Source organism: Falco rusticolus, chromosome 1 (genome assembly GCF_015220075.1).
Source record: "Falco rusticolus isolate bFalRus1 chromosome 1, bFalRus1.pri, whole genome shotgun sequence".
NCBI lineage: Eukaryota > Metazoa > Chordata > Aves > Falconiformes > Falconidae > Falco > Falco rusticolus.
In genome coordinates this window covers 31,530,436-31,774,174 of record NC_051187.1, presented here as the reverse complement: position 1 = coordinate 31,774,174, position 243,739 = coordinate 31,530,436, and the positions used below count along the sequence as shown (strand labels likewise).

Sequence of the window (243,739 nt, the reverse complement as noted above, 5' to 3'; positions counted from 1 at the left end):
CCAGCCACCCTGCCTGTCACCATGTCATGCCTTTTTCGTCGGTGACTTGGTTTTTTTTTCTCTCCTCAAATGCCGTTTTTGTGACACACATGCCTGCTCTGGGCTGCGTTGTCTGCTTGGCTGCATTCCCCAGGGGTGGATCACGTACCCCGGGCCCGCAGCTGCTCAGGGTGCGTGGCAGGGTGGAGACAACCTGCTCAGCACCCTACGGCTTGTGAGCGAAAGTGCGGAAGGGTGTCTGACACCCACTTGGGGCTGGGGGTTTTCATCCGTAGACAGAGAGGAGCAGGAGATGCCCATTCCTATTGCTTTTCTGTGATGTTACTTGGAGGAACACCTGGTTTACACGTGGAATGGAGGCCCTTCTCCCGCAGCCCTGCTGGCCCCGAGCTTGGCAGCGCTGGAAGGGCGGGCTGCAGCAGGCAGGGCTGAAGGGCTCCGCAGAAGGCAGCAGGGAAGTTGTGACCAACCCAAGATCTCTTTGTTCTTCCTCTTGCGCCCTTTGCCGTTGCCCAAGTCTAACAGAACCGTGTTGCTCTGTAAAGGAGCGGTAAGATGCGCTATCTATGGGTCTGGGCATTACCCTATACATAGTGGGGTGTTTCTCTTTAGTTTCTTCGAAATGGACAGAGTCCTCCCTCCCACCTAGCTGTGGAAAGGCTATTTTTTAGCACAGGTCATCTTTGATTGTCCCTGGCTTGCTTTAGGATGTGTCAGTGCTATTGTGGCTTTCGGGCCCGTGTTGTGAAGTGAAGCTGTGGAGCTTGACAACTGACAACAACGTTAATTTTGGGTGCAGTGTTCAGCCTCGCTCCCCAGCGGTGCTCAGGGCTCAGTGGGAGGGTGCAGAAGTTCTGGGCACACATACCCCTGATGCATACGATGTACTTTAGACCCAAATTTAACCTCTGAATGATATTAATTGTGGAATGAGGACTGGATCTAGGGAAGAACGTTTAAGGGTGCAGCAGCATCAGGCCCCCGTGCACTGCAAAGCACCGGGACGCCCCCAGCCGAAGTGCTGGGGCATTGTGGGGGGGTGAGGGGCTGGTGGGGGGTGCTAGGGGTGGGCTGAGCTACCCATGCGCTGTGCCACCATGCCACTCAACGTTGTGGCTTGCAAAGGACAAAGCGTGCTCTCCTCAGGGATTTGAGGGAGCTGCTGAGTTCCTGAGGTCGAGCTCTTCCCAAGCCGTCGGGTTATCCAGCCTTCCCGCTTCTGTTGAAAAGAGGGGCTTATGCCTCGGCGGGGGGCGGTGTTAGAAAACACCTTTCTAGTTTCTTGTTTTCACGGGCATCTGTGTTCAAGTTTAAAAAGCTTTTTTTCTGTGTAAGATGCAGTCCAAGCCCTTCCTCACTCTGGCCATCTTCTGCCCCTGTTTCCCTCTGCCTGCAGGTGACACCCGGCAGCTTCAGTCCCTCATACACTGGAATTTAACCGCTGTGAGCCCACGACGTCCCATCCTGGGGGCACAGCAGCCGCTGGGGGTGTCCCGGTCCTGGTGCTGAGGGTGGGCTCCAGGCTCTGCCCTGGTGCTTTGGGAAGCCCATGGGCTTCACCCTCTGCAGCTCAGGCACACGGTCCTGACTCCCGTTATCCCAGAGCAGAGCGGCTCAGGCTGAGATTAATGGATTGGGCTTGTGAAACAGCGTGCTGTTTCGGTGGGAAGTGTAGAAACCAGGATTTAACCCGCCAGTGGGCTGGGAAGAGGTTTACAGTGATTTTACCCTTAAATCACACCCTGGCACCAACCTGGTCCTCACCAAGAGCTCTGTGGCTCTGCTGGTGGCATCTTGTCCCGCTAGACCACCAGGGCACCTGGCGGACACGGGGAATGTGTGGCCCCTCGGAGCTCTGTGGGCACATGCAGATTATTGGGATTTTATTTAAGTTCTGACAATGAGGCTTCGCATTTGGTGCTGGTTCTGGTGCGGGGAGGGCTCAGCTCACGGGGAAACAGAAGCTGGTCTGTGTTTTCTCCTTAAAACCTGCGCTCCTGACCAAAAAGGGTCCGCTGAGCTCTCAGCAGATCTCCCACCTGCAGCTCCAGGCCCGAGCTGGTCCCTTCCACCATCAGCTGATTGCGTTGGTCTTAACTGGAGTCAGCTGAGACCAAAATGCCTGAATTAGCTGGAAACCCATGGGATAAAACTCCTGCTGCGGGTTCAGGGTTGTGGCTTTGCCGTCCTACTCCTGGGTGCTCAGCTGATCACTGCAAGTAGGGGGTTCAGGGTGATGGTTGAGGGATGGGGGTGGGTGATTTGTGCTGGGTCCCCATCGCCCCAAGGAGGGTCTGTGCACTTTGGGATGAGGTGCTGGAAAATTTTAGGTTCCCAGGAAAAGTTTTGGGCACTCTCCGGGAGGAAGCCTTTCCCAAGAAACGCAACTTGTTTCTAAGGAAACAAAGTCTCGAGGCTTTAGGAGCGCAGCAGTGGGGAGGTGTTTCTTTGTTAGGGGAGAATTAGAAGCAGCTGAGGTTTGCCCCAGCAGCGGGGTGGTACTGGTGGGTCCCTGAACCACCTGACAGCCCAGTTTGCTTGGGATGCTTCCCAAACTGGCTTGTGTTTGGAAAGCAGCAGGGAATTCGAAGGGAGAAGAGGCTTTCTGATAAAACAGGAGCCTGTGACTGGAGGCAGGTTAATCCAGGCCTGATCTCTAGCTCTTGCACTTTAGACCCCTGGACCCCCACCCCCTTATGCGGGACCCCTCCATGCCCCACAGCTCGGACCTCGGCAGAGGCACAAGACCGAATTCACGCCTCCCCTGGGTGCCCGCTCGCTTTGTCGGGTGGGGCTGATTAAAAAAAGTTTAAAAACAACACCAAAAAAAATTGAAACTCCGTCCGGCTCCGGCAGCTCCCGCCCAGGGACGTCTCGCAGCCAGCCTGAGCGGGGGAAGCTGGGAAACCGGGAAATGTCGGAGCGGGACCCCCCGGGGGCTGGGGCTGCGAGACCCCCCCGGAGCTATCCGGGCGCGGCGGGGCCGGGGGAGGCGGGGCCGGGCCGGGCCGGGGGCGGCCCTGCAGCACCGGGGCAGGCGCAGGGCGGCGGGCGCAGCCGGGACGCGCACGGTACCGGGTACCGGGGCCCGGGGCGGGGGGGAAGGTGGCTTGGCCCGGTGAGCGCCGGCCCGGGGGAGGGGGGGCGCGCCACGTCCTTCCCCTCGGGGGTCCCGCCCGGGTGCGGGGAGGCCGGGCAGCCCCATCCCCCGGCGGCGGCTGCGGGCGCCAGCGAGCCCCGGGCCCGTCCCGCTGCGGCCGGGGGGCTGCACACGGAGGGGGCGGCGCTCCGGGGGCTCCGCTCGGCGCCCGGGAGCGGCGGGGGGAAGGTGCTGGCGCTGTGCCCCAGCGGGGGGCTATCTCCATCCCCGACGAGGTCCATGTCCCCTCCAGTAGCCACCGGAGCGGGTCCCAGCGTGGCCCCCCAGCACCCCGCGGCCAAGGAGCCCTCCGGCCAGGCCCACGGCAGCTCCAGCGGGCCAAGAGCTGTGCTGAGCTCCCCGGGTGGCTTTGGCCAAGGACGGATGCACAGACAGCCGGGATGGGATGGGGACGTGGCCGCCGGTGGCCAGAGTGGTTCTCGGCAGGGTTGGCGGCCAGGGAGTCTGGCCAGGTTGCCCAGAGAGGAAGAGCAAGCTGGTGGGGCTGCAAGGGTGCAGATGGAGCCCCTCCTGCCACTGTTCTCCGTGCCGAGCTTCAACTGGGATCATCTGCAGGTTTGGGATGGCTCCTGGCCCTCGCTGGGTGCCTGCGGGGATGGGACAGGATGGCCAAGGGTGAGGTCAGCTCTAGGGGACACAGGGAGGGATTGGGGGAGGACAGCATCGCCCGCCGGCCAGGCTGGGTGCAGGCATCACCTGCTTGGTTAGCCTGCAGAGGCTGAAATAAGGGGGGCCGCTGATGTTAACGAAGGGAAATGGTGGCTGCTCTTCAGCTTGGTGGCCTGGCTGGAGGGCGAGGGTGCCCGTTAGCCTGGGGGCAGCTGGGCTGCAGCTGCAGCCACCTGCAGGGACAGGGCAGCGCTGGGAGCGCAGCGGAGGGTTCATCTCAAACCCACCAAAAGCAGCCTGCCCCAGCGTGGAGGGGATGAGGGACAAAGGGGAGGGCATCACCTGCTTCCAGCTTTTGCCCAATACAACCTCCATCGATCAGTGTCTAACAGCTTTTTCCATGTGTCCGGAAACACAATGGCTCTTTCCAACAGAAATCAGCAGCTGCCTCCTCTCACATCACGAGATGCGAGATAAGGGCTGGTGTGTTTTTTTTCTCCTGTAATCGATGCTTTGTTTTGAGATGTTTGGAAATACCTCGCGAGGAAGTTCCTCCTTTTAGAGCAGCACCACAGGGTGCAGACAGCACCGAGGAGGCTGGTGGGGGCTCCTTGTCACACCACACCGTGGGAGGTGATGTAAAACAAGCAGCACCACCATTAAGCAATTTCCCGTCAGCAGGGCCCATCCACACTGGCCGTCTCATCTGAACGAAGCGTCACTGTCACGCTTGCTGCGGGGGACCGAGGGAGATTTGGCATTTTTGGTCAGCCTGCAGAGGAGTGGTGACACTTTGCTCTTGTCCTGCAGACATTGGCAAGGTGATGCCAGCTTGATCCAGAGTCATGTCCAGGTACCTGAAGCACTTCACAGTGGTGGGCGATGACCCCGTGCAGTGGAGCAATGACTATCAGAAATGGGAGGAGGAGGAGGAGGTGGCTGGGGAGAATGGGGAGAAGCAGCCAGATTCGGAGATCAAGCTGGAGCCCACCAGGAGCCGCATCTCCTTCCAGGACATGATGAAAAAGCTCTTCAGTTCCCACAGGTTTCAGGTGAGGCAGAATGAACCCAGGCTAAAGGGAGATGGGAGTGAGATTTGGCCAAAAGCGCCTGTGACAGCCAAGCTGATGTGGGATGGAGCTGAAGGCGGGCTGGGAGCAGCACCAAGCTCACGAGCTGAGCTGTCCTGTCAGAAACAAGCCGATCGGCAGCAGGTGCAGGTGTTTCCTGAGCGGCGACAAGGCTCGGTGCACGCTTCTTGCGGCACCAGCAGAGGCATGTGCACTCCAGAAGACCCCCCCCATGCCAAGCGGTGGGAAGTGGCTGGGTTTGGTGGGGAGCCAGGCGGTTTCGTGTGGGTGAGACTTTGCAGAAATAACCCACTAACCAGGGGCTGCGGGGGTGGGAGTCCTGGATGGGAGCAACAGAAAGCTCCATGAAATAAAACCAGCTGAACTGGGGGTGCAGGGCATTGGGGCACATTTAGCTGAAGGTCACATCGGCTCCTCTTGCTGATCTGTCTGTGCTGGGAGGGTGTTCATGTTGGTTCTTCTCTCTGACAGATCCTGGTTGTTTGCTTGGTCATCCTGGATGCCTTGTTGGTTCTGGGGGAATTGCTTATGGACCTGAAAATCATCCATCCGGACAAATATAATATAACCCCAAAGGTAAAATGCAGAGAAATGTCAACACAAAGTGTGATTTCCCTCTCTGGTGGTTCAAAGCCTGCTGGGTAGGATGACTGGGCAAGGCAGGACCTGGACCTTCAGCCTTGCCGCGCTGGCACTTGCAGGCATACGAAGGTCTTGCAGGGACTTGTGTGACAGCCCCGCAGCATGGGGGGCCAGCCTGGCCTGGCTCGTGCCAGGCTGTGCAGCAGCTTGGTGTTTCCTTGGGCTGTGGCAGAGCTGAATCATGTTCTCCACGCTTCTCCTGGTTGTCTTCACCCCTCGTGATCTGGCTTACCTGAAGCCGCTGGCTGCCACACGCTTGCTTTGCTTGTCCTTCAGAGCAGGATAATCCCTGTAGAGCCAAATCCGACGTGCCCTTGAGCGGTGGAGGTTCTCCAGCCCTGCCCTGCTCATGTGCACACAGGAGGGTTCCCTGGCCCTAAACTTGCACTGTCTTTTTCCAGGTTTTCCATTACCTCTCCCTTTCCATTTTAACCATCTTCCTGGTTGAGGTGGGGTTTAAAGTCTTTGTCTACCGCTGGGAGTTCTTCCACCACAAGTTTGAAGTGCTGGACGGGATCGTCGTCGTCGTGTCATTCATCCTCGACGTTGTCCTCATTTTCCGGGAGCATGAGTTTGAAGCTGTCGGGCTCCTGATACTCCTGCGGCTGTGGCGGGTGGCCAGGATTATCAATGGTAGGTGTGCATGGCCAGTCAGGAGCTCTCCCTGGTGCATGGGCTGGATTCACTGACCTTGCCTGAATTATCTGGGATCGTGTCTTTGTCCCCTTCTCAAAGCCAACTGTGAGACCCCAGGGTCTTGCTCTTCCAGTGAACATGGAGTTTCACCCATGCGGTTTTCATTGCTGGAGTGTGGCCTTAATTAGGCTGTAATTTCTTTGGAGCAGCAATAATCTGCTGCTTGTGTTGGTATAATGCGTGGGTGATGGGGGCATGGTAGCTGGCCCGGGCTAGTGGAGATGCCCAGCTTTAGCACAGCAGTATCAGGCATGTTCCCCTAAAAACAACCCATAATCTGTTCTTGCATCCCTCTCTCCTGGAGGGAGATGGCTCCCATCTGAAGTTTGCATTGGAGGATCCTTTAGACAATGTTTTAACAGGGGAACAGAGTAAAAATCTGCCTTCCTGAATCTACTTCTATAGCAGAGTAGGTTTTACTGCTCTGATATTCTGCTGTGACTCCATCATCTCCTCCAGGGATGCTGCAGAGGATGTCATGATCTCACTCTGGATCTTTCTTGCTTGAATTCAAAGGGTTTGCTATAAAAAGAGGAATACAGAATGTCCCCAAGTCAGTCTTCACTGACTGCTGTGGTAATTGTAGCTGTTGCAAATGGTTGTAAATTCAGACACTTCTGAAGAAAGCGTAGCTGGAAACATTTTCTTCCTTCTTGGGGAAAGAATTTTGGAATTGAAAAAAATGTGGCAATGAGATTATCCCCAATTTTGGTGGATATCCTGCAGTTTTGGTGGGTGCTCTGTGCTTGATGCAGCTCCATGTCTTGTTAGTTGGGATAAAAGGAAAGGATAGCTGGGACCATGTCCATCACCTGCAGCCCCTGGCTGCCATTTTGATGGCAGCAGTGGCCAGGAAGAGGGAAGATACGAGAGCAGCTTGTGGCTCTCTAGTTCGGAGTGAAAGTCAGAGAGAAACTGGATTCATGTGCAGCTGCGTGAGCCACGGGAACTTCAGTGCTGTACAGCAGAAAACCAGTTTTGCTTTTACAAGTAAATCTCCTTATTCCTGGGTGCTCCTGGTTTTCCCCCTAAGCTTTTCACCAAACAACGACAAAGGGGACAAAGAAAAGCTGCCCCAAGCCGCGGGTATTGTGTCTCACTGAGGCATGGTTCACTGCCTTCCGTCACTGTTGATTGATAGGGACCGGGTTTCAGGCAGGTGGGGACCGCCTGATGTTATCAATGCAAATAAGCAGCATCGCTGCTTTGTCTCCAGAGAAATGAACCCCCAAACCCCAAGGCTGCTGCCTGCAGTGCTAGAAGCACAGGCACGCATCAGTGCCTGCCTTTGTGCACATCATTCTGTCGGCAGCTGGAGCAGAGCTCTGTTGGGTAGGAAGAACGTGATGTTCTCGATGCTCTTGTCAAGCTACACACACAAAAAAACCCCCAAAAAAAACAGTGCGGGGGAAAAAAAAAGCCTTTACTGTGAGTGCTGGGTTCACATATAATAACCTAACAATATTTCAGTGGAGAAGTGACACCTCTGCTGTAAGGAGACACTGCGTGCCCTTGCTGCAGCTGCACGAGGTAAAGCCTAAGCCTTACGGACCAGATGATGTGCCCTGTCCTGTTCCACCGGGCCGGAGCGATCGGCCATGGGGGTGGACGAGCCCTGTGCCTGCTGTTAAGAGCAAGGCTCCCGACTACATGAAACTGGTTAAAACACAGCCCCTTGTGACAACAAAGTGGCTGGTTACACCCTTACACCACCCCCAGGCTCTGCCAAGGGAGTGAATTCAAATTCAGGATTTGAATGACGGTCTGACTGATTAATTCAGCTCCGAAGCCAGACTGCCTCTTCTCAGCAGAGTATTGGTATCCAGATCCCTGGGGTGGCTAATTTAAAACCCTCCTCATTAAGAAAAGCACTTGGGAAGGGTGGTGGAAGAGGACAGAACCAGAGCTCAAGAGGAACACGTTTAACTGCTCAAATACAGAGCCTGTGTACTGTTAACCTCCTGCTCGTGGCTGTCTTGCATTGTAAAACGAATCCACTGTGAATTGTTTCACAGGAATCATTTTATCGGTAAAGACCCGCTCTGAACAACAAGTGTCCAAGCTAAAGCAAGCAAACCTGAAACTTGCGACAAAGGTTGAACAACTGGAACACAGCTGTGTAGAAAAGGTAAGAAAACACTTGTAATTTAAACAAGGTTTACCTGCTGGCTGCCCCCCAGGACAAGCTGGCCTGGGATCCCTTTTGCAAGGTTGCCACTGCCGGCTTGGTTTCCTCATCAGAAAGTTGTGGGGTAAGCTGGGCTGAGGAACCACAAGCCCTGCTGCTCCTGCCTGCGCTTCCCTTAGCTGCCTCTCTTGCCAAGGAACGACAGCTACCTCTGTCCTACTTTAGCCAGGTTGTCCTGTTTTACTGCAGCATGAGATAGATTACAGCAGCGGGAAGATCTGTGAGAACCTGGGAAAGTATTTTAAGGTAAGAGCTATATTAATGATTTGACTTTTGTCTCCTACAGGAACAAGAAATTGAGAGGCTTAACAATATATTAAAGCAGCATGGACTCATCAGTGAGCCAAAATAGGAGGCCGGTTTTCCAAGGTGGGAAGTTTGCCCTGGAGAGTGCAGTGTTGAAATCTATCAGTTTGACCTGAAAGGTTTTCCTGTCTCTTTGCTTTCTCTTGTATAGTGTTGTCTATAAACATTTTCTATTTGACCACACTTTGATTAGATCTTGGGATTGCAAAAATAGTTTTATTGGAAAATTAATCATGCATACTCCCTGTAAACATTGATCTCACAAGACCTTTCTTGTACAGCTGTACAGTCACGCAAAATAATTTAATAAAGACACACTTTTGCAAGCTATACATCCACAAAAGTACCACTTATTTTAAATAATTTCATTTTTCTATGATAATGTTCTTTGTTTGCAACACCCTGTAGAAACTTGCAGTTCAAATGAGAAGAACTCAGGCCAAAAAGGTCATTTCTTCTCCACAAGTTGACTGTTCATCATTAGTAAATCTCTTCTTTGCCAACCATTCTTTTCATATTGTTGGTAGTTTCCTCATTTCTGTTGCTGCTTGTGCCACTTTTATTTATATAACATTCACTTCAAAAATACCAACATACCACTCCTTTAGTTGACAATTGAGTCGGCACCAAAATAGAGGCAAACATGTGCCATCTTACATCAAACAATGCCTTGTTCTCAGCAGCAGATTCGAGTTCTGATACTGCTTTCTCTCATCTCTTCCATTTTAAGTGTTCATTTGCAGCCCACTGGGCTATGAAATTTTTGTTTCCACAGCTCATAAATCAATACAATGAAAGAAATAGAATATGTAAGAACAGATGCAGGTGAGTGGACTGCTGGGGACAGTTAAGACTCCAGAAAAGCCATTAGAAATTCTGTACTAAAAGAACCAGGGTGGTGTCTGACACAATGGGAACTTTTCCAGGTATTGGAAGGTCCCTGTGGATAGACTATTTTACAGCTGAAGAGTGAGATTCAGTAAGTGGGAATTTTGAAAGGTGTTGACTGTAGTAGGTGTCTCCAATTGATTTCAGCCACAGTCAGCTGGAAGGGTCATTGAACTTTTCTGAAAGTTTAACTTAACTGGATTTTTAAAGAAAAGTAATTAACGAATGGCTTGAAAAAAAAGCTAGTTTATTCATCTACAAAAATAGAGAAAGCAGAGGCCTTATTTAATAGCACGATTACTTTAATTAACAGTTTAGCTCCGCTGTTCACAGATAACGAAGCCTACTTTCCTTTGGAGCTGTACTGTGTCCCTGTGCTCTTCCCTTCCCCCCCTGCCTCCACACTGCTAGGCAGGTAGCTCAGAGTAGCGCTGCTTCCGAGCATCCATGGGAGGCTGGTGGCTGTACCTGTGCTGACTGGCCAGCCAGAGCTACCATCTAGTTCATACTGTAACCTTTTTTCCTCTTGGGAGAGGTATAATTGGGAACTTTCCACTTTATGTGTGTTTAGGAGTGTGTGTGTCTGCCCTAAAGCTTCTGAGAACCCTCACAAGGGCTCACCCCTTCTCTCTTGGCCAATTTTAACCCAGTGCATCTACAACTTAAACTGATGGCCGATCACAGTGACTAGATAAATCTCACTGCTTTAGGAAATGGACTAAAAGGCAGAAATATAGCTTCTTTTTTAATGCATACTTACCTTAGACAAATGGAAAGAAAAAATCAAAGGGTAACTTGACATTAATGGTGGGCCAAGCTTTATAGCCTGGCTCTGCAGGTGAAGAAATATCAGTGAAAACAACAGAACTTGTTATAGGAATAGTCTTTTCCCTTCCTGAGGGAAGCTGCAATGAAAATACAAATGGTCATTAGCTTCAGTCTTCTCTTTATAGGACACATGTATATTCCTTTGTTTGGCCTGGGTAATATTTTCAGTTATTTGTAAAAAGTGGTGTTTTCTTTATATGCAGTTCCATGTTTCTTTTCATGGGTGATGTACAGATTTTTATTGAAGTGTGTTTTGGCAAGCTGCCCACTGTTGTGTTTGAGTTGGAACAGAAACTGTTTGGTGTAATACACTCTAATATGAAGTGCTACCTTTATCTAAAGAGATTAACTGCATCTCTGTCAAGCCATTCTTTTTATCTTAAATCCTGTAATATGATTACATACCTGCTTCAATGTGGTGGTAGTGATTGTAGCTGTAACGTTCACTATTCTGGCTTGTGGATTGACTAGGGATCCATATTTAGTCCACTTCACTTCTATTTCAAGCGATACTGGTATTTGGCATGAGCTCTGAAAAGTGTTACAAATTCTCTCACTGTCTGACTTATAAAGAAGCAACCACATTAATTATTCATCATATTAAACTAGCAGAATGCCCCCAGAAAGCTTGCTCCAGGAGGTTACCAGAGCAACTACACCATACTTGTGCCCTGGACTGTGCTGCAGCACAGGTGCTCGCAGCCTTGGCTCAGGGGTGTCCCTACAGTTCCTTCACAGGTGACAAACTGACTCTGTAACTGCACTTCAGGCAGGACTTTGGCTCTTGGTGATAGTGCTGAGGTGGCTCTTTTTAGGAGGAAGACTTATTTAATAATATCACTGGGATAGTAGAAAATCCTTAACTCTGCCACGGCAGAATTTTGAAGCCTACAATCTTAAATATTTTTAGGTATTTCTTCTTGAACTGTGAAGTTTCTAAATCATTCACTGTTCAGTTGCAAAAGCATGCAAGAAACCTATATACAAGCTGTCATTGAGGGGGTGCTGTCATTCAGCTACTGCCAAGCAGCACTGCCTACTGCCAGCAGCAGGGACTGTGCTGCATCAGCAGGAAAAGGGACTCGTACAGAAAATGCTAAGGCTAAATGTAGTGTTTGGGTCACCTGAGTATACTGTGTCTGTGCTTTAAAGGATTCTTGCTTTCTTACTCTAATCTGGCATAAGAGCACCAAGAAGAAACTCTAATTCTGTTGCTTCACTCTTGATCTTTTCTTTCTTACCTATTTTTTTATTTTTTTATCTTTACTATATTTAACTTTATCTGTTACCTATTTAATCTGTTTATCTATTACTTTATTGCGCTTCATCCCATCTGAAGAACAAGACTCTAAACTGTGGCTAGAACTCATTTTGTACCTAACACGCTGTCCTGATCCATAACTGAGGTGCCTGGGCACCAGCTTCATTAAAAGTAAACCCCGTCTTCTACAGCAGGAATGAAACTCCTCATTTCTGAACATTCCAGGAGGACTTCCCTCCAATTTGTTTCTGCATTTATTTTCCCTGTATGTCTGAGAAGCCTAAGCTGATGCTGCAGTACAGGTACAGATCTTGGGAGGGAGGACAGCAAGAGTGAAGGGGTGGTGGTAGTGGTGTAACTTTCACCTGTTCTGAGGTGTGGAGATGAGTTATCGGCACCCAGTCGAGCACATCCTGGGCTTGAGAATTTCCAAATGAGGCCACATATTCAGGGAAGCTCTGTCCCTTCAGTAAATCTAGGAGGGTTTGAGCCAAAGGCTGGCATTTCATAGTTGCTGTAATTCTTCCAGGAAGAAAAAAAAAATAAAAAAGGTAAGTTAAAGCAAAATCCATCAATTTGGCACAGTAGTAATTTCTCCTTGCTCTCATACACTGTACAAGCCTTCTGGCTACAGTTGCTAATTTACACAATCTTTTCAAGAGAAAGACCATCGTTAATTAAATGACATTTTTTATAATTAAATGCTCCACTCGCAATACTCCTACAGATGTATACCTGAACAGATCCTAATGGAAAGGGTTGTCAGAGGATTAAAAACACTAAATAAATAAATAACAAAAAAAGAAATACCTTCTTACCGTAACTTACAGCCTGATATCATGTTATAACCAAATAATATTGGGATTCTGGCTCCCTGTGCTGCCAGACAGTCCTGGTGGGATGTACTTTGCAGAATGGTAAGTTGACCATATTTGTTCATGTTCTGAATGATGCCAGATGTAACACACAGTTAAAGGCAAATTCAATACTTGATATACATCATGAAGAAAGAATCCTTAATCATATCTTTAAAATATATCTGAAAATGCTGTAATAGCTCAAGACTCTTCTTAGATTGTGAAGAGCACTACAGTGTACAATGAAGATCTAAATCTATCTCACTAAAAAATCCCAGGAGACTGCAGTCAGAACTGAGTCATTCGCTCCTTCTAAAACATAGCCAAGAAACCACACTTTTACTTTTGGTAAAGAACCGATAATATTTTATAGATTTGTTTGTGAAGATGGACCAGAACAAGTGCTGCAAACAACATTTCAACAGGGAAAGGATATCCTTGTGGCCGGAAGCCCGCTCTTATAGGCAGTCCAACAACATAACCAGGATTACCACTGAGGGGAACTGGCTTTGTATTGACCTGCAGTGCAAACATACAGTATTAGTTCTTATCCAGTGCTGAAACGTCTGGGAAACACAGAAATATTTCTGTTACTTTAGGATTATTAACCGCCTTGAACAATGACAGTAGTAAGGCTGCTTTGTAAGATTGGAACAGTTTTCTAACATTGGGGCAAGCTTTGCTTTCACTGGATGCAGTTGTACAGAGTCACAAGATGAGTCTTCTAAACATGACAAACAGACTTTGGAGGCCTTTACTGCCCGGTTCTGAAATGCTGCCTCATTTGTGTATCCAGGGCAAGTTATATTTTACCTTACTGCTAACAATTGTTCCAATTCAAGTTTAATAAGTTTTGTAATTAAATGTCTTTCAACAAGTCATCTGTAACATCTCTAGCAGTTACCTGAGTAAAGCTGATTTCAAAGCTCTGCTGTATTGAAAGTACTTCTTTGTTAATTACCCCCAAAACAAAAGAAGCAGCTGCTTCTATTATTTCTCCTGTGTCTGTGTATGTAATGTGATAGCTCACCTGAAAATTAAACATTTTAGATATTAATTAGAGCAAATACATAAGAGTATGAAACTAGAAAATAGGAATTTAAAATTATGCAAATGTTGTTTTCTTTCTTCCTTGCTTAAGAAACATTTAACTACATAGTAGAGATATACTATATCCTCTGGAGGCTGGAGCCTCTTCAAAACTGACTTCTTGATACATCTCTTCTGCTCATCTACTTAAGATTAAAAGGTGAGGTGATGTGCACCATGTACGCCTTTGTCTCTGCCATCACTGTGCCTGAAGTCATCTTCTCCCAAGCATAATGCAGATTCTAAACTCATGCTATTATTTTCTGTTATGTCACAGAAACACAGTAATCATAGCAAAGGGTTTCATCCTGTCTCCATGTTACCTTGCATATAGCTATTATTTTGTTGCAAAACACTCTGTTTTATCCCAAAGTCAGTGTTTTTCCTGTCACGTTTGCTTTGGAGTTGTCACAGTATATGGAAACTGTGCAAGGCCTTTCTCACATCTTTGCAATTTGTGAATCAGAAGTGATTTGATGCATACATGCTTTCCATCACACATGAGGAGGAAAAGAACTCTCATACGTACCCCGTGAACTATATTTATGCATAGTTCATCCGAAATCATAGGGAGCCTGAGGGCATCGCTACTATTAAGTAAAGTCCGCATTCCATTCAGAGACTGGACAACTATGGACTGGACAGTAATATTAACCTGAAAAAAACAATGTCATTTCTGAATATTGTGTATAATTATTTCTGGCTTTTTCTGCATTATTATATTTGTGACCCTTCCGGGTTCTGCCCCACAGAAACAGCAGTCAATAATCCTCTGAACAACTACTATGTCACATGTATTGTTACATGTATTGCTGAAGTTCAACAAAAGGTTAAATTTTAAAGTAACTAGACAGTTATTTCCAGAGAGAGAGTTTTATATGAGGGGAATGTATGCAGTATAAACATGTGCAGGTAGCATATTATCTTGGAGTTGTTACGTAGCATTACTGATAGCAAACAGCAAACAATAGCATTTTTTTACTGGAAAGATTATGGATAAAGTCCCTGTTCTGATGAACTCAGTGAAAAACTCCCAGTGACTATAACTAAGAATTTTGCTCCCAGCTCTTCCAACTAAGTTAGACAGATACTTACCATGTGACTTGATTTGGGCACCTAGAGAAGAAGAAAAGCACAAATTCAAACAATAGTAAAGGTTATGACCTATTACAAGTAGAAGTCAAGTAAAGCAGTTAAGGCTCAACTTGCTTTGCCTATTTATCATTCCAATAACATTACATTGTGGAAGTGATTGGATATACAGCACAGTATCCACGTAGTGTGAAAACACCTGCTGCTCTTTGTGGCTAGTAGGCAAAATCTTAAAGTCCAGTTATCTTCCTCTAACAGTAACTGCAGATTCTTACTGATTTCCATCAGTTTTCCATCAGGCGTAGCTTCAATTACATTCCAAATAAATACACAACGCATTTAGTAAGTAGTAGATGAATCTAGTGTTTCCCTTGGACACTCTATTTGCAACTCAGAACTAAGAAGAAACACTGGAAAAGTTTACTTGCATCAGAAAGGTGGCCTGAAAAAGGCATCTCAGCATGGCATCAGTGTTACAGTGCATCGTAGCGTTTAACCTACTGAGGGCGTCAGAGAACATGGTTCCTATTGCAGATCTGTGCAAAACCACCTCTAACTATTCAAAGTCTGACAGACTGCTAGTACCCAAAGAAATGAAGAGCTTTTGTTGTCCTGTTCTGACAGTACTGAGTTCACAGTTTCAAGGTCTCAAAACAAATAAGAAGCAAGTACCCTTGTTATACAGCATGTGGCCATGCACACGTGCACAGCTGCCCCACTGAAAAAGTTCCATCCAATTTTCATGAGAAGGCAGAAATGTCAGACCAAGGTCATCAATCAGGCCTGCAACATACTCACACAGAGCACCATCTTGTCAAAAGTTTTATTTTTGTGACTTCCCAATGAGTGTTCAATCCACAATCTTCGGGAAGGGACCAAAAACTGGATTCTGACCCTGAAGCAAGTTCTGCAGAATTATGACGGGATACAGAGACCAGTCTGCTCATCTAATGTCACAGCAGAGAACACACTCCTATGAGCTGGAGACCTGAAGGTGATGCAGGTAAAGTCTGTCACACACTGACACACGTTTATATCAACATCCTGAGGTACAGCTCAGCCATCAGAATTAGCTGTATGAAGAGAAGTGCTTGTAAAGATTAGACTCGCCCTTCAGAGAAGCATACTGTTTCTGACTAAGGCAGAGGGAATGATCACTGCTCCCCAAATTCTATTTATCTGTGATTGGGGTGACTGATCGCGTCAGTCACTGGCAGACAGCACTCCAGCCTCACCGCTGCCTCCCACTGACTCATCTTCCCACCAGTCAGGGAGGGAAGCAGGGACAAGCAGCAGCATGTTGCTTTGGCAGCTACACAGTACATGCTACCCATGGCATAAAGCATCACACAATGAGTATCTTTGTAGAGGCTTCCAAGCGTCCCCAATGCCCCTTGGATCTGCTGGACAGGCCAGGGGAGAGAGCAGAGATTAACTGCAACAATTATCCAGACCTTCGTATCACTCAAGTTGCCCAGCCTGGCAGTATGGGCTTATAATGATGGGATTCTCTGGAAGAACTGGTGTACCAGTCCTCTCTCAGGGGGCTCCCAGCAAGCCTCCCTGGGTTAACATTTCACCATATCTTTTGCTGCCAACTCCACCCACTGCACTGGAAGGGATCCCTGCTCTGCCCTAGGACCACCCTGACCCCAGTATCAAGGCACTTTTCTATTGTCACATTCCATCCTGAGCTCCCTTTGGGAAAGGGAGCTTCCTACAGACAACCTCTGGCATCTATCTATTCAGCCTTCTCCAGCTCTTGCACCTGATCTTTCCTGAATGTCCTATGTACTTTGAACAGAAAGCTGACCTCTCCTAAGCTAGGCCATTGTAACTGGCAAGCAGCACGTGGGTAACGTGTTATGTACTGTTCTAGTGAAAAAGGGGAATTAATCTTTTAATTCAAAAACATTCAGCGGCTTGGAGCCTGTCCTGAGGCACACCTTTTCTGGTTCTGCAGTTACCAAGATGTCTAGTTTTGGGTGCACATGGAAACACTCAAAACCCTTCTGAGGCAGTTTTCTCTACCTCTTCCACAGCAGGACAATCAAAAGCTAATATTCCTGAGCAGCCCTTTGCGGGTTTCAATGACAAGGAAAATGATCCCACCTGTGAGAATGAACTACTTAGTGGGCTTTCCTTTCATGTTGATAGCTTTGGAATCTGTGAGACTGGAAGAGGTCTTTAATCAGTCACTCACGGGCGAGTACTAATGAAACTAATTTAAATAATCACATTAATTAAAAACATTTTAATGGTGGAGAGAATCCTGCTTCTTGATGACCTTCAGCTTCTGAAAGAAGCCATCAGGTTAAGGTACTATGTATTTCAGTTTCAATTTTGCATGCATGATTTCTTTGTCTTCCTGAATATCTGTAAAGAGGATTTATTTATATTTAAGACATCCTCCAGTTAAAAAAGGAATGAAAAAGTATGTTTAGTTGTGAAAAAAACCACAGTGGATTTGGTAGTAGGCTGGATAAAACCAAATTTGCTCTTAGTGGGGTAAAAGGTCATGCTCTTTGAGGAGTGTACGGAAATCTTAGCATTTGCGTGTAACACCTCACTATTAAAACCTGATGCTTCTAAGAAAGGTATAGATAGGCAGAGGATTAAACCTTACAGGTTTTTCTTTAAGTACAAAGGTTTACCAACTCTTTAAAACCCAGACTTCTTATGCACTCTGTTAACAAGCTTCTTGGAAAAGCTTGAACATGCACAAAAGCATAGAAGTGCTGCCACTGTGGTAAGTGCTAGCTCAGTGACACACACTTCTCTCTTACAGAGTATTATTTTTGTTGGCTAAGCAGAAAACAGTAAATGCTTCTGTTACCAAAGCTTGAAGCAAAAACATTTCCAAAGGCTTTCTATACAAAAGTCTGTTGCACAGGGAGATGTTTTTCCCCAACCCACAATTTAAAAATCCAAATAAAACACCATATCCTTTAATAAATACAAGTTACTTAATTTTGTAGATGCAAAAAGATATGTAATATCAATGGTCAGCTATATGACTGTTTCAAACCATACTTACTGCTAAAATGCTGGAGCTGATGTAGAACAGCATGCTAACTGCTTGAATGTTGTCACATTTTTCCACACTTACTGATCTAGTGCATTTTGTAGCCTGGTTTACTAAAAATCCTGTAAAAAAAGTCACAAAGTATTACTGAAGGAAAGTAAAGTCTAACTGTGAAAAGTAGAAATAAGAAACAATATAAGAACCTCAAGTATAAGCAAAAGTAAAATTAAACATAATAACTATTGCAGATAAGGTGTTACATAAGCTATAGAATGACACTTAAGTTCTCCAGAAATGCTATGAGACAAAATATTACTTCTTAACAATAGAAGCTTAATAAAAGCTAGAAGATTTATTACTTCATTTTTGAGATCTCATAAGATTTTTTTCTTTCACCAGAGACTTCAGTTTTCCTATGGTCATCATCACGATTTTTATGATACCATATTTAATAATAACAGTGAGGTTTGGAAAATGCAGGTGTGTGGGTTTGGCTGCTTCCCCCCCCCACCTCCCCACCAATGTTCAGGAAACCTTGTGAAAGGTTATAACATAGAGCTCAAGCCTGCAGCCAAAGGGACATCTTACAAAGGCTGTCTGCTTAGGTCTTGCTTTGTGTCATACCCTCTTCGCTCATGGTGACACCTTTGTACTATTTTATTAAACCAATTATGCCAAATCGGATGTTTTATTGTTGGATAAACAACCCATTAACAAGATTCTCAAGGATTACACATCTAACTTTGAATGTTTAATATAGATGCAACACAACTTCCAATCTATGTCTAAAAACACCCCAGAGAAACAGAAGCTATTTGAAAGACACGAACTTTTATGTGAATTTACATTTGTGTGTGTGCCAATTTACTGCCTGATTATGCTCAAGTCAGAGCAGTATACTCTAAAACAAATAAACTGGAATTCAAATGCATTTTCCAACCTGCAGGATTTGCATCAGAGCACCAAGAAGAGACAACCGGACTAGGCAGTCTTAGAAATGCATCCACTGTCTGTATAGGAACACCATACTGCCAAATAAAACAACATATTCAAGTATATAAGGGTGTTTCAGTTTTAGAGCATTTGTATTAACAATAAATCTGAATAAAATTGGTATTTATTTCCACAATATCTGTCAATACCGTCTTTGTGCATCAATTTTTAAGCCACTGCTAACAGCTTGATGTTTATGATAGCAAAAAGCTACTTACTTTTCAAAGATCCTAAAAAACTAGTTCACTTTTTAAGTAAGCTAATATAAAATGCTACAGTTCTTACTTATACATTTCTATATTTAAAGACCAAAATAAAGTTTGTGTTTTCCAGAAAAAAACGCATCATTTCAAAAGCAGATGCAAACAATGCTCACTTGTCCTTCTATGGAATAATCTAATAGAACAATCTAATACTAATTGAATCAGATAACTATTTACCTCATATCTGTAAGTTTCATTTACATCAGAAGGATTTTGAGCGTCTGTGTTCATATTCCAGTTGTCAAGCTCAGCACTGAAAGCAGCACTTCCAAACCGTTTAAGCAATTGATCAAAATTTTCAGAAGTAGGCATTTCAGGGGAACTGAAGGAAAGTGCTTGTTCATCTGTCAAAACATTTTGAAGAATGAGGTGACTTTTAGGATAAAAGATGCAGAAACAGTATTTAGTAACAATTTTTCCTTCTGGAGTTGTCAAAAACTCAGTGATAAAAAAATACTAACACAGCTTTTCTTTAAGAGAAAGCTTTCTCTTTTCTTTAAGAGAAAGCTTAGGCAGTATCTTAATTCATCACTTCAGCCAGATGCATGAAAGCACAAACTTAAAACTTAAGAAAAGGGTAAGCCCCTTGCTTTCAAAATCATGGTTTCAACAGCATATGTTTCAAAACAAAGACATGTCAATTCATATCTACAGTGTCCATGCTAAGTATTCAGATGACAACTGCAGTGTCATAATTTAAGAGGACATGGTACTGATCGCTTCTTATTTCCCTGCAGGTCACTTCAAAGCTGGGCATAAAGAATTTTTACCACTGGTGACTACAACACAGTTACAGCAACAGATTGGGAAGGAGTCAATTTCCCATGAGACAAGTTTAGATCTAATTTATTTGGGATGCTAAATTCTTTAAAAAATCTAAAAAATAGTATTTTTTTTCAACAGAGACTGAGTTAGAATATGAGATGTTTTAACTCCATAGCTTCACAAGTGAAAGGATCACAACACAAGGACTGTAACCATACAGAATAACCAGTTTTCTGACAGGTTTAGTTACTTCTAATTCTAGTTTCTGGTACCTTACAATAGCAACACCACAACACTTAATGTTGACAACAACTCCACTTACAGTTTGTAGCATGAATGCAGAAGACACTGGGATTGACTTGGTCAATTAATTTAAATATCCTTTCTGGTGGATTTGCTTCAACATCAAGTGAATATACAGCAGCTTTCTGACTACACAGACGGCTGTCACCTCTGCAAACAACAATAATAATAACAACAAAATCAATGATCCCTTAGAAGTTAGTGTTGACCATATTTAAAGTTCCTTTCATGTATTGAGGCAGCATCAAAAAAAGCATGAAAGGGATTACACTTTTTTGTACAATTTGTATAACAATCGTGCCTCCTTATATTGTTTTACACTGTGTGCTTAGTAATAAATAATAGAGAATTCTCCCATTTTTTTATCTAGGAGAGGAAACAGTGTGAGCAGGAACATGAAGAAAGGTAAGAGACAAACCAAGGGGAAGGGAAGAACCTGACAGTAGTAATATTAGAACTAAAATGACAAGCTGGATGGGATCCAGATGGTGCGAGACACCACAAATGCAGGGTGCGCCACAGCCCATACACAGCTCAGAAGCACTTTTATTTATACAACACAAGTGGGAAGTATGACCTTTAGAGTAACGTGATGGCATGCAGACCAGAAAAAAAGGTCAGTTTTGTGAATATTGGAGTAATATTTGCCTGGGGGGAGGGCAGGAAAAAGTCCTACTTGAGGTACCTGTAAAAGAAATGGCAGACTGAGAAAGAGGGAGGTGAAATAAGCCATTGAATCTAGGAAAAGTATTTGTAGATGTGCCACGGGTTCACCAACAACAGCCCAGACCTGCAGCAGGCTGCACAATGAATGTTCCAGTTCGTACCCTGAAGAGCACTGCTGTGTCCTACATGCCAGAAATACAAGATGATGATCACTGTGAAACTGGTGCTTAGGCAGGGTTAAAGCAGTCAAGGGCAGATACTGAAGAAGCGAAATTACTTTTTTAGAAATGACTTCTTGAGCATGGAGTTAAACTTTTCCATGAGGTGAACCATTTTTTAGTAGGATCAAATCATAAATCAAGCACCCTTTTTCTGCTGTTTCAGAGACTGCATAGCCTCTTACTTGTGATTGGTCAAACCCTTTCAGTAACTAACACAATTATGCAAATGTATATAAATCTAGATGTAAATAATGAGATCCACAATACTTGCAGTCATTGAAAATCCCATCGATTTTCAAGCAAAATGAACACTTTACACAAAAGAACTTAGGGAAAGAAATGCAACTTCATTTTATGCATTTCTAGCTGACAGAGACAGAAAAGTCACCTGAGACAATTAAACTGTCACTCAGGAAGGCGTTGATTAGACCTTTCTGATATATATAAATATCTATACATGGGTAGCAGTAGTCATTGTATGCAAGAACAATAAGAAACCACAGTCTGGGATGACTGCTAATTCAAATTTCAAAGCACCAAGAATAAATGCCAGCGTTCAGATTGGCATGATTTATGCAGAAGGTGGGTTGAAGAGCTGTACTTACTGTTCTGAGAAGTTTTTTACATTACAATTTTGAAGTGAGCTTTCTTAACTCCTTTTTGAAAAGATAAAATTGGGTGAAGATGTTTTCAGATAAACTGTAAACCACTACTGGCATTGCTTTATTGATATAACGTTACATTTCACTGTTTGTAAAATGACTGACTGGCAGTGAGGCAGCAGGTTTGGACACTGACTTGTAAAACTAAGATCAGAACAATGCTCACACCTCATTATGCCCTGAATTGATCAAGTTTCTAGCTGACACAATAAATTATAATGAAAGAGGTTACTGATAAATTGCTGATGACCTACAGAGGTGGCCAGATGGTCCCATGGTATCAGTTTTCTTCACATGTAGACACTGCATTATATTGATGAAAGTCTAAAGATGCATTATTCTTCCCCCACCTAAGTGCCCATAGCAGCGCAATGAAACAGGAGAAAAGCAAGAAGCAGGAGTTTAGGAAAGAAAGAATAAGTGCAAGAAAAATGGATGGGAGGCCAACTTGTTGTTCTGCCTGGTTAGGGGCAAAGGTTTACAGGCCTAATGCAGGAAGGACTGGTGAAAGAGCAAGCGGGAGTTAGGATGCCAGGGGAGTTAGGAATTGGTAAAAGGAGAGGACAGAGCCCTTACAAATGCATGCAGCAAATCAGATTTTTGTATTTCATATCGCCATTTATCCACTTACGTGACAATAGGAACTGAACATGTAGTAAAGAGACTGAAATCATCTGCACTGCAATCAGGGTCACAGCAGCAATTTACATCACACTGTGCCACCAACAGATCACAAACACACAGCTTGGCAACTGGAGGAGAGATTTAAATTAGAATTAGAATTGGAACTTTACACATTACAGCATGTTCCCTAACACTTTCATTTTTCACCTTGCCTTATTTTTGACAATGGTTAAAAGTCTATATCCAAAGTCACGTGCTTTTTTCCAAGTAATTTTTAAAAGCCATCTTTTCTGCTACTTAGTAGATCTATTTGGAACACAGTAACAAAACCAAGGGTATACTAAAATCTGATGGTGTGTTCCCTGTGAAATCAAAAAAGCAACTTAAGAATTTTGAAGGTGTGAAAAACATACTAAGACCTGCAGAGGGGGGAAAGGAGAGATAGAAACAAGGTATGCTTATCTGCTTGTTTCAACTTTGGGGGCGGGGGGGTGGGGTGGAATAAACATTTTGCTAGAGCAGAGATGTTTACAAGTATTGAGCATGTCCCAGGGTCCAGTAATATATTTTCCTGATGTGCTAACATAACCATAGTTGACTCCTTTGAAATTGCTTTTTGTCTTTAGATCCTGTGGAATATTGTAATGATCCAGAAAGTAATTGCTAGCAATACTGTAAACTGCCTCAACAAAATACATTTGTCAAGTTCTTAAAACATTTGGAGGTTTTCAAGGCTATAAATTCAAAGAACAGGCATTACTCTACCAAACTGTTTTTGAAAGTTGCAGCTCTGTAACAAATCCAGACTTAAGAACAGCACAGAAGGAAGAAAATTAAAACCAGTGCTCCATAGGCAAGACATTCAAAGAACATTCATTTTTTTAAAATAGCACAGCACTTCTTTTGTTTCAGCTTGATTGTTGCCCATTTCTCTACGGCCTCCTGCATGTTCTCTGACCATCTGAACAGTATCCAGGTATTTCCTGGAATCTCTGAAGTTCTGACTGTTCTGTTACGAGGTTTAGCATGGGAATCCTTAGCTCACCTTGTAAACAAGACAAGTTTAAACATGGATGATTAGATTGCAAGGTTATGTCTCTGAAATCAGGGATTTAAGTCGCTTTTCCCTAAGGAGGTACACATTGGAACATGTTTAATTTGGCAAGTAATGCAGAGAAGCTGAACTGATGGCATCAAGGCTGGGAAATCAAAAGGTAAATAAAAGAACACCTGCCAGTCAGAAGACAGTGGGCAACACCTTCTGACAGCACAACAACAATCTGTGATTATATTGCCATAGCACTGCTACATATCCAGGTAGCTGGGGCTGAACTAGGAGTCTTGGGGCAATCTGCTCAGTAAGTGGAGTTCTCCAAGCACACGCAGGGAGAGTCTGGATCCCCTCAGCCAGGCCAGGCTCTGCCCTGTGGGCTCAGAGCAGGGTGCTGGGTGGGCATGCCGACCCACGGGACTCTGTGTGTGTAGGGGCTGCTGAGCCTGCCTTTCCAGGGAGGCTCCAAGCCTTGGCTGGAGGGGGGTGCTGCCGCACAGCCCCGGTAAATCCCCGAGGAGAAGCCGGGCAGCTGCCGTACAGGCTTGTCCCAGCCCCGGGAGCCATACGGGGGCCAAGGGCCCCACGAAGGCCAGAGGAAGGCGGCGAGTAGGACCTCCCTTGCTCCGGGAAAAGCCGCCGGTGCCCAGCAGACCCCGCCCCGCAGGGCACCCACCGTCCGTGACCGGGGCCGGCGCGCTGCGGGGCCGCGCCCGGGCGGCAGGGCCCGTCTCCGGTGGCGCCGCGGGGCCCGCCACGCTGCCTGCGGCCTCCGCGCTCGGCTCTGCTACCCGCAGCGGCGGCAGGAGGAGGAGGAGAATGATGATGAGGAAGACCCCAACCTTCCGCGCCGCCGCCATAGTGGCCGCCCTACCAACTGCGCGGCTACCAGGCAGCGCGAAGCATCACGGGAAGGGCACGGCCCGCCCCTCCCCAGGGCATCACGGGAAACAAGGGGTCTGCGGCGCGGGGCACGATGGGAAGGGCTGTGACGCCGCGTGGCTATGGCGGGTGGCGGGGTAGAGGTCGGGGCGAGGCTGCTCCCAGCCTCCCTCAGCGCAGGGACACTTTGGTTGAGGCCGGGCCCTGGCTGCTCCCAGCCTCCCTCAGCACAGGGACACTGGGGGCAAGGCTGGGCCCTGGCTGTTCCCAACCTCCCTCAGCACAGGGACACTTGAGGCGAGGCAAGGCCAGGCCCTGGATGTTGTCACCTTCCCTCAGTGCAGGGACGCTTGGGGTGAGGCCGCACACCAGCCTATTTTTTATAACTATAAATTTTATAATTTATAATTATAAATTATCTATATTTTATAAATATTATATATATTTATATAGACTATAAATTAATTTATATTCTATATAAATATATGAATAATACACATTTATAAAATAGGCACACCAGCCTATTATAACCAGACAACCTTTGGCTGCCTATGGCCTCCTGTGAGGCCACCACGCTCGCCTCACTGCTGCCATTGTGGTGGTCATGGGCCACCCAGCCCCTTCAGAAACTGGCAGTCTGGGTGGCCATGGCCCCTTGGTACCAAGCCAAGGGCAACAGGGAAAGGTTTAAGGTATAGTAGCTTAAGTGTAAGCAAGCCACATACGTGGTTTGGGCAAAAATGCTGTTGGAAGGTGATAGAAAAAATGTGGGAAATGACCCCTCCTGAGCTATAAATTTCCATGTGTAGCATATTTTTGCAACTTTGTTTCTAGTAATATACTTTTCTTAAACTAATTGTTAAAGTCTTACCAATTTTGAAAACACCATGGGTCTTTAATGTTCAGTGTGCATATTCATTAGTTAATCTTTTTTGTAAACTTGCAATAAAACAGCTGGTTTTATACTTACTTGGCAAAACTGAGCTAGAGTGACTAAATGATCACGGTTCCTTATAGTCATCTTACAAATGTTAACATCCAGGCTGCAGTTCCAACCAAGAGATTACTTTTTAAACTTGCTGAAGTCGGTGTCCTGCATTATCTGATCAGAAGCAACTTTACAATGTTTGTCCCTGCATCAAACTGACAAGTGCATTGTTAACACAGTGTTTCTTATTCTCACTAGGTTAATTCCTATCGTCTTGAAGGGAAGCCAACAAAAGCCTTGAGACCACAAGAGGGCACATTGTCTTTTACATTAAATACACTTGACTGCTCCCTGTGCCGGTTACAAAGTCTGAACAACCCGACTTCATGCTGGCATGCAAATTTAGTACCTCAGAGACGTTCCAGCTTCTTCTGTTCAAAACTGAAATAATTCCACAGTGCATGCAACATCTTTGTTACTTTTTCACACTTTGCTGCATGAGAGCCAATTGTTCACAAAGGTGTTGATGAGTTATGCAAGACACACTGTTGTCTGCCTCACATAGTACAAGGCTACCGAGGTCATTTGATATTATCAAAGAGCTGGTGACTTGGGATGGATTTGTAATAGCTCCATGTTGCATGGCAAAATTCTGGAGTCATCCTTCCCCTTGGATGGATCCTCCCCCTCATTCTTCTAAGGACATGATGACACGAAGGTGAGAATCCAGTGTATTCCACTGTCCTTCAGATCTCTGCATGCCTTACATGCAATAGTAGTCTCACCTGGGTCTCCGTTCTGCATTCCTTACGTTAAAAGAAATGTAGCCCAAAGTTACTATATTTGCCTTCTTCCTTGGGGAAGAACTGATGTATTTAGCCTCTGTTTCTTAGCAGTTTCTGAGATTAGTTTGATTAAATTGGAAAAATTCATGCATTTCCTTTCAGTAACGTCTCCTAAATGATGTTGGTGTTGGGGTTTTTTTCAGGCTTGAAGACACTTCCATTTTGAAAAGTGATTGTAAAAATGGCATCATAGGATGACTCCTTTTAGCTTCTCACTAAGGCTGTGCCAGGACTGGCTGCAGCCGTAGATAAGAATATATGCCTCTATTTGGAGGAAATTGTGGGAATCTTTAAAAAACAGTATCTTTCATTGTCCCACAGCAGGGAAATGTGGTGACTTTGCCAGTTTACTCGTGCAGATTTGCATATTCTCAGTTGTGTTCAGTACAGATATTGGTGCATTACTGTGAAAACTCTAGTGTCTTTGGCCCTGCTTAACAAAGCAGATGGGCATAGGCTGCAAAAGTCAGCCGAGGACCTGTTTGCAGCCAGCCGTTAGAAGTCTTGCAGCTTCAAGGAGGCCTTAGGCAGGCAACAGTCCCCTGCGTAAAGGCAGCTTGTTTTCCTGCCTGTTAAAAGGCAAGCGAAGCTCTTTACTTTTGTCACTATTAAGTGAGTGAAATTTCCACATCCTCTTTCTTGAGGGAAAGTAAAACAGATTTTTGAGTTTTACTTCTAATTGCTGTGGTGCTTGTCACAGCTGGGAGAGGCAAGCCTGCAGGATGGAACAGCCTGAGCATGTGGCTGCTCTTTCGTTTGCTGCCATGTGTTGGAGGTCAGACTTCTCCCTGGGCGAAGCTGACCTAGGGGCTTACAGTCCCTTCAACTTCCTTGACTGAGTTCTCATACGCTACATTTGGCCTGTTAACAAGGATGAAGATGTTTCTCTTACCTAGAAGTCCTGCAAATTTTGAAACTTGGAACTTAGTTTGCAGGCTCAGAGGTAGAGCGCTGCTTAGTTCATTGTTTATCATCATGGGTCATGTTCAGTCTTCTCTATGACTTGTTCAACTGCAGTGTCATGAGATAATTAATATTAAAGCAACCGTACTTGTTAGATGCATTTCTGTGTTTAAAATCCTTAAAAAGGGCCGTTGACAATGCACAAGGGAAAAATATAATTTAATACATTATTTCTGCATCCAGAATTACTTTGCAAAGCTGATGGTACACAGGGGACCAGATTCCTAGATGAAAACAAGCCGTGCTGAAATCTGCGAGCTATTCTCAAGCACAGATTGCATCCTGAATGCATGTGGGCAGGAACTGGATGAAGAAGGAGGTATTATTTCTTACTGCATCTACCATTGAAATAGAACTGGTCAACTGTTCAATAACAAAGTATAATGTAATTCATCTGTTTTTCTCATGACTTTTTTTTTCAGAAGTAAGTTAAGGCTTTACTCAAACCAGTAGTTCACCTAAACGCATCTCTAATACTTGCTGTAAAAGAAGAATAGGACGAACACAGCTGTTGTGTCACTTAAGTTTCCTCTTTATTAATGATTAAGTGACTAACTCTGAATTCCTTAACTGTAGGATGTGATAGTTCCATAAAGTCATGAAACCTCTCCAGAAATATGTATGCACAAACAGGATGCAGTAAGTGAAGTCCCTGCAGAAAGAAACATAAAGAATATAGAAAAACCCCACCTTTGTCATACTGAGAAGAAAGGCAAAACAAAAGCCAAATGTAAGAAAAAACATTTGAAAAATCCCACCACCACAAAAAACACACTTGTGTTACACTTCGGAAGCAGATTCCAAAGAGCCGACTCCGCAGTGTGTAGGACAAGATGAGGACATTAGTAAATAATGCATGTTCTCCATCACAGAGATTTTAATTTATCCTATCAACATGAGTGAGTTAATAATTAAAAAGGGCACTGTGATCCTCATGTGAGAGGTCCTATAAAATAAAAACTCAAGCAGTTTAAGATGCAATAGATAGCTGTCTCTTAAAAAACATGTTAAGGGATTTACTGTATTAGTATTTTTAATTATATTTTGAACAGTGAGATTTTGATGTGCGTTTAAGCATCACAGTGTGGCATTTGCAATCCAAACATGGCAGGATTAAGTCCCATCAAGCAGAGTAAAACTAGGGGAAGTAACTGATTATAAACACAAATAAAACTAACACAGATGTCTTTTATGAAATGCTAAGACTAAGCAGAAAGCACTACTTACATTTCAGTTTCTCATCCAAGCTTATTTTAATAGATCTGTTACATTTTATTTTTTAACTATATAACTTTCACTACAGCCCTTCCCTTTTAAAATTACTTGAGATTTAAATGCTTCATTTTCTTCCACACATCTAAAATTATTGCTGTTTCTCAGAACAAAAGACACTGGAGATTTCAGGGCAGTGCACCAGTATCTGTCCTGCACGTAGCTACAAACATGCAAATCTGAGTGAGTAAACTGGCAAAGTCAACATGTTTCTCTTCAGTGGGCCAATGACAGAAATTCTGCCCATGGACACGTGTCCTTTTGATTAAACAGTTTCTTTTTGAAAATTTAAACTAATTCATAGTAGAATTAGCTTAATAACCACGCCTTAATAAATTATGGTGGAGGTGTTCAAGCTATTTGGCTGAATGTGTGCTGCTTTTTCTGCACACACCGTATACAAGGCTTTTGACTGACTCAGGTTTTAGTGTTAGGAAGTTTTTAGTAATGAAAAATGTTCAACAGAGTTACTATCATGAAAGAGCTTCTCTAGAATGTGGTATAATTCCTGTTACTTTAAAATTCTAAAATGAGGAGGCGATCCTAAAAGGAAGCAGTTTTGTATGTGCATTACTTGAGCTAAATATGTATTTTCAGCTTGATGCCATTCAAAACAATTTTACCACTAACTGAAAGTCAGAGTTGCCATCAGGCTACAATATTTTGTATTTTATAGAGAAGCTGGATGACTTGGGTGAGGTTCTAAAGGAATTGTGGGAGAAACTGATGCACAAAATACATCAGCTCTCCAGGATTTCAGACAGCTAGGATTTGGAAGGTCCCTAGTTCCCCTAGACCCATCGTTTGAGATGGCTGTCTTCAGACGCAGCATCTTGACTGGTATCATACTTCTCACATTAGTTTTCTGTTTGATGCTAACTGTGCTATCTTGAACTTCATCTTTTCAAGGTGACAGATCTCTTTCAAAAGAGATCTTTTTATGACAGATGACTTTAAAAACTCAAGTGGACAGGCATTTTTAATTAGAAAAAACAAAGTCAAATCAGGCTGAAATAAACTGCATTCTGGTCTAGCACAACATTAGCCCTTAAATAAATAGTGAGAAGCCTGGGCTGTCTCTGTACAGCAGATGGCATTACAGGTAATATTTATCATACTCCAATCTCAAGGCTAAGATACTAGGGAGGGAGGATTGACGTCAGTTACAAGTGAATCAGTCTTAATATGAGCTGAAAACCTGCTTGTGCCTTCAACAGTTGATTGCATTGTACAGCACTTCTGCTTAGCCCTCCCCATTGCATTTACTAGTCTGTCTGAGTAAGCCGAGCAGGAAGAGTTCATTTTGTTTTGCAGCTTAAATGATGTAAATGGATCTTGGACTTTGAGGTGGGAAGATTCCACCCAGCTGCAGTCACCAGGGGATGCCTTTTGCTCCAGTTTTTGTGCCAAGTTTGTGCATTTGAGAGAATTTTAAATAAATATCACTTGGCAGGATTATCGACCCTCAGGGTACAAGAATACTACTGAGTGAGGCAGCAGGGCATGTACCAGGAGGGATTTACAGGAAGATCTGGGCTGATAGTGAACAGTGGGGAAAACCAATTCTGTCCTATTTCATTAAAAATGATTGTTCTTTGTCTCACAGGAGCTGAGTGATCCTTTGAATGAAAACCAATAGCAGTTTTTCATCTGGGTACCGCATCATCATGCAGGAGTGAAAGAGTTCAGCAAAGGTTACTAATTACCACTTAAATGAGGTAGTCTTCCTTGGCTGTTTGGGCAGACCTGGGTGGGTGAGCAGGGATGGAAGAGTCTGAGCAGCTCATCGTGTGCCTTGGCTTTGGAGCCCTTATCGAAACACGGAGTCGTGCTCCACCAAGTCTGTTTGACAGCTGTGCACTCATACCAAGTTTCTTAATCTGAGAGCCATGGCTGATTGGCAAAGCGGTCTGGAGAGCATCCCCTCCCGCTCTGGGAAACGTGTTGAGAACTTGGGTTTAGTTGGAAACGTGTGTGGGATCCCAGGTTGAGAAGCAGGGCACACCCAGCCACTGTCGGACAGATCCCCTGGCGCTAACCAGAGCTGCCTCAGGGCACCCTGGCCCTGTCGGCAGGATTGCAGTCCGCTGCCCTAAAAAAAAGGGGGTTAGACCAGGCTGGAATTACCCTTGCAGGGACCTGCACAAGGAGGAAGAAGAGTGAGAATGAGGGGAGGGAAAGAATGACTCTGTGGGGGAAACTGAAAATATGTGCTTTCCTTTCCTCCTAGAGATACAGGGCAGGGTGAGGCTGCTATGTTTGCTGCTGAGGAGAGCTATCTTGCAAGTACTGTTTGTCATCCCACACACCCGGACAGGCCTTGGCAGCAGCACACCCTTATCTCCAGCATGTTGGCAAATTCGGCTCTGCAGCACTTTCCTATTTCACCAGAGCTGGGCCTGGGCTGCTCTCTGTGTTTGCTGCACTTTCCTTCTCCCTGTTCTAATGGTCAGATTAATTTTGTAATAAGTTTGAATACAATTTCAGCTTTAGTTGGAAAATGTTCATGCATTGCTTAAGCCTTTAGCAGTAGAAAGGGGAGGAATCTGTCTCTAGTCTCTGTCAAGATCCACAGCAAGTGAAATGCCTGCTGTCCCTTAACGCTATTGTAATGATGGTGCTTCGTTAATGTTCCCCATGGGTTGGAACTGTGGAGCACATGCTGCACAGCTTTTGCTTTCACCGGAGTCAGCTTGGGGTTCAGGTTTCACCCCCACATCTGCTTTATTTACACCTGTCTATTGTTTTGTTATTTACACATCTCAGGTTGTAGAACACAGCAGCAGCCTCTTCACACATGTGTATGGGGAGGCGTTAAATTCATTTGTGCACGTTATGCAGGGCTACCTGCTAGGAGCTTCTGAAGGGACAAGCCATTCCACACGCCCAGGAGCAGCACGGAAAGCTGAGCAGCAGAAGACAAGGAATTGAGTCTTTTTGAACTGGTGGTGGGTCTTCTAAAGCATTGATGCCTTGAATTTGTCAGTGGCTTTGAAGTCGTCCAGGGGGAACACCTAAAAGCCGGCTGGCCGCCTTTGTATCACGCCCACCTGCAATTAAAATAATTATAGGTGGTTTTTACACGATGACTGCACGCTGTGGCCTTCTCGGGAGGGTTTGGTTTGGCATTTCACGGCCCTTACCCAAAACGGATGGATGAACGCTCTGCACTTTCATGGATCCCCACAGAAACCACACAAACATCACGTGCCACAGCAAGCCACCTCTATCCCTAGCTGCACCCCGCCGGGGAAAAACAGGAAGAGTTAATTTTTTTTTTTTTTTTTTTTTTTTTTGCGTGGTGTGACTCACATAACCGTCCTTAATAGCCAGAAAGTACAAACGGCCACCGAGTCCCTTTGAGTTATTTGGAGCACGCCAGACATGCGGCCCGATGCGGGCGTGGAGGGCAAGGATCTGGGTTAGGCGCAGCCTCACTGTGGAAAGCGTAATTGGGATAATTGGAGGTGAGGGGGCGGTGGCGCCGGTGCCCCCCGCGCGGGCACACGAGGGCCCAACCCCGACCCCGCCGTGCCGCGCCGCCGCGGGGGCTGCCGGGAGCCGCCCGCTGTTATTGTCCCGCAAGATGCAAATGAGAGGCGGCGGCCAGCCAATGAGGGCGGGCGGCGGCGTGCGCGCAGGCGCGCTGGGGCGGGGGCGGGGCTGACCTCGCCGCCCGCCCGCTCCGCTCGCTTTGCCGAGCGCCGGGGCCTCAGCACGCGCGGCCAAGATGGCGGCTGCGGCCGGAGGGGTGCGGGGGCGGCGCAGCGGGCACCGCCGGCTCTGACCGGGCCACCTCGCGGCGCGACGGGCAGGGCGTCCGGAAGCTGCGCGGGGCAGCGCCGGCCGGCCGGGGAGGCGGCGGAGCCCCCCTCGGGGGGGGGCGGGTGGCGCGGAAGGACGAGCCCGGCTGCGAGGGGCCGGCGCGCGGGGCGTGAGGGGCAGCGCGGGCGGCGGGGGCGAGGGCGGGAGCCGGCCCGGAGGGGCGAGGCGGCCCCGCGGGGGGCGGGAGGGCGAGGGGCCGGGCCGAGGAGGGGCAGCGCGGCCCGGCGGGGCTGGGGCTGAGGCGAGCCGGCCGGCGGGCAGGGGAAGGCTGGCGCCCTGCGGCGGGCGCTCGCAGGTCAGGAGGCGGCTGCGCCGGTGGCTCCCCGCGTTCCTGGCGCTGGGCTGCTGGGCGCCCCACGCCATGTTCTCGGTGCTCTCCTATGGCAGGCTGGTGGCCCGGGCAGTCCTGGGCGGCCTCTCGCAGACGGACTCCCGCGACTACAGCTTGGTGACAGCCAGCTGTGGCTTCGGCAAAGATTTCCGCAAGGGCATCCTCAAGAAAGGCATGTGCTATGGGGACGACGCCTGCTTCGTGGCCCGGCACCGGTCGGCAGATGTGCTGGGTGAGTGAGCGCTGCCGGGGCCCTGCTCGCGGCCGCAGACAAAGGAGCCGGTTCCGCCGGTGAATGCCAGCTCCGAGGGCTCTCCCCCTTTATTTTCTTTTATTCCCTTTCCAAAGGAATCCCCTTGCTGCCCTACGACACCCCCCCCGCTACGCCGGGCTGGGGCGGTGTGTGGGGGCCGGGGCCCAGCCCTGCCTCACCTGTGGGTGCCCCCGAGGCCTGGCTCCTGTAGGTCGCTTTCTGCATCGTTTTAAAACCTAACCGAGCCCCCTGTCTGTGTGCTGCATTTCCACAGAAAAAGGTGATGGAAAGGGACACTTCCCGGTCTCGGCGCGTGCTGTGTCCTTGTCAAGTGAAAGGCAAAGTGACATTGAGGCCGGTTTCAAATGTCAAACTTCCAATTTCAGGGTTGGTTCTACCCTGGTGACGCTCTCTGCTGCGGATTCATGTGCGAAATGAACCTCAAGTGTTCAGATTTTTAGAAGTAGTGAATAATTATAGATAATCAATGGCATCTCCAGTTTGTGAGCAGCATTGCTTTTGACAGTGCCTGACCTTTTTCCTCTGTAGTCGAGGTTGAATTTGGCTGACGGACACTCTGCAAAACTTAGTTTTCAAGCAGCTGACAGAAGGAAATTTTCACCACAACTTTGACATTTAAGGAAAAAAAAAAAAGAAAAGCTTCCTCCCCCTGCCCTTTTTTTTTTTTTTTACTTTAAAGCTGGTGGGATTGCACTGCAGTATCTCACGGTGTGACGGTGCTTGGTGATTCTTCACAACTCGGTGCTGTCATTGTAACTTGGTTGTCGTTTAATATAGCTGAGATAGTTTTTTGGGAAGCTGTAGCTTGGTGCTAGGTAACAGTTATTGCTGATTATTCTCAAGGGAACTGTTACTCTAAGGGTGATGCTCCTGCTTTCAAGGTGTGGAAAATCGGTCGATGTGTTTTAGATACTCTGCACCCTTTTTGTTGTGCCTGTTCCAGAGAAACTTTTTTCTGTTAGAATTAGCTGTTGGACGACCTTACTTTAACATGTGACTAAGGCTGGCTGCCTCTTAAAGTTCGTACCAGGCCAGCACTGATAAAAAAATGAGCAATCAGTGTTTGCCCATAAGAGAAATGCAGAATCTCCTTTACTTATAGGTGGAGTCTTTGCATGGGGAGGCAGGTAGATTTAGACGCATTTGATCATGTTTAGGGTTTTTTGGCCGTATTTGGTAATTGCCATCTGTGGACTTACAGCTTGGCTTGTCTTCCTGCTGGAATCAACAGAGAATTGCATTTCCAAGTTGATCTTTGCATTAATTTTCATGGCAACTTGAAAACAAACAGAATTATAACTCTGCTTAAGGATCAGACAGCAAAGAAGGCTTCAGATCAGGATGTCTTAAGTACGAAGAAGAAAATAATTTAAATAGAAAAGCAGTTGGTGTTGATGCTTTTTTTTTTCCCCCTGTAAAGCTATTTTCGTGTTAGCTCTTCATTGCTTTTCTAATATACATACCAAAAAGCAAGATCACTGTATGTTCTGCAAACAGTGACGTTCTTGGTGGGTTTTGTTGTGGTCTAACTCCATGCTTTTTCTTCATCTGTGTTCTTAGGTTTACAGACACAGTTTTTTCCTTGTTTCTGCTACTACAATCATCTCTTTGCCCTCTGTTTCTCAACCAGCTCTTCTACACTGCTGCAGAAAGTTTCAGCACTGGTGTTTTCCAGCCCTCAGTTGCTCCTGCTCTTACCACAAATCAGAGGTTCCTGAATGATTTTTTTTTTTTAAAGAGCCTCTTAAGTTTTGTACTAGCTCAATACCTGCCCAGCTCTGCACCTCAGCAAAACTGGCTGAGCTGAGCTGTTCCTGTTCAAGCTTAATTTTTAAGTTAGTAGTGAAGAGGCTCATGTGGTTTCAGCTAAAGTGAACACAACATGCAGTAAGGGCGCTTTTAGACAACAGTAGATTTAAAGCATATCACTTAGTTACTCTGCCCTAGTAGTCATCAGTGACAAAGCCATGCCAGATCATTAATTGAAAATTCTTCCATGCCAGTCTTTTCTAGAACCAGTATATGGAAAGCATGCCTGTGTGGGATGGAAATGGGTGTGGTGTAACAGTGAAAGAGCTACTCCCAGCCATTTGGCATGAGTGCTTGGGGATTCATTTCTTAGGTCAAACAAAAGTTGACTAGGCAGCATGTTTATAGCAAATACGAAAATGCTAAACACTGCTTTTGTTACATGTATACTGTATAGTCTAACGGCTAAAATTTAACAGTGTCTTCTAGTCTGTGCTTTATCCTTTCATAGTGTAAGATCAACAGAATGCTTATGAGGATTCATGTTATTTCCAGTCCTCCCTTCATTATTAAAGGCTTGACAAGGCCTGTTACTGCTGTGCTTACATCCCAGACAAAAGTAAAAATAAGACAAAACCCCAGGGATTCATCTTTTAAATTTGCATGTTTTCTTCCCATCCTAAACACAGAGAGAAACCAGAGTGTTTCCTTTGGGATCACTCTGAGGAAAAGGAAATGGCTTTACTACTAATACTAATCTCTGGAGCTTTATAATTCTGGCCTGTGTTTCCTTTTTGCGGCTGCTTGTACCATATTGTACCTTTCTGTATGTTCACTGTCAGTGCCTTGGTTGTCCAGATCCTCAGAATAATCTAATATCTTCTTGACACTTGGTAGATGTTGTGTACTACTTTGTATCTGAAGGCATGCCTGTGTAGCTTTTGAGGACAGAAATACTGTTTTTTCAAAGCTAAAACCCAAAACTCTTCAGAAACTTGACACTTGTTTTTTCCTGCTTAGCATGCAAGAATTTTTAGTGCATGGGGAGCAAAACGCAAATCTTAAAAATCAACTTAAACACTTTTACATTTACATAAGCACTGATCTAACAAAAGTAAACATTGAAGCTTGTTTATAAATTGAGATGTCTCATGCTAGTGATTTTTTTTTTCTTTTGGTAGGATCTGCCTTTTCTTGCTTTTTTTCTGCCTTATCAGGCTTCTGATGTCTTTGCTAGTTTTTTATGGATTTTCCAAGCTGTTGTGTGACTCATAATTGAAACATTGCAGCAACCAATGCGCATCCCGTGACAGCATCACTTATACAATGTCTGTGCTGGGTAGAACTTTGGGTGTAACCAGTGTGACTTGACTAGTCTTCCAAACTATTTCTGTCCCCCAGCAGTAGTAGGAAAAAACTGTCTGGCAGCAGGGTACTGTTTGTCCACTGCAAAGTTTAAAATTTGGCAACTGTTCTATCTGCTGCAAATCTTGATTATTTTTTTTTAATCCCCCTCCCAACTCCCTGGGGGTAGGGGGGAGCAGGGACTGAAAGGAATTGCACTTTATTTGAAAATTGTTTCTCAGCAGCCTACATAGGAGGTACGTAGAAGTCCAGAGTGACAAAGCCCCTGAAATATTGTTAGTCTCGCTGTCATCAAGGGAAGTAAGCTACCAAACCTAAAAGGATTTGCAGATGAAATGTCAAGGTTGTTCTGGCAACTGTAGAGGAGGAAGGGATTCTTACTTTGATGCCTGAAGGTCAATTAAGACTATGTGAAGTGGTTTATTTGGTATCATACCTGTTAAAGAGATTGCTGCCTTATCACAATTGATCACGCTGAAGGAAGCAAGTTGTTTGCTTGCTTCAGAGTAGCCTTTCACCTACTCCACTGGGGCAACTCTGGACCTGTTAGAGGGAGTAAGCAGTTAAGAAAAAAAATCATGTATGTATCTTAGCTTGTAATAGACCAAATGAAATTTTCTTTTTAACATGGGAGCATCAGTACTGTTGTTTGTGGAGAAACTACAGACTGAGAAACATTAACAATCCTGTTCACTGACAGTCTTGTCAATACAACTAATCCCAATGTCAGCAGAGCTGTTCTGAAGTAGCATTGAGTGTAACCTCTTAGAAATGTGGTAGCTCCCTTTCTGAGAATGAAACTTAAATCTTATTATTCTTTACCACAGTTCCTGCAAGGGCATTGCACGCTACATATTCTGATCAGAATTTGCAGTTCAACACTTACTTTAATTTTGAGTGCTGTTGATACTTGGTGGTAGTGGACAGTTTTCCACTCATGCAGATCTTGGCTTGAGCGAAAAGCAGGTTCTGTCAAATCACAGAAGGAAATAAACAAAGCTGAACACAATACAGTAGGTGAGGCTGTAATCATACCTATGTCGCATGAAATGTTGCAGAAATCTCCCGCTGTTTACTTTGGTTCATCCACACTATTAATGTTGTGAGCCTGAGATGTTTCAGGCTGTAAGTAATTTCAGTGCAGCTGGGCTGATGTCTGCCCACGGTACCTACCCCTTTTCATCATTGAAGTGCCAACCACCAGTAGCAGTCCAGCTACGAAAACAAGTTCCTCGGTTGCTCAACACCTTGAGAGATCAAATAGTGACAACTATGTGGGGAGGTTTTTACAAAACTTGCAGAAATAAATGATAGTTTAGCATTCTCCTGTAGCTCCCCAAATCCACTGAGCTATTTCTGAGGCTTAAATACTTAAATAAAATGGGTAAGAGATCTACCTGGTGGTAAAAACCTGTTTCAGGAACAACAGTGTATTGGGGGGGGGGGGGGGGAAGATGGAAGTGCTGCTTTTTCTGGGAAATAGATGCACAATTTAATGTTTTGACTTCCTTGTTCCTCCTTCAGTTTGTTCTTAAGACATCATCGCTCACTTTGCCTCTTGCTTTTTGTTCCTTACAATCACTTAGCCAGTTACTCTTCAGTACCTTTCTGTTTCATGCAAGGGTAGTTTAAGGTTTTCTTCTGAACTTCTAAAATGCACAGTGTGAGTAAGTAACCTTTCCTTTTGTAACTAGTCATCAGTCACACACAATCTGCCTTTAGAGATTTGTATTTAACAAGGCTATTTCTTTGCCAGAACCTGGGGCGCGGGGGCATAGACACCATTTGGTTATACCGTTGTCATCCCGTACCCGCTGCCGGTGAAGCTGCTGGAAGAGTTAGTGCTGGCTTTGAGCATGTGACTTGCTTTGGATGGAGAACATACCTAGGTGTGTGATTTATCTCATTGCTGATAAAACAAGAAATCTTATCAGTTTATTTCAGTTCTGGTATGTTGATGGATACTAGGTGCTGTATTTCAAACGCGTGTAATGCCACTGATAGCTCTTTGTTACCATTGTAGCCTTCTGTATTTGATGCAAAAAAAAAATTCAGTTGCAAATACATCCTTTTGATGTTCTTTTATCAGTGATTCATTGCTACTTCAGGTAAAGAAATTGAAAGTTCAGTAGGATGTGTGGAATGTCTCAGCAGGTTAATTGTGGTCGTATGCAAAAGCAATTCCTGCTGGCACGCTCGTGCCTGCCCAGTGCTTCTGTGTGTGATTATTGTTCTCAGCTGACACAACGTTTGAAAGTATCCATCTTTCAAGAGATTTTTGGGACAGGGTCATACGTTTGGGCTCTGACCGTGGGCAGGTTATTTTGTCAGAACTTCCACTCATAATACTATTTATTTTAAACAGCGTTTGATTAATACTGTTGTTTTGTTCTGAACTTTAAGCCTGTTTAGTTCCTGTTTGCTCTGAAGTAGGTAAAACATCTGGATCTGCCCTACAAAAGTGTGTGGTGATAATCACATATTTACCAGTCTTGGCACTGGTGGGCTGTTAACTGGGCTTCTGCAGTTAACCTTATGTGTTCACAGTCAGAACAACTTTGCATTTGCATTTCAACTGTCATTTTATCCCAGGTGCTTTCAGAATTTTGCAATAAACTTCTAACAAGTTTCAGTGCCACTATCTTCACTTGCTCGGTTTCAGTGCTGCACCATCAGTCACTCGTGCTTTGTCTTAAAACTTCCTTACAGCTCACTCAGAGACATCTTGATACACTGAATCTTCTAAGAAGTTAGAAGGAGCCAGTTTTTGGACTGACACATGCAGCAAGTATTTAATCTGGCAGTAGTATTTGTGTATTTTCCAGCAGAAGGCGATGTAGTGGACTGTTAACTCTCAAAGATTCTGAAAGATCTCCGTAATATGGTTAAATACTTGAGAAGCTATTATTCTTTTGAAGTAATTTATTGTGAAATTTTCAATTACTTTATTTACAGTGGTGGTTCGTCCAGCTGCAGGCATTTCACAGTGTCACGCGGACATTTGTGTAATTTCTGCATAGGCTTGAACAAGGAATATTCAAAGAAATGTTCTTGCTATTAAATTTTCTCATTTACTGAATAGCTTAGGAAAAAAATCAACGATTGAGTACGGTTCAATTTCAGCAACTCTTCTGAGCCATGCAGTTTGTCTTAAATACCCTGTGATTCCTGTTTTGTAAGATGGTTATTTTAAGTTAAATGGTGGATACTGGAAGACAATATTTAGTGTGTTACGGTGAAAAGTAAGAAAATGAAAACCTGAGTAATCTTTTTGCTTGTTAAAACAGTAGTTGTTTTGAATATTCACGGGTTTTTTTGCCTTAGATGACAACAAAGATAATATAAATCAATAGAGCTTGGCATTATTCCTTGGCAGTGATGTTGCCAGTAGCAGTACCTTTGAGTTTTCCTTTAGTGACAAAGGGGAAATGTGCTATTACATAAAACCTAGTCCATTTTTATGAGTTGAGTTTTCAGGTTTTGCTACTTCTGGGGTTTGAAATGTCTCACAAATCATTTTGCTCCTTGTTTGCTGTATGCCAAACATCACAAAGTTTTCTTAAACTTTGTTCCCATTTACATGTCATCGGGTTCAGTAGTGGTTTATTCAGTCTGTTTAAAAGTCACATATTCCTTTCCCATAAAACTGTTTGGTTTTTGTTGAGAATGTAGAATGTAAAGATACTGTTTTTATTTTAAAACCATGCCGAAGGTAGAACAGGATGGCTAAAGATCCTAGGGAATGTAAAAATCCTCTTTTAAGACAAAAACAATAAATGTGGATATTTCCTAGGTGGTGGCACTGTGTAGTACAGAGCTTCTTGAATGTGCTTTGCCTGGGTGCTGCCATTGATCTGGGTGGCTGCAGTAATTCCTGGCATGCTGGAGCAGGAGGAAGCATTTGATTGCTCTGGCAGTGTCCGTGAGCCATGCTTTGGGAGCTAACAAGGTCATTTAGCTTAAATGAACTTACCTATCATCTTTAAGAGATACAGCTTAAAAAAAAAAAAGAAAGAAAAAGAGAGGGGAGGGGAAAAAAACCCCAACTCAACAAACCTTTGCAAAAAAACCCACTTTGTCCATTTTGGGCAAGGACAAGAAATAGATATGAGCAGTGGCACACGGGTTGATGAGCTGGTGAGGTGTCATGGAGGTGTTGCAGTGAAAGTGAATGCCGGGGCCTGCTCACGAACGGGATGGTCCTGTTTGCTTCTGTGCCAGTGATGGAGAAGGAATGTACAGCTGTCTTGATTCTTAAGCAGACGAGCTCTTCTCTTAAGTCTGGTACAAAGCTAAGGTGGAGGACCTGTGTATGTGTGGACAGTCTAGAGTGTGATTGTTTTGGAAGGCACTGGCAGAATGTACTTGAAGCTGTTTATAGCTTGCAAAAAGCAGACAGGAAGGCAGACAAAGCCATTTCATGGCTCAAGATGGAGTATGAAGTGTGCTGCCATGATCACGGATTCAGATTTCCTGCCTGGAGTAAGAAATGAGCGAAGAAAAATCAGGTGGCATACTCTTTTATTTTTGCTTTAAATATTGAAGTAGGTTTTGATAATTAACCTTATCAGGTGCTTGCTGTGGTGGCTTTCTTGTACCCAGTGATAATGCTGTAGTGTTTCTGTTTAATATTTCCCAAGAAAACTAGTGCAAAAACAGCTTACTGGTCGCTTGAGGGAACTCTGTAACTTCTGCTGAGCTTGTTTTGTAACCACCTTGGGAGCCAAAATCTTTGGACAGTACTTGTCAAACATTGTGTTTCCATTGCATTAACCCTGTTGTCAGTGAAGCAATGCTGTATTCAGCTAGCAAAGGTACATCTGGATTGTGCTCATCTTCAAGGGAAAAAACAGTCTTGCCTGGTAACATCATGTAAAGCAAGAACCATCATCTGAACTGAAGCTTAGTTTGTGTTTCAAGTTCAAGATCTAGAACTTTTCCATGATCTCTTATTCTAGACTTGCCTGCCTGGCAGCGGAAAGCAAAGGGTTAATCCAATATTAACCTGGAGTTGCGTGACCTGTAAAGAGAGGATTAGTTTGCTCTTGAAGAAACCAGAAAAGGGGTTTCTGAGAATGCCAGGGTTGCTTTTGCAGTAGCTTCTTCCCAAGGTCTGGTGTGAAGAGGGGGATACGAGGATCTGCATTTCTCTAACTTTCTTCTAAGAAAGCAAAGGGACAAAGCAGGTGTCTAAAAGGTTGTGCACTATTTTTGGGAGAAATCTGATTAATGTTGATAGGCTGCTCAGAATCTGGCTATAACCTCCTGTCAGATTATAGTTCGTGCCAAGGTCGGCTCTAAACCTTCCGTCTCAGTTTCAGATGGTGTCTGATGTGAAGGGCATTTGTAGATGAGGCAAACTTACCTTCTCGGTCAAATTTTTGTGCGTTTGCTAAGTGGCAATTTTTCCAAGGAGACTGCTGTTCTTCAGCACAGTCTGGGCTCGTGAAATTGGCTCGTTGTGCTTTTATCACGAATGTTGTTTTAGCTTTATTATGTTACAGAAGCTTGTGCTTGAAATGGTTAGTCCCTCACATGCTGAGGATCAAAAAGATTTTTGGAACAATTTCCAAGTAGAAATAGTTTTATCTGGTAAACAATACCTTCAGACAGTATTTTACTTCTATCGTTGAGGCCAGGTGAGGAAGTTCAAAACACTTCAGCCAGATGGCTGGCAGAGTATTGCTTTGGCTGCCCGTCTCCCTCTAACCACCTCCCTTTTCTATGTGCATCTTTGCTGTTTGCCTCTATGGTTGCTCAGAAGCTTCCCAAGCTTTGGTGGACCTGGTCTGGTTTTCTTGTATCTAGGTTGTTTTGAATGACTGAAAATTGACTGGATTGTCATCAGGTTTCATTCTCTTGCTTGGCTGCAGCTGTAAGCCACAGCCCTTGGAAGGGGTAGGCCCCAGCATTGTGTTGGTTACATGTTTTTTTTTGAACACACTTTCTGTAGAAACTAAATTTTCATTTTAAAACTTATATTATCAGATAGAAAGTGTTAGCCTTAATATGAGCAGGGAGCTTGAGAAAGAAGACTTTGGCCACTGAATAGTGGGAAGAGTTTCTTTGTAATTTCTATACTAGTTAAAATCTTAACAGCCATCGTATTTAAAAATAATAAAAATTCTTCCTTTTTAATGGGCCAATCAAAGGTTAATGTGGTTGAACCCCTTTCTCCCTCAAATCCCCCCTTTCTTGTTCTCTAGTGAAGTTGTCCTCCTCACAGAGTCCTCGGTAGTAGACTTTTACCCTCTTTTCAGAAATTCAGATTATACTTAGAGATTCATTCAGGAGCTGATGTCAGAAGTTACCTTACAAATGCTTAGATTTTTTTTTTCCTTAATCAAAAATGCTTTTCAAGCAGATGCTATATCCTACTTTTTAGTTGCTGAATATCTTTTAAGTGATGTCAAAAATAAACCCCCTTGTTTTGGAAACCATTTCTGTTCGTATAACTCTTGTTTTCTGTTTTCTTCTAGGGGTAGCAGATGGTGTAGGTGGCTGGAGAGACTATGGGGTTGACCCTTCTCAGTTCTCAGGGACTCTAATGCGAACATGTGAACGTTTAGTAAAAGAAGGACGGTTTGTACCAAGTAATCCTGTTGGGATTCTCACCGCAGGTTATTGTGAGCTGCTGCAGAACAAAGTACCTTTGCTTGGTAAGAGAGCAAAAATGTATAGACTGGGTCTGTGTTGTCTGTTACCTAGACATATACTTAGCCAAGGTTGCTTAAATCTATTGCCAGCTTCTACAACAAATTTGCAGGCGGTTATCTTCTCTTAATTAACCAAAACCCCATAGAAATGTAGTTGTCTTGGTAGCATCCTTATTGTGTGTGTTTGAGTGAGTGTGTGTGTGTACACATATATGTATATAACAAAATAAAAGGCAAACAGCCTTTATGTGTGAAGGGTGGTAATTTACCAGTGCTTGCAAAGAATTTGCAAAATGAGTTCTGCAGTAGAACACGCTATGGCATGTGCGCTCATGCTCTGTGACACATGTATAAATAACTGTTCTCTGATGGAAACTCCTAATGGCTGATTGTGGCTTTTTGCTTAAGCTATGTGAGCAAAAACATTTTCTGACGATAGCTGGATGCAGTTCTGCTCGTTCCATCCCTTACTGCTCCTCTTGCCTTTTATGTCCAATGAACTTTAACCTAATTGGTTGATTGAAGTAGTTTGTATCATACTATCACTGGTACCTTATATTATTTTTATAATTATTGGGCAGGGTGTGTGTGTGTGTCATTGCAGATTTTTTTTTTTTTTAAAGGAAACTAAAGTAGATGCTTAGCATATCTTGTGTCAAACTTGATTTTAGACAGGGCATCCAGCTGCCCTGGGAGTGGTGAGCAGATTGCTTGGCCTCAGCTGACAACCTTGAAAGCAGAGTACTTTTTTAAAGGGCATGTGACCTCTTATGCACCAAGAAAGTGTTACCCTGCATGCTATGCATGCTTCTCACCTGACCTTAAACTTCTATGCCAGAAGAGTGCTGTGTAAGCTATATTTAACTTGTCTGCTGAGCTTTGGAACAGATGTTCTTGCATTATATGCTGAAAGAATAGGTTTGAACCTCAGACGTGACCTTAAGTATCACTAAAATAGCAGTGGCCGTTAATTACATTAGGATTTTGCATGTTTAATAGTGCTTATTTGTGCAAAGCAGATGTAGCTGTAAGTGATCTACAAAGTGGGCCACTGGTGAGAGCTCTCACAACAGCTTTGTAGACACAGGCAGCCCTGCGTGGCTTGACCTTTTGAATTCTGAAAAGCAGCATATGCTGAGTCACAAGATCTGCATTCCACACATGGCCTCCTAGTTACACTCTGCTAATAGAGTTAGAATTTGAAACTAATGATCCTTAGTGTTTCTCCTTCAACAGAGAACAGTGTTTTTAGAAGTAGAAATAAACCCCTGGAATTACCACAGCAGTGAGCATTTGGAGTTTATTTAAAATAAAGTGAAGGGAGAGGACTTCATTAAGGAGGATTCATTAGGCAATAAGTTTTCCCAGCTGTTGTGCTTCAGGTCTTGATACTTGGTTCATCACAATTGCATCTAGCAAGTGTTTTGGAGCAAAACTGAAATGGGAGGAAACTGTCCCATTTATTTAAACACTATTCTTGTATTGCAGAACTATCTTGGATGCTGTCACATATAAAATCTGATTTTTTTCCTAAGATACTGCTTTGACTTACCGTACAGTAAGAGTGGAGAAGGTCCTGTAGATCCACTAGAGGACAAATTCAGTACAAGCGTATTGCAGGGAACTCCCTATATTGGGAAGGGGAAGCATCTGGAATAGGTGATGCCTAGAGCCAGCTGGACTTCTGCACCAGCAGGCCTGACTGTAAGCTTAGCTTTTGCAAGCTTGTGGTCTGTCCAACATGTAGCTGTGCTTGGAAGCTCCTACTGGAAGAACCTTAGGATAGGAGATAAAGGTTGTTCACCAGCCAGTGATATAGGGACTTAACGTTAGAGGCAGGAAGAAATGCTTTAGCTGTATTTCACCCTCTTCAGCAATGAAAGTTCCTGATGTGCTGTCCTATTCGCAGGAACGAAGTGATTGCCGTTTGCTGTGAGGGGCTTAGTCTGTGGGTGGGTATCTTTGCAGGACAGTTATTTTTGTGGCTTGCAACCAAGCACAGTTGGTGGCTACTGCTTAGCGAGTGAATCAAGAATGCCTAAGTGCCCTCAAGCACAGCTGGGATAGTTCTGAGCATGGTTCACAAGTAGATATGTTTCTGTTCTGTCTGTCTTTAACTTGGAATAGTATTTGTCTCTGAAACATGTTTTCTTTAAACTTGTGAAGTTAGTATCCTGAAGATGGGACAGGATTATTACTTTTTAAAATAGAAAGATAGCTCTACAGAGCCATATGATAAAGAAAAGCATTCTAATGCTCTGACGAGAGTAATGCAATATTACCTAATACTTAATTGCAAGCAGTTCTTTACTTAACATGGTTTATTTACAGCTGATGAGTGAAACTGTGTGGAGAGCACCTAGCATTGTATGGATGCTACTAGAATTCTATTATCTCAATGATTTTGGAATTTCAGTATTTTATGTGACTTCTGTAAATCCAGTCCTATAGCAGAATGTGCTGACATACGGTGGGATGGAAAACTGTAAATAAAGTGGAACAAAACAGGTATTTGTCAGCATAATGTGTTTACCAAAATCAAAGCAGGAAAAGTGAGTTCTGTACAAAAATCATAGTTTGTGTTGCAAAGTTTCTAGCATTTTGCTACCTTCAGTGTATATTAATTTTGGTGTTACTATTTCCACTTCCTCTGATTTGTAAGCTTTGAAAAATTGACTATGAATCAAATGGATGGAAGAGCAAGCAATTTCTCTAAGGCTAACTCCAGTTACCGTATTCCTTTTCCAGGAAGCAGTACTGCTTGTATAGTAGTTCTGGACAGAACAAGTCATCGTTTACATACAGCCAACTTGGGAGATTCTGGATTTTTGGTAGTCAGAGGAGGAGAAGTAGTACATCGATCTGATGAGCAGCAGCATTACTTCAACACTCCGTTCCAGCTGTCAATAGCTCCACCAGAAGCAGAAGGGGTTGTCTTAAGTGACAGGTAAGGTGGGAAAGGAACTTAAATTTTTAATCTGTATATGTGATCAGCTCCCAAAAGGTTGCAGTTTTGCTGCTGCAGTGCTCATTGTATAGCACAGCGTAGCACGTGGGATTTAGGCATTTATCCAACCAAAGGGTCTTATACCTGTCCCCCCTCCTGTCTTTAGGTAACGTGAACATTTCTCACCTTGTACTTGACAAACTTTGTCCACCGTTGCCCAGTCTGAATTTATTGGGCTAATGATTATTCATTCATGACGGCATATCCCCTTAGTCTGTGGCATGCACTCGGCGTGTTCTGATCTGTGGAAAGATGTAACTCAGTAAAGCTGCTGTAATAAGCCTGGAGCTGGTATATGCGCTGGTCGTCTTGCGTGAGTGGCTTGTCTTACCAGCAGCTTTCATTCCCAGTCCCTGTCTGTACTCTCTTGGGACTGGTTTGGAGTACGCTAATTTAGATATCTTGGCAGCAAGGTAGCGAGTACTTGAAGAATAGAGCAGAGGGACATGTGACACTTAACTCGTGTTTCCAAATAGCTGTGTTTCCCGTGGCATATTGTATTTGACCAAGACGAGCAAAAAAACTGGTTGGCAGAACACCAAGCTGGGAAACGAGAGTTTTAGGGAAAGGACAATCTGTTCGCAGAAATGAGTTGTTTCAAAGGCAGACTTGTACTTGTGTCTTCCCCTAAGAATGTCAGGCTGATGCATCCTCTGACTTTGTGAAGCCTTGCCAGTCATATGAAATTAAAAACAACCCCCAAAACCAGCTTTCAAATAAGTATTAAAATACAGCCCTCAAATAATGGTTATACACTTATTAAAGTGATATCCCTCATCTGAATACAGGAAGATAAGTGGCTCTTCGAAGAGTGACCATAGTCTGCAGGGAGTGCAGTAGGCACGTGAAGTTTTTGATAGGCTTGGACTCCATGATCCTAAGGGTCTTGTCCAATCTGAATGATTCTGTGATTCTATGAAATATTACAGCCGACGCAGTAATGGTTATGACTTTAATGCCAAAATAGCTCTTCTTGAAAATGTTGGTTAAGTTGTTGAAACTCTTGACCATTCTTGCATGTGTTTTTATTACTTCATCATAAGACTACAGAGAGGAAGCTAGGGTAGAACTCTGAAATTAGAACCCTTAACTAATTTAACCTTTTAATTAGACTAAAATTAAATGATTGATTGGAATTCCAGAGCAGTAAAAATCTTAATTTTTCTGAGATTCTGTGTCATCCATGGGAAAACAAAAACCAAAAAGCAGAAGGATAATTGATAATGTCCAGTGGAAGTCAGGAAAGCAAAGCAATCTGAGTCATCACATAATAAAGAAAGCACAAGATAAATGAGCTCCCACACTTCAATTCTGAATCATGATTATAGCTTTCTGGCTAGTTTCTGCACTGTTCTTGACGTTAATTAGTACTCATGCGTGTTGTCTAAATGCTTCTCCAGTACTTTTTTTTAATTTCATTTGTTGTCCCAGTTAAATGTTAGATTTGGCTATATATGAGAATAGGCAGGCAATCTTAACTCCATTAACCTTCCTGAAGCTACAAATCAGTTGAGCAAAGTAGCTCTTCTGGTCATTGGCATGGTCAGATGGCACGGCATGCAGTAGTTTCTCCCTTTTAAAGACCCCTGAAGAACCTTTACAAGTGAAGCATTTGTCATTAAGCTGCTTCTGAGACTCGGAGTTTGCAGCAATATTTGTGGCCAAAACAGATATTTTTCTCCTCCTGGTATTGTGTAATGTATTAGACAGAAGTAGACCAACCAGCTGTGGTCTCCTGGTGGCGATTTCCAGACATGTTTCATATTCCATTGCATTAGAAAGTGATTCAGAATCCTGAAGTGTTTTGGCCAGTCCTGTTATGAATTGTCCTTTCAAGTATAGCTTTTTTACATATTTAGGATGAGTGAGAAGGAAGCCCTGAGCCACCATTCTACTTAATGGTTTCCATGGAGATACACTTGTGAAGCGGATTAGTTTGCAGGGTTGTTCATCTGGGAATTGTAAATGCAAATCCTTTGTGTAATAGCTGGAACATTACCTGTTTGCAATCACAGTTCTTCTGTTGTAGCTTTCTTGACAAGCCATCCTGGTGAAAAAAGCTCCACGGTTAGCGATTATTTCTTTTCTTTTGCAGAAAAACACCTAACGGTGGTGAATTACAAAAGCTGTTGATGTGCTGGTTTGACATTGCTTGGTGTCTTGGTGAAAGCTGGTCCTTTTCTTTAAGATATCTGTAACTTGTACAGCCCCGATGCTGCTGGGGTCATTTTCTTTTAACATATCTGTAATCTTCACAGCCCCGATGCTGCTGATAGTACCTCTTTTGATGTCCAGCTGGGAGACATTATTTTGACTGCCACAGACGGACTGTTTGACAACATGCCTGACTACATGATTCTGCAGGAGTTAAAAAAGCTGAAGGTGAGCGTGTGTATTCTGTGTCACATCTTTTGTGCTGGTTCTCCCTTATAGTTACTGCCATTACTCTTTAGGCATGTAACTTTTGTATTTTATAGAAAAGATCCAACACAAAGCGCTGCCGTTTGAGCGACTTTCCAGTTTCAGACATTTCAGGTGTAAGCAGCAGGAAGGAGTGCCGACCCCACAGCGCTCTCTTGGCTCTGCACAGGGCTGAATCCAGAAGCAGCAGCTCAGGGATAAGTGTCCCGAGTGGCAGCTGGTCCCGTGTCACTAACGAGGGAGGGGAAAGAGGGAGATCATCAGTAGCAGGCACTGCCCTTGGCCAGCTGCTCGCACACACTGTATTTGATCTGTCTTTGCAGGTTGTAGATAATATATGTGAAAAATACAGCATTCTCTCATGGGTTAGTTGAAGGATTGAGCTGTGTACTTAAAAATAATTTGAAGCTTTTCTGAAGGGTTATAAACTAGTAATTCTAAAGTAGTATGGGCTGTCAGAATTGCAGGTTGTGTGCACGCCTGAAAATCTTTAATGTTCTGCAAAAAAAATTTCCTGGCCCTTTTTCCAAGTTAGTGACCACAAATGCTCTTTTTTAAGTAATGTATTAAAATATTTTAATTTGGATGAGAACACTTAGCTTAAGGCTATTTACCTACAAAAAGGAAAGTGTGCTTAGGAGATATCAATATGTATAACCTCCTGAGGAAACTGTTTTGTTATGAAATGCAAATATGGTTAACATGTAGAATTATAGTGCAGTGTTTAAAAAAATTTGCGTGCTCTTACCCTGTAGCTACAGAACAGAAAGGTGGTGTCAGACAGAGACTGGGTCCTTAGAGACAACATGTCTGAGAGGCCTGGGCGCATCAGGCAGGCTCTTATTTCCCCCTCTCTGCATTCCCCATGATCGCTCTCCCCTCTTCCCTGTGCATAATTTGGTCTGAAATGGAAGATGTGAGCACAGGCTGTCACAGAGGCTTTAATCTGGTTAGCAAAGGTGCTGACAGCACTGAAGGTGTAACAGCTAGGGCTGGGGGGCTGGTCGCTGCCCGCAGGGCTGTTGCTGATGCTGTAGCCAGCTCACACCTCTTGTCGGCTGTACTCCCCCCTTCCTTGTCCTGGTTAGGGGGTAAGGTTAGGGAGGGGGTAAGGTTGGCCTGGGAGCACACTGGGGTTGGAATTCCCGTGTGGAAGAAAGTTGAGCTCCACCTTTCGGTGTGTTTGGGAAAGGCACTAAAGTTCCCCGTGAGGTTCAGCCAGAAGTTAATGATGTAAATGCCTGCTAATTCCCCAGACTGCAGGGAAGACTCTTCAAATGACAAGGCATTTTAAAATAGTTACAAACCGAAAGAGCAGCGGTTGTCCTGTTATGTTGGGTTGAGTAAGAAAAGTCTTGGAATAAAGCAGCAGAGTTACTGAAATGGGGAAAAAAAAATGGCTCTCAAATGCTGCGGTCTATAGAAAGTTTGCCTGCTCAATACGGGTTTTTTCCCATGTGATTTTTAAAGTGCCCGGTCTCCCCAAGTGTGCTGTTGGCAGTTTGGGTATGAGGGTCAGAGAAGAGAGACTTCTCATTCAGGGTAAAATGCAATTGCTTCAGCAGAGCCTGCTTTGTGCGGGAAGGATGGGTCTTTCAGTGTGAACTGCTAGCACAGCTATCAAATAACCCGTTTCCTTCAGGTCTCTTTATGTGGAATATTCGTCTTCTAAGTTTTTAAATTCTGTAAGTCCTCCAAAAGCAAGTCTTGGAGCTGCTGGTAGGGAACAGAAGCCTGGACCTCAGTTGTGCAGATTTGCAGTTCTAACCCAAATTTACAAAGCCTGAAAGGTGGTGAGGGTTCAGTTTGGAAGAGAGAATGGTAGCTACTGCCCTAATCTGTGAGAGAGATGTCTGGCAGTCAGGGATCTCCAAACTGACATGCATCAGCAAAACAATGACCAGTGGACTTTCTTTCAAGAATAAACATTTTTCCTCGTTCATTTAGAACTCCAACTATGAGAGTATACAGCAGACTGCAAGAAGCATCGCTGAGCAAGCTCATGAGCTGGCATATGATCCCACTTACATGTCGCCGTTTGCACAGTTTGCATGTGACAATGGATTGAATGTGAGAGGTAAGAAGATAATTTTTTTTTCCCCCCCCACCCTCCTCCTCCCACTCCTGCTATCTCTGAGAAATCTTAAGCAAAGTGAAGTTCTGTTGTTGCAAAATCTGATAGGAAAACTGTGTTAAGAAATGCGGTTGGCAGTAGAGCGCCAAGCCAGCGCACCAGGTTTGGCAAGGACCCCAGCTCCTGACACAGGTCATCCCAGGCCCCGGCTGGTCGGAAGCCTCCTGTGGGGAAGCAGCTGGAACACAGAGAACACAGCACTCTGATTTTTAAATTTTTTTTTTCCTCTAATATGTATGCTCCTGCCCCAGGAATCCTGCCTGATACAAGTTATCCAGGTTCTTGGAGAGAGAGCTGTACTTGACTTGTTCCTTGGATTCGATGGCGTGGGTGGCTTTTTCTGTTTGTTTTTTTTTTTGTGGTTGGTTGGGTGGTGGTGGGGGGGTGTTGGGGTGTTTTTTTGGTTTGGTTTGTTTTTTTAAGGTCTTCTATTATTGATGCGTTTTAGCCAGGATTTTGCCCACCCTTCAGTGGGTTTGAGGTAATTTTGGTCAAAATTTCTGACCCTTGTACCATTAGCATCCCTGTCCTCTCTGTTGGTTCTACTTCCCGTGCTTTAGAAGGATGCTAACACCTGGCAGAGTCCAGAGTCCTATCAAACACGTTTTCTTCTTTTAATAAATAAGTATCATTCTGCTAGTAAAGATGTTCTCATTATCCCTCTGTCAGGAGGGCAGAAGTCCCTGCAGGACCCTTAAGTGTCTTTCCTCAGGGTAGAGACAATAGGTGTAAAGCTTGGGCTCCATGTTGCTGCAAAGCTCCGTCTTTCAGTGATGAAACTGCCGATCTCCCGAGCCCAGAGGGCTGCTGTGCCTTCTTGCGTAACGAAATAGCTCTTCTCCAAGCCGTTTCTCTAGGGTTTGAGTATCTTGCTCTAGCTGTTGAGGTTTGAAAAGTGACAACTAAGTGCGTTAAGTAGCTTTTGGGAATACAGTGCTGGAGAAGATGCTAAAGACGTGTATGATTTACGGTAGAAATTCCTGAGAAGATACCGGCTTTATTGCAGCTTGTGCGTAACGAAGCGTTGTCAGGGGTTTTGTACATTTGTTAAATAAACGGTCTGCTAGAAATCAGGCTTTCTGCTCTGCCGGCTAACAACAACATTCAGGATTCTGTGCTACTCCCAGTAGTTTGTGGTCTGACTACAGCTTAAAAGGGAGAGTGCTCGGTTGCTGTGCTAGGTGTCACTGCTACTTCAGCTGCCTGTTGGAAAGGAGGTGGAGGAAGCAGAGTTCTTTTGTCTACACAAAACAGGTTTTGAATATTTAAACTTATTTTCTAAAGCGCTTTGCATGGGGGGAACATCATAGATGATAAGATGACCCGCTGTGGTAGGATGAAATAATTTTACTTTTCTTGTATTACAGGGGGAAAACCAGATGACATCACCGTCCTTCTTTCTATTGTAGCCGAGTACACAGACTGATCTGCCTGGAGTGTCAGCTTCTGACTATTTCGTTCCCCCTGAGCTCCTAGCTTCACATGTACGGTTTCCTGCTGGCAGGATTGCTTTCTTCCTTTGCGGCTGCTCACAGCAGCCGGTTCTCGAGCTCGTTGCCTGTCTTGAGATGCAGCTGAAGTCCTTGTTAAGAACCACTCTTGTAGTACACTGGTCTTTGTCTGCCAGCAAGAAATGAAGAAGCTCAAGGCTTGAAGCATGTCTTTCAGAGCTTAGTCGTTGTCCTTAAAAGGGGGAGGATCAATCCCACGTTGTTACTGCATTTGAAATGTGACTTTCAAAAGAGTAGAATTGGTTTCTCATCTTTCAAACTAGATCCAATAGGTAGAACCTCTCCGCGAGGGCATATTAATCTATTTACTAGAAGCGTTCACTATTCATCAAAAGGGTATGTTACAGAACACAGTTTCATAAGCATAGTCTTGTTACAGTGATAGCTGAGGTTTCGTGTTTCTAAGCTCCAGTTTTCAGGAGGTTTATAACTGCTGTAAACATTCTGCTCTTGCCATACATGGTGTCAGCCTAGGAGCCTTTTCTAGTACGAGATTTCAAAAAACATACTTAGTTCAAGTTATATGGATGCAAATGTGTTTTGTGATTTCAGGTGCTTAACTGTGATCTTAAAAAGTTCTGCAGATCATTCGTCCATAATGGGCCTGGTATCTGGATGTTTTGGCTGTGGATAATTAATTTTATTTTTTATTTTTAAAACAAAAATTCAGTCTCAAAAAGCCGAGCTGGCCAAAGTTGAGGTCCTTTCAGCATTTTAACCCACCTCACCAGCATGGGATGATGTGGCGCAGATGCCACGGCAGGAGGTTGCACAAGGAACGCGTCATCCTCAACTCTGAACGTCTTCACTTTTGGTAGATAATTCTGTCATTAACAAAACGTAATTTGTGTTAATGATTGCCATTCTTGCTTGTGTAGAACAGAATATGCTGCACCAGTTGAAGTCCAGTCGATCCTTATCTTATGCTGTGGCAGCAGCAGTAAGTACGGAAATGGAAACTATTAATGAATAATCAGCAAAACTTACATTTCAGTAACTAAAGTTTAGGGTTTTCGGAATGAACCTTAATGATGTTTACAGTTATCTAACAGCCACTTTGCAATATGACATTTCCTTTTGAATTAGAGTAGCTCACATTTGTTCCCCTTCTTCCAGCAAGCTTTCCTTTTTCTTTCCTGAGGTTCATACAAAAAGCTGATACATGTAAAGATATATATATTTTTGGTCAGTTTTTCATTAACTTTTTTGCTGGTAGAAAAGTATGTAGAAATAAATTAAAGCCATGTTTTTATATATAAAAAGTCGGGTAATGTTGCTGTTTAGGTGAGTGCAGTTAAACTTGGTCAGTAAGTAATCTTACCTGCTCTCAAAAGGAGATTTTTACTACCTGGTTTATTGTATTAAAACTGTTTAAGTTTGAGGTTACCTCAACTTGTTTAAAGAATTTTTGTGGACTTGTACTGTATATTTGCGTAACTATGTCAAGCTTTTATTTAAGGTCATTTAACATGTACCATGTACATGTCATTTTACTATATTTCAATGCATCATGCTTGTAACAGGCATTTCATTTATAATAAGTGATTAATTTGGAAGCTCTTCAGTAATTTATCTGCTATTCCTAAATTGGCATAATGTTAGCTATCTATTTTAAATCACCTTGTAATTACTTGTCAAAATGCCTTAACTACCCTAACTTGGCCAAAATATTATTTTGGTGAGGGTATGGGGAGGATGATATTAATGAAGAAAAAATTTAATGAGTTTTGCGATACATGGAACAGTGAGTGGTGGATAACTTTGCACAAACTGTCAGTCCTCGTTGTTTTTTACAGTTGAACAAGCTGTACCTAGCTGTCTCGTTAGGAGGAATGTATTCACGCTGCAGTACAGGGCTTTGTTTCTAGCATTTGGGAGGGGCCTTTCCCTCTCAGATCTGGGTGTCTTTACATTTTATTCTCCAGTATTTAACTCTCACGCTTCTTGATTAGAGCAGATTTGATCAATTATTATTTCCCTTGAGCTTACCTTAAAATGATGCCCCTGTAGACCTGGGCTGTGTTGCACTCTGACCCCTTGTTCTCAGCACACTCACCCCCCCTCCCCCCAGCACCATCCATGGGGAGCCGCATGCGGCTCAGCCAGGCGAGTACAGCGAAGGTGCTTACCCCCTGCGGGGCATCGTGCATGCTGTGCCACTGCTGGGCTGGGGTCTGGAACCCCCTGAGCGCAGAGGCTTGGGTGCAGGGCCAAGCCTCGCGCTCTCTGCTAAACCCGTTCTATCTGCAAAGCCATTTGCCTCATATCATGATTTTTTTTTAAATAAAGAACAAATTTGGATTTTGATTTACCAGTCATGAGTTTAGCCCTCACCGGACACACCAAAGACCAGTAAAGCTTATAGCTTTTCCATCTGTTTATGAAGCAATACTGTATTATAAAGAATTGATATTTTTGTCACATGCTTGATTGTTTGGGGGTTTGGTGTTTTTGTTTTTTTGTTTTTTGGTTTGTTTTTTTTTTTAAGATGTGCACTCTAAACATATCAAACCTGATTTCTTCCTATGAACTTAAGCTGTCTGCGCACAACAGATTTTTGGAAGAGGAAATGACAGGGCCCAGCCTATCAAAATAATTTTAAATGATGCATGAAGCAGTAACACTTCCTAGGAATTAGATTATTGTGACTCTTCACAAGAGGAACATGCAAGAAGGGTGTTCCATGAAATGGAAGCATGCGTGAGCAGAGCACGGGCTGACTTGCAGCTGCTGCAGAGGGTTGTTGTTGGTTATCAGGAGCTGGTGGTTTGGGAGCAGTGATTTGAAGGAAGAGGAGAAGGTTTTTTACACCAGTAACCACGTAACTTCATGGGACTGGCAGGAGCTGGGATTTCTGCAGCAGTGTTACCAGTTATTTGGGTAAAACAGGGCTGAGATGTGGTGAATTGGAAAAACTCTGTGGTTCCTTGCTACTTTTATGGCTATCTTTGGGAGACCTGCACCATACAGTTTCCCTCTAAATGTACGTACTTTGTGTTTATGGAGAAGGGTTTTTTTCAGCCATACCAAAAAACAGATCTTGGGACCAGACAGTTCTGAGTGAGTGAAGGAGAAGGGAGAGGCAAAGGTCTGGCAAATAATGTGAAGGATTTTGTGGTGGAATCTCCATCTCTTGGTAATGGACAACTTTTCTCTGGGGGGTGGGAGGTTAGGGGGAAACAACAAAACAGATTGTGTGTGTAGAAGCTGACTGTATGAAGTAGTTTCTTACAAAGATAGCTGAAATAATGAAGCAAATCTGAGTCTGTATCTAATGAGGATGCTTTTTTGTTGTTGTTAAAATGAGACTATCATCTATGCTTACCTAAGAGGCAATTATGTGAATTTCATGTCTGAGGTATAACTTATGCAGGAATAGTTCTGTAAATACATTTAAATGAATTGTAAAGATATTTAATAAATATAGTATTTATACTAAAATGTGCTTTTTAAAGTAAAGTTGACTGCAAAACCTGTCTGTTAATGCAGTGATGTCACTGGTGGCTCAGAGGTGCACAGCCACTGTAACTTGGGATGTTGGGCTTTTGTTTAGACTTTCCTACACCATTCTCAAATCTGTGTTTGAATGACACTGTAAAACTCATCTGTACCGGTCTAGAGGCTCAGTGAAATGCTAGTGCTGCAGCATTTCTGTAAAAATACCAGCTATTCCATACCAGTAATGTGTTTGGCTGTGCCAGCAGTGATGGGTTAATTTTTCTAGCATTCATTAACATTGCAACAGCAGCTTAATTTGCCTGGAGTGGTAATGCAATTTGTGTTCTCCAGTGAGAAGGTAGTGGAGAGCTGAACAGCCAGAGCAGTGTAGCTACAGAAAGCATAACACACAATTCTCAAGCTAGTCAATCATGACCTAAATTTAATTACATTGTGACAGCAGCTAACAGTTCTAGAGTGACCGGTGCTGGTGGTTAACATAAACAGTGAATAAACACTTAACCCGCACTGACAGAGCAGGAACTGCTACAACACTCAGTACAGAATTGAGTTTTGTCCTTTTCCTGTATCTGTCTTGCAACCCCCCCCCCCGCCGCCCCCCAAAAACAAAACCAAAAACCAGGCAAAAAAAAAAAAAGAATCCTACCATTTGCGTAGGATTTCCACTTTCTGGACTACCTGAATCGGTATTTGTGAAATGCAGTTCACCACACAACCTCAGAGTACAAATAGTTTCCATCCAGTTCTAACTTGCTGAAGAATTGCAACTACACTTCTTCCTAAAAGTAGAAACAGCTCCACGATTACCATGTCAAATACATTTTTATCTTTCAAGGCAATCCTCAAGAGCATTTTTTTGGATTCAGACACTTCATGTCACTAGAGAACTGGGGAGCATTCCATGTTGCCAAAATCCTCTTCGGTGTCACTAGCTGTTGCTAAACTGTGGAAGGTGTGACTGATGGCATCCTTCCTACAGGAAACTGCTCCAAAAAATAAGGTGTGAAACTGGAAAATGCAACATTTGTAGAAGTAAGAAACTGCATGTGATACAGAATTTCAGGGTTAATTATTTCTAAAGCTTTTGCCACTTCAAAATCTGTATCAGTCAGTAAAAAAATACACTTGCCACCTGTGAGTATTTCCAGCGCTACAGTGAGACACAGTAGTGGCATTTTTTGTCAGCTCTGCTACTGTGAAAGCCAGTTCCATTGAAACACCACGTGCAGAGCTGAGTATCAACATGTAGTAACCCCCCCCCACACACACACACCCCCCGGGCTACACTTAATGCTCAGCTGAGGTAATTCTGCTGTAAATGGGACCGGGAGCCTCCCTACCTTCTGATAATGAGACACTGTTGCCTCTCCTTCCAGCGCTGCATGGTCCTCTGCCTTGGTCATGGCTGTTCTTGTGGCTCTGGCAGTATTTTTTATCTCTCGTTTTGCCAAAGGACTTGGAGGTTTTGCTGACCCAGTGTTGGGTGTGTTTCCATTCCACTGTGGCTTTTTGGAAGCAGCTGCTGCTGCGTTGCTGCCTTTACCCATGGAGGTTTCTTCACATTTACCTGTGTGTGTCTTTGAGCTGGATTGGAGAGAGAAGGTTAGCTTAGTAACTGGCTTTTATGTGTTTTTGTTAAATGGCTTTATTTTCTGTTGATGAAAAGCATTGTGGCTTTAGAGCAGATTCTCAACAAGTATCTTCCCTTCCTACTGCAACAGAACCCCAGAGATGAAGGGAAGCAGAAGCTAGTACAGAGGGCACTCTGTAGCACCATTTTATTGCTGCCTGTGATGTTAAGACATTCCTGAACCTGCCTAGTTCACAGTTTTCCTATGAACAGGCACCAGGATGCGTACAATGCCTATGAATACCCTGCAAGAATGCGCAGATCATGTCCTTTCCATCTTAAATCTTGGCTGGAAAACATTAAGCTTCAATTTTTCATCCTCTTAAGGCCATCTGTCTCCCTTTACCCACCCCTGAAGCCCACCCTTACCTTTCCCACTGCTGTGAAAAGCTGGGAGGCTGCTGGAAAGCCGTCTCCTTTTCAGCCTCAGACAAGGTAGCCAAGATAAAGCTGGCTTCCAGCACCGTATCTTCAACGCTGAAAGCAACTGGTCTAAACACAAATATTCAAACACTAAACAGCATGTGTCATTACAGGTACTGCAGGAGAAAACACAGCTCATGCAATTCTATACATGATTAAAAAGTGCCTTTTCTGAAAAGCTGAAAATCTCATGTATTTGCTGCTGAAAAATGAGATGGCTGCCTGTTACAGATTTAAATGCACCAATGAGCATTTATACATTGGTATCCAACATTATACTTAGTCAAATTATTGTTTTGAATATGTAACTGTTAAAATTCTATTTTAAACAGCAAATGTATTGTTTTCTTTAGACTCCTAAATAAAATCATTGCATGCATTGGACTGAGAGCCTGAAGTGTCCAGGGAACTTTATCTATAGGTGCTCATTAGTCAGCATGGCTAGCTTAGTCATGCTGATGCCTGTTAAATGCTTCATGCGTCATAACAAACTATTTAACACTGTATCGCAGATTAGAAATACAGCTTTTGGCACAAAATGAAAATCTGTTTTATTGCTCCAGTTAAATACTCATCAAGTAAGCTACAGACAAAAACCCACTGTAGGGCTGTAACTGCAGTAGTTCTAGTCAGGTGTGTTCCGATACATACTTTCCAGATACATCAAAATGGATTGACACAGGAACACTGGTAGTTTCTGAAAATGCTAGTAGTCCCTGAAAAGAAGGGATGGGCGGTTAAGCACTGTTTTAAAAACAGAAGATTAATATTAGAATCCAGGTTTATCCCAGCTGTTGTTTACTGGCAAAAAAAGGGTAAAATTCTACTGCTTCTGGAACACATTTCTTGCCTTCCCCACCTGGAGTTTTGCTAAAAAAGCTTCTGGAGGGAGAATTTCTCCGGCCACCATGCTTTCCCCAGAACAGTGTGTCTGCCCAGCAGTGAAACTACATTTTTGTTGTTTTCAAAATGTTTCGCTTGCCTTTCAAAGGCTACGGTGAGGGGCCTCCACAGTGTCCTAAAGATCCTGGGTTTTAAAGCTAGTCTTCAACCAGCTAGTGAAATACCGCTGCGGGTCAGGAGGCCTGGCAGAACAATTCCCATGGCTGTTCTGCAGGGACCTTTCTGCATTGTCCTGGTCAAGTCAGGCAAATTAATGTGAAATGTTTTATTTTCAAGACAAATTCTTACTTTACCCTCAGTTCTTTAAGGCAAAACGTCACTTCAGAATCTACTCCAACTTGAAAGTAGTCAAATTCATCTGGGTTTAGTTGTATTTCAGTTAGCATTGTCTTTGAAAAATCTATGTAAAATAACAAAAAAGTCAAGGACTCAAAAGGATTAAGTTTGAACTCAACAAAACTATGATTATAACCATGAAGTTTTTACATCAGCACCATTTGAACAAATAATTGTATTTTTATAGTAACAGTAATAAATGTTTTGCTTATCTAAATTTATTTCATAATTAAGTTAAAGAAAATCCACAATTTATTTACAATATATTATGGAGATTTAACTGGCTTTTAACAATCTTATTTTATGTTCCACTGCATGATCTAACCTGATACCTGCTGATGTTCTGGCAAATCTGCTTTGGCTACAGGCATTCATTGCAAATAGTATTACCAGCTGCTTATTGTTGCATAGATGGGAAGACAAAAATGCCACATGACTTTAACAGATTAATCATAATTGCTGACAATCAGAGGACAATGAAGGTGGACTTAGGTTCTTTGTTTTAAATTATAATCTCTTCCTGATATGTAAGTGGCAACAGGAAATGGGCTCTTCAGTTTCAGGTATTCAATTGTCGCTTGGCTTGTTACCATTAGACTAGCCCCTAGTTGTTACTAGGTGTGTGAAAAGAAAGTAAGAGGCTACTTCCCTGATGTGTTACAGTCTCAGAGGTATTCAGGGTAATTCTACAGCGGCCTAAAAAGCACACACCTATCCAGTTCCCTTCCAAAGCCAGGCTGCTAACAAAGTATTACAGACTATTCCCAGTCTTCTGTTCTCTGCTCAAGAGGTTTTTTTTATCTCAGCCCCCACTTGTGAAGTTCCTTAAAACTGTAGAAATAAACACTTGCAACACATGTGCCAGCTTCTGCAAGGCAAGGCCTACCGCACGCAAATGAAACAAGTCTAGGCAGAGGGTGCAATTTCTCTTTGAAAATTAACCCTGAAAGAGGAAAAACCCAAGCCATCACCAGATGATAGTTCAAAGGACACGTTTTGTTTCAGTGCATACAGAACATTTGCTGCAGGCGGTATACTGCATCACATGCTATACAACAACAATGCCTGTAATTCCTCCTTTCTCTCCTTGACTGTTTTTTTTGGTGTCTCATTCAATTTTTACCTACTATTTTTTTCACTTTCTTTCTTACAATAATCCTTGTAAGTGTATGTTTTTAAAATAACAAAATTTGTCATTCAAAATGTAAACTTTTTAGTGTCTTTCTATTTTCAGTCATTTCTTACCTGTTCCACTCCAGTTTCCACCACTTAATCCTTCTTGCTCTCCCCTGCTTCAGCCTGCTCTCAGCACAATCCCCACCCCTACGCTCTAGGCAGTCACCTTTTTCTAGGTCATTATCCTCAGCTTTGGTCATAAGTAAGTATGAAAAGCATCCCTTTATTATATGATATACAAGAACCTATACTTCAAAACCACAATTATATCTTTATAATTAGTTTGAGTCACACAACAAGAATCTAGATTGTTCTCCATCTCAGATGGAGATCTGAAAATGGCAGTGCACAGCGTTAGGCCAGCTAACATATTGTATTGCCCTTATACTAAAATACACTCTGTAATGATATCAATTCTATAATTATGATATTCAGATTTAAATAGTTCTTTTTTAAAACATAAAATTATCTCCTTTTTCCTGTCTGTTGCCATGCTTCTGCTCTTGCAGCACAGTAATTACCTCTGTTCAAGCCTACAGCAAGTGGCATAATTTATTTCAATTGGCTGCTCAGTCTGATATCTGCCACTGACACCAGAAAAATGTTATTAAAAACATACTTTCTTAAAATATATTAACACTAGAGGGTGGCAGTGTGACTTAAAATATCTCTCTGTATATTTTCTCTCTTAAAAATCTCATTCAGCCATAAAATGCATTCTCCGTTTTATGTTGCGATAGTTGCTATTCCTTTAGTTCACCTGTTTTCAAGTCCCAATATGGTCTCATAGTTTGAATTTCATTACCAGTGTCTTCCTCAGTGTAACTCTTGAAACAAACTTTCATCGGAGTAACTGATAAGGTTACTTCTTCTTGACTGGTCGGAAAGTGAATCATTATATCAGCCAGCAGCCTATAAAATTTCATTCAGCATTAAAATAATTCTACCTGCCACAAATTACTAGCTAGCATTTGTTACTTACATTAGAAATTAAAATTGTTACTTGGCAATACTGCTTGAAAAACTGCCTTTGAAATGTGCATCCCCTGAAGTGTGCTCTATCTTTTTGATTGATTTATATAGCAATAGGTACATAAGAAATTTAAAAATACAACTAGTAATTATGAAAGCAAATTTGTTTATATTTAATGCCTGTGTATGCTGCCAAATCAGACTTTTATATATAAATATATGCTACTTCTCTATAGGTATATATCAAAGTTTTGAGCAAACCTTGGCATCCTGTACTCTTTATTCTAAAGCTTGCAGTTTTGAAAGCCGCATCATCTTTTTATAAACACAGTGCATAGTATCTACACAGAGATATCTTTATACACCTTTGATGCTTTAATGGTTGGTTATTGTGACAACAGCTCCTGTGCACAAGAAACATTTTTAATAGAAATGCTGTCAGGAAAAGTCCAGCCTAACTGTTATTTGCCTTTGCTTGCAATGACAAGCCGTACCTTGGATTCCTCCAAAGGGCTGCTTTTCAAAGCAGACCTTTGCCTTACTGCATTTTATTAAAATGTACTTTTACCACTGGATTCTTTGCCTATGAAAGCAGAGCACCACTTTATTTGTCATAGGTGGAAGTTGCTCAAAGGCCTGAATTCAAATTATACGTTACATGCCCCTCAAGGTTAGACTGAGTAGGATTAATGGCAGAATTAACCAAATTTCTTAAGTTGCGATGTGAAAATATCAAGCACTAGGACACAGGATTTAGGAATTTGCCATTTTTGACTGTGCCCTAATCAGATTTTGATAGTGTTAATGACTATGAGAGCAGTATTGCTTCTTGTATGATTTTTTTTCTTCAGAAAAACTATTTTTGCATTCATTACCTGGAGTGGACTTTAAGTATGTTCGGACACATGTGCTTTGCAAAAACAGCCTGCAACGGATCACATTCTTGAAACATCAGATTATATGTTTTTACAACACCTAAGTATAAAGGATTTGAACAAAAATCAGTGATGGGCTGTGATTTTAAATGGGTTTTTTTTCAGTTCAGAAGGTAACCAAGTGACTATCTACGTGGAAATAACTCACCCACAAATAGAAAGCTGAATTAACCTGTCATCTAAGACATCTTTCATCCCATTAGTTATGCTCCTCCAGCAGCTGAGTTTTTTAAGAATCCGCATGAAGTAAGTAAACGCCAACAAGTGCAACAAATGCAGGGGAAAAAAAGGCTTCAATATTTAACTGGTATAATACTACAAGTGGTGGTGGAATACAAAAGACAAACCCTACAGATCTCTATGTATTTCTAGATAAGCTTGAGCTAAGACAGCCTAATTGCCGTGAAACTAATTTGATACATTATCTCATTATTAGTAATAAAAGCTATAGATTTTTAATAATATAAGCAACTACCTATTACACAGCACAGCTCAGCAAGGTATGCTGATAAATGCTGATTCTGTATGAATTTTGCAGAGACTAATGCCAATGAATATACCTGGTGTTCTGCTGGACTGAGGCTGTCAGACTTGTTACTGGGTTGAAGAACTGCAAGTACTAGAAGTGGAAAGACCCAGTAAATCCTCTAGTTCAAACACCTGCCAAAATGTGATTCCCCTCCCTTTCCATAACGTATGTTTTTTCAGTATTTACTCCAGCCTAATCTAAATGTTGTAAGCAGCAGGCTGACAATTAATATATAGCATGCATTAACTCCTGAACTGAAGCATGTTTGTCTGATAAAGCCTGCTATAACTTCATTTTATCAAGGTGATGCACATGATGAATATAAGTTATGATGTGAAGAGGCCACAAGTGTTTGGCATAATGTTCCATCAATAACATTCAGTTAATAATTACACTAAATATTGTGTTGCCCTGTTGATCTAAACTGCTGTTGTTTCTGTAAAGTCACTTTACGTGTAACCTACCATGTTTGCAGAGAAGCTGAAAAGTTATGTGATGATCGTAAATATTTGTATAAATGCTGCATTTTTCTACATTCCTTTCCAGCACATTTACACACCTAAATATAGGAAGAACTGACTGGAAAAAAAAAAAAAAAAGGTAAAAATTAGTGCAGATGTTACCAAGCAATTTTGCAAATTTCCCTACAGTTTATCTCAAGCTCCTGCTTTTCTGGCTTCTCCAAATTGCTTTGTAAGCAGAATCTGAGGTGGCCAGTACTCCAGTACTTATCCTTGCTGTCCTCACCCACTATTCCAATACCTGGCCAATAGATCTGTTTGCTAAACAACTGGTCAAAGCCCTCCGGGCTCGCACAGTTTTTGAAGGTTACAGGAGAAACACTCTAGAGGCAGAAATGTGGTATTCCTTCACCCCAAGATTAAGTTGGTTCAGACTTTGGGAACCACTGGGCACAGCTCAGGAGGTACAACTTCTAAAAATAATTAAATACTAATGCTCTCTTTTGCAGAATTGCTCAGAAGTGCTTGAGTTTAGAGCCATGCATATACCTCTATGAGGCTCCTCCTATAATTTCATTTGGAATCCGGGCTAATTAGCTGCTTACAAAGCTGTGCATAACTTTCCATTAAAACGTACCTTAATTATCAATTTATATGGGTGGAATAACTGTTTCTTCTTCTGACATGGTTGAGACACAGCTGTCCAGCAGTAATGTTGAAAAAACATAGATGAGAAGAAGACATATGCATATGCTGACCTTGAAGAATTCACTGATCTTAAGGCAAGCTGGAAATACAGGTAATTCATTAACTCAAAACTACTTCATACCAAACCTTGAATAAAAGAGCCATCTCTCTGCTTCAGTACCATACCTAAACCACAAAACCTTTAAATGCATACATCTCAAAATAAATATAGATGCATTATGTGTACAAACATGTTCATGCTTAACACCTTCCCTATTACTTGTCAGAAGTCACTGGTACAACACAGGCATAGGAATCCACTCCACAGACATTTAAATGGCCCTGAAGTGTGAGTTATCTAAACACAGCTCAACTTGCATTTGAGGCATTTGAAGGACAAGAGTTTATTCTGTAGCAATTTTTCTGTACACTCATCCACATGATACGCGCAAAATGAGCAAAGACACTAATAGCACCTAAAAAATTCTTCAGGTATAAAAAGACATTATCTCCCCTTCTGATTTTCCAGCCTCCCAGCAAGTTAAGGAGAGCTGATCACTTTAAGAAACTTCTAGAGAAAACCCTGATTCTGCTGGAAATGCTGTTTGATTAGTCAGAGGTGTATTAATGGACGTATTCTTCCTGTTGAGTCATACCAGTACAAAAACATGTTGTTAAGCTTCTGATGTGGTACAAAACATAAACCTTTTGACCCATGACAACAGAAATAAAACCCTTGTTATTAATCTGGATGTCTTGGACAAGCTTCAGCATAGTTAACAAAAAATTGAAGAATACTAGGGGCAGAGTAGAAATCAATCTTCCATGACGTAATCTGCATAATTACAATTACAGAAAATATGGCATTTGTCCATATTGGAAGTGGAGAAAGCTGAGCGAGAATGTAATTCAGACTGAAGGGTACCTGCAGGAAAACATCACAATATCCAGTAACATAAATACTACACTTCCAAGAAAGATTTAAAAATTACAATAAATCAAATTCACTTACACCTTTTTCTACGGGGTCAAACCAAAATTCATCGCTAATACGTGCTATGGCATGTATTGCTCTTCCGAACACTAGCAGGCAAAGAAAACAGTGTAATATGCATTCCAAGTTAAAAAAAGTTATACTGCATTTTTTTCAGAATAATTTAAGAGGAAACATGACAAATTTCCTACATGTTCTGAAGAAAACTGATGACATGGTGGAAAACATTACTCTTTCTAGTAGCACCTTCATGTTTTTGGAAGCTGCCTCTGAGAAGGCACACCTCAGGTATCATCTGTCCCTTTGCAGCAACTGGCATGAGCTGATGACACCACAAATGAACTCAATCAAATCAGACAAAACACCACCAAAGTTAAAAATTTCATTTTGCAGATGGCAACAAGTTTGAGCTAGCGGTAAGCAGCTGGCAATCGGTAAAGATGGAGCCTTAAGAAACACAAAAGAAACCAGCAGCAGGTCTCAAACTTCGCCTCTGCCCACCCTGGCACTGGCAGCGGAGCATTCTGCACGAAATGCCGTGCAAAAGGGGGTTTCGCTGGGCCTCTGGAAGGCTAATGGCGTGCACATGGGAGCGCGCAGCTAAGACAGGGCTTCTCCACAAAGCACCACAAACCCAGCCCCCTGCTCTCTGACCTGAACAACTTCCCGAGGCTGCATGTCGCCCCGCAAAAATGCCTTTGTGCTGCGGATGAGGCAGGTCCTCAGCTGTGCTGTGGCCCCCAGTGCTTGTGCCCCACTTTGCACCGTCTCAAAGCCCCCCCGGGGAAGCCCAAGGAGGGCAGTACCAGGGTCCACAGGCTGCCAGCAGGCCAGTCACGCACCCCCATGCCGGCCCTGCCGCCCCGAGACAGCCCCGCTGTGGGGTGCCTGTTTCTCTCACATACACCCCTCTGTCCCCGGCTCGCTGTCTCCCCTGGGGCCACGGGTACCTCTGAGATGAGCCCCCCCAATAACACACTTCATGGCCGCGCCCTTCCCCTCACACGACAGCGGCAGAAAGGGCGGGACGCGCTCCCTGCGGGCGAGGGGAGGTGCCCACTCTCCCTCCTCAGAGCCCCGGATGTAGCTACGGGTGGCGGCCGCCGAGAAACGCGTTTCGGGCTGGCTTGGCCCTTCGGAGCCGCCGTAGCGGGTGGCTGGCGCCGGCCTGGCTTCCGGGTGGGGCCGCAGCGGCTGGTGTGAGGGAGCGCGGCGCCGAGCAGGATGGTGAGCGGCGGGGGCGCCCAGCCCCCACCCCCAGGGCCCTCTCCCCGCCGGGCTCGCAGCGCGGCGCCGGCCGGCCCCAGCCTCGCGTCCTCCGGGCCAGCGGAGTGCCCCGCGGTGCGGTGTGGCGGCCGGGCGGGTCCCGGCCCTGCGCGGTGGTGCCGGGCGTGCGCTCGGGGAATGGTGTCTGGCCAGAAACGCGTCTGGTACCGGGCTGAGGTAGCCGGAGGGGCGGGAGGGGGGCGCCGAGGGGGCGAGGCCCCCCTGAGGCGGTGAAGCCCCCCTGAGGCGGTGAAGCCCCCCTGAGGGCCCGCCGCGGCGAGGAGGCCGTGCTGGGGGGCTGCCGCCGGCGACTGCGCGCAGGAGCCCGTTTTTAATTTAATTCTGTTTTATTTTTTAACGCTTCTTTCATAACATCAACAATAATTATGATTTGCCTATTCATTTGGCTATATTTTCTTTTCTGTTGCTTTCTTTTGTTTAACATTGATCATGTTTCACCCTGTTTTTCATTCCCTCCTGTCTGCAATCAACTTCTTCATTCCAATAAGGCTGGGCACAGAGTAAGTTTACTCCTCTTGGCTGTTGCTAACACTGGTGGTAAGGGCTTGTTAATGTCACTATATGATACAAATGTCACATGGTATATAAGTAGGGGCTGCTGTTCAAGCCGTGCTCAAAATGGCCCCTAAATTCCTAGTAAAAACCAGATGTTGTAATATACTTTGCCACTGTTTCATGTTGCAGAGACCTGTGACTATTAAACACACTTCAGTGCTTTTAGTTTTTGTTATTGCAGCTTGCAGAGTTTAATTAATGGAAGCTCAAATGTGATTTGGGGGAAAATATGAGGCCTGCCAGTTTGTCAGCAAAGGACGAGGTCTTGTCGAATGCACATGCTCTGCTGACTTCAGTGGGGTTATCTTTGCAGTGGCAGTAATGTTTAATAAAATTTTAAGTACATAACTGGCATTGCATGTCGAAGTCCCTTAAGTGTCAGTAAGAGAACCTATCCATTGCCACTAATAATCAAAATTACTTAAATAATCAAAATCACCTGTCACCCATCTTTTACTTGCATTCAAGTATGTCATCTCTAGACTGATGCTAGTAAGGGTATTTGTCACTGGGAACTCTTGAAAGACCATCAAAAATGTGTCTTTTGGATTTTTTTTCCCCTCTCTTCTGGGTTAGTTTTAAATTGGTAGCTCATTGATTTAAAAATTCTTGTATTGCTTTACCAATACTTTCAACCATCTGTTCTCCAAAGATGCATGGCTTTGATGATGGCACTGAGATGTTCTTAATCTAAAAAAACCCCACCCAACCCCATCCCAAAAACAAAAAAGCCACTCAAGTTCCCTCTGCCTTTTTTGATGACTGTTAGCATGAAGATAGCTGCATAGCTTAAAACCATAAAAACCAAATATTAAAAAAGATAATTTCTTAACATAGTTACTACTGCTTATATATCTGGGCTGTGCCTTTTACAAATGCATCTCATGGCTGTCATTTTAGGATCTGTCTTACTAACAAAGCATTATGGTTGGAAGGTAAACTCTCTTTAATATGGAGTTATTAATCAAGTTAACAGGGAGGACTGTCTCTAGATCCAGTGTTTTTACAGTATAGTGGCATAACATTCCATGCTTTGTAGAGCTTTTCATGCCCTTTTTGCATAATTAATTTATTCCTATGTTGCTTGCACTTATTTATTTGCAGATTTAAAGCCTGTGGTATTAAACTATGGTCTTAACTTCATCAGAATCCTTAATTTTGAAGCCCTCGTTACATTTGTATTCTCCTTGCCATCTATTGTACTGAAATGATGAATATTTAGAAGTGGTAATAGGAACACGTGGTGTGCAGTAGTCTGGCTTATCTTCTCTGCAGTGCCCTGTGGGTTTTTTTTTTTTTATTTTGTTTGTTTTTTAAACTGTTAGTCTTACTCTGTTGTTCAGTGATTCCTACAACATGGACTCTGAACAACCTTCCTATTCTGGTCAGCTATTAACACATTTTGCAAATTTGCTGTTGTTTTTTTTTTTTAGATAGAGATAGAGATATATATATATATAAGGAAGAAAACAGAAATTAATTAAATTAGAAAGAAACTTGAAGAGTTTTAAAGGGAAATGGCCACAGGTTAGCCAAGTCTGTGCCTGAGAATGTATGCTTGAGATGTCCTTTTTTTTTTTTTTGGCTGTCTAAGGAGGGGGTAAAAAAGTGGGATAGTTTATGGTAGTTCCCAAATTTGGGTAAAATACATCAAGTAGTAACACATTTTGGTTCTGCATATCTCACAAGGGCTTTCAGCAACAAAATAAAAAAAAATATCTGTAGACTTGTGTTTGTAAGGCCTCCTTCTGGCTGATGTTCTGTTAGTAAGGGCCCTTGTTTTCCCTCAATATAGCCATGTTCCATCACCATTTCATTCTTATTTTAGTAGCTTTTACATCAAAATGCAAAGTTACGAAACTGAAGAAAACATTGCAATGCTTTCTGCTTGCCGATGATTCTTGTCTTAATAAGTATCTGTAATGGTCTTTCTTTCCTGTCATGACACCTGTTAAGTTGGTGTTAGTACTGGGAGATCTTCACATTCCACATCGATGCAACAGCCTCCCAGCCAAATTCAAAAAACTGCTGGTTCCAGGAAAGATCCAACACATCCTTTGCACAGGAAACCTCTGCACCAAGGACACTTATGACTACCTCAAGACTCTGGCTGGGGATGTTCATGTTGTCAGAGGGGACTTCGATGAGGTACTATCCTTTTTGATAATGACATTTTTTGTGTGTCTTTGAAATAAGAGGACATTTGGGCGATTTTTAATTCAAGAAGTGGGCAAACAGAGGTTATAGAATACTAAGAGCATGTGGAAAGCAAGTGGACAAAAGAGTTGGGGTTACAGTCAGCAGTGTGAATTGCATAGCAAGGTCTCATCTGTCGTCAGTATGAATGAAAGTTGTGCACTTGGCTATGTCTAGGACTCTGGCAAACAGGACCTGCTGTTGGTAGATCTTTGAAGTTCCTTGCATCCTACCACGTTCTCCCCAGTGTTCATAAAACCAGCTTTCAGGCTCCCATGTTGTAGCAGTAGCACCGATTACATTGAGTATTTCCATAAGCTTTCCCCTCTCTCTTGGTGTTGCAGAGTTGTTTTAAGTATAAATCTGTACATCTAATCTGTGTTTGGATTTTTATCATTATTTTTAGAACCTGAATTATCCTGAACAGAAAGTTGTAACTGTTGGACAGTTCAAAATCGGGCTGATTCATGGCCATCAGGTTATTCCTTGGGGTGACATGGCCAGCCTGGCACTGCTACAAAGGCAATTTGATGTGGACATCCTTATTTCAGGACATACACATAAATTTGAGGCATTTGAACATGAAAACAAGTTCTATATCAATCCAGGATCAGCTACGGGAGCCTATCATGCCTTAGAGAAGTAAGTGAAGTATGGGAAGTATCTCTGGGGATGTTCTTGATAACAAAACTGAGCTACAAAACTCATGAAGGTTAATATTTGCATTGTAAATGTTGGGGAGAGGAGGGGTTGATAGTAATTGCTAAAGCTCCTTCACTGAAACAGATGAGAGTGAAATACTTAAAGCTCCAGATCTGAGGTATTATGCTTACAAAATTCATATCCATTTTTCTTAGAGTGATTTCTGTTAAGTAGTGGTGATACACTGCTAAGATGATTATATACACATAATTAATATGATTTTTTTTCCTCTCTTCCCAGCAACATCATTCCTTCATTTGTGCTGATGGATATCCAGGCTTCTACAGTAGTTACATATGTCTATCAACTAATTGGAGATGATGTGAAAGTAGAAAGAATTGAGTACAAAAAATCTTAAAAATATTCTTGCTTGTGTGGTATTTTTACCATCTCATTCTGAACTGCAAGTTGCAATACTTGATTGCTAGTTTACAGTACTACACTTACTCGCTAACAGCTTAACAATGTAGCTTATTGGTAATAACTCTGAAACAACATTGTGTTTGCTTTTCTCTGTATGAATTGATTTGTAAAATATTCCATTAAAATAACTGTTTAAATACTGTTCCTTAATGTTGTAATAAACTCCACTTCATAGAAAAACTAAGCTTTATGAACTGTTGTTGGGAATAAGTGCAGCAGTTGTAGTTGCTTTTAAAATGCCTGATGCTCTAGTTTAGAAGTCAGTCACCAAAGGGCTTTACCAAAAACATTGAGGCTCTGGGGCCATGTTACATTTGCTTCAGAATCCAGCCGATACTTAATTTTCTCAATTTAACATTCCCAATTAATAAAAAGGATTGATAGATTCTGATAATACTACAATTAACTCATAACTGCCAGTAGTAATTTCACTGGGGAAAGTTAATTTCAGTCTTTTTATAATCAAAGCAGTTTCAAATACCACTGTGCTTTAATAAATTATGGTCTCATTAAATCTGTACAAAGTGAAGAGAGGCTTTTATTTTATTTACGGCTTACATCTGACACTACCTGTGCATATACACTTTGCTCCATGTATAGAGGTTTTAAATAATGTAATTCCATATGACATTCATACTGCTACTGAAGACTAAAACACTGGTTGTTCAAGAAGACTGGACGTTGTGGCTCTCCTGTTCTCATGACTCTGCAGGGAACTGAATGTATTTTAACAGCTCCCCTTTCTCCTAACTACTAACTTTCCAATAAAAAAAGGTTTGTTTTTTTTTTTTCCTACTGAATAACATTTAGAATGGTGGCCTGTTTCCTTTGCAGATGTTGGCCTTTATATTATGACTTTCCAGTGCAATATCCATGTAAGCAGCTGTGCAGTATTTGTCATGAGGGTTTGAGTTTAACTGTTTTCCATAGAACTTAAGGGAACAGCTAGAACCCTTACTTCTGTGTCATAAGCTGACTAAATAACTTATTTCTACACAAAAAAAACCCTGCTTTACCTTAGAAAAAGCCCAAGCATTTCAGCCTGCTATCTCGGGAAGCTCTGGCTAAGTGCTCCTTCATGCAAACACATGCCTCTTGCTTTATCCTGCTGCAGACACACAGAAAGAACAAAGTTGCAAAGAAAACCTTGACATGCATTATTCAAGGAAGGTTAGTGACTGGGTGGAACATAAATTTACCAACAACTTTATTATTAAGAAGTTTTATAGAATACTGTCAGGCCAGAATTGATACATAAGTCTGTTCATTTGTTAAAATTACAGTTTGTCTAGAAAGGTTATTTTACATGAAGTACACCACTTAACAGTTTTTTAAAAAGGTTATCACAATATGCAAGGTTATGTCTGTGTGATTGAAATCTTGGAGTGATCCTGACAGCAGACTTAAACTTTAATCCTTCCTAAAATCAAAGTGCTAAATATGAACATTACTGTTGAACAGAAACAGGAAGTTCTGCTGTAAATCTAAGCTGTTTCAATAAGGATAGAGTATGGAGAAGAAGCAGCCTAGAACAGTTAAAGTGGAAAGCTCAGGGTAACTTTTGGTAAATGAACATTGAGTTTTTTTCACCATTATGAGCATTCTCAATGCACAGCTGTCATTTGCCAGTAGAGGGAGAAAAGAAAAGGGTAAATCAAGACTTTATCTACGGCAGTTCCAGTACGCCCATCTCCTCTGATCCATTCAGATACATCTGGAAGGTACAAGAATAATAGGGCTTAGGAAAATGGGATATAATCTAAGACCTGTAAAAGTACAGGGCTTAGCATGACACAGATTTTGTTTAAGTGAAATGAATTATTTGAATTAGTAACTCTGCTAACAAATATTTTTGCTAAAATTAAGTGAGTCTTAGTTTAGAAAAAAAAGGAGAAAATACTGCCTGAGGTACAAAAGTGGTTTGTTTTACCTGCAGAAGATCAGATGATGGTATGTCTGCCAGAGTAGGATTTCCACACTTCTCTTGATATTCTTGAATTAGGGCTGTTGCATCATCAATGCTGTAGGAGGCAAAAGTTTATCAACTTTGTCAACTTAAGCTCTCTATAAAGCCAAGAATTTAGACTATATACACTGAAGCGGAAAAATAAAGTATGAGCCCACATTTTTTAAACTGGATGGGTCCTATCATTTCCCAGTAGAGGAAAACACGACAAGCCTAGCATTTAACCTGTGGCTGTTAATAAAACCAATACATACTAGAATTTAAATGGTTATTTATTGATATAAATATATGTATATTTTGACTGCAGGATAACTGGTAACAAAGTGACTTGCAATACCAAGTATTTGGGGTCTGAAATGAAAGTGCACAACTGCCTGGCAGGTAGCTTCAGCAGCAACACCCTTTTTTTATTTACGTGGAAAATAAAGGGTATTTGTAGCTCTTGAAAAGCTTAGTGGCAAACCCACCAATTCCTAACCCTTGAGTATAGGCAGTTCATTTATTTCTTCAGCATTCTTATTGCCAAAGCTATGAGTCTATGATGCCACTAAGCTGAATACATCTGAAAGTATAGTGAAGCAATTAAATGTTTCCTTTTTTGGTCAGGTTACTTCTATTTTAATTGCATTTGATCGGCTTGCCAGTGCAGGCTCAACAAGCTGTTACTTTGGCTTGAATAACACTGTAAAACTCTATCCTAAGTATACAAAGTAGTGAGGTGGGATTTTTATTTTATTTATTTAACATAGCAATACTAAAAATATTCATGGAGACTTAAGTACTAGAAAATCTCCATGACTTCAAATAAATGAAAATAAAATAAAGAAGATACTAAATTTCTGTAATTACTATCAGTAATGCATCAGCTGTTTTACCTTTTATTAACTTACCAGTCTTTTTTTGCAAAATAATCCACCAGTTCTTTGATTCGGTGAGTATTCATCAGTTGTTGCTTCAACAGTGGAAAATACTTAGTTTTCAAGAATTTTTCATATAGCTTCTCCTTTATGATACTGTCCAAAACCAAAGATCTGATCTACAGATTTAAATTTTAGTAATGGAAAAGTATTAATACTGTAAACATAAGAAATTTTACTTTTGAAGAGAAAGAGCTCCAAGTTTTCTTACTGGACTTACCATACAGCAGGATTTTTATTTTTATTACTACAAAATGGTAGATTTTATGAAGGCTAATCTCAGATTCAGATAGGGGAATGAGTTAAGAAACTTGCCCTTAGAAAGGCAACCCAGAGCAAGGCAAGAGAGAGTGCAGTTTCATAAGCCCTTTGGCCTTTTAGCTTAAAACATCCATTTAGAAAAATGAAGTAGTACTGCTGCAAACAATGCTGTCCCGCACATAGGGGCAGCCTATAACACAGCACTGTGTGTGTATACAAAAAGGTTTTCTAGTTGCATAGCATGAATAAAAAATGCAAAAATCCCTGCAAATGTTGCTATATTTTACATGTGTGCATTGTGTCAATGCTTGGCAAGATCAGGGGAGAGAATAAAAAAGGTTTTGTGTACACTTACCTATCAAAAATGCTTCTAAGTCAAAGGCAAGTGAAATAAGTTTTATTTATTTACCTGAGAAGCAAACACTACTACTTCTCCAGTGTTCATATGTTCATCTATTTGTTGCAGCACAGCTTCTGTGTTACACGTTGATAAGAAACCCTTGCAAAAATAAGTTACAAAATGTTAATATTCTGTGAATGATGAAAGTAGAAACTCTCCCTTCAGAGCAAATATTTAATTTATTAAGGAACAATTAATATTTTAAATTCTAGGTACAAACATTAAATTATCAAACCAGGATCTGTGGTGTTTGACTGAAAGAGTAGTACTCATTCCTTTTAACTCTCAAAAGGGTATTTTGTTGTAGTTATTAAGAGATTTTTTTTGACTCATTGCCAGAAGGCTGAATGTCTTACACTAATGCTGCAATTTGGGAAAATTTTTCTGAGCTTAACTTCAGTGACTGGCAGTCTAAGAATTTAAGATGCTTTTACTAGTGCCAGTTTGCTCATGACAAATATGGGAACAGCCTATAATGCTTCTTCTGGGAGAACAATGCTGAGTATAAATTTCTGGAAGCAAATGAGAAGAGAAAGGAAACTTAAGATACATGAATAGTGAGGCTATAGCTTTACAGCAAAAGGTTTACATTAGAACTTGTGATGCATATCAAGCATCTTTCTAAGAAGTCAGGAGGTTTCACCACTTTTTGTTTTTTCAACACTTTTTCTAAAGTAGGATTCAGTACTTTTCCTACAATCTGCTGTGAAACTAGACCACTGGGTGCTCCTTAGCAATTATATACATTATCATCAATTTCACGCTGCTCTGGCAGGTATATGGCTATGGCTTGGGTTTTGTTGATTTTTCTTTCCCATCAGTTTAATGGGTGGGAACGCACAAAATATCCTCAAATTCATAAAAGGCAAAGTCATATGACAAAGCTACTGGGGATGACTTGAAGCCAGCTGGTTTTGCTTTTTTAAAAAAAAAAAAGAAAAGAAAAAGGAAGGGTTCACATGATCCCTTTCAGAAGGACAAACTCAGAGCAACAGAGCAATAGCCTTTGTGGGTGAGAAATGCTGAACAGCTGTCAGCAGTGACATATTTAAATAAGTTGGTATTATAAGTTACCATCTCTTGCAGCCTGTGTTGAACATAACATGCTTAAAGACATTTCCCTTGCACAGACAGAACAAAAAACTTACCTGAATTTGCTGCTCTCGCTTCTCAGACTCAGGAATCAGCATCAGGCACCCCAAAGTAAAAGCTGGAAGGTCCAGCTGTGCATATTGTTTAGCTATTCCAATGACATCCAAGTCAGCCAGAACAGGACACCTTCAGAAGAAGATTAGGAGTGAAGATCTTGGCTACGATATATATAACTAGATGGCTTACTACTGTCAACAGAACAGCATGGAGATTTTTAGGCCAGATAGAACAATACATTTTGACCTCATCTTATTTTCAGAAACAGCCAAGCTGCGTGACTTGAAGTGTCACAGAATACAAGTGCATGACCATTTTCTAGTTTGAAAAAAATCCCATCTTCAGCCTCTCTTTTTAAACACCCAAGGCCTTATTTTGGGGGGAAATGTTGTCCACCTGTCCAGAGTAAGGCTTTTGTACATGTGTACATGCACAGTAGTGTAGGCACATTCTTCAGCTGGATCCCTTTCTGGTATTTCCTAACTAACTTTTGGTTCAAGTCAGGCTCTCTGAGCTCTGGTTCTTCTTGTGAGCAAGTCAGAGCACGTGGTGAATAAGATAATGATTTATTGTGCTTTTTTACATAGTAAAGCCAATGCAAAACAAAATGGTTTATGTACAGAATGTTTTGGAACATTAATACCATAGGTTACCCACATTTATAAATATGCAGCTATTAGATTTTTGCCATATCAGATTTATTCTTTGTAGGAAAATAAATTCTTTCACTCTTAGACTCTATGTTAATGTTTTAGGAAACGTGCTATATTTTGGGCTAAGAAAGATATTAACTGGACTTTTAGGCTTGACCATGAGTCCTTTAAAAAAGTCAGGACAGGAAAAGACACCCCTCATAGGGACAGTGACTGTCCGGATATATCGGGTTTTGGCAGTCTGTGCTGCTGAGTCCCAGTTCAGAAAGCAGTTCCCAATTCAGAGAGCAGTTCCCAGTACAGTTTCAACAGCCAGGGGTACTGAGTAAACAGCATGTTTGTCAACAGTCTGGGCAAGCACAGAATTTCTTGCTCGGGTATGTATAATTCTGTCCTTCCCACAAGCAGCAAAAGGTTATTCCTCATGCCTCAGGTTCCCCAGTTTTCAGAGCTCCCCTACATGTTCCAGGGCAGGTTGCTGGATGAGAAATTACAAACAGGCATTCCCACTCAAACTAATATAAATGCAGGATGTTCCACCTACTTACCTGAGCAGAATCACAAAACACTGGCAACATTCCTCTAACTGTTTAGGACTTGGTGGACATGAAGCTAATTAATAAAAAAGAGATGATAAAGTAAATACATAATCAAGTTATTAGCTATCATGCTTGTATAGTAACAACCCTACCTGTGAGAGATGGTGACAGAATAACACTTCGCCAAGCTCGACTGAAGTTGGGAATCTGTTGACAACAAAGATTTAAAGTAATAGCCAAATACAGTTGTAATTAAGTGTACTTGTAAACACAGACGTCCTGACCTACTGTAGGTGGAAGAAACCTGTCAATTTTTCTTTTTATCCTGGATGAATTATTCCCTAACATTGCTTTCTTCATCTCATAGTTTTAAGATTTAGCCATGTTTTGACTGATGGCAAAATCATTCTTTCTAAGTTTACAAAACACTCTAAATAAGTGTTTACTGAAGGAGCCACAAGTGCAAAATATGCTATTTCAGTGATTAATAGCAATACTCATTTGCATACTGCATTATGATAAAAAAATCAAAAAGAATCTTTTAATGTGTAACACTTCATGGTGCAGATGGCTGCCATTCACATACACAAATAAATATGATGCTAAATTCCTGTTAAGTGAAGAAAAAGATTAGGAGCTGGAGAATATTTTCTTACCTCCCATAATGAATGAATCCCAGTAATTGCTATCAAAACTCTTCTTAGGTATTGAATCTGGAAAAAAAATCATTATAAAATACTATAGTGTTTTTGAATATTTGGCAATAATCTGCAGAAGTACATTACACTTGTTGTCTGCAGGATGCAAACTTACAGTTGCTAAAGGTACTGATGTTCCTTTGAGAGGAATAACTGATGCATGTGGAAATATGATTTATAGTTCAATAAATTAAATTATCAAAAGCAGTAGCAGCATATGGTTGTTTCAACAAATACTCAAGATTTCTGGAAGTCTTAATACAACTGGTGCTGAAAAATTTATGATCCCACCTTCTTTGCTATTAGTACCTAAATCTCATTAGATTAAAACTAGCTTTAATACCAGCTCCTGATACAACATCTTTTTCCACCTTAGGCTGTAGCAACATTACATGAAGTTTGACAATCAGAGGTAATTAAGATTCTGAATGTCAAAAATCAGGATTACTATCATAATACATACATTTTAGGGGTAATATTTGTGTGTGTGTGTACATGTATACACATACATGCACAGTCTGTGCATATGTGTATATATTTGCACACAAAAATATGCATATTACATTGTAAAATTACAATAACATGAAAAATTTTCAAAATTATTGTAGGATTTACTCTTGCCATCTGAAAGGCTTTGTGCCTTTAAAAAAATAAAACTAGAAATGTTTAAGATCAAAATTCTCAAGCATTACTGCTAAATCACAAATTTCTAAAAGTTTCATCAGTATCTCGGACCCCAAAGTAACCACGTAAATTATCAACAATTGCTCACAGTAAGTTTATAGGTGATGTAGCTGTCCCATTCTTTAGAAATCAGTGGACAAAGAAAGCCTTTTTCTCATCTCGCTGCAGAAATTCATACTTAAAAATTTCTTACCATATTGAAACCAAGGAGTTTCTGTAGAAGCCCATTCCACAGTTGGGAATCATATACTTTGTATTCTAGACTAAGTTCTGTCACCAGTCTAACAGCCTGAAGGAGAGCAAAGACACTGTATTTTAATATTCCTTCATGATCTTCCAACATTTATTGCTTGCCAGCATAATTTTAGATTTTTACAGCATTAATTAGATCTTTAACTCCTGAATGGCCACAACCAAGCCACTTTCAAAATTACTACACGTGAGGAGAATTAAAACAAACCCAAAACCCCCACCTATATATGTTACCACTTTATTTTGTAATTGTAGGAAGGATAAAGTTTTTTTTATCTGTCATTTTCAAATTTTAGACTAGCATGTGTATATAAGAACAGATCACTTCCATTTTATGGCTATAAATTAATAGAAGAGTATACTTCTTTTGTCATATCCTATTGTCTACCTGGAAATCTCACTTACCTGCCCTTATCTTCAGTGTTAAGTTAGCTGTTTACAAAGCATACTCAGGAACACAAAGTAATTGTCAAAGTCAAATTCCTAAGCAGAGTATAACTTAAAACCTATCCCTGGCGTATTAGATAAGTAACTAATGGCTATTCTAAAGATGTATCCTATTAATATTGTATTGATATTAAAGTATGAGCTATGAGTCCAAGTATCTTCAACAACAACAAGAAAGAAAAAAGAAAAGACAAAAAGAAAAGAAAAAAAAAAGAAAGGCTTCTGCACCTAAGATCTTGCTTCCCAGGCAAGACAAGGTCAGGGTACACAAAGGTGGGCAAGTACTAGGGAATAATTATGTGATGGGCCGTTGTCAACAAATCAACAAATTAGGGTTTTTTTGGTCACTGAAAGAGGAGTCTCTGAGGTAACTGCATATTCACTGGTATCTTTCAATATAATTGTGAGTAGCATATAATAAGTAGTGTATGAATAGGACAGAGTACATTAGAGCAACATCTGTTTAGAAATGCACATGCTAGGTAGAAAGGTGTACATTTCACACAATGTGTAACAAACAAAAATTTACAAAGGATGTAAAAATCATACCGTGGGTTCATGGCTGTGATTTTTCCACAGCCCTTTAATCATTCCTTCCTTAGGATTCCTATGAAATGATTCATAAGTATATGGAATATTCAAGATTTCAAACTCCGCCAGATAAATGAAGCATTTTAGAAGATACCTGTAAAAAAAGTCCCCCCAAACCCAGGAGTTAATGATATTTATATGAATTATAGTATGATCATCACTGTAATCAAGCTCAGGATGATATTGGAATAGTGTTCTTCTGTTGCTTTAAAAAAAAAAAAAAAAAAAAGGAAAAAATAATGTAGACTGTATTTGTACTTATGAAGGAGACCTTAATGAAGTAAAAAACTTCAATTGCTTAGGGAAACCTCATTCACCTGAATGATGGATGCTTTGGATCATCTCTAAAGATAAACCAGTTACTGTAACTTTTACAACTAAAATTTCATTCATGCACAGATAATGCATATTTACAGAAACCTGTGTGTAGCTATTTGTATGGTATACTCTCAAAAAAACACTTTCCACTAAAAAGTCCCCAGTTCCAGACTACCAGCAGAAACTCTTTTCTAGATCTATTGTAAGGAAGTTAGTTTTACAGATATTTTCAAAGAAACAACATTGTGCTACAGTGGTTTGGTTCCTTATTTTTGCAGAAGACTATGTCTTTGCAAGACGGCCCTTTCCAAACTCTGATGAACAGAATACTATATACATAAGTGGGAGAAAATGCTTCAGTTACTAGAGAAGTAACCACAATCTATGCAAAATGGAACAAAGTATTTTCCACGTACTATTATGTTACTTTCAGGTTTACAAATTAGGACTGTGATGTACTGGACTGCATTACAGTCAAGTTAAAAGATCTAATTATGCTCCTCAGATTTTTAAAACTCAAAAAACAGATCAGTAAAAAATAATTCTCCAAATATCACATATTTTTTTCCAATGGCTGTTGAAGACCAACAAAACAACATTATTAAATGGAACACCTTAAGGAAAATTCATCTTACTTTACGTTCTCAATGGGTTTCTTGAAGAGTGATTCCACAGTGTTGGTATCTGCCAAGTAGAGCAGACACTTCAGTGCTCTGCTCCTGTGAGCAAATGTCAACTGAGTAACACCAATCGGCTGAGGGGGGGAAAAAAATCAACATTGGAAAATCACAACTGGCTGAACAACTAGAGTGTTACAGATGTCTAATGTGATCCTTTCTGAGATGTTTTGATTCATTTAGTAGAAATATATGCTAAATAACAGACTGGTTCACCTTCAACTTTTATACCAACCAGTTACAATATGTCAACTTCAAAGAACACTGCTAAACCAGAAGGTTTTCTAGATTTAAGACTATTAATGCAGCAAGAAAAATACTTTTGAAATGTAGTATCACAAATACATTTAGTAAGTGTGAAAGACTGAAGGTTAAAGTTATGCTAAAACAATTTTACCGCTCTGCTTTAATTCCACCCAGAGCAAACCAATGCATTACACCTGCCTAAAGCACATTCTAGAAAGCGTTTAATGAAGTTATTTTTGGACAATATCAACAACAAATCTAGAAAATCCAGAGGTCAAGGGCTGCTTTTGACAGTCAATAGCAAAATTCAACAAACACCACGGTTTTACTCCAAAGGTGTGGGGTGGAGAAACGTAGAGCTCATACAGGTATATAAACCATCCAAAACAGAAAGGCCATAGATTGAAACCCATATAATTAAGCAGACACCACTTGATTTTAGCAAGAGGTAAAAATTTTATAAGTAGCAAGCTAAAATAAGAGTTCAGAAACTTACAGATGTGGTAGATGTTGTAACCACGAAAAGCATTCTTGAACTATAATCCATTGGGCACGACTGAAGTAGATATATAACTCTGCAAAAATGCATTTTTGTACAGCATTACTACTTATTTTGTACAGCATAGCTACTGAAATACAATGTACTAATAGTTATTCAAATGTAAATATATTTCCCTGTCAAAAAGAGATTAAGGATAAGAGATTCTATGGGTATAGAGAAAACCTCCTAATAGATACTTCCAAGTACTTACCTGCATCTGTGAAGTTATTGCAAATGGCATTTCATTGCCTAAATAAGTATTTGACAATTTGAAACTGATGTCACCAGAAAGTAAAAATAAGAACACAGCAGTGAGTTCCAAATCAGACACACTATTTAAGTTTCTTGAAAAAGCCAGATACAGTTAAACTTGCAAAGTAACAATAATTCATCGCATTATGTGTAAGACAACACACATACCTTCGGAGTTCTTCATCTTCTCCTACATCTCCAAAGATTTCTTGATTTTTCTTTAAAAAGACATGAAAATCTAGTTGTGAGAATTCTCTAAATTGTTTGGATAAATAGCTGCGTCATAGACTTCCTTAAACCCTGTCTTAAAAGCTGGGCACCCCTGCTAATGCAGCCAAGGAAAGGAATTCTGGTTTTATCAGTCCTTTCTTTATTTAACTGTATGCTTGGCAGCCACTGCCATTCCTCAGCCTGCTAACTGGTCTTTTGAAGCAGAGGCAATGCCTGCTCCCTGCTCTTTCTCATCCAGCTGCATAGTCAGCAATTAACTCTCTGTTACCCAAGTTGCAACAGGAGAGGACTAATTCTATTTCCGATTCTCAAATCATTGTTTGATGAGGCTAATATATTTACAACTCCTTTACTCCTTTACCGTAGCACCAAAAATAAGATTTTAATCTCTATACAGAGAGAAGGGAAAGCATTTCAAATCATTCTCACTAGAAACAGTGGTGTGCAACAATATTAGAAAGGTACTGAAATTATCAGCAGTCTGAATTCAGATGCATCTTAAATAGATTCATAAGCACTAAAGGCAAATTGTGCAAAATAAAACTTAGTCTTTCGACCAGTGATAAAAGTATATATATTTTATGCAATCAATCGTTTTTCTACAAAACCAAATCTCCAGTGATGACTTACTTCTGAGGGCAGTATACTCTGACATAGCCATTTATCCAGCAGTTTATCCCAAATTTTGTTCATATCCAAATCATTAATTTCAGCTATCTCCTTAGCTGCCATATGGATATCTACATAAATAGGTAGAGATGATATATTTACAAACTTAGCATTTTTTAAAGAACTTCTTTTTGCTCTTTTGAAACTAGATTATGGATACTCACCTGGATAATCTCTACCAGTTGGATTTTGGATTCTTTGGTCTATACTGTGGTGTTCGTATAGTGAAATGATAAGATTTGCTGGTTTCCCAATAGCTTTTAAATGCTCTCCTGTGTTCAAGTTATGCTTTATTAGAACATTTTCAGTTGCTGATAGCTTATACTGAATATATAATTTCTTCTGTAGGACTTCTGCTTTTTCACGTGAGTCATCCTTTAGCAAAACACAACAGTTTTATATAAAACAATGTCCTTTTATTCAAAAGCACTAGAAAAAATCATCTTAACTTTCTGCAGACTAAAACAGTGAACTGAGTAGCAAGATCTGTTCTTCAGATGCATCCCCATACCTGTATCTGCAGGTATTTTTTCTGTAAATAGACAGTATCAACCATGATGCTCTAGCGAGAAAATGTATTTTGAAAAAAAAAAATTGTAAACAAAGGTATGTTGTGAAAAAGCCAAATAAAATATGCACCAGTACAAAAAATTAAGACATTGTGAGGCAAGATGGAGAAGAAAAAAATTTAATATTAAATTCTGGCTGCTAGAATTAGTTTAATTTTGGCACATTTCTGTGTAAAGATGTGACTGAGTATCAGAGAATTATCTAGTATTCATTGTGTTGCAACAACTCCCTAGCAAGTTTAATATTTATAAGCAAGGATGAGATTCTTATTCACCTTCCCCTACCAAGCCTTTAAAAATTAGCCTGAGAATCAACTTAAAGCAGATTTTCTTTATACATACTACTATAAATAGCTAGAGAATCTTGGAACTCAAACTAAAAGTTAATAATGCTATTGATTTAACAGTGGGAACAGATGCATACAACACAAGAAAGAACTTATTATTCTTCCTTAAAGGCGTACATTTTTTGTCCAGTGTACAAGAACTGTAAGCCTAATTTTTACTAGTTGTGAGAAGAATGTTACTGGACAGAGAGGGTTCTTCAGAGGGGGTCACTTACACAGTTACATTCCCAAAAGAAAGTACTTCCCATATCAGGGTTGATTATGGTACAGTTTAGATGCCACTACGCAAAACACCCAAGACAAAACGCTCATGTAAGTACCCAACTATACAACAAGTCTTCCAGCAGTTTACTGTTACCTTAACTGTAGTATTCTTTAGCCATTTCTCAGTTAGAGAGAGACAGAATTTCAATGCCTGAACATAGTCAGGACCTTTTTAAAAGGAAAAAAAAAAAGGGGGGGGGGGGGGGAAGTAAATAAAGTAAGTTTTCATTAGTCTTTTCCACAGTATACAGTATATTCATTTGATTTTAAAGAATCAAAAAAAAAAAGTAGAAGCTATTTAAAATATTAGGAAAACTCTTGTGCCTGAAGAGCAAAAAATATTATCTATTTGGATTCAGATAAAAGAGAAGCTAGCTTGAATTTGGCTGAAATATTTGTTTTTGCTGATAAACATGTTTGAAGATGGTATGAACATGCAGAAACTTTAAGCAAGAAAACATGGCTTAAAAAAAGAGAGAAAAAAGCATGTAATAGCAATGCTGTGTAATGAAATGGCTGTTTTTCTAACCTACTGTTCAAAGTTTGATGTAGGAGACAAATGCATTTTTATTCTCAAACTTCCCCGGGTTTTATCCAAGAATACTGGACAAATGTTTGGTCACAAGCTAGCTTTTCTTTTCTCAAAACTATTCTCCTCCTGGTGTTACTTTACATGACATATGCATTTTACCTATTGGAAATTCTTGTGCAATCTTGTGAGCAATAGCTGCAGCCCACTCTGGATTAATTATAGACAGCAGGTATGACTGAATCGTCTGCACAGTTTTAGTTGTTTCCTTGTTAACAACCGATGTATATCCTGCATTCCTCATTTCAAATATTTTTGGTTTCAGTTTTTTTTCAAAGACATGTCGAGCTGCAGACATGTGTAAGGTATCCAGTGAAACCTAGAAAAACATTGAAGTAGATAAGAGTTGCCAGAAGTTCTATAGTGAGGACAAAATTGAGGACAACATCATGCAAAAGACAGATAAAAGCTCTTTTTTTTTCCTGGGTGGTGGGGTGGGTGTGGGTGGTGGAATGATAATTTTGAAATAAATTCTTTTAAGATGCTACTTTACCTTCATTAGTTTGGAAATCAATAGAAGTGTTGGGAAGGATTCCTCACTGAGCTCTGCAGCTGAAAGGAAAGAGACAGATGCCTATGATATTATCGCAGTCTGCTTGCGGCTTTCTCTATGAAATTAAGCACTTTCAGTTTATTGTTAGATGCAGACCTCCACTAGGAGAAAAAGAATATAATCTTAATTATCCACACTGGCCTGGGAAGTGGGATATGTGAATTACTTTGGTCTTTGAAAGGTCCTAAGAAAAGACTTGGAGGACAGAATTCTGCACTGTATGTATCATCTTAGCTCCACTGAAAGCCAGTTAACCCCACCAGTAGCAATTTAGGAGCCCAATTGTTTTCAGAAGTAAACAGTTGGGATGAAAACTGTATTAATAAAGAAAACCAAATAATATAAAATATATACAGTAGAACTTTAAAGTTCACAGATAGCAGAGAATTATACATATATCTAGCCATGAAAAACACTGAACATACATATAATGTTCCAGAAACACTGTGCTGTTCTAAAGAATATCAGATGAAAGGGCAGTCTGGTTTGAGCAGCTGGAGATAAGGGAATCACACGCTCTAAAACATATTGGTGTTCTACGTCTACTGGTGGAGAAATTCTTTTGTAAGATTCCAGATGCTTGAGAAGGCTCAAAGCCTGGGGGAAAAAGAAAAAAAAAATAGGAAAAAAAAAATAAGGAAAAAAGCAAAAACCCCACAGAACTACTATATTCCTCCCTGACCCCTCCCTGCCCCCCGCCCCTCCAGTAAACACACTTATGTCCTGGAGCCATAAGGCTTTTTTGGCATAGATTGTATGTTTTGGCATATCTGTAGTTTTTATTTTTATCCCTGCTATGAGCCATTGCTGAGAAATAGCTAGAGATCACTACTTCTTAAATGCCATTTTCTGAATGAGTGCTGTGTGGATAGAAGAATTCAATTAATTTTAACAGACTCTTGAATAGCTACACTAATAAATAGACAAAGTAGAATAGAAATGCCATTAGCAAGGTAACAGCAATATATTTGGACATACCTGATTTAGCCGGATACTGGTGTTCTTTTCATCAGCATTTTGCATCGCTTTCAGGACAATTTCAATAGTTTCATAGTCATAAGGATCAAGCTGTTGAAAATAATGATCTATTTTAAAAGATTTCTCTTATAAAAGCATACAACTGTCTTAACTTTTCCCAAATTTAATACCAACTGTACTGTTTCTTCAGTGTGATGTCAATATAAGCATGTTTCTCAAAAAAAAAACCAAAACCCACCCCCCCCCCGACTTCCACTACATAGTCCTAAATCCTAAAAAAATTGTCAGGTTATTGCAGAAAGACCAAACACGAAATTATGAGGAGGAAAACCCCAAAAAACTCAACAAACCTAAACCCCCCAACAACAGAAAACAAAACCAGGCAAACAAAAAACCCTCAAGATATATTTTTTTTTGCCCCTATCTATTTTAAATGTCGCACTTTGAAATATTTCCACTGTGGTATGGTACTTAGAAATGACGTTTTAGTTTGATTATTTTCTGATTGTTTTTAAGGCAAGTGGGAAGAAAGACTCTACCTGTCTTTAAAGAAAATTAGGTATGTTGCTCTGGGTTTTTTTCTTCTAGAAAAATAGAAAATTGAAACTTACATACATTCTTTTGCAAAATATGAAAAAATACAATCTTTTCAAATTTTCGTGGAATTTTTAATCTGTCATTCAAGAGATGTGCAGTATTTGAGACTGGATGCATACTCCAGGGATTCCTTTTGCCTGTTTTGTTGTGCTTTTTTTTGTGGGGGGTTTTGGTTGTTTGGTTTTTTTCTTTTTTACCTTGTACAATATTCCACTAAGGCTAGTGACCAGGTCTTTCGTACTTTTCAGTAGAGGAATAATTTCTAGTGCTCTAGCTAGTAATGTGGAATGAGGTTGCTTCTTGCTGTATTCTGCAGAGTCATCTTCAACATGATTTGTATTAGCATTCTGGAGAAGAAGTGTTTCAATGCAAAGCTGCAGTGCGGCATCACTGTCCAGCATGAAAGTGCTAGGAGAGGACAGAATATTATTTTCTCTGTGACTTTTGGTGTCATCAAGGTGCATATTTCCTTATGAATAAATTGACCAGAGACCAGTATGCATTCTGATTAATACTTAAAAATACCACACACACACCCCCCGCCAATTGCCTATTACATTAATTGGGATCTATTTAAACCAAAATAGATTTCAGTAGGCATGGTTATTATTACAGCAACAGTTAAGCACAATTGATTTTCTTAACTATTACCTGCAGTAATTCAATATGAGATCTGTGTCCACTTTTGGATTTTGTACCAGTGTTCTTATGAGTTCCTTCTTCCTTATTGCTGGTTGTCTAAATACAGTCTCGAAAGAAATCTACAGATAAATAAACAGTTTATCTTTTTCCCAAAGAAGTCTTTTAGATAATATCAAGACTAATTCCTTATATAGTTAACCTTCTACTAATTCCTTATATAGTTAACCTTCAATCCAGACACTTTCAGAGCAGGAAAACGCAGTGCATTTGCTGACTGTGCCCTGTGCCAAATAATACTTAAGCACTTAAAAATTCTTTTTTAGCACCCTCAATTATTGTGTATCTCAAGTTTCTGAGGTTTATGTAAGCAGACAAGCAGAATGAAAAATTAAAAACCAAACAAACCCCCAACTTTCCTTACATTGGAATTGGAAAACTAAAAGTCACAATATATCTCAGAACATACTGACATTTCATCAGTTCATAAAACCCTAAAATCAATCAATCAAACTTACACCAAATTTACCAAGTTGGATACCCCATTCTGCATCAGTAACCAATTCTTGGAATTTCTTTTTTTCTTCTGCTTCACCACATTGGTTAGCAAGCTGTGCTCCAATCAGAGCTACTGCCTAAAAAGAGTGAGAAGGGAAATGTCTAAAAGTATAATAAAAAATCTGAATATTGGAATCCCAAGGTCTAAATCCTTAGAGGAACTTAAAACAATTCATACATGATCACACAAGTGTGTAAAATGAAAAACAAACCTCACAGAAGGTAGCACCAAGATCACCCCACCTCCTGAGTCAGCAGTTCAAAACTACTTTAAAATTGGGTTTCTTCCTCAAAAATATTCTTAGTATGGTACTAGTGAAACTAATACAAAAGGTATTTTTTAGACATCATCTTTTCTCCAAATTTATGATCCTGTCTCTCCCCATTTCTTTGTTGTGCCTTACTTCCCATCTTCCTTTATATTTTAATAGATGTATTTATTTACTCATTCCATTCTTGACAACTGCTATCAGAGAACAATTTTTCCAAAATATAATGTGGGTATAAATTATGATGGGACCTGAAATAAACAATTTCAGGCTTTGGAATAAGTCATGATGAGGTAATATAATGGCTGGACTTTTATCACGCTAACTATTTACAGCAACTGCCTGTGCACAATCTTACACTGTGGCAAAGAGAGGTAGCTTCTCTCTCAGTGGCGCCCTAAATGACGAACATGTTCAAAGAGCTATAGCCTTAATAATGGCACTTCCATATGATATTGCTGACATCTTTTTTAAAGAAACTCTTTAACAATCTCTATTTGCTGAAGAAATACATTCCCTTGTGAATTTACCAAAACTTTTCTGTAATTTTGCCATGTATTGTCTATGACGTCCCACAGCTTATTGAACATATCTTCCTTGGGCAAAACTGTGCAATAGCCCAATGCCAGGTTCTGATCTATGTCTCGACAGTTAAACACCTTCGTTGGGGGGAAGGAAAAAGAGAAGAAGAAAAAAAGATAAAATTATAAACATTAGGAATTTATTTTAATAGGTCTCTTTGTACAAAGTATAACACTTGAAAAGTACTCTGTAATTTAGAGGTGTGTTGGGACTTTAAGTTGGAGGAAATATGAGAATAAGAATGCATTTCAGGTTTAGAACTTAAAAATTGAAGTATACTGAAGCCAGTCTAAAAGTATCTTTCCTTAGTCTAAACTGCCTTAGAAGATGGTATATTGTAGGTTTTGCAGACAGCTGTTTTAAAAATTCCCATCAACTAGAAGTCTACAAATCTAAAAGAAACCAGGATTGAAAATTAGATAAAGGATACCTACAGATCATAAAGGCCATTATTATAATTTAGGAGTTCTGAAAGGATCCCTCAAAGATGAAGCTCCCACTCTATATAACCTTTCAGGCAGAAGCAAATAGTGTGTGATCAAAAAGCCACTGTCTTTAAGAGGCTCAAATACAGCAGGGCTACAACACGTGGCTGCCACCAAGGTGGTGTCTGTGCAAAGGCTGTTCAGAAACATATGCTCTGGCTGTGGTGGGAGGTGAGGCAGCTGGGACTGCAGAAGGCAAAGCTGTCAGGCCACCCAGCCCTCCCCTGCCCCATTCTGGTGTTGAGACATAAGGTTGTGGAACCCAGTCCCTTCCTGCCACTGCAATGCTTTCAGTACTTCCCTTCACCTTTGCTATGGTTTTCTGAGAAGCTTTCCACAATGCATGGGTTTTGTGGCATTTGGCCACTTGACAATTTCAGAATAGGCTTCTGCAATAGGAAGGGAAGCTCCTTTCTTGACAGGGCAGCAGAAAGGGGCTCACTCTTATCCTTTTCAGAATATTCTTACCTTGTGTAATAAGGTCAGGATAGTGGTCAAAATTACTGAAGTACACTTCTGTTTCATAGCAACAAGAAAGCTTTTGGTTTCAGCTATTGTATTGCCATCATGTAGCTATTGTAAAAAAAAAAAAAATGGCAGTCAGCACATGGTTAAAAATAAATTCTAATCCTTCAACTCCTTTTGTCATGTGATAGGTCACATAATATGACTTATGACAGCAAGTGTATTTTCAGATTTAATTAAGGTCTTGTAAAGATCTCTTCTAGATAGAAAAAGGATTTGTTTCCAAGTGCTTTTGAACGAGAAGAGTTTCTTGAATATTCTACTTGCAACTTTTCCCATACTAACCAAGGATCAAACAATTTGAAAGAACATAATAAACAGTTATTAACATTCATTTTATTCCTTGCCTCCCTACAGAGACTAGAAGTTTAGTTCTGAACATACTTAGCAAAGAGAAACAGAGGACCATGGAAAATAGAGAAGAAACTACCAACTCCTTTCACAAAATGACCCAACATCTGATCAAATGGTAGTAATTTTTAAAAGGTCGCAGCGATAGCCTCTCCCATACCTATCAAATTCTTACAGAACTACTCTAAACTTGTTAATAGTTGGCATACTTCTAAGATTCACTCTCAGCAAAATTCAGCATTGTCCTTGCCATACCTTTTCACTCAGGGAAAAATCCATGTTATTTGATATACCATGCTGAAGACAGGATCCAAACGAGCAGAGTACGACCCGCAAAGCCAACTCACACTGACTGCACTCCATGAGGTTCTGTAGCACTGCACAGATGGGAGTTCTAGCTGGCAGCAGACGGTTCTGTCCTGTGATATATTTCCAAAACAAACAACACCAGAAAATAATTAGTATATTTATATGAATCATATCGTTCTTGGAATTAATATCAGAGCAGTTTCCCTTTTCTTCATTAAATTTAAGACACAAGATCAGCTTTAGATCCCTTTGAAACCTTAAATTTTCAGAGCTTTTAATACACTATTTTAGTTCAAAAACGCAAAGCTGGTCATCTTCTTGGAAGGCCTGTAATGAATCCTAGCTCACAGTGGTAGAACTCCTGAAGTACAGTCTTTGACAAATGCTCAAAATCATGTCTGAATGATAACAATTAGCATCCAAACTGGTGTCTTCTGTGCTGAACCAAGCTATTCCCCTAGAATATGGCTTTAAGTGGAACTTCTAGGCACCTCTTTAAAAAAACTGCGAGTTAGTCATGCTTGTGTAGGTTTAATTTAAACCTCACATTTTCTAGTGGTCTGGTTTATACTATTAGTGTGGTGAATCAGCCATTATGGTACCTTTAATAAATGCACCGTTTGCCAGGCTTGTAGAGTCCAAAGGATACAGCTTGTTCTCTGAAAGACAGACAAATACCCATCAGCAGTGTGCCAAGATCTCAGCAACACTATGAAGCCTGGAAGTACCTTAAAAATACTGTACTTCAGGGACAGTACATGAAATAAAGACACATGAACTTTAGGAGCCAGGACTGCTATTTTTAACTGTGCCTGATCAGAAGTTATTTCCTAGGAAGGAATATCTTTTGAAACACACAAAGGGATACAAGCCAACAGTTTTCAGTAACTACTTTGTGTACAAATGCCTTTGTCTTGATGAGACAGTCAACAGAAACATTTAAGCTGTGAAGGTAACAAATGTATTCAAATCAATCAAATAAGCATGTCCTGTATAGGTAGATTTAGCACTGTGCAACAGTATTTGCAATTATATGCTTTTTAATACACCAGTGACACATTAGGAAAGAAAGCATTTACATCAAGTAGTATTAAAAATAAATAATTCTAAAATATGCAGTGCTTCTTTCAGAGAGCTGAAAGTGTATTTTTTCGGTACCTACAATGTTGTAGGCTCTATTTATAATACTTGAAATTTTCAAACTTGTGTGTAACTACAATGGTATATAATACAAGGACAATCATTTTAGAATAAGTTGAAATTAATCTCAATAAAATCCTCTCTCCATTACTGGCTACCAGAAGATGCCTAGAGAAGATCCTAAGAACAGGGCAAGTTTATAGTAACACTTCTCTAGAGCATTCTCCATGTTTTCAGACATTTGTCATTCAGATTCTTCCTGAACCAGAACAAAGCCCAGTAATCTTTACATTCTATACCCCTCCAATGGGTATTTCTTCCGTGAGTTTGTCTAACTGAGATTTCTGAGGTGGTAATTTCCACACAAGTGCTGCATTATTTATATACCTAGACAAAAATCAATACAAAATACAGATTTTATATTGACTCAATGTTCAGGAAAGCAAGTTTACCACAAACAGGCAGAAGAGAAGAGATAGTCTCATATGCAACTGGAAGAGCTATCTGTGGATCTAGAACTATGCCATCTTCATTGAAGAAGTCATCATAAGTCCACTCTTCATAAGGATCTTTATCTCCTCCAAAGGATGTTGTCTAAATAAGAATATTGTCAAAAGTATACACAATAAAAATAATAGCTAGTAAGCCTATTAAACAAACTAAGCGTTACAAGAGATTCCAGTTTCTGAATACAGGAATGGAACATGATCTTCTATTTGAAAATGGATTCTACTACACTACTTTCTGTTAAATGTCTAGTAGAATTAAACATGTTTCCTACTTAGAATGGCCACATTTCTCTTTAATGTGGCAGTTATTTAGTTGTACAGCCAAAATGCATTCTTAATTATTTTAATGGAGGCTTTCATAAACATTCTTGGCCAAATACTATAAGCAAACATTTTTCAAATGGATAATTTTTTTGAAAAATGACATTCAGTGCATAAATATGCTTGCCTAGCCACTTTGATCTACTCCACTCAAACTGTAAGAGGCCATTCATTTCAAGCAGCCTGAAGCACTGCTTGACCTGGACTAAAAACAAAGGTGCTATTCAAGAACTTGATCCATCTTAAAGCTGTACAAAACTGTTGGGAATGCCTTCACATAATACATGCATTTAAAAATCAAACTCTTCCTGCCATTATTTTACCTATTAAAAAAAAAAAAAAAGCTTTTATAAAGTCAGCTCTTTACAATCACTAGCAGTCCTGGCAGCAGCTATTAAATAAAATTATTATTTTCAGTTACATTAGCAGGATTTACTACACTGAAACATAAGTTGAGAATGCTACTTTTGCTTGTGTCACAGCTGCACTGTGTTTAGTATTCAAACCAGTTTACTCTTTATGTTGAAGTACACACATATTCAGGAAATTTTTTATTTGTAGAGCTGGGTGGGGGGTGGAGGTTTGTTGTTTGCTTTTTAAACAAGCTGATTAAATACTGCTGGAGAAATGGGAGAAAATAAAAAATATGTACAGTGAACACTATTTAGTCAACCAAGACATCACATATGTTAATAAAAATGTATTTAAGTTAGCAGAAAATACCTTTGCTGTAAATCCATAGTTTTCTATTTGGCACTGTGTGTAAGCATCCTTGGCAACCAAAGTATATTTACATAGTTCTAGACAATCTAATAGTAAATCTGTAAAAATATTAAGATCATTAGCATACTGGGACTGGAAGGTCCTATTTAAAAGGAAACAATTTGCTGCAGCACCTACTTTTACAAAGGCATATCTAGAAATTCACTTTGTTTTCAGGTTTATTAAATATTGCTTGGGAAGTTGGATTCCCAATACGAACACAAATAAATTATAATAGTAATTACCTGGACTACATACTGTAGCTGCTTGGCAAGCCATTTCATAGATCACTGCTGGAAGATTCATGTCATTAGGAGCGATCATTGGAACATCAGCTCCCAACATATGACAAAGTCTTTGACATGCTGAAAACAGCAGCTTCCCTGTTTCTTCATTAGCGTGATTTTCATAGAACTCCCTATTAATAAAAAAACAACAACAAAGGATATTAAAAATACTAGTCTTTAGGGCTTTTACTTAAGGCTACATTCTGTTCGAACTATTTAATTCTCTCTTACTTATTTCACCTATATGACTTACTGCAACTAAAACTTTTGTGACTGAAGTGAAAAATTACAGTGGAGCTTACCTTAGAGACATATACTGCAGCACATAAAACACATTAGTAATAAAAATTATATTTAATATTTTCATCTGGTCTCTTTTGGGGGCAGGTAGGCATGAGGCAGAGACCAGCTAGAAACTATGACATGGTACATACAGTCAGTGTACTATAGTTCTATCTGTGTAAGCTGAGAAACTCTCATAATGGTCATTTAATATCATGCCTTACTTATCTCTCCTATAAAAGTGTAGGGAATCTTTTCACTTAGTAATCACGTTAGGGCAAAAACCAATGGCCATTTTCAGAGACAGCTACTTCACTCTACATTCAGTATTGCATACAAGCAATATAAACATATTTCTTAAACACTCATTTTTAGGCAAAAACCTAAAACAAAATATGATTTCCTTTGCTCTACATTTACTTTTTTCTGCAAAGTATCAGAAATAGTGCAGAAAAGCCCATTAAAAGTTATAATCTTGAAAACCTTTGCAGTTTTACCTGCATATTTTTACAGCATCTTCAACTTTTCCAGCATCTAGTGCTCTCAAGACCAGTTTTTCTCCCAGTTCTTGCTCTGACCTTTGCAGGAGCAAAGCCAGTCTGTGCAACCTTGATTCAGTACAACGGTTCTTGGTTTTACCATCTTCTGAATTATAATTAATTGTTTGCACTTTTCTAGACTTTGACAGAGATCTGACAGTTACATAAGCTTTTATGTGATTCTCAAGAAGCCTAGACATCATTGAAGGGTTCCTAAATTCTTCAACTGAAAGAAAAATATCAAAATCTTCCTGCAACAACAACAAAAAAATTATATATTTGTATTCATGTAACTTCTTTTAAAAATATTGCGGGTTTTTTTGTTAAAAAGTTTATTTCCTGTTTCATTCTTAGAGGAATACTTGCAGTATGAAGTTGACTTTACTAGTGTCTACCAACTGATTTATGTAATAAAGTAGAGAATATCGCTAGACAGTAGGTAAAGCAAAATAAAAAAAACCCTAAAGGATATTGCATGCTCAAATGCTGCATTAAATAATTAAAGTTTACAAACCATGATAGGAACTTAATAAAATATTACAGTACCGTATTACTAAATCTTTGAAGCAATTAAGATTTCTGAGAGGGTATCTAATTTTTGGGTTTAAATGGACAACTGAATTCTACTCATTGGAAACTTTCCCAGGTACTATTTAAAGTTGCTTGATGAGCCTTAGAATCTCTTTGAAGTCAGTAATAAAAACAACCTTTGCATACAAGTTGTAAATACAATTAATTTTTAATATCATCCATGTTATAAGAACAATTATAATAACTACAGTAAATCAAAAGCAGTCTAAAACTATAAAGATACCTACCTGCAGGGTAGCAAGTGTTTCAAACATTTTCAGGTTTGCTTCACATTCATCTTTTTTCAGAGGATTGTCTGTTGGAGATGAAAAACAATTACTTCCTGCCTCCATTTACAAACAAAACGTAAGATTTTAAAGTTGTGGCTTACTTCTTTGTAGGCTGAACAGGAATTTAAGGATTTCCACGAGTGTCTTAGTCATCAACATTTGCATTTTGTGCTGCAGAAAGGAAGAGGTTAATACTCTGTTTGGTCAAAATGTTGCCAGTAACAGACAGCAACCCTCAGGCTTCCACTCTATTAATAGGCAATGCTCTACAAATGTCTACAAAGCAACAATTACCAAGTCTAAGATAAAACTAGTTGAAAAAGAAGGAAACAAAGTTATTGCATATATGCATCCTTTACAGAAATAGCAAATATTTTATAGCTGTAATATGTACATATTCCACACAGTCTGTTAGCTCTCACAGGAGTTTTGAAAATATCCACCCTTCTCCCTTTGTTTGTCCTTCCCTTGCCCAGAATAACTCCCTAAATCAACTGTTAACAAAAATTCTCTTCTGGGGTTGTGAGACAGAAATGCATACTGTCACATGTGAAGCTTCAACCCACTTTGGTGCATGGCAAAGCCACACCTACAGTTTTTAAATAGATGTTTTCCAAGCAACTAAAGAAAGAACAGGAAAATAGATAGGACTAGAGGTGTAATAATCCAGCAAGATTTATAAATTATTAATTGAATTCAGATAGACATGCCACTGTGTGGAGATGCCTTTAAAAATAACACAAAAATATTACATAGTGCACAGAATCAGAATAAACCCAAGCTGGAAGAGGCTTCAGGAGGTTACCTAGGCTAACCTGTTGCTCAAAGCAGCACCAGTTCATCACTCCTTTTTGTTGGAAGACACAGTATTTACATTTGCATCCCCTACCTTTTTTTAAGCATCTGCATAAGAATAGTATTTTGAATTATTTGTGCACACACTTTACAATGTCAAATGACTTGGTACCTCTTCAGGGTTATCTGCTTTATTCTGTAATACCAGGGTTCCCCACATACTCAATCTCTCTGCAACCTTCTCAGCTTCAGCAGGAGCCAGAGATTTTAATAAAGTCAGAGATTCCTCTCCCTGGAGTGGGGTGGGGTGGGGAGAGAGAGAGAGGGGGGGGAAAAAAAAAAAAAAAAAAAGTAAACCAGAAATAATCAAAAGAAAAGGGCATTTACTTTTGGAAAAGCAATTCATACAATGGTTACATGATGGCCACTTGGGTAAGATTAATATTCTGGGGATGAATTTCAAATCTCTTTATAAAATAGAGTTGCTATGATATGACTTCCTTAAAGTCCCTGAATAGTTTTTAATAAATCTGTAAGGCTTTCAGTAAAATCTATGTGCTTACTCACTAAGGGTTATAATAAGCAAATTAAAATGCAGTTTTGTTAAATGGCAATTATGCAATGTTTTTAAAACAGTATGATTATCAATAATCCGTGTGCTAATAAGTCAGAACAAACATTAACATGAGAAAAGCTGTTTTGCAGGGGAGTTAATTTGATTCCTTTAATCAAAAAACCTCCTTTTCTTCAGCTTAAAGAGATCTCAATAAAATAACCAGGGACAACCACAGGACATAAGGGTAATCACACCTACTATAATGCAGCAAGCAAAAGTAGATGTTTCTAGTTAGGATATCAATATAATTTAAAGATAACTTCAGGGAGTTTTTTGTTAAACTGGGACTTGAAATTAACTTGGAAGAAAACTTCATACCAACAGATAAACATTCAAAGACAACATTCAGGTGCTTTCAATACTAAAGGGGCAGGTCTGTACTCATGGGGTATGGGTGCATCAGAAGAAAGCATGTCTCAGAAGGATATATTTATTTTTTTGTTGGCAAGAAAGCAACTTGCCCCAAAACAACTGTAGCAACAGTAGTATGTGAAAATATGTAGACTTGAATTCCAAACTTGTATTGTATGTTGTGGGTCATACTTTTCATCCTTTTTTGCCACAAATGAAGATGGCTCATGGTGTTTAAAGCTCTGACAAAGGTCTCATTTTCAATGTTAAGTATAGACAGTTATGTGTACAATTAATAGAACCGTATTTAAAAAATTCTATGTAAACCATGCGTAAGATTTCAGCAAGTAGTACAACTTGTCCCTGTTTTGAAAATAGGCCTCAGTGTCTTTAAATTCTGAGATCAATTGACATGAAGTATTTCAGTACCCTTTCTTTGTCAATCAGATCTATCATCCTCAAAATGTAGACTTCCACAGTGGGCAACATATATGCTGCTACAATTTTCAGAGCATCCTCCAAAGAAGTAGGGGTATCTTGTTTAAGAATGTATTTCACTAGCCTCTGTAAGAGATCAGATACAAACTTTAGTTTGTTGATGTACAAGGTAACAAAGGAATTAATTTTTATACACTATTTCTGCATCATGATTGTACAGCTCATACCAAGCAAGTTACCTAGAAGTTTAAAACTTGGATCTAGAGAAGGCTTGTCTAAAGCATAACTGGGAGATGATTTGGCTTGGGAAAGAGAATTATCCTGTGAACTCTAAAAATTCAGGGGACTCATCTGGCTCCACAGGATGGCAAGGAGTTTTTCCAGAAATACTCATGTTTTTCCCCCAGTAGAGGGGAAATGCTAAAAAAAACAAGCAAAAAACAAAACAACAACAAAACCCTTAAAAATATCACCAAATATTATTCACTGTGACTTTAGGAGAAACCAGATCTGAAGTCTTGAGAGGAGTTAGCCTTCCATTTTGTTAGTTTCCTCTTTTTTTTTTTTCCACCTCCCCCATACAGAAAATACTATATTATCAGTGCTGTGCTAATCAGGTTGGGCTAAACTAATCTGTTAATTTAAAAAAAAAAAAAAAAAAAAAAAAAAAAAAAAGAGTAGGCTTTTAGACAAAAACCATGTTCCAACAGGACAAGAAAAATGGATATTGGTAACAAGTGGGAGCTACCAGTTGCTAAGATTTTTTGAAAAGTCTGGCTTCTAATACCCCATTAAAATACAAGCAGGTAAGTGTAGAGATTTTTGTTTAACAGAAATAAGAGTAATGCTGATCAATTACCATTATCATCTTCTTGTCCTTTAAAAGATTAGTATCTCTTATCCCATAGCCTCGCAAAAGCTTCTTCATCTCCATCAGTCGGTAACTTTCCTGCAGTAACTTTACTCTATGGAGAAATTAGACTATTATTAATCATCATACTACATCAGATACACAGTATTTCTCTCCTGCAAAAACAGAATTCTACTTGAAAGTACACACAAAACCAAGGCATAGACTGTGAATGTTGCCTTACTTGACGTGATTCATTTCCAAATGCTGTTTCACCAGCTGCTCCACTGCTGCACTCCACGGTACCATAGCACTATGCATTAACTGTAGAACTGCATCAAATTTCAGCTATAAAAGGAACATGAAGAGCTTAATTTTCAAAGTAAGTTACAAGGTAATCTCTTGAAGTATTGTTCACATGTGATTGATTCATTTAGACAAGCATTTTACTTCCTTGCCCAATCTTCACTTGCATAAAGGGAATTCATTTTCATAATAGATGTGTCAGTTTAGATTAGAAAATGCTTACAGTAATTTACAACATTGTAGAGCTTGAGTTTCATACATATTAAAGTTGGTGAGTTTTCCAAGTGCTGACATCAAAACTACAATTAAATTCTCAAGCAAAGAACATCACATGGGAGATTACCAGAATAGAATAAAAAGACAGTATTCTATTTGTTCCTCCTCCTACCACTCATGTAAAAGTGTACTCATATGCTTACATAAAAATTATGTGTTTCAGTCTGAACTGATGCATTAGAGCCACCTGATGCCTGTTTCATAAAATATACTTACATTTGTATCAGAGATACAGCCAATGACAGCTATTGCCTTTGCCTCCCATGCAGTTTCAAATACGGAAGTAGACCGGGTGAAACAACGTTCCAGCAAATTCTGTATATTTTGATAAAAATTATTAGGATATTTTAAATCAGAAAAGATAGGTATATAATAGAAACAAAAATTAAACTTTTTTTTTTACATTAAGGCATAGATTTGGCTATCTTCCCTTGTATCTGTTAATGCCTTATTACTGAAATAGTAACTATCAAAAAGTTCATTGACAGGATAAGCTAATCTGAAAACTGGTCCTAAAATTCAAGTGTAAATATAAATGGTCAGCAGATTTGTTTTCTGCTTACTCATGTTTAAATAGCTTTCTTCAAAAAGAAGAAAATATGGATACCTTTATATACTGTAGAAGGAGTTCATCCTTTTGTAGATTATGTTCGCACAGGTAGGGTTTTATAAACTTCTCCAAAATTGATGGGACAAGCTCTGGTGCCAAAATTTTATCAACCATGCGAAACACAATAGTAGTTGCATTTTCCTGGGCAGCAAGCAGAACATGCCATGTTAGAACATTGCACCTGTTAGTACATGATCCTTTAAATCTCTAGGAAATAATTCAGCATCCAGTGTCCATTGAAATAAATTAAATTATTTTGAGAACTAGCATCCATCTTTAACTCAAATAAAAGCTTTCTTTTACAAAGCCTCTTATTGTTCAGTTGTACTTATAATTGCTCTGTTGCTAATGCTTGCTCCATAGTATACCATCTGTAATGAACTGCAAATCATGGAGTTTACGCCATGTTTAACCCTCTTATAGTATCTTGTCACAATATGTATTTATACCAATGGTTGAAACAAAATTTGTAACAAACACAACATATCAAATAGTCTTAGCAGCTTATGAACACAAGTCTAAACAACCACTCCCCACCAGGATTCCCCTTTTGTCTGACTTAAAAATCGCATGCTACAAGATTTTTTTTCCTTCTCAGAACAATCCATTACTCAAAAGCACTTTTTGAAGTGTCTGCAGAATTACCTTTTCAAAATCACAGAGTGCCAGCCTGCAGTTGTATTTTCTGTACAGATTTATCAGCTCTTGTAAATCATTTACCAGCTTCTTTAACCTATGTACCTCTTCACAGTCACATCTCTGAAACAGTATTTAGAAGTGAAACATAAAAGACTTGCTACAATCTTCAAGACCATTAAAGGGCTGTCATAAACACGAAGAAAAATTATTCTCCACATCTCTGCTATAAGACAAGGGTAGTTGACTTATAATGCAGCAAGGAAGATTCTGGTAAGATATTAGGAAAAGATTCTAAATATAAAGACAGCAATGCGCTAGTAGCCCCTGCACAGGGAAGAGGGATGAGTGTTTCATTCCCTAAAAGTCTTAATGATTGATAAGATGAACGCGTCGCCGACATTTTCTTTGGAGTCTGAACCCTCTTTTACATGCAGTTTTCCAAGAAACCTAACAAACAATGTTGATGCCTTGCAGTCTTGAAGATTTTATAAATATACATGCTGAAATGTTACCTTTATATGGCATACAACAATGAAAATCAAGTACATGTTGAAAGTGGGACTTGGAGTAAATTTCTCTTCCTTCCATTATGCACTTTGAGTGTGGCATTCAGAAGTTTAAGACAGGAGATCTAACTAGAATGTCAGTATTTCCAATTTTTAAAATGCACAGCTGGTTAGCTTTGCGTTTTATCTTTCTCCACTTTCATACTACCACTCTTATAGGTGCTATTATACCTAGGATATATAACATACAGAATTTGTGTTTTCACAAATTCAGCATTTATAACGTTACAGCTAGCTGATTTTTAATACCTGTTTTCTCCAGGCCATAACACGTGGCAAATCGCAGTGAATTTCCAAAAATTTTGACAGAGGTGAGACATGTTTCTAATTTAAGTTCATAAGGAGTATCTTTAATGAAATTTAAGTCTTTTGTAGTACTCAGGCTTATTTGTGTGCTACAGAGTATTCAAGAATATTATTCATATTTAGACTATTAGTACATCTGTTAAAGGGTATTAAGGTTGCACTGACTTTTTTTTTTTTTAATCTTTAAACCCAAGAAGACTTGAACTGAGTTCCTTCCTTTCATGGAATTAAGTCAGTCTTCACTAAAACCAACAGGGACCTAATTATCATCTATTTCAACTTTAGCATGGAGCACATGTTCTAAAGTCTCTTAGTAGCAAATCCTTGTATTTGCTACATTTCTTACCAAAGGAATCCACTGGCCAAAAGTTGTCAGTCCCATTTCACCTTGATTTTTACTTGTAAAAAAAAGCTCTGCCATTTGGAGTCCATTTTCTGGCCAATTTGCCTGTCCAAAAGAATTGGTATTAGCAAACTACATTATACATATTGAAACACAAGACACACAAAGTTTCTGCAGTATGACTTACCTTGTCAGTTAATTCAAGATTTCGAGCACCTTGTTCCAGCCATTTTGCTAATATTTTCTGAAAAAACCCAAACAGTTATAAGTAGAATTATGCTATCTATCAAAGCAAAATTTGCGATTAGAAATTTTTTTTACAAGATTTTAAAATATAAACTGTAGTGAAAAGAATGTCTTTAAAAGGCAGCAACAAGGTTCTGACATAAGTCTGTAGGTCTGAGTAAAACTACCTTAGCCTAAGAAAAACAAATTTTGTATTTATTAAGTCAGTCTTACCTGTCCCTGTGGCACAACTCTTCTTAAGAAAGGAACCACGACATTTTTAAGCCACAAATGTAGTTCCTTCAAAGGAACAGTGAAATGGATGGCGTTAAGCAAGTTCTCCAGCATTTTCTCATCAAAACTGCTTTCAAAATCTGCCTGAAATATTAAACAGAACCATTACAGATAATATGAATTATATGTTTATCTGATACTTTGTAAAGCTGTTTCACTAATAGGCAGAAGCAATAGATTTCACACAAAGAGGAAATCTCAGCAATTAGACAGGAATTTTATAAAAAATATAGCCTTGTTCAGAACAACTACAGCTTGGCCTTCTTAAACAAGTCCTAAGTGAATCAATTTCTTTGCAAATTGCAGTGGAAGGATCATGTCCTATTACTTCACAACTTGCTCTATAGTTCTGTCTTATTAAGAAAACAACAGTCATGGACCTGAAAGTCCTGCACTGAAGAATATAATAGCCCATAGCCACCATTATGAATGTGTCATTCAGAGTAAGGAGTCTATGTGATTATTTTTGAAGGATTTTAAGGTAGCCAGCAAACATCCACTTAAAAATTCTGAGAGCTCTGCTTGCAATAAGGTGAATGGAAAATTATAACCACCACAGAATATATCAAAAAACTGTTGTCCTTCAGACCTCAAAATATGCATTCTGACATCAGAAATACCAGTTTATTCCTAAATCAATAAAAAGTTCAGCCTTCTAAGCAGCTAGGTGAACAGGTAATCATTGTGATGATGGATGAGATTCTACCATAGACCTCTGCTTCTTTGAGGAGCTGTTTTATAACTGCATTGGTCTGATTCTGTTAAATAAGGCTGGAAAATTTCAGAGACCTTAACACCCTCCATAAATACCAAGGAAATGCCTATGCCATCTCACCTGATGCCTAAGCCAGAGGTACTGCGCACAAGATAAATTTCCTCCTTCTAGTTGAAATAGGATATTCTTGAAAATATCTTTGTTATTCAAGAATTCTGTCCAAGCAATACCACTAGAAGCAAGAGGAGGAAAAGAAACTCTGTTATTGTTGTATGTCAATACTGAAGGAGTTGGGCGGGGTGGGACAACAGACCTCAAACCTTTTCTAGGTAGTATTACATGCTGTAAGAGACAACAGTAGTGTTAGATTGTGTACGCATAAAATGACAACCCCTCCTATATATGTTAAACAAAAAAAAATAATCTATACAAGATAGTGCATGTGAAAAAGGTATATAAATTTTCAACATACAGGATAATTCAACCTCTCTGTACTCTCCCTTCTCCACAGTAGAGGATGGTAAACTTCAGGAAGAGAAGGAAGGGTTTAAAGTTTAAATAACTAAAAAAAAACTTTTTTCTTAATTTCAATAGCACATACTTAACCATTACAATTACACTGACTCTAAATCAATGAGCAAACAGAAACAAACCTGAATTTCTCTGATCCAAAAGCTCCATAAAAAGTTGTAAGCCTTGCCTGAGCTCTCAATACCTGAAAATGCAGACAAGAGATTTAGGTCAATATCTGTCTTACTGAACAGTAATATTAGATGATTAGAATAACAATCACAAAGAGGAAGAACAGAGGAAAAGAAAGACTTTACAAGAGTTTCAGTTAATTACATATGCAAGTTTGTTTAATAAAGCATTAATCCAAATTCTCAGATGCTTCAAGCTTTACACTGATTTTCCTTGAAGGCAGATGAGGCCTGTCCAGTATACAACAGAACTAAATTAGAAACAAAATTAAATACATAAAAGCACTTAAGAAAGCTTCTTCCTCTAATTTCTGAAGCATGTGAAAATGATTCCTTCTATGACTGAAGAAGCTGCTTATTTCTGAAATCTGTCATTACTGTGGTTCTCTTTCATACTACAAAATATAAGTTCGGCTAGACTTTTAAGAAGTTCAACAGTAGCAGTTTTTAAAACTCTACATTGTAATTGTTTATCATAAGATACTCTTGGGCCAAGGAGTTTGCCCTCACCTCAGTTATGGATACTGGAGCCTCATCACATGATGGAGCAATGCTTCTATCATCTTTCTTCAAGATCTGAAAAAAATACATGAAATGGTTAGGCTGACAACTCTATGCAGAACATGCCAGATAGTACTACAAATTTAATAAGCATACAAGAAAAAACTTAGTATCTCTGTAAACTGGAGTCTGTATTTCACAGTGTTAGACTCTGACTGGATTTCTACATGCAGGATCAGACAGGTAATACGTATCTCTCTCATACTCTTTGATAAGACAGGAAAGACTAAAATAATGAAAACAGAAAAGGTGAACCATTTTGAGCTTTTAGTCCTAAAATTAGTAGTTAAAAGGGATTTAAAAAGACTACTACTCAAAACTAAAACCTGCTTTCTGATGTGAAAATGAAACTATAAGCTCGTTTTTGCCCTTAAGTAAAAGCAAGAGTGATGTTGGAACAAGCCTTGCTCCTTCTTCATACAATTTAAAATGCATTTATTTTTTGAATGACTGTAACTGGTTTGAAGATGTCCCCCATCTCAAGTTGTACAGAATCATGTAATAGGAATGGACAAGTATAAGCAATTTAAACAAATAAAACCCCTTACTCTGACTTTAGCGTAGTTCAACATTTCTTGAGTGGCTTCATACAGCGGCCATGGAGCATTTATACAGTAATCCACAACAAACCGACTATCCTGTTTGCATAAGGAAACAACTAAAATTAATTTCAAGCTCCTTTATAATTTGAATTACTTTATTAGAGAAAGAGGGTAGAAATAGAAACATACTTGAATTTTTTGCAAATTTTCTTTAGCTTCATTCACAAGATCCAGCCAGACTTCACGACTGTAAGTCCCAACAGAAGCTGAAGCTAGTTTCTCTATAATAGTGTTTGCTTTCACTTTGTATACAAGCTGTTTAAAAAAGAAACACAGTTTTCAGTTTGATGCAATTAAGTTTCAAGCAGACAGTCTTCAAATGAAAACTCTATGCTTCCATTTACAATGTTTTTGAGATAAAGTGTGTCCACTTACATTGAATGATTTCATTACAGAAATGCACTACAAATTAGTCCCTAACAATCACGGTATCTTTTTATCTTACCAGCTAGGCCTGTTTTTTTATTTAAAAAAGCAGAGGGAATATTCAAATTGCATTATTTGAATAAATCAGTTAATGAAGCCAGACTATGTGTTAATAAATGCATGTGACAATTCTTTTTTGAATTTTTTTTAGCAACAGTGCTTCCTGCTACTTAAAGGACAAATGTGCCTTCTCTAGATCTAGCTGCACTTATTTTGATCAGATGATGTACTTCTACACCACTTCTCATTGCAAGGTTTGTTAGTTACTGTAAATAAAAACATAGTTCACCACGTAGTCATCTATTTTTGAATCAGCCTTCAAGTATAGCAAATTGCTTTGTAAGGTAACATTTCTCTATATTGGTAATATTTTTAATACTTTCCCTTGGACTACAGGGCAAGATCCTTACTCCTAAGTTCAGTTATACTAATTAGTCTCCAAATGTATTTATCAAGAACAGACAACTTACCTCAACATCTAGTCCAAACTGAATAGCAAAACTCTCTGCTTCAGTGAACTTGTGTTTGTGAAGTAAGCGACTTAGCCTAGGGATGAAATTAAGTATACTACTTCAACATAAGTGCCAAACCACAGATAAGAAATATAATAATAAAATTGTGTTTCATAGAAAACATTACCTATTTTCTGGCAAGGCTTCAGTTAAACTTCTCATCACAACAATAGAAACTGGGCCTTCAGAGGATCTGAGGAAGAGAGGGAATTATGTGAACTATGAAACAACTACAATTAGAAGCAGTCTGCCATTTTTATATAATAATGGCCTAGTAAGAAACAAAACATTATCTTACATCTCATGTTTTGCATGAATTCCTTCCAAGAAGTATATGGTATCCTGTAGCATGCAATACCAGAAATCGTTAGGTGGTATGGGAAATCAATTGTAAGAAAGCACAACTGTAATGCATTAAGTGTTTCTTAATCTAGAAACAAACTATTGCCTTTCTCTCAGATAAGCATTTAAAAAAAGCCAAACAACCTAGCAAGTTATTTCCTGGACAGTTTGCACTATCTAAAATTTCTCAGGGCCTTAACTGAAGACTGAAGGTACTCTGCTATCCCAGTTGAATTACCATCAGTACACCGTTCACATTGAGTGAATCATCTCCTCAAAATTACACTCTCATTTTGTCCAAACAATAACCAGGTCACACTGTATCCATCTTCACATCATTTAGAATCTGATCTCTATGCTACATTCTACAAAGGCAATACATGCCTTGGCATTTCCCACCTTAACTTTATCATCTCAGATCAAAGAAAAGGGATTTATTAGCCATTATTTTCTCCACTATGTAACTGCATATATGATCATTTCTGTCAAGTGCTTCATACAAGGCAAGCAATTTCATCAGCTTTGCATTTTATTGTGTATCAGATCCACTACAAACACTTTCACTATTCCAATGAAGAGCTACTGCTTAGACTTCTAACTTGGTGTCCTCTCACATCCCCACTCCACTTTACCAGTCTTTATAACATTGCTAATTCATAAAGTTCTTGCTTTCTTTTTTTACCTTCTTTTGTTAAGGTCTTTAGAAGGAAGCAGTTTAAACAGTAAAAGAAGTTGTTCTCTCATCTAAAAAAAATTTCCCAAATAAACCCAGAGCATTTTTCTGTGGAAGAGAACTTAAAACTTCATACAGTATTCAGCAGCAAGAACAACTGGCAGTAGTATTAAACACTGCAGTAGACCTGGGCCTAAAATTATTTTTCTCCATCCTTTGGGGCTATCATTTAACATTTCTTTGTATAGTTCCTGCAGTTCCTAGCACAAATTGGTTCTAACTTAAGAAGAATAACACAGCACCCTCTTTAATAATTATACATATTAAGACAAATACATTTCTTCAAAGAACAGCAAAAACAACAACAAAAATCATCTAAACATACTGTGTCAATCCCACTTTGAACAAGCGAAGAAACAATAGATACTTCCAAAGAATAGAGCACTTGCATAGTGGGCAATGCAAAAACCATTAGACTTCTCATCTATAAAAAAAAAAGGGAAAAGAAACAAGTAACATTTTTTCCCCCTCATACACTGGTGACAGAGTGATGTTTGCAGAATCATTTCTGGATTCTTAAGGAGTTAGATGGAATAGTATAAGGTTTTATGAAGAAGCAGGTCTATAATTTGAGAAAGTTTAATGAAGTTTATAGATGTTGCCTCTGTATATAAGACTATTATGTATAATTAGACATAATACAATTATGCATAACTGTACAGTTACATGAAACTGAAATTCTCTTTCAGTTAACTCTGCTGACTTTACTTAAAGGTAGATGCTGAATACAGCAGAGATACTGCTGTAAAGAAATCTGAAGATATATGAGACAATAGTAAATTTTGCTGCTCTCTCCCATCTGCCTACCATTAAAAAAAGCTAACAAACAAACCCCAAACAATCCATTAAAAAAAAACAACCATTTGCACTGGTCACCACCATAAGACATCACAATAGTCCCTCACTTGCTGTATCCTAATAGATATATCCTAATATATAGGTGGTCACACTTCAGTTTTGACTTTGAGCTCCTGAGAATTCTGTTCACTCCAAATATTTAGCCATCTCCTTTTATTTTCTTCCTACCCACCGTGCTCTTTTTTTCTGAGTGACTGCATAACAACTAAGGAACAGAACACAGATACAGAGATTATACCTGTTTGTTATTTGGTACTGTCATGACAATCAGTTTAACATTGGCAAGCCCTTGCCTAAAGAACAAGAGAAGAAAAGAAGCAAAATATACTGTATAAATGTTATGTTAAAACTGTGAAATATTCTTGCTTCTGCGTTTTAGAAAATTTAGTTTTCCATGGAAACTAGTACTTCTTAAATCCCTATAGCACACCCAAAAATAACAGTGTTTTAGCATGCAGAGTGCATACAATCACATTTCTGACATTTTTAAGCTTTTCACATGGATGTAGTTCTTGTTTTTAAACTGGTACAGAGCAGTGGAAAGAGCCAAGAGTCTTGTTTTCTGATCTTAACTGCCATTAATTTATTTCGCATTTTAACCAATACACACATATAAGAATTTTGGCCTCTCCATCTCTCATCCCGGATCTGGGTTCTTCACCCAGTGTACAAGAGCCCATTCACACACAGGGTCGAGATACTTGTCATTGCATGTCTGCACAGAGATGGATGCTAGGTGGTAGACCCACAAAGCTAGCACACCTCTTAACACATAGTAAAACTTCTTATACCCTTTGAATAACCGTTGACAATCACATTTAGTCACACTTAATCTCCATTGGTTCTTACAATTACCTCCACTTAAAGGTACAGTGTTCTTGTTTTTACTGTGCATGTTCCGTGGAGTGGAGAGGGGGCTTCCTCAGTAGGGGTCGGTCGGTATTTGCTAGAGGGTGGATCTTTTAGTATGCTAATTAGGGTAGTTTACAATAGTTCCAGTAATTTTCTGTTTAGTCTCATTACCATTTGGTTCTCCTTGAATTTATCTTCTTGTGCTCTAGCTTGACTTATTTATGGTGTTTGCTCTTTTCCTCAAGGCCACATTTTGTTAACTGTTTGTAAGGATGTAACTAACATCCTGTTTTTCAAATTCTTTGTTGTTTTTCACCACAGATACTTTTTTAATTTTTTTAAAGTAAATAATTCTTGTATCACGTCTGCAGAATGAACACCTTGCTATTTATCTGTCCAAAAGACAGAGTAGCTTTTTTTATAACATCAGACCTGTAAGCCATATTATAGACCTGACTTTAGACAAGTATTTCTTAAATGATACAGGTTACATGCAAGATTCCTTAACAGTAACAGATAAACCAAGAAAATGTAGAAAGTGTCCAGGTTTTCTTTTCTACAACACAGAACTAAGGACACCTACAGTCCAACTATTTTATGCTACTGACTAGAAAGATTTCAAAGATTTCTAAAAAATCACTACCACAGGAAAAAAAGTGTTTGTGGCTCATTTCCTGAAATGACAGAGAACTTTTCACTTTTCAGGATTGGTGCTATGGCTCTTTACTTACCATAAAACTGGAGAAGAATCTGACTCTGTACTTAGAAGAAATTCTTCAGTATGTACTAAAGGCCAATCGCAAATTAGAGTAAGAGAATAAACATCCCACATGCTTAAAATATTCTAGATTAAAAAAAACCAAACACAAAACAGATATGGTTTTCATATTTTCTTCATAGAAGACACTTTTTGTCTTTTTTGAGCAGAATATTCACATTCCATAGCTTAAATGACTAGGAGTAGAATAAAAAAAAACCAACACAGCAAGATCAATATCCTCTGTAAATATAATAATCTTTACTTTATAAAAACATATTTTAAAGCTATTACTTTAAAAAGTATTTTTATAAGATGGTTCAAGAACACTGTAAAATAAAGGCTAAACCAAATCATTACACATACCTCTGTATCTAAAACAAACAGCAGATTGCCAAGAACTTGAAGCTTCACTGCATCTAAAAAATATCCATAGTCACCAAAAAATTATTATTTTTCTCGAGAAATGTATTTGAAGCAAAACCATATTAAAATGTACAACTAAGCACTGGAAACCTACAGATGTTTAACCTCATGGAACTTCCTAGGACTGTGAAAAGTTTAGCTTAAATAGAGTTGTGATATATGTATCCAAGTTAAACTCAACAATTTTGAGGCATGTGTTTTGGCTGTACCTTTACAAGGAGCATTCTATTTGGTCTATGTGCATTTACTAAAAACAGTGAAATAACTGAAAATGTCTTAGTATTTTCTGCAATTAAATATGAATTCCACACTTGTCTATAAAAAGAAAAAACACTTTTTTTACCTTTGATCAGACTTGAATCAGCTAAACTTCGAACAGACACCAGGTTATTGGTAGTGTCTACCTGCCATTTGGAGAGTACATAATCACCTTTACCCTATAAGTAAAGGCAAAGCAAAATGGGGTTATACATTAGAAATTTGGCCATTGACAGGCATGTTTCTACAATTGATTTTTAACTCAAAAAGCTGAAAAACTAACTTAAACTTTATTCCTGGTGAATGCTGATGTTCAGAAAAATACATTTATTTATTTTTAATTTTGCCTTTTTCCTGTCTCCTTTCAAGATTGGCATTTACTATGGTAATTGTTAACAGTCAACATCCCCAAACATTTTTGGCTTTTCTAAAAACAAGCCATATTTCAAAATATCCACTTTCTATTCTCATAGAACATAAAACCTGAATGAAACATACACTGAACCTACTGAGAAAAATTGCATTGAATTTAACAAGCTTCAGTCAATCAGCTGAGAAAACTCATTTCTAGTCCAAAATAACATTTCAAAATATGTCTATATTTTTATTTTTTATTAGTTCCTGTACTTAATTCATGCTTAAGGGCTTTATTGAATTGGGACCTTAATTGTTACCTTTGCAAGCCTTTGCTGAATGTGAACCTGACTGGAAGAGTCTTGCAAACTTTAACTTTCTCTCTGAGCTCAAGGAAGAGACTGTAAATAGACTAGCCTGTACAGGCTAGGAACCACAGTGATTTACTAAGGTCATGCATCCAGGCTGAAAATATTTTCCCCCTGTCCATCGTAACAGTGCAAGTTTTGAAATGACAACAGCTATTTCCTTGCAAGAAAAACTACAGACAGACTGCACAACTGATAAACTTTAAATTTACAGTGAAGGAAATTAAAGACAAGAAGTCTTAGTGTAAAAAGTTTATTATCTTCTTTTTAATCCAGCTAGAAATAAATTTTGTGGCAGATCAAAACACCCTCACTGATCACAAAATTGTTACAAACCCATTCTTAGTACTTACCACAATTATCAAATGGATTTTGTTCACTAAGTGAGTTAGCACAAAATCCTGACAGCCAAGGCTGTGATATTCTTCTGTGGAAATGAAAGCTGTCTTTATCTGTCCTTGTAACTTGTGAGGTAGAAGAAGGGAAAGCAAACAAAAGGGGAAGGAAAAAAGTTGTTCATACCATTAGTAGATAAAACCTTGAACTGCTCACTTGTCCATATACAGAAAAAGTGATAATTGCAATTATGAGTTATAATAATAAATGGGTAAGTAGTCCATGAAATGTACAGAACCAAGTTTTGTTACAAACTCTTCACTTAACACATATGTTACAAGTTAGCAGGTATTTCTTACTTGCTTTCCCGTAAATATATCCATCTTGTCAATTGCTACAAAAAAAAAAAAAAATCAGTTAAATTCAGTTAAATAAACTTTTCCAAAATTGAAAAAAACCCTGCTAAATGTCTTATAAAATATTTTAATCCTAATCCAACTATGCTGAAAACCACTTTTGCCAGGATCTTTGACAGGGTCTATTTCTATTCAACACTGTACTGAGTTACAGAAAATTAACTAATGAACTAATGACTATACTTATACAGCATTAAAAATGTACATTATTCCCAATATCCTTCAGTACAGCTAAGATTGGTTATGGCTTAAAATCCTGCTTCCATAGTATTCAGTACTCTCTCTCTAAAGCACTGATTCAGAGAAACTTAAGTTGAAGGAATTATATGAAGAATACAGAAACAGTTTTATTACAGAACTAGTTTGTATATCGGTTTCCGTTTAAAAATAAACTAAGATTACATAGAAAATCCCAATTCAATATCTTATTCCTATTAGAAAGAGACATGGAAAAACTTTTTTAATACAGCTCTCCCTGTTCAAATGTAAATCCCAAGTGGTTGGAAGATCATCCTACCTTCCTGTGTTTCAGCAAGTGGAACACACATAATGCAGAAGAATCCATTGTTTGTAAGAATGAACATATGATAAATACCTAAAAAAAATCCCGATACAAATATTTCAAACTTAAGTATTCAAGAGTAAGTAAAGAGAGTACTTGCTTATAAATAGAAGAGTGAAATAACTGACAAAAAAATAATCTGACCAACAGACCAATTTGAAACAAAAATTCCATCACTTTCAACGAAGAGTAGAATAAGTCTGTACATCTTAGAGTTTTGTTTGAAATATAATTTTTCTATGCATCTGTCAGTCTGCAAATTCTGTTTTCATGACAAAACTACATTTAAATACATTATATTGTGACAGAACAAAACTAGGAAGCACACAAACTACTAAAATCTGAAGTCCGATTGACAGAAGAAGGAATCCTTCCTTTTTGAGCATTTTCATATGTTTAGCACAGTCTCAATAGAAAGAGGTTTTGAGTTCTGAATGTTTGTTGTTTTCTATGACATTTGTAAAATAATTAATAAGAGCTAAATATCTTTACAGGAAAGCATTAAGAAAAGTGCGTTTAACGTCTACAATGCAAAGTAAAGCTGCATCTGATTATTTATTTTGTAGTCTCTTTCCCTGAGAGATTAATATTAAAGGGCAACAAAATCACAAACATTGAGACAAGGGGGGGGAGGGGGCAGAAATAATCAAATTCTTACCTGCATCTGCATTATCTTTTTCAATAAAGAGATTTAAGTAGGTCTTTTCACTTAAAGATTTTTCAACCAAAATCTAAAACAGAATCAACATAAAAACTATTAGACTATTACTCTGTATTTTATTTTAAAAAAAGAAAATACTAGAAATACTGATCATCAGTTCAAACAGTAAACCCTATTCTTTCATGAAGAATGGGTTCTTGTTTATACATGCCATTCCTAAATATAATTTCCTTATTTGTTACTTATGGGAGCAAAAGTGTCACTTAAATTTGTTCAAACTAGAAGAAATGTTCAAAACACAAGAATGTTTCTATTTTGACATTTGGAAGAGAAAAAAAAGTAGCAAAGAAATTCTGAGAACAAAAGTTTTTCAGCAAAATTAGAACAGAAAAATTACTGTACCTTAGTTAGCAAGGTTTGTTTTGATGGTATGTGAATAAGATGGAAATTGCCACTTCTCTCACCAACCACAAGAAACTGATTTTCTTGACACATACCAACTACATCCACATTAGTATCTGAAAAGTTCCATGGCAAAATTTCAAATATCAAGATTTGGGTTTTATTAATAGATATTCATATTTGAAACACAGAAATTGGGCAATACAGTGTCCCAGATTTCTTCAAAATTATTTATTTTGATTAAACGAAGTACAGGAAAGGGCATACAGGGTGTGGTTTTGGTAGCCATTATTTTCATTGCAGTAAAAAGTTAGTGAGCATTCTTATTAAATTGCACAGAAATACTTAGTTAACTGTATAAAGAACCAGCAATCGTTTATTACTTATTTACTATAACACATCTTTTCACAAGCTAGTTACATATGAATGACACTTGTTATATTTTCATAAGGAAACCTAACATACACATTTGAAAAGTTAGTTTTAGCTTCCAGTGGAATTCCAAAGGACTGAGCTTACCAAACCCAATGTGCATCTGAAGAGACTGCCCAGTACTGTCAAGAACTGCTATCGATCTGTCAACAGCAATAATACTGCCACCTCTTGAGCTGCATGCATGCAACTGCGGATTAACAGAGACCTAAGACGAAAAAGCTTGTTATAGAGAGTAACTGAAACACTTTAGAAAATATGACAAAGGAGCTCAGGTAATTATTAAGAAAAAGACTCAGCTCTGATGAATTCTACCTTTTCTTGGGATGTGATCCGAAGTAGTGTATCCACTTGGTACAATGCAGTTCCACACTCCTGTCCTAAACCTACTGGGAGCCGCCCAGTCCCTGTGTCATCATTTGCAAAAATTTCGATATCATTCCACATGTTTACCTGTGCTAAACATTTAAGGAATATGCTGTAACACAGAGAGCTGTAAAAAAGTTGTATGAACACACACAAATTATTGATTTTAATACTCTATCGTGATCCCTGCGTCTAGGAGGAAGGGTGGTACAATAAGCCTAAAGGCAAACTCCGCGTTTATAAAATACAGAGTTAAGTCGCAAGAGCAATATGGCTCCCAGCCTACGTCCCCAGCGGGCCCGATCGAACGCAGGTTGGTGGGAACAGGTTTCGCGTCCAAAGCTGGAAGAAATTCAGTGCCAAAAAGCCCTCTCCACCGCGCAGCGGCCAACCCTGCCCACAGGAGCCACAACCGATCTTCCCACCTCCTCACCACAGCCCCAGAAACCAGTGACAATCCACTACCGCGCTTCCTCAGCTCCTTCAGGCTTTCAAATTGGCGGGAGCCCCGGCTACGGCTGCGGGCCGCGGCGTGGGCCAAACTTCCTCCAAACGCGAACAGCACCGTTGCTAAGACACGGCCTAATCCTTCCCGCCCCCAGAATGCACCGCGGCTCCCTCGCTCCGCACCGCCTTCTCCCGCCCCATTGTTACATCCGGGCGCCTGGAGGGAGAGGGAGGGCGGGGCGTGTGCCTCGGCTCGCGAACGCTGCGGCCGCAGCTGCTGAGGGAGGTTGAGCCCCTTGTGAGGACTTGTTGAGGGGGAGCGACCGTCCCGGGCGCTCGGTCATGGCGGTAAGTGGTGTTCGCTGCTGGGGTGTTTGGAGGGAGCCGAGTTGGGCGGGGGGCCGCCACGGGGCGGGAGGGAAGAGCGTGTGAGATGGGGAGGGCTGGGTCGGGAAGCTGTGTGCGCGGAGAGACAAAATGGCGCCCACCGCTCCTTCGCCTGCCGGCGCCATGATGGGCCTCGGGGAGGGGGTGGCCGCTTTTCACCCATTACTTCTCTCCCTTTTTCCAGAAGTTTCTGTTTCATTTATTTGGCCTTGGAGAGAAGCGAAGAGGCCTTGTGACCGAGGCCTTATTGTTTCCTGACTGGGGAGAGAAGTATTGTGGCTATAGGAACGGGTGTTAGAGGGACTCTGGGGCGCAGGTTCCCTGGGAGGGGAGGAGGGAGGTTATCGATTTGGTGGTTGGGCCATGCTTAGCTTTCGTTCGTGTGGCTTTTCTTTGCCTGTTATTTTTCTTTGTGTTAGGGGGTCACAGGCCTGTTATTTTCAGCGTCTTCTTACACTCAGTGATTAATTATTTGCTATCATTTTCCGGTTTTTATAGTCAATATCGATAGGAAACGCCTCTGCTGTAGTTATCGCTGTCTTTATGTTCATACACAGCCTAAGAGCATAGCTTTATTCTCTTAAAATTTGTGTGGCCTGGAAACAGTTGAAGATGTTTTTCCCATAATTGAGTTGAAGAATCAATAAGAGGAGTTATCAAACCCGATGTTGTTAATTTGTTTTTGAAGTTACTAAATAGTCTTGAGTGCAAAACCCACCAAACTCCCAAACCAGGTTCAAAAGTGAAAAAACTTTTCAAAGTTGACTTTGAGTACTTTGTGGTGTCTTATCTGGTATTTAAAGTTCTTGTCTTGAAAGTTTGACCAGTGGTTAAACAGAAGAAGAGGACCATAAACTTCTGCAGAAAATAGTTTTTTTGGCTAATTTTTTTCGATTTATATAATTTAACCTGTTAAGAGATACATTTTTCTATAAAAGGACTTGGAAGAGTTACGGACTTGTAGTTTTGCACCTAGATTACAGGCACTATCTGTGAGGTTCCCCTAAACCAGTAAGTAGGCGAGGAGCTTGTTCAAGGAAACCCATGAGCTTGTGGCCAATCTAAGAACTGAGAATAGTCTCCTTAAAGTCTGTCAGCCTTTTTTTGCTGTCCTTTTTTTGTAGAGCTGAGAGATTTCTCTAAGGTGCAGTACACAAGGGCAGTAATGAGCAGCAATGTGTATAAATAAGGAGTGATGGCCTTGGAAAATGTGGCGGTGGGCTCAATTTCCCTTGGGTACTATGTTTAAAAATGCAGTTAACTTAAGACTGTTTAGCTGGTATTCTCCTTATCCTTTTCAAGTAACTGAAATGTAAATGTATCGAAATCTCAAAATTTCTCAAACTTTTGGCTGAGTCCTTTGGAAAGGAAGGGAGGGACTGAGCAGAAGGTAGGGGGGCGTAAACGAGCACATTGATGATAGATAATCATAGAATGGCAAGGAATTGTGATGTCTAAGGTCACAAACAGGAGTCAGTTCCTGCTCTATCTAATGCCCTAAAGGCTTCAGGATGGTGGATGGGTTACAAGTAGTATTCAGAAGTGTCACTAAGGCTATAGTTAAAGTTCTGCTGTGAATGCGCTTTAAGTGGTCAGTGCTGTTGTCCACATGCTGGTGCGTTTTGAACAAGATATCAGTATACCGTGTGAATGGAGAAATGAACAGCTGCTTTATCTCTCTTAAAGAGAGATTTTACTATAGATGTATCTTTGTACAGAGGCAAATTAATAAGGAATTGGGCAGACTAAACAGTAGGTGAAATCTAAGTCCAAACATCTACTTGTAGCATGTTATGAAGAAAGTCTACCATTAATACACAATATATTAGCAACAAGCTGTAATATCTGTTGTAGTTTAAGAAAAACTAGCTACTCTGTTTTCAAAGTCATGAATATAAATCAGCATTTGAGAGGTTTTGACATGTCTTGTTAGTTTGCAAATAAAAGGGCAGCTGGTAGAAAAGCATGCAAGTTAAAGTCCTCAGCTATACTATACTGTCTTCATTAATAGCATTTCTGGGCCAAATTATGTCAGTGAGGTCATCTGCATCTGTACAGTGTTCAGAAAGTTTGATCATGACTGTCTACATGATCAGAACAAGAAAGACCAGTGAATCTGTAAAGGCATTAATGAGAGCACATTCACCTTTTCAGTGTGTACTTTTTCGGTTTCTTTCATTGCATTGCATGGATGTTGTACACATTTACTTTTCCCATCATTGAATTACAATGCAGTCTTGATTACTCTACACAAGATAAGTTTCTGGGTTTAGTCCTCCTAGGCCAGGGTTTAGAAAGACTGGGGGGAGCATCTGGTTTTTTGTCATTAAGAAAAATGATACAAAAATTCTTGGGACAGGTGAATGTGACCTGTGTGTACTCTTATGCAAATACACTTTTTTTTTAATAGAGATACTGTTTGAGGTTTTCCCTTATGCAGTAGTTAGGTGTCTAACACTAATATAGTATATCTAATTTTGTTTATCTTCAAAGCTCATTCAGTCCTTCAAACTACAGTGGGGATTTTGTGCTCTGCCTCAGTAATGCCCTAACTTCTGAGGTGATTTAGCTCTGTTGGGACAGCATTGATGTTAAGTAATCTTAGTCATGCAAATGTTAAAAGGTAATTGACCTATGAACAACACCATTTAGAGGGAACTTTGGATCAGAGTTTAGTCTTACTCAAAAGTGCATGGAAAAAGTACAGTCTAATGTAGTGGGAGAGCAAAATGTTGCTATATGTTAGTTCTCCTTATTAAAGTCTTGAAAAAGCAATCTATGCAGTTACACAGTTCACTGGAAGTCTATCAAGCTATTGCCTAATGAATAATGAGATGGCTACTCAGGAGATTGTCTTACAGAACATAATTTTAAGTGTGTCTTCAGAGGAAATACTAAGTATATAGGAGTGAAAAACAACAAAACTTAAGTTTTTTGGGTTTAAACATTCTGTCCTCTTGTAGGGTAGTGATACGGAACGAGATGGAGTAGTCCCAGAAAAGTCCTCTCCAGAAGGAGAGAAGAAAAAGGAACAATCAGATGCCTCTAGTTCTCCCAGAACATCAAAGCATCATTATTCAAGATCACGCTCACGGTCAAGGGAAAGAAGACGGAAGTCAGGTATGATCTTCATATAAGCAAAGTTGCATAGTAATGTTCTGGTGCATGCTTGTAGAACATTTTGGAAAAAAATATGTGGATTTAGCTCTCATAACTTTTTAGAATTGGGGAGAAAAAGAAGCTTCTAATTCTGGTTTTGTATCTTGAATATGTTATTTTGAAGCCTTTCGATTTTAATGATAGAAGTGATAAGTAAAAAGGTCCAGGTAATATTCAGGGCATTGGGGGACAGGGAATGGGAATGACAAACACCACCAAACAGAAAACCATACTACTCTGTCTTTATTTTAATTAGGTATGCTTAGACTGGGATATTTTTGCATGGTTGTAACAAAAATAAGGTTACCTGGCTGAAGAATGACACTGGAGTATGACATGGGCTAGCTTGAAGAAATGCAAAGAGCTCTGAGTAACAGTTAGAGGTTGCTTTCTGCAGTAGATATTTGGATAGTGCTGTTTGTTTTCTAAATCTCTATTCTTGACTTTGGGGGCTGGAATAACTGAAAAAACTAGAAAGGTGACAGCCAGCTGATCTCCATAACTTGGTAAATAACAATAAATATTTTCTTTTCCAGATGCTGAAGGAAGAAAACACAGAAGCCGGAGCAGAAGCAAAGAGGTAATTAACACTTTGTAGCGTTTAGGTAATTGTACAATACATCTTAAAAAGTATCTTGTAGTAATGTACATATGTGTAAACCTATATAAATGACTTTATGGTAAGTACAATAAATTGGAAACTTGTAAGCTTAAAAATGGATATGGAGATCCTTTCATAGTGAAGCATGATTGCAGCCATCATGTTGACAAGGTAATAGTTTTATAGCTTTCAGAAACTAGTAACTTTAATTATTTCTTTTTTCTGGAAACAGCCAAAGGAAAGAATTCATGTGGAGAGGTAGAATGGTGTTCTTGATGACTTTCACAGAGCTTCCATTAACCAAAAGCCTTGGGTGCCTTTATTCCTGGCCAGTGTTCAGGACTTTCAATGATACATACCCATCTACTTAAGTATATTAAAAATAATACCCCACCTGACTGAGCTCTGTTTATTGCATCCTTTAGTTGTAAAGACTGTCATAGCTTGACAAACAAGCTGAGTCAGCTGGAAACATGACAGTAGCAGCAAAAATTTCGGAGGGCTGTCTCTTTTTTTTTTTTTTTTTTTTATAAATGTGTGTGTGTGTGTGTATGTAGGGGAGTGAGAAGAGACAGCATCAATAATACCTTGAAAATAACTGGCTTACGCACCAGAGAAGAGATGAAACAAGCAAACCTGGAGCGTCGAAGTAGTCACAAAGAAGCTTAAGCCATGTGGGGCAATAGCAGGCTGGGTCAGATGAGGGACTTTTTAACTTCTAACCTAGGTCAGGAACATCTCCTTCCCCTGTTCCAATGGAAGCTCTGTTTGAAAAAGGAGGATTAAGAAAAAAAAAGAAATAATCTAGGAGAGTTTTTGTGAAATTGAATATATTGTTTAGCTCACATGATAACATTTCTATAATAAATCATACTCAGCGTGCTAATGCGCGAAGAGACTGAACTGAAGACGCTGCAGACTCAGATAGCAAAATTATAAGCCTACTTCATGATAAGGTAACTATTAGTAATTCAAATTCATATTTCCCTTAAAAATATCTTAAATCCGTTATGGGATATAATGGTGGTTTATTACTAAGTGTGTGTCTGGAAGATATGATATAAAAAACCCTTGTAAATCTGATTTTAATGATTAAAAAAAGTCCTTGCTTAAAGTTGCATCCAGTGTTTTGCCATGTTGTTGGATCTAATCTTACACAATTTATTTAGCAGTTCCTAAATTTCACAGAACGAACAGATGAGGAATAACATCCCACAGTAGATTAACTGTTTTCATTCATTTGCAAGAATAAAATTTTCTTTGTAGACTAAATACTGAGTATCAGTAATTCTTTCTAATATGTATACCGGAACAACTACTTGTGTAAATACATACTCAAAATTAACATACAGGTAACATCCAAACTTCAGATGTGTTTTTATGTAACAACTGGTTATTCAAGGAGCTAACAATAAAACACTGTAAAAACAGGAAAAAATCTAGTATTATTGTATACTTGAAGTACTATAATCAAATACGTTTAGAAATTGATATATATTCATAAAGAGTTAGAAAGGCTTGGATAAGTGGGTGTAAAATAATTATAGCATCTTCGCCAGACTTTTGAGAGCAAGTTAGGATTATAGGAAAGTTTTCTTTGAGTAGATAACAGATTTAGATAAGGAAAAAAACCGCCCCAAATTTCTGAAGAACTGGGGTTTAGTCTAAAAAAAAAAATATCATGCCTAAATTGTGACTTGAAACAAAATGTTATTTAAACATAAGACTTAAGTAGGCTATGGTTTTCTGCTAGAAAGATTTCAAAATAAACTGGATATATTAAGAAAAGGTGTTGATGTCATGACTTGGTCTCTAAGGAAAACACTGGCAAAAATCAAGCCTGACCTTGCTAAATATTTTTGGCATTGCAGCTATAAAAAGGAATCTTTTTTTTTTAAGAGGCACTGCAGGAAGAAATTGCGGTATAGTTGAGCAGCATATCTTTAATTTAAAACTACTGTGGGAGGTCTCAAAGTGATGCATGTTAGTTTTAAATACTAAAAATGGGATGTCAACCGTATATCTTACTACTTTGCTTTTTAAAAACTGTTGGAAGTTACTAACTGAGGAGAGTTTTGCTTAAAAAATTATTTAATGATGGATAGAAAACTTTTAGTTCTAAAAGCAAAGTAGTATATGTCTGCAACTATATATGAGTTTTAGTAACTTTCTACATGGTAGGCTTAAGCAAATATTAAATATTTACTACAACTGTGAGTGTTTGTGTATATATATGCATATTCATAAATTGTCAGGTAAAGATAGGTACTTACTATATGTTTGGAATGAAGGCAGTAATGAGAATGACAGTTGGTTTTGTTACAATGCTGTGAACCCTTATGTGGAAACACTGTAAAGATCCCTTGATGGATGCTTTAGAAATCCTTTATAGACAGCGGGGAGGAGGGAAAAGTGGGAAAAATTAAGCGTGCATTTGCATCTTTGGTTAGTTGGTGGCATTAGGTAAAACTGCCATCGCTCATGATTGAGTCACACTCCTAAGGTTACTAATGTTGCATCACAACTTATCATTTTTTATCTTCTGATACCCATACTAACTCTCTTTGTTGCACTATTTTCCTGAAAGAACCAACTTCTTCTTAAAACAGGCAAGAAGACATGAATCCAAAGAGAAGTCCTCCAAGAAGCACAAATCTGAAGACCACAATGACAAAGAACATTCTTCTGATAAGGGAAGAGATAGCCTAAATTCATCTGAAAATGGTGAGGATAGACATAAACGCAAAGAGAGAAAATCATCAAGAGGGAGGAGTCATTCAAGATCCAGGTCTCGTGAAAGGTAAGCTGTTTTACATGTTATTCTCTTTTAAGTGCATTTACAAAAGCAGTGTTTGGAATTTGTGTAGACTTCTGAAGTACAGCTGAATTATATACCAATCTAATTTGACTCTAAAGGATCAATTTATATTGCATATTCCAGTTTTCATTGGATAGTGCATTTGCTGCTACTTAAATAGTTTTAGACTGGTTCTGAGTAAAAGTATGACATATCTAAGGCTTTATATAGGTGATCTGTCTCACGTTTATAGTTGGTATACGCAGTATAGAAAACTTATAAACTGTATCGAATGTTAATTGTTAGTGACAGGGAAGAAAACACACCTTTAGTAATGTCAGGGCTTTTTACCTCTTAAATCAAGAACTTACACAGAGGCAGTGCTGTCTAAGCCTCCACGCCCGGTAGGCCACCTAGCACATTCTATGGTAGCAGAGTTGCTTGAGTCAAAGAAGTTGCTGCCAGAACTCGTCAGCCAGCTCTGCTCATAGCTGAGGGATCTGTAGCAAACATGATAGCAAGGAATGACCTTCAGCTGAGGAACTGTGTGTCACTCATTTGGGCATCTCTTCCCTAAGGTTTTGGAATGTTATGGGGAGGAGGAGAGTTTTGTTGCCTTGAATTTAAAACTCTGCATCAGATTAGTGTGGCTGTGTATTTGTTTTGGGGTGTAGGCTTTAATGAACAACTAAATGGCTGTATTGATGAGTGTGAAACTCTTGTTTAACTTGCTCATCTCTTTGTGGCTGGTGGTAGTGTTTGGTTCCTTTTCCATTTCATCTCCTAGTCTTACAACTTAAACTGTTCCAGTCTTGAATTCTTCTGTGTGTAGTTTGCAGTCTCCCCACCCTGCCTGATGCATTTTGCCCTGTGGTGACAAACCTGTATGTAAGTCCTTAAGTGGAAGCTGAATTTAAACATGAGAATATATGTAAGAATGTGGGACATGTGTTTCAGACGTCATCGTAGTAGAAGTCGTGATAGGAAAAAATCCAGATCTCGAAGCAGAGAGAGAAAACGACGAATAAGATCTCGTTCTAGATCAAGATCTAGACACAGACATAGAAGTAGAAGTAAAAGCAGAACTAGGAGCAGAAGCAGGTAAGTGTTAACTTCTGTATATGCTTAGTGATGATGTTTGGTAGAATATTCTGTGATGGGCTGATGTATAGAAGAATGATAGGTTTGCCAGTTAATGTCTATTCAGTGTAACTATATGTGTTTGTCTTTTTCTCAGCTGTATTGATGTAGTGGGTTTAAGGACTGGGTAGTTTGCATACACATACAGGAATGTTTGTCCTAGACAGCTTAAGTGTCTCACACTCTCAGCTTTACGTAGCATGGTTTCTTGTTAGCAATTAGAAATACTTAACTAGTTATTTCATGAGTGTCTTATAAAACCATCATTTTAGAACTTATGACTGATAAAGTAGAAGGAAAGTAATTAATATTTTGGGTAGTAATGATTACCACAGTTCAAGCTCTTTTTGGTTTCTTATACTGTAACTGAATGTACTAGTTTAAATAGGATATTTAAGTGAGGAAAAACTGAAGAATAAGGTAGAACTAACCCAGTCGTGTGCTTAACACGAGTAGTGTGGTTGGCAAAGCACTACTTCAAAAATACTATTGATAGTACTTTGTGTATATATCATAAATGGGAAGTTTAACAGGGCATCACTGGCTGTCAGAGCAGATACACTGATCAGAAGCTAATGCTGATCAGCTCCATGAAGTTAATTTGGAAATTTGTCTTGTCTGTGAACTGGCACAGTGTAGTGTTCAGGTGAATTTTAAGTCAGATGGACTATTTCTGATCTAAACGTACTATTCTGTGTTAAGTGATTACCAGCTTCTTTTTGTCAAGTTCAACATGAGAATATTTTTCTCTTGATCTTGGATGCTTCCATTTCTTCCTTAGATTCTAGAAGCGCATATTGAAACATTGCAGCTAGACACATACTGGCTTATTCTGAGTCTGACAGAGTTGAGATGCATGCTTAACCTGGATTGTGCTAGAGATGAGGTTTTCATCCCTGTATAGAAGTTAATGTTTTACAATACTGATCATTTTGTTGTAGAGTTCCAAGTCTGCTTCTACGTGTCACCATTGCATTCTTAATGTTCTGTAGGATTTTCTGAATGAGTAAGCTAAAATGTGACGACTACAGTTTGTGTATTTCCCTCCTACTTGTTTAAAGTGAAAGTAGTAGTTTGAATGCAAATTGGTGTCCCTTCAGACCTCCCAAGAAGGTGTTGACAGTGTTCCAGTTCATTTAATAGTATTTTCACTGGAGTATTTTAAATTGCATATTTAAAGGGTGTAGAAGTTGGTTATGACTACTCAACATTACGCTGGATCATTGGAGACTTAAGAATCCAGCACACTCGTGTAATGCTACAACATCACTTGTGAAACTGTTAAGAAGAATTATCTTTCTGAAGAAGTAGTTGAATTACGTGGTTTGTCTCGTACTTTATTTTGGCATGCACTTTCTATCAAACTTTCTACTGGGGTGAGTAGAGCTGGGTCTTCAGTTGGTATACGTTATTTGCATCTAATGGTATTTAAGCCACCTTCAGCATGATTGTAAGGCTTCAGTTCCCTGTTATTTCTGGTTATTATAGGAGATGTGCACTTACTGTTTTTAAAAGTCACTTTGAACATTTTGTGTTTAATGGCTCCCTGAAAGCTTTGCATCCCAGAATAGTGTTTTGCTTCTGCAGTGGAATTCAAATTACCTGAAACAGAGAAGGGCAAATGTGTGAAGAAAAAGTGAGGGATAGTCACTAGCCTAGGAATCTCTTCAGCTGGAAATATGCCTTGTTGGATAGTGATGGACATACTGCAAGAATCTGTTTCTTTTAAGTACACTTTTGTCTCACAAATCTTAGAGAAGGAAAATGAGGTGTAAGATATTTTTTTTTTAACAGTAGACTAGAACACTTCATTGAGTTCTGGGCTCAGTTGAAGCCTTTGGAAAGAGAATTAATGGGGCAAGCCTCAAGGAAGTCTTCAGAGCCAAATAAACATGATGTGGAAACTGACCCTGTTAAAACTCACCTGTGAAATGAATTCCCTCCTTTATGAAAGGAATATTTGTTGTGTCACACTTAACAGGCTGTGACAGAAGCATTTGTAAATAGTAGAGCCTGACTTTCTCTTGATGGTTCTTTGCATAATCTCAAGCTCACATTTTCAAGTGATTTGTCCTCAGTAGCATTTAAATTAAGCTTTTGTTCTGTGAGCATGTAGACCATCCTGGCAGTTCTTTTGTGGCATTGCTCTAATTAAGTGCTAGGTGGAAAACATGACACCATCTGCTTGTTTCAAATGGAAATACTTAAATACAAAAGCTCAAATATTTATTTCCTTGATGTTTACCAGTGCAATAAAGCATCAGACCAAAGACAAGACCAAACTACAATAGTCAGCACGGGGAAAAATGAAGGTATCTTTGAAACATGCATTACATCTTATCTCAGGAATGCAGATCTGTCACTTCCCAGTGCCTGAATCTGCATCTTGTCATCTTCTATGAAAAGATAAGTCTTGCCTCCTTTGTATTCTACCAGATTTGTCATGTAAACAAGGATATCTTTTTTTTTTTTTATAACTTCTATCTAGGTTTCATGGTGTTTGTAGATGCTGCCCAAGCTGCAAACAGAAGAAACAATATCTGAATGCCATTTAAAGTGGCTGTTGTCAAGTTAGCTATTATCTGAAGTTAGCTATTATCTCAAATGGTTGCTAATAACATTTAAGTATAAAATTGCAGAAACATCTTTGTGCATCTCAACTTATGGTTTATGGCAAATCTGGGAAAAATGCAAGTGATATCTTCTGTAATTTAAGCTTTGCTGGACACTTCCAGTATCTGTGACATCTTTGTTGAAAACATCAGAGGCTTAAACAGGGATAAACCCTTATCTCTTGAAATGTAGATGTTAATTTTGAGCAGCTGCTGCTTAGGTGGGATTAGATGTATATGTCCCCAGTAGAAGTCATGCTTATGAGAAGGTGGGGAGAAGGCTAGTGAAGGATAATTTAATGGAATATGTTGGTATTTTGCTTAAAAAATACATTTTAACTGGGTTCTTTTCAGATTGTCAGGCTCCAGATAACGCATGCTTCATAATTCTGTGCATAGTACTGTCCCCAAGAGCAAACCTGAGACAAATCATGTGTTTAAACGAGCTCTCATGTCTAGCTTGATAGCCTTCCTCAAACAGTTGTCCAAAGCACATTTAGTGAAGAGTGTACAGAGGGGAGAGAAATAGTGATTTCCCTGAGTACTATGCCAATTTTTAAATCAGGCCTCCTCAAAATGCTCATTTTAATATAATTGTAGTGATGTGAGACCTTTTACAGTTTTAAGGCGTTCTTGTAACTTGATCCATTTTACAGTTTTCTTGCCATTGACTTTATGGTAAAGTTCCATGATGTTTTTTTCTTGTCAGTTTTTAGAATGAAAATATCTATAGCATATCTGTTTGTTCTAAACACAAAGTTTAAGAGGGTAAACAAATGCCCAGAATTACACATTCTGTTACATCTTAGTTGGAAATCCTCAGTTTTAACTCTGTCTGTTACAAGGCGAGTGTGACTGTTACACTGTTCTAGTACAATCTGTGAAAGCTGTTCTTGAGAACTCCCCAAACTATTCAGCAATTTTTCAGAGTTGTGATCAAATAATGTATGAAATATTAAGGTATATACGCACCTTCACTGTTACAGCAACTCTCTTAAATTTGGTTACAGAGAGCGAAAGAAAAGAATTGAAAAGCCCCGAAGGTTCAGCAGGAGTCATAGCCGGAGTCCAAGTCCACCACCTTTTCGGGGACGAAATACAGCTATGGATGCCCAGGAAGCACTAGCCAGAAGGTCAGAAATTGTTACTATTTTAATGATACATGACATAAATAAGATGCTGCTGCTGATTTTGCATGACTAAATATTTTTATTCTCATGCACGCACTTCTAGACTGGAAAGAGCAAAGAAACTGCAAGAACAGAGAGAAAAAGAAATGGTTGAAAAGCAGAAACAACAGGAAATGGCTGCAGGTAGTCCATGTATATTACATTAATTGCTAAGCGATAGTGTGAGTGAAAGTTGTGTAGGCTTATGTGCTGAGTGTTACGGTCTTGTCCAACAGATGTGCACATCATGTTTCTTTGTATAATCGTTAACTTGGTTCATATATAAGAAGGGCAGCTAGAACGAGGAAATGGTTAAAAGAAAAAACAAAACAGAAACAAACCAAAACCCACACACACACCCTCAAAAAAAAAAATCCAGCAAAAATAGTCAGAATTTCTTATAGCTTACAGAGTGTACAACAACAATGTTATATGTTAGGCTGGTAAATGTTTTTGTGATGGTCATTGGACCTTCCTTTATGCATCATTAAGCAAGAGTTTGAAAGTTATTACCAGCTCAGGGCTATTTAGAAGCATGAGATACATTAGTTTCACTTCTAGTTATCTTTTACTAAAATTAAGAAACGAGTCTCCAGTAGTTTACAAATAACATGTATTTTTATCATGCAGTTGTTATTTGGATGTTTTCAATTTATTTCTGGTTAAAGGAAATGTTTGTGGTTCTGTTTTAGTTTATTTGGTTGGGGTTTTTTGATTGTGGTGTTTGGTAAGGGGATGGGGTTGGTGGTTGGTTGGTTGTTTTTTGGTTTTGGTTTTTTTTTTTTCCCCTCCCCAAAAGGTCTGAATGTATTGTCTGATAGCAAGTAACCTTTCTTCTACAGCGGCTGCAGCCACTGGAGGGTCCGTTATTAACGTTGCTGCTCTTCTGGCATCGGGAACACAAGTAACTCCTCAAATAGCAATGGCAGCTCAAATGGCGGCACTACAAGCAAAAGCACTAGCAGAGACTGGAATAGCTGTACCTAGCTATTATAACCCAGCAGCAGTGAATCCAATGAAATTTGCTGAGCAGGAGAAAAAGCGGAAGATGCTTTGGCAAGGCAAAAAGGAAGGGGTAATGTTGTCTTTCCTTACTTTCTTTAAACTTAAAACTTCATTAAGTTATAGGATGCTCTATTGACATTATTTGCAGCAAAATGACTTTCATACCTGTTATGAAGTTCCCTATTAATAGCAGCCCAAGGTAGAACTTGGAGTGAAAGGACTAAGATAACTAGACCTTCAGTGACAAATGGTTGTGACACAAGCCTCAGGAAAACCCCTAATGTCATGAAATATTAGAGGTATAAATTGGATCTTGATGATGCTTTTGTCAGTTTGCCTACAACTTGGAACTAAATATCAAATAAAGGTGATCTTTTTAGTGAAAAGTGATGGGTAAGGTATAGAAACTGTAATTCATAACTTTCTGTGACTGTAGAGATTTTTCATTTGATTGTTCTACCTCGTCCAATTCCAGATCTCAAAACCAAGTCTGCAGTAACATTTCAGGTGTGGAGTAATGCATTATTAACTAGCAAAAGTTATAAGTACAAAGAAGCCTTCAGACTTTTATGCTTTGTCAAATAAATGCTCTTGCAATTAGTGAAATACAGCCCACCAAATAAAAAAAGGCTCTGGTGGCAGTTACTTGTTCAGAAAGTCACTGGATCTGACTACAGGGTTTGTCTGCTGATACTATGGAAAAATTTGTGCTTCTGTATTTGTGTTCTTGTCTTTTGATGTGCGACGCTGATACGGAAGTGTTTGTTACATTAGATTATCATTGTGCATCTGTTACGTAACAAGCTTATTTAGCTTTTCACACTGTTTCATAAGATGTGAAAAACTGAAACTGGTTCACGTGGCACTGATGGGTAGTGGCAGGGAGGGAAGAAAAAACATTAATGCTGTTCAAGCAGTTCTTCCTGAATTGAGCTGTGTATTTTAATTCTAATACGCAAATCTGTTTTTCTGCAAATCATTTTTTAAGCATTCATTCTGACAAGGTTTCCAAACTTTATGGAAACGAGTACAGTCTACCCAAGTGGAGAATATACTTCCATTTTGAAACCTATGGTTAAGTGGCCTTCCCTCACAAAGAGTGTCTGTGGGGGTGCTGCAGGAATATCAGATGTGACTTGGGAACCTTTTAATTCCAGCTGTGCTAGCACTACATGATGGGCTCATTTTTAATACTGCTGTTTCGCTTGCTACTGAATTGTGATACTAAGAGAAGCCTGATGTAAAAAGGTGATAATATTTATTTTTTTACTCATACAGGATAAATCACAGTCTGCAGAAATATGGGAAAAACTAAATTTTGGAAACAAGGACCAAAATGTCAAATTCAGAAAACTGATGGGCATTAAGGTAAAAAGTTCTGAATATGTAATTTTTTTGTTAATTGTAGGATAATGATTCCCTTTTTCAAAGTATACCTTAACAAGTAAAGATGTTAAGTTAACCTGATACTACCTGATGTAGTTAAGAGCTTTTAAGTATTTCTTACTAGAATTCACAAGCAGCATCTAAATCTGAATTCAATTAAAATTCTAGAATTTTATTATGTTTCTGGCTAACAAGACAACTGTTATGATCTGTAACAGTGGTAGCTGTGAGCAGTATTCATAATTGATAAAACAGTATTACTTTGTATAGACAGGTTAATTGAGAGACACTTACTTGATGAGTTAGAAGGAACTGGATGAAGGTGTCCTGTACATGTTTCTTGACAGTGAGAGGAAAGCTATGCTAGAATGTTCCAGCAATAAAACCAAATAAGTCAAATCTTACTAGCTTTTGAAAGCAACTAAGCAAAATGATAATTTAGGGCACGTGTAATATATGAAAACACCATTTCCTACCCAACTAATGTTTGTTTTCTTCTGTCTTGTTTCTAGAGCGAGGACGAAGCAGGCTGTAGTTCGGTTGATGAAGAGAGTTACAAAACACTGAAACAACAGGAAGAGGTTTTCAGAAATTTAGATGCACAGTATGAAATGGCAAGATCACAGACTCATACGCAAAGAGGAATGGGATTGGGGTTTACATCTTCAATGCGAGGAATGGATGCAGTTTGAAAAAAAAAAAAGGCAGTTTTAAAGTTTGGGACTATGGAAGGTTCTTGTTCAAATGTTGGGTCCTTGTTCACCAAAAAGCTAGTACTCTAGCTTGCATGGGTGTTGCATTGACTTTAATTTATTGAAAAATACAATTTTTTTGTAAATATCAGAACAGTGATACTGGTGTTAGTGTTGTTATCAGGTTATACCCACTTCCATTAAACTTGACAGAACTATAGAAGGACAGTATTTTTTAGTTAAAGTTCTACTTTTCAAACCAAGCAGCAGATGGGATGAACTCATACATGGATATTTCGTGTCCACTGTCTTGTGTACTTTTGTACTTTAACCTTGTACAGTTATTTTCAATTCTTGAAACATGAAAGAAACATTGTGTAGATGTTATTTAGCAGTCTGGGCCAATAGGCACATAATCCAGTGCAAAAAAACCTGGTTAATAATAAAGACATTTTTTCTCTAAGGTCTTATTTAATATTAAGTTGTCTTTTGGGCCATGCTGTCAGGAAGCTAGTTTAGAGATGTCAAAAAAAATAATAATGTGAGACGTCAGAAATAGTACTTTGCTGATTTTGATTTAGGGTTTTCCTAAGCTGAGGAGATCTGCAGAATGGAGCACAAATCAACGGTGATGAGTGCTGAACTCTTTTTGTTGTTGTTGTTGTTGTTGTTTTTTAATTGGCAATTTGATAACTTGCAAATTGTAGTAAGGAGAGAGGGATAACCAAACCGATATGGGGAAGGTAGGATGGTGGAGCCCCTTGCTACTACTTCATAACCATAAGTATGTGAGGTTTTTTTATATTTACCATAAGTAAATGGTTCATTGATTCTCCCAAGTCTGCATTTCCGTCACCCAGCAGAAGGGACAGGTGGTTGCTGCAGCATTACACAGGATTACTGCGCTGCTTCCTCAGAGGGTTGGTTTTTTCTGGGCATCTGCCTTGCACTTGAATCGCTCCTCAGTCACTCTGGTCGATTCGTTAGAAGTTCCGGAAAGTGTGTTAAGTTTTTGTAACACAAGCTCACACGATCCACTACAAGAGCGCTAAATGCACAAGGCTGTGCGAGCCTGCTTACACATACTCTAGTCCTGCGTCCTGCTGCTGCCCTATTTTTTTCTCTCCCACCCTTCCTCCGGCGCGGAAGAACAAACCTAGCAACCACAGCAAGAGGCGCCATGCGGCCGCTGTCTCCCGCAGGCCGCTGTGGGCGCAGGCAGTGAACGGCTCCCCCGCCGTGCGGCTCCCAGCAGGCACCGCGCCCGGCCGCGCCGCGCCTCCTGCAGCTCCCAGCACCCGCGGACGGGCGCCGCCGCGGCGGGCTGCGGCCGGTGCATGCTGGGAGCTGTGGTCCTTCGGCTCCGCCACGGGGACAGGGCCCGCCCGCCCAGCGCTTCCCGCTGCGAGCGGCGGCTGCCACTGCCCTTTGCCCCCTCGGCAGCTTCCCCCCCCGCCAAGCCCCTCCCTTCCTGCTGCAGCTTAAGATGGCGGCTGAGGTGGATTTCGGGGACCGCGAGCTCTTCGAGCAGCTCGAGGACGAGAACGGGCCGCCGCCATCGTCGCGCCTCAACTTCGAGGAAGAGGGGGAGATGCCTGAGAAGGCCCTGGATGAGCTGTACGCGCGGCTGCGGGACCGTGAGGAGACGGTGCGGCGGCTGCGGGCGGAGAATATCCTGACGGGAGAGGCAGGGCCTGCTGTGGGGAGGGCCCGGCGGGGCGGGGGAAGGGGGCGCCGCTCCCGCTGCCGGTTCTCTTCCGGGCCAGCCTTGGCGCCGGCCCTCCCGGGGACCTCGGCGGGGCTGGGCCCGCTGCCTTTGTGGGGGAGGGCCCGATCCGTCTCCCCCTGGCGCGCCCTGAAGGATAATGAGATTTGAGCTTGGCGGGGAGGGGGCAACTCCCGGCGGCTCCCGCCTTGGCGGCTCGTTTTTCCTCAGAATTTTGTTTTCCTCAGGACGTGCAGGTCCGTGCCGGCTTCGCTTCACTTGGCAAAGGAGGTAGTTGAGTTCTTGAGTGCTGGGATGACCGTGAAAACATTTGACGCCGGACCTGCGCCTTTCTGTCTTTTTAGGGAAAAGAAAGAGCTGTACGTTCACTTTGGCAATCAAATTTTTAACAGAGCTAGAAATAATACTAAACGTGATAAGTTGTGACTGGTACCCTACAGGGTTTTTGCGTTTGATGCTGCAGCAGAGTAGAATCTGAAATGTTTTTTATAGTTCATTGTCTATTCACAAGTACGTGTGTCCTACTGTTGACTTTTTTGGTGAAGATTGTATTTTTAAAATAACATACTATAAGTCAGACATACTATGAATTCGACAATTCAGCCATAGTGCATTTAACAATTTATATTATCTGGATTGTTGCAGATTATCAATTATCTGGATCATCCTCTTTTTTCACCTGGGGTTTTTTGAGCTGGTTTTTTTTGCATTTTATTGTGTTTCTTCAGTAACGTGGATTTGTAGGTAATCCTCTATGCAGTGAAAAGGAAAGTCTGAAACCCCGTTCATTATTCTGTGGAATCTTTGTTAGGTGTTTTCTTGTTTGTTTTGATCTTTTAATTAGTTGAGGTTTGGGTCTGTGTCTTCTGAAGAAAGTAATGTTCCTTAACAATAAACTAACATCAGGAACTTAAAAGGAAGCTGAATATCCTGACTCGTCCTAGGTATGTTAACACTGACTTAAAAACTTCTTATGACCTATATGTGTTTGAAATAGAGTTTGTCTGAGGTAAGAGCTGCCTGAGGTAACAGTGTCTGCCACATCTTTTAGAAACCTGGTTTCTATGTCCCTGTCCCTGCTCAGCTGTTGGGCTTCTAAAATGCTGTTCTCATTCCTGACAAGTCTTTTTGATTTGACATGGACAACTTAGTTTGTATTGCTGCAAGCTTTATTTGTGTGTATCTATCTGTTTATGAAACTTACGAGTCCTTTACGGAAGCAGGGTTTTGTGAAGTTCAGCAGTGAGAACTAGTCCATTAAAATAATTGAATAAATAAAGAGATCTGTATTTATAAGATTTTATAAGAGTTGGCTATAGTTTGAAGAAAATTTCTGTAGTGTGGTGTTCTGTTTTGTTTTCTTTCCGCATCATTCCAGGCAACCTGCATTGCTTGAAATAGGATGCTTTCTGTTTAAGTGACTAGGAACTTCTTAAAAGGACAGAACTTGCATTGGCCAAACCTTCCTCTCTCTGTGGAGTACACACTCTTTGCTGTGATAAAACAGATAGGGAATATTGACAGTAAAGCTAATACTGTAACCATTGTCTGTCTCTGTTCTGTTCTTCTAGTGGAATTTCAGTGGAAAATTCCAAATTTGATGGGCCTCTGTTACAGATTTTATTTATGAACAATGTCATTTCTAAGTAAGTACTTTCCAAGAAAAAGCAATCCTGAAATGGGATTTATTTCTTTTTGTTGTTGTTTGCATATGTTAGTGTTTTCCCAAAGGATGGACATATATTTTGTTCAATATCATAAACCTGTTAAGCTTGAAGGGGAGAAAGGATAATGAGCAGTCTAACAGCAGGTCTGTTGCTTTCATTAGCAGTATCTGGTTTTATCATGAAATAAAGTGTGACTTCCAGGATCTTGGAGTGAGTTAGAACAGCAGTTTGAATTTCATGAGTATTGTGTGTAAATTTAGTAAATTAAATTTTCCAAGCCTCTTGAGTTTATTTTTTTGCCACACTAATATTAGGATGCTCTCTAATAATGGATTGCATTCATGTTGGTGGGAGCTGGGGGGAGAACAGGAAAGAAGTTGACTGCCCCTTTTCTAAGTTCTTTAGTAAATGGTAAATGCTTAACAAACAAACAAAGAAACAAACCCAACGTTTGGTATATGTTTCAGTCTTGCTCATATCTTTGTCTCTGTATGCTTCTTCACTCTGTTACAGGCAGTATCATCAAGAAATTGAAGATTTTGTTTTTAATTTAGTTCAGAAATACGAAGAGCAGAAAAGAGATGAACAAGAAAAAACACACTTCAATGTTAAGCCACAGGTACTTGAAAGCAAATTGGTATTAGGTGTTCCTTCTCTTGCATCTTTATGGTGGGAATATTGAAATACTACACTGCTTAATAACTGGATTCTACATGTTTTTCCTGTTTAATTGCAAATCAAGTAACTATCAAATAAATGTGTAACTTTTTGTTCCAAGAATAGAGGGCAAGGACAAAGAAAATATCCTTTCTGCCCATGAAAATGCTTCTTTAAAATTGTTGCTAATGAAATTTCTGTAAAAGGAAAGTAATAAATTGCTTTAAATAATCAAGAAAAGACCATAAGGTACAAACTTAATGTATCCTCTTATGATAGTATTTGGCCCAACTTTGAGTGTATCTAAGAGTGTAGATGAGCACCAGAATCTGGAAATTTCCACTTGTCTTAGTTTAGAATTTTGAGTTTTACTTAATATTCACTTTTTAGCATTCACTTTGAAGGTGACATGGCACATTTCCCTCTCCATCTTTCTCTTAGCTTTTGACGTAAGAATAAAATTTTTCTTATGTATCATATTTCTAATCCAAGAAAACGTTAGAAATAAGCTGTGTCATACTTTGGACTTGGAAAGCATTATGACTAATGTAGACATCTCCATCCTACTGTTTAATCTTTCATGAAAGAATTGAAGCTGTATTGCACGTTCTGTGCCTTTTACGTACTTTAGGAGCTATTTACTGTTATTTTTAAATAATTATTTGTACTTTTATGTCAGCCCTCCAGTGTTCTTTTGGAAGAGGACTGTAAAACAGCAAGCTCGAATTCTGTTAAAAAAATCAAAGAAGCTTTTAGTGTAAGTTTTTGACTATGTACTCTTCAATGGTAGGTCTGCCTCTTCATTTTATGTATTCAATATACACCACCGTTAAAATAAGATTGTGTTAAATTTAATTTATCAGTGTAATAGCAGTTACCTTCAGCATGTTTTGGCTACATCAATGGAAAAAATACTTAATTGTACAGGTGTGGGCATGTGTTACTTGTAAATTCTTAACAGAGCGGAGGGGGAAAAACCTGGAAGTGTTTCAAGCAGTGTAAATTTATATAAATGTTACCAATCTGACCTAAATACTGACACATTTCTGACAATTTTCTGACTTTTTTTCTACAGGTTGTAGGAAGTGTTCTGTATTTTACCAATTTTTGTCTTGATAAACTGGGACAGCCTTTATTAAATGAGAATCCACAGCTGACAGAAGGATGGGAAATACCTAAGTATCCTGTTTAATAAAATGAGTGGTTTTTCTGTTTGTCAAATCCAAAGATTGCCATTCGGTAAATTGAACTCAAAATCTGTTCAGTAGATTGTATTTTTCTATCAAAAACATATCAGTCTTTACAGATAAATAGTTTTAATGAGTCATTAATGGCTTTTTTACTCAAAATAGATAAGTATTCTGATGTGATTGGCTTGCCGATTTTTAGAAGGCTTGTGCTTGGGAAGAGTGAATGCCTTACTCCCATAAATAGGTCTTGCAACTTTAGGAGTTTCCTGGGCCAGTCTGTAATTACTTTTGAAATGACCGCTCATTCCAGATGCGCATAAGTTTTTTCCCTTTATAAAATCTGCTGTTTGGGAGAAGAAAATGGCTTGGCAAACTCAAATGTGCTGTAAGGTGTTTTTTTCCAAATATGGGAGCCAGAGGGAAGGTAGTCGAATAAAATTTAATTATGAATGCTCTTAACTTGCATTCATTTTTAAGTTGGGTTTTTCCTGTTTATTAAAGCCAGTATTTGAAAGATGGGATTGAGGGAAATGTTGGGAAAAGTGTTTTTTAATGTTGTAGTCCTCCATGACAAGAAGTTTCTCAAGTGGTCTTATCTCCCCAGTTTTTCAGTATTGCTTCTGCCCCAGAAAGGGTCAGGACAGGAAACACTTTCACCGTTCATTTCTGCAATATCTAGTTATCAAGCTTGTAATAAAGGTAATTTCTTAGTGTTAAAAAAAGCTACTTGTATCTGAATGAAAATTTCAAATTTTTAAACCGGCTAACTTGTGTTTTCTTGTGCCTGCCTTTGACTGTGTACGCACTGTGTGGTAATTTTATATTTGGAAAGCTGTCTCTGTTAGAGTGCTTTAAGTCAATCCTGTTCTCCAAATGGTATTTGTACAATCTCCCAACCTCTAGATGAAGGAAGTAGATGCCTAACAGGATTGTCTCCTAAAATGCCAAGTTAAGTGTGACTAAAGTCTGCCAGCTTAGCTTTAATACTGTTCTTAAAATGTTCTTACTGCATCTTTCTTTAGAGCCCCCGCAGTTGACATTAAGCCTAAAATAGTGCTTACTTCTGAGTGAAATGGTATGTCGGGTACCGTACTTCTAAATGACTCAAGTACTGCACTTAATTAACACGTCAGTTTGACTAGTCTCTGGCATCTGCTTTTCCTTTTAAAAGCAACTGTTAGATTCTGGAAACTGCTGTGCTTCTGAACTCTACTGAACCCCTTAGTCTTTACCATGCCGGTTCCCTTGCTGCCCTCTTGTCTTACACATTTTTAGACAAATGGGCAGAGCAGCTGACACATTGCAGTCCAAAAGCAAACACAAGTAGTATTATATGACCTGTCTCCACCTGCTTGAGAAGTGAGTTATATTTTTGAATCTCTACCAAAATATAAGTAAGATTGCTGTGAAGCATTTCAGAATTATTAGCTTGAAACTTCTGCCTGTAAACAAGAGGGTTGTAGTTTTAGCAAGTGCTCATAAAAAACAGAATTGATTATTAGGTAGAAATTGGGTAGGAGGAAACAACATAAGCCCATCTTAGCAAACACTTTATAGTAGATACAGTTTATACTATGAACTTCATACCAAGGACCCATCTGTAACCTAATCCGGAAGAGTCAGTATTATATTTAAAGCACTGTTAGGTTTTCACTGATATTTTAAACAAGATTGAAATTTTGCTTCATCCAGTAGCAGTTCCTTATTGAAATCTAAAGATATCAGCAAGTTTTCAGCCAGATTCTCTCCCTAGATGGACAAGAAATACAAGTAAAACCAAAAAGGTTTGTATTCTTCTTCAATATAAAGTTTTGAGCTGAAAAGTACAGATGTACGCTGTGATTACTCCCCAGTATAAGAAGCCCTTGAACATACTTGAGCAAGAAGTTTAATTTAAATGAGCCAGTGCCAAGCTTTGCAGTCAGTAGGTCTCTCTTGTTTACTGACTTTGTTTAGGGAGGATCTAAAATCAATGTGTGAAAACTTTCCGAGGTTTATACTTGGTTCTTTTGTTGCTTGCCTTTTTAGTGATTGCTTTGTCATCCTTGCACTGGTGTACTATCATAATTCTTACTGTTTTGTAGAACAACTCCTGTCTCACTTATTTTATAGACTTTTAAGACTGATCTCGAGAGTTGATTCTATAGCTTTTATGGGAGGTAAGAAGTAAAGCGAATTGAGTTTCCAACTGACAGCTTGTGTGGTCTTCATAGCATCTGAAGTCACTCATTTCAGATGCAGTAAAGATCAGGCAAGCTTTTAGTGGGAATTTCAAAGATAAAGGGGCATGCTGAGTTGAAATCTGGTTTGATTAGAAATAGTACTATATGAATGGAAAGCAGATTGAAGGGTTGTGCTCGTGATATGGGATGGTAATAAAATACTTGGATCACCACAGAAGGTTTCTGTTTGAATACTACATAAAGACGAAACAAAAGACATGCTTCGCTTTATCTTACTAGAGGCTTCAAGAGGTTGGAGTGTGTGCATGTGTGTCTGGGGGTTACCCTGCACGCTCATTCTTGTGTCACCCTTTTGTCCTCACCTCTGGTTCCCATGGAATTCGGTAAAAACAAATATTTGGAAAAAAAAATATTTCTCTAAAATCTTGTGAGAGATCGGGATTTGGAATTTCTTAATCCCCCCACCCTGTAATGTTGAAAATGTTTGCTGCCATGGTATGAGTTTACAAGGGAAATTAAACTTGAAACCAGGCTGCATTTCCATTCCAGGTTTTCAGTGCACAATTTCACAATATGTATGACTTGTTCAAACTGTGGACCAGGACTTTCCAAAGTAGTCGTCATGCTCTTCCACTTGTTTCTACTGGTAACTGATCTCAGTATCGTAAAAAGGATCAGACTTGTGATAATACAAGCATAAAAATAGAAAAAGAGGTATTAATGTACTACAGACATGTTAAATTGAGGGGTTCCTTATCTGTACTCTGCAGTAAAAGTACTGTTCTAACATCTTCACTTTCCTTCCTTTGGGCATAGTATAAACTTTAGTGTGTAGACTTTTTTCATTTATTGATGCTGTCTTAAGCGAATGTTTACGTATTTAATCAGAAGCAGAAATCCTTCAGTGAATGCTTTTGTATCTGCAGCATGCTATAAGGAAAAGCTTTTCCACCCTTATGGCAGAAAACTTGGATCAGGCTGCCCAGAGAGGTTATGCAGTCTCCACCGAGCAACCTGGTCTGATCTCACAGCTGCCCCAGCTTTGATTAAGGGACTAGAATAGAAATCTCCTGAGATCCAGCCTGAATTATTCTGTAACTATTCTGTTCCCTCTTAAAGGAATAGATCTGTATTATATGGGATATAAATGCCCCATTCTGCCTGGAAGTATGACTTTTCCACTCCAATTTTGGTTTTCTTTCTTTTCCTCACCACATGCTGTCATGTGTTCTCCCCCCACCCCACCCCCAATGCTGTGCCCACATTTTTTCTCATTTCTCCTGTTCTTACTGTGAAATAAATAATATTCTGTTACTCTATTTTGAAGATTAACATTAAGCAGTCAATTTAAGAGAAGCAGAAGACAGCATATGAAATCAGCAAGCAATGCTTACAGTTTTATCTAAGTCTAAAAATCTTATGAGATTTAAAATAATTAAGTGCATTTAACATTGTAAAATTATTTTCAGGCTTAATTTCTTGTGCATTTTTTAAGCAGGCCAAAACCGCATTGTTTCAATTGTGGTTCTGAAGACCATCAAATGAAAGACTGTCCAAAGGTAAATGTACATCAGTATTCAAAAGGCAGTTGCTCTCCAAGAAATGTTTCATTGTAACTGCATCATTTAAAAAAAAAAAAAATTAGATGCATTGGGGTCAGGATGTACACAAATAGTTATTCATCTCTGTTGATTAGATTATGCTGTTCGTACTTATAAATTCTAACATACTAAATCAGAATATAAATTAATTTTGTAGTGTAATGGTTTGAATGTCTCCTTTAATTTATGGAGGGCCATTTTTCAGTTAGAACAGTCTTTCTTCCTGTTTTGTAGTTCCCAGATCCAATGCAAGTACTCTTGGGTTTTTGCTCTGTGGTTTTCATTACAACTGTTTCACGTGTCCATGTGATAAACAATTAAGTGTGCTCAGGGCAAGGAATACCAGTTTTATGTTGGATGAAGGAGTATATAAATTGTACAAATCTAAACTTCCCAATTGTATTATCTTTAAGCCACGAAATGCAGCTCGTATAAGTGAGAAGAGAAAGGAGTTTATGGAAGCATGTGGTGAAGCAAGCAATCAGAATTTTCAGCAGCGTTATCACGCAGAAGAAGTAGAAGAGAGGTTTGGAAAATTTAAACCGGGAGTAATTAGGTATCTTTTTTTCCTTCCATTAGCTGTTGCACTGCTTTTCTGGAATACCTTTTCTGCCTTTGGAGTGCCTGCCAGATGTTACTTTCCGAAGTTCTATTAAGTCCATCTACTATCTTAGCTATGGGTGTATTATATTTGAATTTGTTTGCTGAATAAGATTTTAATAAATTGTACATACACTTTTCAAATGAAAACTCTTTGCTAGCTTAATAGTCCTACCCTTCCCCATGCCTAACGTAGGGAGACAGATGTTACTGTTTGACTACTCAAATTGCAAATACATTATGTTCTTAATGATCTAAAAATGCGTGCAAAATTCTGAAAATTTTGAGCTTTGAGTGTTCCTTCCTCTCTTTTTCTCTCTATTAAAAATGTTTTTAAAAAATCATAATATGTCTAGCAGTCTCCAAAGAAATCACCAGTAAATTTAGTGTTGCATTAAGTTCCACCCTTTTTGTTGTGGTAACTACAGTTAAGGCCATGAATCAGAAGTAACAAGCTAAGTTGTTCTCAGCATAGAATTAATTATCATTAAATATTTCAGCATATGAGAAATGCAAGTGTTAAAAGTTATCTTTAACATCAGAGTAATGTAAAATTGTTACATCTGGAATTGTCAAGCAACATAGTTTGAACTAAAACTAAGTTATTTTAACTTGACAGTTTAAAATTCAACAAAATGTTCATAACTTCCTTTTCTCAAAACTCAGTTATGGATTTTACTGGAGGACATCTTGTTTTCTGTTTGTTTTCTTAGTGGGGAACTTCAAGATGCACTTGGTGTCACAGATAAGAGTATTCCTCCGTTTATATATCGCATGCGTCAGCTGGGTTATCCTCCGGGTTGGCTCAAGGAGGCTGAAATGGAGCACTCTGGACTTGCACTTTACGATGGAAAAGGTAAAGAATGTGCTGCAGGAATGTGGTTTTCAGTATCCAGGCTATTCTCTGGCTGCACCCTATTCAGAAGGCAAAGTATCTAGTTGGTAAATCTTCATCTTCCTCATGGAAGAGTGAAAAAGTTGTAAATCAAGTTTTCTTTTCTAAAGGCATCTAAAAATACTCCCTTTTCATCTATCTATGATGTGACAATGAAACAACTTCTATAATGTTTGCAGTGTGTAGATGAAGACTCTTTGGCAGTGTGATTTCACTCTAATCAATCCTTGCTACTAGAACGTGGAGTTCCTGTGAAACTGTGCAAGACTTGCAAGTAGCTTATAGTCAGATTTCCTCTTCCTTTTTTTAATAAGCTTCTCTTTTGTGAAAGAAACTGTAACACTTTCAAAGGTTCAGTAACTTACTCTTACATAATAAAAGAAGACTGCTGGCAAGCGAAGAATACATTTCTTGAAACCCAATTTACCAAGTAATTCACCAGTTTTTTATTAATGACCAGCATTTATGCTGAATCTCAGAGAACAATCCTGGTGCCAAATTCTGAAGCTAGTAACGATACTTGAAAAGTAGTAGTAGTACGAATACCCAGTTAGGTTTCTGGGGAAGCTTCATGCATGTATCTAATAGATTTGGTCACTTACTGCCTTTGTGCGTCACAAAGCCTCTCATCAATACCTAGAGTCCAAAAACCAAAACCCTGTCCTTAAATCTAGTGGTTTTTTTCCATAATGTTAATTGGCATCAATAGTAATTATATTTTGTTATAGGTGATGGTGGAACAGAAGATGAAGGATCTTGCCAACCAAAACACACTACTTATGATGTCACCAAATTGATAAACTATCCAGGCTTTAATATATCCACTCCAAGTGGGATCCCAGATGTAAGTGGCTATCCTCTGCCTTCTAAACTGAGTAACATTCATTGCTTTTAGCCAAAGTTAAGGTTTTGTATTGTGCATCTGACCATTTTCTTTCAACAGGCTTTTATTTTTAAGCACCTGGTTTGGGAGTGGGGTTCTTGAGGTATTTGTGACTTCCATCTGTCTGATATCTGTCACAGCTCTTGTGGATAGGGTCTGATAGTGCTTCTGTAGTGATTATTTCTATTGAGAGACCAACAGGAGCCTAGAAGGGGGGTTTGATTTATTTTATTTATTTATTTTTAAAACACAAAACTTCAACATTAATACCTGTTCGTTGCATACGTATACATTTTCTGAATGGTTTTGGAATATGAAAATTACTATGGGAGTTATCATAAATATAATTTAAATGATAGAAAACTACATCAGACCAGTGCACAACCTCTGGGAAGCTCTGTTACAGCTACAACAAATGAATCGTACCAGAATACCCTCATAGTGCGTGTCCTCTTAAGAACAGTGTGCACGAGGGGTCTCCTGTGGCGGTGGTGGATGCTGAACTTTTGTTTTCAAAAGCATTTTAACCTGCTGTTAGTAAACTTCATCACTGATGTTAATGCAAGTGTATTGAAAAGAAGTACCTGTACATTTTCTTTTACGCTTTTATGTTTGCCCATTTAGTGGTCTCTGAATGTGTTTCTTCATTCAGTATTCTTAACTAAAGTTCTGTCTTCAAGTTTTTTTCAGTTTTCCTTAAAAAGTAACATTTTTTTCAAATTAAGCCTTTTTCAGCTGAACAGTTATTTCAAGGGAAAGTTTGCAGTTGTGTTACAAGTGTTAAAGAGTAGTTGCTGTGAAATGGTTAACAAGATAGCTGTGAAATGGCTAACGTTTTGTAAAGGTGATGATTTTTTTATTATTATTCCTACAACCCAGTCATAGTTCATTGCATTGGTTGTGTTCACAGGTGAGAGTACTTTGGTTTGTCAGAAATTTCTCCTAAAGATCCATTTACTCTGATAAATGAGGCTTTTGATGAGAACTTGAATTCATCTTGGCTTGTTAATCTGCCAGCGTTTCTCACATTTTACTGTTGTGTTATTAGCCAGCTATATGCAACATAAGTTCTCTTTCCTGCCCCTCCTCTCCCTGTAGGAATGGCAGATATTTGGTTCCATCCCCATGCAGCCATCTCAACAGAAGGATGTTTTTGCAAACTACCTTTCTAACTATCATGCAGTGAGTATATCTCATTGTTATTTGCAAGGAAAAAAAAGTTGTCTTGTAGTTAGTGTAGCCAGAGATGATCTCTTGTTTCTATCTTCTTTTTTGCACAAGGGAATAGACTTTATTATTACTATCAGGTGTGAAATGCTGGTTCTTGGCTTATCTGTTTTAACAAAAAGGGGCTTCATTTTTAGGACAAATTCCATTATTTCAGTTAATATAAGCAGATCCCAATTGTGCAGTATTTTATAAACAGTTGTGAAAAAATGTTGCTATAAGCTTTTACAGCCTAAAAATGGTCTTAGTTCCAGAATTCCCTATTAAGTGTAAAGCTTACTTGCCATAGTCATGATTTAGTGATCTTATTACAGATACCTGTTATGTATCATTCTCAGGTCTTCTCTAATGTGACTCTAGCCTAGTGTTATCTAGTGCAGGATACTTCTAGTTAAGGATGGAAGATGTATACTCTGCTCTCAGTCCCAAAGTGTAATACTGCACAGAATTAAACAGTAAATTCTAAGCCTTCCAGGAAGGGACCTGCAGTACTTGAGTTATGATGGTTTCATAAGATCTAGGTGTCCAGGTGGAAAGCTGGTTGTAATCCTGTGTTCGGAACAGAGAGTCTTTTGCCACTTGAACCTGAACAAGAATAAAGTTCTGTTCAGTTGCATTAAAACTGAACTTAAGTATCTAGTTTACACACTGGGTCACCACATGATTGTACAGTTATGAAAATGTTTAAAATATGTTCTTATAGCTGGAAGTGTTACTTTGCACAGTTTAATACTAATTTCTTTTGTTTTCCTGGGTAATTTCTCTTCAGCCAATTCCAAAATCTAGTAATAAAAGGGCTGCATCTCAGTCAAGGTCTCATAATGCAAAACGACCAAAAGACAATTTGGAGGTACCAGCAGCTGACATGGACCTGGATTCTGGTATAGTTATTCTGCAGTATTTTTCCCTAGTTTCAATTGTTATTTTCAAAATAACTTGCTCTGAACTGAAATGTCAGTGTTCGTAAAGAGAAACAAGTAACTTCTAACATAACACTAGCAGTGTCAGTTACATTTGGGCCTGTCTACAATAAGCCACCTCTGCTGCTGTGATTGTTGTATCTTCCAGTACCATGCAGGAGGTTTCAAGTGTGCTCAGAGCAATTGGAATGTTAGATTACAAATCCTAATTTCTTTATTTCAGCTGTATCCTAAAGAAAGTTTTCTGTTATGGAGACCTCCAAATCCTTAAATACTTAGATGAAATAACATAGGAAGTTACAAGCTCACAACTTCTTAAAAATCAATCAAACTCATGGGAAGACTTACAGTGTTGTTTAAATGTTAGATTAGCTGGAGAACTTTTGGCTTTCCTTTTGGATTTCCTATGAGGAAATCCTTCAGTGTGTCTCAGTGTGGAATATGTTTATTCTTCATACATTCAAGAGTGTTTTATCTTTTTTTATTATTATTTTTTTATTTCTTGAATAGCTAGCAGGGTTAAAATCCCCAAAATCATAGTTTCAGTGGATGTTAAAACCTTCAGAAAGTTTATCTCATCTGAAAACCGAGGATCAGAAGACATTCAGTCTGCTAGTTAATCAGAACATCGGCACTTTGAATCTTGTCCTAGTCAAACTTCAGATTCTAATACATGTCTTTTAATATTTTTTTTAGATCTGGAAGTGTCACAAAGGTCTGAAACTCCTAACAGTTTTCAGTTCCAACCTCCACTGCCACCAGGACGTCCATTGATGTCATCTCCTCCTCCTTTACCACAAGGAACACCTCCACAAAATCTTACACCACCTCAACCTTCAACCCCCACCCGCCCTCTTCTTCCTAGGACTACTCCACCATTGAATCCTTCCAGTGATATTCCACAGCCAAAAATAGTGGACTCAGTCATGGATGAGGATACTTTGACCTTGGAAGAGCTAGAGGAACAGCAGCGATTAATCTGGGCAGCACTAGAGCAGGCGGAAAGCACAAACAGTGACTCTGATATTCCTGTTGATACACCTTTAACTGGAAATTCTGTTACGTCGTCACCATCTAGGAATGAAGTAGATGTTGCAGAAGTAAGGTCATCTGATAAGGTGATTACAGTGGAATCTAGTTTTTCTGATATCAGTGAACAGATGCCAGAAAATGAACATTCTATAACTAGTTCTAATCCAGAAGATAGTTTACTTAACTTAAAAGAAGATCCTGATAATACAGATTCTGAAGGCTTGCTGGATAACAGCACAATACCTGGTCCTGACCGTGAGGTTAACGATGGAGAAAATACAGGTGATAATAAAATGGTCACAAGCATTGAATCCCCTGCAAAAAACTCTAGTCTTGTTCCTGATATGAGCAAGTTTGCTGCAGGAATAACACCATTTGAATTTGAAAATATGGCAGAATCAACAGGTGTTTATCTACGAATAAGAAGCGTGTTAAAAAATTCCCCAAGAAGCCAGCAAAAGAAAAAGACTTCGTTTTAACTGGTCTTCCTTTGTTCCATTATGTCCAAATCACTGCTTCCTTCTCTTTCCTCCAGTTTTACAAACTCTGATAACCTTCCTCATCCTTTTGTGGGAAGGAGAAAATCTTGACAAATACAGGTCTGCCCTGTTCTTCCTTGGAAATGAAATCGGTGCAGCATTTTCTGTACTGATGAGGACCACCGATGTGGCCAGAAAATATAGAAGAATTTTCCCAGATTGCATCCTTCCACTAAGGAATAACAGGACTGTTGATTTGTTAAGAGTGATTTACTTGCCAATACATGAAATTCTGAAAAGAGGAGATTGTGGTTTGCTGTTCATTACTTTGGCTGAGATTTATATTGTCCTTGAGTTTCAGGTGGATTGGTGATTTTTTTTTTTAATATCTGTCCTTTGTAAAATAATCTATACTTTATACATTTTGCTAATTATCCTGTAGATAAGTTTAATATATTCAGAATGTTTTTAAGAAGGTCTAGTATTAAGATTCCCCACATCAAAATCCTGACAATTGGATGAAAATAATCAGGGATTGCCAGCATTATCTTCACCATTTCAGGTATTTTTATAAATTATTTACGTGGGTCAGTTTTAATTACCACTGTATCTTTTGTAACATCATCCTTCATGTAAACTTGCTGTACATACGTGTTCATTGTTGTGTACAGAGGTTTAATAAATGAATTTTATATAAAGATGTTTAATTGGAGTCCTAAACTGTCAAACTGCAGATTTTTGTAAATCAGCTGCTGAAGATAAATAGAAAAACAAGTCGATTAAAATGAGGATGAATAAAGTTAAATATTTTAGGAAGGGTCACAGCTGCTGGATTTCATAATCAAAAAGCTGTGAAAACTATTTTATCTGCATAAATAGATGTTTGCTATACTATTCAATTTTAATAATCTGAAGAATTGCCCACATCTGAAAGTTCAAAAACATGTAATTCTGCTGATTAATTGTTCTAACACTTTTTTTTTCTTCTTCTCTTTAATAGTCTTCAGAGGGAACTGTAGGTGAAATGACTGCACATCAGTTGCATTGCCAACAGAGGGAGTACTAGATTGCCTTAACAGTATTCGTTGGCGCTGGTAAAGCATTTGTCCTTACATAAATGCAGAAAAAGAAGTCGTCTTGCCAAGTGAGAGGCATAGTAAACCCAAGTATTTTTGAGTGTCTAAGAAAAGGCTGGTGAAGGGGGGATGTTCAAAGGATTCTTTGATAAGATAACTTTAAGAGACTGAACTTACTTTTTAAAATTCCTAGCTTTGCATGTACTACATATTTCCAAAAGAATCTTTTAATACATTAGTACACTCTGCATTTGAATATTTAAGAGAACCTCAGGGTTTTTTGTAGTTAAAGCCTTTACATTTATTTACTTTTTTTCTCTAAACTTTACAGGAGGGGAAAACCGAAGTGTCTGTGTATATGAATTGCTTGTCTTCTGAGATGCTGAAAAAACTTTTTGCAGCATACACCAGTTCACTTTATCTGGTTGCGTTTGGAAAGCAATGGTCAAGGTAAACGTTCATTGTAATGCTAAAGTGAAAGGCACTTCTTTTCCCATGTTTTATAGGAGAAATAGTATTATTTTCTGTAGCAGGAATAGGTAATAATACGTTGCTTCCAGCTTTTGCACGCTTTACAAAGACATCTCTATTGAGAAGCTTTCTCCATGCATCCTCCACCCATGGAGTTAAAAGCTAGTAATCGCAGTTTACGTAAGCCATTATGTGCTGTGTGCTGCATCATTCACATGTGGATAATAATGTGATGCAGGGCATGAGGTAATGATTTCAAGTGTACACACCTTTTGGGTGTGTTGAGGTGCTCATATTTTAAACAAGCAGTTCTCTCTCCACACCTTAGAAGATCTTTTTTTAATAGCTGTTATGAAATGCTGCTGCTTTAGTAGGACATGCAGTCTAGTGCTTCTGCCTTGCTTACAGAAACAGCAAGGTAGAAATCATCTTTATATGCTATGTTACCCTTTAGTGCTCTATATGTTTACAGTAAAGTCAAATCACCCTTCCACCTAATTGATCAGAATAGATAAGTCTTCCATGTTTGTACAAATCCTCAGGCTTATCATTAAATTAGCTGTTAACTATTGCTTCCAAGGTTTATACTGAAGGTATTAAGAGTAAGGGTAAAGAGAAGTCATTTCAGCAACATGGCTTTTAATGTAACAGTAAATTCTAATTTAAATATATTAAATCTTAATTTTGTAATACTCTTAATTTTAAGTTGTTCAGCATTTTATATTGGCCGCTTTTGTGTTTATTGCACACAAACTACTTGGAGATACAGAGCTTTTTCATTTTTGGAAGATGATGTCTTGTGGTATTTAAAGCAAATATTATTTGGGGGGCTTGGGGCAGGAATGAACTGTGTTTGGGTCCACGTTTTATATCCACTGGTATTTTTGTCCAAGGTGACTGGACTGACTGGTTGTTCAAGTCAGCAAATGTTTTTGTCCTTCACCTGCAGTCTGCTACTATTCAAAGCACGTGGCCCATGCTGTCACACTTGCATACACGCTTGAATTAAAATTCCCGCAACTGTGTTTGTTCCCATTTAAAAGTCTTGGTTTTTAACATAATGGAAGACTCTAGGCTTTTGTAAATACAGAGTTGCCTGTGTGCTCAGAATTATTTTTTTTATATTGCTTTTGTGCTTCTTTTGCAAAATTGTTAGCAGATGTTTAGAGTTGCTCATTTTAGTCTTGATATTATCCCTGTCTGTCTTATTCAGATATGGTTCTGAGGGTAAGTCAAGTATCATTTGATACCAGTGCTCATTTTTTCCTAATGATATCAATATAATTAATAAATAGGTGGTACAAACATTTTCCTATATAGTCAAAATCTGTAGGACGAGTTCGTTATTGATAGGCAAAAGTAGGCACTTCAGTAGCCTGCCGGCAGGGGACTAGAAAAACGTCATGCTGAAAGCTGCCTGGAGCTCTTAATGGAAGGCACTGGGCTACCAGGCCCTGCCTGGCGTTTGGGCTGGCTGGATATGGTGTTTAGAGGCTGTCCCTGAATCCTGTTATGAATCAAAGTGTGAACTGTTAGATTTAGACCACCTATACCATCTATTGAGAATTCTTTTTTTTCTTATTCTGTCCATCTTAAACATCTGTAGATGTTTAGTTTCAAGTCTGAGGCTGTCAGAACAAACCTTTTTTCACTACTGTTCTATATAACCCGTATGTTAAAACAAAAGTTACCCTCTGTTAGCCTAAAAATTTCTTTGCTTACCTGGTAAAGCAAAACAGAGCTGGGAATAGAATGCTTTCATTTGTTACTCTTTTGCCTTTCAGATTGTAAAGAAAACTTATAAAAGTTCCTGTAATGCTTCTTTTTTCTTTAAATACAGTTTTTGTAATGCATGTGTTTTGATCTCAGAAAAGTGGACAGCCTGTGGCAGGAACTGTATAATTTTTGTTTTTAGCGTTTAGTAATGAATTTGAAATAGGGGTAATCATGCAAAATACTGGGCACTCAGAGGTATCTCTTAACTGTTCTGTTAAATCTTATCTTTTAAACTGTCCTTTCTATGGTGGTGGTAGTCGGTATGGGTAATGCTCTGAAGAAGATTGAGCAGAACCAGTAAGTAAAAACTCCTACAGTATTTACCTCTGCTGTAAGACATGGTTAATTAGGAATGGGGAGTTTTCCCTGCTGTTTCTCTCGTGGTTAGGAATGGTTTCATTGCTGTTCATTTATATTTCACTGCTCCTATCAAGTGCTATATATTGTTGCTTCACTGAAGATCCTTGTAATTACTGATTTTTTTATTTTTTTTTTAAATCTGTCAGGTGTAACTACTCAAGTGGCTTTTGTATATTGAAACTGCAATCTGATCACACTACAAGGTCTGAGAAAAAGCTGAATAGCAAAGTATTTCTTCTGCTTTTAAGTCACATTCTCATGGTGATGGGTGTGGCATAATAACCTAGATTAGAGCTTACTAAAATGAATGAGTAATAAAATTTGTAATGAGGTGGGTATAGCGTGAGCAGGCATCACTCAATTTTTCCCACAGATTCCTGTTGGCATAGCAGTCATGTTTGTTTACAGCATTTGGAACAGTGACAGTATTTTAAAATGCTTGTGCACATCTAAAAATGCCTGATCTGTGTAAAATATTCAGGGTATCAGTCAGGTGGCTCATTGTCTCTTAAGAAGATTTTAATTTTTAACATACTTTTATAACCTGATTCACAGATTTTAAAATGTCATGAAAAGAGAGATAGCAGAGATTCTAGAAGATATCTGAAAGACCTGTTAGCTGCTAAGAAGAATTATTTTTACTGCAAACTGTGTAAAGCAGGATAGCTGGGGGAAAAAAAGGAAAAATGAAGAGGAGGAAAAAGCTCAAATATAATTAAAGTGTTTCAAATGCACTGGTAGTTGCCATGGAACTCCGTAGTACCTTCATTTTGTAACACGGCTGTGCTGCCTCTGGTAAGTAAATGCCATTGAAGATTGATGCTGTTCCTAAGAATACAGTGTAGAGTCATACTTAGATTTCGGGGGTGGGAAGGGATGAGTCAGAGGTAGGAATTGGTGTCGATCCTTGGAGAAGCTTACAAACAGGATGGATTTAATAACATGGTAACTAATATGTGACAGTTGGATACTTCCTAAACTTCAGTTAACTACAAGCAACAAAGATTTGACATAAGATTTTTTTACAACATATATTTAGCTGTCATCCAATGACTGAATAAAAAAATATTTACTTTCAGAACTCGGCACTCTCAATAGGAACAAAAAACTGCTTTGCTTCTCTGTAGGTGAGAATTCAGCTGTTGTTGGTATTTACATAAGTGGTAGAATGATTTGCATGGTCTTTTTGAATAGGCTGTTTTTTCAGTTATCTATGAAATGAAACAATCAAGATGAATGTTATTGTTAAATTAAGTACCTTGTTTAAATGAGCATGCAGAAAGGATTCTTTAAATAATGTCTGTTTAAGGGTACTGTTCTCTGTTGCTTTACCTATGTTGGGTAGAACGAATAATGTAAAATTGGATGAAAGCTTGATTTGTGTAGCACACCAACAACACTTGCAGGACTTGCAGAGCTTTTATGTACTGCTGCAGGGTAGTACAATCCAGGGAAGGAAGACACTACATTAAGAATGGAAAGACTTCTTGTAGCATTTCAATCCACTAAGCTGTGATTATTTATATTTTTTTAACTGTTGCATACATGATAATTAAGGCTAAAAGGTCAGTTTTTCATCTAGTGTAAACTATCAGTCAAAGACTGCTGGTTTCAGAGACACAAATGTAAGGCCAGAAATACTAGGAGTAAGCGTGAAGCTTCAGGGTGCTAAATCTCTTTAGGGTCAATAAAGCTGTAAATAGATGAGCAAAATGTACCACTCAGGTTAAAAGGGGAGAGGGGAATCCTGTGGTGTTTTTGCAAAACCAGAAACAAGTACAGAAGATAATAGTGTTTCTGTGCTGGGATTTCCGAAGCAGCACTTCTGTTATTAAAAAAAAAAAAGCTATTAGTTGCTTTTCTCTGAAGCAGGTGTGTCCATCAGTTCTGTGTAGGAATTGCTAAATGTACACATTGAAGAGATCATTCAAATGAAAAAAATCTTATACCCAAAATCTTCGTACTTGTGTGGGTATGTCCCATTGAATATAAAAATGCATCTCTTAAGTCAGGATAGCCTTAAATGCAGTTCTTAAAGAACAACGTTTTAGCTGTTTGGAAAGCTAAATTAAAAACTAAAAGGTCCAATAATGTTGGACCCTTCGCAGATCTGAAAAAAGGCAGAAACAATTTCAGCTGGTGTTCCCGCATTACTGAAGAGAACAATTTTAATTCTAAAGTGGGCCTTATACTTGTGGCCAGGATGCTAGTAGTTATGTCAGCATCCTGAATTGCCCTGGAGCATCTAGCAGTTCCTGGTTTTACAGAGTTATGAAAATGTGTATATATTATATGTTGACTGATGTGATTATGCAGTTCAGAAAAGAGCCACTAGAACTGGAAGCAAAGATATTCTGGCTTGCAATCATATTTAGTCCTTTATAGTACCATGATTTATAGTACTGGCATCTTTTTTTTTATAATGATTGCTACAAATTGGATGTGAACGTTAACTGGATGTTACTGTTGTCAAGAGTCTGCATGTATCTCCCATCCAAGTGCAGACTGGTACACAGAAGCTGTCAGCTATTTTGAACTGGGATGAACTTAAGTTACAGTTGCTCTGAAGCTACTTTTTCATAGTATGAAGGTTGATGCTGGTTGAATGATGGATGACTTAACTCCCTTATTTCCTACAAGATTACTTTGATCTTGAAGTTATGGTTCTGTTCCACTAGGAAATTACATGAAAAACCAATGGCATATTCACTTCGTAGGTAGAAGCTTTTGGTCTATGTGACATGATTCTCAATTCTTGCTTTAGTTGCAGGACATTTTTAGCTTTGCCTTGCAAGACGGTAAAGAAGGCTGCTTAGGCATTTGGACTGTATTTTGTCTGTTATTTCACCACTGTTACTGCTTGCACTTTATTAAGAGTTCTACAAAAACAGCAAAGCTGCAACTCTTAGTTTCTGTCTTTAATATTAAGCTGACTTGCAATTGCTCTGCTCTATGGTAGCTACATCAGTCTCATACTGCTTATGAAAAACTTTAAATGCTGTGCATTGAACTGCACTACTGATAACGGGAACAAATTGTGTGAGACAAAAAATCACACTAATGAAGGAAAACGATGGAAAACTATACATTTGGAGGAAAACACACTCCATATTAGCCTCAGATCAGTACAGAAAGCTCATATCTACGAAACCAGCAACAAGCACAAAGGTTCACAACTGTAGCTTATGCAGCAGTAGGTATTTTGGGGAAGCGTTCTGTAAAGTTAGTCTGAGACTCTGTTTTTACCCTAACTGCAGTTTTTGTGTTAGGGAATATTTCCATAGGTAGGAGCTGCAGGGTCAGGTTTTTTTTAAGTAATCATTTGCTGGCTCTGTGCTTCTGTGTACAATTGAGTGTTTAAATCCTGAAGTCCTTATTCAGCGAAACTTTTATCAAATTTTGCAGGGAGAAAGAAGGGTGGCTGTCCATGGATTTGAGTATCTGTTTCAACATCTAGTGGCCATGGTAAGAGATTCTATTTAACATTTAGGAAGTGAAATTGTAACAAACATTGCTAAAAGCTGATCTAGTTAAAACCTATTATTTGGGGGATTGCGTCACACCATTTTGTGCTTTACCATGCTGGATTAATGCCAAAGAATTAAGCCAAAATGAAACACAAATTGCAGTCAGTCTCCAGCAGTGGAACTGCTTTCTCATCACCCTTTTGTTTGAATGGTATCATGCAGAAATGAAATGATCTGTGAGGGTGCAAACTGAGGTTTGCTTTGTGATGAATTCAGCAGTTATGGGCCAGCTCTGCCTGGGCTCTGCTGCCTATTCATAAGAAGTAAAGAAGTGGAGCAGAGCTGTTCGATTCAGCCTTGGAAATGTTATTAAATTGTGTGATGATGGTGTTGGAGCTACTGCTGCAGCTGTTTAAACTTTAGCAACGGCGTGACGCCAGGTTCTCATGTATTGCTTCAGGGACACAATGAAAATTAAAATATTCAGTACTTTAGAGAAGGAATGATAATTTCTGGGTACGAGGACAAAAGGAAAATGGAGAAAAGAAGCAGACAGTGAAGTTATTCATCCATTAAGAGCTATGTGCTTCATACCTCCCCACCCTGTCCCCCCTCCCCTTCACGGCTGCCTGCTGCCGCAGCGCCTTTCCCAGGGGGTCCCCGCTGCCGGCGCTTCGGCCACCTCCCCGCTGCGGGACCGGGGCGACCCCAGGCACGGAGCCGTGTGGGCGGGCAGCCGGGCCGGGGGGCTCCCCGCGGCATGTTCCCCCGCCCCCCCCGGCCCCTGCCAGCCGCGATGGCAGCGAGAGCCCGCGGGCTGCGGACAGCCGCCGCTTCCCGCCCTGCCCGGCGGCGGCCACCCCCGCGGGCTGCCCCGGGGCGAACAAAGCGGGGGGGAGACAAAGGGAAAAGGCAGCGAGGGGAGAGCGGGGGGCAGCGAGGAAGGGGCGCGCGGGGAGGCGCCGCTCCCCTGCTGCAGTCCCCGCCTCGCAGCGTCCGGGCCCGGCCGGGCGCAGACGTTGTCTGCCCGCCCCGCCCCCTGCGAGCCGGGGAGGCGCCGCTGCAGAGGGAGGAGGGGGAGGCGGCGGCGGCAGGAGCTGCGCCCGGCGGCCGGGGAAGGCGGCGGCGCCGAGCCGGAGGCGGCAGCGGTAAGGCCGCTGCAGGGGCCCGCGCCGGGAGGGTGGCGGCGGTGCCGGGCGGCCGGCGGCGCCGTCTGAGGGCGGGGGGAGCCACCGCGCACCTCCCGCCCTGGGGCCTCCGCTTCCCGTCCGGGCGGTGAGGCGGCGGCGGGGCGGGCTGTGAGGGGACGGGCGGTGGCGGCGCGGCGCCGGCGGACCTTGCGCTGAGGGACCCCGTGTGGGGCAGCGGGGCGCGGGTGGTGCCGGCGGGGCGATGCTGGGCTGGGTGAGGCGATGTCCTGGCAGCCGGGGCGCCCGCCCGCCTCCTCCGGGGAGCTGCTGGCCTCCGCCGCACGTGCCCGCGCTTCCCCGCCGGCCTGCCAGCGCCGCGGTGACAGCAGCCGGTTTGGCCGGTTCCCGAGCCCTGTGCTCGGCCTTGCTGGGCTCCTTCTGCCCGGCTCGCCCGCCGCTGTGCCCCCGGTGGGACGGGGCTGGCCGCCCGCCGTGCTCCCGGGGCAGCTGCGCTCTGAGCTCGGAGGCTGGTGAGGAGAGCGGGGCGGGCCGTGGCCAGGTGCGGGGCACGGCCTCCTCCCTGGATCGGGAGGCCGCGGCGTGGAGCCCTCAGGTGTCTTCGTGGTTCGTGAGGAGGGGCAGGGACGGCAGGGTCTCGGGTGCAGTCTGTGCTCCAGCCCTGCCCTTGGACGGTGCAGCGCTGGGCTTGGTCACTGGTGGCTTGAGTGGATGGTTCTTGAGGGGAATTGGTATTTCTTGGTCAATGTTGACCTGCAGTTCTCAGCGTTCCACGCTTAGGCTGATGTTTTACTGATTAACGATTTCTCTTATCATTTACCTTGGCTCTTCTGGGTTTTATGTCTGCTCCCCATGCTTGCGTTGTTTCCAAAGCCACTGATTTACAGGTGAGCTGCTCCGGTGTTGCCCCATGGTTCCAGGTGGCTCAGCCAGAGTTTGCTGCCACGTCTGTAGCCCATGTAAGACCTGTGGGATCCCCAGGCAAAGGCTATGCTGCATGCCGCTCCTGCTTCCCGCTACATCGCTGGTGCTGCTACCTAAGGCGATTCAGGGTTCGCTTTGTTCTGTGTCTCAGCTGTCACGGGGCACAAGGTAATTGTTGCTAATGCTCACATGTTAATGTGACTCCTGCTGTATTAAGATCAGGAGTGATTTTTCCTTTTCGTTGTATCGTCTTTGTGCGTGTGTTTAAAAAAAAAGAAAGCCAAGGCTGCAAAAATCTCTTCCAAAATATAGCATGGGGAAGAAGATTCAGTCTATGACGGTATACGTTTGTGATTAAAAACATAACGGTGAAACGAAGACTCTTTCCTCCCCACCTCTTACTTACCCAGCGTGCTGAGTGGGTAGGGTTGTATGGAAGTTCACAGGTTGCTTTGAGGTCTTTGAGCAGAAAGATTTTAAACCATGTTGTATCTGTATTAACATATAGGAAGAAGAAAAAGGTACAAAAGAGGGAATGCCTTTATGTCTGCTGCTTTGCGAAGAATTTTACTTAAAGAATAGAAATACGGACATAATTCTGAAATAAGCAATGTCAGGGAGTGATTTTTCTGGAGTGTGTGTCTGTGTGCACCTGCTACAACATGTAACAAGATAGCAAATTAGATACTGTTGTGGAAAACTTCCCTCCCTGGCCACAACAGCCATGTATCTTAGTCTAAGGAGCGTAAAAGTGTTCAGCTACCAAACTTCTTCATTTACATACTGAATATGAAATGACTGAAAAATGTGCAAAGGATTAGTATTTGTTGGTTTAAAATTACAAGATTTCAGGGTTCTCTTCCTCTCATGTATACATGCTACAAGATTTTCTGTCTGTGCTAAAATGCGTTAAAGCTTTGTGTATTGAATGGAGAGGAATGTGTTGGCTGAAGCAGAAAAGCTTGGAAATGTGACCTTAAATGTCTGTATCTTTAGGGGAGGGAGGGAGAATTTATTTGGGAAAAAAAATAGTTTTATGTAATTTGTATGGTTTCTATTAAAGAGAATATCTCAACTTTCTTGTGAGGGGCAGAAAAAGAGCTGTCTTGTGTCTTCATCATGGAGGTATAGTGTAGGCAATAAACAACCTCTTTCCTTATGTGATTATACTGTAGGAAGGAGCAGTGCTCATATATGCTGATTGCTATGACTTCCTAGAGCTCCTGTAGGTTTCCTGTCTGAGCTATAGGCTGTATCTATTTACCATCTTCTAAATGTGAATATCCAGGACAGCCTTTATTTACTTTGATTGGATAATTCCTTTAGTATTGTGCCATTTCTCCCTTTAGCCCTGTTAAAGTTTTTCTTGGGAGTGACTGAGAATATTTCAAAAGAGGTCTTGCTTCAAAAGAAGTGGAGTGATCTGTCTTGTCAATATGATTTTTCAAAACTGCTTTTCTTTCTCTCTCTAAAACATTCAGGTCAAATGTTAACTCTGTATGTTGAATGCAAGTTTTCTAATGTTTGAACATGATGACCATGAATGAATGCAGCTCTTGTTTAATCTTTTGGCATTCCTTAGGGACTACTGGCTCTGCTGGCATGTATAAAAAGTAACGCACTGGAATCCTTATTGGACTGGCATGTTTAGAAATGCCTCAAATGGATGGTGTTTTGTTATTTAATGAAAGGCAATTATATACTGCATTAGCTGTAATCTCAGCTGCCCTCCGCTAGTTGCCACTTTCTGCTGGAGCAACCAGTGTGTTCTTCTTGACCAGCAGAACTGATGCCAGCTCTGTCAGCAGCGTGGTCCCTGATGATTTCAAACATCCACTAATATGCCTGTGCTGTGTTTGTCCAGGTTGTCTGTTCTCTACATGCATTTATTTTTGCAGAGTGATGTTGCACTTGTGTGACTTACAGTGGTATAGTTGACCCTTAGAAATACCCACAGATCTGGTACCTAGCTGCCAGCCTCTGAAAAGCTGGAAAGGATTTAGAAAATGTATCTAAGGACAGACTGTTCAGGTTGCTACCTTAGCACCAGCCTGACTGTTTTCCACCTAGAATTTCTCATCAATTGTTTGTACAAACACACAGAAGACTCTTGGGTGAATACCTTGCGTTCTTTTAATTTATAAGACATGTCTTCACTCTACTGTTTCAAGGAGAAACACCATTAAAAGCCGTTCAGGTTTCCTGATCTTTATAATCTTACTGTGTATGTTTTTTAGCGCATTTTGAGGGGAAATTGCAAGGCAAAGAGAGAAACTCGGTATTTGATAGAGGTAGCTTATCTGACACTCATTTTGCTTCTCTGCTTGGCAGCAGCATCTACTCAATCACAGCAATATTTATCTTAAGTTCTGTGTTTGTACTTCTACTTTATTATATGCCAGCCATGTAGCAGTCATGGTGCTAATTTAAAAGGCTAAGAACATGGAGGGCTAAAAAGGGATTGCTGATTTGATGTTTTCAGAGAGTGCGAAACAGTTACAGTTTTGCCCAAGTCTATCAAAATTAAATTCTTACTATAAAAAGCAGCATCTTTGTTTCAGCTGCTTCAGTTTTAATTGTATCAGGGAGAAGCCTTGTGTCTTTGTTTATATAAATTTGGTTTTGATACAGGAGATGATATTTTCCTTCTCAAACTCTCATTTAAACTTTAGATCCCAAATAACTTAAACTTGATGCTCTACTATTCCAAAATCATAATTGTAATTGTGGACTGAATGCGCTAACTGAGATGGTTGAAGATCACTATGGTCAGAAGTCAGTGTGGAGAGTCAAACAAATTACTCCTCTTGTTATCAAAATGGAGGGCTTTTGGGAAAAGCAAGAATTTCCTTGGAAAAACATAGGGAAAGTAGTAAGTTTTGATAGTGGGCTTACCAGAAGAGGTGGCAATAATTTACTTTCTTGGGTGAAAAGTTTCTCTGCTTCTCAATCCTTGACTCATTCTGTGGAGAGTGATGTGTGCTTAGGAGGATCATGTGCTTTCTGATCTTTTAATAGACTATAACAGCAACATTTTTGTAATGCGTGTGTACAATGGCAACTTGATGAGTTAGTTTGCATCACATTTTCTGTTGTTTTTTTTTAAAGCTTTTTAACAGTTTTCAGCTCTTCCTTATTAATTAGAGATGGGAATATTTTTAAAGAATTGAGCAGACTGTGATTAGAAGTAGCAACATAGAGAAAAAATTACTCACAAATTGCTAGCCCAGAATAGTTTTTTACTGTTACAGACATCCTCTCTTACTTGTGCTTCATATTCAGCAGTCTAAGTCTTTGTGTTTCAATGGTATATTTTTTTACTGAGGATCTTGAGGCACTTAGGAATCTGAATGAGCATAGCAAGTTCTAGAATTACGAGATGACATGGCTTAAAATGTCCTTGATGCAGAATTAAAATCCATAAGTGGAGCAGAAGCTTTAATGAATTACTTTCCTCATAGCGTTGCTGTGATATCTGACTGACGGTTTGAGGTCCTAAGCCTTTTACTGGCTTCGAACGGATTCATCTTGTTCTTAGTACAGTTTCTTAGTTTGCAGGAATTTATCGTGCCTTTTTCCTTTCCCAGTCATATGCAGAGAGAATTCTGTTTAACCAGTTTGCAGTGAATATCCTGCACTCTCCAGGGTAAAAAAACAGCTACGTGTCTTACTTAACGACTTAGCAACGTCACTAAAACTCTAATTTTCAGTGGATTTGTGTCTCGTAATGGTTGCCTTCCTAACCATATTATATTCACATTTTATATTATCTCCAAACATACCAGTAACCTGCTGCTATCAAGTGTATTGATGATAGTACTTTGGGTTTCCATTTTGCTTCACAAATTAGTTGGTCTGATCTAAAGTCATTGGGAGAAGGTTAAGACTATTTGAACACATGTCTCTAATTGGTTGGCCTACTGTGAAATTTTTAAGGATATAAACTTGTTTTAATTTGTTTTAACTTTCTAGAAATCTCCTGCCTTTTATTTAATTGAAATTACCCAGCAGTTTCAAAATCAAAGGAGAAGTAGATTTATATGCAGGCCTGGCTACCGTAAAAGTCCTGATGTTGAAAGGTAATTTAAAAGTCTCTGGTCCTGAGTGTGCTGTGGATTTGTGAGCTCACACATAAAACAGTCCAAGTCACCTCCATGACGTAGAATTGCAGCATCTACTGTCTCAGTTAAGAAATAAATCTAAATTTGCTGGTTGAGCTCTAGATTAGCCATGTCCTTTAATGAGGGACAGCATTGTGGGGTGTTTGGATTGATTCCCAAACAACAAACTTTCTTCTTCCCCAGTCCCTCTAAGTGTACAGGAAAGTAGGAGTGTCTTCTGAGTTCTTAAGGAAGCAGAGATTCACTCTTAGAAGTTGCAGAAAACCAGTAGCTATTTATGGGGATGTCCTTATACTGTGGTTGCTTGATAGTGGGATGAGTGATGACAAGGCAGAGTGCTTGCGTTACAGCATTGGGACTGTTTTGAATATTCTCTGGGTGTCTTTGTTTCACTGAACTAGTTGCTTCAGACTAAGTAATGTTTATCTAAACAAATCCCTGCTAAAATAAAGTTGAAAGGTTTTTCAGGACCTCTGCTAGTGATCGTACAGATACGTTTCAGTTTGAGTAATTTGTCAGCCACTCTTTGTTTCAAGTTATGTTCATCAAATCAATGACACTGTCAAAAGAGCTGTGTCATACCAGTCAGTGGGCATACTTCCCAGCTTATAAGCTTTTGGTTCTGTCTTTTAATGATAGCAAAAGCAAACTGTGTTTTGAGTTAGACCACAGATATACTAAAACTCTCATGCAACAGTAATTTCCTGGAGTAATCCTGGTAGTGACTTTGAAGACACTTCAGAAGAGCAAATGATTGCTTTCATTCTGTTAATTTAGTAGTTATGCTAGTTAAAATAGAGAGATGCATTTCTTCAAGAGTCTGTCCCTAATAAAATTCATATTTATGTTAAGAACACGCTCTGAGAAACTGAGGCTTTCTGGTTCACGTAGGATGAGTGTTTGCCTTTGTGAAGGGTATACCCCTCTAGAATTCATGTGGTGGTTATATTGGATTAGGCTGGAACGAGCTGAAGTAGGATGTCATAAGAAGAATGTTCCTATATAAACTAGGCGATGTTCTTGCTTATTTTCTTATTAAATTTTTATTTCCTATACCAGTATGTGCAAACAACAGATCTGAGAGAAAGATCTAGATTCCTTTTTTAAAATATTTTTTTTTCCCCTGATCAGTGGAGTTGTAAATGCAAACTTTTTTCTACCTTTAAAAGTGAGGTACAAAACACTGCTTTGATAGGCACATACCAGACCATATATTTTGATGCTGGCAGTAATCAGAGCATCTAGTAAGCCAAGTAAATATGATCTGATGGCACTTAGCATGCTAAACATTGAATAAATAATGCGTATTATTTTAGTGTCTTTTCTTATGATAGTGGTGTATCTGAAGAATATATTCAAATCATCCTATTACTTGGTTAATTGACATCAAAATGCATGGTTTCTGGGAGACAAAATAAAAACGATGTTTTGTTTTTAAATGCTCCTTTTTTTCTGATTGCTGTGTGTTGAGTGAGTAATCAAATGTAGACTCCCAAATGCCAACCTTTATTCTATTTAAATATTAAAATCTTAATTCTGTTTTATATATAAATTCTTTCTTACATTCTATTCATTTCAACTTAAATGACCTGAAGATGCCTTTGTAATCCCACAGCCTAATCACTGAACAGTACAGTCAAATTCTTGCGCAACGTTCAGGTAATCAATTTGGCTTAATTGTGACTATGGCAGAGGAGGTTACATCAGCACCGTAATAATTTGCCGTTTGTGACTTGCGTTGTTCTGAAATGCACACAGTGCTTTCTGCCTTGTCTCAGTCTGAACTTGCTACTCATTCAGTAAATGCTTTGGAGCGGACAAAACGTGCTGAATTGCACAAAGTCATGAGCATTAGGTTCAGAGAGAAGTTCACCTACCATTTCAGTAACGGCGTCAGTGGCTAAATGCATTGACCTTGATATGAATTCCTAACTCCAGAATGGTTGTATTTAAGTAGTAAGTGGCTAGGAATTTAAAGTGTCCTGCATCATCGCAAGAGGAGTTCTATAAGCTAATGCATGAAGGCTTCCAAATAAATCTTTTTGGTTTAACTACTTGTAATTGTTACAGAATTTGCTCTGAAGCTTAGTGTGACATTTACAATGCATATTGTTTGCTGTGGAATTATTTCATTGTAATCCAATGCTTTCAAAATGGTGATTTGGTCTTTTTGGTTGGCCAGTATGAAATATCTCCGATAGACCCAGAATGTGTCAGAGGAGGCATCGTGTTCAGGAAGACTATCGTTCCAGGCTGCGGCTCATCTCTTTCACTCTGGATGTGCTGACATTGCAGTTTCCCAAAACATGGGAAGTTTGGCTACATAATAAGTAGTAGCAGAGATACCTTATTTGTATTCCTCCTTGGAAACAAAACAAGATGGTGGTAACATAAAATGCCTTTTAGGGAGAGTGTGTGAGGCTAGCGATCTGCAATATCCCTCTGCTGTGTCTAACTCATCCAGAATTGCTTCAGTAAAGATGTTGGTATGTCCCAGTCTGGTCAGGCTGTGGACATGCTGTGGCTGAATTAATCTCATTCCTATCTGAAGTTAGTCTCTGATTTGGCACATTCTGGCATAGACAGAAATGTTTTTAAGGAGGTAGCAAGAAGCAAATAGCAGTGCAGCATGAAGGCATTTATTTTGTTTAAAGCCAAAATGCGGTTGTATTTTAAAAATATGTATGAATTTCAAAAGCTTATAAATTCAACTGAAAGCATTATTGTAATTGCTTTTGGAAATATATATATATGCTCACTTTTTACAGAAATGTAATATCAACCCAGGAGACCGTGAATACAACTTTCAGAGCTGTAATAAGCACAAGATCTGAATCATACAGAAGATGCTTACATGCTTTAAAGTTTTAAGATAGCAATAATTTTAGGAGTTGTAGGCATTTGTAACTGTGAGAAGAAAACTTTCCAAGTTCAAAATTCCAGGTTACTTTTTCTAAATCATTGTCAGGATATTTGAGAAATGATTCATGGGCTTCTGAAAACTTAGCAATAGTGGTATGGGCATAAAGGGTATGAAACAGATATTTAAGAAATGCTGTTCAGGCAGCTATCTCAAACATAGTGCTTCATGTGGTGAGTTTGTTTTTCTCGCAGGGAATCAAAGTTTCTGGATTGTGGTGGCCTTTGAGATATGCTTTCCATATCACTTTTCTATATAAGGAATTTTCTGGTTTATTTTGTACATGTTATATTTCCTTAATGATATGGCCAGAATTTGTTTCTAGATAAATAGTAGTTGACAGCCACAGGGATTGCATATAATCTGTGAGATTTTCAGCAGTCATCTGTTCTACACAGCCCTTTTAGAATATTTACTCTGTATCTGTCAGCCTTTATGTCTTTTGCAAAGCACTGGTATGCTTAGCAGCATTAACAAATTGAAGTGGTTTCTTTTTTTGAGCTTAGAAATGTGTTGGCATTGAAAGGCATTTTCCAACAGTGTTTAATCTCTTAATAATGTTAACCAAGTTTAATATTAAATCTTTTTCATTTGAAATGTTTTGAAGAACTCATGCATGACTGATAGTGGATGATCATTGATTTAAACAATTGTTTCACTTTATTATACAGATAAACCACAGGAGTAGTATTCCAGCCTCAAAGTACACTGCACAGAGTCAGGCTGCATGTGTCTGCATGCAGAAGGCTGAGATTATGCAGTCCGTTTTGAGTCAATTCAAACATTATGCTGCTCTATTTTAGAATGTCCTTTTGTTTCCGAACCAAATGGACAGACAACTTGCTTTTATCCATGGAAACACTGCATCTGTTCCGTGGTACTGGCAAGTACTGATGTTAGCAAACGTTTCTTGCTTAAATTGTTGAGCCATTGTTTCAAATGTTTCATCAGTTGAAACGTTTTGCTTTTAACTGTGGCACTAGCTGTCCTGAAGGAGAGCCTGCTGGTGGCAGCATGCTCGTCAGATGTCAACTAAGCTTAAAGAACTCTTGGTGCTATTTTATTCTTGTCATGACTATAGGGTTCTTCAGTAGCATGAGCTGAGGCTTTAACTTTTTTCCCTGATTTCTTATTCAGTTATGGTTTAGTTCTTTTTGGAGTACTAGCTGTTGAAAATACAGTCTTGAAAGAAACAGTGGTAGACAGCTATTTTCATTTCATTATAAGAATTACTTTTTCGACAGTTGGAAAATACTCTGCTTTTTTAATTTGGGGTTATGTGGTTAAATTTTATTTATTTATTTTTATTTCAACTTGCCAACAGAATTCATATTTATTATCAGATTAGTAGGATTTATTTCCTTACACCAATGGTTCTTAACTTGTTACTTATGGATTGCTTTGATCCATGTACTACTTAAGAGGTCTGTAAAAGGTAAATAAGAATAAGGATATTATCAGCTAAAAGGGCCAATGCAAGGATTCATGTCAGTGTTTGAAAATTTTTAGTGGTCAACACACATACAATAAATCTGCAATTTATTCAAGAATGTAACACATTTTCATGTTGTATGAAATCATGTTTCCCAGTAATGGCACAAGTGTAAAGCTTGTGTTTAAAATCTCTCTCTCTCTTTTTTTTTTTTTTTTTTTTAAATGCTCAGTTATGATATTGGAAAAACTTGTGGCTTTCTGAACACTTACATAGTATATATTATCAGATTCTCGGCGTTTCCTTAGGTTCCTGATAGGATCTTTAGAGAAACTTACAGTTAACATTATTGCCAATTGGTTATAAAGATTCTTTTTAAGGAAAGCTGAGACAGATTCAAGGAAGGAGAGGGAACAAATGGAGACAAGTAGCTGGCTGCTGCTCTCTCTTATGAGAACTAAAATGAGGTAATTGACATCTGGAGCCTGTTAGGAAATGCTGGAGTGTGTAATGCTTAAGATCACTTGATACAAATTTATGCACTTTCAGTGTTTTATGAATTCTGTTAGGAAATGCTACTGTAAAGGCCCTGTCTATTTCTAAGACCAAAAGTTGCATTTTCACTGTTGCAATAAGGCAGTAATTTACCAAACTGCATTGTCTACATTTTAGCAGGTTTTTTTAAATTAAGGTACAATTTCAGTAACTCTGAAACCAAGGTACAAGGGCTGGTGTTACTTCTGGCCTAGCTGAAGGCCTGTGTGTTGAGAAAAGCAAATGACACAGCAAATATATAACCCATGACTGTGGAGAGCAAGATTAAAACATGAATGAGTACTCGGAGCCAAGAAATGCAATATTAGAACATTCTGACTTACTGTTAAGCAGAGGTTTGTTAAACATCTATTAATAAGTAATTATTTTAAACTGGCAAAATGTGATTTTGGGGGGTCATTTAGTGTTTGTTTTCTTTTAATATACATGTTACTACCTGTGTAGTGCTGGAATGCTCTTTGGGGGCAAAAAAAAGAGGTAGTATGTGGAAAAGAATAGCAGAATACTGTAAGACAGCATCTAGCCTCTTGATTTTGGGAGACAATCTTTTTTAAGGAGGATGTGCCTTGGCCCGAATAAGGTGGTTGAATTTCCATAAATTTGGTGTTTGGCACTGACAGAGAAGACTGAACTAAAAAGAACTGACCTTGATAATTCTCGCATTTCTGTGTTTGGACCAAGTCCTTTACTGTGTACAGTTTTTCTGTTCCGTGGATTTTGATGAGCTGAGAAAGGTAATGGAGGCATGCATGGAGATCCTGGAATTGGAGGGGAAGGAATAGGGACTGCAGCCTGAGGAAAAATAGGTAGGTAGTGTGTAAGAGAGAAAAGGAAGGCTTTTCAAGTCCTCAGTGTGTAAGAGTAAAGTGCAGTTTTAGAAGATTTTTAAAACAGAAGCTGAGGAAATATGATGCATTCAGATTTACCAGGGAGGACAGGTAGGTAGGAGAAGGGAAAAAAAAACCCCCAGTGTTCCCGTTGTGTCCAAAGTGACATCTTACGTGATCCTGTAGTTGTTCTGTATAACTGTGTGCCTCCCAGTTCTTTCATGGCTTAGTCATATTTCATGCATATCCTTATGCTTTGATTTCAGAGAGCTGAGTTCATGAACATGAAAGCTCCCACTTAAAAAATTAACAGTAAACTGGCATACGTCTTGCAAAAACAATGGAGAAATTTTTCTCTTCAGTCGTCATAACTCTGCAGATGGGTGGGTGACATACTTTTGGCAATGCTAGAAAAAATGTTCAGAAATCTTCACAGTGCTACTTCAGAGTTGTCATGGAACATAACTTACAGACAAACATCATACATCCAAGGTGGTAATTAATGCTTTTTAAAGTATAACATTTTTGCAGACTTCTTAGAAAATGCCTTTAATTTGGCATCGCCAATCTTGAAGTAGCATAAATGTTTCACTTTGGTATTGAGGTTCACAAAGCAGTGTGCCTGATACTTTTTTTTTTCCCACAGTTAACTGTTTTTTAGGAACACTTATGTGCTGGCTGTTAATAATACATGAAGGGTAGAACTTAGAAAGACATGGTTGGCTTGTATCTTTGGTCTTCCTCCTTGTAGTATAACAGTTTTTCCTTCACTAGTGTTTGTTGAACATACTGTACACCCAGCATGAGTACCTGAGTGGTGCTCACCCGGCTTTGGGAGGTGTGCAGTTGGCCAGCTTTCTGCCCGTGCCTGTGTACTGCTTGGTGCCAAAACGCTGAGTGAACAGCAGGACTGAGACCTGCTTTACCACTCTTGTTTGTCATGTTCTGAGCAAACAGTTGAGCAAACAGTGTATTGCTACATGTCTGTGTTTCAGTTTTTTTTTTTTTTCTTCTTCAAGCTTTTGTTTAGATGTGTGCTTTTTTTTTTTTAAGTGGACATAGCTGTTCTGTCAGTGCCTTGTGTATAAGCTTAGCAAAGAGCCGAGCTGTGCTCACACAGAACAGTTTATGCTTTTGAAGATGGGGGGAGACCAGTCACGTTACAGTTTGGCTTTGAATCTGTATTTGAGAAAAACCCCACAGATTATTCATTATAGATGAAAGGGCCTTTCTAAAGCTTTTGTCATCAGAAGGAAGATGCCTTCTGTGGCAAACCCCTCATGACATAGTTCCCTGAAAAGCTTGTTGCTGGCTTCCAAGTTCGAGCAGGGCTCTATCCTAGCAACTAGGGAAGAGTCCCTCCTCCTTTTTCCAGAGGAGCGGAGCTGGGGCACTGTGTAGGGGACTGTGAGCCAGTGCATCTTGTGATCTAAAAGACCTCACACAGCTGAGGTGGATGTTTGCTTTTTAGGTGTCATCCCCTGACCCTGTTGATTAATTGGTGTTTTCCAGTTCCAATCTCTCTTAAAGTTTTTGTTCTTTTTATCCTGAAATTCCTGGTTCTCACAATTTCTCTTGTCCTTCGTTCTCTGTTCTCAAGTTGTTTTTGCTGGGATATTGCAACACTTGAAAAATGTGACTGAAAACAGTAAGTTGAGCAGAATGGTTATATCTATGCGTAATGTTAGTAATGCTGTTAAGGGCTCTGTTTTTCTTAACCTTTTAGATTAAAGCTTAAGATGGATACAGCAGCATTCAGTGAAGTGAGTTATTTTGATGTTTTAGGTTCAGACTTGGTGTCTTTTAATAGCAAATGGCCTTTAAAAGATGAGGAATTGGAAATGCTGTCCTGGGAAATGCTCATGGTTGTTTTTGTGAAGCGTCTTTTACTCTGCATTTCATACACAGGCTATGTGTATGTATAGAGATTTCTTCTGCAGGAATTAAAATACTGATTTTTGTTTCATGTCTAATATTTTTATGTACAGGTTTATTCCAGAATTGGAAAAACTCGAATGATATATTTTATCCATGTTTGGAAAAAGATAGTTGCTACAGACAAAGAGGATTGACACTGTTATTGCAAAAAGATGAGTATGTTAAAGCCAAGTGGACTTAAGGCTCCTTCAAAGACCATCAAGCACGGGAGTACATTGCTGAAAACACCTGCATCTGTTGCAGCTGGTAAAAGAATATTTAAATATCTTAACTTTTCCCTTATTCATCTTCTAACAAAAAGTACCTTTAAAGCTATGAGTATGCACTATTTTTACTATTTACACCAAGGTATTTTCGCTTGTAATTCTGGTCTATAAAAGTAATTTGTACAACGTGCCAAAAATCTGAAGTTACTAATTAGATGTGATCAGGCAGCTTTCCTTGAAGAAATCTTATCATGATAAAAATGTAGGTAATGTAAGTCTTTCTGAGGTAAGACTTGTAATCTTCACAAGATCTTTACCAAAACCTGTATTAAATGCATTTAACGTCACTGTCCTTAGATTTTGAACTATTGTATTCCAGAGATTACAGTGTTTTCATAAGTAAGAAAGTTTGGAATTGTCCTTTTCCTTGTAGAAATCGTGCTTTTCCAAATGCTTGTTACATTGAAGCTAAGTAATGACACTTTCTGGAATATTAGTGTATTTAATTCCTGTTGCATTCTTACTGTGCTTGATTCCAGCTCCAGCAGAAAAAGCAGCTTCCAACGAAAAGACCTCCAGCACAACCACTGCAGATGTACATGAAGAGTTTGTGGATGATTTCAGAGTTGGGGAGCGTGTTTGGGTCAATGGAAATAAACCTGGCTTTATCCAGTTCCTTGGTGAAACACAGTTTGCTCCAGGACAGTGGGCAGGGATTGTTCTGGATGAACCCATTGGTAAGAATGATGGCTCTGTGGCTGGAGTTCGCTATTTCCAGTGTGAACCCTTGAGGGGAATATTTACAAGACCATCAAAATTGACAAGAAAAGTGCTGACAGAAGATGAAGCCAATGGTACACCAAGAGCTCATGCTTCTAGAGCTACATCACCAACTTCTGTATCGGCTGCTAGTATGGTGTCTTCATCCACTGCTGCACTTCCCCCTTCAGGAATTCCACAAAAAACTTCACCACTTGCTGCTAAGGAACATTCAACTCCTCAGATTAGCAATCTTTCAAAAACTGCGAGTGAATCTATATCAAATCTCTCTGAAGCTGGATCACTAAAGAAGGGAGAAAGGGAGCTCAAAATTGGAGATAGAGTTCTGGTAAGATTCCCCTACAGCCTCTGTCTCTGCTTTTGATTGATTGATTGATGGAAATTGTAACTTCTGCTAATATTCAAAACTTTACTACTGTTTCCTTGGTCAAGGTAGTGTAAATTTATGCTCTAGCTTTCTTTTCGTTGAGTGTACTCTGTAGACAAGGTCTTTGCACGCAGCTTTGCATGCCGTAGGAAGATCTCTGCAGTACCAAGATAAAATGGTTAATTTGGCAGGTTTTAATCTATTATATTTTGCTAATGTTTTAAAAAAATAATTCATTATTTAACAACATATTTGTAGCTTATCTTTCCATACCTTGAAGAACTGCAGTCATACCAAATAAAAATGGAGCTTGTGAGTTTTCCATGCAGCTCTTTTCAGGGCCATGTCTTTAGAAAGCTATCAGTTCAATAATTGATTGTTCCCCTGAGTGGTGATAGGCAGCAACAGAAGTAGCCACATAATGCCACTGATCACCCAGGAATTACATGTTCTGTTGGTGATGTGCCATGGTACTTGGCTGCCCTTCTGATATTTAGAACCATAAATGCTTCTGCTGATGTATCATTTCACTCTTTTAAAAGGGAGTTAAGTTTTGTTAGTTTAAACATTTTTTTTAAATAATGATGTTGTATACCTTTTATATTTGGATCAATGTAATAGAGCGTGGGTCGCTTGATAACTGATTTGACATACACCTACTAAGAAAAGTGGGAAACTGCCTTCAAACACTAGCTTTTGCTTGAAGAGGCAGTAGAAAGCTGGTGGTACCTTGTTTATGTTGTGTCCTTTTATGTAAAGGCTGTGTATGTAGCCTTTAAATATAACGCAAATGATACTTGTATGTCCACCAGATCTACGATTGCGATAACACAGATCTGATTTTAGGTCTGAATTACTTGTGTGTGTGTCATTAAGCTGAAGAATTGTCTTACTGTTGTTTTGATATTATCTCTCTTTATTTACAATATAATTTTTTAAATTTCTATTAGGTAAAAACAAGGACAGGAATGAATACCCTGGCGTAGAAAGCATTTCTGGGGTTATTGTAAGAATCTTGTGTAGAAGAAGTCTCATGGATTTCATGGTTTGTCTTGCACTGCCCCACCAGATAACGATTCCACAGTGAAGGTGGATTGCTATTTTAATTTTTTAATTATTTTTTTTTAAGGACAAATTTGACTCCCCTTTCTGTGTAAAGACAGCTTAAAACATAGGGCCAAGCTGAAGAAAGTGTGAAGGAAACTAAGGTAAAGTGAGGGCAGGGTTTGGCTGACAGCTGGAGTTGGGCTGAGATGCATTTTCTTGGAGTGGCAATGGAAACAAAGATTTACCGTTTATCCCTGGCTATTTCTGTCAGAGACTAGAGCCCTGTCGTCTTCCAGTCAGCATTGGGTTTTTAACCATTTGTTTGCCTGTATCTCAAGGATCTTTGTGAGATCTTCTGCGATGTCCTCTCTGGGTGGGAAAATTATCTGATGCCTATGAAGGCATCACTCTCCTGTGTCTTATTAGTGCAAATTACAGAAGTGTATTGCAAGTGCCAGTTTGATAGTAGTAAGGTCCTAAATTCTGTTTAAGTAGAACACATTAAACTTCATCCTCCCTACTTCCTCTGTTTGCCTTAAGTCTTTCCTGTTGAATCATCAAATTGTAGTTTGAGGTTTTGGGGCAATTCCTAGCACGTCATGTCAGTGATGTGTATCTGTAATTTATATCCCACTATAAGACAATGCATACACAGGAATATGAATGTTAATGACAGGTTTCTTGTCTGCTCGTTTTTAACCCTTTTGGGTGCCATGATAATTTTTTAGTAGATCCCAGGCTCTGCTGATGTCATGTCTAATAAAAATTCAGGTGTAACTATCTTAAATTGCCAGGTTATTGCAAATACTAGTAAACTTGGCTGAATAATCCATTCATCTGTTAATAGTATGTTTTTTCTCTGCCACTGAACTCCTGTCCAGCACTATGGACTGTAGAACTGAGCTGACTAATTGTTGGAAACGGTCCTCAGAGCCTACAGCTACCACCAGTTGTTGTGAAAGACCTGTCACTTACTGTAGCTTGCTTAGCCATTCCTTCTCCATCTAAGGTACAAATGCAACTGGACTGCTCCGTGTCGTTTGGTTTTTATTTATACTGACAGCAGTAACTTTTCAGTAATACCTTATGCAAGAGGATTAGAGGCTTGATGGAATGTATAAGTCTTGCCTCAGCATAGAATTTCCCTTTGAAGTGACAGTGTAGTGTCATGGCCATGAGACATGCTCCCATCTGACCATACCGTTGCAGAACTCCAGCAACTAAATGCTGTACGCATCCATAAGTTCTTGCAGGTTGGACTGACTGCTGTTGAATGCTTTGTGAAGGTTCTTAGTGATAACAATGCTGTGATGATTATGGATATACAGGTAAAACAACTGCAGAGAATTGCATCTTGAAAACGGTGAGCCTCCAGCAGTGTGGAATTGCAGTTCAGCAGAACAATGAATTCATGATAGACAAAAGCTCATTTGGGAGTCTTATTAAAATACATTACTGGAAAAGTATGTCCTTAAGGGCAAATTCATAGACGGGTAAGACACAGCTCGTCAGCTAAGATTACATTCTGGAACGGACTTTAGATGTGGCTCAACTTTGTTGATCTTAGTATGTGATCTTGGGGTGTGGAGTGTTACACTGAAGCATTTAAATCTGTTACATTTTTTCCTCTAACTGTGATTTTAAAACGTACTTAATAGGAGTTATCTTGAATTGATCTGTTCAATTATTTTATCTTTTTTTTTGGTTGGCAACTGGTTGTTTTTGATGATTCCTTCAACAAAAAAGGTAAAATCATACAGCTTTTCTTTTCTGGGTTATCAAAAACCAAGTTACCATTCTGAAAACTGTTTAAATGCTGGATAAATGCATTTACCAATTTACATCTCAACTCAGCTTCATTTTTGCATTACACAAATGTAAATTTGACACAAGTTTGTTGAACCTGAAATGCTGGGTTCAAAGCATTTCAGGCTTGACAAACTGATGTGTCCCAACAGCTAAGTTTTGTTGGAAAATTTTTCAGTTCCTACTGAGACGTTAGTACTATTCCTCTACATCAAAAGCAGCTGTCAGCTTTTCACAGTTGCTTCTGCATTCTGTCACAGCAAACTACTGCATCAGATGGTCATAACCAGTGGTGTTGGGATGAGGTAGTTTAATGGCTGTACGTGCAAAGGAATTTTGAAGAGATGATTAAAGCTGTAGTACATGGTTGGTATTGTTTTGTGTGGATAGAAAAAATGTCTTAAACTTGTTTTCTTATTCATTCGATCTCTAGTTGTTTCACCAGTCTTTTGTGTACTTAAAGTTAGAATTTCCTAACACTACATTGTCCCATATGTAAAGTTCCCCCCAAACTTCTGTGGGAGAACTGATGTCTTTAAAAAAAAAAATACAGATTTAGTATTTAATAAAGGAAGCTTCCAATGTCCAAATCCCTGACTTATTTGGATGTGAAGACAGGTACCGTACAGGATCATTCCTTAATTGAGATAACATTAGGAAGAGCAGTGGTTATGTACAAACTAAGTGTTCAGGACACTCATTCAGATGGTTGTCAGAGAAAAGAAACACCACTGCAAAAAAACAAGTAGAGTTGTGAGGTGATCACCTATATATTCTGAAATGCAGGCTTGCTTAGAATGTCTCATGTGAGGTTGTGCTTTACAGTGCAATAGATGTGAAGATGAAAAGATGCAAAAGCAAGCAGGCTTGCTTTTTCAGGGGGCAGAAAACATATTTTTGCAAAAGACCTTGTATATGAAAAAAAGTTTCATTAACATCAAAATAGATAGTGCTTCAAGGTGTGCAATATGTTAGCTATATTCCTGTGGATGCCTGCAGAAAAATACTTGAGGTAGATTTGCTCTAACAGTCAGCTATAACTTCCTCCCCCCCCTCCCCCACTAGTTTGAAGAAGACATATTCCAGACTGTTAAATCAAGTTATAAACATCAGAAAAATAGCTCGTGGTAGACATCAATGTCCGTAAGGGAAATATAATAATTGTGGAAGAATTCACATTGTCCTGTTTTCTGGAGTTCTCTTTCTTGAGATTCTGGAGGAGTCAAAGTAAATCAAAAGCAAATCAAACTAAATGAATCCATGAGCTGAAGTATTATATCCCCGTATGGATGTTCCAGTGCAAAAGGAGAGATTTCTGTTGTTTACTTCTTCTCAAAAACAGTTAGGTTAAAACAGCACACAAGACCTCTGCTGTCTTGGAGATCTCTGATAAGAAATCTGTCTCCCTCAAGTCCTGGTATATTTGATCCATATTCAGCAAGCCTGTATTTAATTGCCTAGCTGACTTGAAGCTGAGCACTAATTTTCCTTTGACTAACAAGTACCTGAAAATACTTCATGTTAATATGTAGAAATGTTGAAAATATAGGGAGATAAAGTACATACTTTAAATAGTTGTGGTTTCTGATATTAACTCCTTACAGCCCAAGTTTTCATTTGGTGCACTGATGTATAACTTTTACTGGAAAAAATAATACAGCTGAACCAAAGGAGAATTTATTAATGCAGAGTTATTCAAATAGCTCTGTATTAACCATGATTTTCATTCTTAACATCTGAAGTGTGTTCTGGAATCTGGATATGATTTAGTTGTTAGAAACAGGACATTAACTCTGAGCAGCCTGGTCTCATATTTGGGGATTGCTTAAAGTAGGAAATTATGTGGAAATCTGCACTTCCTTCATTGCACTCGTCCAGCCTTTACTGGGTTAATGACAGAGTGCAAGGTCTTTAACAGACTGTAGTTGATTTGCCTGCTGAAAATTAGGCTACAGTTTCAGCATTTTGAATCTTGTATGAATAAGAATTCCTATGCAGAAAGTGGTCCCTTCTTGTGCCTGTGGAGGTATTGTCACTTAGGTACCAAATCAGATGGGGAAAGAATAACTGAAAACTAATTCAGAAAACAAATTACTTTCAGGCTAAGCCAGTTTCTCTTTCCTGTTTGAGGTGCAGCCAGAGAACCTGTTTGCCTTGGTCTTGCAAGTACTTATGATTTCTTCACAGCCCAATGCAAAATTGATTTTAAAAACAAACAAAAACCGCTGAACTAACCAACCAACCAAACTCAACTTGCTGAAATGAAAGGGGAAAACCTGCTTTGTGTGAAAACCATTGCACCTAACAGAAGTTGAAGCAGCTTTGAGAGCATCTTAGGCTTGTTCCTGGAGGGACCAGATGCTGTATTTTAAATAAATAAATAAAAATCTGATCAGCCTAAGGGGCCTTAGTCTTCTCAAGGGATTAAAGTGCTTTCATTCATTTAACCAGTTACAGCTTCATCACGGTCTGCCAAATGTGATGCTTCTGGAGCTGAGCTGTAAAGCTGTAACTTGGGCCTCCGTCCATATGTTCACAAAAGGTTGCAAACGAGATTTACGGCCATATGCTGATGTGGCCTTTTTGTAGAGTTATTCTCTATGCATGAGTAACATCTGACTTCTTATTCTCTGTTTTACACAGCTCGCTGCAAGTTCCTACTTGCTTCGTTACTTCTTACTATGTTTTTTAGTGATGCAATAAGCAGAGGCTGGTAGGAAGTTATTGTCAGATTCGGTTTCCACCCATGTAACCTATCTCCAAGTAAACATGACGTAAGACTGCCAACTGATTAAATTCCAGGGCTCTTGAAAGCAACAAAGGGGAAAAGAAACCTCACATGTAGGGAGAAGTTTCTCCTTTTAGAAGTGATCCTGCATTTTCAATGTGTTTTTTTTAAGTTTTCCATTTTCTAGTTTCTGTAACATTCTGAATAGGAAATGCACTTCTGAGTGTAGTCTATTTAAAAATCTACTATAGTCAGTACTTAACTGCTAGAAAAACAAATATTCATTGGCATTGTTACAGTTAAAGCAATGTAAAAATATCTTGCCACGATTGCATATGAGGATGGAAAAGGAACAAAAACTTGGAAGTTGAGAACAAGCAATTGTTACGCACTCTTCTGGGGCTGTCCTCTCCCCAGCCTTGTTTATTGTAACTGCAAATGCACCACAATGTTTAACTGCTCAATCACATTTTTGCTTTATCCTTAAGCTGAGTTGACTGTAGGGTATTTTGATGGCTTTGTCATGTTAAGTCAAGGGTGAAAGTAATTTTTATATTTATGTATGTATATTTAGACATAGTGTTTTGGATACTGTAAAGGATAATGTAGACTAGCGTGCAAAGTGGCTGCCACAGCATGAAATACATATATGAGAATATAGCTGAAGGATAAGGGCTAATTCCAAAGGCTTTGTAATTCATTATCTGGGTGATTTTCTCTGTGCAAACCACAGCTTTTATGTTACTTTTAAACATTTTTCAGGATTTCAGTTTGTTACCTGTCTGTTCACAGATAAACAAGATGTTAAATTTATCTCATTGCAGCAAGGTGTGAGTTGTTTCTAACTGTGAGTCATTGTGGTTTGGCAGCTCCTTATTTAACTTAAAATTGCATGTGAGTTACTGGGATATAATGGCAGCAAAAAGTAACTTCAAATGCTTTGTTAATAGTTTGTGCATGCAAGGCTGGTTTAGGATTTTGTGTATGCGTGTGTGAGTGGACTCCTTGTCTCCCTTCCCCTACCCCTGCCTTTCCGGGGGGAGTGATATCCAGGAACATGTTGTCCTTGCTCATTTCTACACAGGATGGGCGGAAGGACGATTTATTTACTTACCTATTTTAGTCTTTGCTTTTTTTTTTTTTTTTTTTTTTTTTTGTGGTGTTGAAGTCACATGTGGCTTTCGTAGTACGAAATTGCTGTTAGGTTTTTTTATTGCTTCCTTTGTGACTGAACAAGTTGATTGAATGAATTGAACCTCAATAGCACATAATTTTTAATTATTAAACTGTGCTTTTTTCCTGGAAGTGAAGGGTTGTGTGCTAGTGCTGTGTCAGTGCGAGTGTCATAGCTCTTCTGCCCACTTGGACCTGGCTTTTGAACTTGCTAGCCAATTGCAGCCAAATTGGGTAGAAATGTGGAGGTTTCAAACATGAGTTCTTAGAAGTTTCATGGAAGCAGATAGCCCGATAGAAGGTAGAGAATCTGGCCACCAATTCTGGCAAAGCTGCAATTCGCCTTCATTTTTGCTTATCACAGGATCCACATGATCAAGTTCTTGTCTAAACGCTGTTCCCATCAACAGAAATAGCAGTAGTCACTCTCGCATTTTTAGATGGCAAAGTCACTCGACCATAATACCTGATGCCACAGGAAAACTGACATCGTTAATTGCTATTCACAGAATTACTGGTTTCAGAATTCTGAATTAGGGAGGCTGGTTTAAAGTTTAGTAGAATGCCTTGATCAAGTGTTGGGTGCTACAAAGATATTTCTAAAAGGAAATAGGATAATCTGAAGCTGGGCTGTCTAGTATCAAGAAAAAAAAGACAGTCAAAACCTGACAAGAACCAGGTGTTGACAAACTAAAACATAGCAGTTTTGTCAAACGTTTTACTTTCTTTAAAACTATAGATTTAATGAAAAAAAATGTTGTGTAGTGGGACTTTTTTATTATTATTATTATTTTGATTTTTTTTATTTTAATTTTGAACGCTATCTAACTTCAAAATTAGCATTGGACTTTATGCATATATTCAAGAACTGGGCAGTGGATGGCAAACACCCACCCACACCTCCCTAACAACAAAAAAAAAAAAGTGGATTGCTTGGTACCACCACTGGATGATATGGTCACTAGTATGATGTTTCTTTGAGTTCATCTCATACTATGCTCTGGAAGTAATTGTAAATCATTCCTGATGAAATCACTGGATAGTCAGAGGGGTAAATAACAATGTCCATGGAGCAGTCCAGAGGGGCTGCTTGTTTCATCTCCACCAGCTCAAGCTGTTGGTTGCATTTTGCCTTCAATGGCAGAGTTTATAAGCCTAAGAATGAGGGCATAAGCTGCGTACCACCCATGGGCAGCTGACTAGTGACTAAAGAAGATCCAGGAGCTAAAGGTATTGCAGGGGAGTTCGTGAGTTGATGTGGCAGGACGAGCAACGAAAATACCTGTGCTCTAAGCAGTGCCGACCGTGCTTTTGGTCAGTATCACACACTCTATGTAGTTACATGCTCAGTTATTTGAAAAGCCCATTGGCAAGGATTCAGAACACAGCTGCAAAATGACTCAAGCAAGAGAAAGTATCTTGCCATAAAAGACTTGAAGAACTCAATCTGTTTAATTTATGAAGGGAAAAATTAAGGTGCCTTATTTAAAATGTATGTTCCTGCATGGTGAATGCCAGTTGCTGAAGAGCTCTATCATCGTCCAAATAAAAGCATAATGAGAGTCAGTGGCTAGAAGCCACAGTCAGTGAGGTTTTTTTTATTTCAAATTCAAATATGTTTATAACAACAGAGTGATTAACTATGAAAATAGACCGTCAGTGGAAGCATGTTTGCTGATGGCTATCAGCTCTGATCTAAAAACATCAACACATATACAGCTTAGCTCAGTAGGGTTACAGGGTTAATGACGGATGCAGCTGGGTGAAATGTAAAGACCTGTTTCAGGAGAGCCAGAGGAGATGATCTGATGGTTCTCTCTGGCCTTGAATGGGTGAACACATTGATTAAATCCAACTGCTTTTGCCAGCTGGAAACAGTTCCTCTAAATTGTGAGGAACAAGAGAAAGAAGATTCTAATTAGTAGATCCCAGTTTTTCAAAGATGCCATTTGTTTGCCTGGATGTTTTGTGCTTTTTCAAGTGTTGCATATATGGGTGCTGTAGTTTGAATGGTTCTGAAAATGGGGGGGTGTCTATGTGACAAACACAGAAATACCCTTTTCAAGAGTCACCGTAAGTGCGTGCTCAGGCAGAAGGGGAGACAGAGCAATTGTTATTCACCTTTTAACTCTGCTCAGCTGCTCCAAGTAAGTGATACTGTTATACTGACAAAGTTTCAGACAGTGGCTATCCTCTTTTCAAAGACATCTGTATTTTTCAATGAATGCTGTTTAAATAGCGGTCTCATTTTTTTAGACCATGTCTTTTTTTCCCCCCTGGATTACACTAGTTTATTTGTTTCCTACTTCTGCTTATCTTTGGAAATGTGGCTCTGCAAAGGTTCTCACAAAGTTTGATGAGCTTGTCCTGATGTGCTTTCATTAGGAAGTTTTCAACTGCTTCAGGTTTACAAACCCATTTTGCTGTTTCACTTTACATCGCAACAAATTAATATGAGCTTAGTTAAAATTTGATGTGGAAATAAATCATTTTTCCTATGTGTTTGACATAACACTAGTGAGTGCCAAGCAAATTTCCTCACCCCACAATGACCTGTAGCCTAACCTAGATTCTCTGGCATATCATTGCTTTGTATTTTACAGCTTGACTATATTGAGTGTGGTAACTGACTGAAAAAAGCTCTGGCAGCTCTTTTCTCTGATCTATTATTTAGTGACCTGCCTTAGCATGAATGAAGGTCATGGAAAAATGTCTTCATGGTAGTGATGCCCCATTTTTCCATATAACTTTTAGAAACTTTAATAAATTTTTTTCCTGTTTCTTTTAGAAGCTGCCTCCCTTTTTTTTTTTGTAGTTCTTTATGTACCCTGGGAAGTAGATCTGGTGGCAAATGCAACTAGTCTTTTGATCTGGGGTTGTTTTTTTTATTACATTTATCACTAGTATTCTGATTAGGATTTGTAATAATTTTCTATAATTCTATAATGCATGTTATTATACTGTAAGTAGAATTATTTTTTCACATTGGTATATACAGTTTAGTGTAATCATGTCTTAATCTTTTTTCCCCTTTAGAGCACTAAGTGTAAGTCTGTATATGGCAACTTTTATGCAACAAGAAGCCTTTACTATAGTGTGTTATACAGTAGCACCTCACATTGTACTACCATGGGAATAAGCGATTATTTTTTTAAATGCTTTCAAGGTAGGTCACATGCAGAGTGCTTAATTGCAGATGGAGATAAATGTATTGTTTGAGGCAGGTATCTGAATGATTGAAAGTCTTCAGCAGATTCAGGCTTTAGAGAGGAATGCTGACCCTGTCTTTAAAGCTGAAGACTTAAAAGGCTTTTGCTTGAAACTGAACAAAACTACATGTATAGACCTTTGTTGATGCTATGAGTGCTTTACTGTGACAGTGTACTCTGATTCCTGCTATTGGTAAGGATACACATTTCAATATTTGCAGAAAGCAGAATGTAGTAGCCAGTTATTCAAAGAAGCTTGACTAAGTTTGGAAAAAACCAAAAATTCTTTGGCATTCTTCCTTGCATCTTGTTTTAAAATAACCCTGATACCATGGTTACAAGACTAGTCACATTGCTGTTTCTGCTGGGGATCTCACGTTGTGCATCCCCATATGTTCTCGGGATATGAATTCCTCCATTTGCTCACTCCCACCGTGCCTTGGGTTGCAGTCCCGTGCACCTCCACTGTGATTGCGGTAGCAGGTCCAATGGGCACTGGTCATTGCCAGAGCTTTTCTTTCAGATTGAGCCTCCTGGTTTGTGATTTGAATGCAGTGTCTTCAAAATAAATGCCATACATTTTTTTACTTAAATGGGGAAGATGAGCAGGGCAAAGGTATGAAATAACAAGGAACAAATATTCTGCACCCAAGTTTAGTCTGTATTATCCTGGAGCTAGCATTACTTACCCAAAAGCTTATTTACAGTTTGAGTTGGAGGGAAGAGATTGCAATTTTTTTTTTCCTGTCTCTGGGAGTCTTTGCATGTAGTTCTCCTTTTCCACTACTGTGCTTCAGATAGCTCTTGTCTTGCTTACCCCTTACTTTCCTATGGAAAGGTTTTATGTGTATGTGTTATGGTAATTGAATCACAGAATTACAGAATTGTTTAGGTTGGAAAAGTTGTTTAAGAACATAGAGTCCAACCATTGACCCCGCACTGCTAAGTCCACCACTAAACCACGTCCCTGAGCATCTTTTTAAATACCTCCAGGTATTTAAAGCATCTTTTTAAATACCTCCAGCGATGGTGAGTCAGCCGCTCCCCTGGGCAGCCAGTTCTGATGCTTGACAAACCTTTTGGTGAAGAAATTTTTCCTAATCCCCAATCTAAACCTCCCCTGGCACAACTTGAGGCTGTTTCCTCTTGTCCTGTCGCTTGTTACTTGGGAGAAGAGACCAAACCCCCTGCCTGCAGCCTCTTTCAGGTAGTTGTAGGGTGAGAAGGTCTCCCCTGAGCCTCCTTTCTCCAGGCTACGTGACCCCAGTTCCCTCAGCTGCTCCTTATCACATTTGTTCTCTAGACCCTTCCCCAGCTTTGTTACCCGTCTCTGGACATGCTGCAGCACCTCAATGTCTTTCTTGTAGTGAGGGGCTCAAAACTGACCACAATAATAGTCAAGGTGCAGCCTCACCAGTGCTGAGTACAGAGGGATGGTCCCTGCCCTAGTCCTGCTGGCCACACTGTTTCTGATACAGGCCAGGATGCTGTTGGCCTTCTTGGCCACCTGGGCACACTGCTGGCTCATGTTCAGCTGGCTGTGGACCATCACTCTCAGGTCCTTTTCCACTGGGCAGCTTTCCAGCCACAATTGACTTAGGTTGTTTATTAAAACAAACCAACCAACCAACCAACACCAACCCCCCAAAAAAACGCCAACCACAATACCACCCCACCACCACTCCACAAAACTGCAATAAACTTCCTTGGCCTGGCTAAACAGTTCTGTAAAAGGACCTGAGGAATCCCTCTGTGCAAGGACAAACCTGACTCTTGTCTTCAAAGGGATGCTCCTTATCTAGGCTATTGTTCTGGCTTTCCTGTCTAATTTCTTTAATGGGCTTTTTACAGCCTCTTTTGATTTAACTCTGTTTATTCAGGCAGACAACAGTACAAAATTGGTAGGAGAACAGTATGCACAGAACTAACCAGCCTTTCCACCTAAAGATGGCATCCAAATTTATCTTTAAAGAAAAAAAAAACAACCACCCAAACTTGCCAGAAAAGGAATAAGGAGGAGGACAACTTGGAAGACCTAGTATGGACTGATAGAGCAGACGTGCATGCGTATTCTTCTCTTGCACAGCTCAGTTAAATTTTATTTCTATGTTTGTACTTAGGTTAACAATATTTATCCTCCAGGAAAAGTAGGTTATGTCTGAGGGTGAATAAGATGTGTTGACATAAGGAGTTGTTCTTCCCAGGAAATACTTTGGACAAACGTTATATATTCTGTCGCTGTGCCACGGAGGAGATTTGGATTCCATGTGGCTGTTTTGGCCAGTTACAATTTTTTTTTTCTAAGACAGTACTCATGCTTGTTTTTCGAGAGGGGAAGTGTGTTGGTTCTCTGCCAAGAACACCAAATACCGAGCATTCTACTAGTTACTATCTTAGGCTGAGTCATGATAACTGTAAACTTTTATGTGTGTTTATTCCATGAAGAGTAATTTGCTACAGTGCCACTTAAAGCAAGATATAAAGGTGATCTGCAGATTAAACATTGTTTCAAGACTGACAAAAGATGTCTCTGTCAGCTTTCTCCTTTCGGTAATATCAAAAAGGGTTAATTATTCTTCCGTGCTTCTCTGAGGTTTGTGTGGATTAGGGTTTGATTATTTTTTTCTCATCAGCTGAAGCCTTGCATTGCTAACAGAGCTGTCTGCTCCGGGAAGTTGATGAGCACAAATGTGTGTGGCAGTTACTTTGCACTAGCTTTGTACTTTGTGGACACTTAGTGCTTTCATGTAAGACAATGTCCTCCATTCCCTGATTCGTCACAATTAACCTCTTGTGTGAACACTTCCAAAATGTATTAATATGAATTATCTGGTGTACTGTGATCATGCATTTTAATTTATGGCACAAGAAGCTTGTTGCTTTTCTGATCTTGGGAAGCTCCCCCCAAGAAATAAAATGTCTAATGTAAAAATTATAGGAAATCCTAATTTACTTTTTAGTACATAAAAAGGAAAAGTCTTTGTGTTAGCAGGTTACATCCAACCTCTCTGCCAAGGCTACAAAATATTCCTTGTTGTATAATATGTGCTGGAAAACACAAGTGGGGAAAAAAACAATGGCCCTGTAAATGTCCCTGTTGATTTCAGAGGCTCTCTTTAAGAGGTTTTCATTAAGGTTTGCTTGTTTTCATAATGCTAGATGCAGGCTGAACAGATTTTCACAAAAATAGGGCACAGTATATTGTCATTCTGATGTGCAAGAATCCTGCAGTTCTGGCTTGTGGCCCTTCTTGGCAAGTGTTGGCCACACTGAACGCCTTTTGCTTCTTCTTTTAATTTAATTCTTCCCTCCCTAAGGCATTATGAAAAGCTGTTTGCATCTACAATTTTAGAAAGTGCTGTGCATCATGCTTTATATCAGTTCTTTTAAATGCAGGAGGGCTGTACTATGTAGTTGATCTGATCTATTCCCTAGAGAAAATATGAAAGACTTTTTTTCTCATTTGATTTCTTTTACTTTTCCTCACAGAATTAGAAAAAGAAATAAGCAGTTCCTAGAAATCCTTATTTGCTGATAGAAATTGTGTGAAACTATAGTACAAATGTATTACATTTAGTATGCTGGTTATAATACTGAGTCTTGTTATATTTTTAATCTTACAGCCATATCAAGTCACCTAATAGAACTGTGGCCTTCAGTCATGAAGAACTCCCTGAATACCAAATTGTACAGAACTAAACGCTAGGGAAGTGATTTTTATTTTTTTTCCCCCTTCTGTACACAATTTGGTTGTGAAGTTCTGTTCAACATTAAAACAAACTCGTAGGAAAAGGATACACAGCTTGAAATAAGAAATGTGCTTCGTCAACATGATTATTCTGAAAGTTTTTTCACTCTATTTGGTATTTTAATTTGGATATGCAGTAAATGCAGTTGATGTGTCTTACTGCTTTAGGTTGGTGGAACAAAAGCTGGAGTCGTGCGTTTCTTGGGAGAAACTGACTTTGCTAAAGGAGAATGGTGTGGAGTAGAACTGGATGAACCTCTGGGAAAGAATGATGGAGCTGTTGCTGGAACAAGGTTAGTCTATCATCAGGTAGCAGCCACCTTAAAGATTTTTGCATCTCTCTATTCTGTCTTTTTTAATATCTTACATGAAACTTTATATCAAGGGAAGTAGTTAGGCTGTAAACCCAAGTGTCTGCTGATGGTGGTGATGGGTTGTTAGACACTGATTTGAATTTTACGCCTACACATCTCTGAAAGTCTGCATCAATCCCACATTCACGGGATTAGTTGATCTCTCCTATTCCCATGTGACTTCTATTCATAGACTGGTAATGGAAAACACAATTTCCTGCTTTTTGAATGTGTGCTTGGTTTCTCAGCTCGGAATGAAGGCTCAGTTAATAAAGTACCTCTGGGTATCTAACAGCTGAACTTAAGGGAAATCCTCCTGCGTCACAGGAGCTGAAAGCTCCTATACCAACAGTTGCTTCATGATAAAGACTGGGAACAGTATAGCTGCTTCCTCCAACAAGCCACATCTAGAAAGCATTAATTCACATCGCTAAGGTACAGTCCTTTAACTCATTAAAAAGAAGTTTTACAAGGATTGCGCCACCTTAATGTAGGTGATCACAACTTAAAATTTTAAATGGCTTTTGTTTATATATAACCAAGAGTATATGTTCTATATATTCAAATATTCATACATATATAGGTATGTATGTAATAAAATACAAAACTGTTTGATTTAATTAAAACCTGATTTTTACTTTTAACTTTATGCTATCACGCTTGTTGGTAGCTCAGAGGAATGTATGGAAAAGGAAAGCTATGCATGTTAAACTTTGTATCTGAATGGAGTTTTTAGGAAACGGAGCTCTAGCTGTGTTGAATTTCGGAAGTCTGATACAATCATATTGTTTCAGCTTTTCAAATTTCCAAATCTAGTGTTAAAAAAAAAAATAAATTGCAATCTAATGTAGACTAGGTTGTCACCAGCTGTTACCCTGCCCTTTAATACTTTCAGACTATCGATCTAGAATTCTTTGTGAAGCCAGACTATGTATCTGAAAAGACAGAAGTTAATTTGGTACTCTCATCTGTCTGCTTTGCTTTTTTAAAGGTATTTTCAATGTCAGCCAAAATACGGTTTGTTTGCTCCAGTCCACAAAGTTACGAAGATTGGATTCCCATCAACCACACCAGCAAAAGCGAAGACAACTGTGCGAAAAATGGTTGCAACTCCCACAGCCCTGAAACGTAGTCCAAGTGCATCTTCCCTGAGCTCTCTCAGTTCTGTGGCATCTTCAGTAAGCAGCAAGCCAAGCCGTACAGGACTAGTAAGCTTCTTTTTCTATTGCATGCTTTACGTTCCCAAGCAGGAATCCACACAGCACTTGCTTGTGGTCTACTTGCATAAATTGAGACTAGAACAGATCTTGGGCAGAGCACAATATACATTGAACTGTGCTCTCTTTTTCATTCAAAGCATGCATGAAGGAAGGAAATCTTAGCTAGCCCTGAAGAGTAGCTGAATATATGAATATTTGAGCTTACCCAGTTAATTCAGGCTAACTGAGTTATTGCAGTAAGAAAGAGGCTTGTGATGCCAACAAACTGAAAAGGCATCAGTGTTCTCTGACTGGAATCCCCATTTAGTTGCTCATTTTCCTAGCACTCCCTCTGTCATACGGGGTTTGCGTGTGAGGATTTGGTGTGCACTAAAGCTTCCAAAGACCAAACTTGTATTGTTAAGCAGGAAGCTTCAAATTGTCTGAAGTGTAAAAGGTTTTCTTTTACTTTCAAAGAGATGAGTCGGCTGAGAAATACAGAAGTAGCAATTGTCATGTCATTGCTGACAAGAAGCCTCTTTCTTTTCTTTTAGATTTGGTTTTAATCCTGTGAATTCATAAAGGCTAAATGTTGCAAAGCACAGTGGCTGAGGTGAATTCTAACACAGTACTAATTCCACCTAATACACTTACTATGGATTCTTTTAAAGTTGCTCTGTTACATAAATGTCCTAATCTTGGGTTGCAGCAGTAAAACGGAAGTCTTCTGGGAAAGCTGAGTTTTAAAAAGTCTCTCTTTTAAGGCAATTAAAAGCATAGAAAGAATTGATTTCCCCCCCCCAGTCACCCTAGATTTTTCCCTTTTTTTTTTTTTTTTTTAATATACTGAAGTACGTAAATACATCTACTTAGAAGGAGATCACTCCCACTGCTCTGGAGCAGGTTAGCTGGCATACTGTCCCACTGACCAGCAGGTGCAGAAGAGAGAGCTGACTTACTGTGGCCCTTCAAAACTGAAGCAGATTACAAGAGAACAGAGGTCAACAGTTGGTCAGGGCAACAAGGTTAATACCGTCTCACCAAAGACGTAACGGATTTTTGTTTGGCACAAACAGTGGGACTTGATTACTTAATCTGTTCTGGAAGTTGCACTTGTAGCTGCAATGTGCCCTCTAGTTTGAAATTCTTACACTAATATATAGTGACTTTGTGAGCTGATGAAGCTTTAATACAGACCTCTACGTTTTATGCTGTACGTTATGATACCCTAAGCAGCAAGAGAGTGCAGTTACACTTTGTAAATGTCTACAGTGTATTTGCTTATTTTGCAAATCTGTGTTCTGCCCCAGGGCTTTTCATGTTTTAGGCCATAAAATACAAATCTTCTGTAGTCCATTATTTCTGGAATTAAAATTCCAGCTTTCTTCCAACTCTCTTTCTCAGGCAATGTGAACATTTGGTTACTATTCAAGTTAAAAGCACTGTCAAAATAATTCTGTCGCTTCTTTAAAAGTTAAGCTGCTGAAGAGACAAGATTTCCAGAAATCAATTTTGATACAGCAGACTTTCCGTGCTTCAATTTCTAGTAAAATTCAACTTTTATCAGGAAATAGCTGGACTCTTACATAGTCTTCTCAATTATTCAGGGCTGTTACTGTTTTCATCTTCCTGTGTAAGAAAATTAACTGTCAGAGTAGGTGATCTAATGATTTAAGAGGGCTGTCTGATGCAATTTGTATTTCCAAGTCTGAAGGAAGTTGATGTTTCTCTGAAACCTTTCAGATTTCTTTTGGAATCGTGCATTAAGTCAAGTTTGACTTTAAGAGCTAGAATTGTTAAAAAGTAGTGCATTCTAGAATGAGATATCTTCTAGAAACTGAAAGGGTCTGAAACAACTAATCTAAGCATTGAAGTGGGATATATTTTGTTCTGTCTCGTGTGCCTTTTCAGTCACTTGGTCCAGCATTTGCAGTGGGTTGTAGACATATCATTCAAGGCTGTGAGTAGAAAGGTTAGAGATTGTGTAGCAATCGTATTAACAGAAGGGGAAGCGTGGTTTTGTGATGACAGGAAAATACATCCGTATTACGGGTTTTTTTGGAAATGTTGTCCAATGCCAGCTTTCCAGACTGTGTGTGGCAGCTACTCTTCAGCATTTTGATCTCTGAAAAGATCGCGAAGAAACATGCTCCTATTCTTGGGCAATACTATTAGGCAGAACTAGAGGTTAACATAAAAGAAGACCAAGCCTTTGTGTATTGTTTGTTGTTTTAAATAAGGCTTTAACTGAGATGTCATTCTCGTTTAATACTTAGACAAATTTCAGAGCTGTTAAGCTTAAAGTCAGTTTTCAAAGCTGTATTGGATTTAATTTTTTTTGTTCATTTCTTGGTGTTTTCACAACTGTTGCTCACTTTTACCACATAATTTCAGTTTATTTGCTTTCCCTTCTAGCTCAGAAACTCTTGAGGAAGTAGAAGACAGGGCCATGCTGAATTTTCACTGACACTGGTTCCATTCAGTGAGGCAGAGATCATGCAAGGTCAAGGAAAACCCTAAGGTTCATTTTAGCTACAGTTCTCCAGATTGATTCATTTTTATCTATAAAGTTTAATCTTGCAGATTTTTTTCCAGAGGTAATTTAATTCCATGTGATATAAACATATGTTTTAATCAGGTACCAGTTGTTCCTCAAAAGGTTTTAACTGTAAAGCTGGCTTTTTAGGTCAAGGTAAATGCTTTTCATCCTGGATGTTTTATTGCCATAGTAGAGATGCCAGATGCTACTTGGAGTTCCAAAAGCTTTTGATAGAGCATTTAAAAATGTTAACTGTTGCTGGTGACCTGAGGTGATGACTTAATAACTGGAGGCACAATGTTTTTAACTTGCTAAAAGGCTATCTTTCTTTGTTGAATTCAAAAAGATGCTTAGAAACATAATGAGCTAGCCTTTGTGTGAGTCTCCAAACATGCGTTAGATTGCGGGCAGCCTTTTGTTTTCACTTCAAGGCTTCTGCCTTCTACACACTAGCTGCTGTTTGCTATGAAACAATCTTACTACACATATATGGCCATTGTTACGTTCTGGAAAATGAAGTCATTTAAATGTAAAGGGAGAAGGTGCAGTAAGTCACAGGAAGCATTTGCTTTACTAACCCAATATTTGTAGAGTCTGGAGATAGCCCTCGTTTTCACTTGATACAGAATGACTTTTAATGTATTTGCTTTGTGAAGTTGACAGAAACATCGTCCAGATATGCAAGAAAAATTTCTGGTACCACAGCCCTACAGGAGGCACTGAAGGAGAAGCAGCAACACATTGAACAGCTCCTGGCAGAAAGGGACCTGGAGAGGGCAGAAGTTGCGAAAGCAACCAGTCATGTAGGGGAAATAGAGCAGGAATTAGCACTTGTTCGTGATGGACATGATCGGGTAAGAGTGGTATTGCTGTGTTTAACATAGAGGCTTTAATACAATTGACTTCATTTGCAAAATTGCATTTTCTTATTGAAAAGATCTGGGAGTAAGAGGTGATGTGCTAAAACTAGAGTAGTCCATACCTGTGAGATCTTCATTGTGGGTGCTTTGACTTGATGAGATAGCAGATCTACTTCATTTAACTCATTTTTGTTGAACTTCTTTATACATCTCTACAATCTTTTCATATATATGTATTTTTTACGATAACGTTCCTGTCCCTTTGGCCATCACTTTACCAAATTGTGATTACTGAGGTCCAGATATGTAACTTGGAAAAAATTCACGTATTGCCCAACTTAGTAGATTTTGTTCTTACTCTTCCTACTGATTAGCATGTACTGGAGATGGAAGCAAAAATGGACCAGCTACGAGCTATGGTGGAGGCTGCTGATAGGGAGAAAGTGGAGCTTCTCAATCAGCTTGAGGAAGAGAAAAGGTAACTCAACTCTGTCTTCGTTAGTGTAACTGTTAAAAACAAACTGCATTAAAAGCAAATGTTGTGAGTTTCAAGTATGAAACAAATTTTGAATAATGCAGATATGGGAAATTATTGTGTAAAATCGTACTGTAGTTTCTTAAAATGAATACTAAAAAGGCCATGTCTTAAATTTGGAGAGGGAATGTCAAAGAAAGTACTTGCTTAGAGGCTGCAACTGTTGTTTATAGCTGAATTTCATGCAACTCATTCCTTTTAGTATTGCTTTCTGTTATGAAGGATTTTATTTCTACCCATATGAGATTAATGGATCATACCTGATCATCTTGGAACACTCTTCTCACCTCCAAACAAAAATTTTGATAATCTCTTTTCCTGACAGAGTTGGATTAGGAATTTGCAGTTTAGTTCTCTTGTGAATAGTTTATTACTGTTAGTCATGTGCTTCTAGGTGGAGTCTGTCTCTTACAGGAAAATTGTTAAAGCTGTTAATTGTAATGCCTTTTCTAATTCCCTTTCATAACCATTTGAGGAAAAGAGTTGAGATTACCAAGGTAAGATGAGGTTAGGAAAGGAAATAACCTGATAAATTGTTGGGTCAAGGTTAGGTGAGGAAATAATCTGATAAATTGTTTTGGTGGATTTGGAATGCTTTTGAAAAGCAAGAGTCATTTAGAAACGCATTGTGAGTCTGCCTTGTAGGCTTGTGTGCACCCCTGAAATTAGTCAGATGTCATTCTCTCTGAAAGGCCTGCCTAAAACGAGAAATAACAGATGACAAAATGCAATGGTAAATTCATAATTTTCATGCTGCCTTTTTGTGAAAGCCACTCTAGTGGAACTTTCAAAACAAGCAGTAGATTAGGTCTGGAATTATTTGTATATGGTCTACAAAATAATGCAGTGGGGTTTTAAATTAAAAAAAAAAAAAGATAAAGCAGCTTTGCAGCACCTCGCGTAGCCTGATTATGGACCTACTTTCGCTGATTGCCAGGTCAGTGGGAGTCTGTTCTACTGCAATCCTCCGTGGCCTTGGGCTCACCTTCAGTGTGTGGCTAGGCAATGTGACAGTGCCGCTCTGCGCCTGCTACCCATTCCTGAAGTGACGTCCTACAGCCCGGAAAATATTCATGGCTTCAGCGGTGTAATATTTCTCCTGCCTCCTAACCCTTCTAGGCTTATTTACCTGGAAGGCTCTCTGTAATATGTATTCCAAGTCAGTCTCAGCAGTGACTTGAAGTCAAATAATCTCTCATCCTCTGTCTCCCAAAGCACACTGGTGAGACCCACTGCCTTCCAAGTTCTTAGTGTCCTTTTATTTTAGTTCTCCATCACTTGTAACTCTCTTCTACATCTGTCAGCCAAGCTGCAGGCACCAGCAGTGTGTGTAATTCAAAGGAAAGAAGACGTGCTTGTCTCTTTCTTTGCAGCATCTTAAAATGTTGAAAGCATCAAGGGGAAAAGGAGGCGATTTGGCCCCTTGTTCATTGGGGTATAACAGAATCAGGGGAGGGACAAAATAACTTATTCAGATTTTTCAGTCAGATAGTAGCTTCTCACCTCTGTCTTCTCATTCTAAGACTCCTGTATGGGCAAGGTGTCATTAAGGAGGAGGTTTTCCCCCAGCCCTTTGTGTCTGACTAGTCTGCCAACATCCCAGGGAAGAGGAGATGCTTGTGCCCGACCAGCCTGTCTGAGCTCGCTACAGGGACTCTACTGGACAGCACGTGGAGCGGAGGGTGACTCGGCTGTCCTCTTCAGGGATTCATGGGGACAGATTCACCAGTCAGATCAATTATTCAAGTTTCTGGAAACTAACTCAAAACAGATCTCAGCTGAGAGCTTTTTATTCCACAAATCCGTGACACATTAAGGTTTGGGATTGCTGTTGATAGTACCATCGTGGTTTAACCCCAGCTGGTAATTAACTGCCACGCAGCCACTCACTCACTCCCCCCTCACCCAGGGGAGTGGGGAGGAGAATCAGAAAGGAATGGCAAACTCAAGGGTTGAGATAAGAGCAGTTTAACAATTGAGATAAAAACAAAAGAACAATAATAACAGTTACAATGAAAAGGAGGGAGAAGGCGAGAGGAATGAAATCCAAAGGCAAGGGAGAAAAGAAAACTGGTGATGGCCAATACAGCTGCTCACCACCCGCTGACCGATCAGTAGCCCCAGCCAACCCGCCCCAGTTTATGTACCGAGCGTGATGTCCCGTGGTATGGAAGACCATATGGTACTAGACCCTTTGGCTAGTTCAGGTCAGCTGTCGTGGCTGTGTCCCCTCCCCATTTCCCGGGCCACTCCAGCCCTCCCACTGGCAAGCCCCAGAAACCAAAAAGTCCCCAACCCCACTGTTCCCGCACCAGATCCAAAATGCAGCACTGCACTAGCCACCAAGAAAATTAACTCTTCCAGCAGAAACCAGGACAAGTACACAGACTGCAAGAACAAGCGTGATGTAGTACACACAAAAAATCTTCTAAGCACTAATGAAAGCCAGCTGGAGTTAATAATTAAGTGCATATTGAGTATGGGTCTTAACTGGTAGGCATCCCTGTGGGGGAGAAGATGGGCTCAGCCCATTGACTGATCCCAGCAGTTACGATGGAGTCTTCCCTAACTTCTCCCTTTCCCAACTTACTATTCTATTATTTCTTTACTTCTAGGTGAAACTTGAGTGACTCCAGTCATACGTACTTTTGTTATTGATAGATGTAGAATTCTCTCGCTTTACCTTTAAGGGTACAGTCAGTAAAGCGCGTACTCAGTGAGGGGTGGCCATACCCTGGAGGTGGGTAGCTTTGGGTTGGAGGTGTGCTTTGATATTACAATGAAATTACAATGAGCAAAGTTCATCTGAGGAAGGCTATTTCACCACAGTTGCTGCTTCAACAGCCGACATCTTCCCTTATCTTCCCTGTTCAGCAGCTACTGTCCAGGTTACCGGACAGCACATGGTACCATCAAGTTCCCCTTACTGCAGGGACTACAATGGAGCCTGGCTGCTGGGTCTCCAGCTTGCTCCTTCCTCTTAGCACGTGCTGAGGTTGCAGGTTCTGTGGCCTGGGGAGCTACTGGAGAGTAGATTCCATGTGTACCAACCACAGTCCACCCTGGAAGTAGCAGCTGTGGTTTTACCCTAAAATTTCCTTAATGTTATAGCTGTAGTCATTTTTCCACACAAGGCAAGTCAATGTTCTTGCTTGCACTCCCCTTCCGCATCTTACAGTTCATCTTGACACCTAACATATGTTTGTTTATGCTACAGTTTCGATGCAAGTTGACCAGCGCACTTCTAGAAGGTTCGTGGGTATATCGGATGTGTCCAAAGTTTGCTGGCTATTTCTTAGTGAATGGTAGAATATACAGAATGTGAAATCCAACTGTTCGTTTAGGTCCCATCTTTTGATGGCATGCAGAAGGGTGAAAGAGCGAGAGAATCAATGATGACTGAAAAAAGATTTTCTTTTTAACTCATCAGAAAACACAACAAAATACTTTATAGAGCTGCGGGAAGACTGATGCCTGCCTTTGTCAGTGGCTGTGTTTTAGTCAGTGGCTTTCCTTCTCTCTGATGCTTCCTGTGAGAGATTTCTCCTTCGTGTTTCTGGCACGGTGCAATCAGAATGATGTCACTGTAGTTTTGATTTCCACTGAAAAGTGAGCTTGAAAGCATTTTCTTTACCTGAATTTTAATGCATTGTCCCCACAGGAAAGTTGAAGACCTTCAGTTCCGTGTGGAAGAAGAATCCATTACCAAAGGAGACCTAGAGGTAAAATATCTCCAGCTTTGTAAACAGGGTCTATAGTAGGACACAGAAATGCAATCAGTTCAGATTAAGTGTACCGTTCTCTAGGAGAGAAGGGCAGGAATGATTAATAGATGCAGTCCAAGCATATGCAAAGCACATGAAAGTGATTCCCAGTTCTGCAGTCCTTGAGTAAGGTGATCGTCCTGAAACTACAGGATTGCACCCTTAATTCGGTTACACACCTTAGCCAAGGGGTTGTACTGTGGAGTGGCTGTTGTTGTTTAGAGTAATTAAATTAATTAATAGAAAATTCTACCTTTTGATATTAAAAGTAACCTCCAACAAAAAAGCATTTTGAAGTTACGAAATTGCAAGTTAATATTTATGCCTTTGAAAATTCATATTGAAGCCTAGACCTGTTTTTCTTAGATCAATTTTTTGAATAATCCCTGTGCTTTCCTAAGGGAAGATTGATAACAAAGAATGTTTTGTCCTGAGAGTTACTGCACACAAAATCTAAATAGCAATTGTGTGCAATTTTCATCTTTCTACTGTTTGTATACCTATAATACTGGGCTAAAACCAGTATGTTACTAGACAATCAGAATAGAAAATATTTAATGAAGGATTACTCTCAGCTATTTGAGCACCGCCAGTTTTTATACCAAATTTCAAATGAAAAAGCAAGATGCTTTTTAGTTCTACTCTGTCTGATCAGAAAATATTGGAATTTCTTGCACAGCGTAAAGTACAAACTGTGTTCCTGTGAACCATTTATGATTAAAGTGCTAGCCTTATGAAAATTACTCATTTCATATAACATTTTTTTTATTTTAGTCTTTCATTCATTTTAAGATACCTATTTAGACTCTTTATAGAATGCTTCTTTTATTGTTTAGTCCATGGAAAATTTTAATTTTTTGTTTTTTGTTAAATCAGTCAATAACCATGGCAAACCATCTTAAAAACTGGTTTGTCAAGCTGCATAACTTCAAGAGTTTAAACTGAATTCAAGATAATGAAATGTATCCTGTTGTTTGTGTTGGAATGATAGTGCTAAGTCTGCAGGTGAAATATTTTTGTTTGTTTGTTTTTTAATTTTACTGATAGCGAAAGAGGCAGATTTCGGAAGACCCAGAAAATGTAAGAGGGCACTTAAATGTGCAGAGACATCCCATGTTAACAGATTGTGTGCAGAAAATGCTTATACTTATTCACTAACTGCATAATCTGTTATTGAAACATTGACTCTAGTATTTGTATGCATGTTGCTTTCAGAGCAATTACAACATTTATTGAAAAGAATGTGTGTCATGACTAAACGTTGTAATCCCCATTAACTGAAGAGAGGGCGAATGTGTCATGAGAATTCTGTAGGGTCAAAACCTTGGCAACTAATCGAAGAGTATAGGAGCTTGTAGGAAATGACTGTCCAGGATCTGGAAATGTCTTTCATTTAAATGTAGGATTTTAATTGCTTTCTTCACAAAATCCCACATGCTTTCCTACAAGCTCCTGCTGCTGTTCAATAGATGCAGTATGCAATTAGCCGATGAATTTTTCTGAGGAAAAAGAATCGGTATGTTCCCCACCTCCCCTTATTTGTCTTGGTTTTTTAGCATGAAATGCTAAGGGGAGAGGTGATTAAAACACCTGAAGAATTCGTGTGCAAAGCTGTCTGATTTTACTGCATCTTCCTGTAGCTTCTCTTTGAATTACGTAGGGAAAATATATGGTACTGGGTAACAGAAACTGCCGTACAAGATGTTTAAGCAGCCCTCTTGGTTCCGTAGCTCCAAATAGCGGAATTTAAAAGCCCTCTCTTCGGTTGGACTCAGGAAGGTTTATCCCAGGCTCCCTCCTCTGCTGCGTCCCCAGCCGAGATAGGAAGTTCTTGAGACTAAAACTGGTTTCCTGCTGTGCATTCTTAGGTGTCCCTTTTGCGAAGCTACTTCAGCGATCTGGGGTCTCCTCTAGGCTTCCAATCAGGCTCACGGTGTGTTAGAAGTAAATCTGCATGTGCCCTTCCTTTCTCTTGTTTTGTGCACTCCTTGTTTAATCCTATCTTTACTCCCGATTTCCCTATTCTTGATTTTTTCCATAAAAAAACGGACATCTTCACTCTGTAAAGGAGAGAAGTGGGTGAGCACTTAGTTTTTAGGCTAATGCCTCGTCATCTCCGTGGTGTCCTGTGATTGTTATCCCAGCACGAAGGAACTGAAGGTCATCTCGCCCCTATCCTAGAACTAATTATCAGCATTTATGGCTTCAGCACAATTTCCATTTGCCCTATAGATGGAGAACTTAACAGTAAGGTTTATTTGGAAATGAAAGAGGAGATAGAGTACACAAGTGCTGAAAATAGCTGATGACTGGTCTCTGAAGTTTATTTGAGTGGAATTCTGTAAGGTTCAAGGCAAAGTAAGTCTCGTCCAGTTTCCATGTCACTTAATCAGCTGCAAAGCTTTGGAGAAGATGAAGATGCTTCTTTTGTTTTTTGGACTTTTGGTTGGGTTTGTGGTTTTTTTTTTTTCTTTTCTGTTTTTCTTTTCCATCTGAGTTAAGGTTTGCAATCAAATTCTTTTCTTCTTTTTGTAGTTCTCTCTGCTCTTCTCTGTTTACTGTGCTCTGGGTTTCCTCAAAGAAAAACATAATCATTTAGACATTTCTCTATAGATGATCGGGAGAGAAATTTGAGTGAATCAAAATTTTGCTGTGATTTTTACCTCAGGGAAACTGGAGCCTGTCCGTTGGAAATCAGACTTCTTTAAAGGATAATCTGTCTTGCCCTAAATGGGGAAAAAGGTGTCCAGCAAAGATCTCCGGAGGTTTTGGGGTTTTTTTAATCTTTTATTTCCATTTTGGTAGGATTTAAACTTATTTCCCTTTGTAATATATGAGATGGGATTAAAAAAACCTCAGGAATCAGATGGTATATCTAATCTTTGCAGTAGTAGAGCAATGTCTATAAAATTAAAGATCAAAGTGTTTTGCATTTTATGTAATATAGAAAAATTTATCCTGAAAAAGATAGCATATTTTGCAAAGTCATGCAGGGAGAATTCTGCAACTCTCAGGTTTGGGGTTTCTTGGGTTTTAATAGCTCCCTTTGGTGAATTAGAGCAAGGAAGGTATGAATATTTGATTTTTAAAAATAGATTACTTTTCAGTCTTGCAGTTTTGTTGTGGATCAGAACTAATACTAACCTGTCTCAGAGAGGGGACTGAATTGTAGCCACTTACAAAATATTATTTGTCTTAGAATATTTAGTTCCAGTTTCAAAGGCTGTGGGAGGCAAAACCAGTGATCTGTGTTCTCGTGGGGGTTTTATTCCCCATATACACTGAAGATCTTCCGCTGATAGAGAAACAAATCTGCTTTGGAATTTAAAAAAAAAAAAAAAAAGACAAATCTAAGAAGCAACTTTTAGTGTTCATGGATTTTAGTGTTTTGGACCTACTAACTACATAGTAAAGTAGCCAACTTTTCACAGCCATTCTTCATGGAAAAATGTTTCAAAAAAATGAAACTGCCAGATGTCTGGATGCTTTTGGGGAAGAAGATAACTTTATGCTGTCAAAGCAATACTGTGTTTGGAGGAGAACAGGCCTGAAGCAAAACAAGAGGCTCATCCCCATCCCACTTGCTCTGCAGAGACTACGTAAGATCTTTAACTGCTGCGGCTGATTTGGAGGCAGTTCTAATCAGCTTGGCACTCTATAAATAACACAGTTCTGTAGGGATTTTTAAATATCATATTACAAAGATCAGAGAGGCAGCAGCGTCCTGCCAGCTGTGCACGCACTGCTGCGCTGTGGCTTTGGCAGCAGTGTGGCTTCAGAATTATTCATGTGTCTTCCTGCCTTCTCAGATTCTTTCAATCTGGTGTTCAATGGGTGGCTGTCCACCTTGCAGTTCTCTCTTCTCTTTATAGTAGTTTGTAGAGCTTGGGGGCTAACTGTGTTACTTTGTTCCGCAGTAGATTAACTGTGGTGGTTAAGCTGTGTAAACTTTCATCAGGATTGATGGTTGCAACTTCTTCGGTTAATAAACACATCTTCGACTTCATTCGGTTTTCTTCTGGACATCCACCTTACTCTCAATGTGGCCAAACCCTGGAAAGCTGCTCTTTTTGGAAAAGACACTATGAAGCAGCAATAGACTTTCATAATCCTTTTAGTTTGGTTTGTAGTAAATTTATCCTAACAGCGACCTGTCAAGGTTGATCCAATAGCAAAATCTCAGCACTTCAGAAATAGGCAGGGCACCTGGTTCCTACCTCTATATTTCTTTTTCCATTTTTCTTCCGCCCTTCAGAGGGGCAGGTCAGACTTGAACTAGCTGCTGGACTTCACCTGCATCTCTCAAACTTCAAGCTCTCTTGTGGGCCCTCTGGGGGTATCTGGGTATCAAGCCAGAATATCCAATATTCTGTGTTCTTGCTAAAAAATCTGCCTGTTTGTAAGCAAAAGGCAGGAGGTGCCTGCTCACTTAGTTTCATCTGCTTCCTGCTGCTCTTTAGGAACTTGTTAGAATTACAAAGATATTTTTTTTTTTTTCTCCTTACTTCCACCTCTTGTTCAATGTATTTAGACTTCAGTAACTATAGAGAAACCAGACCGATTTGCTTTTTTGCCTGGTTTTGGGGAATCTTACTTGTTGCTTGCTTCCTTCCTGAAAGAGGAGGAGGGGGAAAACCTAGGAGGGTTCTGCAATTATAGACAACCATTCTCTTTCTGTTTCTATTCAAATAATTCATACCATAGTGACAAATGAACCTTAATGTTCCCAGGTCTTGGCCAGAAGGATTTTTATGGCTGAGACTTGAGGTACAGCTACTATTAAAAAAAAAACAAAAAGTTTTGATTTGTCACATGAGCTTCAGTGATGAATTTTTGTCCCCTGGTTAATAACTGAATAACTTCTAAAATAAGCCAAATGCATTAAAGAAAAAAGTTAGCGGGATGACAAGGAAAGGGTCTTATCATCCTATCAGAACAGGTATAGAGATATATACACATATGTATTTTTTTACATAACTATTCTAATTTGTGCTGAAAACTTCATGTACTGATAAATAACTTCTACTCGGCTGCATGAAACTTTTTTGTTCGTATTTCTTCGTTTGTGATTTTTTTTTTTTACATTTTTAATTTTTTTTTTTTTACATGTCCATTTACACTTTCAGTCCATCTTTCTCATCCATAGCATTTCCCTGTTCATTTTATCCACTGCATCTTCTCTGCTCATCATTGGTAGAAGAATCTGGCAGCACGGCCTGCATGTGGCTCCCTCCTCTTGTGCTGGCATGTGATGGTGGCACCGTTGTGTTCTCTTCCTTTCCCTTTTTACTAACAGACGCAGACCAAACTGGAGCATGCCCGCATTAAGGAGCTTGAACAGAGCCTGCTCTTTGAAAAGACCAAAGCTGACAAACTCCAGAGGGAGTTAGAAGACACTAGGGTAATGGTTTTCACTATTTGAATAACAAGACTGATTTGTATTGTGGAAGATTTCTGATGACACAGTCTGCTGGGTATAACACATGCTGAAACAGATCCTTGCTCCTGCCACGATCAGTACCTGCTATAGATATAGCTGGAACACTAAAAATTAGCATTAATTTTGAGCTTCAGTGTTGTGTGTGTGTGTATGCCTGTGTATATATACTCATTTCTTCAGAAGAATTCAGGTAAGATGTCTTAAAACTTGAAGTCAAAACTAGCAAATGGGACTGTGAATTGACACAAAGGAATGTTCAGTCGTTCATTTTAGAAGTAGCAAAGTTCATTGAATCCCAAAAAAGTAAGATTGACGGTGCCAGTGCTTTTAACACAAATTTAGTATTTGAGACTTGGTTTCTGAGGTCTTAAGTAGTTGTTGTACTACTTACTTTGCTAAATCATGCTTTGCAGTGGCTTTTTAGGTATTTTTTCCACCCATGATGTAATCTTTTCATGGATATCCCTGTTGCATTCGTAATACTGTAGCCTGCCAAAATATTACTGGACATACTTTGTCCCAAGTCAGAAGCTCAGCAGATGTCGATTCTTAAGGATAGTTATATAGAGATCTATATTCATGCTCACACATGGAGCTTTTCGTGAAGTTGTGGTAGGACGAATATTATAAACCCAAGAACGTACTCTATAATAAGTACTTTTAAAGAGCAATTGCAGGTAAGTAATATCTTTTCCAGGATGTTGGTATAGTAAGGAGGCTGAAACAGTAACTTCCTAATTAGAAATTATTGAGGTAGCTCTGCACGCTTTTCGCTACCACAAGCTGCTTCAATAGTGGGTGAAAAGCTCAGATAATGTGAGGACGCTTTTTCACAGAGAACGATGGAGTGGATGTAGCAGGAGTTTCTAAGGATTTGTAGGTGAAAAACGTGTTTATATTTTTCTCTGACAGTTTCATAGCTGGCATGAGATTAATTTGGAAGCAATTATTTTAACAAATAAAGACCTCGGGGTTCTCTGTTCTTTCCCAGCCTTCTTTAAAATGGTTCTGAGAAACATTTTGTTAAACACTGGTAATATATATAAGCATAGTCTGTAAGCTGTTTAAAACAAGTTGTTATTTCCAGACAACCTCAGAAAAATGCATTTAACTAAATTCCACCTTTAGAGAGTATGATATGCATGTAATACAAAGATGTGGACATTTTTCCTTTTTTTAAAGCAGTAGTTTATCCAGAAGGGAAACAATAGTTGGCCTTGTTTCACAGCCTTCTGTGTAAAATCATCTGCTTTTTCTTAAGGCTGGTTCAAAATTTCCCTAGAAATCGGAGTTCACAGAGAAATTCAAAGGTATTCTAATCCAAAATGCTGGTAAGAATACACTAATGATGTTAGTTTGCAACACATGGTGGTTTCTTTTCAGTGAGGCCTAAGTGTCTTTGGATGAAACTTATCTTTTATAATCTTTCTTCTTTCCTTAAAACGCTGTTAACCATAGGTGGCCACGGTATCTGAAAAATCTCGCATCATGGAACTAGAAAGAGATCTAGCATTGCGGGTGAAAGAAGTAGCTGAGCTTCGAGGGAGATTAGAGTCTAGTAAACACATTGATGATGTGGACACTTCTCTGTCATTGTTACAAGAAATAAGTTCTTTGCAAGAAAGAATGGCAGCAATTAGCAAAGAACATCAGAACGAGATGAATTCACTAAAAGAGAAGTTTGGAATTAGCGAAGAAGCCTTGCAGAAAGAGATCAAGTCACTTTCAGCTTCAAATGAGAGAATGGCAAAAGAAAATGAATCCTTGAAAACTAAGCTGGATCATGCCAACAAGGAGAACTCGGATGTCATAGAGCTGTGGAAATCAAAGCTGGAATCTGCAATTGCCTCCCATCAGCAAGCAATGGAAGAGCTAAAAGTTTCTTTCAGCAAAGGTGTAGGGGCTCAGACAGCAGAATTTGCAGAGTTAAAGACTCAGATTGAGAAGATTAAATTAGACTATGAAAATGAAATGTCAAATTTAAAACTGAAGCAGGAAAATGAAAAATCTCATCATTTGAAAGAGATTGAATCGCTGAAAGCAAAACTGTTGGCGGTCACAGAGGAGAAGGAGCAAAGCCTGGAAAGTCTGAAGACCAAACTGGAAAGTGTGGAAGATCAGCATCTAGTAGAAATGGAAGACACTTTAAACAAATTACAGGAAGCTGAGATAAAGGTAAAGGAGCTAGAGGTACTGCAAGCCAAGTACAATGAACAAACCAAAGTTATTGATAGTCTTACACCACAGATCAAAGCTGCTGAAGAAAAGCTTTTGGACCTTGCTGCACTTCAGAAAGCCAATTCTGAAGGTAAATTGGAAATCCAGAAACTTAGCAAGCAGCTTGAGGCAGCTGAGAAACAAATTCAGAATTTAGAGACTGAAAAGGTTGATGGAAGTAGCAAGGTTTGTATCAACATCCATCCTTTTATTTTTACTTTGCTTTTATTTTGCATTTGTACTGTTCTAATCTGCTATGGCAAATACATCACAGAACAAACTAGTTTGATTGAATCTTAGTAACATCTGAGGAGGTTTAGAGAAAGCAGGTTTTTAGTGCTTGGTCTGCACCACTAAGCAAAAAGAAAAACAAATCTTCTGCACTTCCTTACTGCAGGCTTCGGCATGCCTGTGCCGAAAGCATTGTGTTATGGAAAAGTTGGTTTGGCTTATTTGGGAGAAGAATCCACACATTTTAAGATTTTAACCTTTGGTGATAGAGGTATTCAGGTAAAGCAACTTGGGGCTCATGGGGGAAATGTTTCCTCTGTACCTTCACTACCTTGCCTCTTGTCAAACAAGAAGATGGAAGAGGCTATTAAAACCAAAAGAAAGCAAAAATGATCTGGGTGGAACTTTTCTTTAAGACAAGGGTATGCAGTGGTGGTGTTAGGCGCTGCATCACAGCATTTTTGGAGCACAGACTGCAATGTGATGTATCTTACCAAGATTTTTCTTGGGTTTGGATGACATCTGTCTTTTAAATTGACAGCATGGCATTCAGTACTTGAAAGTTGTTCCACCACTGCAGCTAGGAATAGAAGTGTTAAGATATCATTTCATTGTAGGGGTTGTCCCACCTCCCCAGTCTATGCATGACCTGACAAGCTAGAGCTCTAATTCTAAGAGCGGTGAGAAGGTAACTGGAAATAGCTTTCATAAACCCTTCACAGATGGTTTGGAGACCTTTGACTCGATTTTTGAGGTCACGCTGGGTTTCTGCACTACCCCGGGTGTGGTACGGAGAATTATATTGAAATATAAATGTAATTGAAAAATTATATCCCTCTATGTGCATTGGTCTGAATAGCCAGTTGAAGCATAAATGCTAAATTAATCAGTTAAAATTAAAACAATAAACGCCTAAACCTACTAATTCAACTGATGCTGTAACTTTGTTTTGAAATTTTGAATGTACTCAAAAATATCTGCCATTAAATAATGTTTCCACCATTAATTCCAAGAGAGCTAAATTTCGATGATTTCAGATATATTCCAAGATGTAGTTAGTACCGTGATGTATGTCGTCATCAGTGGAAATCAGCTTCACTCAGCTAACACATCACACATTTTTTTCTTCATTTTTTTTAATCTTACAGTGATTTTAATATTCCAGTTATTTCTTTCAGATTCGCCTTTTAATTTCCCTATTTTTTCATTCATGTTTGTAATTTTATTTTACTCCATTTCATCATCTTTGTTAGGCTAGTAATCTGGCCAAAGAACTGCAGGGCAAAGAGCAAAAGCTTCTTGACCTTGAGAAAAACTTGAGTGCAGTAAATCAAGTTAAAGATTCTTTGGAAAAGGAACTTCAAGTTATGGTGAGTAATACTCAAAAATTTTGACTTTATCCTTTGGATTTTGGTTTTCATGGTGAGAATGTAATTGAAATCTGTGGATCAACTCTGAGCAACATCTTCCAAAGCTGTTTTATTCATGAAAAGATGGCAAGGGTTTGTGACTAACAGGATCTATCTCGGAATGAAAAGAGCATTTCACCTGTGTTCTGTGTTGGCAGGTGTTTTATCTAAGTAGAACTCATCTATTTATGGATTTCAGATAAAATATTAAACCAAAAGCACTGTGAGACTACTCATTAAGGAACATGTGGCTCTTTCTTGTAACTGTTGCACAAATTCGTGCTGGCTGTACACGCCTTACAAATGGTTTTTGAAGACATTTGTCGTCTGATTTCTCATTTTGCAAATATTTGCAAGTATTCTGTAGTTGGGTGGGATTTTCCTGAGGAACTACATCAGAGTTAGTAACAAAAAGATGTGCTTTTAGGTTTTGCTGTCCCTGCCATAATCTCTTTCCACGGCCATAGTAAATATTTTAAGTTGGTGGAAGAGTCTTGCTTATCTTCCTCAATATCCTCCCGTTTCTTCACTGTCTAGCATCTCGTCCTGCTGGTAAAACTGGAAAATACTGGTATGAGGTTGATCACAGGGTTGCAGATGCCCACTGTGCAGCCTGTGAGCAGCGTGGGTAGCTTCTTGCACTGAAACCCAGAAATCACATCTCCTACACTGGATTCTCTGGCTGCAGTTCTCCTGCTGTTCTTGGTGATGGAGAAGTTACTTTGAATGTTTAGGGATTTGCTTGTAATCAAGGCAAGGGAAAAATCTTGCTTTAAGTGGCTGAATGTATCTATGCTAAACTGTAATTTAAAAACTTCAGATCTATTTATGGTAGGCATGAAGACTGTTCTATTTTGTAGTTGAAAAATACCTAATATAAATTCAGTGGTTGAATTACACTGCTATTGCCAAACCTTACCTTAGGTTTTTATCCATTTTTCAGAAAGAAAAGTTTACTAGTGCGGCTAATGAAGCAGAAAACGTTCAACAAACTATGCAAGGTATGTCTGCTACTAAACTAAACGAAGAACTAAAAAGCTGCAGAAAACAAATGTGGCAAAATAAAGGGGTTTTGTCATGCACTTTCAAAGTTACACCTGGCAGTACAGCGGTTTCAGCAGCTATGGAAAGGACAGGGTTACTTACAACCTCTCTTCTGAAGAGTAATATACCTTGCAAGTAGGTGGAATTCTCTGCATCTAAATAGTTACTAACTTTGTTTTCAAAATTTTACTTGCATAGAAACAATTAAAAAACTAAACCAAAAAGAAGAGCAGTTTGCACTCTTGTCTTCAGAACTGGAACAGCTGAAGTCTAGTTTAACTGGTAAGGAAGTTAATAAAATGGAATGTTTTGCAAAATGCATCAGCTTTTTGCTTCTGTATGCCTCCTGCTCAGCTCCCCACACTGTAGTATGTAATGCTTTCACAAATGCAGATGCCTTCAAAAGAAAGCCTTTTTTCTGGGCAGAAAACAGCTTTTGTGGCACTGCGTAGTGACCCAGCAAGGTGATGCTAATGTTAAGGCAATACATTGCGCGGGAAGGCAGCAGACTTTCTGCTGAGTGTATTCCACATCAGTAGTTAAATTCTTGTTTGATGTTGCGACAAAAGCATGCTGTGGTGCTGGTCAGATACCAGACAAAGGCCTGAGGACCAGACTGAAGCATCACAAACGTAAGATAGGTACTTCACAGAAGCCTTGCCCATAGGTAGTGGATTTCTTTTTAAGGACACCAAAAAGACCGTACGTTAGCCTGGTCATCTCCTCCTTCCTGTCTCATAGGAGGGACTCTTGCTGCATCTTTCTAGTTGTGCATTTCCATTTCAAAGCAATGCATGAAGAAATTAAGAATGATGATGCACCCTGTAAGCGAGCACTGCAAAGCATTGTTGGGACTGTGGGAGTCATCCCAAGGGCTGCTCTTGCCCTTGGTGGTATTGCCTTCCATGGACTGAGTAATTTTTTCACTGAAGCTTCATGTTGCTTGCACTGTTTGTCTTCCACCGCTCTACTAAATAGCTGGTGAGTTGTCTCACCTGCAAGGTATGCATACCTCTCTTATTATATTGCTTAATTACCCTCTGATACGGTAGAATTTGTATCCACTTCTCATGGCCTAAAGTTAAGTGAATCACTTCTGAAAGAAAGGTTTCTTGACTAGTTGCTTTTTTACTATTTCTGAAGAGTTATTTACCTTTTGCTACAGTTCAAAGTTCAATCAACCATAATTTTTAATTTTAAAGGGGTAATTTCCAAACTCTGCAGCATCAATAATGCTCTTTTTGTAGTTCTTTACTATCTTCTAGCTTGCCTTGCATACCTTTTCTCTTAAATCGACTAGACTAACAACCTTTGTCTTGTTCAGTGATGGAGAAGAAACTGAAAGAGCGAGAAGAGAGAGAACAGCAACTGATTGAAGCTAAAGCCAAACTTGAAAATGATATTGCAGAGATCATGAAGTCTTCAGGAGACAGCTCTGCCCAGCTGACGAAAATGAATGATGAGCTCCGGTTAAAAGAAAGGTATTCCATCGTTGTCAGAACATTTTCACATTAATCCTTTAATTCTGCAATTCCGGCTTCTTGCTTTATCTTTTTGTAAATATCTGAACAAGATGCTCCTGAGTGTCACATTGATATGACAAGTGAAGTTACTCTATCAAACTACATTAATCAAAACTCCTCAGAGTGATTTGAAGAGCATCTAACATTTGCAATTGCAAAATTTGTATGCTTCTCATTGCCCAGAGTAAACGACCTTTTAAATAATCTACTGTTTTGTGATTGGGCTTCATAATTATTTGATTACCTGATAAGTGTGGTTTATTGGGATATATAAAAAAAGACTTGGGTCACATTTTTGTCTAGCAAGGGAAAATGTGTTTTGTTTCAAATAAAAATAGTACGTAGAACTGTTGTTCTTTACCTTTACAAAACCCCAGACGGGGGGCAAAATAACTGGCAGCTGTGTTGCTCTGCACATGAGCAAGTGCTCGGTCTCACTCATGTATATGTAGTTTAGCAGAACGTTCTCCATATGTGAAATAATAAACTCTCATTTGAAATGCTTGGCCAGAGTGTAAAACTTGGGCATAATTTAGAGGCTTTCACCTCTGCTTGTTTTGCTGTCAGCAAAAAGTAATGTTCTTTTATTTGGTCTTTCTAGGCAGTTGGAGCAAATACAACTTGAGCTTACAAAAGCAAATGAAAAGGCTGTTCAGCTTCAGGAAAATGTGGAGCAGACAACACAGAAAGCTGAGCAGAGTCAGCAAGAAGCTCTCAAGATTCATCAAGCAGAACTGAAGAGTATGCAGGATCAGCTAACGGACATGGTAAGAACAACTTTTAAAAGCATTGGCTAACTATGTGCAGAATATTGTACCACTGCTTCTTTTAACTGTCTTCCAATTGTTTTTATCTTCTACCAGAAAAAGCAAATTGAGACTAGCCAAAATCAGTATAAGGAGCTTCAGGCGAAGTATGAAAAAGAAACTTCTGAGATGATTGCTAAACATGACACAGATATCAAAGGATTTAAGCAGAACTTGCTGGATGCAGAAGAGGCACTGAAAATTGCACAAAAGAAAAACAATGACTTGGAAATACAGGCTGAGGAGCTGAAAAAGCAAGCAGAACAGGCCAAAGTATGTATACTTTGTTACTCTGCAAGTAATTTAAAGTTTAAATCTTCCTGTTTCAGTGAATCACTGCTTTTTACTTGGCTTCACCATTGCATAATCAGATTTTTGCAGTGTTTCTTTAACTTTTCCAGGGTAGATTAATATTGGTTAGGGGCAAGAAGCATGCAGGACTAACTGCTGGTCTGCGCTAGATCACACAAGGATCTGTGAAATATGGTTCTTTGATGTTAACATTTTATGTTCAGAGATCAATCAATTGGAGCCTAATGTGATTTTCTTGGTTTTTAAATGCATGGATTTTACAATCTGTTGTGAACTATATCATTTAAGTTGATTATCCACCTGAAATTTTGTTCATACTTGAAATGTATTATCCCATATTACGTGCAACTATTTAGTATGTAGCTTGATTTTAGTAATGTTTTTCTCCTGTTTTTTTGACATCACTGCTTGATTTCATCCCTCATTAGTTATTTGCTGTAGTCTTTGGTTTACGTTTTAGCAAAGTATTAAGTGTATAAATTGGCACACAAGTTAACTAAATACACCACTGATGTGGTGTTTTGAATTAAACGGGTTATGACAACATATTTTTGTCAGAATCATGAGGAGAATCATCTATAGGAGGTGAATCTGAGAATTGAAACTCAGTATTAATGTAACTCCCTGCATTTTAATCACTTAATTCGCATGAAATCATTCTGTGGCTCTTCTTTCTGAACAATTTACATTCAGAAAATTTGTTGAGAGTAGTTTTAAAACCGAGATGAAATCTTGTGTGGAGGAACCTTCAAATCACGATAATTTTTTTATGATTATTATTATTTAACCACTGAAAAGTTTTCCTGTGGATGGTGGGTGTTTCGTAATGAAATACCCAGGGTGACTGTCAACAGTTGAGTTCGCTTAGGGACTGTGTGTCAGTGTATACACTTTTTTAAAACTTAAATTACAATTGCTCTGTTTGTCCTTAAACCACGTTTCTCATTTATCTGCTTGACTTCATTTTTGTTTTCCCTTCTCCCCAACTTTATTTCTTTAGTCCTTAAGCTCTGTGTTAGCATCAGCCAGAAAAGAAATTGAACTAATGTCAGACAAGATGAGGGGTTTGATATCAGAAAAAGAGACTTTGGCACAGGAGGGGAATACTTTAAAATTAGAGAGAGATTCCTTGTTATCAAAACTTCTAGAACTGGAATCAAAGATTTCATTTATACAACAAGAGCAAGAAGAACTTTGGACAATAAATGAAGAACTCAATTCAGAAAATAAAAAAATCCTAAAGCAGAAGGAAGAAGCTGAGGCCAAAAGCCAGCAGGAAAGCACAGAAAAGGTAGCACTAATTTCTGAGAGAAACAAATTACTCTCTGAAATAGAGGCAGCACAGGCAGACCTTCTGAAGATAACCCAAGAAAATTCTGCTCTCCAGTCTTCGGAGGCAGCTTTGCTCCAACAGGTGAAAGAACTTCAAGCTGACAAAGATACCATGGACGAGGTATGTCAGAAACATATCAAGGAATGGGAACAACTGGAGAATTACCAGAAGAAACTTTTGGAAGAGAAAGATGCAGTTGTTAAAGGCAAAGATGATGTTATTCAGAAGCTGGAAAGCTCTTGTGAGGCCCTGGCAAGAGACCAAAGAGACCTCCTGCAAGAAGTGTCAGCTCTGACAGCAGAGAGAGATTCAGCCCTAGGTAAACACTCAGATCTTGAAAATGCACATATCGCCTTAAAAAATGAAATGAGCAGTCTATTGCAGACAAGTCAGAGTCTGCAGTGCGAGCAGGAGACACTCCTGAAGAGCATGGGAGAGCTGCGTGTGAGTTTAGACAGTACGGTTAGTGAAAACCAAGCATTGAAAGTGAGAACAGAAGAGATGCAAACAGAGCTAGAGACGGAACGTAAAGAACTTAAAAAAGTGATGGAAGACAACACGGAGCTGAAGGATTCCCTTGCTAGTCTCTCTTGTCAGCTTGAGGAAACGAAAGCCTCAAGAGAGATAGCCAATTCTGAACGTATTCAGTTACTTCAAGAGAAAGAGGCTCTTTCTGCATCAGAACAAAAGCTTCTGGCTGAAAGGGTGCAACTCTTAAATGAAAATAAAGCAATTACTGAAAAGCTTGCTAAGGCCACAGCAGATGCTGTACTTGCCGAGAGAGTCTTTACTGAGAAAATAAATGAATTGAATTTAGAAAAGGAATCCATTTTTCTTAAGTCATTGCAACTTGAAAAGCACAATGAAGCTCTTCTCCAAGAGCAGCATGAATTGGAGAACAAATACTTAGAGCTTCTTGATGAAAGCAAGTCTTTTGCAAATGCGGTTTCTGCTATGAAGAAAGAACGTGAACTGGACATCTCAGCCAAGAGAGCTCTGGCCCAAGAGAATACCATGCTCCAAGGTTCAATAGAAGCCCTCAAGGAAGAATTAAGTAAGAAGACTCTAGAAAATCAAGAGCTAATGGCCTGTAAATGTGACCTTTCAGATCTTCTGAAAGAGGCCCAGGATGCCAAAAGAACATTAGAAAATGAACTGGCTGCTGTATCCCATGCCAAGCAGCTTCTGTCATCTTCACTGGAGAGCTGTTCCTCCGATAGGGAACTGCTGGCCAGAGAGAGGGATGAACTGCAAGATAAGTGTCAGAAATTAAATGAGGAGATTGCAATTATGAAAGAAGACTTAATGGTAGAAAGGGAAGCTAGGAAGCTGGAGAAGGAATCATTTCTGTTGGAGCATACGGAAGTTCAAAGCAACCTCAGCTTCTTGGAGAAGGAGGTGGAAGAGCTGAGAGAGAAAAATAAAGTATTTCTGACTGAGAAAGAACTTTTAGTTCAGGAGAAAGAAAAATCAGAAAGTAAACTGCTGGAAATAATGAAAGAAAAAGAAGCCCTCTGTGCAGAGATAGAGCAGCTTGCTTCCAGTGTGGAGCGACTGCGGAGTGACTTTGCATCCTTGTCTAAATCAAAAGCAGAGCTCCAGGATGCGCACAGTTGTGTCTCTGAGAGGCTGGATGATCTTCAACGCAGGCAGGAGGTGACAGAGAAGGAGAGGATAAAGTTACTTCAGGAAAACGACAGCCTGCTTGCTGAACAGAAGAGTCTGGTCATCATTAAGGAAGAAATACTAAAAGAGAAGGAGAAATTCTCCAAGGATTATTATAAACTGCACAAGGAAGTAGCACTTTTAGAACAAACTAATAGTGACCTCTCTGGCAAATTGCTGGTGTCTCAGGGCAAAACTCAGATGCTGCAGGAGGAGGTGAACAAACTGGCTTTGAAACTAAAAGAAATTGAGATTCTCCAGGCCCAAACAGTAGCGCAAAAAACTGAGGTATTGAAACCCATAGCTGAACAATCGAGTATGGTTATACTAATACTGAGCACTAACCCAGCGGGTTCTTCTCTGCACTTCATTGCTGCGCGTTTTAAACAGATTGGTTCTTGGGGAACAATTCCTTACAAATTCCTTACAATTCCTTACAAATTGGAATCAAGATATCCTATAGGAATGTATTATGCCTACCTAGGCATTTTAATATTCTTGTGAAATACTTCCTTTTATGAGGGCATAATGACGAACACTGAAATAATGTGATAATTGGCTTTATCTCCTATTTAATTTGTAATTATTTTCCAAATTTTTAACAGCTTTCTATAAATTTCATGTTTTCTGAAAATAGAGCAGGCTGTTGGAAGTGAATACCTATTGAACTACTATGTCTAAATTGGTTTAGAGGTCAAAGAGCAATCACAGTGGTGGTAATTAGAAATCCACAAATTAAAAAGGAAGAAATGGGGGCTTTCTCAGTGGTGATACAAGCATGGGGTTATGATCTTATTTCTGCATGGAATTGAATCTTCTCATGTCCATTTATTTTTATACTTTATGCAGCTTCAAAATGCAAATAAGTTCCCAGTTGAAGTCCTTATTTAATTGGAAAGCAGCTGGCAAACCATGGAGCTGTGCATAAAGTATTGTGGTTCATCTTTTGCTTTCAGAGGTCCCTTTGGTAACACTTTTTTTTTTTTTATCCCTCACCCCTCCCCACTCCCCTTTATATATATATAGGCTGCCAAAATGGCAGAAGATGTTTTCCAGACTGTGGAGAAGGTGACCAAAGAGAAGGATGCCATTCACAAAGAAAAGATTGAAACTTTGGCCTGTTTGGAGAACTCTAGACAGACAAATGAGAAGCTACAGAATGAAGTAATCACATTTAAATGCTTTTATATGAAAAGTTTTGCCTAGTTTGTAAGGAGCAATTATTGAATGACAGAGAACTAGGTTAGGCAGGAGTGAACTCTTGTCATTTTCCCACCACAATACTCAGTCTTGACTGGCTTGTGAAAACTTACTAGATGAGTGCATATTGATGGAAAATCTAGGTGCTTTACATAGCCGTATGACCTGTGTTCTGCGTTTTGTATGTGATTTCAAATACCGTACAGCACGTGGGGTCATGTCCCTTCAATCTTGGTGCAGCAACAAAAAAAAATTATGGAATAGGAATTCTGGATGCTAGAGCAGCTTTTGCAGATCGCAGAATCTGGAGATGTGGGTTAATCAGTCGTGCTGTATAGCTTTAGACAAATTGCTTGGACATGACCACACTGTGCCTCAATTCCCTGGTTGAAAGTACAGGGTGCAGCTTCACGCTCCGATGAAGTGCTGCAGAGCTCTGAGTAACAGTGCTCCTAATCAACAAAAGCCATCGCTCCGTTTTCTTACCTATAACGCACTCCTTGCTCTGTCCATCCTCCCTGCGATCCTGCCATGCATATGTTAGCATTCCTTCTTTTTTTCCACTTTTCCTTTCGTCAGAATTGTGGTCTGACAGGGTGCCAATTCTACTGAACTCTGTGCTATCCAAACGTGTGAGCATGACAGTCCCAGGGAATTTCATGCTGGAATGCGTACAGCAGTTCCTCTAGTTCGGTCTGTGTCCTCCAACGGCTCTACGATACCTCAGGGTTCAGAGAAGGGGTGTGTGTCCTCAGTTGTGTGTTTTCACACTTTTTTGCCCCAGAGTATCTAGTCTAATGTGGAAGTGGCATCTTTTCTGCAGATCTTGAGCAACCTGTGGCCTCTTTTTGATGGCTCTCTCATCTTGTGCAGCTCAACGGGTAGTGAACAGCTGGGCTAAGCTAAGTGCTGCAGCTTGTGCCGAGGCAGTAATGATTTCCAATGAGATCTGATGACTCGAGAATTAAAAACGTTGACGTTAATAATGGCAGGGGTTTGCTTCCTAGATTGAAAAAAAAAAAAAAAAAAAAAAATAATCCACAGGGTCCTGTAATGCCATGAGAATGCCTGAAGATTATCACTTATGTAATGCAGTGTGCCGCTGAATGCGAACAAATGTTTGCAAGCTGGTGGTGTGTGCGTGGTAAAGGCACGCTCAGTAAATCCACATGCAACAATTTGTTCCATGCCACAAGATCTCTGAAAGGAATTCATTTCTTATGGTTGCAAGCGCAACTTTCAGCCTCCTGTTTCTCAGAAATTCAGGTACAGTAAAGCAGAACTCTTTATCCGTTATCTTAGAGGAATAAAAATCAAGGGAACAGCTGAGTTTAGCAACAAGCATTGAATCTAAAAAGAAGAAAAAAAAAAAGTGGTTTGAGCTGCATAAGATTTAAAGTGGAGGTGCTTTGGAGCTTTACCTTTTATGTTGGGGTATGTACATGAGATTAGTGTGAGCTGCTCTTCAGTGAGCTTTGAATTCTTTGTGGTGCTTGACTTGAATGCAGAAAGTCTCATAATGTTTTTTGTTAGACAAATGCTTGTCAGTATAAACAGACTGAATTAATTTAAGGATGAAAGATGCAACAGCTCAGCTCGGGCCTCCATTTTGAATATCTTTTCCAAGTGCTGCACCTAAGAACTGTATCATTTCATTAGTGTAACAAGGGGCTTTTTTCCTTTTTAAGTTGGATATGCTTAAACAAAACAGCCTGAAAAATGAAGAGGAACTTAATAAATCAAAAGAGCTTCTAAACCTGGAGAACAAGAAGGTGGAAGAACTTACAAAAGAATTGTAAGTATTTCAATGTTAAATCTGTTAAACCATTCCTTTGTAGTTTCATTCACCTTACATATTTTTGAGAAAGCATCTTTCAGTACCTCTCCAAGTACTTATAGAGCAGGTATGAGGTCAAAATTAAAATATTAGTTTGACATGTATAAAACTTGAGATCAGAATGTTGCTCCCAAATTGCTGAAGGGTATTGAAGCAAATCCTTCAGGCATTGTTTGAAATAATTTCTTCATCGGAGGAAGCATGGAGTTCTGCCACCTGAGGGCACTAGATTATTTTAAAAGGTTTATTTATGAAGAAACTCTGAATTTCATTACAAGTACACTTGGAGTTGTAACTATCTTTTTTTATAGAAAATCTGGTTCTGCTTTTATTTTTCATTGATGGCTTTATTCATTTATTCATTTTTTATTCATTCATGTAGTCATTATTTATTTCATTGATGGCTTTATTCGGTTTGTTCCTCTTGCCCCATTATGCATTTATTTTCTAACTGGTACAATAGAAATGCTATATATGGTATGTAAAACCAGAATTAATCACTTATCATTTGAGATGCTTCCTGTGAGAAACTGCCTCTTACATACTACAAACTAATGATGTGTAACATTGTACAGAAACAAATTAACTGCAAAACATCTGATACCATGAGATTCCACAGGGCAAATTACTTTATATCAGAGCTTTTGGTGTGCCACTGTGAATAAAAATCCTAGTTATTGCTACTTTGCAGTAGCTGTGTGTCCCCCAGCTCCAGAGATGTAAGGCATTAAATCACAGAGCTCCGTTCCCAGCTGCACTCCAAGAAGGATTTCTTGACTCACGGAGCGAGAGCTGAAATCTGGACTGAGAGCTAAGAACAGCTTCGACTAATTATTATTATGGTTAGTTCCATAAGTCATTTTGTGACAGCTCTTAACCACTGCTCTGAGGTGAAGACAGGGCATAAAGGAAGTCAGCACACAGAATTAATGCTAAGTTTCTGTATGCCTGACAGTTTGGGCTGCTTGCTTTTAAAAATCTGCATGCTTGTATAGACAGCAGCCTCCTTTGAGAAAGGCAGGATTTCGTTCCATGAGCAATTCCTACCTGCCTGAGTGCTTGTGGGAATTGCCAAAGCAAAAGAATTCTTTCCAGACTAGTTGCTCTAAGGTTAGAGCAGCAAGGAGCTAGTAGCTCTGGTATCGTGGAAAGACAAAATATATTAGACTCTTAAGTTGTCAAGCAGAAGTTATTTATAGAAGATACTGGCTTGAAATCTTCAGCACCGAAAGGTGTTCTCATGATCCTGATGACTGTGTGGGTATTTTAATTTTTTTTTTTTTCTTAAGGTTAATCTTAAGACTCGTGCTGAATGTGGTCTCTAATCGTCAGTGGTGTGAGACATTGTGGATAGGTGGAAGCTTGTCTAGTTTTTTAATTAATCTTTGTTGTCATAATTATTTTGTGTGTTGCCTTGGTTTAATTAGAGTAAGGAATTAGCTTGAAAAAAGGCATTTCTCCATCAGCAGTCATGTGGGGAGAGAGAACACCTTTGAGAAGGCAGTTCCTTGGCACTAAACACGGGAGCATTTCACACAAAGTGACCCCCGTATTTTCTGTGCTTTTTTGGTGACGCCCTGAACCTACACTGTAATGCCAAAAGCAAAAAGAGGAAAACTGGTTTAGTGCCGCAGTTCAGCAAAGTCATGGTTAAAAATAGGTGTGTGCCTGCACCATGAGTAGATTGGTACCAAGATAATTTGAATGGAGATTCAGCGATGTGAGCCAGCCTGTTTCACCTGGCTGAGGTGGATTGGATTATTGGGAGTTGGTCCAGGTGAGACCAGACAGAAGAAATGGTTGGAAAACCTTAGTTTATTACATGCTGAACTCAAAAGTAAATCGGACTTCCTTTTGTTTAAATGTGCCCAATAATAGACCACAGAGTCCTTGTATCTTAAAGTGCTTAAGTAAGTTTGACTTAGAGGTCCTTCTGCCTCCTACAGTCAGAAAAGTATTTTTAATATTCCAGTCAGAGTTTAACTCTGTAATATTGGCGTGTAGGAGTACTGAGAGTCCTTTTTATGAAAACAAAACACAGCCATAAAAATGACTGTTTAATGAAATGAAGCATATCTTTTTTTATTTTTTGAAAGACACAAATCTTATGGAAACTTGTGTTAGTCACTTGTGTTACAGGCAGGCATGCAAAGTATTTTTTTCAAAAAATATGTCGAAAATAAACCTAAAGGAAACCACACATCCTAGTAGCAACATAGGCTAATGAAACCTACAAATCCATTTTTTAAATTCAGTTTTTGTTTTGTCTTGTTTTCAATTTTGTATCTATTAAAATAATGGAGCAGATTAGATACTTCCCTGTTTTGCCTCGTGTGATCCAGCACGTTCTTGTATGTTTGGATGTCAGACCTTGTAGGGAGTATTTAAATAAGTGGAGCTATGAGCTTTTTTCTTTTTAATTTTTGTTTCTTTTTTCCTTTTCCTTTTTGTCTTTTTGCCTTTTTTTTTTCCTTTATTTCCACTTTTTCACTCTTTTTTCCATTTTTACTCCCCCTTTATTTTTTTCAAAAAAACATTTCTCCTGTTAAAAGTCCAGGCCATAAACCTTGCCAGCACTTGTGAAACCCTGCCCTGTATTTCTAAATCCAAGTGTTTGCTTGCCATCAGAAGCCTGCGGAACTGGCAGCCTGAACTTACCTTCTGCTTCTTGGGAGTATCTGATGCATTTAAAGGAAAAGAGGTTTTGTGCTGCTGCTGCTTTTCAGGGTTAAACCTGCCACTGTGCGCCTGAGGTGTAGATTGTCACCTTTATTGCAGATGGCATTAGACACGTGACCTAGATGTATTTTTCCAAGCTGTGGAGCTGAATCTCTCCCACAGTTTTTTCTTGCCTCTCTGGTTCCTATGGTAACGATGCACTCCCTGTCCTCGCAGCGAAGCGCTGAAGCTGGCAGCAGCTCAGAAGTCCCAGCAGCTTGCAGCTTTGCAAGAGGAGAACGTGAAACTTGCCGAGGAGCTGGGCAGGAGCAGGGACGAAGTCACAAGTCATCAGAAGGTAGAGTGGCTGGAACGTTTCTTCATCTGGGGTAAAAGCGCTGCATGTGCTGTTTCCACTGATGCCTGGGTGACGTTGCACTGCATGTTTGTGCTTGAAAGATGAGTTGCTCTGAGAAGGTTTTAAAATAAATTTGGAAGCCACCTGCACTGGGAGGTTAGAACTGCAGGCTAACAGAAGGTTATGTAACCTGTGAAGGATACTTAGGAGGCTGGGGAATAAGCATAAATTAAATACGCTTTAGCCAAATGTATTAACAGACACTTGCTATTTCTGTCGGGAGTAATTTTGTTATACAACCGTGGAAATATCCATCTACCCAGTACTAAGGAAATCTAGCTATGTAGTTCTTCTCCTTATTCCTGCTCTCCCTTCCCACTGAAAAAAAAAATAATTATTTAGGATGTATTTCATCTAAAACTACTTGGTTGGACTCTGTCTCTAAAAAGCACTATGCACGTGTATGCTTGCTTAAACTTCATGCTGTGCATGTACGTGAAGAGTGCTGCAGGCGGGTGGTGGGTATTGGAGGACTAGAACCAAACCGATGTAGGATATTTTTCAGATGGTAGTTATAGGGGAGAAAAATACTTTTTTTAAATTTTATTTTTGATTTTTCACTGTTATATTTGAACACGTTGTTGGAATCTTAAAAGTACGGGTTTAGTTACACAGCTTGTAACACTGGTACTTGCCAAAAGATAAATTTGATTAAATATGGTGGGTTCTGTTCTTGCGGAGCAGTTCCGGTGACAGCCACACCATGAAGGAAGATCTTGTCCAAAAGCAAGATCACAAAGACACGGGTTTATGTGTTGCCTTCCTGAGATAGCACTTGGGCAGGAGAGGGGTGTGCCTGTTCCCAGGGACAGCGGAACAGATCTCTCCCGTCCTGCAACAAGGACATTTCAAGCCAAGCAGCTGACTTTTCCCCAGAGTCACCTTTGGAAATGCTGAGGATGGGTGACTACAGCTCTGGCCAGTTTCTAAATCCTTTCAGCTGCTGACAGGAGTAATGCCCGAGGTCCTTCATCCTAAAGAGCCTTTGGAGATATTAACGAGAGTCCCAGACATGTGGGCTCAACCACTGACTCATGCTGCATCTGAGTAGCGGTATGGTAAGAGAAGGCTGTCATCCTAAACAGCCAGCAGGAGCTCTGCGCCCCACTCCCACATGTTTTCTTAAATTATTTCAGAATCTTTGAGGTAACCTGTTATTTTCAGAAAGAGTTGTAACTTGAAAGGATTCGGCAATGTTGGTCAAATCTGCCTGTGGTACGTAGCCGGTCCCCGAGGGAAGGGACCCTCGAGCCCTGAGGCGCAGGCTGGCAGTGGGCGCTGTGCTCTCAGTCGGTGGCCTCGCTTGTGTCCAGGTGACCGTGTGAAGGAATCCCGCTGTCTGCATCCTGCCTGCTGTGGAGCTGTCCGCAGGGATCCTTCTCTCATTGCCAGGATAGACAGCTGTGATCTGTGAGGCACAGGGGTTAGTCAGTCACTTTGCAAACCGGAATATTCTCCGTTCGCTTGCACGGCAGCCTTTTCTGCCCCTGAGTACACGGCTCCGACATCAAAGATCTGGAAGATCTGCTAGAGCTCGGAGAAACAGTCCGTGTGCCTTCCTCAGCCATTTGTGTTCCATCATGTCCTCTCCTGCAAGGAAGGTGCAATCTGAATCTTGGAAACGTGGGAATGCCATCTGTTGCATTTCCTAAGTGTAATATTTGGGCTGCGGTGTCTTTAGGTCTGGTGATCTGCATGGCCTCCTAAAAACTGGCAGAGGCCTTTGGTATTCCAGGGAGCTTTGTTCTGGCAAAATGGTGTCATTTAAAATGCAGGTTTGCTTCAGTGTCACGTAACTAATGAGTGCAGCTCTTCTCAGTTTAGTATGGCTCGGCTCTCTGTGGTGAAATGTGCGGTCTCCCTGCCCAGGGCTGTCGCATTGGCTGGGTACTTGGGGGCGGAGGCAGATGTTATCCTAAAAAGCATTCCCTGTCTCATCTGGAGCATGGCAAGTACTAACCATCCTTTTCGTCCTGGTGGAAACCTGCTGCTAGCCTGAGGAGCAGGACTTTTTTTCGTGTTTCCTTCAGAACCTGCGTTTGCAGTCCCCTCGTTCTACCTCTTGCTGAGTTCTCTTAATGGAATGGCAACAAAGCCAGCAGGCCCTGAGGGCCGTCACACAGGCAGCCCTGCCTCAGACCCGGGGATCCCACCACCACCTCTGCTTCCCCGGCACGTGGGCGAACAGACCCCGTGTTTAGGCACCATGCTGCAGCATGCTTCAGGCCTCCCTGCTTCAGGCTGTCCGTGGGGAGCAGAAAAAAGGCTTCTACAAAGAACTGCTCAATGAAATTTGAGAGACAAAGTGTCCGTGGTAGCAATGAAGAGGTTTAGCACAGAGCAGCGTTGCTCCTGGAGCTGCGTTTTATGCAGTGGATACTGAGAAATGGGACAGTGGGGCGGAAAGCACGGGAGGTAGCAGAGTTTCAGCCTGTGCGAGTTTCTGTGCATGTGCATATTAAAACACAGTAAGAAAGGTAGCCAGCATATGCTTTAAGTATTTTGAGCAGTCGCTATGGTAACTATAAAAATTCTAGCAAGTGTGTTAGTCGATTGGGTTAGTGAATCTGTGGCTGCATGAGACACACTTTGCAAAATTAATGAATACTGTTTCATGAATGATTTATCCTGACATCTAAAGGTTAAAGTGTCTTATACTAAAGATGCTGAGGGGTGCTTTTCTGTATCGATCCATAAATAATTAGCTGTTTGTAATTAATTAAAGATTCACATTCAGATACATACTGAGCTTGGGGAAATTTTCTGGCTTCAAATTATTTGTTCTGGCATTTTGTGAGCCTCAGACCTGCCCAGGCATTTTAACTTTGTTGGACAAAGTGTAGAAATATCTACTAGCTCAGCTGGTCCATCTTTTATTAAAGGTATGTGAGAAGTCTGCTCCGAGGCTAATGAGAGAGTGAGCCTTGTTGTTGCTGGAGAAATACTGATGAGAGAAGGGGTGTCCTTTCTCCCCTTCTACCATGAAGCTGCTCAAGCCTTGATCCATGACTCAGTGTGGCTGCAACAGGGTTTAGAAGCTGCACAACCCCCCCTGCATCGTGTCCCTTGCTTTTCTCTCTTAAATCCTCTTCTGTCATGGTCTGTACAAAGATCACTTGTCTCTCCACAGCCAGCTGGGGAACTGAAAGGGAGGAGAGTTGCAAGGTTTGTGCTCACAGTCTTGGAGGATTCCACAAATGTTGAAGGATTTTTCCAAGTTAAACAGGCACCACAATCTTTTCCTAAAAGTAACCAATAAAAAGGTGGGATGTGTTTGAGGTCAGGGGGAGAGCATCATGGAGCATGGTGGAGATGGCTTCTGGGGAGCAAAGGGTGAGTACTGTCAGTATGAGGTTTTTCTAATTGCAAGTGGCAGCCAAGAGCAGGAATGCCAGGAAGTTAAGCTAGCCTAGGGTGAAACGAAGCGATTTGGTTGTGGAACATGGCCAGGTTAATTCTGCATGGTGTGACCGTAGAGGAATGTTAGTGCTGGTAGAGGAAAAGTGGTCCAAAAAAACAGCTGGGAAAGTATGAAGCACAAAAAATTGCAACGTGAGCCTGAGGGAGGAGAGGGGCTGTATAAAACAGATGCCAGAAGGTGGTTCTGGAGAGGTGGCTGAATAGCATGCAGCTCATTGGGATTTACAAGTGAAACATTTCTCTGAATTTTTGTATTCTTTTTTCCTTCTTTTTTTGTCGCCGGTCAGTGCAGGTGTAAGGAGTTCATACAGGCTGCCTCCATGTAGGAACCAGACAGAAGTTCTCAAAAGCAGGGGGTATACTTCGTGCTGCTGGGGAAATTGCTGGGTTTGATTTGCCTGCAGGAAAAATTTGGTCATAGCCCCATAGTACTGTGGCTGCTCTGTAGTCTTACAGTGGTCACTTCCCTTGAAAGAGACAGTCTGATTTGCTTTAAGACTTAATGTAAGCCTCTCTATACCCTTCCAGTATCTATTTTTCATATCAATAAAGTTGTCTAATTAAGCACCAGCAAAATTATACCAGTTAATCTTAAACCTGGAAGGCTTAACAGCTCTGCCATACATGAAAGGAGAAGGTAAATTGTCCGAAAATACGGAGGAGGCAATTTATCTAGGTGAGCTGCGGTTAGCTGAGAACTGGAGGTGGGCAGATGACCTTCCTGCTCAGTGGAACTTGCTTTATACTCCGTCTGTGCCAAACCTGAGTGTCTGCAAAGTGCTGGAGGTGTTTAGTCAGTAGGAGACTGTCTGCTGTTGTTGCTGGGGCTCTGAGGTTTCCGTTAGTAATGTATGTCTTGCTAACCTTGAAGATGAAACCTGAAAGCTTGTGAAATCTAAACAGAGACAGCATTCAAGTCAAGGCACAGGTAGTTACTACTGTAAGCAGTTCTACAGGGCAGTAGTTGCTGAGTTTGGCCATTGAGTAAGAAGAAAGGAGGAGAGGATAAAAAATAATTAATTGGCCTGAAAAATACTAAATTTCTTAACCTTATCAGAAGTTCAGTTACCCCAGTGTTTCTGTGGTGGACCTGTACAATTTTGTTGCACAAGTTGTGGTCAGTGGTTTTGTTTTGCTTTTCCTAAACCTACACGTGCCTTTCAGTTTGGACCCCAAGAACCTGCAGCAACAATATTTTCAATTGAAGGCCTTACTAGTTGTAAGGGCTTAAAAAGGTGACACCCCCCACCCCCCCGAGCTACGGGTTCAGGCTATGGTAACAAATACCAGACTGACAGCTTTAGGGATCAATAATTTATCTCTGAATAACGGTACAGTAACAAATACAGATCAGTAGTACAGTTATCCAGGTCAGAACAACAGCTAGTCCAGAAATTCCCTGATACTGGGCTAAACTTAATAGCCAGGCACCCGAAGGCTTATGGCTCTGGTGTGCACGGGGCCCAGAAATACCGTATCAGGCAGTACTAGCCTCACACTTCTTGTGTGCACAGAATGTGAAAATACTATCTAAAACAGTAATAGCCTCTCACTAACTAATATTCTTAGTCACTGAACTATTTGTGTTTGTGTCCATGTGTTGTCCTAGTAAAACATTGATTACTTTGAGGGGGTTTTTAGGCTCTGTAGCCTCTCCCACATCTGTGACGATAACAATGCTCTGATACATTATACCAAGGGAACAACCCTTTGTGTATTAACTGCAGTCTTTTTGTACTTGTGTTTTAGCTGGAAGAGGAGAGATCAGTACTCAATAACCAGTTATTAGAGATGAAAAAGAGGTAAGTTGTTTTTTCTGACGTGTGTTTAACTATACAGTCCTCCAGAAAACGTAATACAAAAGCACCGCTGAGAAAGCGGTTCTTTTCTATTGTATCATAGTTCAAAAGTGCTGAGGTTGTTACACACCTTGGATTATAGATGGTATCTTCCACATTTTCTTTATTAAAAGTGAGAAGAAAATGTAACTATTAATGTAAGCAGTGGTATTTACTGTTTCCTGTTTAGTTATGCACCTCTTGCATTGTAGCAGTTCTCCTCATTTTCAGTTTAATGTTTGGTTTTAGTCTGCTCTGGAATATTGAATTGTGCCCTAGTCTGATAAAAATGCATGGATACAGATCTGACCCGTCAAGTTCTCAAGGACTAATGGAAAAATACAGCAATGCTAAGGATTGTTATTTTAAAAAAAAAAAATAGAAAAGCAGCAGTTATTCAGCATTGAATGGATTGTTCTCATAATTTTGGGATGTTGTGGCAGTAGTTATTGCAGTTCATTCAGCACTGTTTTTAAATACCAGGAGATTTGTCCTGGGTGACTGGGGCATCCATTTGTGAACTGTGGTGTTCAATAAATCAGAGAATCATAGAAGATCTTGAGTTGGGAGGGACCTGGTCCCAAGCTACAAAATTTACTTTCTGCAGTATGTGTGTGGAAAGCTAATTGGCTAAGTGCCTCAGTGTCTTTAGGAAAATGTGGGCTTTTCAGAAGTAGTTACGTAAATCCTTAGAAAAAGACACAGCTCCCCATGACACCAAGTGTGCTCCAGGAAAAACAAACAAACCCCTATTACATTTCCTGAATTTGTAACAGTCAGAGAACAGTGAGTGGCACTTTGGTATTTATGCACATCCTTCACTACTCGGTATTGAGCTCTGATCCCTTTTTTATCCTCTAATAATCTGTTATTTGAGAGGTGGGTCATGCTCTGTTATATCTCACACCCTCCTAGACGACAGCAGGCACGTAGGGTGTTACACAAGCTAGAGCTTCCTCGGAGAAGGTGAGGGTTTGGTGGGTTGTCACACACAGGGGTGAGGGAACCGCTGAACCTTCAGCCCTGACCAACTGCATCTCTCGGCCTTGAGCTGCACAGAACAGCTCAAGTGTGAGCTGTTTTTTTAAGATGAGGTGAGGGAGAAGGAGGGAAATCTTCAGCTGGTGTAAAGACCATTTGACATCCACAGTAATTAGTATGTTTACACCAGCTGAGGATCATCTCCAGCATATTTGATGTGGAGGAAGGGAGGGAAAAGGAGGATATTTCTTTCTGCTGACAGCTTAGAATGCTCTTTAGAGGCTGATATTTCATGTTTTAAGACATTATTTTAAACAGCATAACTCCTGAAAGTCACTTAAGGAAAGGAAGGACTGGGGAGCCCAGATTCATTCAACACTTGCCAGCAGTTCCGTTTTATAGCATAATTTTAAAAGAAAAATTCTGTAGTAAGTTATGAAAAGAAAGGTGTGTGACTTTGACTTCCCTTCTCCTGTTTTTACTCCGAGTGAGCTGCCTGAAATAATTTGGATAATTATGAAATCATTAAAGTGAATTTTAACATTACCTTCAGTCGCTTACACTGAGATGCCCAAGTTTGTGCCTGGCTTAATGACATTCCTCAACAGTGTTGAATAAACTCCAATAGAAAGGCTAAAATAAGGAACAGAAACAGTTGGCCTCCCTGAAGCAGACTGTAGGCCACCAGGGTCAAAGTATGCCAGCATACAATATTATTTGATAACAAAAAAAGTTAGGCTAAGTGAAGAGCTAATTAAAAAATTTTTAAAAGTCTCTCTATAAATTCCCAAATTCCACTGAAGTTGGTGATGAGACAAGCAATGATTTCTTCCTTTTGTCTGAAGAATTTGAGACTGGAAAAGAGATATCCTTCAGTTTCAATGAGGTCAAATCTGTAGCGGTAGTTTTTTCACCTCCCTTCCACCCACGAGAATTCTCTTCCTCTATTTTGGCAACTCCTTCTCTGAGTTAGTCCGGCCAGGAGTGACAGGAGTTTGCTATTTATGAATCTAGGGGGGGTTCTATGTTACTTCAGCTCATGAAGTTCATTGTGGGTTGCTAACTGTCTTACTGTCTTTGAGCTTGCGCTATTTATCGATACTCATTTCATTCCTCTCTCTTCCCTTTCCTACCCTTGCTTCCTTTGCTATATCTGTGTGTCTTTAATGGTAAGACTCAAGAAAGTCTATCCACGTTACAATAAATAATTTTTTTTTTTTTAAGTAAAGTTGTTGTACATATTTTGGCTGCCTTTGTCCCTTGGTGTCTTGCTTTTGTTTTGTAAAATACTCAGCTATATATATATATAAAAAAAATATTTTAAAAGTCTATATTTTTTACCAAAACAAAAAAAAAAGCCCCTTGGTGCAAAATTAGTTCTTACTTACAGTATTTTGCATTTCTACTCCATGTTTCTAACGTGGTTCTTGTTATCTTGCATTTTTAAAGCTTACCCAGTAGCACTTTAAGGTATTTGCTTCATTCTTAGAATTTCTTATTTTTGTAGTAAGGGAAGAATCTGGGTGATTTTTTTTTTTTTTGTTTTAACGTTAAAAAAAAACCCTCTCTCTCCCATGACTTACACACACTGCTTAAAACATGGTTTAACCTCCTCAAGAAAGTGAGATTTTAAAATGGTGTGTGAAACGACAAAGTCATTTTTATTGTTCTTTTTCTTTAATCCCTGCTGGCAAGCAGGTATTTTGGACTTGAATTGACAGGAAAAAAGTTCTAAGTTCACCTAATCAACTTACTTGTTTTTTCTCTGATAAAATAAATAGTTTCCACAGGATTTTTCTTGCAAGTTATCACTATGTAGTTATTTCACATTCAACATACGCTCCTTATGTTTGCTATCTCACACATGAATCATACTACCAACGATACTGAAGCTGAGAGCATCAGTGGGGCAGGCTCCCAGCTGATGCTGGAAGTGAACTGTGATCCACACTTAACATATAAGTAAGTAGTGACATGTACCTACCATATTCGTAGGTTTTCCAGTTTCCACATTCTCAAGGGCCTCCAGCAGGAGCTGTAGAGCATGGCTCCTGGAGAGACTGCCCTGTAAAAGAAAAAAGTAAAAAGAGAAAAAAACAAAAAATGTACAGGGACCTTTTCCCCCGCTCCTGTTTTCACTCCTCTTTTCTTCTCCTGTTTCTCTCCCCTTGTGTTATAGTATTCTAGACTCCTGTATTGAATTTGTAAATAAATATTTATATGCTCACAAACTGTTGGCTTTTTTCAGTCACCTAAATGCTTGTGGTGGTTAAAACCAAGCCCATTAAATGGCATATTAATTAATCATATTTCTACAAAAAGCCTATGTTTGGTCTTGATCTCTAAGACAAAGATCTGACCAAAAAGTGGAAACATTGACTAAATAACAAGCTCTTGAGCGTGAGATGAGTCACTGGGGTTTCCATCTGCCCTCCTACAGCTGCGTGTATCGCAAAGGGAAACTCAGAAGTCTTGGGTACAGCAGAGCTTGTGAGCAGCAACTTCCACGTGCATTTTCCAGTAAATGCTGGATTTGCAGCTCTGTGGATTGGAGAGTGCAGCCCTGCTCCGTCAGCAGTATCCTGTGCCTTGGTGGCATGTTTCTTCCCCATACCACCACCCCCCAGCCCTCCCGTGCTTTTGACCCAATTCAGCAAGGCATGTAAAGCATGGGCTAGGCTAGAGCATGTATGTAATCCTGCAGAAGGACGCAGAGATTGATGTCGTGCTCTTAGTGCTTTGCTGAATCAGGGATGGCAAGAAGGTCTATTAAATGCTGTTGCCCTTTTGGTTTTTATTAGCAGGAGTATAACTTGAACTTGAAGGCACGATTGTGCAGTCTGCAATTTGTTGTGTTTCTGCTTATATTAATTCTCTCATTGTAAAAATACACCAAAACCAAAATCAACCTTTTGGTTCTTGTTTGGTAGCTGCATCAGCTTTTCTAAACCCCAGATTCTCCACTTGCTGCTTCCATTCGCAAGTATAATCTTAACAATGAAAGAATTGCATTAATTGTGCTCTCATTGTTGAGTCTCCTATTTATCTTGAATCGGTGAGATTTATTGTATTTCATGGTCTGGGTATCGTGGCTCTCACTAACTGTAGATACTATGGTTATGAAAACTTTTCTGTTTGAATTTCACAGCCATCCCCTACCCACTGAGCATCCTCACGCAAGGGTGTGTTCTGCCCTTGATGTCTTGAACAGTCCTGCGAGAGTGGAGTGTAGTTTAGTTACTTAAACGAAACGGTTAAATGTTATTTGGTATCTTCAAAGTATTGGCTACTCTGTGCTTTTTGTGTAGTGGGTAGGCATTCAGGCAGCCGAGCTTCCCTTCAGCCCTCTCAGCTAGCACAAAGAGAAGCAGCTCACTGCTGTGGCGGTGAGACCATGATCATCTAAACCGAGACACGTGGAATTTTGTAGAAAACTGGCTACACCCACAGAAGTCAGAGAGGCGACACAGCTGCTGGGCGCTGCCTGGTGCACTGAAAAGCAAGTTTCTATTTTAGAAAAGTAAACATAGATTCTAAAGTATCATTCTCTTTTTTTTTTCTTTTTTTTTTTTTTTAAACCAAACAAAAATCTTTCAGCTTGTAGGGAACTTTTGCAGCAGTAGTCCTCACTTTAGAGGACAGTTACTCATCTGTGTGCATTGCATGCCCTATGAGGAAGACTCTAGCATCAGTGTGAGGATGTCATAGTTACCATGCCTAAAGATGACTGTCAGGACATCATCAGGAATTGTAGACAGAAGTTGTATCTCTTATTAGATCAACTGAAAAGGTTGGGAAAACTGGACATAGGTACACAGTAGGGGTTTGTGTCTGCTTCTTAGCTCTTGTTCCATGAAGCAGAACAAATCCCACATGGTTTTGTGCTGAAACAGTAGTTGTTAAAGGCCCAGAAACTCTCCCAAGTACATGTTTCAGGAAATAATGATGTCACTGAAATTAGTGAGGACCAGCTGATATTTCCAGCATCATCAATGCTTTGCATGACAACTTGTATAATGAGCTTTGCATGTATGTTTTGTTGCTTGTTAATAATTTTCAAGAAGTAACAAAACTCTGCAGTTAGGTTTTGTGGAACATTGTGCAACATGTTTGTTTATCCTGTATCTCCCCAGTCTATTAACTTGCTTCTTTAAATTCAAATGGATACGATGATTTGCAGATTCTGGCATGTACTACCTAGGTAAAGTTTTTGCTTTGTTTCCACAGTTACAACACCTGAAATATTTATACATATATAAGATCTTGGTCAAATACAGAATTGAAATATGCTTTTTAAGAACCACTTCTTACAGTGGTTTAATACTTGAAATTAAATTAAACTTTTTTAGGCAACTACAATAATCCATTCTTTAGATGATTTCTGGTTGTATTTGGTTTTCTTTTAGAGAATCAACATTAAAAAAAGAAATTGATGAAGAGAGAGCATCTTTACAAAAATCCATCAGCGTTACTAGTGCCTTGATCACACAAAAAGATGAGGAACTGGAAAAACTCAGAAATGAGGTAAATAAAGAACAGTGGGATGATTCTGAATTTTGGATTAAGTTATGGCTAGAAGCATATAGCTTTGCATGCTTGCCACTGAAGGGTTAGCTAGTTGTTTTTCTTTACTAATGTAGCCCAGTTATACCTTAGAAGTAAATCTTTAGATACCTGTGCCTAGTTTGGTGGCTCGTGTCATGTATTTTTGGTGGCTATTTAGCCATTTCTACTAAGGATGTCGCCTTGGTTCTCTGACTTTGTTCTGGAAGATCTAAGCATTCTCAAATAATTCTTACAGATCACAGTGCTCCGTGGAGAAAACGCGTCTGCAAAAACCTTGCAGTCAGTGGTTAAGTCACTGGAGTCTGACAAACTGGAACTTGAGGAAAAAGTGAAGAACTTGGAGCAAAAGCTCAAGGAAAACAATGAACAGCCTTTAACTGTAACAAGCTCCTCAGGTAAAAGGAGCTGCCTCTGTGCCTTCAGCTTTGATCTTGTAGATTTTTGCAGCTGTTAACCAGATAGTCAAAAGGAGGCTTAACTAACTGAACCTCCTGAGAAAGGTGACTTTCCTGTTGCAGAACACACATGAGATTTGAATGAAGGAAGCCTGACCAGCTGCAAAACGTGGAAGCTACTGACATTGCCAGTTAACCCCATTTTCACCCGGGTGGGGGGCAATTCGACTTGAAATGGAACGTGTTTATAAGCTGTAAAACTTTATCCTGCTCATGGGTGTGGCTTCTGTGCAAGAGCCTTTCTCAGGCTGGTTTTCATTTTCCTTGCTGGAGCTGCAAAGTAACATGTAGGCATCGTAACAAAACCGCCTACCTGAGCACAGGACTGAGTCCCACATTTTATACACTCACGCTTACCTTATGTTGAGCTCCTTAAGCTTCGTCCTACAGGCTCATCTCTGCAACTTTAGAGATGTGTGATTTAGGAGATTTGTGAACTTTAGTTGTCACCTATACATACATTTTTTGTATTTTAATAAGTAACATACAGTATCGAATATGCTTCTGCAATGCAGTGGTCAAACAATTCCCCAGAAAAGTCCCTCATACCGAAGCTTATACTGAGTGATTAGAAGTAACGAGAATAAGATGTTTTGGAGACTAGAGACTGTTACATTATTTCAGTCTCTGCCTTAAGCCATTGTATGCCTCATATTATACCTTGTCTGTTTTTTTTTCTTTAAAGGTGACATTGCTGCTAATCTACTTCAAGATGAAATTGCAAAAGAGAAGCAGGTACTTGATCTGAGACATCAGCATGCTAAAACAGCGGTGTGTCTTGGCAGTGAAATATTTTTCAAAAAACAGTTTCTACAAGATTTTGTACGTCAGGATTATAATGGGCAGATTTATCTTGGAACCTTGTGCTTCTGAAAGGAAATCTTTATGACAGTAAATACTAAGAATCAAGTGATGAGTGATACTGGAGAAATAGTTCAGGTTATTGGAACATGAGAAGGCAAGCAGGGCAGCAGGGGTGGCAAGTTTTGACCTGCAGCCTGTTGGTGAGGTGCAGCCCAGCAGAGCACACGCAGGAGCTGCCCCTTGGTGTTCTTTCCAAAGGTTGCTTGGATGCGCACAAGGAGTAAGGCGTTGCCCACCTGTATCTGTGGTGCTTGCCATCTTGGGGCAGTGGGCTACCCGAGCTCCCCATGCTGCTTCTAAACTTCTGCTGTTGGAAATACTGATCTTTGCTCATTTTTAACTGCAGAACTTTACTCTGAGTGAAGGTTGGCAGCAGCAGAGAAAAGACATTGCTCATTTGTCACGTGCTTGGTAACAGGAAAAACATGTACCAAGCAGAATGATAATCATAATGAACATGAGAAGTGCGGCCTGTGACAACAAATGCCTGGGAAACACGGTTACAACAGAAGCACCTTCTGCTCATTATAAAGTCCCTGTTAGATCACTAATGTTGGTCATATTGATTAAAAAATATCCTTCCTAGTCTGTACAGAGGTCAGAAGTAGTGTAATTAACATACACTGACCACCAATCTCTTTTTCTGGTTGTTTTTTTTTTTGCATCCTTCAACTCACCTGCTGATGGCAACCCTTCCTTCCAATCAGCACGAGGTTTGTTCCACTTCTTGGCTTCCTTTATTTTATTCACTATGTTAATTTGCCAAGCATTACTTGATTACATTCAGCAGTGCTGCTGCAGTGCTGGCTTGCTGATCTCTGTGGTTCTCTAGCTTTCAGAGATGCCGATGGGTGTGCTGTGCTGTTCCAGTGCCCACTATCCACTTTGGGATAGCTCTGAGAGTATCCACCAGAGCGGCAGGCTCAGGGGAACAGAGACGCTGTTCTGATCAGAACTACACAGCTGGATTTATGTTCAAAACATAACATTAGAAAAAGAACTTCATCGGTGGTGGGTTGGGACCCACTGATGTCTGTCAGACATGCTGGCTGGGCAGAAGGACGTAGCTCCCTGGGCAGAAATCCTGCTGGGTGTCTCAGGGGTCCTTTGGGAAGCTCCTGTCCCTTGTTCTATCAGTGTCCACAGGTGCTCTCTGTAATACAGCGACGCAGTGGTAAGAATTAATGCAGATCTGCGCATGTCAGTTTGAGGGTTATTCCTTTGTCGCTTGCTGTCTCTGAAGTGCAGTCCCAACCTGCTGACAACCGTCCTTGTTCTTGACTGTCACAGATCGACTTCCTGAATTCAGTGATAGTAGATCTGCAAAGGAGAAACGAAGAACTGAACTTGAAAATACAAAGAATGTGTGAAGCAGCCCTCAATGGCAATGAAGAGGAGATAAATAACTATGACAGGTATAAATCCTAAAGGAAGCCTCGGTTTGTGTTTTGGTGGTAGCAGTCAGTTGTTAGCTGCACAGTGCAACAGCCTGATTCCAGCTGTCAGGAAGGACAAACAGAACTTTCTCTTGAACTTAATGAGTGAACCAGCCTTGGGTTTAGGTCCGTGACTATGGTGTATCTGGTGGTGCAAAATGATTCTCTGTAGCTCGATCACAAGTGCTGAAGTATCGTAACATACAGGTGGTCAGTCTTGGTCAAGTCTGGCTCCTCCCAACCGAAGGAGAAGAGTCTGTGCTCCCAAGAGGCAGGTAGCTGCACTGGGATGGGGAGATCCAGTCCAGAGAAATAGAACTAAAACCAATTTGATACATTGTGACTTCATATCTCTCCTTTCAAGGGAAAAGAGAAACTAGTTTACATGTGGGGGTTTTTTTGACTGGTGTCTGCATTTGTGCAAATATTTACACAAACAAAGCAGTTTGGTAAATATTATAATGTAAGGGATTGTGGGGGTCCTGCAAAGTAGTCAAGATGTCAGAAAAACCTGAGAAGGGCTTTTATAATTATTTTTTGCTGTTGACCACTGTGGTGTTTCCTTGGTCTCAGTAATTACGAGACAACTTACAGTGCGGGGCAGGGAGGCAGGCCTTTCTCCTCTATGAAGAAGTGCCCTGCTTGACTTGTGCTGGTGCTGTTCTTGCAGTGAGGAAGAAAGCTTGTCAAAGAAGAAGCCTCGTCTCTTCTGTGACATCTGCGGCTGCTTTGATCTTCACGACACTGAAGACTGTCCGACCCAGGCACAGATGCTGGAGGAGCCACCCCACTCAGCTTACCATGGCAGCAGGAGAGAGGAACGCCCCTATTGCGATACCTGCGAGATGTTTGGGCACTGGACGGCCGACTGCAATGATGATGAGACCTTCTAATGCCACACGTGGCCAGGAGGACACTGTGTGCCCCGATTGGACAATTTATACCACCAGCATTTGTCTGTGCTGAATGTCAGGAAAAGGGACAACATTTCTTGGCCCCCTTGCTCCCATTCCCCTTGCCCATCCACTCCAGAATCAGTAAATTGATAAATATTTTGCTCCTCCACTAATAAATACCCTATCTCCTTTTAATAAACTGAAGTGAAATATAAATACATGATTTAACAAATGACTTTATGCTGTTTCTTCCCAGGTTCTGGGTTTGTCCCTACTCTTTAACAAGAAATGCCCCCATGCTGTTGTGTCTGTCGATGGAAAAAACATGTATAGGAATGAAGCAATATAGCTATATTAAAGCTTATTTAAATACCTTAAAATTATGCTGTTAATTTTCATATTTGCACTAAACCATTTTAAGGCTGAATTTGTACATTTAGATTTTTAAGCTTTTTTTTGACACTGGACTGGGTTGAAAAATATTTCATCCTTTATTTTAATTTCCTCGTTTGGTTGCGATTGATTTTGTTCAGCAAACATGAGCTCTGGGTTGTGGTTTGATGTCGGTGTGAAACGTGAACTCACAGGCAGGTAAGAAGGGGAGCTGCTGCGGGGGGTGGGGGCGGGGTAGAAACCCGGGTGTTGTGCATAAAACTGTTTGTGGGACATCCCGGTTTTTTTTTCATTCTTTCCGCTTCTATATAGTGTGTGTGTATATATGCATATATATATTAAAGTTCTATTTTGGAAAAAAAAAGAAAAGGTGTGTGTTCTTCCATGCGCTTGGGTCCCGTTGGGAATGTTGCCCTGTGGCTGCAGGGTAAGGAGATGGATTAACGGGGTGGGGGGGCGCTCAGGCCGCCAGGGGGCGCTGTGGCAGGGGGCGGGGTGGGCGGGGTCACGTGGCGGGGGTCACGTGAGACGGCGGGTGGTGATGGCGGCGCATCTCAGCTCGGGGCGCGTTAACCTGACGGCACTGCGCGAAGCGGGGCGCAGGGAGCTGCGCGAGTTCCTCGATAAGTGCGCGGGCTCCAAGGTGAGCGGCGGGGGCGAGGGGGGGCCCGGGGGGGCGGCGGCGGGGCTCGGGCCTGACCCTTCTGCCCCTTCCCGCAGGCTATCGTGTGGGACGAGTCGCTGACCGGGCCCTTCGGGTTGATCGCGCAGTACTCGCTGCTGAAGGTGGGCGCGGCGGGGGGCGCTGGGGAAGGGGGGGGCCGTCGTGTCCGGGCGCTGAGCGCCGTGTCCACCTAGGAACATGAGGTGGAGAAGATGTTCACGCTCAAGCCGGGCCGCCTGCCGCAGGCAGATGTCAAGAACATCATCTTCTTCGTCAGGCCCAAGCTGGAGCTGATGGACATCATCACGGACAACGTGCTCAGGTGTGCTCTGCCCCGGGGGTCTCCGTCCCCTGGGCCCCCACCGCAGAGAGGGGACAGGTCTGGCCTGGAAGTGCCACGTGGTTTGTCAGCACCGGTGGGCTGCAGTCAGGGTGGGAGATGCCTTGGGAAGGGGGGGGGGTCACTTGAGGGCACACGCCTGTGTTCCTTCTAATTAGGTGGCACGAGTCATGCTTTGAGCAGCCCTCCTGTATGGAACTGCAGGGAAAACCTTCCTGCAGAACCGCAGGGAAACCGAGTCGCCTCGCCCTGGTGTCACAGCACCTGTCCTGTGGCTGTGAACACCCTGTGGCTGTGAAATTGGCTGGGCAAAACCCATTCTGAAATACAAAGTTGGTAATAACAACCAAGTGCAGCATTCCCATTTCATTGGAATTCAGTGCTCCCAGCCCACTGCCTGCACTGGTCACCCATGCAGCCCAGTTACCCTTTGCTGTGCTCCTGCCTGTGACTCTTCCAGGGAGGACAGAGGCCGTTCTCCCCAGAGGGACTTCCACATCCTCTTCGTGCCGCGCCGCAGCCTGCTGTGCGAGCAGTGGTTGAAGGAGCAGGGTGTGCTGGGGTCCTTCATCCACCGAGAGCAGTACAGCCTGGACTTGATACCCTTCGACGGAGACCTGCTCTCCATGGAGTCTGAGAGTGCGTTCAAGGTAAGCACTCGGCTCCTCTTCGAGGAGAAACACTCGGTGTTTTTGTTGTCAGCTGCTGGTGTTTGGAACAGAGGCTCTTGGAGGGTTTGTGGGTGCCCTGCGCAGCAGGGAAAGGCCCTGCAGAGCCGACGTGGCTTGATCCCAAGTGCTGAACTGAGCCTGAACTTCTCTGGCTGTTTTCTGACTAAATGCTGAAGGAAAACTGCACCAAGCTGCACCCCAGCTCCTCCAGCTCTAACTGCTGCTGTTATCTTCACAGATCGAGTATTCGTGAGGCTTAAAATATTTAGTCATTACAAAGAGCCAGCGCAGTTTGTTGCCGACACACAGCCAAAGAGCCGTGTACAATGGTTAATCCTGCACGCTAAGCTGTACTGAGTATTAACAGCTGGCACATACCAGCAGTGTATCCCCTTCTCAGAGTGCTGTGTCTGGGGACAGAAAGGTTTGAGAGCTGCTTTGGCCGTCTCTGCCTTATTAAATGTAGCCCAGAGGACGCATCAGGGCTTGCAGCTGCTTGTCGCAGCTACGATGAGGTGTTGTGTGCTCAGATTAGCCTAATTAGAGGGAGAGGCTTTCTACAGTCACTTTCTGGCTCTCTCACTTCTCCCCATCAAACTGGGAGTAGTGTGTGGAGTTAAAAAATATTAGTGGCTGGTCCGATCAAATGCTTTAATACAGCAGCAGCACAGATAAGGTGTGTATTTGCCAACAGCCGTAGTTGTTTCCCCAGCATATGTCTCCTCTGAACTGGTCACATGGACCACATTCTGCTGCGGAAGCAGCTGTGCCAAATCGACACCTCCCATTGGGAATCCTTCTTGGTTTTTAGGAATGTTACCTGGAGAGTGACCAGACGAGTCTGTACCATGCGGCAAAGGGGCTGATGACGCTGCAGGCTCTCTACGGAACCATCCCACAGATTTTTGGGAAGGGCGAGTGTGCCCGGGTGAGGCGAATGCTGTTGCTGAAAAAATGCATCTTGTTCTTTGTAACTGCCTTAAGGAGTGTTTGGTTAAATGCGCCTGTGGGTTTTTTGAATCCAGTCATGGACCCTTCTTGTCATACTAGAATTTCAGGGTCATGGCCATCAGGTCTTTGTCATCTCTGGCCAAAAGAATGAGCTTTGCTGTTCCATGAGGCTTCCTGTCAGGAGGATTTGTCTGATTTCATGTGCTTTTTGCTTATAGGTACACAGCCTTCGTGTTTTCAGCAGTTGTTCTTTCTGTGGAGTTTTAACACTTAGCTGCTCTGTTGGTAGCAGAAGGGCTGAATCAATTGGGAAATGCATAAACTACTGTTCATGCCTTAGATTTTTCATGTCTCCCTATAACTCACCCTTTTCTCTCTGATTAACCTACAGTTTAATTGGTACCTTTTGTAATGAGGGAGCAGTTTGAGATGAACCCAGTGCTTTGGGCACAGTCACTGCCTTGCTAAACTGCAGAGAGCAGCAGAAAAGGACTTTTTCTTTGCCTCATTCTGCTGCCATCTGTCAGCCCATTTGTACCTCTTGCCATTCTCTTCCTTCACACATTATGCAGCCCATACTTGCAGGTGCACGTACTTGTAGGCACCATAACCAGACCAATGTGATTTATTTTCAGCACGTGGCTAACATGATGATCAGGATGAAGCGTGAGTTCCCTGGAAGCCAGAACTCGATATTTCCCGTCTTTGATACGCTCTTGTTGCTGGACCGCAATGTTGATCTGCTGACGCCATTAGCTACGCAGCTGACGTATGAAGGGCTGATAGATGAAATCTATGGAATTCAGAACAGTGAGTACTGCTGGGTAAGGGGGAGCTCTCTGGCATGCTGGAGCAGGTTGCAGTGTGTCAGGTGGGTTTTTGCTTCACTAAATGACTGATGTGGGAGCCGGTCACCTGAACTTAGTGCAGGGATGGTCCAGTCCCAAGACCAGCTCTGGCTCTCTTTTTGCCTAGAATAGGGAGCGGAGTACAGTGCATGCTTTTTGAATGGGTGTAGTTTGGATGTCAGCCGGGTGCAGACACAGTGACACAGAACATACGGTGTGGGAGTAGAACTGTTAGTGTGTGCTTTCACCCTCCAGCCTGGCTGGCTCGTGTGCCGCGCCGAGGGGATGGGAACAGTTTGTGAAAGGCTATTCAGAGTTTTCTCCTGCTCTTCAGCAGGTAGTAAGGAAAACTCCAGAGAGGCATTTATGGATTTTAATCCTTCCTGCTGTACTGAAGACTGGCCGGAATCCTGTCTCCAAACCTCTTTGAAAGCAGGGTGGCTAACACTGGGGTTCTGATCACGTATGTTTGTATAGGTCCCTGGGTGAGTACGAGGAGACTCTCCTTAACTAACACATACTGAGTTGTCTGGGCATTTGTATTTGCTTTGCTGCTCAGAATTGTTTCCAGCTCAAGGGACACGTTTCCACAGCCTGCTTAACTTCTGGTGGTGAAGTTCCAGTACTTATAAGGACTATTTCTCTGCATTTCAGCTTATGTGAAACTCCCTCCTGAGAAGTTTGCCCCAAAGAAGCAGGGCGAGGGTGGGAAGGATCTCCCCACAGAACCCAAGAAGCTCCAGCTGAACTCTGCTGAAGAGCTGTATGCTGAAATCCGAGACAAGAACTTCAATGCTGTGGGGTCAGTGCTGAGCAAGAAAGCCAAGATCATCTCAGCAGCCTTTGAGGTGAGGCCCATATCCAACTGTGCATCCCTTGGGCATTCTTGCCATCAGTTAAGTCGCAGTCTGCATTCAGCCGGGCTGTTGTGACTGGCAGCTCGAGCTGTTGCCATGGAGTAATCCCCTAGACAGAAAAACCAGGTAGTCTTCAGAAGCCACTCCAGTCTGTTCCCCTGCTCTGGGATGAGATTAGCTCCACTTTCACTGTTCTGAGTAGGTGTTGGTCAAATCTCCTCTTAAGAATCCTGTAGTACTACAGATCCTCTCTTTGCTTCTCCCCACACCTCTGTTGCGGAGGTTTTCCTATCCGCACTGTTAAAAGCTTGGCTCGGAGCTAGCCTAACCACATTTCTGCTGTGTGAGCCTGTAGTTCCCATAATGGGAATAACTTTCTTCAGTCTGCAGAACAGTCAAGTGCTGTTTCCCTCTGCAAGAGGCCAAAGGTTAATTTTAGCTACTGATCAATTCCACTTTGTCGCTATTGTTACCTGTGAGCTAGGTTCCAGGGTCTTTTTCCCTTTGTATTCACTGAGGATGCAGAGAAAAGGCTGTAAGAACTGAAACTGCAAAGTGTATGTTCACAGAGTATAACTGGCGTAAAAAACAACAGGAAAGTGAAAAAGACAGTTGTCTTACAGGAGGTTTGAGCTGTAAATTCATGCTCATGTGTCACCTTAGACAAAGCTGGAGAGTGTTGCGGGGTATGTTTGTGGTTTTGTTTGAAAACATCCTGTTGATTCATAAAGAGAGATCCCATGTCTCTGCTTTCACACTTCATGGTGATTCTCAAGAGAACTCGTCACATTGATTGTATTTCCTTCGTTTTTTCTTTGCCTCTTCACTGGTGCCACATTTAAGAGGAGGTAGCAGTACCTTAACCAAAATACTGTGTGCTCAGCCTCATCTCCTAGTACATATCTATTACTGCAATATTAGTGCTGAAAGTGCTAAAGATGGATTATTCATACTGGTTGTTAAAGGAAAGAAAAAAAAAGGAAATCTAAGAAATTGTCAGAGATAATAGGTGATAATGAAACAGCAGCGGATTGGCAGCAGACGCCTTATTAAATTGCAGGTTTCATCATTAATTATCACTCTCCTGCCAGCACTTGCCCATTTAAATCCTTCACATGAGTCAAATTATTATTTTTATTCCAAGTTACAGCAAGAGGCAAGTAGCGCAAATGAAATACAGACCTCTGGACTGCTCTGAAAGCTGGAGTCCGCATTATGCTTCATCAGATCCTTGCTCAAAACCTGGGCCGTTGTTACAGCCAGGTACAGTGAATGGCAGCATTCTGCTTGCGAGGGACGCAGGCCCCACCAGCCCAGTTCCTCAGCACCTTTCACTACTGCTTTGAAGGGAAGCGTCCCCCGTCTCTGACTGCGTTTGCCTTGAGCTCTGTGTTTACTGGCAGCTGGCAAAGTAATTCATCTTTGCATGGAAAAGGTAATTTTGCTGGTAGGGAAACGGAGGAGCAGATCATGATGGCTGAAGTCAGACAAAGGTGGAGAAAAGCAATTGGCAATACTGGTACAATGGAAAAAACCCAGTCTAATGATCCTGTTCTATTACATCCTGCCTCTTCTAATGATCAAAGTGCTGTTGCAGGTAATGCTGTGACTTTAGCATAAGCATTTGAAGTCTTTTGCCTAAAAGGTTGCATATCTCTAATGGTATCTGCTGTTGCAGTGAGTACAGCAAAAAACTTTCTCACAACAAAATAATCAGGTTGGTGTTATTCATCTGAGCAGGACCTAACCTAAGCAACGGATTTCTTTAGGAAAGACACCACGCGAAAACCGTTGGAGAGATTAAGCAGTTTGTCTCACAGTTGCCACACATGCAGGCAGCAAGAAGTTCTCTAGCAAACCACACCTCCATTGCAGAGCTCATCAAAGATATCACCAGTGAGTACGTGTTCAATAGGCTGACTAATTTAAATACAGCAAGATGCAAGACAGCTGGATGGACATCATTCAGCTTGGCAAAAATTGGCTTTGCTCCATCCGGTGCATCTCTGCTGAAATGTTAAATGTAGAAAAATGTAGCTGTCAGTTGCTATTGTATTGATTTTCATTCTTTTCCCAAAGCATCTGAAGATTTCTTTGATAATTTAACAGTGGAACAAGAGTTCATGTCTGGAATAGACACAGACAAGGTAAGTAGATAATGACAATTAGTGACTCTCATGTCTTCAAAAAAAACTCCAGCATATTTCTCTGGGGTTTTTTCCATTTGTTTGTTTTTTTGAGAGAGAGAGAGGAAACATCTCATATAGGTGATGTCTGTCTCCTTCCAGTGTCAAGGCTGTGAATTCTCACAAGTCTCCTTGCACATCTGCAGTATTATTCCAGTGATGCTGAAATCACTGGATTGTAGTGATCACTGAATTCAGGTCACTGAATGTACTGGGAGGTGGTGGTGTACTGTGTGCTTTGCTGGGCTCCGGTTACCTCTCATTGTCCGTATACAGCTGGGATGTTTTGACTGGTACAGGGGCACTATGTGCTGGGAGGGATCAGTGAAAGATTGAACACCATTCATCAGAATTTTTTCAGTGCTTCAGACAAAGTTTAGGTACTGGCTGTGGAACCCACATGCTTTAGAAAAACGCTGGGTGGAACCAGTGCTGGATCACTGTCTTACAGGTGGTCTTGAGCTGCCTGGAGAGCAGCTGCACCCTCTTTCTTGCTGTGTTGGAGATACTAGGCAAAACTAGATCTTTCTTTCCAGGTCTTCTAGACATTTTAACAGGTCTTTAAATAACAGCTTATGTTGTTTTGTTGGGTTTTTTTAATAGGTTAACAATTACATTGAAGACTGCATAGCTCAAAAACATCCATTAATCAAGATCTTACGTCTCGTTTGCTTGCAATCTGTATGCAATAGTGGACTGAAGCAGAAGGTTCTGGACCATTACAAAAGAGAGATCCTCCAGGTGGGGCTGTAACTTTAGGATCAACAGATTTCTGAGAAAATTCACATTAAATCCTCAGCTCTACAACACTTGCATTCTAGACAGACATATCTTATACATGGGTAGTGTTGCCTTCCAGTATGTACAGTTGGAGCGCTGGGGCTTCTGCTTAGGCTGTTAGCAATGACTTAGGAGGTGCATATATATGATTTACAACATGTAGATACAGAGAGGTTTATATCAGTTCACTTTTACTATTGTGATTTAAACCCCAAATAGATCTTAACCAAAAAAGTTTTTTAAACTAGCATCTTTGCCTTTTTCTTTTTCTTTTTCTTTTTTTTTTTTTTAACACTGATCATGGATTATTGACATGGTATTAAAGGTGAATTCTTCCTATTGCAGACTTATGGCTATGAACATGTATTGACCTTAAACAACTTAGAAAAGGCTGGACTCCTGAAACCTCAGACAAGTGGTAGGAATAACTACCCAACGATCAGAAAAACCCTGCGCTTATGGATGGATGATGTTAACGAACAGGTAAACAGGGGCCTCAGCAGTGAACATTACATCTAACAATACAGAATTATGTGCAGCAGGAAAACCTTTTTGTTTTGGTTTGGTTGTTTTTTTAAAAATTTCTCTGGTGCTGTTTTGCAGCATGAAGTAGCACTCACCTGCTGATTACATTCTGCTCTCTCCTGCAGAACCCAAACGATATTTCCTATGTGTACAGTGGCTATGCTCCACTGAGCGTACGCCTGGCACAGCTACTGGCTCGGCCAGGGTGGCGGAGCATAGAGGAGGTGTTAAAGATGCTGCCAGGTCCCCATTTTGAAGAGAGACAGCAGTTACCTACTGGCCTTCAGAAAAAGCGTAAGTATTGCTTTGTTTTCCCATTCTTTAAAAGGAGATGCATCTCTGTTAGGCTGGAATGAGGCAAACTGAAACGAGGGCTGGAAGAGTCCAGCATCTTTCTTATCTTCCTGTCCTACTGCAGTAGGAGATCTACCTAACCCATTTTTACAGAGAGCTTTCTGGCCTCTTTAAAAACATCCAGTCACATATTCAGCCTTCCATTAATGGACAGTACCACGTGCACTGTGGAGTTGTACATTTGTTTAACTTTTCATCAGGGTACTAAAATAAACCCTAACCTTCCACTGTGATTTTATTAAGTAACACTTTAGAAAGAAGGTCAGCATCACGCTCCTAGCATTAAGCCTGGGAAGGCACAAGCACTTGCTGCAAAGAGACGCCACAGCTGGGAGTAGAGTCTGCATTTCTGGGCCCCAGTCTGGAATTCCACCCAGTAGGTTTCTCCTCTAATTCAGCTGCTATCTTTAGTTTAGTTTTAGGACATTTTGAGTTTGACTGACAGGGATGGGAGGTGTACAAATGAAACTAAAACAACCTGTAAACTTCTCTGAATGCACAGGTCAACACGGTGAGAACCGAGTCACTCTGGTGTTCTTCCTGGGAGGTGTAACGTATGCAGAAATTGCTGCACTGCGATTTCTGTCCCAGATGGAAGATGGAGGCACAGAATATGTCATTGCCACTACAAAACTCATCAATGGAACAAGCTGGATTAAATCCTTGATGGAAAAACTGGAGCCTGCCCCTTTCTAGGGTTTGTGGCGAGAGACAGTGAAAGTGAGAGGCCCTGTGCGATGTCTTCTGGCATGGCTGCTTGAACGTCAGCAAAATATGACAGTGAAAGAAGCTCTCCCAAGACCAGCTCATCATGCAATTACCCTCATCCCTCTCTGCACTTGTTCTGACTGTGGAATTTCCTAGTAGACAAGCAGTTCTGAAAGGCACTAAAAACGAAATACACAGTGGAAGAAAGAGAGATCCCTGCTCGTGGTCTGAAATGGCAAATGAGCGCTGTGGGAGTGGGGGTTTGCCCTGGTCCTTCTATTTGCAAATTGCTTCTTTTCTTTCTCTCAGTTTCATTTTAGTGGGAGATGTGATTACTTCTTTTCACCCTCCTCAGGTGCTGAGGAGGCAGGATGTTTTCTGTTCCTGATTTCATACCAGTGTTCCCAGTCTGTCTGTCTCTCTGGTGCCTGATACATTCCATCAATGCACTGGATCTGTTTCTGTCAGAGATCTGTACCCAGGGTTCAGTTTCCTGCTCATCTTTCTGGTGAAAACCAATGAATCTGTGCTTCCCCCAGCTCCAGCACATTCACATCAACAGACAGCAGCAAGGGCCAGGCCACAGTAGCTAAATTTTTTCACATCCTTGGCGTCTGATTGTACAACGGAAAGAGAATTGCTGTGAAGGGGAAGAAGTAACTTTTTTAGGTTTAGAAACTTTGTGGCTCTCAGGCATCTAGAATAATGCACTGGCAGGTGCTGTACTCCAACAAGCTCTCTGTTACAGTTAGTTACCTGTAGGCCACACAAGTCCGCTGTCCTGTGTGCTCTGGCCAAGGCATTCATTGGGTTTCCTGCAGCAACAGCTAAACCTTAAACTATCCACATGCATGTCAACAGCAGTGACTACTAATACAACCAAATGCATCCAGAGTGTGAGGGAGACAGTTGAACCTTTAAATTCAATCACTCTCTCAAGGGATTGGTGTGAGGTGGCTTGTTTGTCCTAGGTACACCCACCTGACTCTGGAAGGCTACTCCAGAGTATGAATTACATCAGTGTGTCAAGAGCTTGTGTTGGAAGACACACACAAACACTCCCCGCGTGAGACTCAGGCCAAAAATAGCTAGGTCAGTGACCTAGTAAACAGTGGGTTTGAAACAGACACTTTTTTCACCCCCCTGTTCAGTTTATAAATTGTACTTGCTGCCACAAGCTGTTGTAGAGCTCAGACTTAGAAAATGGAATTTTCCATGGTCTTTATAGCTGGGTCTTTGGTGTTGCTGAGCCAGTGTGTGCAAGAGGCAGCTTCTGGCTCCAAAAGACTCAGCCTTGCTAAGTGCCAAAGGCTGGGAAGGCAGACCAGGGCTCATGGCTTGTGCCTGTGCTGCTACACCTCAGCCCCTTGCCTGCTCACTGTCACTATACCCACATGCTTCAACAGCAACCACTGGGGACTCTGTTTCACACTGCATTTCACTCTTAAGAACAACTTAAAACCCACCCCACACCTTAAATCACTCTCTTTGCAAACATTTCTGATCTTAGTTATCCTGCATTATGCATAATATGTCCCAAAAAACCTTTCATTTTTCCAAGCAGTTATGACTGTGGGTTTCAGTCTCTTGGTTTTTTGCCAGGTTGAGTTCTGCCAAATCGGCCCCTTCACAGAGCCCCTCTGTCTGTTTAACTTCAGTTTACTTATTAGAATAAAGCAAAATTGTATTTGATCTTTGATTGAACGTGTTTGCTCACACTCTCTTTCTCTGGAATACAAAAATAAATAAAATAAACCCCTGCATTGTGGTAGCTGTATCCTTCTCCCCATGCCCCAGGATAACTGAATTACAAGTTGAAACTATTTTTCTAACATCTGGATGTTTTTTCTTTAGGCTTATGCACTAATTGCATTCTGTTCTGCCACTTAACATACTACATCAGAAATACTTACAGGATTTCCTGACTTCTAAAGAAAAGTACATTTTTAATGATTGGAGACCAGGTGGGTGGGCAACTTGTCTATTTGTCTTACAAAAACAAAACATGCTGCAGCTTTGACAGTGATGCAAGGAGCAAACGTGGATTGCCTTGCTCTGCATTATTTCCACAGTTCCACTGTGAAGTAGGCAATTTCACAGAATTTAAAAAGAAAATGGAAGTAGCACTGGATCAAAAATTAGATGTTACTGTGCAGAGAAAAATAAGAAATAATGTGATTCAGCACAATCCTTAGGGAGTGCCCTTGGCTTGGCCTTGAGGGTCTTTGTATTATTGCAATTTCCAGATACATTTTTTTTAATCTTAAAATTTGAACTAATCACAAGGAAGTTAATAGCACTGATCAGGCTAGTTTGTGAACTCAGGTTATGGCCTGTAAAAACTACACCACAAATGAATAAAGGAAACTATGCAAAGAATCAGTTCAACAGCTTGCTTACTCTTTCACTTGGACCAGCAAATTTCTGTGGGTTTTAGTTACACTAGAGGCAAAACTTATTTTGAAAATACTTTTTGCTGTATACTTAGGCAAACTCTGATTGATCAACAATGCAGTGTATTTTTTGGCAGACCGCAGCCTGCACCAGCAGCAAGCTAAAGCCATGTGGACCCTCAGCAAAGTCTCTTCCTGGAACTATCCAACACCAACAACAAAAAATAAAAGCCATCTTGACGTTGATCGATTCTCTGGAGGAGCAATTACTACTTAACGGGCTTCCTGAGCAGCTTGATTATGTTCTGCTTCTGTCTAAGGCCTTGCTGACCATGTGGGTAATAATTTGATAACAAGAGAGCCTAATTAAATTAAGGGGCCATTTTCTACATCATAATATCTTTGTAGGTAAGAGATTTGATTTGCAGTACATACTATTCCTCCTCTCTGCTGTCTGCATTTGTCTGATTTACAAGCAAAAAAAGAAAACATTGCCTAACCTCCACCCCAAAGGACTTTCACTTTTCATATAGCATTATCAGAAAGCAGTTTTGCTAAAAATAAACATATAGCTTACCTCTCTCCACCCCACCCCCTTGCTGCAGAAGGAGTTACAGTGCTCACTCACTAAAAGGTATGGATGACTTCTTGGATGTGCAAGGGTGTAGCTAGAGCAGTGAACTAGTGACAGTGCACCAACTAGACTATCTTCAGTGCTCACTCTCTTCTGATAAAAAAGAGCCCGCACAGTTCCATCCTGTAATGTGCCACCGATCTGGGACGATGCCCAGCTGTATGTGAGCACCCTCCTCCCCAAGTGGCCCACAGAAGCACAGGGTTCTCAGAGAATGAGCAAGAGGCACAAAAGCCTTCCAGATAACTGCAGAATAAGAAGTGTAAGATGGCACAACTCTTTGTTAGAGGAACCCCCCCCACATTTAAACAAATGCAGGTTTTGACCTGGTAACGTTAAGCCACGGTGCTTAAACTCATGAAATACTGTTGACAAAAGCGCTCTGGGAAAGGGGAGCTATTTGGCATGCTCTGTACTGCCGTGCAGCACAGAGCGCAAAGGCGCTATGTCATACAATAACTGGTCCTGACCACACCTAGTGCATTAGTCCTCATGTGGGCTGCAAACACAACCTCATTACTCCTGGCTCTCAGACGAGCAGATCAGAAGGGGATCAAACTACAGCACAAACCATTTAGGAGCCAGAAATTCAAGGGACAGCTGCAGAACAAAACTAGAGAGAAATAGGAACTTTACAAAGTAGAGCCCATCATCTACCTAGGTAAGCAGTTTATTTCTTTATTAACATCTTTTTAGATAACAAGAAATCATGTAAAGCCTATAAATAGAAAACTTCAATGCTTTGAACAACTGGGAAACCATGGCTCGTTTTAAAATGCAATAGTTTCTGTAACGTATACATGTGCCTAAGCTCAGAATTAAATGACTGAACTCTTTAATAAGACCAAAAAGTGAACTCTTTATCACAAGAGCTCTTTATATTCTAAGTAGCAAGATGGGAATTCAGTTTACTTTAGCTGGCTTTAGACTGTTTAGAAAATAAATAATCCTTCTAAGTTAGCTTTATCATAAGTCTGGTTTAAAATTCCTTTTATGTGCTTGACCAAGAGTGTAGCTATTTTTGATCAGGCACAGTTATGATCAAAATCAAAAAAACATGTAAATTGGAAAGGTAATAGAATGTTTAGACAGGTCTTCACAGCTTTAACTCTAAGGAACCAACAACTTCTGTGAAATAGTTCAGATTTTATATTAAACTAACAAATGAGCAATCGCTTCTAACACGATGTGCAAGTATAACTTTAAAATACAGCTAGAAGATGAATTCTAAAGCATCTTATACCGTGTCTCCCATTTAAAGGTTATTTTTAATGTGAGATATAAATATTTGCCTGTGCAAACTTGTATTTAAGCTCCACTTTTCGTCATTCTTAAACAAATGGCTCTGTTTGTGCCAGTATCTCCATTAGATGCAATTATATCATTAAATATTAATGGTGGCTTCCTTGGAGAAATTGACCACTTTGATCAGAACACAGTGTTGGTAATGCACCATCAGCGACTGCTCTGAACGTGAAGCTTCCTGGATGCACAAACACTGACACAGGGGGAAAGATACCAGGAGCCAGCTGGGCTCTGTAAGGGCTTCTGGCCTGTACTGACACAGCCATGTCCACCGCCTGTGTGTCTGTATTTTAATTTGCTTAGTTACCAGTCCTAATTTGGAGACTTTGATCAGCTGCTGGACTCCTTTCCAACACTGTGCAGCTCAGCAACCCCGGACAGGACTCTGAGCAAGCACACACAAGTCCAAAGTGATGCTAACAACCTTCTTAGAAGGACAGGTGGCCATTAACCTTCCTGAACACAGCCATTTCTCCCCACAGCAGGGCCACCCTGTCGGCTCTGCAGTTTCCTTGCTCGGAAAGACTTATCCTGTCCCTTTGCTTACAGAGCGGGGAGTAGCAGGGCAGCAGCCAGCCCCAGAGACCCTACCTGCTGCAGCGCCTGGGAGAACCATGCCGGACTCCTTCGCCGTCCACTTTCTCAAGGTGCTGAAGGAGCTGCTGGCCTTCGTGCTGTTCAGTTACACCGTGCTGGTCGGGGCGCTGCTGCTCGCCGGCTGGACCACGTACTTCTTGGTGCTTAAATGAGAGCTCCCCTTCTGCCGCTGCTGCCACAGGCAACTGGCTCCACCATGCAGCTCGTCCTGCGCGTCTGCTGGGCACACAGAATGGCGGTCCCTTCCTCCTGCGCCAACTCTGCAAGCGTTTTGTTTCGTTACTGTCTAATCACAATCTTATTTTCTTATGTACGAATAAAGATTTAAAAAAAAAAAAATCTGCATACCTGCATACATGCACTTTACTAGTCTTTCTGCCTCTTGCAGATTCTTTGTGTCTCCTAGACACTTGCCCCTGTTCCCAGAAATATTTAAAACCCTCTCAGCAGTTTTCTCCTGAGATTCTCACCCCACACCCCACTTTGAGAGCATGGCAGTCTGCCGAGCACAGCGGAAGGATGCAACACAATTCAAACATGACCAACATCTCAAATACAAGTCCTGCCTTGTTCAGCTCTGCCTTATTAAAGGTGTGAAGGCAGAGATACAGAAATTACTTGTCATTTTTTCAGAAGTCCTGAAAAGAGACATTTCAAACCAGCACGTTTCCCTTTTCCTACAGTTTTATGAGGGAACACCAACACCACATTACCTACAGGGCTATTACCTGGCACTCTCAAGTGTGCAACACTTTTCAACAAATGCTCAAAACACGGAGTTAGCCAAAATATGTGCCTGTGATACAGCACTGCCTCAGTAAAAGTAAACAGCACTGAGTAAACTGATTCTCACAGAGAACAGACAGGAATTTCTGCTATAGATAAAAAGACTTAAATTAACGAGGGCCTTTCATGTGAAACTATACAGGAAACCTTTGCTGGAGAAGCTGGGGATTATCACTAGTGTGGGACTAGCCAAACCCAGAGCAGCATCATATCCTCTTGAAAAACAAAGAATTAAACCGGGGTGGGGCGCAGGACCTGTGGGAGGCATGTCAGCACACCCTCAGCCCACTGCCCGGCTGATGCCCTGAGACAGAGCTGAGGGCCACGCTCTGCTGAGCCGGGCTGGCCTGCCGGGTGCCTCCCAGCAGGGCACACTGAGGAGCGGGCCAAGCACGGCCCGAGCTGAGAGCTCCCAACACCACTCCCGCCTCCAAGACCCATCAAGGTGTGTCCCCAGGCACCGCCGACACCTGCAGCCACCGGGGCGGCGGAGCAGCCGACCCCAGGGCGGAGGAGCCGCCACCACCCGCCCGCCACCTCAGGCTGCCGCCGCCCTCACAGCGCCCCTCCCGTCCTCGGCCAACGGCCGCCCGCGCGCCCCGCCGCACGTGCCCACCCCCTGCGCATGCGCCGCGCCGGGAAATCAGCCCCGCCCGCTCCGAACTCCCGCTGTCCCCGGCGCGCTGACGTCACTTCCGGCGCACCGCCCTGTCCCAAGATGGCGGCGGGCAGCCGGTGGCTCCGGAGCTGCTGTTCCTTCCTCAGGTACCGCGGTGGCCCCCGCCGCTCCAGGGCCCGAGGGCGCGGCGGAGCGGGGGCGGTGCAGGCGTTCAGGCAAACACCCGGGTGGCCGTTACCGGGCTGGTGCGGGCCGGGCGCGGCCGACAGGGCTGTAGTCAGGCCCCCGCCTCGGCTCCGGGCCGCTGAGGGCCTTTGCGGCTCCGTGCCCGTGCCTTCTGCCCGCTGTAATCGAGCCAGCCACGGCTGGAGCGGCAGCCTGTGCCACCGAAATGGCCGTAACGTACCTCCTCCGCCTCCAGATGCCACGGTGGGATAGCACGAGCAGTAGGAGTTGTGATACACATACAGCGCTTGCCACTGGTGCTCAGTAGTTTCAAAGTACAGAAGAAGGAAAAGTGACTCGTTATTTTCAGAAAATTGCTGTACAAGACAAAAGTTCTCATGACTGGGTGCTGCTGTTCTTCTGCTCGAGTGTTTCAGTGACAGGCCCTGGGCCCATGGGCACTTACACAACTTTGCATGTAAATAAAACTGGCTGCAGGAGGCCCTAAGTGTCGCTGGGTCACAGCAGGTTATTACTGGTCCTGCTGCTCACCTGCATGTACCACACAGCACTTTTAAGCATGCTTTTTAATTTGTTTTTCATTATCATTAAATATTAACAGTATGATAGTACCAGATACATTTCCGCTCTCAAAGGATTAATAACCCGCTATGTTTGTTTTCTTCTCTTGCACTTAAGTAATAGAATTTTAAACAAACTTAATGTTTAATAAGCTTATATATAATAATAAGTTTAAACTTACTAATTCACTATTACACATCTTTATTACAGAAGCCTGGTAGAGATGAGGTCACCTAGAGCAGCTTCTAGGTGTTCTTTTCCTCTTTCATACCCATTTCCTACCATACACTGGTTATTTCTTGCACTTAACTTTGCTTCTTGCATTTCCAGACAAAGCTTCCCTGTTCTGGCCAGGATTCCTAGGCGCTGCCTCTCAGGCATGAATGGACGATGGCACCAAATGGCAGGCATGGGGCTGGGAGTGGCGTTGTGTGCAGTCCCAGTCGTGGAGGTAATATATCCGAAGTGAGAGACATGTAGCAAACAGTTTAATATTCAAAACCACCTGCTTAGCATTTTACAAACGGGTACTCGCCCTCAGAACTGCATTCCTTCCTGGCGATCCCAGGTGTTTAAGTCTGTTGTTAAAGTTGTTAAGGAAAAGAAATGAGAAAGACAATGTCTACCTTTAATAACACCTTGCAAAAAACAGCTGCCTTGTTTTACACTGGCAAAATAGCAGGGAGAATTAGACTGTCCAACCTTGTAGCTAACCCTGGTGCTCTTAGTTATTTGTTACTAATAACACTCATATGAAAGTCAGTGAAAAGCTCATGCAAATGTCTTGTCTTTCAGAAACAGAACTCAGTTTCTCTCAGTAATGATGCCTTGATTAAAAGAGCAGTTTCCTTGGTAACAGACAGTACTTCTACACTCCTCTCTCAAACAACGTATGCATTGATTGAAGCATTGACAGAGTATACAAAGGTAAACTGAGAGATTACGCACTTTGCTAGCAAGTCAGTACTGGCAATACTAAATTATCTGGCACTAACTACACCTGTTAAACCATACTTAAAATGGACTTCAGTTTTTTATGAATTTTAATAAAAGAGGTGTGGGGGGTTGGAGATGTCAGTTCCCTAGGAAACAGTGGGATAGGGCTCACTGTTCTACTGTACCAAACACAGAAGTTATTTTTAGCAGTGTTAGGCTGTTGCTTTGAGCTTGAACTTAAGCTGAAACGACCCATGTCTCAGAATTGGGGCTAAAGAAACTTGTAACCGTTACTGGATACCTGCATACTAAGTAGGATACACCACCTGTATTCTTCGGTATTTTATTTACCTTCTGTGCCCATTTCTAAGGCCATGAATTTGAGTTTCATCAGAAGAATTCAGTGAGCCATATTTAAGTCTGAATCAAGAAGATATTGCTGTAATTTTATAAATAAGTGCCAATTTGAGTAAAGTATTTGCATTCCAGTTTACTTCCTTATTAGTATGGCAAGTATATAAAGAGATGCTGTCCACAGCACTGCTGTGGGCAGGCAGCAAACACTGTCAGTGCCTCCAAAATTGCAGTGAACTGGAGAACAAAGCATCTTTGGAACCATTCAGCAATTTTGCTAATTAACACTGAGACAACATCAGAGATACACAGATTGTCATGTAACTGTGTGAAATGATTCCTTTGCAGGCAGTTTATACACTGGTGTCTCTCTACAAGCAATATGCAAATCTTCTTGGGAAAATGAATTCAGACGAGGTGGATGCAGTCTGGCAGGTGGTAATAGGAGCCAGAGTTGATGTAAGCAATCAAGATGATATTATTTTTTTTTACAAATTTTTTTTTACAAACAATTTTTTAAATTACAATTCAGACAGCAATCTGTCTCTTAAAACTCTGCTCAGAAAGTTCTCACCTCACTTGCTCACCTTTTCACAAAGGCACTGTTTGGAAAAGCATTCAGATACTGTTACATCTAGTTAAGTAATAACTTTGACTCCTAGATGACGACAAAACAGCAGGAATACCTAAGGCTGGAATCCAGCTGGATGACAGCGTTACGTCTTTCAGAAATGGCAGCAGAAGCTGCATATCAATCAGGTAAGCACAAGCAGAAATACCAAGAATTTCTTTCCCCTAGAATTTAGGCAGTATTTGTTGAATGAGAATGAAGTAGAGAGAGACAGAATATATATTCGTGTACCAACCTACAACTAGTGCCTGGGTTTTAGAGAAGCTGAGAACTTGCATTCTTTTACTGGCTACAGGTCCAGTAGAAGCGTTCCGAGAACTAGGCCTGGAAACTTCACATGCAGTTTAGATCAAGACCAACCAAAACAGGTTTGAGGGAAGCGTTTAGTCCTTTTTAAATGCAACATTCAAACCCAGTTCTAGGAGCCACAGAAATAAGGCTATCTAGGGGGTCTAGCAGGTCTTTCTAGTTGGATTCACTTTTATTAAAAGAGTGAGACTATTTTCACTTTCATGCAGGAAAGATACTAATTTTGGTCTTTTCTCACAGTATACACACTTTCACAGAAAGTGCAGAGACTTGGTAACTCTGAGTTATGGCAGCTGACTTCAGTAAAGTTATTGGAGGGGAGAAGGGGAGGAAAGCAATGAGAGTACACAGGGACACTCTCTAAGTGCCTGAAAAAGACACAGAATCAGGAGGAGCATGAGAGGAGAAAGCGTTCACAGTTCAGCAGTGGCACAGCTATTCCTGTGGCTGGTATGTGTCAAGACAGGCCAAGGACTAAAAGTTTCTGGCACACGATGGCTAGGCTTAGTTCTCAAACCCACTGGCACAAGCTGATTGCCCTGGTCAGACGCTGGCTGTAACCCAGTTGGGTGGGAAGAATTCAAGGTGGCAAAAAAATGTCCAAGTAGGCATAATGTTTAAGGGAAATGAACTGTAAATGCATTTAGCATTAATACCATCCAAGAGCCATCAAAATACTTAGCAAAGCAGGTGATAATTAATAGACAGTTGCTTCCTTAATTGAAAGTTTGCTGAGTGCTCCTCTAACCCACTGTATTTAAATTATTACATTTCAGGTGCAGACCAAGCCTCCGTGACAGCCCGCAGCCACATTCAGCTAGTGAAATCGCAGGTGCAAGAAGTGCGACAGCTCTCCCAGAAAGCAGAGACCAAATTAGCTGAAGCTCAAACAGAAGAGCTCATAAAAGCTCAAGGAGAGGAATCTTCATTGCCACAGGGTATTTTAGGAAGTACAGAGGCAGGTGAGGACCCTTATCTTCGGGAGGACTGAAAGGAACTTAAGAGTCACGATAGAATATGTGACAGTCAATCACAAACTGAAGGTCCCAAACTTTTAAGTGTGGGATAGTGGGAAACTGCTGAAATAAGCCTATGATTCCATTCCCCCCCCCCCCCCCCAACAGGATTGCTTTACAAATCAATTCCAAGTATCTGAAAGGCCTTTATCTTGTTTGTAACTTGTTTGTAATACTTATGGATTCAATTACTGAAATGTTCAACTATGCAAATGTGAAAATTGCTATCAAGGATAGCTTGTTCTTCATCGTCTCTCTGCTGGGAGGGTCCTACGGATTGTTTGATAGTTTGTGAGCGCTCTCTGAGAGGCTAACTAGGTATCAGCCGAAGAAATATTTAAAAGTAATTATTTTTAAAGCTGTGAAGTAAATGACGTCTGTTAGGAGATACCTTCATTAAATTGTGCAAAAGCATCTCGTTGCAAGTTATGCTCATTTGGGTAAGACATTAAGCGCTGTTTTCTGTTTGAACTTAGAAGTTTGTAACGGAGCTGAGTGACAGCTGCATCAAATTTGCAATCAAGAGAAGATCTCAGCTGTAAAGCTAAGAACTTTCTGTGGAGTGACCCAGGTTCTTAGTGGAGTTCTGCAGTTCAGTACAGCCACCTCTTTCACCCAAAAGTCACCACT

At 40.2% G+C, this 243,739-nt stretch overlaps 11 protein-coding genes, 1 long non-coding RNA gene and 1 other non-coding gene across 62 annotated transcripts; 10 read left to right on the top strand and 3 right to left on the bottom strand.

Annotated features, from left to right (window-relative positions):
* The first annotated feature begins 3,008 nt into the window (after positions 1-3,008).
* HVCN1 (hydrogen voltage gated channel 1) lies at positions 3,009-9,022 on the top strand. Of its 3 annotated transcripts, none has more exons than XM_037375533.1 (6): positions 3,009-3,071; positions 4,580-4,821; positions 5,332-5,436; positions 5,904-6,135; positions 8,214-8,326; positions 8,673-9,022. In XM_037375533.1, exons 2-6 carry the CDS (start codon positions 4,615-4,617, stop codon positions 8,736-8,738), a joined length of 723 nt encoding a protein of 240 aa, XP_037231430.1. In that variant the 5' UTR covers positions 3,009-3,071; positions 4,580-4,614; the 3' UTR covers positions 8,739-9,022. The 3 variants fall into 3 exon arrangements, with proteins under 3 accessions (XP_037231430.1, XP_037231432.1, XP_037231431.1); XM_037375535.1 differs by lacking the exon at positions 3,009-3,071 and adding an exon at positions 3,295-3,715; XM_037375534.1 differs by lacking the exon at positions 3,009-3,071 and having other exon boundaries at positions 3,811-4,821.
* On the bottom strand, positions 8,889-24,167 carry TCTN1 (tectonic family member 1). 3 transcript variants are annotated; one of them, XM_037375531.1, is made up of 15 exons: positions 23,957-24,167; positions 22,237-22,357; positions 20,076-20,206; positions 19,166-19,332; positions 18,673-18,760; positions 17,745-17,854; positions 14,711-14,731; positions 14,145-14,270; positions 13,431-13,556; positions 12,963-13,045; positions 12,488-12,628; positions 12,035-12,191; positions 10,814-10,939; positions 10,341-10,485; positions 8,889-9,835 (listed from the first exon to the last, which is right to left on the bottom strand). In XM_037375531.1, the coding sequence occupies exons 1-14, from the start codon at positions 24,138-24,140 to the stop codon at positions 10,342-10,344; spliced, it is 1,725 nt and encodes a 574-aa protein (XP_037231428.1). In that variant the 5' UTR covers positions 24,141-24,167; the 3' UTR covers positions 8,889-9,835; position 10,341. The 3 variants fall into 3 exon arrangements, with proteins under 3 accessions (XP_037231428.1, XP_037231429.1, XP_037231427.1); XM_037375532.1 differs by having other exon boundaries at positions 8,889-9,776; XM_037375530.1 differs by lacking the exon at positions 8,889-9,835 and having other exon boundaries at positions 10,319-10,485.
* LOC119142498 lies at positions 20,426-31,256 on the top strand. Of its 4 annotated transcripts, none has more exons than XR_005102305.1 (4): positions 20,426-20,461; positions 25,349-25,808; positions 27,082-27,217; positions 29,777-31,256. It is a non-coding gene; the product is annotated as an uncharacterized LOC119142498 (long non-coding RNA). The 4 variants fall into 4 exon arrangements; XR_005102306.1 differs by lacking the exon at positions 20,426-20,461 and adding an exon at positions 24,419-24,517; XR_005102304.1 differs by lacking the exon at positions 20,426-20,461 and having other exon boundaries at positions 24,597-25,808.
* A 938-nt stretch (positions 31,257-32,194) lies between these two features.
* PPTC7 (protein phosphatase targeting COQ7) lies at positions 32,195-55,492 on the top strand. 2 transcript variants are annotated; one of them, XM_037375526.1, is made up of 7 exons: positions 32,392-32,558; positions 37,471-37,603; positions 42,194-42,373; positions 45,119-45,317; positions 47,636-47,759; positions 49,746-49,875; positions 51,300-55,492. In XM_037375526.1, the coding sequence occupies exons 1-7, from the start codon at positions 32,508-32,510 to the stop codon at positions 51,356-51,358; spliced, it is 876 nt and encodes a 291-aa protein (XP_037231423.1). In that variant the 5' UTR covers positions 32,392-32,507; the 3' UTR covers positions 51,359-55,492. The 2 variants fall into 2 exon arrangements, with proteins under 2 accessions (XP_037231422.1, XP_037231423.1); XM_037375525.1 differs by lacking the exon at positions 37,471-37,603 and having other exon boundaries at positions 32,195-32,558.
* On the bottom strand, positions 47,767-64,975 carry RAD9B (RAD9 checkpoint clamp component B). 6 transcript variants are annotated; one of them, XM_037375520.1, is made up of 11 exons: positions 64,899-64,975; positions 63,967-64,037; positions 62,905-63,054; positions 62,271-62,385; positions 61,218-61,317; positions 60,131-60,282; positions 58,152-58,258; positions 57,607-57,671; positions 56,902-57,024; positions 56,243-56,486; positions 47,767-48,029 (listed from the first exon to the last, which is right to left on the bottom strand). In XM_037375520.1, the coding sequence occupies exons 1-11, from the start codon at positions 64,930-64,932 to the stop codon at positions 48,027-48,029; spliced, it is 1,164 nt and encodes a 387-aa protein (XP_037231417.1). In that variant the 5' UTR covers positions 64,933-64,975; the 3' UTR covers positions 47,767-48,026. The 6 variants fall into 6 exon arrangements, with proteins under 6 accessions (XP_037231417.1, XP_037231413.1, XP_037231416.1 ...); XM_037375516.1 differs by lacking the exon at positions 47,767-48,029 and adding an exon at positions 53,716-55,910; XM_037375519.1 differs by lacking the exon at positions 47,767-48,029 and adding an exon at positions 53,716-55,910 and having other exon boundaries at positions 60,176-60,282.
* Positions 64,976-65,045: 70 nt separating this feature from the next.
* On the top strand, positions 65,046-69,291 carry VPS29 (VPS29 retromer complex component). 2 transcript variants are annotated; one of them, XM_037375527.1, is made up of 5 exons: positions 65,049-65,175; positions 65,724-65,735; positions 67,747-67,938; positions 68,393-68,628; positions 68,929-69,291. In XM_037375527.1, exons 1-5 carry the CDS (start codon positions 65,173-65,175, stop codon positions 69,044-69,046), a joined length of 561 nt encoding a protein of 186 aa, XP_037231424.1. In that variant the 5' UTR covers positions 65,049-65,172; the 3' UTR covers positions 69,047-69,291. The 2 variants fall into 2 exon arrangements, with proteins under 2 accessions (XP_037231426.1, XP_037231424.1); XM_037375529.1 differs by lacking the exon at positions 65,724-65,735 and having other exon boundaries at positions 65,046-65,175.
* A 1,010-nt stretch (positions 69,292-70,301) lies between these two features.
* On the bottom strand, positions 70,302-111,772 carry KNTC1 (kinetochore associated 1). 8 transcript variants are annotated; one of them, XM_037375487.1, is made up of 64 exons: positions 111,598-111,768; positions 111,122-111,264; positions 110,894-111,014; positions 110,375-110,490; positions 109,970-110,042; positions 109,267-109,344; positions 108,693-108,727; positions 108,351-108,461; positions 107,361-107,454; positions 106,958-107,010; positions 106,566-106,678; positions 105,221-105,275; positions 104,450-104,548; positions 103,348-103,391; positions 103,177-103,242; positions 103,008-103,083; positions 102,241-102,366; positions 102,058-102,147; positions 101,459-101,524; positions 100,901-100,962; positions 100,368-100,479; positions 99,473-99,616; positions 99,201-99,257; positions 99,017-99,118; positions 97,805-97,918; positions 97,157-97,300; positions 96,766-96,864; positions 96,212-96,315; positions 95,977-96,082; positions 95,109-95,243; positions 93,885-94,004; positions 93,019-93,088; positions 92,876-92,943; positions 92,016-92,308; positions 91,195-91,367; positions 90,911-91,008; positions 89,810-89,951; positions 88,820-88,876; positions 88,164-88,327; positions 87,501-87,605; positions 86,496-86,624; positions 85,657-85,773; positions 85,151-85,260; positions 84,697-84,907; positions 83,903-83,992; positions 83,350-83,521; positions 82,865-82,923; positions 82,474-82,690; positions 81,877-81,950; positions 80,767-80,977; positions 80,564-80,673; positions 79,871-79,920; positions 79,406-79,484; positions 78,622-78,740; positions 77,627-77,762; positions 76,572-76,667; positions 75,653-75,709; positions 75,149-75,203; positions 75,006-75,069; positions 73,804-73,933; positions 72,665-72,754; positions 71,968-72,113; positions 71,042-71,132; positions 70,302-70,825 (listed from the first exon to the last, which is right to left on the bottom strand). In XM_037375487.1, exons 2-64 carry the CDS (start codon positions 111,251-111,253, stop codon positions 70,778-70,780), a joined length of 6,678 nt encoding a protein of 2,225 aa, XP_037231384.1. In that variant the 5' UTR covers positions 111,254-111,264; positions 111,598-111,768; the 3' UTR covers positions 70,302-70,777. The 8 variants fall into 8 exon arrangements, 6 of the variants coding, with proteins under 6 accessions (XP_037231384.1, XP_037231386.1, XP_037231385.1 ...); XM_037375489.1 differs by having other exon boundaries at positions 111,122-111,259; XM_037375488.1 differs by having other exon boundaries at positions 111,606-111,768.
* Positions 111,773-111,839: 67 nt separating this feature from the next.
* On the top strand, positions 111,840-127,030 carry RSRC2 (arginine and serine rich coiled-coil 2). Of its 3 annotated transcripts, none has more exons than XM_037375522.1 (10): positions 111,840-111,967; positions 114,970-115,126; positions 115,702-115,745; positions 118,376-118,566; positions 119,521-119,664; positions 123,326-123,448; positions 123,549-123,628; positions 124,327-124,559; positions 125,768-125,857; positions 126,388-127,030. In XM_037375522.1, the coding sequence occupies exons 1-10, from the start codon at positions 111,962-111,964 to the stop codon at positions 126,565-126,567; spliced, it is 1,248 nt and encodes a 415-aa protein (XP_037231419.1). In that variant the 5' UTR covers positions 111,840-111,961; the 3' UTR covers positions 126,568-127,030. The 3 variants fall into 3 exon arrangements, with proteins under 3 accessions (XP_037231419.1, XP_037231420.1, XP_037231421.1); XM_037375523.1 differs by having other exon boundaries at positions 118,354-118,566; XM_037375524.1 differs by lacking the exon at positions 111,840-111,967 and adding an exon at positions 116,645-116,722 and having other exon boundaries at positions 115,056-115,126; positions 118,354-118,566.
* A 911-nt stretch (positions 127,031-127,941) lies between these two features.
* ZCCHC8 (zinc finger CCHC-type containing 8) lies at positions 127,942-142,325 on the top strand. 6 transcript variants are annotated; one of them, XM_037375512.1, is made up of 14 exons: positions 127,942-128,237; positions 129,195-129,237; positions 129,865-129,939; positions 130,474-130,579; positions 131,297-131,374; positions 131,693-131,796; positions 133,526-133,591; positions 135,486-135,549; positions 136,005-136,147; positions 136,905-137,047; positions 137,815-137,930; positions 139,068-139,151; positions 139,966-140,077; positions 140,813-142,325. In XM_037375512.1, the coding sequence occupies exons 1-14, from the start codon at positions 128,054-128,056 to the stop codon at positions 141,625-141,627; spliced, it is 2,133 nt and encodes a 710-aa protein (XP_037231409.1). In that variant the 5' UTR covers positions 127,942-128,053; the 3' UTR covers positions 141,628-142,325. The 6 variants fall into 6 exon arrangements, with proteins under 6 accessions (XP_037231409.1, XP_037231407.1, XP_037231406.1 ...); XM_037375510.1 differs by lacking the exon at positions 129,195-129,237 and adding an exon at positions 128,521-128,652 and having other exon boundaries at positions 127,944-128,215; positions 135,489-135,549; XM_037375509.1 differs by lacking the exon at positions 129,195-129,237 and adding an exon at positions 128,521-128,652 and having other exon boundaries at positions 127,944-128,215.
* A 114-nt stretch (positions 142,326-142,439) lies between these two features.
* CLIP1 (CAP-Gly domain containing linker protein 1) lies at positions 142,440-223,885 on the top strand. Of its 15 annotated transcripts, XM_037375494.1 has the most exons (30): positions 142,440-143,153; positions 145,457-145,513; positions 145,866-148,775; positions 162,693-162,888; positions 163,388-163,956; positions 177,875-177,999; positions 179,051-179,267; positions 182,454-182,651; positions 183,032-183,135; positions 186,854-186,914; positions 188,004-188,036; positions 192,253-192,357; positions 193,855-194,799; positions 196,098-196,214; positions 197,197-197,254; positions 197,496-197,579; positions 198,622-198,778; positions 199,422-199,587; positions 199,684-199,899; positions 203,963-204,100; positions 205,825-205,931; positions 208,869-208,989; positions 214,219-214,271; positions 216,738-216,758; positions 219,695-219,812; positions 220,090-220,249; positions 220,995-221,044; positions 221,881-221,886; positions 222,464-222,588; positions 223,280-223,885. In XM_037375494.1, exons 4-30 carry the CDS (start codon positions 162,795-162,797, stop codon positions 223,500-223,502), a joined length of 4,371 nt encoding a protein of 1,456 aa, XP_037231391.1. In that variant the 5' UTR covers positions 142,440-143,153; positions 145,457-145,513; positions 145,866-148,775; positions 162,693-162,794; the 3' UTR covers positions 223,503-223,885. The 15 variants fall into 15 exon arrangements, with proteins under 15 accessions (XP_037231391.1, XP_037231392.1, XP_037231390.1 ...); XM_037375495.1 differs by lacking the exon at positions 145,457-145,513; XM_037375493.1 differs by having other exon boundaries at positions 142,440-146,105; positions 148,716-148,775.
* Positions 157,176-157,336, top strand: LOC119142579. Its single transcript, XR_005102337.1, has one exon. It is a non-coding gene; the product is annotated as a U1 spliceosomal RNA (small nuclear RNA).
* A 532-nt stretch (positions 223,886-224,417) lies between the features above and the next one.
* Positions 224,418-234,545, top strand: VPS33A (VPS33A core subunit of CORVET and HOPS complexes). 7 transcript variants are annotated; one of them, XM_037375483.1, is made up of 13 exons: positions 224,418-224,541; positions 224,619-224,684; positions 224,757-224,884; positions 225,363-225,552; positions 226,385-226,501; positions 227,160-227,334; positions 228,027-228,220; positions 229,999-230,125; positions 230,309-230,376; positions 231,019-231,156; positions 231,541-231,678; positions 231,846-232,014; positions 232,577-234,545. In XM_037375483.1, exons 1-13 carry the CDS (start codon positions 224,440-224,442, stop codon positions 232,768-232,770), a joined length of 1,806 nt encoding a protein of 601 aa, XP_037231380.1. In that variant the 5' UTR covers positions 224,418-224,439; the 3' UTR covers positions 232,771-234,545. The 7 variants fall into 7 exon arrangements, 3 of the variants coding, with proteins under 3 accessions (XP_037231380.1, XP_037231382.1, XP_037231381.1); XM_037375484.1 differs by lacking the exon at positions 224,418-224,541 and having other exon boundaries at positions 224,621-224,684; positions 224,840-224,884; XR_005102300.1 differs by lacking the exons at positions 230,309-230,376; positions 231,019-231,156; positions 231,541-231,678; positions 231,846-232,014; positions 232,577-234,545 and adding an exon at positions 229,380-229,492 and having other exon boundaries at positions 229,999-230,085.
* Positions 234,546-239,179: 4,634 nt separating this feature from the next.
* On the top strand, positions 239,180-243,527 carry DIABLO (diablo IAP-binding mitochondrial protein). 2 transcript variants are annotated; one of them, XM_037375481.1, is made up of 6 exons: positions 239,180-239,262; positions 240,194-240,314; positions 240,659-240,790; positions 241,502-241,612; positions 241,816-241,912; positions 242,870-243,527. In XM_037375481.1, exons 1-6 carry the CDS (start codon positions 239,216-239,218, stop codon positions 243,082-243,084), a joined length of 723 nt encoding a protein of 240 aa, XP_037231378.1. In that variant the 5' UTR covers positions 239,180-239,215; the 3' UTR covers positions 243,085-243,527. The 2 variants fall into 2 exon arrangements, with proteins under 2 accessions (XP_037231378.1, XP_037231379.1); XM_037375482.1 differs by lacking the exon at positions 239,180-239,262 and adding an exon at positions 239,355-239,545.
* Positions 243,528-243,739: the final 212 nt, after the last annotated feature.

Coding starts and splice junctions, on each gene's coding strand:
- TCTN1 (XM_037375531.1), bottom strand. CDS start 24,140: ATGGCGGCGGCGCGGAAGGTTGGGGTCTTCCTCATCATCATTCTCCTC. Junction 20,207..22,236: donor TGTTCAGTTCCTATTGTCAC/GTAAGTGGATAA, acceptor TGTTGTTTGCAG/AGGTGACAGCCGTCTGTGTA. Junction 13,557..14,144: donor GCATAAATATAGTTCACGGG/GTACGTATGAGA, acceptor TTTAATTTTCAG/GTGAGCTATCACATTACATA.
- KNTC1 (XM_037375487.1), bottom strand. CDS start 111,253: ATGTGGAATGATATCGAAATTTTTGCAAATGATGACACAGGGACTGGG. Junction 97,301..97,804: donor CACTCTGTGATTTTGAAAAG/GTAATTCTGCAG, acceptor CTTGCTGCCCAG/GAAAATGCAACTACTATTGT. Junction 73,934..75,005: donor TGTTTTGTGATTCTGCTCAG/GTAAGTAGGTGG, acceptor CTTCTTCTGAAG/GTGTCCTGTTCTGGCTGACT.
- HVCN1 (XM_037375533.1), top strand. CDS start 4,615: ATGTCCAGGTACCTGAAGCACTTCACAGTGGTGGGCGATGACCCCGTG. Junction 5,437..5,903: donor AATATAATATAACCCCAAAG/GTAAAATGCAGA, acceptor GTCTTTTTCCAG/GTTTTCCATTACCTCTCCCT. Junction 8,327..8,672: donor AACACAGCTGTGTAGAAAAG/GTAAGAAAACAC, acceptor TGTCTCCTACAG/GAACAAGAAATTGAGAGGCT.
- RAD9B (XM_037375516.1), bottom strand. CDS start 64,932: ATGAAGTGTGTTATTGGGGGGGCTCATCTCAGAG. Junction 62,386..62,904: donor CATATAAATTGATAATTAAG/GTACGTTTTAAT, acceptor TTTTTTTTCCAG/TCAGTTCTTCCTATATTTAG. Junction 57,025..57,606: donor CATTTTGATGTATCTGGAAA/GTATGTATCGGA, acceptor ATTTGTGTTTAG/ACCAGTTGCTTTCAGCGTTG.
- VPS33A (XM_037375483.1), top strand. CDS start 224,440: ATGGCGGCGCATCTCAGCTCGGGGCGCGTTAACCTGACGGCACTGCGC. Junction 224,685..224,756: donor CGCAGTACTCGCTGCTGAAG/GTGGGCGCGGCG, acceptor GTGTCCACCTAG/GAACATGAGGTGGAGAAGAT. Junction 232,015..232,576: donor TACTGGCCTTCAGAAAAAGC/GTAAGTATTGCT, acceptor CTGAATGCACAG/GTCAACACGGTGAGAACCGA.
- VPS29 (XM_037375527.1), top strand. Junction 67,939..68,392: donor TCAGAGGGGACTTCGATGAG/GTACTATCCTTT, acceptor CATTATTTTTAG/AACCTGAATTATCCTGAACA. Junction 68,629..68,928: donor GCCTATCATGCCTTAGAGAA/GTAAGTGAAGTA, acceptor CTCTCTTCCCAG/CAACATCATTCCTTCATTTG.
- PPTC7 (XM_037375525.1), top strand. CDS start 32,357: ATGTTCTCGGTGCTCTCCTATGGCAGGCTGGTGGCCCGGGCAGTCCTG. Junction 42,374..45,118: donor GAACAAAGTACCTTTGCTTG/GTAAGAGAGCAA, acceptor TTCCTTTTCCAG/GAAGCAGTACTGCTTGTATA. Junction 47,760..49,745: donor AGGAGTTAAAAAAGCTGAAG/GTGAGCGTGTGT, acceptor TCGTTCATTTAG/AACTCCAACTATGAGAGTAT.
- DIABLO (XM_037375481.1), top strand. CDS start 239,216: ATGGCGGCGGGCAGCCGGTGGCTCCGGAGCTGCTGTTCCTTCCTCAG. Junction 239,263..240,193: donor AGCTGCTGTTCCTTCCTCAG/GTACCGCGGTGG, acceptor TTGCATTTCCAG/ACAAAGCTTCCCTGTTCTGG. Junction 241,613..241,815: donor TAATAGGAGCCAGAGTTGAT/GTAAGCAATCAA, acceptor TTTGACTCCTAG/ATGACGACAAAACAGCAGGA.
- ZCCHC8 (XM_037375512.1), top strand. CDS start 128,054: ATGGCGGCTGAGGTGGATTTCGGGGACCGCGAGCTCTTCGAGCAGCTC. Junction 133,592..135,485: donor ATACAAGTAAAACCAAAAAG/GTTTGTATTCTT, acceptor GCATTTTTTAAG/CAGGCCAAAACCGCATTGTT. Junction 140,078..140,812: donor TGACATGGACCTGGATTCTG/GTATAGTTATTC, acceptor TATTTTTTTTAG/ATCTGGAAGTGTCACAAAGG.
- CLIP1 (XM_037375495.1), top strand. CDS start 162,795: ATGAGTATGTTAAAGCCAAGTGGACTTAAGGCTCCTTCAAAGACCATC. Junction 178,000..179,050: donor GGAGCTGTTGCTGGAACAAG/GTTAGTCTATCA, acceptor GCTTTTTTAAAG/GTATTTTCAATGTCAGCCAA. Junction 179,268..182,453: donor AGCCAAGCCGTACAGGACTA/GTAAGCTTCTTT, acceptor TGCTTTGTGAAG/TTGACAGAAACATCGTCCAG.
- RSRC2 (XM_037375522.1), top strand. Junction 115,746..118,375: donor GCCGGAGCAGAAGCAAAGAG/GTAATTAACACT, acceptor TTCTTAAAACAG/GCAAGAAGACATGAATCCAA. Junction 119,665..123,325: donor AGAACTAGGAGCAGAAGCAG/GTAAGTGTTAAC, acceptor ATTTGGTTACAG/AGAGCGAAAGAAAAGAATTG.